Below are 288,358 nucleotides of genomic sequence, written 5' to 3'. Positions count from 1 at the left end.
AGCATTTAAGACCATTTATTTTTAAAACTGTGTTGAATGATCAACAGAGCTTTATTTTACTGCAAAGGAGGATTATTTTTACCTACAAATTCTGCTGTGGAGCTGCAAGAGGACAGTAAAAGAGCCACATGTTGTCAACCCCTGGTTTAGACCAACATCTGATTGAAATGCATTGGTTACTCACAGTCAAAGACATATCTAGAACTTTTTCTAGAACTTTTTGAACGTTTCAGAGTGTAGTAATTACTCCTCAGTCCTAACAGCACCAATATAGAAACTAGGCTGCAAAAACAGCCTGTTTTGAATTTAATGCATTTGTGATGTCACAAAAACCATCGCATTTCCATATATCTGTTGTTTCAGTGTACAGTACTTTAGCCCCACGTACACTGAAGCTATAAGGAGTGTGTCAGCCTGTAGTGCTTTCTGAAAGCACAATACAGGACAGCCTGTATTGTATTAAAAGCACATACAGGACAGCCAATCAGAACAGAGCTCATTTACATATACCAGTCTTAAAGACACAGTAACAAAACAGCCTGTTTAATTAAGGATGAAGAGAGGCTGGAAAATGGTCATGTAGAAATTGATTATGTCTGTTTTTGGTGCATAACATGAAAATGTCTTAAGTGGACATTAAAAAAAATAAAACCCCCAAATTTCAAGCATGTAAACGACTGTGTAGGAATATCACCAGTCAGTAAGGCTGTATATCTTCACCATAAAGCTGTTGAACTTATTCTCTTTCCTTAACGTCACCCTCATCCATCCACTCAGAAGTGAAAGAGCAGCACTGTAAAAAAAAAAAAAGAAGTGTCAACTTAAAATGTGGCCTCAATTTGTCACGTCAAGAACTTTCAATAAAGATTAATCACTTCAAACCTTCCTCAAGGTAATGAGCTTTATCAAACACATTTTAAAGTTGATAAACTCTCAGTTGTTCAGACTTTTCTTCTTGTCCTCAGTGGATGTTTTCCCATTCTGGACAGACAGTAAAGTAGCTTCACTCAGACTCCTCCCAGATTTGAACTTTTCACGAACGCTGGCTGCTGGATGATAGAGTAAAATTTTTGGTTTTGCTCGACCGCCTTTGTGGCGGCTCAGGCATTCGATCAGTGTGTGTGGTTTGGATTATAATCAATAACCAATAGTTTGCAGATGTGTCCTGTTTAGCTCAATAAATCTAACATTGCTCATGGTACGTAGAGTAAGAGATAGAAATGGTTTCCCTCCAAAATCTCTTCAAACCATGTCTATACTTAATTCTCATGCTATATCAAGATGAAAGAAAATCCAGGGATCAGATGACCTGAGCCTTTCAAACGTGCTGTCCAAACATAATAATGTAAATGGAGCACTGAAGAGAAAGGAGAGACAGCCAAAAAGAGTCTGAGAGAAAGAGGCACTAAAGAGGAAAGGGCATACTGGAAGGAAAAGCAGCGCTAGAGAAGGACAATATATATATATATATATATATATATATATACATATATATATATATGCCCATTTTGGGCATATATATATATATATATCAAACTGGGCAGAATAGAATAGAATAAAATTAAACAGAATAGAATGGAACAGAATAGAATAGAACAGGAAAGAATGAAATAGAATAGAATAGAATAGAATAGAATAGAATAGTCAAATGGGCAGAATTGTTGTGTCATTACACCGAGTCAGACCGTCATTCCTAAGAACACCGTGCAGAGTCTATCTGTGTTTCCTCACATAAAACCAAGCACAGTCAAAGCTAAATCAGAACTGAACCGCCTCCATTGTCACTGCTGTGTGTTTTGTGGAAGGAAGTGGACGCAGGTAATGGAGCAGTGAGCAGATATTTCTGGGTTTGGATTAGTAACTGTACTGTGCTGTTCTGCACTACCCAATAGAAAAACATCCTGAGACCCACAATCTCACAACAACTGCCTGTTTCACCAGTCCGCTGCATCCAGCCTGCCATCCCTGAAAACTCTGCCTTACACACACACACACAGGCTCACACACGGTGCTGGTGTTTTATCTATAATTTTGTGCTGTTTCCTGCAGTCAGTGTGACATTAGGCTGTAATTGGAGTCTCAGAGCTGCTTATATATCATGTGTAGATAAGCAGGCTCTATAATAAAGGTTAAATAAATGACAAGAACAGGAATAAAAAGTGTATCAGTGCTCAGCTTGGCTGTAAAGGTCATCATGCACACACACACTCATCAGCTCCCCTAAACAGTGACAGCAGAACACACTGCGCTTCTCTGATGATTACCGTCTAATACGCTGTAAAACAGTAACCTGCGCTCTCTCTGTTCTCTCTGTTCTCAGTTTGCTGTGTGTGTCTGTATGTCTGTGTGTGGATGTGTGTGGATGTCCTGAGGCGTTGGGGACAGGCTGACAGCCCGGCAGTGTATGTGTGTGTGAGCTGACAGAATAAGGATGTTTCTTCCCACTGGGCGGGGGTGCAGGGGCCTCCTGGTGATCAGGTACAGAAGCTGCTGGGTAATCAGTGTCTTCGTGATGGCTCCAGCATATGGTCCTTATTTACCTCACACGCACTGACAGCCTGAAAAAAACGCACTGCGGATGTTCGGGGTGTTTGAAGGGGACATGAATCTGTAGCAACCTTCACAAAGATCTCTTTAGCGACTCAGAACATCATAGCTATTAATATTATTAACATTTGACTTGCAGAATTTCAAAGAAGACTGAAAAACATCACTCAAAACATTCAAATAACTACAATTAATGTGATTAATCTCAGTTAAATATTTTAACCGTTTCACAGCCCTAATACTAATAATAATAATACAAGTAATAATTATAATAATTAAAAATTGGAATTGATCAAAGAGTGGTATTTTTGTAATTGATGGCTCATTTCCTGCTGTGTTCGTGTTGTGAAAATGTAAACAACACTGATACGAAATGTTATCAAAAACATGGAGTGGTGCTTTGTAGATGATTAATAAACTCTTAACAGATTATTAGTAACATACACACCAACATATCAGTGAAGTATCAGTAGTGCAGCATCTGAATACATTGAAATATATCTTTTGTAGATATTCTGTTGATACATTACTTACATTAAGTAGATGTATTGTTAATATGTTACTTCCATTATGCAAAACCTAACCTTACCAACCTTACCCAAAACCTAACCCTCACCCTCACACTGGCCCTAATCCTAACCCTAACCTCAACCCAAAACCTAACCCTAACCTTCACTTTGCCCTAATCCTAACCTTAACATCAACCCAAAACGTAACCCTCACCCTGGCTGTAATCCTAACCCTAACCTTAACCTCAACCCTAATCCTAATCCTAACCTCAACCCAAAACCTATTCTTAAACCTCACACTGGCCCTAATCCTAACCCCAACCTTAACCTCAACCCAAAATCTAATCATAACTTCAACCCAAAACCTAATCCTAACCCTTACCCTAGCCCTAATCCTAACCCCAACTTTAACCTAAACCCTAGTCCTAATCCTAACCTCAACCCAAATCCTAATCCTAACCCTCACCCTGGCCCTAATCCTAACCCAAACCTTAACCTCAACCCAAAACCTAATCTTAACCCTCACATGTTTTTGATATGTAAGTTTATGATAAGAAAGACCTGATTTAGGCCGCATTTGTGTGCAACAAGCCCACTTTGCAAAAAATTACAAAACTGATGAACTGACATATTAGAACACTTTATATACAAACATTAATCAGTCAGAGCTGTTATAATGACAGTGATTACAGTGTGCCTACAACAGAGAAAACAGACTGTTCAGCTTTAGGTCTTGACTAGACATGAAAACAGTCCATAAAAGTGTCCCTTTATTCCCTTTTAAAGGAGAAGATAATCCCATGGCTTTATTACTGTCTGTCTAGTCTGGTGCTGAAATTGACCTTTTGTTGATGCGTGCAGTTTTTTGCATAATTATCCAAACAGAAAGGATGTTGATTGCTCAGTGGATTGCGTTGTTATTGTAGTGATTTACTGCAATATAGTAACCACCCACAAAACATAAAACATCGATCTGCGTAATTACAAAAGACAGAAAAGCAAGTCTTGTTAAATGGTGCTCATAAATTGGGCCTGTTTATTGAAGGCTTTCATGGCTAAAGGGGAAATTGTCATTTTAAGTGATGTATTCGGGCCAATCACAGTAAAACATTTCCAAAGAAATTCTCCTTTTTTCCTTTTAACGAAATCACGGCTGTACCAGCTTGAGTGCAGACATGGCTTTCTTGTCATTCGGTAATTACAGCTTTGAACGCTCCAATATATTACACAGATCGTCATGGTGAACATGAGTTTTTCAGTGACACACCACCATGTTGTTATTCTTCTACCTAATTTTACCCAGACCAAAAACTGTAATTTCAGGAAAAATAGTGTATGAACAGTATTGTGCAAAAGACTACTGTTTATTTTTGTCTGGAAAAAGTTAATAGTGTCACTTTTTACCTTTATTCCAGCTTCCATTCTTTTCAGGAGACTCACTTTCAGTTTCTCAAAGAAATCTGCAGACACACCTACAAAGTTCAGTCTTAGAAGTTGGTTGTTAATTTTCTGAAGTGATCAAACACATTTATTGATGATGAGGACTCTGGGGTGGTCAGTCCATTGTTCAGCTTCTTTGTTTGATGTGTCTGTCTTAACAGCTATACATGCTTTCAGACCCATAGCGCTGAGTCGTCTTCTCACAGTGGAAAGATGGGCAGAAACACCTGTGGATGTTTTCAGATCTGAAGCAGCTTGATTTTCTCCTCTCTCTCAAAGATGAAAGCTTTAAGTGCTGTTTATCTGATGGGGCAGTTTTGGTGTCTACCAGGTCTTCTAGGTGGTGGTTAGGAGGCCCATTTTCTCTAGCTTTTGATCAGTTTTTGGAAACTCATATTTTTTACTTGTTTTCCTTTGACTTTCCCATTCCTGAATGGCCAGTCTGATTAGAAAATCCAATGATAATGAAAAAAATCAGATAATTCCAAAAGCAGGTAAGATTAGCATCTTTTTAAATAGCTTTTTTAATATTTTCAGCATATTTTAGCTCAATGATAATACCAAAAACCATGATCGTTCATCACTGATATAATGGTAATTAATTTTCCTTCTCATCCTTGTTTATATCCAGCATTTGACACCTAGTTGGATTCTCTTTAGCTGAGATGTGTTTTATTAGCAAGGTAATAGGCCACATGCACACACACACATGCTGTGTGTTAGCACATGACAGGTGTGTAAATCTGACGCAGCAGGCAGTCTGCAGTCTGCCCAGCATTAACCCACACACCAAATACTAACTCCAGTGAAAGAAATGCGGAGTGCCATCACCAGCTGAAGAACCTCTGCAGTTCACTAGAGGACACATACTGCTCTAGCTGAAGTGAGAGTGGAGCCAAAGTCATTATAGGAAAGTCTGTCCACTCCATGGCCATCTTGGCAGCACCGCCGGTCAGTTATTTCTACTCATACAAGACCAGACTTCTCTATCTTTGGCTGGTGAGAGACGTATAAAATCAAAACTGATAGCCATATTAATGTTTCAAATGCATATTTTAAATCACTGATAAAATCTGAAAAAATAGCATAAATCATTTGTTACATTTGGCTCAAATAACACACAAAAAATTGGATTTTTCAGCATGTTCTGGCTACTGCGTTGTGCAGTTCTCCACAATGAAGAGGGCTCTTTCCCACTTCCAACTTAAACAGCAAAATCTTTTTACTAAAGAGTGTAAATTTCCCCATAAACAGACGACATGTTGAGTATTACAAGCTTTCCTGTGATTATTTTCAACCAGTGACTGTGTCATGCATCCGTCAAGCTCCAAGACGAACCCAGACTACATCTTCCAGAATCCTCTGGGAGATCACATGACTCCTGATCTCTCCTTACGCTCCAATCAGCGCTCTAGATCTCCTGACTACTGATTCTCTTCACCTGTGCCTCATGCCATATGACCTTCTTAGTTTAGTTTATAAGCCCGGGCTTTAGCCATAGCTAATTGCGAGGTATTGTATCTTTTGTGATCTACTGAACGTTCTCCTATTTGCCTGTATACTGTTTATGACCATTGCTTTCCGTTTCTTGCTATGCCAGCTTATAAAGAATTAGCTTTTAAGGTAAATTATTTCTACTTATGAAATAGAAAAGAAATCCTAGAGATATTTAAGTATGAATATATTTAATATCTTAAATTTGGGTTACAACAAACAACCATGTTACACATCACATTTTCAGCTATGACTGGATTAACCATATAGATGCCATATAGCTATGGCTGCTTTAGCCATTTAGCAGGGACAAGCTATGGCTAGGTTAATTATATAGCATTAACTATGGCTGCATTAATCATATAACAGTGACAGAGTTACTACTACATTGCCATTGTAGCCATAGCTAAGTCGCAGCTTTATGAGTAATGCCATAGTTAAGTGACTGTTACATTAACCATATAGCAGTAACTTAGCTATGCTGCATTAATCATATAGCAGTGACTTAGCTATGGCTACAATGGCAATATAGCAGTAGCTTAGCTAAGTCACTGATACATTGCTATTGTAGCCATAGCAAAATCACTGCTATATGATTAATGCAGGCATAGTTAAGCTGCTGCTACATTAACCATATGGCAAAAATTTAGCTATGGCTGCATTAGCAGTGACTTGCTATGGCTACATTAGCAATACAACACTAGCTTAGCTATGGCTGCATTATCACAGAGTAGTGATGGCTATATTAGCCACATAGCAGTAACTTAACATGGCTACATTAATCATATGACTTAGCTATGGCTGCATTAGCAATAAATCAGTAGCTTAACTATGACTGCATATAGCAGCGACTTATGGCTACATTAGCCATGTAGCAGTAATTAATGTCTGCATATAGAAGCAACTTAACTATAGCCACATTATAGCAATGTGGCAGTAGCTTAACTATGGCTGTATTAATCATACAGCAGCGTTAGCTATGGCCACATAAACAATATAGCAGTAGCTTAACTATGGTTATGGCTATGGCTACATAAGCAATATGGCAGTAATTCAACTATGGCTGTATTAATCATACAGCAGTGTTAGCAGTGGATACAATAGTAATATAACAGTAATTTAACTATAGCCATATTAATTATACAGCAGTGTTGGCTACATCCACATAAGCAATATAGCAATAATTTAACTATAACTATATTAATTATACAGCAGTGTTGGCTATGGCCACATAAGCAATATAGCAATAATTTGACTATAACTATATTAATTATACAGCAGTGTTAGCTACGGCCACTTAAGCAATATAGCAGTAATTTAACTATGGCTGTATTAACCATACAGCAGTGTTAGCTATGGCTATATAAGCAATATAGCAGTACTTTAACTATGGCTATATTAATCATACAGCAGTGTTAGCTATGGCTACATATGCAATATAGCAGTCATTAAATTATGGCTGTATTAATCATACAGCAGTGTTAGCTATGAGTACATAAGCAATATAGTAGTAATTTTACCATGGCTGTACTAATCATACAGCAGTGTTAGCTATGAGTACATAAGCAATATAGTAGTAATTTTACCATGGCTGTACTAATCATACAGCAGTGTTAGCTATGAGTACATAAGCAATATAGTAGTAATTTTACCATGGCTGTACTAATCATACAGCAGTGTGTTGACTTCTGCTGGCAAGCGTTGTTTTTTTGAAGCAAACAGGAGTGGAGACTTGAGGAAAATGAAGTTTAATGAATGCACATCTTCTCAAACAAACAAGTCTCATGAAGCTTACACACTGATGAACTTATAGTCACAAAATGTAAACCACACCCTCAGATGTCTATTTATCTCAACGAACCCCCGGAACCCCCCACGGAATGGACAACTGCCTCTGCCTTTGTAATTAAAATAGAGGCGTTGAGGCCCACCCTAGGAACCAGGATGGGCCCGAGATATCACCATCAGCAAATGGCATTGCTAGATTGGGGAGCTATAGATAACCAGATGTGAGATAGGCTAACCATTGGAGGTCGTTAAATGACGAAGGACTGCTCTCCACAGCCCCTACACATCACCCAAGAGAGACATACAAAATGCAAACAAGATTAATACAAAAAGGCAAGGGAAAAACAGGGAAAAGGTTTAAGAGAAGTTATAAAGTTAATAAGGAACAAATAAAGTAAAATGAAATAAAATAATATTTAACAAGTGTTAGCTATGGCTGTGAAGAGCAGGTTTTGTCTAATAATGATTTGACAGTTTTCTTTTCCAAACTGTTGTTAAAAGCTCATATTGAAAACTCTTTTGGACTAAAGGTGATGGACGTAGCTCATAAGGGTCTCAGTAATGGTGACCATTTCTTTAATAACTTCTCATGAAACAGGTCCCATAAATGGCAGGATGTGCAGCCAAGAGCAGCAAAACTGACATTTTTCCTGGAATTAAATGCAGTTTCTGAAAAAATGAATTGAATACAATAGGCACTGTGGGATTTTTTACATTTTATTTTACTATTGTGTTGAGTTTATTATTGAATGTTCCTCAAACTGAAAGCCTGTGTTTTCATTTTACTTTTATTTTTCAGTTTATTTTGTTCTTTCATTGACAAGCTGCCTCTTGGCTCGGCCCTGGCTCTGCTTTTCTCTCTCTCTCTCTCTTTCTCTCTCTCTTCCCCCATTTCTTGAAATAGTAATAACAGTGGATTACGGTGGGTTGCACTGAGTAAATATTGATGTGTAGCTGCTGCTGTGCTGTACATAACCTTTGGCGCCAAGCAGCAGGATTCGTGGCCGCGGTGGTCCGGCAGAGAAAACGGAAGGTTTTCCACGGCATGAAAATATAACTCCTGCATTTCCAGTAAACTTACAGTAAAATCCCTGGAGATGAGCTCACTCACAGAGCTTTCAGTGATGTTCAAGTGGAATTAAATAAGCTCTACTGATGCTAACCCCTTAAACTGTAGTACTCCAAATATTATTAATATGATTATTGTTGTTATTACATATAATAATACGTCTTAAGACTAATAACTGAATAATTAGCCTGGCTTATTGAAAAAAGGGTTAATTAAATACTGATTTTGGCTGCAGTGAATGAAGGATTCACTCACTGTAGCCATAAAAATATAACATTACCTTCCCAAGGACAAGGCCAAACTATTTATATATATTCTACAATCTGTGGGGATTACAAGACCTTATGAGAAATTTACTGACAGATTACTGGGGGTAGCAATTCAGCTGCATTGAATGTGTAATGTTAGAATTGAACTATATGCGATACTGTCATTGTTAAAAGCTACTCATGTTTCAGGAGAATTTTGCTAGGAGATAAGATGCACACTTGCACAAAGAATGAGAAAGTCCAAGGAAAATAAAAGAAAAAAACACAGAAGTTTCCAAACCTGGAGTTCAAAAACGGATTATAAGCTACAGAGGAATTGAGTCTCCTAACAACCACCTGGAAGACCTGGTAGACACCAAAATTGCCCCATCAAAGAAACAACACTTAAAGCTTTCATCTTTGAGAGAGAGGAGAAAATCAAGCTGCTTCAGATCTGAAAACATCCACAGGTGTTTCTGTCCATCCTTCCACTGTGAGAAGACAACTCAAACAAAGAAGCTGAACAATGGACTGACCACCCCAAAGTCCAGACCTCAGTATCACTGAATGTGTTTGGATTGCTTCAGAAAATGATCAACTAACTTCTAAGACTGAACTTTGGAGATGTGCCTGCAGATTTCTTTGAGGAACTGAAAGTGAGTCTCCTAAAAAGAATGGAAGCTGTAATAAAGGTAAAGAGTGACACACTGAAAACTCAAACAGCTGATATTAGATTTAGCCATTGAGGCTTGAACTTGTACTTAATGGCCTTTTTGAATTAACCCACCAAAATCTCAGGCTTATTACAGACTAAGTCTTATTATTCAATAACTACAGGGACTTCAGTGCAAACTGGCTGAGCTGTTCTTAGATTGTAGAAGTGTGTAATAAAACTTTGGGCCCAACATTTAGGGGGTTAAATAAATGAAAGGTACTTTCAGAGTTTTGCACAATATTGTAAGCATTTATTTTCAGTCAAAATAAATTTTTCAAACTAAAAATCCCAAAAAAAGCTTGCATGTATTGTTTTTTGTTTATTCATTTTAGCAAATAATATTCCTAAAATATGAATTTGAGGTTAAACATTATGGGCAAAACTCTTTAGTACAGTACTATCTTTTTAATCTGTATTACTTAGATTACAATATGCCCAAAAGTTTGTAGACACCTGCTCCCCTAATATTTATCTTAAAATGAAGGTGTTAATAGTGAGTTTGTGCTGCAGTAACTGCCTCTACTCTTCCGGGAGGCTTTACACTATGTTAGAACATTGCTCTGAGGATTTGATTGAGCATTAATGAGGTCAAGTACTGATGTTGGATGGTCAGTTCTGGATTAATCCAACTCATCCCAAAGGTATTGGATCCATCACTCCAGAGAACATAGTTCCACTGCTCCACAGCCCAATGCTGGGGGGCTTTATACCCCTCTAGCTCACACTTGGCATTGGGCATGTTGACCTTAGGCTTATGTGACCTCAGGCTGCTCCAGAGCGTCCCATTCTATTGGTCAGTGCTTTTCAGTGGAAATTATACAAGCTGTGAGTGCATCTGTGTCAGCATGTCTTGGCTGACTGACTACACTTGGGGAAGTGTGTGTGTGTGTGTGTGTATGGGGATGTAAGGTGAATTAGATTTTTTGTGTGAACTATCGCTTTAAGGCAGTGAATGCCCTCTCCACCCTGCATGCTTCACTCATCACAGTCCTTCAGTCTTTTCTGCTGCGAAGCTCTGAGTGTTTTTGAAGCACACCTGGCGTGAGCTCACCTGTCAAAGCTCGGCTCCTGCGGTGGCTTCCATTGTCTCTGCACCTGCCTCAGATCGGAGGGTCTGTGTGCGCCGCGACCGTGATAAAATCACCCAAAAACCAGAGACCCACCACAACCTGCACCGAGAGAGAATGTGGGCTTTAACACCTGGACGAGGGAAGAGTGGTAGGGTGTGTAATTCTCATGTGAAATATATGAGTTTATTACCAATATTCTGATCCAGTATACTGAATTATACAGAATGTACAGTATTGTGTTAAGGTTTTATATGCACAATTTAATTTATTGTAATGCACATTATAAAATGAATAGTTCTAGTCCTAAAAAGAAAATGCTTCTCTTGTAAAGTTACCATTTAGGAGATATGAGTTATGCGGTATACATATAACAAGAGATAGATATATACATATATCTCTCTATATATCGCTGCGGTCAGAACAAAACCTCGTATCTCCAAAATGGTAACTTTACAGGAGAAGGAGAAAACATACTTTACTTTTAATGTAAGCCAATGGAACCAATTGTAGGCCATTACTGTGGCAATACACACACAAACACATTTTCTAAATTGCTTATCCTTCTGAGTCACGGGTGGAGGGGGGTGCTGGAGCCTATCCAGCAGTTATTGGGCGGAAGGCGTAAAGGGCAATAGTTACTTTCAAATTATGTGAAAAACTGAAAAATGATGAAGATACGAGGTTTTGTTCCCACAGCAGTGAATATATATATATATATATTAGCTAATATTCTAAGGTGTTTAAATGTGGGGTTTTTGCGTCTTCACCCAGATTTCTCTGATTTGATTCCGAAAGAGATGATTCTTCGACTCCAAGATGTCTGGGAGTCAGGGCTGACTCTTAGCCAGAGACTCTGAGAGTCAAAATGCTCAGAGTCGACTCTACGACTCTGTCAATTTCGTGATTTTTCGTTGTAGTTGACTCAAGGTACATTCTGACTGAAGCATGTGTTGAGCTTGAGCAGCACGAGTTTGTTTAGGATGAAAACATATGAGGGTCAGGATTAGGTTTTGGGTTGAGGTTAAGGTTAGGGTTAGGATCAGGGCAAGGGTGAGGATTAGCATTAGGTTTTGGGTTGAGGTTAAGATTATGGTTAAGATTAGGGCCAGGGTGAGGGTCAGGTGTTGGGTAAGGTTGGGTAAGGTTAGGTTTTGCGTAATGGAAGTAACATATTAGCAATACATCTACTTAATGTAAGTAATGTTTCAACAGAACATCTACAAGGTATTTACTTCAGTGTATTCAGATGCTTCACTACTGCTACTCCATTGATATGCTGTTGATGTTTCATTGATAATCTATTAAGAGTTTATTAATCATCTACATAGGACCCCTCAAAATAAAGTGTTACTTTTGATACTGTACAAGGAACGAAAATAGGCAATAGTACACAGTCAAATTCAGCCTTGTGGAAAGTGGAACAAGATCACATTCAGCTGCTCTGGAATGACAACTTTAAATCTGTTTAACTGGCTAATAGTGGTTTATTTTCATATAATTATAACTAGAGTAATGATTTTCTGTGTACATCAGTCTGAGTTTCCTGTCGAAGCTTAAGCTCCCTTCAGCAGCCTCATTATGTAAAATATGTGAAATGATGTGAATTCTAATAGTAAGATGTATTGAAACATCATTCAACTATAATCAAGCTACCTAATATTACTGGGTATAATTTGCAAATTATCACATCACTGTAATCTGTAGCTACTCAAAAAACAGGGTAAACTGTGTTTAGCATGGTTTAATATCTGCTGCAACCCTTTTATCACCAGCTCTGAGTTGTTTTGGTTGTAAATGGAGTCGAGGAGTCATGCATCACTGTTTCAAACTGCCGCTAACGCAACATCACAGAAGCTCAACATGCTTGGAGGAGAACACTAATAGACACCTGCATTGATTAGCAGCGCAAGAGATCATAGGGCTAATGCTTAAACGGTTGCACTGCTCACTACTTTAGTTTTATCCCGCTGATTTAAAACTGTTAATAGTCCCCCCCCCACAGGAAACTAAACATGAGTGAATATGGAGGCAACTTTCATGCAGTTCAGTGAAAGTCATACTGAAAGCACAGCGGGACACAGCTGTGAGTGTGCACAATTTTCACTATAATTGTCATCTCAGAAATGCACTCGCGTCCTTGACGAAACGCCAGCCAGCTTCTTCTATTCATCTTTCCATCACCATCTCTCCATCCCACACAGAGAGCGAGAGAGAGAGGAGAAGACTCAGACTGTGGAGGATGGGGATTATTGTGTAGTGTGTTTTTCTCCTGCTGAGCGTGTGGATGAAGAGATTGGAGTCAGCTTTATCTCCTTCAGTGCTCAGCAGTAGGGAAATGGAGAGAGGAGCTGAGCTTTAGAGAGTGTTTGGGAGAGTTTGTTTTTGTACATTTTCAGGAATAAAAGTCCAGGAATGTATGTAATGCAGGTGTTCACAGCCATATAAAAAAGCATTTCATTATTACATATACATAATACTTACATATACATAATATATATGGGACATATATTATATATATATATATATATATATGTGTGTGTGTGTGTGTGTGTGTGTGTGTGTGTGTCTACATACACATATCTCCAAAATGGTAACATGAAAAAACATACTTTACTTTTAATGTAAGTCAATGGAACCAGACTTGTTGTCCAAGTAATTTTGAGCTGTTTCTTGTATTTTCAAATTATGTCAAAAACAAAAAAATCACAAAAATGGAGATACAAGGTTTGTTTCAACAGCACCGGTGCCCAAGCTTTTGCATACAACTATATAATACATACAGGACGTATTACTATTAGAAATAGGTGCTTATACATATATAATACATACGGAACATATTATTATTATGTTTAGTCGCCGATGTGTACATAGAAAATACATCCTGACACTGTATAAAAACATGTGTGCGTATTAGTGTGTTTATTTCATATCCACACAGCTGCATCTTAATATAGCCTGGCTGAATTTGTCCTTTGCACAACATGGCACCGCTGTGCAGAATGATTTGAAACTAATCTCCACTTTCATGGATATTATTTGGGAGCTTGGTATGTTTGTGTGTGTGTGTATATGTGTGTGTGTTTGTGTGTGTGTGTGTGTGTGTGTGTGTGTGTGTGTGTGTGTGTATTTCCTTCTCCTCCTCTGAATCTGACCTGAAAAGCTTGCTGAGAGATTTCTTTGCAAACTCTTCGTTTTGTTTAAACAGTGAAAGATTTCATCAGAATGCAAATTATGCATGAATAAACTTGCGATGTGCTATTTTTACATCATCCAACTTCCACTTGACCTCGTGGTGAGAGACTTCATACAGTGAAAATCAACCTCCTTAACTCAAACGTAGTCCATCAGCCAAAAATTGTTTGGTGTCTGATATTTACTTCTTTGGTTTTGCACTGGAAATACAACGCTAACAAGTAATGGAACGTTATTTGCATGCTAATTAGCATCGCTCAAGTTGTTCAGTATTTCTAACAGGCTTGATTATGTGGTTTCTGACACTGTATGACTTACTGTTATCTGTAAACATGGTATAAATTTATGCAAAATAATCTGATAGCTGCAGAAAATCAGATTGTGTCAGTAACTGGTTCAGTGTATTTACACTTAATCTGATAACTGCAGAAAATCAGATTGTGTCAGTAACTGGTTCAGTGTGTTTACACTTAATAATCTGACAACTGCAGAAAATCAAATTGTGCCAGTAACTGGTTCAGTGTGTTTATACTTAATAATCTGATAACTGCAGAAAATCAGACTGTCAGTAACTGGTTCAGTGTGTTTACACTTAATAATCTGATAACTGCAGAAAAGTAGACTGTGTCAGTAACTGGTTCAGTATTTTTACACTTAATAATCTGATAACTGCAGAAAATCAGACTGTCAGTAACTGGTTCAGTGTTTACACTTAATAATCTGACAACTGCAAAAAATCAGACCATGTCAGTAACTGCTTCAGTGTGTTTACACTTAATAATCTGATAACTGCAGAAAATTAGATTGTGTCCGTAAATGGTTCTGTGTGTTTACCCTTAACAATCTGATAACTGCAAAAAATCAGACTGTCAGCAACTGGTTCAGTGTGTTTTCATGCTCTTGAGTTATGAGATAATGGCGAAACTCCAGGTCTACATGAGTCAGGCAGTAATCAGATTTCTTCGTTACAACCAGCCAGTACACTCACAGAATAAGGCGTGATGTAAATGTAACGTAAAACTCAAACTTCAACTTTTTTAAGACATCGAGTCACTTTAGTGGAAAATATAAACATACATCATCTAGAAGATGAAGAATATTTAAATCCCTCATTTTGTCGAGCATGTAGTCGGTTTCAGCATCACTCCAAAAGTGCTGCACTGCGTCTCGCGGGTGCTGTGCTAAATGCTGCTTGCTGTTTCTGGGACAGCACTCTGTTTGCACACAAGTGCAGACTGAGAGAAACGAAAGAAATCAGAGTAAGAGTTTACATGCCCTGAACCCCATTACTGAGCTCAAATCCAGCCTCTTTATCAGATTTCTTAATCAGATTTGTAGACCTTAATCTGATCTAAGAAATTAGAATGTGCTGTTTACACAATCACTTAATAATCGGATAAATGCAGAAATCTGATAATGATCGGATTATTAAGTGCATGCAAACACACTCAGTGTGTAATACAGTGTCAGAAATCACATAATCGAGTCTATTTGGATTATTATTTGAGGCAAGTGTGTGATGAATTAGGCATACAGTTTGGATGATGCTAATTGATGGGTAAAGCTTCCATTGTTCACCACATTAGCCTTGTAGCTCCAGTAGAAAACTGTATGTGGGGAAGGGGAAATGTGTGTAAATTAGATTTTTTGCTTTAACATCTAAGAATAACCCACTGAAGAAGAGTGCATGCTATTCATGCATGTGGCTTCTCTCCTTTAGCTGAGGGGCAGCTGGTCTTTTGCAGATATGCAGGGGATTGTTAGAGTTTGACTGTAGCTGTGTTAGCTGAAGGTGAGCTTGCAGGAGGAAGCGGTGAATGCGGAGGTGAATCAGTCGAGTGTGACAAAAACTCAGCTCTTCACTGTCACTGCAGCTCAGAGGAGACTTCAATACAGGGAGGTTTTTATGGGAGCGTGTAGGTGAAGGCTGGAGGAGAAATGAAAGATGTTTTGGCACTGACGGCACTTACAGCCTTAACAAAAATATGGTGTGGTGGCTTTGGGGGTGTCTCGTCTTCTTTTCAAAAGTCAGAGTAAAGTTTGATTTTCACTGTTACTTTATAATTAAAGCTGCAGTGTGTAAGATTTTTGATGTCAAAACAGAAAAAGTGTCATCACTGGGTCAAGCTAAAATATGGTGAGCGTGTGCTACTGCAAGTCACCCTGTAAATAATCATTTAAAAGTCAGAGGCCTCAAGTTTTTCACACCACATTTGTACATCTTTACATATTAACGTCACACACAGACTCAAAAAGAAGATCTGGCTCAATGTTTAGGCCTCAAATGATAACATAATACTGATAAAGATATGATGAGAGTAGTATATAATTCACTCACATCGTCAGAAGACGCGAGCTTAACCAAGTTTAGATTAAGTTCTCTTTGAGTTCTCTTTAAAACATCAGATTTATGATGATGACATGAGCAGACACTGACAAATCTAAATAGAAAGGGAAAGTTTGTGAATGAACTTTAAGTTGGCTTGAAAAAGCCAGCTATTTGTGTTAAAACGTTAAAATGGTGGACGACTGTTGATGGTTGTTAAAATGTTGCTAAAGTGTTGCTAAGATGATGCTGCAGTTTCCAAGGTGGATGGTAATGCGTTGCTAGGTGCTACCATAAATGAAATTCCACCTTAAATTCTGTGCCACCTTAATTTTAGTGCTACCTTAAATGAAGTTCCACCTTAAATTCTTTGCCACTTTATATTTGGTGCTATGTTAACCGCAGTTCCACCTTAAATTTAGTTCCACCTTAAATCCAGTGCCACTTTAATTTTAGTGCTACCTTAAATGAAGTTCCACCTTAAATTCTTTTAAATTAAGTGCTTTGTTAATTGCAGCTCCACCTAAAAGTCAGTGCCACCTTAAATGTGGTTCCACCTTAAATTCTGTGCCACCTTAAATAGAGTTCATCCTTAAATTCTGTGGCACCTTAAATGCAGTTCCACCTTTAAATTTGAGCCACCTTAAATTTAGTGTTACCTTAAATGGAGTTCCACCTTAAAGTCTGTGCCAACTTAAATTTAGTGCTATATTAATTGCAGTTCCACCTTAAATTTAGTTCCACCTTAAATTCCATGCCACCTTAAATGTAGTTCCACCTTAATTCAGTGCCACCTTAGTATTAGTGCTACCTTAAATGGAGTTCCACCTTAAATTCTGTGCCACCTTAAATGTATTGCTATGTCAATTACAGTTCAACCTTAAATTCAGCGCCACCTGAGTGCAATTCTACCTTAAAAGTAGTTCCACCTTAAATTCATTCTTTTTGCTGATACTGCTGTGCATTAGGCTGTATGCGTGTGAGTCTGTGTGTACTGTGTATGAGTGTCTGTGTGAGAGATGTCCATTGTGACATCATTTATGGCAGTTAGATTTGAATGTCTTGAACATTCAACCAATTTATTTCCTATGGGAAAAAATATCGTCTTTGAACGATAATTTTACAAAAACTGTATGTCAGACTGCTTAGAAAAGCACACTCCATGGCTATAGGACCTACGATCCTGCAAAGTTTCATGGTTCTAGCTCGAAAACTGTGAGACGAGCAACATTTTATATTTTGAGCGTAGAATAATAATATGAAGAAGATTACAAAGAACAGTAATTTGGCTTTTTCAAGCCAACTTAATTAGACAGCTAACATTAGCTAGCAGAGGAGTAAACTCGAGTCATATTTGTAGACAAATATGATCAAGTTTCATCGAATATAATAAAATTTGTAGACTTTAGACTCAACTCAAGAAAATTGAGAAAGACTTGGGACTCGACTTTGACTTCAGCACCACCAGCGACTCAGACTTGAGTGTCATGACTGCACTGTCGATTATTGTTCATGTGAAATTGAATAAACAGCAGCGTTATCAGACATCTTTCACTTTGTTTATGTTTGGCTTATTTTATTTTGGAAGACAAGCGAAGCATTTGAGTTTAAGTTCACCTCCATAAGCTGGAAACAAGTGAAGCGTCAACAGCATCAATGCGCCGTCACTCAGCACTTAAACTCTTACTGGAGAAACTCACCATTTTCCTAAACTAAAGAGACTGATTTTAACAGCTTCTGCAAGTAAAACAAGCGCAACATTCACCATGAGGCTGAAGTTGACGTGTTATTTGCCAGATTTGTATTTGACTTTTCTGTTTCACCTTAAATGGTGCAGGAGTGAGGCGCTGGAACATAACTGCTGCACCATTTAAGGTGGAACGGAAAACTCAAATAAGAAGCTGCTTCAGCTTTGTCCATCCACCGTTATTTTACTATTATTTTACTTTTCTGTAAACTTTGTTCAGCTCAGTCGTTTTGGTTTCTGTTGTCATCTAAATTCACTTCAAACTAGCGGTTGTTTTCAGTGCTGAGCTAGTTTTTATTTTAATGCTGTGTGCCCATTTTTCCAAAGATAATCAAAAATTATCTTCAAATATTATTTTTTTTTAAAGTTCCGTAGTACTTTTAAAATTCTTTTCATATGTAGTGCACTATGCTTTGTGCATACCAGTATGTCTGTCATGGTTATCTGTGAACCATGGATTCTGTATTTTAGTTGGAAGAGCAAAAAAGAAAAAAATGATATACAGCCATACACTGGTAACATGCTGTCATTAGAAGGCTATAGTACTGTTACCATTATTCAGTCTTATGGTCTTAAATTAATTGAAGAATGCAGACTGACTTGTTTAGGAGTCGAAGATTAGGACTTATTATTGATTTGCGCCTCGACTTGAGACTCACCTGTACTGACTCGGGACTTGAATCGAGACTCGACTATCTTGACTCAGTGTGAACACTTGAGACTTACTTGTTACTTGCAACTTAGTGACTTGTTCCCACCTCTGTTAGATAGCACAGAAGCTTGCTAACTAGCTAACCCTCAGAGCACAGAAGAAATTAATTTTTCATTACATAACATGATTATCTCTTAAAGGTCTACAGTTATTATTGTCATTTTTGCATACACATTTACATTATATAAATGTTTATATGTAATTATCTAATTACACAATCAATTATGTTTATGTTTATCTTTAAACAAGACTATTCACATACCAATAACATTTCATCAAATTTAAATCACAACAAAACATCTCCCTTGCTGAATAAAACATGAATTCCATGCTTGTCTAAGCTGGTTTATGCTGGTCTGGTTCTGGTTTAGTTGCTCACCCAGTACGGTCATGCTGGTTGACCGGCATACCAGCATCCAAAAAACAGCATATGCTGGCTTTGCTGGTGACCAGCCATGCTGCTCTGTATGCTGGTTTTTCTAGCAGGTTCTCTTCTAGTTTCAAACACTAATATGGTCTGGATTGAGAGGTTAGAATCTGCACTTTACACACAGTTTCCCCACTCATTTCAGTGAACTACAAGTCTGAAATAATTCAACAACATATAAGAAGAGTAGGAGTAGTAGCAGTTTTGTTCAGTTAAAGGCTGTTCAGATGAAGACAGGCTGAATGATGTACATTTGAACTTTATCCTAAGACAAAAAAATAAACAGAATAAAAAACTGGTGGTCTTTTTCTTGTACCAGTTCTGCATTTTGCCTAGCAGGAAGACAGTCTGCTTCTATAATGGAGCTGTAATTGTCCGTATGCAGGTGTCTATATGCGCTGTAATTGGCATGTCCTGCGCAGGCTGGACTCAATTACCCAGGATTGGTTCCGTTTCAGAGGTGTGAAATGATTGGCTGTAACACAAGCAGCTGTGGGACTGTGAGAGTGCAGCGTTAAACTTTGCGTGAAACTGCGTGAGCTGCACAGACATTAATATTAACCGCTCAAACTGCAGGCTTATTATTCAGCTCTGTAGTGAGGGTGAGCAATCAAAGCATGGATCCACATTACACATCCTTAGAGTGTCTGTTTTGTCTTCTCATAGAAGAATGTACACTGGCCACTTTATTTGAAACCCTTTGCAGATACACCTTGCTGGTGTACAGAGGCTGTAGTGCTCCAGTTTCTGACCACAGAGCCACTTTTGGCTGGATATTTTTGGTTGGCAAACAGGTTGTATGGGTGTTACTAAAGGCTAAATCGTCAGAGCTACACCACTGTAGGCTAAATGGGTGGAGCTATACTGCTTCAGGCTGAATGGGCGGGGCTCTATAGCTTCAGGCTAAATGGGCAGAGATATACTGCTTCAGGCTGAATGGGCGGAGATATACTGCTCCAGGATAAATATGTTGAGCTATACTGTTGAAGACTGAATGGGTGGAGCTATAGTGCTTCAGGCCAAATGGGCAGAGCTATACTGCTATAGGCTTAATGGACGGAGTTATACTGCTTCAGGCTAAATGTGTGGAGCTATACCATTGTAGGCTAAATGGGTAGAGCTATTTTGCTGTAGACTGAATGAGCAGAGCTACACTGCTTTAGGCTGAATAGGTGGAGCTATACTGCTGCAGTTTAAATGAGGAGCTATACTGCAGAAGTTTAAATGGGTGGAGCTGTGCTGTTTTAGGTGAAATGGGCAGAGCTGTACTGCTTCAGGCTAAATAGGTGGAGCTACACTGCTTCAGGCTGAATGGGCAGAGCTATACTGGTCTAGACTAAATCTGTGGGGCTAAACTGCTTTAGACTAAATAGGTAGAGCCACACTGCTTCAGGCTAAATGGGTGGAGCTACACTGCTTTAGGCTAAATGGGTGGAGCTAAACTGCTTTAGACTACATAGGCAGAGCTACACTGCTTCAGGCTAAATGGGTGGAGCTACATTGCTTCAGTGTAAATGGGTGGGGCTAAATTGCTTTAGACTAAATAGGCAGAGCTATACTGCTATAGGCTAAATGGTCAGAGCTATACTGCTGTAGGCTAAATGGGTGAAGCTATTATGCTGTGGGTTAAATGGGTGGAGCTATTATGGTGTGGGTTAAATGGGTGGAGCTATACTGCTGTAGGCTAAATGGGTGAAGCTATTATGCTGTAGGTTAAATGGGTGGAGCTATACTTCTTCGGGCTGAATGGGCAGCTAAAGGGGGGGAGCCACACAGCTGTAGGCCAAATGGCTGGTGCTATGCTGCAGGGTAAATGGGCTGCACTGCTGAAGGCTGAATGGGTGGAGCTATACTGCTGTAGGCTGAGTAGGCGGGGCTATACTGCTTTAGGATGCAATTCTGAGTCTAGGTTAAATCTACAGGGCTAAACTGCTGCAAGGTAAATAGGTGGAGTTATACCACTGTAAGTTAAATGGGCGGAGCTACACTGCTGTGGGCTAAATAGGTTGAGCAATACTGCTGTAGGCTAAAGGGGCAGAGCTATACTGCTGTAGCTCAAATGTTACTGCTGCAGGATGCAATACTGAGTCTAGGTTAAATCTATAGGGCTAAACTGCTTTAGGCTAAATGGGTGGGGATATACTGCTGCATGGTAAATGGGTGGTCATATAGAAATGTATCCGTGGTTATGGCGTCACAACCATGATGAATTCAATAAATGGCTGTATTTGCAGCCTTGCTCTCGGAGTGTACAACTGGAAAGTGAATGGTATATTTTGAAACTTTACCCATGTTTACATTCTACATCAAATTCTTGTATTTATTTATATGATATGGAGGGTTTTGAAAAGAAACATGACCAGCTGCACACTATGTCTCTGGTCACCTGTGTGTAGCATTTAGAGTTATTGTTAGATCCATCTGCATGTTTTTGTGTGCAAATCTAAAGAGTGCTTTTGGTGTGTAAAGTTTTTGTGCTTGACTAATCCTCTATGATTGATTGGACCTGTTGCCAGGTGTTCCACCTCCATACAGATGTGTTTTTGGAGACAGAACACTAACACACACGCATAAACATACTTTATTTACATACTTATTACATACGTAGATTTTCCCTGCACAGACGCTTCAATAGCTACACTAATCTGAGCGTAACCTCTCTTAAATCTGAGTGCAATGACTGGAAATGATCTGAATAAAGCAGAAGCCGTCCGTCCAGCGGCTGATTAAACACTCACAGCTGAGCAGACTCAGGAAATGTTTTCACAAGATGGAGTGTTACAGTCACACATGCTTAAACAAGCAAACACACCTGCCTCTGCGCGCCAGGCCTTTACCTGCACTGCTGCATGAGCTTTTAACAGCATGTAAAACTTTCAGATGCACACTGGTCATTAATTAAAACAGTCATTCTGCTTGTGTCATATTATCAGCACATATACAGTTTGTGATGTTTTTCAGCAGTGACACCACTTACAGTCAAAACAAAAATACATGATGTAAGATGCAATGCTTATTATTTTCATTGAAAGTTTACACAGGCGTCAAATGTCTTGCTTTCTTTTGGAATTTTATTAGTAATGACTGACTGACTTTTAACCTGTTAAATTCATGCCATAATCAACAATTTTGGTAGATGGTCACTATTTTGAAACTCAACAGCCAAATAAAAACAGCCCCTGCCTTCAGTTGTTCCTCCAAAACCCCGTCCCCACATAAAAACAGGCCCTCCCTTCAGTGTTGCCTCCAAAACCCCGTCCCCAAATAAAAACAGCCCCTCCCTTCAGTGTTGCCTCCAAAACCCCGTCCCCAAATAAAAACAGCCCCTCCTTTCAGTGTTCCCTCCAAAGCCTACCCCCAAAACACAGGCACACCTGAATGCTAATGGCTAGTTACTCGAAGTACAAGATAGCTGTTCCTAACAAAATGGCCAGTGAGTGGAAGTACAAGGTGGGTGTTTCTAGTGAACTGGCCAGTTAGTGGAAGCAGAAGCTAGATGTTTCTAATAAAGTGGCCAGTTAGTGGAAGCAGAAGCTAGGTGTTTCTAATAAAGTGGCCAGTGAGTGGAAGCAGAAGCTAGGTGTTTCTAATAAAATGGCCAGTGAGTGGAAGCACAAGGCGGTTGTTTCTAATAAAGTGGCCAGTAAGCGGAAGCAGAAGGTAGGTGTTTCTAATAAAGTGGCCAGTGAGTGGAAGCAGAAGGTAGCTGTTTCTAATATAGTGGCCAGTGTGTGAAGGCATTTGAAGTTTCTAGCTAATCTTTTTTGTAAGGTGCACCCTCTGTGAAAAGGTTCAGGCTTTAGAAGAAAATAAAAGGAATGAGAGGTAGAGTTACGTTGTGGTTTCTGGCCTGTGGCTTTCCCCAGAGAAACACACTTTGGATAGTGTTTCAACAAAATCTAAAAAAAATACACACACACACGCACACACACACACACACACACACACACACGCATATTCTACTAATGCAGTGCATTATTTAAGTGCCAAATTGGAGTCTAAATAATACACTTGGTTAATCTGCCGGCCGGTCATGGTGGGCCTCCATCTCATCAATAATCGATGGCTGTGTCTGTACGCCTAGAGGTAATATGGGGCCAAAGAGGGGCATTCAGCTTCCTATTGGCTGAGCCTGACGGGGGCAGAGGGGCAGAAGTGATGTTAGAACAAAGAAAACCATTCTGAGAGACGTGTGTGTTAGCAGTGTATGATGTTCACAATATTCTTCAGCCCTGTTTACTGTCCCACTTTGGTTGTCATTCAAGAAAAAGCAGTTAAAGCGATAGTTTACCTGTTTTTCCCTGTTTTTAATCCATTGTTTGTCAGTGTTATCTCAAAAACCAACCACCCATTCAGCAAACAGCAGTTCAGCTCCACCCACTAATGTTGATGTTATAAGGAGTGTTTCAGCCCTGGCTGCTTTTTAAATGTGGCATAGCCAATCAGAACAGAGCTCATTTACATATATCAGTCTTAAAGACACAGACTAATAACTAAATAAACTAAATGGTCCTGTAGGAATGAATTGTGAATGTTTTTTAACCAAACATGAACAAAAATGTCTTGATTTTATAGTTTCTGACACTGTATAGCATATTGCCATCTATAAACATGGACACCCTTAAAAAGGGTTCTTGACAATGGTTATATATAGAACCATGGCAACTTAAAGAACCTTTGAATACTTAAATGGTTCTTTGCCTGGTTAAATGTTTTTTCTCAGTAATGAAGACCCTCTTGTACATGGTTCTATAGAAAAATTGTGCTATACAGCACTGAAAAGGGTTCCACTACTACTTGTTCCATACCAAAGAACCCTTTTCCAGTCCTACATAAGAACCTTTTTGCTAAGAGTGTAACATAGCTAAAACAGTAGCAGCCTTCATATGTAATCACTGTAGTTTAAATTGACCTTCATCTGCTGCTAAAACACAGAAATATCATATGAAACTAGAAAATGAAGACTGATTGGAGAGAGGTTGCGCAGCTTAAGCAATTCCCAGGTGGTTGCCAGGGTGTTGCCAGATGGCTACTCTGTTAGTTTAGGTCGGGGGTCGCAACCCAAATGTTAAGAAGAGCCACTTTGTCAAACCACCTTGGGAGCCACAACACTTTATGTCCATTTTAACATCTTGGCTGTAAATATGTCTCAGTATGTGCTAATGTACTAGTATAGGCTGAAAAATATAATATAAACAAAAACACAGACTTTGCTCTGCTTTAAGCTTCAGCTCAGCTATAGCTGCTTTTCTCGCATCTCTGGCAGGAAACTTTTCTGCAAAAGTAGAATAGTTTCTTGTAAAATGTCTCTCAACGTTTGATTTTTTACAAGGCTGGAGTCAGCTTCTCAATCGCCAGCTTCAGTTCCACCTTAAATGGTGCCTGAGGCATCAGAATGTCATCAACTGCTGCACCATTTAAGGTGGAACAGGAAGTTTTGAACAAGCATGAGAAACTCAGACTAAATCAGATTAAATGTATCAGGAAACCAGCTGGAGTGATTATAAATGTAAATAAGTCTATTCGTCTCCAAGTTATCGATGTTCGTCTTTCCGTTAGCTACTAGCTTTGAAAGATTGTTGTCTGCGTTGCTATGGTGACCAGCAGTCTGTGCGCCAATCTTTAAAGATTAAGGGTGAATTAGCAGTTCTACATAAATTTTTTTAAGACCATTTATTGTTAAAACTGTGTTGAACGATCAGCAGTGCTGTATTTTACTGCAAAGGGGGATTATTATAATTTTACCTACAAATCTAATTCTGCTGTAGAGCCGCAACAGGGCAGCAGAAGAGCTGCATGCAGGTCTGGAGCTTCATGTTGCCGACCAATAATTTAGGTGATTTAGGATTTAGGTTGTTACTCTTGGAGGTTTCTGTGGTTTTCCAAGTGGTTGGTTGGGAATTGCTAGATGTTTGCTATGGTTTTAATGTGGTTGCTAGTATGTTGTTTGGTGGTTGTTATGATGTCCCAGGTGGTTGCTAGGGTGTTTCTAACTGGTTGTTAGGGTATCTCAGGTGGTTGCTAGGATGGTGCTATTATTGTTAGTGTATAAAAGGGGCGCACAAACATTTGGCCACATAGTTATTCTTTCCTATGAGGGAAAAAAACACTTAACTGTAATTTTATAAAAAAACACACATCTGTTGAAAAAGCTGACCACAAGCCCACCATTCCTGATCAGAACAAACATTCTTATCTTGAAAACTATGGTATGAGTTAGGGGGCAACAATCTGGCAGAAAAAAAAATAAATAAATAAATAATATATATAAATAAGAAAATAAATGAGTATCAATAGGGTTTTTATTGCTTTGCATTGCTCATTTACTATCACACACACAAATTCCTGAAATAGCAATTGCTGCCTCATCAATGAACCACTTAGAAGTCCAAAAAGAGTCATTCATTCATTTTCCAATCAAGGCCAATTTCTCCTCATCCTCACCTCATCCTCAGGAGATTTTGAAACTAAGCTAGGTTTTGGCTGATGTTAACAGTACTTTATGTTTTCCAGTGGTCATGTATGTGGTTTATGATGAATGAGTGACAGTTTTGCTGAGGTATCTGTATTTCTGAAGCTTTTCCAAACCCAGCACTCATGATTAGTGATAAATGGTCTTAGTTTCAGTTGTAATACATGGTGCTGAGTTTGATGTTTTGACTTCTGGCAAATTACGGCAGTAGTCGACAGATTCTGGCATTTGAGACAATGCTGGAGAAGACAGACAGATTGTAAAGAAGAAATCAGACCAGATTGGCACAGCATACGTCCAAAATCAACACAAGGCTGCCCCATAAAAGAATAGGGAGCCATGCAGGAAAGCTAATGCCAGCAGCCGAAGGCAGAAATGTGAAAGGCTGATTGAAAACTTTATTGATGGCCTCAGAGTCTTATAAAAGCACAAAGTTATCAGAGCAGACAGTGATTGAGAGCCTCCATGTGTGACTTGCAAAAGGATGCCAGGGACAAGAACAAGGCCAGATTAGGATCTTCTAGTGCCTCTGGGTACAGGAGTCATGGTGCCCATCCCCAGAAACTCTACAAACATAACACTCTCTCTCACACAGACTGCTCATCTATTGATTATCCAGTGGTGGATGAAGTACACAAATCATGTACTTGAGTTGAAGTAGAGATACCCAAGGTAAAATATTACTCCAGTAAAAGTAGAACTCCTCCCTTTAGACCTCCACTTGAGTAAAAGTACAAAAGTATTTACCTTCTAATGTACTTAAGTATCGAAATAAAAGTACTAAAAGATTAATTATGACTCTAATGTCCTATTACCAACAAGACTTCTGCTTCATTAACTCATTTTAGGTGAAAATACTCTAGTGTCACTCTTGGTAAACCAATCTTTTAATAGAATGTCATTAATTATTCTGTCACAAAACACTAAGCACAAATCACTGAAGGCAAACAATTTCCATTAGGTAGAACCAAGAGGCTATGAAAGAACCTTTTGCAAACAAGCAAAGTTTCAGTTTAAGATTTATTTGCGACTTAGTTACAAGTTTAAATTTAATAAGAACTTGCTTTAAACACAGATTCACAAATGAGTTTTCCTTTACTATATTGCATCTGTACGTCTCTGTTCATAAACATAAACTAGCCAAAACAAATTTACTATAAAATGAAATGAAATAGTGTTTGTATAAATTCAGAAAAAATACACGCCAGTCACAACTGCATGTCAGTCACAACTTTTATGCTGCTGCACTGACGTTGAACCGTATGCCTGCACTGGGTAGCTACATCCAACAGGTCAAAACAAGCTCAAAACAAAGTGCGCGCTGTACCCGGATTGGTGTTCTTGCTTCACACTTCTTTCATTTTGACATGTTATGTTTTTATACACACATAAGCCAAAGAAACCATGGATTTCGTATAATGTAGTGTAGTAAAAAGTAAGATATTTGACTTTGAAATGTAGTTGAGTGAAAGTAAAAAGTCACCCAAAATGGAAATACTTCAGTAAAGTACAGATACATGAAAAAACTACTTAAGTACAGTAATGAATTACATTTACTTTGTTACTGTCCACCACCGTTATTATCTATACTGAATAGTCTAATATAAGATGAGGTATGATGCCAATGATGAATTATAACATTCAGTGTTTAAGGCTTAATGACTTCTGAGAGCTAAAAAGTTAGATTTTTGTTGGAAATGAAAACGTTAAAATCTTAAAATGGCCAACAGAACATTGTCCAATCAGAATTGTTTTCTCTGTGGTACCTAGATAAGCTGAGCTGCTCTCTCATTGGTTAGGACTTCAGGAGCTGGACTGAAGGCCTTACACATTAGATTAACTACCAACATAATTAGGAAGTGACAGAGGACTCAAACAATCACGCTTTGATTTACAATGAGTGGAACCAGAATCGTCACTCTACTCCTTGTGGAAGTTCTAGATGTTGACTGTGAATACAAGTTGTACTCTAAGCAGGTTCCGGTTACTTGTTAGGAATGTAAAACAGCGGCAGCAGCTCTATGTCAGAACTCTTTACTAAAAGAGTCACAGTAAAAATACAAGCTCATATATGATAATGCTTATTACAAGCTTCAGATAAAAATATGAAATGGCTTTTACAAGCTTCAAATGTCCGTGTTTAATCTAGAATGGTTAAAAAATCTTCATGTGAATCACCATTAGTTTAGCGCTAATATACTACTAGAAACATATAGGGATGCTAGCAGAAATTCACATTATTCACACAGGGAGATTCACTCGAAAGAGGCCCCGAATATTCTGTTATAACTCCAGTTAGGATGAAGCAACCTGAAAAAAATATGTTACATACCTTCATGTATGTGTAATCGATTGCATTACATGCAGTGCTGGAAGTGATGTCCGTTTTCTGCCAGACACACGAAGGGGTACAGGAGTATGCACCCGGAAGTTGCAGGGGCATCCCAGCTTGTTCGAAGCTCCATATATTGAGGAGCACATTGCACATTGTTTCGTTCAGATTGCTTCATCCTAACGAGAGTTATTACAGAATATTCGGGGCCTCTTTCAGGTGAATCTCCCTATACTAGCATTTGACACAGTGACAGATCTACTGTAAATTTTTGGACCCGTTTTTTTTTTCCTTAGCAGTTTCTCTGGCATGTGAACATGCTGTTATCATATGTTCCATTCTTTTTTGTTGTTTTCGTTTTTGTCTTTGATGGCTTTTTCTGTGTTGGTAGCACGATTAAAGCTCTTGTGAATGTTGTTGATTTTTTAATATTTGTTTTCTTTACTGAGACTAGCCTCCACCTGCATACATGCACAAGAGACATGATGTACAGTGGTATGTTTAAAATTCCAGAAAATTTAATGAGAAGCGTTAAACCTTAAATATTTGGATAGTCTACTTTAGACGCTTTGTATATACTTAATTTACTTTCAAGTTACATTTAACGAAATGTCTACTAAATTTGCCATAATTGTCTGTAACTCTAAACCTGGCTCTTATCCTAACCTTAATCTGAACCCAAAATGTAAACCCAAATTTACCCTGGTCCTAGCCCTAATACTGGTCCAAATCCTTTCAGTTTCAACAGATAGTTTGTTAACAATTAGAACATCTATAGGGGACTATAGTGGACTATCCAAATAAAGTGAGACCACATGGTTTTATGATAATAGTAATTTTATTATTGATAATAGTAAAATAGTGGATTTCAGCAGTTAGGCTGCCACCTCCCCTACTAACAGACACTCAGAACAGAATGCAACATATCAGTGGGTTTTTTGACAAGACAGAGACAATTCAAGAACCACCACTGAAAGAGCTCTTTCTGTGCTTTGATGAATTATAAACTACAGGCACAATTTCAAAGCAAAGCCCCAAACTGCCACTCGAGTGAAAAAAACAGTAAAAATAAATAACATCAAGTAGGTGGAACATGACCAGAGACACTTTCAATGGACAAAAATAGTTCTTGTGAGATTTAAACCCTTAGAAGTAAGGTTAATATCGTTGTATTGCTAAACATCATTATTTACTCATAATTATAGAATTGCAGAATTAATTACATGGTAATTACATGTTTTTGCTGTTTATTTCAACATCAAAAGAATTCATCAAATTCAGAGCATAATAAAATATCTCCTCTTCTGCATATTAAAAATTGGTTCTTCAAGGGTTCTTTAGTAAGGGTAATGATTCTATTTAGAACCATGAGTTCTCTGTGGCATGTATGGTTCTATATGAAACCTTTTTGAAAATGGATCTATATAGCACCAAAAAGGGTTCTTCTATTGTATACAAGCTTGACATCGTAACAATAATAGAACCCTTTTTGGTGCCATATAGAACAGTATACAACACATTCTCCATCAATCTGAAGAATGGTTTCACTATTCAAGGAACCGTTTTAACTGTATAGAACACATGGTTCTATTTAAAAGAAAACTATTTTGTGCTATGTAGAACCATTTTCAAAAAGGTTTCATATAAAACCACATACCACACATTCTCCATCAATCTGAAGAACGGTGTCACCATTCAAGGAACCATTTAAGCTATATAGAACACATGGTTCTATTTAAAAGAACCTATTTTGGTGCTGTGTAAAACCATTTTAAAAAAGGTTTCATATAGAGCCACATACCACACATTCTCCATCTATCTGAAGAACCGTTTCATCATTCAAAGAACCATTTAAGCTATAGAAAACTCACTTTTTGGTGCTACGTAGATCTATTTCTCAAAAAGATTTCATATAGAACCACATGCAACACTTTCTCTATCAATCTGAAGAACCATTTGACCATGCAAAGAACCACTTACGCATGCAAATGTTTCTAGATAAAACTCAAAGAATCTTCTTTTTTAAGCGTTTATTTACAGACACTAATGTGTTCTGGATTGAAGGCTTAGAATCTGCCTTCTCACAGGTTCAGTGAACTACTTGTCAGAAATAAAACAAAACTACACAATGGTTTTGTTCTTGCTCAGAAAGATGGTGATGGTGTTAAAACGGTGTTATTGAGTTGGGGTAGAACAGAGACAGCACCGTTCTCCCAGCATGAACTCTTCATTACGTCCATGAGAACATCAGCAGACTGTGAACTCCTCCAGATATCAGCTCCAGTGCAGCAGAGAGGCGCAGATTGCAGCGGCCTGCAGCAGAGCGCTGTTCAGTGAGTGGGCGGACGAGAGGAGACCGAAGGATCCGAACGATCTGAACGATTAGCTTTGACCCGCTCTGAGGGAATCGCCGGTTTGATGTCTTGATCCTGAGGTCGAGTAGAAAAGCTAAATAAAGCTGTACACATCTGCTGTGCAGCAGCACTGAACTTAAAGGGCTCATACTGCATATGTCCCTTTTATTTCAACTTATCAAACTTTGTCAAGACATCAGAGAATGCATTTTCCTAATGCATAAAAACACAAATACAGGGAATATTAGAATCGGACATGTTGAAATTTCCTTCCTTCATACCTAACAGAAAGTTAATAACAGATATATGGGTCACGTAAACGTCACTGTTCTGCTGCTGTTTTGTGTCAAACTGGCTCTACAACAGAAGCTGAATGTGTGGTTTCTTCTCAAGCCATAATCAGTGCAAAACTTCCTTATATTTGCCACGGAACACCCTCTCAGGACACCCATGTCCCCAGTGTGCATAGAAATCTCAGCATATATCGCCCCGTCCTTCATCCTAGTTTTAATTAAATCATTAAATGGGTCAAGTATACTCATCTTCAATCTACCAGCAGAATAATTTCCTCCCTTTCAAAATGTATGGCAGTTTAGCGAAAACAGTGTTAAGAACTTTTGTTTCACCCAAACTAAATTAGCCACAAGCAGGAATGAAAAAAAAAATATTTTACTTTATATTGTTCGTATTCATTTTTTTTTACATTTTGTTGTTTTTAGTTTAGTCACGTTGTAGAAAACAGCTTGCTTTCCTTAATTCAATAATATTTGTATAATTCAAAATAGAGAAATGGGTCATTCTCCGTTTTTCTACTGCAGGAGTAGAAACGGAAAACCAAATAACAAAAGGTACACAGACTCTTGGACATGGCATTTGACCTTTACATTCTTTATCAATTTCAGGATGAATAGACCAAAAGAAATGATCCGAAATTACTATGTCTGACTAACATTAACAGTAAAGTAGATTTTTGCCTTCTCCTGTAAAGTTACCATTTTGGAGATACAAGGTTTTGTTTTGACAGTGATGATATGCAAATGAGCTCTGTTCTGATTGACTATGCCTCATTCAAAAAGCAGTCCAGGCTGAAATGTGAAATAAACTGTTGAGTTGGGATATGGGGCTCCTTTGGAAGCTGCAATGATCATTTTGCTTCCTGACAGCCAGGAACAGCACAACATTTATTCATTTTCCACATCTTCCACTTCAGTAACTCTGCTACAGACTGTCTGCAGGAACGACACTCCTTTTCAATTAAGTGGGCAGGGCTAAACTATCATAGGCTGCATGGGTGAGGTAAACAACTTCAGGCTGAATGGTCAGGACCAAACTCTGTTGGTGGATTTTTAGCTGCCCTGTCCTCTTAATGGTGGATTTTTGGCTGTGTCGATCTCCTGTTAGTGGAATTTTAGCAGGGCTGTTCTCCCATTGGTTGATTTTTTATCAGTGCTGTCATTCTAACCACTATCAACCCACTGTCATTCATGGTGTACTTTCATTTCAAATGTAATCCAGAATGTTATTAATATTCATTATGGCACTAGTTAATTAGCTAATGGTAGCTAACATTAGCTTAAATTATTATAACGGGATCCATGTCGAGCTACGCAAGCATGTGCAAAACTTCACATACAAATGTGACTCTTAGCTGCATTGAAAGGACCTGTGCATCAAATTTGATGTTTCTATATCTGTTTCTGTATCTTTGTGATAATCCAGCACAGAAATCCAGTTCAAACATTTCCTGAATCTGTAGAGTCGCTCTTTCTATTCCATCTTATCACAAGATCGTACATGGCTCATATCCGGAGTTATGAGCCTATGAAGAGGGGCTGAGATACACATCATCTGCCTCTCACCGTGTGGAACTGGTAGATTCATGTGTCCGTTTATATTCTGTGTGAAACTGACCAATGGCACTGACCATCATGCCAGAAACCCTTCATTCTTCATTCGGTCCACATCGGAGACACATGTGAAATGGCGTGCAGAGAGTTGACAGCTGCTGAAGTTGCTGCAATGGTTTTGGAAATAGTGATGAAGATAACGGAGCATTTTGATATTAAACCTATGAGTATCATGTTATATGAAGAGCCTTTAAATGAGAATTTAAGAAGATTTACAGAAATGAAACCCTGTGTAGCATCACACCTCTTCACAGCTCCGTCCCACAAAGCTTCAAGTTGCTTAAACTGGACAAAGCAAGGATTCAGTGTGAGGAAAGCATCAATGACTGAATCATCACTGACTGCTGTGGGTTAAACAGCTATTTTTAGTAGATGATTTAAAACTTACCGGAGCAGTCAGTGTCATTAAATGGCCTTTTCTTTAGTTTCTTCTGTTTTCTCAAGTAATTTTTAATCTCTTGTTCAATGTTTGGTGTTTTAGATGTGCTTTATAAACAAATGTGACACTGAGAAGATATGTTTGGCTCAGAAAAGGCTAATGAATGTTTATTCTGAATGAGCTCCAGTTCCATTTCTGTGGATCCCTTTTAAAAGCACAATATCACTCTAAGAGCCTCAGAGAGATGAGAACGCTCTCTGTGGCGGCTAAAATGACTCTATGTCTGTGGCTGCCTTGGGGAATCTATATCTGATTAAGTTAAATAACTTTCAGAAACATTAATATTTTTAGGGTAAACAAGAATTTCAATATGAATCAGTTGCACTGCAAGAAGTATCCCTTGACAGATTAAATCATCTAAGTAACATTACAGATATTTCTCATTATGAGATTATTTTGAGAGTGTTATCAAATGATATTTGATTGATTATTGACATTTTACTTGTTAAAGTGATTTTGTCTAGTGAAATTGTTTAAAATTTGCTTATTTCAAGAAATAATGATTAAAACAAGCTAAATTGTCTTCTTTACAATGGTGGTGACAGTAACCAGGGGTCGCCATGACTACAACACAAATATAGCCATTTTATTTACTATCCAAAACCACCAGTGAACCTACACATGTCTTCTGAGTTTATATGGAATGTTGATGATGAGAAAACTGTCTCAGTTATCAGGCAGTGAATTCATAACCATTTCATGTGATAACTTTCTGTAAGGGACGTCTGGTTCCTATCACTACCACTGTGAACAGTTTTGAGCATTTCACACAAAGCCACTCTGAACGACTCTGTTGACATCTTAACCACTTAATTAAACCAGAAAAATCAGAGAAATTCTCTTTTAAAAGATATCAAACAATCCCATAATGAGAAATATCAGATACTTTGACTCCATCTACGATGGATCCACTTGCCAAGATATTATTTTTTCAGTCCGCTAATTCTGCTAGAAGTTTGACTTTCATATGAACGCGTGTTTAAGAAGGTTCCTCTCCTTCGCGAGGCTTCACTCTGAGGTTTTGGAGATGAAACGGTTTGGCTGCTGATTCTCGCTGCCTGCAGGGCATCAGCGTGTTTTCAGCTTCTGAAGAAACTGGCTATACAGAACCTAATCCACTCCCCACTGGGCATGAGCAGACCGCAGAGAGAAGGAGAGAGAGCGCACAACCGAGGAAGAGAGAGAGAGAGAGAGAGAGAGAGAGAGAGAGAGAGAGAGGCGGTGGCTGCACACTGAGGCCTTCGTTCTGATATTCCTGTCCTTAAAGCGATAGTTCAGCCAAAAAACTAATGTACCCAGTTCCCCCAAAATGTAGTTGATCAGCCAAGATGTGTTTGGTGTCTGAAGTTTGCTTCTTTAGTTTTAGCACTGGAGCTATGAGGCTAACGTAGCTAACAAGTAATCAGATCTTGTCAGCATGATTATAAGCATTGTGCTAAGTGCTTGTCTAGATTATTAGCTCACCTCAAACCGTGTGGAGCTGTTAAGAAATCTCTGGCAAGGAAAAAAAATGCCTAATAGGAATTCTTAATCAAAATTGGTGTTGGTGTCCCCACACTGAGTTCTGCCAATAATGTCAAATAAAGATGGCAGCACCGTTAACAATAATAAACGATCACTTCTCTACTTTAAATGACATTAGATAATTTCTGAGAAATTAGTTTAGTTTAGTTTGCACAATTTAAAGTACACACAAAAAACAAAGATGCCATAATACACAGTACAGGGAGAGGCAAAAAATGTAATATGCTTATATAAAGCCTCCATCGAGTTTTGTTTCCAAACAAAACTTAACAATGAAACAACATTATTACTTTGGTACTATCAGAGTTTGAATATGAGCAGTATTCTATTACTATTACTAGGATTCTATTCTATTACTAAAAATTACAGACATGAATGTTTTATATTAGGACATTTTTAGTATTAAAAATGGAAACAAAACTCTTAAAAATTGTCCAATCAGGACTGTTCTCTCTGTGGTATCTAGGTAGATATAACAATGCCCTTTTTTCATTGGTTAGGTCTTCAGGAGCTGCACTGAAGGCCTTACAAATTAGATTAACTACCAACATAATTAGGAAGTGGGATCAACCAGTCACACTTTGATTTACAATGAGTGGAACCAAAAATATCACTCTAGGCCTTCTGGAAGTTCTAAATACATCACTGACTGTGAATACAAGAGGTAGCCTAAACTGTGGGTTGTTAGGAATGAAAAACAGAGGCGGCAGCTCCACACCAGAGCTCTCCACTGAAAGAGTTACTGTGAAACTGATATAAAATAATACGGTAAAATATACACTAATATGTGTGTCAGAAGCTTCAAGTAAAACATGGGTCTTTTTGAAGCTTTAAATGTCTGTTTAATCTAGAACGGCCAAAAGATAGGTGCTACATAGAACCCATTTCGAAGAAGTTCTATATAGAACCATCAATGGAACATTCTCCATCAATCTGAAGCAACTTTTAATGATGCAAAGAACCCTTTAATCATGGAAAGAGTTCTGTGATAGTTCTTCAAGGGTTCTTTAGTAAAGAAAATAGTTCTACATAGAACCATCAACACTTAAAGATCCATTTGAATGATTAAAGGGTCCTTTGCATGGTGAAATGGCTTTTCAGATTGATGGAGAATGTGCTGTAGATGGTTCTATATAGAACCTTTTTGAAAAGGGTTCTATATAGCACCAAAAGGGCTATTGTAACAAGCCTAGAATCCCACAGAGATGCTGGCAGAAATGAGCAATATCACTGAGGTGGGTTTTCTCCATGTGTTTTGACCGAAGTTCTACTAGTCTCAGTTCACCACTGTAATCAATGAACAGTCACAGTGGTTAAATATACAATATTGACAATAAAAATATTGTTTGCTGTTTTGAGAAGATAAACACATCATTAATGTTAACAATTTTGCTCATATCACTAATGCTAGCTCACTAATATGTTGCAAACAATACTTGGTTTCATGGAGGTCTTTTCTCCCACTTTGTAACTCCACTATGAGGAGGAAAACTGTGTAATTCTGAGCTCTGACTTGACACTTCTGGACCAAAATGAACACAGCATTAATTCATTGTTATTCAGTGCTTTGAGTCACAATACCAGAATTTCAATTTCAATGTCAATACTAAGGCCCAATCTCATTTCTTATTTTTACCCCTACAGCTTGTTTTCGACTGTCACCTTGACCCTTGGAACTGAGTTACAGGGTAGTGGTTGAAATCTTCCCCTACAAAAGGGGACAACCCTCAAATAAAAAGAGCATTACTTCATTAACAAGCTAATAGCGCTGCTCTGTAGGCGACCCTGCCAATCTGCAGTGATAGCAGAGGACGGTAAAGGTCGCTGCTGGGCTTCAGTTACATTTAGAGCATCATATGCCTTCAAAGAGGGCAATTGTTTATAATTACCTTTGGTCATATGAAGCTGAAGTCATCTATTCACCAGCTTCTCATTCAAATTTTCCCGTTCCACCATAAATGGTGAAGCAGTTACATTCTGGAACTTCAGGCGTCAGTACTACTGCACTATTTAAGGCCGAACAGTAAATTTAGCTAGCTAGCTACCGAGACATCAGTAAACTATTATCGATTTTTTAATGCCTATTCTGAAGAAACGGACCATAATATGTTGAAACAACATTAAACTGAGATAATAGTTATGTGCAACAAACTTCCGTATTCTGTAAAACAGGTTGCATCATTTCCGGTTCTTGAGCTACCTTCAATATGGCGCTACCAAAGATGATCATAACCGATGTCCATCGCATATGCAGGTTGACGTCTAAAACTTCTGCCACCAAAATGGATAAGGGGTTTGAGCTATACGCTTCCTCATACACATGCGACTACAAGGGTGTTTATCTGCGTTAGCTAGCTAGCTAACGCTAGTAGTTCCAAATAGGGATCATGTAGTATGTCACTAGCTAGCTAACATTAACTAGCTCATTTTAGTTGATAGAAAACTTGTCACTGTAAATTTTGGATTTTTTATTGCCGGCCATAGACCCACATAATTATGTTGTCATTTATTTGTCTCCAGTATCAAACAAAGACAGGCTGACTGGTGCTGTCAGCATCAGGGCAGGGTGTTACAGGTTTAAGAGAAATAGAGAGAAGCCTCACAGCCTGAGAGTAACGTTAGGGATGGGCTGGGTTTTCTGTTCGTATTCTCTCCCTGATACTTGGTCTAGTTGCCGGCAGAGAGTAGTTGTTCCAGGCAAACAACAGAGGCACAGCCTCCTCTTTCAAGCGTCGTGAGCGCAGAGAGGAAATGTCTACTACAGACTGTCGTGGTCCTCTTAATTAATTCTTAATTCTCACATCTCACATTACGTATCCATATTTTTCTTGAGGTTTCATCCTTTGGGAAATGTAGAAACTTACAGTGGAGTTGAATTTCCCTGACATTGGGCACTGAGGTACACAGCAGAAATCACTGTTCGGATTATCCCGCCTCTGGTACTTTATAGGTCTTGACGAAGACATTTTCTTCTCCTCACAAATATTCAGATATTAAAATCTAATAAAACTCCAAAAATAAAAAGGGACTATCTAGGTCAGCTGGTTAGCTAGGATAACTGAAGTCCCTACCGCCGTCAGCTCATACTGTTTTTACCGCCTTCTCCGACAAGCGGATGTGATGAGACCAGTTTTCCGGTTTGGTCATGTGACCTTCAGCATAAAGCCTATACAATGTTCATCGTAATTTGTAACAGAAAAAAATTTCACACTTGTGGGTTTCTTTGGTTGCTCACACAGCCATCTTGCTGGTTTTTCTTTTTTTCTCATAATACTCCATTTGGAGTGTGTCTCTGGAAAACCTGGAGGGCCATGTAGCCCTAACACTTCGCCCTGCCCCTCTGTCTCAACACGAATTGGGACACCCTACCCCTAGACGAGAACACACAAAACAGAGGGGTAGGGGCTAAGTGGTAGGGGTGAGGGGTGAAATGGGATTGGGACCAAATGTAGTATCATAGTACTCATCATACAATATTATGGCAAAAGTTTACGAACTCTAATCACTGTCTGAACACCAATAGTTTATTAGATTGGACACATGCAGGCGAAATACAATAGCCTGAGGATAACTAGAATATTTAAAGATTGTTTACCAAACTGTGATACTACACCTGGGGTCATTTGTGCACATTGTCACCAAAACACCACTTTAGTTCCCCATTTGAGCCATGTTCTAGAGGAAAAGTTTGGCAAGTGTATCTCTATTTTAAAAAAATGAGCGTGAGAGAAAATGTTTGAACAGCCTCCCGGTCTGATCCCTCACCTGCTACTCCAACATGTCCAACATGAAAAGTTATGACAAATTTCAGTGTTTAACAGCACACAGTCTGAGTGACTGCAGGCAAATCTGGATGCATAAATTGAGCGTCCTGAAGGTGTTGAGTTTCCGCTCCCAAACCTGCCGTTCTTCCGCATTAAAATGCAGTATATCCCGCACATGGAATGGGAATGAGTTTCAGGCTTGGCAGGCCTTTAGAGACGCGTGTAATTGCTTTAGGTTAAAACTGTCTAACAGGAAAAAGCTGTCACTCTGCTACTGTTCTACTGTTCTGCTGCTGTGCTGTTCTGCAGGCTATGGCACATTTCTCAGCCCGAATAATTTAACATGTACACAAAACTGAATGTTAAAGTTCCTCCGAATATCCAACTGTGCCAGCTCTTTTGCTTTTTTCTCGCACAGCTTGATTTGTCCTCCTTTTTGTTTGTGTGGGAGTTTTTTTTTAGATAGCGGCTCAAATCGTTAGACTTGTTTTGTTCATTTTTTTCTCTGGAATAAGAATGTGCTCTCTGCATTCTTTTCATGTTCTCTGAACCAGAGAGAGCCTTCTCTCTGTGTGTGTGTGTGTGTGTGTGTGTATAAAGCACCTTCCTTTATCACTGTGGTTTTAATCTTTCTTTCTTTCTCCATTTGCAAAAAAATCTGAGCTGGAGGACGACAGAAACTCAAAAAAACATCTTTGCATCTCTCTGCTGTAGATTTCGTTTATCCATAAAAGTCTGGAGTTATTACTGATGTTTTGTTGTACTATTCAAATGTAATTAACTACATTTAACTTTATGCTCTTTGGAAGGTTCTCCTTTTAAATCTTGGTGCCTTGCAGTGGTTCTTTGTTCATGCTCTTTTCTGCAGCTCTCAGGGCATTTTTTCTTGAGTCTTGGTTCCTTTAGAGTCTTGTAGCACCAGCATTTATTGCCTAAGCAGTGCATTTGTTCAGGGGGAGGGTTTTTGGAGAAAAAGCTGAACAGATGGGTTGTATCTCAGTGGTTCTTTCTCCTTTTGAGTCTTGGTTCCTCTCAGAGATTGTCCCCCAAGCTCTTAGGAAGATTCTCCTTTTGAGAGTTCCATCTTGAGTCTTGAGTCATCTTAGTGGTTCTTTCTCCTTTTGAGTCTTGGTTCTTCTCAGTGGTTTTTCCTCAAGCTCTAAGGGAGTTTTTCCTTATGAGTATTGGTTCCTTTTAAGTCTTGGTTCCTCTCAGTGGTTCTTTCTCATTTTGAGTATTGGTTCTTCTCATTGGTTCTTCTTCAAACTTGTAGGGAGTTTTTCATTTGAGTCTTGTTTTTTTTGAGTCTTGGTTCTTCTCAGTGTTTTTTCCTCAAGCTCCAAGGGAGTTTTTCCCTTATGAGTCTTTGTTCCTTTTGTGGCTTGGTACCTCTCAGTGGTTCTTCCACTTGCTCTTATGAAGATTCTTCTTTTGAGTCTTGGTTCCTCTCTGAGGTTCCTCACGGGGGTTCCTTTTGAGTCTTGGTTCTTCTCGGTGGTTCTTCCTGAAGCTCTAAGGGAGTTTTTCCTTATGAGTCTTGGTTCCTTTTTGATTCCTAAGACCTCTCAGTGGTTCTTCCTCATGCTCTCATGAAGATTTTCCTTTAGAGTCTTGGTCCTCTCAGTTGTTATTTCTCCTTTTGAGTCTTTGTTCTTCTCAGTCGTTCTTTCTCCTATTGAGTCTTGGTTCTTCTCAGTTCTTCCTCAAACTCTTATGGAGTTTTTCCTCATGAATTTTGGCCCGTTTTGAGTCATGGTTCCTCTCAGTGGTTCTTTCTCATTTTGAGTCTTAAGACCTCTCAGTGGTTCTTCCTCATGCTCTTAGGAGGATTCTCCTTTTGAGTCTTGGTTCCTCTCAGTAGTTCTTTCTTCATGATCCTGATTTCTGCTAAGCTGCTTTTTCACTAAAAACATCCACTGTAAAAAGTGTTATACAAATAAATTTGAATTTAATTAAATTGAGTAGGCAGTTACTTAATGAATAACAATTACGTTCCACTTCCATTCTGCATGGACAGGCTGAAATGTGCACGTCTGACTTTTTGCTGGATGGTTTTTATCTTAAAAAGTGGCAAAACATCACAAAATGTAAAGGATACTTTTATTTTCTGCAAAACAAAACTGTGCAAACAACAATAACTTTATATCAAATTCTATTCATAGTAAAATATCTCCTCTTCTACTTGCAAACACTAATGTGGTCTAGATTAAAAGTTCAGAATCTGCACTTTCCACATAGTTTCTCCTCTTGTTTTATCATAAATCATTCATGTAAAATTGCAGCATCTATTTGTTATCTCTGATTATAAGTGTGGCTTTTAAGGGTTAAAAGATCCAAAAATAAAAGCCCAGCAGAAACCGTAAGCCCCGTGCTTCTGTGGCCACCAGGCCGGAGCCACTGAGGCCAATTTAGGGACACTCATTTTCTACAGAGTGTCAGGCAGGAGAAAGGGGGTGAAAGAAAAGACAAAAGAAGGAAAAATAAAGCCAAACGAGGCTCAGGGGTATAGAGGAGACCGCAGGCCGCTGGAGCTGGAGCAAGGACACCAGAGCAGCTTGTGTTTCTCCAGCCAAGAACGTCTACACTCGAAATAATATGATATAGTTTCAGCATTATAAACTCACCACATAAGCAGATCCAACTTAATGGCTCTGATTATTAGCCCAAGTCTCCTTTCCACAACACTGAATCTGGTCTGCCTGAATGTTTGACACAAATGTGGCCGTACATGAGGCCACTCTGCTCCGAATGCCGCCTACTAATCCACTGAGTTAGATCGGAAATGGAATAAAGAGGTTCAGATGTTTGCAAATTAAAGTTCTGCGCAGTTTGGCCTGGCAGGATGTGGACTGGCAAAAGTTCCTTTCACTTCTTGCTTTCTTTCTTACTTTCCCCTTTACAGCAAACTTAGTTGATGGATAGTCAATAGTCAGTTTTATTCAGTGCCATGAGTTCTACATGAAACCATTTCATTAAAGGTTTTTTGGCATGGTAAAATGGTTCTTCAGACTGATGGACAATGTGTTGTATATGGGACTATATAGCATCAAAAAGGGGTCAAGCTTGCCTACAATAACAGAACCCTTTTCTGCCAAGTTTTCAACATTTGAGATGTAAACAGAGTGATTCAGAGTGGTTTGGTGTGAAATGGTTCAGATGTCTTTACAGTGGTGGTGATAGGAACCAGGGGTCGCCATGACTACAACACAAAAATAAACATTTTATTTATTATCCAAAACCACCAGTGAACCTACATGTGTCTTCTGAGTTTTATATGGAATGTTGATGATGGGAAAATCTGAAATAATAAGTTTTCTTTGGGGACTATTTTGCCTCACAGCACCCTGCATGTATCCCTCCTCCTTGAATCAATTCAATTAAAGGGATTAAAATAGATTTTAAGCCGAAACCTTTTCACAAAACTATGGTAAAACAACGTGACTGTTTACATCTTAACAGTTTAATTATGCAGGGTTTTTTTTTTTTATTTCCGCTTAAGTAAGCCTTTCAGAAAAGTTTGAAAGTAATTTTAAAACTTTGTGTCACATAGATATATATCTAGCTAAATTTGCATAGCCAGACACAGCTTTCACAATTGGGGCAGCTAAAATCAAACATTTATTCATACATTTGGCCTGTATGTACTACATTTGATGGCCTTGCTATGATGTTTAGCCTACTGTTTTGCCAATTGGTTGTTGCTAAACATGTTTACATTTCCACCTAGCTACCTAATAGTGTCTGTAGATTAATATTGCTAATCAGTATTAAATTGGTTAGTGATGTTAGATAGGACAGCTGGGCCTTTCAGCATGTTTCCAACATGTGGTATTGAAACATTTGTTGCACAATTAAACAAAACTTAGTTAAACAAAGCTTAGAGTTAAAAAGGACAGGCGTGTCCAGGCAGTTCTTGGTGTCATATAGGTGGCATCTTTGTTTAATACAGTTTGCTAAAAGTTTTAGAGTGTCATTCAAGTTTCTAATTAAGCCTTAAAGACAAAAACAGATGCTGAATACTTCACGTAATACCTCGTAATGAGAATTCTTGTCAATTTTGCCAAAGGTTAGGAGATTTTAGCTGTTCTAAAACTGAAATGTCAAAGAAATACAGCCCATCTGTTCAGCATTTCCTCCAAAAACCCTCCTCCAAAACACATGCACTGCTTAGACTGTGAATGCTGCTAAATTCATTGCAATCAGTTGTTACAAATAAAACAGATAAAATAAAAAATTTGGACATTGACACGGCTAATCAGCTAATCAGCTACCAAACGTATAGGCAAAATACCTCACTTTGTTAGCTTCAGGTAGGCTACTGCTTCTAGCTAGCACTACAGCACAGCTAACATATGGGTGACTACATTAGCAAGCTAAACAGCTCATATTTATGTACTGGCACAATTTTGAATTAAACGAAATGTGCTATGCAAAGTAATTACCTGTTTAGCAAATTTAGAGCAAGGTTGGTGTTGCTATTTATGCTCATCACATAGATTTTAAATTTCTTTTCTTGGTTTGTTTGACCGTGTGAGGTGTAGGTAGAGGTGGAACTAGCAGTTTTGGTGTTATTTACTCTTCTCTTCTCTTTTATCTACTTTTTTCATGTTGTGTTCGACGCTTGAACTATAAAGTGGGAAAAACATCTACGCCCCCAAGACAGCATGTTAGCCACAAGCTAGGCAGCTAATATGAGTGACATGACTGATTGCTTTAATCTTCAAATGAATGATGTATTTACCTTTCTGAAACAGTGAACTTCAGGATTAGTGTTGTAGATTTAACTACTGTGTCTGTATGTGGAATAATCTAATGCAAATCTCATTTCCTTGTTGAAAGGACCAGCACAGATTAGCATAAATTCAATGCTGGTCTAAGCTGGTCTCAGCTGGTCTAGTGCTGGTCTGGTGGTGGTTTAGCTGGTCACCCAGTATGGTCATGCTGGTTGACCATCATACCAGTATCCAAAACACAACATATTGTAATGTTTACTGCTAGTAAAAGAGACCCAGCTTTTGCACTCGTTGTTGTGCTTTATTAACTAGCTGTTATTGTTCACAGCTACGACGTACATAAGCTCAGTTTTCTCTAACAGTTCACTCTAGCCTCAGCTACGTCTTTCTCTCTCAGCCATCAGCTGAGAGCCATCTCAGTTCTTCCTGCTCTACACACATAGGCCTGTCCACCCAGGAAAACTAGCACCACCTTCACAATAAGAGTCCTAACAAAACTAACCTTTCAAAAACATTTCTTGAACTCGCTACAATGTGCTGGTTTTGCTGGTGATCAGCCTATCAACTTCCATTGCTGCTGCCCAGCATCCAAAACACAGCATATGCTGGTATTGTTGGTATTTCTCACAGAAAAGTGGTTTGTTATTAACGTTCATGATGTGAGTAGCCATGTTGATTTAACATTATACACATGCTGCCTTTCTGAGTAGTAATTTCAAGCTGGTGTGGTGATATCCTTGATTTTTCAGTCAGAGGTGCAAAATTTCAAGTTTTGAGCTTCAGCAGAACGCAGCTTTAGATCTGTATATAACGCTAAGACTACGCTACAGCTCCCTGCTAAGTGTGCTTTAGAGAGTGCTAAGTAGATACCCCACATTATCCTGATTGGTTGGATGTCGGTGGTCATTTATTTGTTCCCCATCTACAGAGATGAGATTGAATCCTTTTTCTCTGAGTACATATTTTATTGACAAAGAATGATGCAAAAATATTACAAAGTGTTCTGACATCAAACTGTTGCTAATTGTTACACTTTAAGCTTGCAGTACTTGTGAGCCACATTAGCTAGATTATTTGCCAAACTATGCCTTTAATTTCTCTATCCTCATGTCACTGTTTACCCCCTTACAGCTCCAACAGAGTAGCCTCATGCCTCTTTTATGCTCCCCAGAGACATTGTTAGTCACTACACTTGCCGTATCAATAACGTGATATTTAACTCACGCGGTCAGGAGGTGAAAGATTGATTAGGTGGAGGCGTTCGCTTCCTTTTGATCCCGGCAAATCGTTCATCAGTCCAGGGATCTGAGTTGTTGTGTTGTTTTGCTGTAGTTGTGTGATGATTACTGCTAAATGAATTCTCTGTAGAACAGTGTGGAGTTTAAAAGCACTCACGCAGTTTCATCAGAGTAGTGTGTAAAATCCCCCCCTCGGGTCCCAAGTTGTCTAGCTGCTAACTCACTCACCATAGCGGTGCTGATACTTCCATGGCAGTAAATGTTTAGTTTATCACTTGTTCTTCTGGAGATGCTCTGTTCTCTGTGGTAATGTGCTCTTCCTCACTTTAACTGAGATCTTCCTCATTTCCTCTTCTACCTTCAGTGTGAGAAATGAGGAACAGTCACTCTTTACACCAAACTCTTGGGAAACTGGGTGAGTTTTCAGATTTACAGATATGCTGTAGCACATTGTAAAGATTTTCAGAGGAATCCGGGCAGAGTTACAGTTTCTAGACTATGAAGGACCAACTGGGTGAACCAGTCTGCTACAGCACCACCCTGAGGCAGAGCAGTTCTGCAGCTCTAGATAGTTAAGAACACCAAAGACAGAAGCTGATTATGGGTGAAGCAGACAAACAGTGAGCTTCACTGAATCTGTAATTGAGTGTCTATTTTATCCTAACGGACAGCATAACAACATAATAATATATTTTTTTTCAGGGAGAATTTTGATGATGAGACATTCTGTCTAAACTGAAACATCCATATGTGATACACAAATATAGTATAATGTTGCGTTCATGACAACTGCGAAGGCAATTCAAACTCGGGGTGTCCTACGGCCCACCTCAAAGCGCTCACTCAACTGCAGCTGTTTGAGGTCAAAATAGATGGGCACTCACAGCAATCTAGCACTTGTTTGGCTGCAGTGGGTGTATTAATGGCCTGACATCCTACACCAGAATCAAAGGACCCATATCTTTTTTACAGACTTAATTTCTACATGACCATTTTCCAACCTCTCTTTATCCCTTTAGAATTAGGCCCAATCCCATTTCTTATTTTACCCCTACCCCTTGTTTTCGAGTGTCACCTTGCCCCTTGGAGCTGAGTTACAGGGGATAGTGGTTGAAATTTTCCCTATGAAATGGAACAACCCTCAGATAAAAAAGAACATTACTTCATTAACAGGCTACTAGCGGTGCTCTGTAGGTGATCCTGCCAGTCTGCAGTGATAGCAGAGGAGGGTAAAGTTCATCATATGCCTTCAAAGAGGGGGGACAATTATTTATTATCACCCACCCCTAATTCTTCAGTGATAAGAAGCTGAAGTCAGCTATTCGCCAGCTTCTTGTTAGCTTAAATGGAGCAGCAGTTCTGACACCTGAGGTGTCAGAATGTAACTGCTGCGCCAAGAGCTAGCTACTGAGACATCAGCATACTATTAGCGATTTTTTATGCTTGTTATAAAGAAAAGGACCATAATACATTGAATCATCATAATTTTTAACAGAGAAAATTCTCACATTTGGGGGTTTCTTGCATAGCCATCTTGCCAGTTTTTCTTTTTTTCTCATAAACTCTGTTTAGAGTGTTTCTCTGTAAAACCTCCATTTGGAGGGCCATGTAGCTTTAACACTTCGCCCTGCCCCTCTATCTCAACAAGAATCGGGACATTCTACCTGTAGATGTGAACACGCAAAACAGAGGGATAGGGCTAAGTGGTATGGGTGAGGGGTGGAATGCGATTGGGCCATAGAATCTGTTACTGTGCCCTTAAGACAGATATATGTAAATTAACTTGGCTGTGCAGCATTCAAAAAGCATAAAAAGGAGTCTCCTGGTCTGATATATTTGAATAACCGTATTTGTTTGCGTATGCGTGTATGTACATGTATAAATATGTACATGTATAAATATGTATGTGTATAAATATGTATGTGCACATTTCTCCTTCTTTCTCAAAACTGGCCAGTTCTCTGCCTCTTATGTGTATCTTTTCATATCATAAAATCATGCTGTGTGAGCCATGTTTATTTATGAAATGTGAAAAACAATAAAAACTTAATTTACAACAACCAAAAAAAAGCACTAAGAGGTAAAATGAACTGTTTTTGCACCTTAGTTTCCATATATGGGCTGTAAGGACTGAACAATGAATGGTACATTTTGATTTAAAAATATATTTACATATTACTTTGTATCAAAAAATGCCAAAGAAATTCAGTTTAGCATGATATGGGCCCTTTAAAGAGTCATTTGGTGCTTGATTTATTTTAAATCTATACTATACTATACTCACCTTTAAAGCTGGAACTGGATGTACTTGATTTTGCTCTGAACTTTTGCTTTAAACGCGCTGGTTAGTTCTCTGACCCTTGATTGAAGTAGTGATAAAGTGATAAATGAACTGGAACAGGCAGTGTATAATCTGAATGTTTGGTGGTTTTAGGCCTCTCTCAGTGCTGAAACAGTCTGAAATCAGAGCTGTATTGGTGAATGTGTAAATGCTGGGGCTTCTTAGCGCTGCTGGTGCTGTGGCTGTGATAATGACACGCTGCTGAAAGGGACGGCGCCGCTCTACTCAATAATGACCGGCCAAAACTATTCAGAAACAAGACTGTTTTGTATTAAGAGAGTGAACATTTGAATAAACCATGATGTGGGAAAAATTCTGAGGCCGTCTGGGTGTTGCTCATTTGCATGCCTTTGATGTAATCCATCTATAGCTGGAAATAAGGCCAAATACTTTACATAAGAGGAAATTCACATTAAAAAGACTCAAAATGAAGTCGTAAGCCAAAAAATTTTCTGCTGATTATCATTTTCCAACCTCTCTTTATCCCTTACAATTAAACAGGCTGATTTTGTTACTGTGCCTTTAAGACCTTTACACTATGTGGACAAAAGTATTAGGACACCTAGACATTACACCTACAGGAGCTTTTATGACATCCTATTCTAAATCCATAGGCATTAATATGGAGTTGGTCCCCCTTTGCAGCTGTAACAGCTTGCACTCTTCTGGAATGCTCTTTCTATAATTTTTTTTTGGAGAGTGTCTGTGGGAATTTTGCCCATTCATCCAGAAGAGCATTTGTGATGTCAGACACTGATGTTGGACGAGAAGGCCAGGCTCACAATCTCTGTTCTAGTTCATCCCAAAGGTGTTTGATAGGGTTGAGGTCAGGGCTCTTTGAGGGCCAGTCAAGTTCTTCCACACCAAACTCATACTTCCATAGAAGGTTCCATTTCACAATAATAGCACTTACAGTTGACAGGGGCAGATCTAGCAGGACAGAAATTTCATAGACTAGAAATTTCATAGACTAGTGGCGGAGGTGGCATCCTATGACAGTGTCATGTTTAAAGTCACTGAACTCATCAGTATGACCCTCTACTGCCAGTGTGTGTCTGTGGAGACTGCAAGGCCATGAGCTTAATTTTGTACACCTGTTAGCAAAGGGTGTGGCTGAAACACCTGAATTCAATAATTAGGAGGGGTGTCCCAATACTTTTGTCTATATAGTGTATACGTAAATGAGTGACTCTACAGATTCAGGAAATGTTTGTTTCTGTGCTGTATAATCACAAAGATAGAGAAACAGATGTAGAAACATAGAGTTTTGGGCAAGTTTATGGGCCCCAAAGGGCTAATCTGGCTTTTCAGCCCTTTTTTTGTTTGTTTGTTTGATTGTTTTTTATATGTATTATTTGTTGCATGCAGGGGCCACCAAAAAAGCACCAAGTAATGTGTCTGAGAAAAATATGCACGATTAATTCTTGCCAGCATCTCATTATTGTTTAACAATATTACCATTCCACAATAAAAAGGCTATATTCACCATTTAATTGTCAAATCAACACAATGACAAAACATTTGTATTGTCTATTACTATTGCCAGATGTGAGTTTTTGGTCAGGTTTGTGCAAATTCTTAGCAAAGTTAAACATATTCAGTGCAAAATATGCTAAACAAATATATTAATTGATATTGTTTATTGTTTAATTTTTACTTTATTTAAATGTATGCCACATTTAGATGCCTGGTAGAAACAAAAGTCATTTTTACAGTAAATGTACAGTAAATGTCTGTCTACTGAGTCACATTACTTTTAAAGTTATGCAAAATTATATACATACAAGAGATTTACTGTAAATTTACTGTAAAAATAAATTTTATTTCTACTGGCTACTGAGTCACATTACTTTTAAAGTTGTGTAAAAATATATAAATACAAGAGATTGTTGTATTTTAATTACAGTTCATTACGAAGTCACAGTATAAAGTTGCTATTTTACTGTTAATACAGTTAATTTCTGCGAAGTAAGGCAACTAGTATCCAGTATTTAACTGTAATTATGCAGTTAAATTTTTATAGTGTATTTTAATGTTTCTAAGAGAAGAGAAATGGGGGAATTTGAGTGGTTGGTGTGGATGATTATTAGACTGTATATTTAAACACTTACTTTTATATTACTTTTATTTACCTCAAGTTTATTTGTATTAAGAGCTGTGCTTATCTTAATTGGAATGACTGAACTAAAACAAACCAGTAAAACAGTCTTTTCATCTTTAATCACACCTGCTTGAGAACTCATAAAGACTTTTGGTTTTACATGTCCAGTGAAAAAGTGCAATGATTGGAGAAACAACGTGAAAAATTAGCTTGTCGTTATTTAAGCTCTTGCAGATAGCAGCCCAATTGATCACAGTTTTATCTGCTCAGAAACATGGCCGTGTCCAATCATACGCCAATTATATGTCTCTGTTGAAGGCCCGACACCCTCCCTCACAGTGTGCGGTAAATAGGTTGTGAAAATCATAATAAAATTGTTCATTATGTTTGATTTTTCACCGATTGCGGCTCCCCCTCGGTATTGCCAATTATGTGCCGACTCTAACAAATGTGTTCGCTCAAGCAAGTTTCAACACAGCCATTATCTGCCCGCCTGTTCTCTGTCCTGCCTGCTTTGGAGGAGAAAATGAGGCATGAAATGAATTTGGTCGACGCCCCAAAAGCCAGCTGTGTTTGGTGTTATTACCTCACAATAACGGGAGCACAGCCAGGGCACCTATTTATTTAGAGAAGTGCCATCAAGTTGCCATTCAGATCTCTTAACTAAGGCTGTCAGTGTAAATACTGAAGTGTCAGGGACGCGACCCAAAGCCAAGAATGCCTCTCTGATGGCTGATGTATTTATCACTTGGCTCTTTGATTATATTGTGTCTGTTTATCATGTCTCATAAGAAGATTATTAACGCTTAGGCTCCGAATGTGGGACCGCAGTCCCTCTCATAACAAATACCAGTCACACTGTAGATAATAAAGAATCAAACAATTCTGAATGAATCTGTACTGAATACAATACAATGCTGAATAATTCACATTAGATACTAAATAATTCATAAAAGACACTGAATAATTTGTAGTGGAGAGTGAATAATTCTGTAGTTTCTGTAGTTTCTGCATAATTCTTACATACTGAATAAGTAATAGCAGATACTGAATAATTCAAAGTAGATACTGAATAATTCAAAGTAGATACTAAACAATTCACAGTAGATGCTGAGTAATTCATAGTTGATACTAAATTCGTAGCAGATAGTGAATAATTCATTGTAGTTACTGAATAATTTATATTGGATGCTAAAACATTCACAATAGATACTGAATAATTCATAGTAGTTACTAAATAATAAATAGTAGATACTGAATAAATCATATTGGATGCTAAAAAATTCATAGTAGATACTGAATAATAGGGGTGGGAATCTCTAGGCACCTCACAATTCGATTCGATTACGATTCAGAGGGCTGCGATGCGATTATAAAACAATTATTGATGCATCTTTTTTTCTGTACAGGATTTCTATTTTCTCAGTGTGTGAGGACTTGTTACTTTTAAAGCAAAGTATTTGTAATGATCCATAATGAATTTACTTGCAGTATCTTTTATTAATAAATCAAATGGAAGTGATGTGGCAAGTGAACTAGAAGGCTCTCATTCACTGCTCTCGTTTGGAGCACATGAGACACTGAAGCCACTCATCTGCGATAAAATGCGCTGTTAGGGTGAAATAAGATCCAGTGGCAAAAGATGTCCACGCAGCACGTTACAGCCAACCTACCCGTTTAATTCAGTGATTTTATAACTTCGGTTTTGGTCTTGTTTGTTGTAGAGATGGGAGGGGGTGGGTTCCGCTGTGTCAGTAAAATATTTTCGAAACAGGACGTGTGCAGCATAGCACGAAAGCCCTGTTTCACAACGACTGAGAACTGGCGTTATAAGACTGCACGTCACAACGATTGCATTCATAAGCACTGCAGTTGATTCTTGGTAAGTTAAATCTGCAACAAGAGACTGTCAAACACAAAAGTTGCGAAGACGCTTCTCTTTCAAATTTTCCCGTTCCACCTTAAATGGTGCCTTATTTACATCCGGCGCCTCAGTCAGAATTTAAGGTGGAACAGGAAAATTCGAAAAAAAAGCTGGAGAATGAGAAGCGACTTCAGCCTCGTAAACAGTTGAACGGTGAAAGACATTTTACGAGAAACTGATCTACTTTAGAGGAAAAGTTTTCTGGTGGAGACGGGAGGAAAGCGGCTATAGCTAAAGCTTAAAGCAGAGTAAGTCCGCGCTTTTGTTTATATTTTTTAACCTAACTTATACTAGGACATTCGCACATACTGAGACATACTGGACATAAATGCTGTGGCTGCCAAGGTAATCTGATTTTTGTTGAAAGGACAAAATGTCTCTTCTTATCATTTGTGTTGTGACTCCTGATCTAACCTGGCTTTTAAAACAGCGGGAGCTGGTCAGATTTCTCCCTCATCCAGTAGTGTTTTTGTTATGTGCCGCCACAGACTGTCTGGGCGCTGCACTTCCGCACCTCCAAGTTCTGCCTTTTGCGTTCCGTTAACATTGCGTTATAAATTAAATATTTAGAAAATTGATTTTTGACGTTTGTGAATCGATTCAGAATCGTTCACGTCCGCGTCGTGATGCATCTAAGAATCGATTTTTTCCTGCATGCCTACTGAATAGTTTATAGTAGATGGTGAATAATTAGTAGTAGATATTGAATAATTCATAGTGTATACTAAATAATTCATAGTGGATACTGAATAATTCACAGAAGTTACTGAATAATTCATAGTGGACACTGAATAATTCACAGTAGATACTGAATAATTCACAGTAGATGCTGAATAATTCATTGTAGGTACTAAAAAAATTAATAGCAGATACTGAATAATTTACAGTAGATACTGAATAATCTATAATAGATACTGAATAATTCATAGTAGATACAGAATAATTCTTGGTAGGTACTGAATAATTCATAGTAGATACTAAATTATTCATAGTAGATAGTGAATAATTCATAGTGGACACTGAATGGTTGATAGTTGACAGCTTAAGAGACAAAGTTTGGTGTTTGACGAGTCAGTTTGGTGTGTCAGGGCCCAAATGAGAAAAAAGGCAACACTCTCATTTCATTGTTAAGTTTTGGTTGGAAACAAGAGGATTAAACCAATCACGTTCCTGAGCTCTGAAAGACTCACTGTAAAACTGCTACAGTATTTGTTAATGTCTGTTACAAGCTTTAAGTAAAACAAATAACGTTGTTTACAAGCTTCAAATGTTCACATTTGATCTAGAACAGCCAAAAAATATTAGCTTAGCACTAACATGCTTCTAGTATCTAATAGGGGCGTTTGCAGGAATTAGCATTATCTGAAAGGTGTTTCTTGGACTGAGTTTTGATATTTATGGCCCAAGCTGAAGGCCTAACTCTGATACATGCTCCTCACCACCGCCTCTCAGAGAGCAATGAGGCCTCAGAACCAAAGCACCCCAGAGACAAACGACACCAAAGCACCCCAGAGACAAACGACACCCCAGAGCGACCTAGAACCTTCAGAGAAGAAGAGAAGATACTCCACTTGTGCTGAATGAAGAAAAGAAAGAGGAGGTCACGTTCTAGTGGTGAGTCCACCCTTCAAATTCAGCCGTCATTGATTTGACAATCAATACCTGTAAGAGGTGTCTGAGCGCTCCTTCGCTGATTGATGTGGTTCGGAGCGCCCTGGGGGGCATTTCTTTCTCTTTCCTTTCTTTCTTTTGGCTGCGTTTAACATCACCAGTCCCTTAAACGAGGGCTGAGTGGCAGCCTTTAAAGAAAGCCAAATGACAAGGCTCGGCACTAACAAAAGCCAATTATGGGGAATTTTCTGCCGTATACATTTTTCCGTCAGGAACACAAAGCAAACTGCCTCTAAAGCTTCACAGCCGTAAATAGAGAGGCACTTTCGCTGGGCGTACACACACGTGGCCGAGCATGCTTAAAAACTGCATGCGTCTTTCCAAGAAATTGCTCTTTGACAGAGAGCTGAAGCTCACGATCTGCACACAAGGGTACACACTGCAAAACAGACACACTGGTGGTTTGCATGACCTTTCACTCGCAGGAGTCTGAAGGCTGGTCTGATATAAGTGGTGCTGCTTTTAACCCTTCAAAGATGATTGATGTGTAACACATACACACACGCACACACACCCTCCGCCTTCTAACTACCAGCCGTTTGTGGAGGGTGGAGTTTGCAGCTGTGTCAATAAGCTAACATACAATCATAATGCAGTTTTCGAAGCTTTTGAAGATTCTTTTTTCCCCTTTCACTTCTGCCCCAGGCATCTTCACCACCACGCTCAGACTTATCTTATTATATAATAATGCTATTATTACATACAGATACATACAGATATATAATACATCTGGAGCTTATTATCATTACAAATAGGTACTAACATGTAAAACATATGTATGAGCCACATTATTATTTACATATATATATATATATATATATATATATATATATATATATATATATATATATATATATGTATATGTAATACATGTATCTAATACATAATACATGATTTAATATTCACTGTCCAAAAAACAAAAACACACAAAAAAATATATATGTAAAAAAACAAAAACAAGTACCTACAAAATGGCAGTTTCTTTGCAGGAGGGGAAAAAAATCTTCACTTTTAATATAAGTTAATTTAATGAGATTTTATTCTTTTGGACAATGACAATATATAAAAGACAAACAGATATGTACATATGTAATACATATAGCAATTTTTATTATCATATACATATGCTTACATATATAATACATTTGAGACATATTATACATATATATATATATATATATGTGTGTGTGTGTGTGTGTGTGTGTGTGTGTGTGTGTGTGTGTGTGTTTATGTGAGTGTGTAGCTAGATAGATAGATGGCACATATTATTACACACACATATTAATCCATACATACACACACATACATACACACATATGGGAGATATTATCACATATAGAAACTTACTTATATTTTCTACATATGGTACAAATTATTATTACACATAGGTACTTAGATATGTATATAATACATATGGAACACACACTCAGGCATCACATCCTGACAAGGTATAGAAGCAGTCTATGCTACACATACATGCACACAACATGTTGCTCATTTGTCGAAACTGTTGTTTCTAACACAGCAAATGATCACTTAAGGTCTGGTTGAGTTTTCCACCATTTGAAGCTTCACTCCAGTAAAAGTGCTGCTGAAAGGCCGCTGATTGCTATTATGCAACATTTAATCACTTTCTGACCCACTGAGTGGAAAAGATGAATAATTTTCAACATCAAAGGAACAGAATGAAACAGAGAGAGCAAACAACAAAAGCAGCCGCAATGTTTCGAGACGTGTCTGTCTTTCTCAGTGTATTTCCACACTGAAAAAAGTGCCGTGTTGAATTGACTTGATTAAAAAATGTACATCATTTCCACGTGAATACCACATATTAACATCAACATGACTTACAGTTCACTTTAACAGTGATTGTGATGGTGGAAATTTCATTCATGTGGAAATGATGTACACTTTTGAATGAATTCAGTTCAGTGCAGCACCTTCTCAATGGGCTGTGCTGTCCATAAGTAATTGGACAGTGACATAGTTTTGCTTTGTACTCCAGCACTCAGTCTTACAACAATGAATAGAAACCCAGCTGAAATTTGAGGGTATTTACATCTATATTGAGGAAACTATATAGGATTTAAATTACTTAATATAATGCCAACATTTCAAGACCAAAAGTAATTGGCCATTTGACTACTTTAAAAGCTGCGTAATTGTAAAAATATATAGCTTTAAAAATGGCCATGTTGAGATAAAGCAGGCGGAAATTGTATTTTATGGCTTCTGTGGACATAATTAGACTTTAAGGACCACTGCTGTTCCTCCAGTACATTTACATCATCTGAAGCAGATGTTCATTCACGGGAGCCGGTGTTTGTGGAAAACGTCTACAGCGGCGCTATGGACCCTGATGACCCGGCATGCCCCCTGCTGGTGTGGGTTTAGCTTTTCTCCAACTAGTTTGTTGTTAGTGAGCTGTTACAACATCCTCAGCTAACATGGCTAATCTAACATTTTGGTTATAGTTATTTTCACCATCCATTGATTTATCTCTCTGTAGATGTTAGCTGACTTTACTGTACTCTGATAGTTGTGAAGGAATTTCTCCACAAAGCATTTATATCCTTTATTTAGTTTGAACTCCCACAATGTTGTGTTTGGTTCTCCAATAGTTCTGGACACATCCTTCAATTTCAATTTTGGAAACTATGACAAAGATAAAGTGACACACCTTTTTGTGGTGAGCTGAAGTGATAGGTACTCCTGTATTTCTGAGGTTAGTATCTGTCCATAAGGCAATAGCGGAACTTGTTTTACTCAGCATTTACGCACTTCTGCATCTTGTGAAAAGGGCCTATCGAAAGTTAAGTGAAGACACTAGAGAACCATAGATTCAGAGATGGGACCTGAGGAGAAGACCAGAGAAGTATTAATACCGGTTTTACCTCGTCCACTTTGCCTCATCATTTCCCCTCAAAGGAATCCCCAGCGCCATCTTAAGGGCCATTTCATTACTATATTAGCTGAAGCAAAGTGTTAGTTGAGCCCTAAGAGGGACAAGGGATCGAACAAACACCAGTGTCAACTTCAGTAGAACTTACCCAGAAATCATTGGGACCTGTCACATTTCCTTTTTCAAACCCCTAAATAGAGATGTATTTAAGCTACAGCAATAAAATACTTTAAATACTAAACATTTTAAAAACCAAAACTTTCGATTTGCTGGGCTTTGAGTTACAAATTGTTCCATCTGTTCTACACGACTGCTGATTTGTTGTATGGCTGTAATGCTGGCTCATTAGCATGCTAAAGGCTACATAGCTAACAAGAACAAAAAGAACTCAACGCAAGTAAAGCAATTCCTCACACGTTACGTACATTACACTAAAACTCCTTAAAAACATTTTGCATTGCAATATTTGCGTAGCCTGCGATGGACTGGTGACCTGTTCAGGGTGTTTCCTGTCTTCCGCCCAATGACCGCTGGGAAAGGCTCCAGCTCCGCGAAAATGTGTGTGTGTGCATTTGCATAGCTAGCCTATTAGCTCAGTGAGGCCGATCAAACCTGCCGAGGGCGAGTGCGTTCTGTTCGAATAATCCGCCCCTCACGGCCCCCTCCTCCCCTTCTGCCTGAGTGGACATCTGTGTAACGCAGCAGTGACGCACATCCAAGTGGGTGAGGTCAGGTTAAAAAAAGAAATAGAAGAACGGAGGCTCTAAAATCCGTCTACTGTGTCCTTCTCTTGAGCTGGTGTGAATGAAGCTATGGTCATTAATGTTACTACTGGACTTTTGTTTAGGAATGACATCATACTCCTTTGTGCAAAACAAGGTCAATGGCGATTAAGTTCATACCTTGATGAATGACACATCTCAAAAGAAAGAGCTTGGCCTAATTTCAGGAATTTTAACCCTTAAAACGACTAGAGTTTTTACTGCTGTTTTGCTGTACATTATTGGAATGTAATTGGGATGTTATGTAATTTATTACATAGTTATGTTTTACATGCAGGTTATACATATGGGGAAACATTCATTACATTTGCATTCCGCATGGACAGTCTGACTTAAAGAAATGTAAGTAAGAATGATGAGCTGGGCCAGCTGTGTTTTTATTTCATTTTTACTTAACTTTTTGCCATGACCCAAACGGGCCATTGTTTATTGAAAAATTGAAATACAAAAACTGAAAGAGCAAAAAAGGCACTGAATACTTGAACTATTCAAAGATCATTTTAAATGAAAACAAATCGTTTTATATAAAACAATCAGCTGCATTATCTACAGATAACTGTTGTACTTCTGTAATGTCCCCAGGAGGTATTTTTTTAAAACAGCCTATTTGCTTGAACTAGACACCAGGCATCTTTTCTTTTTGGTTAACCGCACGTAGAAGGCACTTTACGTTGCAGTGTGTGCTGGAAACTGTAGTGCAGCTCATGGTGAAATTGGCAAATATTAATAGAAAATTAAAATAGTTTTGTGGGCCAAATAGGATTGTACCACTGTCAGGTCCCTCGCTGATCCTGTTAGGTAGAGGGGCAGAGCCTACCCCCGGACAACCAGAAAGTGACCAAACTGGTGATGAGGGGGAAGGAGGGGAACATCGAAACGTAGGCACCTGAAAGCAGCAGGATAGGTATTCAGGTAGGTCATTTTAAAGACAGGTGTGGGCCCGTGATTGGTCAGGAGTAATGAATGAATGAATGACATAGCATTAGAGTATTCCTGGCAGAACTTTTGCTAAATCTTACATGAACTGACGAACGCAGATCTCAGATCAGTGTTCTTACTTTGAAATGCTTGATAAATATGGGCCAATGACTTTTCATCAAATTCAGATCATGATAAAATATCTCCTCTTCTGTTTACAGACACTAATATGGTCTGGATTGAGAGTTTAGAATCTGCACTTTGCAAAGGTTTTTTTCTATGAACACTCAAATAACCACTTGCATGGTGAAATAATTCTTCAGATTGAAGGAGAATGTACTGTAGATGGTCCTATTTAGAAACTTCTTAAAAAGGGTTATATATATATATATATATATATATACATATGTATATATAAATATATATATATATATATATTACCAAAAGGGTTCTGCTATTGTTCTGATATCAAGCTTATGTACAATAGTAGAACCCTTCTTGGTGCTATACCGTTTTCAAAAAGTTTCTAAACAGAACCATTTACAGCACATTCTCCATCAGTCTGAAGAACATTTCACAATGCAAAGAACTATTTAATCATTCTAATGGTTCTTTGAGTGTTCATGGTTTTACACCATGAACCATCTTCTTTACTAAAGAACCCTTGTAGAACCATCTTTTTTTAAAGTGTACAACACAAATACAGTCATTTAATTATTTTATATGAGTCTTCTGAGTTTTATATTTAGAATGTTGATGATAGGAAAATAGTGGAAAGTCTGAAATAATACGTTTTCCTTGGTGACTATTTTGCCTCACAGCGCCCTGCATGTATCCCTCCACCATGAATGGATTAAAATAATATGAAAATTTTGTCACAAAACTATCAGAAAACAGTAGTGTATTCATAACCATTTCATGTAATAACTTTCTGTGAGGGAGCTTTTAGAGGTGGACGTCTGGTTCCTGTCACCACCACTGTGAACAATTCTGACTCAGTAAGTTTTCTCTATAACAGAGCATTTCACACCAAACCACTCTGAACGACTCTGTTTACATCTTAACCATTTAATTATGCAGGAATTTTGAGAGATCGGTAGAATTCCCCTTTAAGAAAGAACTGAAGAAAATTCTTGAGATGTTTTTAAAAAAATGATAACGTATCTTAACTTATTTAGGTATGTAGTTAAGAAAAAAGGCACATCAAAGAGGATTTTCTTTCTTAGGACACGTTTGTGAATCCAGGCTCAGCTCACATATCAACCCTGTATATGGTTCTGGACCTAAAGCGTTATGAACATGATACAGTGTGGTGATACAGTGGTGATCAGAGCTGATCTCTTTAAACCCAATCCGGCTGTAGAGCAGCTCTCACTGCTGCATATCAAAGTGAGTGAAGTGCGTAATGTGTGATATCAGTTACAGTGGCTGTCAGTCTCCACCCTGAACCCAAACTACAGCGCGGAACACACAGAACACACAGAACACGCAGAACACACAGACTGAGGGGGTTAAACGTCTCCTACACGCCCGCAGCTACAGATCCAGTGACTCATCCTGGATAGAATGGCTCTCTCATCAGCCTCTATTCACACTGCACACTTCAAACATACCTCAGCAGCCAGGTGTACCTCTCTCTCCCTCTCTCTCTCCCCCTCTCTCTCTCTACTCTCTCTTTCTCTCTCTCCCCTCTCTCTGTACTCTCTCCCTCTCTCTCTCTCTCTCTCTCTCTCTCTCCCTCACCCCCCCCCTCTCCCCAGTCCCTCTCTCTCTATTCTCTCTGCTCTCTCTCCCCTCTCTCCCTCACTCTCTCTCTGTCCTCCTCTCTCTCTCTCTCTCCCCTCCCTCTACGCTCTATCTTTCTATCTATCTTTTTTTTTCTCTGTCTCTCTCTACCACTCTCCATCTCTCTCTCTTTTTCTCTATCTACTCTCTCTGCTCTTTCTCTGCTCTCTCTCCATCTCTCTTTCTCTTTTTTATCTCTCTCCTCTTTCTCTCTACCCACTCTCTATATCTTTCTCCTGTCTTTCTCTCTCTACCTCTCTATACGCTCTCTCTATCTCTTTTTTCTGTCTTTCTTTCTTTTTTCTTACTTTCTTTCTTAAGTGTTCTTTTCTCTCTCTCCATATTTCTTCATTCTTTCCTTTCCTTCCTTTTTTTCTCTTGTCTTTGTCTCTCTTTTCTTTCTATATCTCTCATTCTCTTTGTCTCTCTCTGCTTTTCACCACTCTTTGTCTCTTTCTTCTCTCTTTTATCATTCACCCTCTCTCATTCTCTAACTCTTTCTTTCTCTCTCTCCAAATTTCTTTATTTCTTTATCTTTCTTTCCCTCACTTTTTCCTCTCTCCTTTCTCTCCCATCTTCTCTCTCTCTCTCTCTCTCTCTCTCTCTCTCTCTCTCTCTCTCTCTCTCTCTCTCTCTCTCATTTCTACAGATTACAAATGGGTCTTTTTTAATTACTAGTACTTTAAATTGGACAGATGTAATGAAGTGATTAAAGGGAATGAAATGGTGGCGTATTGGCCGCTCCGCAGGCTGCAGCTATTCTCGCCTGGTGACCAGCGCGTACCCTCAGTGACACAACTCTTTCCAAGAATGATTCATCCAGCTCAGCCTGTATTTCTGAAGCTCCATGGCTTTAAATTAGGTTTGGACGGAGCGTCTGTTCGGGACGACTGCGCGCCGAGGGCTGCAGGGAGGCTGTGATTTGAGGCCTGAGAGAACAATGGGGTTTTGTGCTGGCCGTGGTTTGGTCTCCGTTTAAAGACTCTTATTTGCTCTGTAATGGAGGAGAAGTGGAGGTCTACAGGCTGGAGTCAGCGGGTGACGCTGACACCACTGGAATATGACTTTAGCTTCATTTAAACGAGGCCAAAAACGCCTCTTTAACCCTGAGAAGACTCAGTTAGCACTGCTGCTAACACAGCCACCCTGTAGATTTATAAGAATTATTTCTGACTCTTGGAGAAACTATGTGGAAAGTGCAGATTCCAAACTTTTAGTCCAGACCAGATTAGTGTGTGTGAGTCAAAGAGGAGAAATTGTATTATGATCTGAATATGATGAAAGTTATTGTTGTGTTTGAGGAAAAGAAAAATTATCAGTTACATTTTTGGCATTTTTTTGGGCCATTTTTGAACATATCAAAAAAATAGTCAGAATTTGAACATGACAGCAGAGAATGGAGATAAAATATTATTGTTATTAATTGCATAATCAATTATGTAATTAATGGCATAATTAATTATGTAATTAATTACATAATTTCTGAATTACATTCCAATAGCCATAGCAAGACAACAGCAATAATGACAAGAGTTAAAACTTTCAAGAGTTAAAACAATAGAAAAAATCCTCAAATCCTCCTTTTTGAAGAATATACAGAATGCAAATCAAATGTAATTAACTGCATAACTACCATACTTATTATGTAATTGTCTAATTTCATTTAAAATAGTTGAATGTACAGCAAAACAACAATAATAACTCTAGACTTCGATGTTTGAACACTATGTGTCCAAAAGTCTGTAGACTCCAGAGCTTCTTCTGAAACGAAGGGTGTTAATAGTGAGTTTGTGCGGCAGTAACAGGCTCTACTCTTCTGGAAAGGCTTTACACTAGATGTTGAACATTGCTGTGAGGATTTTCTTGAGCATTATTGAGGTCAAATACTGATGTTGGATGGTCAGTTCTGGATCACTCCAACTCATCCCAAAGGTATTGGATGGAGCGCCATCTCTCCACAGAACACAGTTCCACTGCTCCACAGCCAAATGCTGGGGGGGCTTTATGCCCCTCTAGCCCATGCTTGGCATTGGGCCTGGTGACCTTAGGGTCATGTGACCTCATGCTGCTCCAGAGCGTATCATTCTATTGGTTCATGCTTTTCTATAGAGATTAAACAAGCTGTGTCAAACTGGCCTATCATGACCCAAAGTGCTGAATAAAGCTTGACAGGATAGTTCTGGTTACCATGCAGTGACAATAACATCATTAGATCAAAGATGAATAAAATATAGAACAATATGAAATTATATTATATTAATAAAAATAGAAAATAATAAAATAAAATAATAAAATATTAAATATTTTTAAAAATATATATTAATAAAAATCATATGTTGTAATACAATAATCAGATGTTTAAATACCTCTTTAATTAATGTATTCGTCAGATAAGGCTTTTGAACAGCATCTCAAACATTTACAGTCAAAGACGCTTCTTCAAGGGTTCTTTAGTGAAGTCAGTGGTTCTATTTAGAACCATGAGTTCTATATAGAACAATTTGCATGCTTAAATGGTTCTTAGCATGGTGAAATGGTTCTTTACATTGATGGAGAATGTGTTGTATAGAGTTCTATATAGCACCAAAAAGGGTTCTTCTGTTGTTACAAGCTTGACATTGTAACAATAGAAGAACTCTTTTTGGTGCTATATAGAACCTTTTTCAAAAAGGTTCTATATAGAACCATCTACAGCACATTCACCATCAATCTGAAGAACCCTTTCACGATGCAAAGAACCCTTTAATCATTCAAAGGGTGTTCATAGTTCTATATAGAACCATTTTCTTTACTAAAGAACCCTTGAAGAACCATCTCTTTTAAGAGTGTGGATAAACCTGCGCTGCTGATTACATATTGATAGAACATCCTGAACATGTGATGATTTAAGGTGGTGAAAGTAGCCTTGAGAACCTCAATGTGAGATCTAAACCTGAACAAACCTCTGGTCAGCAGTGAGTGACCTTAAATTAGCTGCATTCTCTCATTAGACGGACTGTCTGGATACTTTTGGACATGTTCTCTGTGTAATGGTGCTTTGACATTTAACAATGTGAGTAGTGAAGTGGGGGAGGAGATGGAGATGGTAAAAGAGGGGGGCTGGGTTTGAGGGATTGGGGGGGTCTGTGGGGGGGAAGGTGGATCTTCATGCATCTAAAATCACTTTGTTATTGACAGTATTGAATTTTTAACTCAATTACAGCAGAACCTCTAGGAGGACGACGCCAGCTGAATGCGTGATGGGCGTATCCAAATTTCTGCATTTGGCTTCTTCATCTCAGCAGAGCTGCAGTGTTACTGTGAGTCAAAGAGATTCTTGACATCTATTTTAATACCGCCAAGTCTTCAGTACAGCATCTTGCAGGTCAGATCTGGAGTCAAAGCATCCAGAGAACGCGCGCAGAAACATAAATGAATTTAGGTAATAAGTGTTCTAAAGACTCAGAGGCCTACAATGCAGTACAGCAGTGAATATTTCAGCCGCAGAACAGTTTTAACCTCATATCTCTCCTCATTCTGCTTAATGCCTTTATTTTATAGCTGTTATTGTACATGTTACTTCTATATATCAGTCATACATGCTTAAAAAAGATGGTTCTTCAAGGGTTCTTTAGAAAAGAAAATGGTTCTATATAGTCTATATAATCTATAGATTGATGGAGAATGTGCTGTAGTTTTTTTCTAGCACCAAAAAGGGTTCTACTATTTTTACGATATCAAGTTTGTATTCAATAGAAGAACTATTTTCAATAAGTTTCTTAATTCCTTTGCATGATTAAAGGGTTCTTTGCATCATGAAAGCGTTCTTCAGATTGATGGAGAATGTGTTTTATGTGCTATATAGATCCTTTTTGAAAAGGGTTCCCAAATTGCACCAAAAAGGCTTCTGCTATTATTACAGGCTTGACATTGTAACAATATCAAGACCTTTTTGGTGCTATATAGAACCCTTTTTAAAAAGGTTCTATACAGAACCATCTTCTTTACTAAAAACTCTTGAAGAGCCATTATTTTTAAGTGTGTAGCACAAGAAACAGTCCACACTGAGTAGCCAGGTTATTATGTCCACTTACCTTCCTCTTACTGGACACATTATCAGAAACACCTGACATACACAGTTGAATGCAAAAGTCTGTACAAATAACATTTTTTGATGATTTTCTAAGTGAAAAATTCATTTTTCTGCATATTTTCTGTCACATTTCTATTTGTTTCTAATTATTCGTTGGGTTTAAAGGGTTAATATCATGGAAAACTCCTCACTTTTTTGATGTAGTGTGTAAACATTGCCATACTGTTCACACTCCAGTGCATACGGTCCATATATGGAAAATAAGCTGCAAAAACAGCCCATTTTGAATTTCTATTTTCTGTTTTTCCCAATATGTTAAATTCAGCAAATAAACAATGATTATACATTAAAATGTGCAGAAGTGTGTTCTCTGTAGACAGTGTGTTCACTTATTTTTTCTCAGCATTTACATTGCAGCGAAGAAGAACGCTTACTTTCCAGACTGTCGGCCTGTTAGTATGTTGCTAAAATGTAAGCAAGTTTAGCTGCCCATGGGCATGCTCTGTGCTCCAATGAAATTATATACTCATTAAAAATTGTGAGCTAATGTAAAAATCTCCATCCGCTGTGATTTCAGCGTGTAGTTTAAATGTAGATGTGTGATGTAATGCAAGGCAGCACATTTAATTGGCTGCCTGATTGGCGGAATTTGCATCTCATTTGCATAAAGTTGAGAAAGGCCAAACTTTTTATCACTCTCTCCACACACTTCATGCCACTGACACTCACACAGTCCTGTACGCTGAGCTGCTGCCTGTCTCTTTATAACTATATGAGAGGCGAAAATAAACTCGCCTTGCTGTGATATAAATGCAGCACAACTTTACACCTGCTAGAGAGGGGTTTCTAATAAAGTGGCCAGTAAGTGTACACAGTGTGCAGAAACCCCAGCAGCAGCACAAACATCTCAGCGTTACTGCTGTGCTAAGAATAATATCTCAAACAATACCTGATCAGCGGTTAGTTTCCATTAATGTGGAGTGGGAGGAGCAATAAACTGCACAGCAACGGATGAGCTACAGTCTGTAACTGTAAACCTATAAAGGTAGGTGTTTCTGACAAAATAACGAGTGAGTATAGCTAGAAGTTAGGTGTTTCTGATAAATTGGCCACTGAGTGTAGCTATAAGGTAGGTGCTTCTGATAAAATGGCCAGTAAGTGTAGCTACAATGCAGGTGTTTCTGATAAAATGGCCAATGAGTGTAGATACAAGGTAAGTGTTTCTCATAAAATGGGCCGTGAGCGTAGCTACAAGGTAAGTGGACCAAATAAACTGGCACCTCGGTGTAAATTAAACTTCAGTAATTCTCAATTTACTGCAAAGCAAGGAGGGCGTTTTGAATGCCGATACCAACATTCATGCCCATCCAGCATGTGCCTTGAAGATACCCTGGTGCCAATCCAACTGGCAAAACCTCCCACATCCGCTCATAATCCACCAGCACTGTCAGACACTGATGCTTACAGAAAGCTTCCCTTCCAACTCCTCACTTCCTGCTCACCCTCCACCGAAAATTCACAGCTATTAAATTACATGGAGGGATGTTGGTGATTTATTTTAAGCTGTAATTAAATGTGAGCCAAGAAATACAGCGTATGAATGCAGCACAGCTTTGCAGAGGCGATGTGGGCTTATTGTACACACTGAAAGCTTTGATTTTCATAATAGATAACAACCGGAAAGGGGCTTTATACACACTACAGGCTAAATTGTGAAAGCAAACAGTGATTTTTTTTTAAATATTAGGTAAATTACGTTAGTTTGCCAACACACAACACTGATTTATCGAGATGTAATTTACCCAGAGAAGTTTTTCCTGAATCCGCTGGTTTGCGATGCTGTACTCTTCTAATTTGCTTCCAAACCTCTGGTCTTCAGTGTAAATCTTTTTTTCTAAGAATGTGTATTTCATTGATTTACCTGAAAAACTGATTTCTGAACTCTGTTCTGAGTAAACCAAGTGCATCAAAGCTGTGCTGAGACTGAAGTGCAGGATGTGTTTCTGTAACTCTGTAGTTCTTTACACCTCTATCCTCAGCTGAGTGTTTCATTAGTCACAGGATAAACACTTCACATAAAGCCCAAACACACACAGTTACACAACCCATAACTGCCTTTTAATCAGTGCACCCTGTCATTAGGAGGGAAAAACCACCAACTGGAACTTTGGCAACTACCAACAAAGGAGAGAACAACCATGTTCCTATACAACCCTGCGACACTGGGCTGTTTCTCAATATGCTTTACTGTATGATGTTGTTTTATGATTTTGTGGTTTTGCGTTCTTGCACTTGATTTTCTGCTGCCAAGCTGCATTCCAGTTTTCAAGAGCAACAGCACTAAGAACAGTTAAAGTACCCAGAAGCACAGACACTGGCTTACACTGGGTACATCAGGGATATGTCACTTTTAAAACTTCAAAAAAGAGTTTTTGTTCCTAAACATTCAAAGACACTGTAGAGGAAATCTCTAAATAGTGCTGCATCCATTTCCATGGTTACGCTACATTCATTTCCATTGTTTTGCTACATCCATTTCCATGGTAACAATACACCCATTTCCATGGATACCCTACGTCCATTTCCAAGGTAATAATACACCCATTTCAATGGTTAACCTATATCCATTTCCATGGCTACGCTACATCCATTTCCCGGTAACAATACACCCGTATCCATGGTTACACTAAACCCATTTCCTTGGTTACACTACACCCATTTCTGTGTATATATTACACCATTTTTCATGGTAACAGTAAACTCATTTTCATGGTAACAATACACTTATTTCCATGGTTACACTACACCCATTTCTTTGTAAATACTACACCCATTTCCACAGAAACGGTACATCCTTTCCATACTTACGCTACACCCTTTGCCGGTAATGCTACATCCATTTTCATGGTTACACTACACCCATTTCTCTGTATATACTAGACCCTGTTACATTGTAATGGTATAGTCTTTTCCATGGTAACACTACATCCATTTCCATGGTTACACTACACCCTTTGCCATGGTTACCCTACACCAGTTCCATGGTAACACTATATTCATTTCCATGGTTATGTTACACCCTTTGCCATGGCAATGCTACACGCATTCCACCGTAACACTACACATATTTCTGCGGTTACGCTACACCCATTCCATTGTAGTACTACACTCATTTCCATGGTTATGCTGCACCCTTTTCCATTCTTAAGCTGCCTTCACATCTCACTGTCTCCTCACTATAGTCTTTGCTGTAAGGTAGCAAATATCAGGCAACTCTGGGCAGCCCTGGTGTAATAGGATTTTGGATGGATGAGAATAAATAATAATAATAATAATAATAATAATAATAAATAAAAAATCATTGAACAGCTTATGGGTGCTTATTGTTTTTTTAACATGGTAACTCATAACTATGGTTACACCACACTTATTTTCATGGTTACATTAGGAGTAATGAGTTGTAAGAGTCACCCACTGTATCTGAGTCAAGACGTTTCTTGTAAGATAACTTGTCAAGAAAATTGTTCCCAAGAATTCAGTTCTTTACGTTCTTACGTCCATTAAACTGGTGAATCTCACCCACAGTGTTATTTATGTCCATCTCAGATGAAACCCCTGCAGAAAGCTTTTACTGACATTGTTATTGACAAAGCCAAACTATTTGTAAATAAGTGCACTCTTTCCTGTTTGCTCTGCAGGCTTGTGGCCTTAGTCAGAAAAACACCCCCATAATCATCGCAGTGACTTGTTAAACAGGCTGCTAGGACTTTTAAAGTTAAACTGCAATCTAAAAGCCCCTTTTAGCATCTTGTAAATATCATTAAATATAGTTTAAACATAAAAAGCTTACATGCAGCTCTTTAAACGCCTGTTTAGAGGGCTGTTTCATTTAATTTTAATGTGGAGTTGTAGCTGGCATTTATGAGGCCTAATTTCATGCTCTAATACAGACGCCAGCACACTGTCCTCCTGATCTCCCTCAGCTCTGTACTGAATAATCTGAAGTCACTCACATTGCTCAGATAATGCCAGTTTTTACACAGGGCTTAAAGTTAGTTTGGTAAAGTTACACTGTTTCCTCATCTTCCTCCAAATGTAGACGATCAGCCTTGTTCAGTGTTTGGAGCTACGAAGTTAATATAACTAACAAGTAATGGGCGCTTATACATTGTGTGAACCGCATGTCTAAATCTAAATCTGCTATTAAAATAGACAAAAGTGTGGACAAGATTCAGTCTTCAGGATGATTCTCCTACTGTTTTTGGTTCTTTGAGGTTCTTTAGTAAAGCCAATGGAAATATATAGAACTGTAACAACTCAAAACTCATTTGAATGCATTAATAGTCCTAATAGATACTGAATAATTCATAGTCGATACTGAATAATTCATATGAGATACTGAACAATTCTTAGCACATGCTGAATAATTCATAGTAGGTAATGACTAATTTGTAGTAGATACTAAATAATTAATGGTTGATACTGAATAATTCATAGTAGATACTGAATAATTCATAGTAGATGCTAAATAATTCATAGTAGATACTTAATAATTCATAGTCGATAACAACTAATTCATAGTAGATACTGATTAATTTACAGTAGATACTGAATAATTCATAGTAGTTACTAAATATTTCATAGTAGTTACTGAATAATTTGTAGTAGTTACTGAATAATTCATAGTAGATACTGGATAATTCATGGTAGATGGTGAATAATTCATAGTGGATACTAAATAATTAATAAGGGATACTGAATAGTTAATAAGGGATACTGAATGATACGTAGTAGATACTGAATATTTTATAGTAGACACTGAATAATATGTAGTAGATACTGAGTAATTCATAGACAATATTGAATAATTCTCAGTAGATACTGAATAATTCATAGCAGATACTAAATAATTCATAGTGGATACTGAATAATTTGCAGTAGTTATGGAATAATTCATAGTAGAACTGAATAATCAATAATAGTTGCTAAATAATTCATAGTATTTACAGAATTCTAAGTATTAAGATTATTAACCAATTAATAAGGCTGTAGTTGAAGAGGTTAAAGTCCTTTTCCAGTGTTAGGCTGCTGAGAAGATAACTGCACTTATTAAGGTAAAGATTTTCTGGCCAATGCAGTCCTGTCCATTCTGTTAGCTCAGAGCTGTGCTCACTCTGTAGGTGGCATTATTTCCCCAGATCGATAAATACAATAACAGTTCAGGGCAAAGGCTTCGCAGTCAAATAAACTGTTATTTCTTTCTGAAGTAGCGGAAACATCTTATTTACCCCAAACACTCTCTCAGCTGCGTGATCCATCTCAGCCAGCTGCACACCTACTCAGCAATCCTGCTAGCATTAACTCATTATTAGCATTTCTGAGCGATTACGACCTTATTTGAGTCCCTGTATATACACTGATGCACTGAACTGACTTGATGCAAATGTGTTCATCATTTCCACAATAATAAAGCATATCACATTAAAACAACTTTGTCTTTCAGTCTGTCACTGATTGTGCTAGTGCAATAGATTTTATTCATGTGGACATGTGTACACAAATAGAGTCATTCAGAGTAATTTGGTGTGAAACGGTTCCGATTTCTTTACAGTGGTGGTGATAGGAAGCTGGGGTCGCCATGACTACAACACAAATATAGACATTTTATTTATTATACAAAACCACCAGTGAACCTACACATGTCATCTGAGTTTTACATGGAATTTTGATGATGGTAAAATAGCAGAAAATCTGAAATAAAAAGTTTTTTTTTGGGGACTATTTTGCCCTCATAATACCCTGCATATTATGTATGTCTCAACCATGAATGGATTTTAAGGCTAAAATAATCTCGAAACTTTTGTACAACAACGTCTCAGTCATCAGGCAGTGTATTCATAACCATTTAATGTAATAACTTTCTGTAAGGGAGCTTTTAGAGCTGGGCGTTTAGTTCCTATCACTACCACTGTGACACAGTAAGTTTCTCTAGAACAGAGCGTTTCACACCAAACCACTCTGAATGACTCTGTTTACATCTTAACTACTTAATTATGCTGAAATGTAGAACAATGTGAACTCCTCTTTGAGAACTCCTCCTGATTTTGCATCAATTTCCATTTTAGACTCACATTCCACAAAGAATAAGAGTGAAAGTGTTTCAAAACCAGCTCATAAAGTCAGAGTTGAGGTGGAAATAAACTGCTGCTGCCCTCAATTCACCTGATTTGTGTGTCAACCTGAGAACTACAAGCATGCTCTTATCTTTTTAGTGTAATAATTAATAATGCAAAGTAATGAAGTGTCTCCTGAGCTGCGTCTCATGCATATTTAAACTGAAAGCCGTCACAGTTTTGACTGAAGGTCATTCATCAAAGCAGAATTTGTGCTCAGGGCAAAGAAAGCAAAGGTTTTTTGCTGAACACTGAATAAATTGCTGCATTTATAATTTATTACATCAACACAATTATTCCCAATGGTAAGTAAAAAGTCAACATTGTGTTTATGTAAAGTCTTATTGGTGTGGAAATCATGCACACATTTGAATCAAGTAAATTAAATGCATTATTGTTTATGATGTGCTGTTAGGGTAGCCATAAATATGATGTTTACTACCTTTTTATAGCAGTGGCTAAAGAGCTACTGGTAGACGCCTCATATTGACACATCTATACCATAAACTACAGTGTCCAGTGCTGGACGGCACTAAAGGCATCAATGTACATCACAGCATTTACAGTAAAATAAGATTAGAGCTTATCTTTTTCAGATAAGAGCTGCGTAGTCCGGCAAAGTGTTTTTTCTTATGAAATTACTCTCAACCATAATGTTAATTTCTACTAGCGCCTCTGTGTGATTTCCTGTGCTATGTGCAAAGCTAACAGTTTATATATTTAGTTCTATTTGTAATTTTTGTTAAAACTACATAAATTTGAAAAAATATAATAATAAATACAAATAAATGCATTTGAAAAATATGTTTAACAAATACACTTTTGGCCATTTTCATACAAATATTTGAGAAATATATTTGAAATATATTTTTCACGATATATGCACAAACATTTGATATTTGTATTTATCATGTAAATCAATCAAATAACTCATTCTTTACTTTTTATGTTGCAGTAGTCGTACATCAAATACTTAAGTATAAAGCCTAGCTAATATGGCTAATAGCCAATATTGCTTTCCCCTTTTCTCTCTGACCCACATCATGGAAACACTCATATAAATTTTCTTCTTGTTAACCTTTCAAAACATACCAATCCATACATGGTAACTAAACAGTAAAAAGTGCTGAATTCATTGTTTTTGTGATGTCACAATAATCAACAGTTTTACAGATATCCACCTATCCAGCCTACTGCAGTTTAGTCCCGCCCACTCACACTGAGGTTATAAAGAAGTGTTTTAGCCTGTACTGCTTTTTGAATGAGGCAGCCAGTCAGTATAGAGCTCATTTACATATATCAGTCCTAAAGGCACAGTAACAAGAACAGCCTGTTAATCTAACCGATAACCCCATGACTTAAACCCATAGAAATGTTATAAGTGGAAAATGCAGGATATTGGCCCTTTAATATGCATAAGCAAATACAACCAATTATGATTCTCCTTACTTTAATCGCTAGTATATTTGGCTCTGTAGGGGGTGAATATTTTATCAAAAGCCTCTGTCTGTTATAACTGTATTCCTAACATTTTGCTCCAGGATTGGCAGTTTCTGGTCAAATATAGCAGCTGTGATGTCTGATGCCATTGGGCATCTGTCTCGCCATTTCCCCCTCCCCTTTTATCTAAAACTATAGAGCACAGCGCAGCTTTCTGACCGCCAGCCTCCTGCAAACACCCAAAACTCACAAACACTGCAGTTTCAGCCTCACTACAGTTCTACGATATGACGATTAATACATGGAGTGATAGTAATGATTAATAACTATGCATATTTCCACTTTACTCATTACTTATGATCAGGAAAGACTTAGTGGCACATTTTTGGGAGCAAAATCATGGGGAAACATCAGTACATAAATAACTGCGATGTCTACAACAGAAGTTCTTTTAAAGGGCTTATATAGTACATATAGTATATAGTACATATTTCTTGTTTTTTTCTAGTCTTAAACTGTTTTCGATACTTTACCTTTAAGACTGATATATGTAAATGAACTCTGTTCTGATTGGCTGCCCTGTATTGTGCCTCATTCAAAAAGCAGTCCTTTTTTGAGGCTGAAACTCTCCTTATAGCTTCAGCGTAAGTGGGTGGGGCTAAACTGCTGAAGGCTGAATAGGCAGATACACTATATTGCCAAAAGTATTCACTCACCCATCCAAATAATTGAATTCAGGTGTTCCAATCGCTTCCATGGCCACACGTGTATAAAACCAAGCACCTAGGCATGCAGACAGATTCTACAAACATTTGTGAAAGAATGGGTCGCTTTTAGGAGCTCAGTGAATTCCAGCGTGGTGCCGTGATAAGATGCCACCTGTGCAACAAGTCCAGTCGTGAAATTTCCTCGCTACTAAATATTTAGTCAACTGTCAGTGGTATTCTAACAAAGTGGAAGCGATTGGGAACGACAGCAACTCAGCCACGGAGTGGTAGGCCACGTAAAATGACAGAGCTGGGTCAGCGGATGCTGAGGCGCATAGTGCGCAGAGGTCGCCAACTTTCTGCAGAGTCAATCGCTACAGACCTGCAAACTTCATGTGGCCTTCAGATTAGCTCAAGAACAGCGTAGAGAGCTTCATGGAATGGGTTTTAATGGCCAAGCAGCTGCATCCAAGCCTTACATCACCAAGCGCAATGCAAAGCATCGAATGCAGTGGTGTAAAGCGCCGCCACTGGACTCTAGAGTAGTGGAGACGTGTTCTCTGGAGTGACGAATCACGCTTCTCCGTCTGGCAATCCGATGGATGAGTCTGGGTTTGGCGGTTGCCAAGAGAACGGTGCTTGTCTGACTGCATTGTGCCAAGTGTAAAGTTTGGTGGAGGGGGATTATGGCGTGGGGTTGTTTTTCAGGAGTTGGGCTCGGCCCCTTAGTTCCAGTGAAAAGAACCCTTAATGCCTCAGCAGACCAAGAGATTTTGGACAATTTCATGCTCCTAACTTTGTGGGAACAGTTTGGGGATGGCCCCTTCCTGTTCCAACATGACTGTGCACCAGTGCACAAAGCAAGGTCCATAAAAACATGGATAAGCGAGTTTGGTGTGGAAGAACTTGACTGGCCTGCACAGAGCCCTGACCTCAACCCGATAGAACACCTTTGGGATGAATTAGACTGGAGACTGTGAGCCAGGCAGAACCCTTTTTGGTGCTGCATAGAACCTTTTTCAGAAAGGTTCTATATAGAACCATCTACAACACATTCTTCATCAATCTGAAGAACCATTTCTACATGCAAAGAAACATTAAATCATGCAAAGGGTTCTTTGAGTAGGACCATTTTTTACTAAAGAACCCTTTAAGAACCATCTTTTTTAAAGTGTGTACTGCTTTTAAAAGCAAAATGCACGTGAATGTAAAAGCACATTTTTAAACCTCTTGGAAAATGAACCAAACTGACGTCAGAGAGAGAGAAAAGATGAACTGCAATGAAAATGTAGCATATGGGCCCTTTAATGCGCTTGATTTCAGAAGAAACGCTGTATTCCACAAACTTTTGGACATGAGAGCAACTTCTCGGTTCATAAAGTCCAACAGTCTGCATCTAAAACGCGGTCTGAAATCCTTCTGCAGTACATTGGCGATGTTTTTCTCACGTTTCTGCATTTTTTGTATGTATAATCAGGAGCAAACAAGCCAAAATTTCCTCTATACATCGAGGAGAGCATAAGGAGCCCAAGAGACGCCAAACAGCAGCGTGCCAGAGTTATAAAATGTCTCATACGTTGTTCTATTTCGTGTCAAAACGTTCGTAAAACTCGATTTCTACCTTATACGCGTTAAAAACGCACCTAAACCAAAGTTCAGTTCGAACTTGTCCGTTCCACCTTAACTGGCGCAGAATGGAACTGCTGCGACATTTAAGGTGGAACGGACAAGTTCGAATAAGAAGCTGGCCAATGAGAAGCCAACTTTTCCCCCCTTCCTTCATCCCAGTTGGTATGTTCCATCAGGCTCGTCAGGCTCGTGCTAAGTGACTGAGTGTGTGTTGGACAGAGAGAGAGAGAAAGAGAGGGAGAGAGAGAGAGAGAGAGAGTGAGAGAGAGAGAGAGAGAGAGAGAGAGAGAGGAGGAGTGCGTGTATGAGTGTGTGTGCGAGCGAGCGCGCGAGAGAGAGAGTGTGTGAAGGCTCTGGCCGTGGAGCCGTAGCTCACTTTTCCTCTCAACTTCTTCGCACGAGACTTCTTTCACGCGAAAAAAGAAAGGATAAATGAAATAAAACAACACGAGCCATGATGTGAAGCTGTGAAGCGCGCGCACACGGGCTTTTATCTTCGATCGTTTGCAAAGAAACAAAATATCCAAGCCTGAACGACGGAGAGAGAGAAGAGAGAGAGAGAAAGAGAAACAATGAAGCCTGTAGCTGTTCTTCCAGCTACTCTGTTAACTTTGCTGCTCTGCTCTCAAGGTAAGTTTTCATTTTTATTTAATATGAACGTATATATTTCGAGCGTATGCTTCTAATACAGTCCCAACGCAGAGTCATTGTCGGTTTTGGGAAATGCGCAGAACTTCGTGTAGTATATGCACTGTTGCATTGAGCTACTACTCTCCTATTATGAAGCATAAACATATAAATATGCACCAATGCATTGTACAGTGTGCTCGTGCAGTGCTTTTTAAAGGGGAAAATCACAGCCAGCTGCTGTCTCGTGAGTTAAATGAGTTGAAGTTGTTGGGCTCCACTCTGAAACACCAGCCTGGACCTCTCTGACCTCTTTTCGGGAGGTTCGAAGGTGCTGAGATGGTAAAATGTTGCAGCAGATGGAAGTTTTATATGTGCAAATGTGAGACAGTTCGGTGTTCAGACTTGTTTGGGTTCTCCATGCTTGTCAGACATGCAGGCAGAACCAGTGCTCAGCGCTCGTGCCATCACTCACGCTCGTGAAGGGTCTGTAGGCATCAGCATGGCTTTTATTTTGCAGCAGTACTTTATTACTGCATTTCACTGTAGGTAAAGCAGAATAGCATGTAAGTTTGTATTAGTGAAGTGCAAGGGGAATTCCACCCGTTTTTTTAAATTTTCTGTTTTATTATTATTATTATTATTATTATTATTGTAGTGTTTGAGATGTAAACAGAGTCATTCAGAGTGGTTTGGTGTGAAATGGTTCAGAATTCTTTACAATGGTGGTGATAGGAACCAGGGGTCACCATGACTACAACACAAATATAGCCACTTTGTTTACTATTCAAGTGAGTTTTTATATGTAATGTTGATGAAAAAGATGCTTCTGACAAGTTTTATTTTTCACAAAACTACCTTAAAATAATGTATTAGAAATCAGGCAGTGTATTAATAACCATTTCATGTAATAACTTTCTGTGAGGGAGCTTTTAGAGGTGGACGTCTGGTTCCTGTCACCACCACTGTGAACAATTCTGACTCAGTAAGTTTCTCTAGAACAGAGCATTTCACACCAAACCACTCTGAACAGCTTTGTTTACATCTTTACCATTTAATTATGCGTTATAAGTTTTAAAAATTTGTGGAATTGCCTTTAACAGTAATGCTAAAGCTGATGTACTGGTATAGACAATATATATTACAGAACTACAGTAATAATAGACATGTAGTGATTGCAAACAAGCAAGATTATTTCCAATTTATTGACTGTATAATATGAGCAGAAGGAATATGTGGGGCTCTCCCTGTTAGATTAGCTGTATTTCATGAATATTTGTGACTGTAGACACTTTACCACCAGTATTTACCACGTTTACCTTAGCGCAGATACTTTACCACTGATACTTTACCACCAGAGGGGGTTAGACTAGTCTAAAGCCATTCATTCTCCATGAGAAATGCTGCTACTTCAGTAAAATAGTGACTCGAGTAGAAGTAAATGTAGTCTAACTCCTAAAACTGGAGTGTTGAGTTGCTCTTCAGAGCTGCAGTGGAACTTCTTAGTATCTACAGCATCTCTCAGCAGAGGATCTGAAGATTTTTAGGCTCTTTTTGGATCATAAAATAAGGTGCAAAAGCTCCAAAGTGAGAGGAGTAAGCAACAGCAAAGCAGTTCAGCACAACAGAATGAAATTAAGCCCCAAAAGAAAATTAAGAACTCACTTTATTCACTAAAATGAATGAGCAGGAATAAAAAAGTATTAGCTTTTAAGGATACTCAAAGTACAAATCTATCAAAATTGGAGCTGTAACTGAGTAAATGGAGCAAGTTACTAGACAGATAGAGTTGCAGGAAAGCACAAAAACAGTAAAGTGTACAAATAAGTGCGTATAGGTGAGGAAATGGATATACATTTCGCTGCTGTCGGAAGCAAACCTCGTATCTCCATTTTTGTAGTTTATCAGTTTTTGGCATAATTTGAAAATGCCTGTTGTCCTTTACATTGTATGTAAATTTCATGAAGAGTGGACCAAAAGAAATGACCCAAAATGACTTGGAAAAACTTCTGGTTCCATTGACTTACATTGAAAGTAAAGTAAGTTCTCCTGTAAAATTCCCATTTTTTCTTCCGACAACAGCGATTTATATTGTTTTACATTCTCCAGACATGTTCTGTTGTGTATATCGTCCTGTGATTTGCACAGTATTGTGTAACAAATAGCTCGTGTAATAAGCACACATCCACTTCAAAAGCCTAATTACTTTTTTTTTTTTTACGATGTCCTTTGTTTTGGTGCATGCACAGTTTACTTTAATTGAATTATGTTGCTGTTGTGGTCATAGCATTCCTCGCAATCCGATCTTCACCACAGCCTTGCACGCGTTATTAAGCTCATCTCTGGTCTCAAACTGAAATAGACTGGACGTAGTCTCTTTAGCAGTGGTTTGAATTCGTTTTGTATTGAGCTGGAACACTGTAACGTCAGCTGGATAGCGTTTAAAGAGCTCAGCGTGGTGGTAGGATAGGCACGGGCTTTGTAATGCACCCAAAATGCAGCCTGTTCTTTGGTCTAAAGAAGCATGCTATTAACTATGGCTTTTTCATACTGGTGGTTTTTCTGACATTCATGTCATTCGCCCACAAAAGAGATGAGCTTTGTGTTGCTGATGAATGTGCTGTTTAAAAGATTGCAAGATATAGAGGACACGAGTCACCATTAGACTTCTGACAAGTGACAGTTTGGGGCACTTTGTTTTCAATTTGCGTCATTCAGTATTGCAGGGTATTACTTTATTGAGCTTCCAGGGTCTAATTGGCTCTATATGGAACGTCTTGATGACCCGTGTCTGTGTTTTCGGGGTTGGGAGGCTGCAGCCGAACTCTCCCCTGATACCGATTACATCAGAATTCTTGGAATTAAAGGAGAAATCAAAATTTCTGCTTAATTAAGTGATAAAGATGTAAACATTCAGAGTCGTTTGGTGTTAAATGCTCTGTTCTAGAGAAACTTATAGAGTCAGAATTCCTCACAGTGGTAGTGATAGGAACCAGACGTCCACCTCTGAAACCTTACATGAAATGGTTATAAATACACTGCCTGATGACTGAGACACTGTTTTATGATAGTTTTGAGAACTTAAACTCCATTCATGGTACAGGGATACATGCTGGGCCAAAATAGTCCCCAAAGAAAACTTATTATTTCAAAACTCAGAAGACACGTGTAGGTTCACTGGTGGTTTTGGATAGTAAATAAAAATATCTCATTAATTCTTGCATATGCAGATAGTCGGAAAGCACATTCGTGATCGCGAGGATGAAATATGTGGCTCATGTAGACAAGAAGGTCAGGAAGATGCCGCAGTACGTATCAGAAATAACCCAACGCCAAACACCGAGGGTTTGATGCAGTCGTTCCGTTGGGAAATCCTGCGATGAACCACATTATTGCAGTTAATTTCCCCCCACTTCCCAGGTGGATATGGCTCTACTCTCTGCTATGAATAGGAATGTCAAAACAGCATCAAAGCAACACTGGTGTAACATCACTGAAACAGCCTGAGTGATGAACTCCAAACATGGAGTGCCCTCATCTACACACACTACCTGCTCCACTGCTGCACTCTACTCACAGCCGTACTTCTGTGAATGCTGTTATCTGTGTATGCCATACAGTCAGCTATAAAAATGGACAGAAGTGCGTCACACGGCATTGGGTTATTTTTGATACGTGTTTGGTGTGCAGTTATTTTAGGTATGCGTTTGGTATGGGGTTATTTTTGTTATGCATTTGGTATGGGGTTATTTTTGTTATGCATTTGGTATGGGGTTATTTTTGCTAGGAATTTGGTATGGGGATCCAGGGGTGTTCGTCAACTAAATATTTTTGAAACATGTTTAATGTGACATTTTTGATATTAGTTTGGTGTGAGGTTAATTTCTAGTAGGCGTTTATTGTGGAGTTATTTTTGTTATGGATTTGGTTTGGGGTTATTTTTTAGCGATTTTGGTGTTGGGTCTTTTCTAACATGTGTTTGGAGTGAGAGTCATTTCTGGTAGGCATTTAGAGTGGGGTTATTGTTGATACGTGTTTGGGGTGCTATTTTTTGATACCTGCTTGGTGTCAGGTTATTTTTGATATGTGTTTGGTATGGATTTATTTTTGTTATGCATTTGGTGTGGGGTTATTTTTGATATACCTTTGGTATGGGGTTATTTTTAATATGTGTTTGCTATGCAGTTATTTTTGTTATGTGTTTGGTGAGGGGTTATTTTTGATATGCCTTTGGTACGGGATTATTTTTTGATACGTGTTTGGTATGGGGATATTTTTGGTATGTGTTTGGTGTGAGGTTCTGTTTGATGTGCATTTGCTGTGGGGTTATTTTTTGATACGTGTTTAGTTATTTTTGATATGAGTTTGGTTTGAGGTTAATTTCTGGTAGTCATTTGTTGTGGGCTTATTTTTGATATGCCTTTGGTGGGAGGTTATTTTTGATATGAATTTGAAGTGAGGTTCATTACTGGTAGGTGTGGGGTTATTTTTGATTTGTGTTTGGTGTGGGGTTTTTGTGGGGTCATTTTTGAAAAGCTTGTGAAATACAGGAAATGCATTTCCATTTCTCCTCTGCTAAAAGTGTTAGGCTGATCATCATGATCGATGGGTTTTGTTGTTTAGGTGATAAATGTTGACCATAAAAAAGCTACATTTTTGTGACACTTGACCCCATTGTGTGTGTGTGTGTGTGTGTGTGTGTGGTAGTAAAGCAGGTTTGGCAGGTATCAGTGGAGCTCAGTGGCTGTAGGGAAAAAGCAGCAGTGGCCATTTGATCCTTCGTTCAGTGTTACAGCTCTAGAGCTTTAGCTGACCATTCTTTCACACTTAGCACTACTAACACTGCAGTGCTAACTAAGGATGCACCGATATAAGAATTCAGGGCTGATGGCTGCTTTACATACATTCAATACAGTTCTTCAAAATTCAGAGTTGAATTTGTGTCCAAGCATTGTCTAAAGAGAGTCTATAATTTAAATTTACTACTGAGAATTTTTGCAATAACAGTCATTAAATAAGGTAATGTGATGTATAGATCACATTTTCAGAGCACGTTATCCCTGAAATGTCATAAGACGTTTCTCAATTTATGTTTTTTATGTCCCAGTTTTTAATAATAGTAACAGTGTTTATTTTATTCAGAAACTCTTCCAAACTCCTCCTCCACCACTCGTGTTAGGTTGACGTGCCCCCCTCCCCCCACCAATCCAGCTCTGGGGTGTTTTTAGAGAAAGCAGCGAACTGTAGTGGATCCAGTAAAGCTTTTGGTTTGTGAGTGTTCTGTAGGCAGGAACATTAGAGCTCCTGAAACATGGCTCAGCCTCTTTTATTAAATTATATTCCATTTCTGTGGTTGTATGTTGTGAGAGCATTTGATTAGTGTCAGCTTTCATTGGCTGCTGTTTAATGTTAGTGGCTCTCTTTGGACCAGATGGTCATCTTGACATGAGCGTTAGCATCAGTCAGAGTGTTACTGCCTTAGCAGCATTAGCCTGTTGCTGAGATTGTGAACATTAATGATGGAAAAAAGTTGATGCATTGTTTAAAGCCCTCTTTAATACTCTGTAATGTTCATATGATCCACACAGTCATTCTGACAGATTGTAACACACTACAGGAAGTGTAGGGGGTGATATGGCTTCTATTGTTTTTTTTCAAAAGCGCTCTATAATGTTCATATGATCCACACAGTCATTCTGACAGGCTGTAATACACTACAGGAAGTGTAGGGGGCGATATGGCTTCTATTGTTTCGTTTGCAAATCGCTGTATAATGTTCATATGATCCACACAGTCATTCTGACAGTCTGTAATACACTACAGGAAGTGTAGGGGGCCATATGGCTTCTATTGTTTCGTTTACAAATCGCTCTGTAATGTTCATATGATCCACACAGTCATTCTGACAGGCTGTAATACCCTACAGGAAGCCCTCCATTATTTGTAAACTGTGCTTTGGAATCTCCCTTTTTACAAGTTTGGGCACCCCTCAATAGGTTATGTGGTTGAAAAGCGCATACAAAATGTGTGTTTTATGTGAAAACATCCTGCAGTCTGTTAGATTAAGATGTCATTCGGAGTGGTTTGGTGTGAAACGCTTTGTTCTAGAGAAACTTGTGAAACTAGTGAGGTACCTGTAGGGTGTTAAAAACATAATAGTTGTTAAAGAAAACTCATTATTTCAGATTTTCCACTATTTTCCCATCATCAACATTCCACATAAAACTCAGAAGACACGTGTAGGTTCACTGGTGGTTTTGGGTAGTAAATAAAATGGCTATATTTGTGTTGTAGTCATGGTGACCCCTGGTTCCTATCACCACCACTGTAAAGAAATCGGAACCATTTCACACCAAACCACTCTGAATGACTCTTTACATCTCACACACTCAATTATGCAAAAACAGCCGCTTTAAAAATTCTTCATTATACATTGTTTTATGTGGGGGGAAAAATTTTAAAAATCACAGGGCTGATATGAGCATCTGTGGCGCTAAAACTCTCGCTGCAAGTGTGTGTTTGTGTGTGTGTGTGTGTGTGAGAGAGAGAGAGTCAGGTGATGGCAGTAAACAAGTCTGTGTGTCTGTCTGAATGGGCGTCCACAGTGAAAGGCCAAAAGGCTGGAGACGAGGAGTCTACAGGGCGTCACACATACACAGAAACACAAAAACATCACCGCTTAAAAAGAAAAGCAGGACATGCTTTTAAATCCTTTTTAATGCGTGTTTAGACACACACATAGCCGTAAACACCAGAAATGTTCGGATCAGTGCTCTTGAAACCTAACAAAATCTTTATGAATCAGGATTAGTCATCAAAAGAATAGTTGATCAAACACGGCTACTGATGACTGGAAAGTAGTAACCTAAAGTCACTGTGACTCTTTTCACAAGCCTGACTCATGGCTGTTCACTTTAATTCGTGGTTAGCAACATGCTGGTTCCTTTAAGAAAAAATATGAACTGACCATAGTGGCTTTTGGAGCGTACTAATTATGAACGTAATGTTCTCTCATAACGTTTACTGATATGTCGCATAATGTTATGAAGCATGCTGTTGAAGCGTTATGACATTACTGGCATGTACTGTTATGAAGCGTGCTGTTATGAAGTGTACTGCTGTGGTGTGTACTGTGTACTGCTAGGTCCAAAGTGCTATGTTACAAAGTTTAGTGTTACATAGCGTGCTGTTATGAAGTACACTGATATAATGTATAATGTTCTGTTATGACATGCACTGATATGAAGTATATTGGTATGAAGTGTATCCAAGCATGCTAGTTATGAAGCAGACTGTTATGAAGCATAATGTTACAAAGCTTGCTCATTTTGAAGCAGACTGTTATGAAGCTTGCAAATTATGAAGCATACTTTTGTGAAGCGTATTGTTAGCAAGCTTCATGAAAGAATGCTTTATAATTTTGACGCGGACTGTTGTAAAGCATTCTTTTATGAAGCTTGCTAATTTTGACGCAGACTGTCATAAAGCTCGCTAATTATGAAGCGTATTGTTATGAAGCATGCTGCTAAGATGCTAATTACGAAGTGGACTGCTGTGAAGCTTGCTAATTATGAAGTGGACTGTTATGAAGTATAATGTTACAGTGCGCACTAGTTATAAAGCGTACTGTTATAACGTATGGTATGGTAAGGTATGAAGTATAAAAGTATAAAGCGTAATGTTATGAAGCAGTTTTGAAGAAGACTGTTTAAGAAGCACACTGTTATGAAGCATGCTAATTATGAAGTATACTGCTGAGGTATAACGATATGAAGCATACTGGCTATAAAGCATGTTTTTATGAACTATCCTGGTATAAGGTGTACTGTAATGAAGCATATTTTGAAGTATAATGTTCTGAATCATACTGTAATGAAATCTAAAGTGACTAATACAGGAATGAATACCCGTTTGTGTGTCCTTTGTGTCGTGCTGTAGTGAAGCTGGTCCTCCTCTCTATCTGATTTCTCTAACAGACTCTTTCCCATGTCTGAGATTAACATGGCTAGCATGTGCTCTGCGCAGAATGACGCATTTTTCTCCTGCTTGTTCTTCTCTCCTCCTGTGAGGGATGGGGATTGTCTGGGATGAATGGTGCTGAAATTAAATTATGACCCCCCCCTTGTAATGGTGGATGAAGACATCAGTGTGAGTTGGGATGGGACAGTGCAGCGTTAGTCATGAAGCTCAGTGGCATTTCTACTGTGTGCGTTTTATTATCACAGCAGAAAGAAAACAGCAGGCGAGCTCTGTCTCATTCGCTGTCTCATTCATTCGTTCCTTCTCTTTTTCTGCCTGTCTTTCTGTCTCTTTTAGAGCATAAAGGAAAGGAGTTGGGCCGAACGATTCATTGTTTTTAACATCGAAATCAAGTTTTAAATAGTAATTTTAATTGCGGAAATGTGTGGAAATTTAAAATAATAATGCTGGCAGTGCTAACAACTTCATATATGTACTGAGCATTAACAGGATTAAATTGTGTTCATTTTAATCTGTGTTCAGGCACTGTTTACAGCCTTTCAATATGCTGTAGCTTATAAATGATGATAAACACTACAGTCATAAGTGTGGGTACACATAGTTTTGTCCTCATATGTTCCGTCCCCACTAGGGATGAAAAATGAATCATTTTTGTATGGCAATCACAATTTAAGACACTGGAATTTTCAAATTGCAATAGATGCAATTTTTTACAAGAAACTATTTCACTTTTGGGGAAAGGTTTCCTGCCGGAGATGTGAGAAAAGTGGCTATAGCTGAGCTAAAGCTTAAAGCTGAGCTGTGTTTTCATTTATATTATGTATTTTATTTAGCCTATGCTAGGATATTATCACATACTGAGACATATTTACAGCCAAGATGGTAAAATGGACTCCCAAAGAGGTCAGATTTTTGTTGAAAGGACAAAATGGCTCTTCTTAACATTTGGGTTGCCTGTTACAGTTATCACATAATCGCATGATCACAGTTATTTGAGCTGAACACAATTATTTGAGCTGATGGCAATTATGTTGGTTATATGTTTGCTTTGCAACAAATAGAATGTGAATTAGTTGCATTTTCATCTGTTGGATTGAGGCAAAAATCTATTTGTCATGCATCTTACAAAAACAACTAAAAATCTAACTTTGCATGTGGTGCTATAACACCAACCAAGCTAGAGGGCAGCAGTGAGTGATGTTTGTTTATTTGAGCTGGAGCAGTTTCTTTTCCACAGCTAGAAAACTGAACAGCTAACCAGACAGTTTGGCCATTTTAGGATTTTACTTTTAATAGGTGTGTAAAAAGAACAAAAAGACAGTTAAATCGGTAATCGTGGTTAATTATGTGGCTCTTAATCGTTTCATGCTTGTGACAGGCCTACAGATGCTGACCTCATTAAACAGTCAGATATACCCAATTATTATAAGTTGTAACTTTATAAATGCTATAAACCTTTTAAAAAGTTGTGCAATACTTCTGCTGTACAAGCTTTATGTTATATGTACATTTAGCCTGGACTGTATATGTATATCTGAAGGCTACTACAAAGCACGAGTGCCCTAAAAACCACTGATATAAGTTCGGTACTCAATATGGGCCCATATCCACCATTCTGATATTGGAATTGGTATCAGGAGAGAAAAGCTTGACCCTTAAAAATAACAATAGCATACTGTCGTGATGCCCACCCTAACCCCTCCCTGCTCTGTACGCTCTTTAAGTTTGTCCTTCCATTATAAGAGGTTCTCAGAGGTTTCAGAGCTAGCAGCCGTGTTCACTAGCAACAGGCTGAGTTCTGCTGCTCGTGTAGGACCTCTAGATGTTAAGCTGTTTTCCAACGAGAGTGTAAGGCATTTTTATTTACTGCCTGCATTGTTTTTTAATGGACTCTCAGTTCTCTCTCCTGGCTGGCTTGCTTTTTTGGTCTCTTGCTCACCCACTCTCTGTCTCTCACTCTCTCTCGCCCATTCTTTCCATCAAAGGCTTGCTTTGGCCTTGGCCTGGAAATCCCTCTCTCGCTCATCCATGTCACGTCCCTCCACTGCCACAACAACACACACACACACCGGCGCACACTCGGTTCCCCTCACCAGCATGCATACACTAAGCCCGACCGTGGGGCCCCAGCAACAAGCTCCATTAAGAAAACAATACGAGGCTCCAATAGGCCCTTGAAGGCTGGGCCTTGAGTAGCGGCGCGTCCGTTTAAAAAGGCTCCAGGCTCTAATGAAGTCAGAAAAACTCAAGTGCCCCATTCGCGGTGGCTCTTTTCAGGGGTGCCAGTAGGTACAAAGTGTCAAAACAAGCCCTCAGCTTAGGATCTGTGTGCAAATAACGGCTTTTGACCCACTGTAGTGCTTGCTCTCTTCTCTAATAGAGCACAGGCAGAACTTGCTTGATGAAAACAATGGCCCTGGGTTGCCACTTCCTCTCCCAGCTTCTAAAGAAGGGTAGGAACGCTGCTAATTAGAATGACTCATTTACGAAGGAGCCGAGGCGGGTCCTCGCTGGAAGTTAAAATGGGATTGAAATGTTTGTCCTGGTTTTTATGGTGTTTTTATTTGCGGAAGTGAACATATTGGTGAAAAAAATAAATGAAAAAGTGCCCTGTGGGAAAGTTATGGCACATTTGATATTGAATCAATAGAAATGGCTTACGTTTAATATACCTAATTTTATATATATATATATATATATATATATATATATATATATATATATATATATATATATATATATGTATATATATATATATGTATATGTATATATATATAAAATATGATATTTTGCATGTAGCTGTATGTTAACATTTTATAAAATGAAGAAATTGGTACTGAATCTGCCTGGATTAGGATTATGGGGAAATCTAATGTATTACAACTACATTTAAATAAATAAATTAGTCATTTTTGCATAGTAACTCAGCCTAAACTTTCTTCCAGCGCATACAAAATACATTATTATGAAATATTGGTTTGAAAGCCTGTTAGTTATCGGTATCTCTTGGAGGGTGATGTTTTATTTGAAGGAATTCTCTGCCGATACTGATATGATTGCAATGTTATCGTGCATCCCAGCTGCTCAGGGTTAACGATTTAGGAGCTGTATGTATGTTGATGTAGTTCTGCTCCATTAAAACTCGTCTAAAAGGCCCCGATGTTGTTCAGTTCGGCTCCAGCTTTTTCACACACGCTCCCTCTCTCCTGCTAACAACTCTCGAAGCCTCCTTGACTCCACACTTTTGTTCAGAATGGAGTGCGGTGGACGTGAATGCCCAAAGCAGCCGTATATCACTTGACCTGTCCACAATCAATCTGGAAGACACAAGGAGAACATTGTAAATCTTCTGCTCTTCTACTTCCACAAGCTGCTTTCCACTAACACAGCCACTGTTCTTTATCCGGAGAGAAAAGCATGTTTATCGTTGTTTCGGAACGGAGTTAAGTGCGTCGTAGATGGAGGACAGACTGTTTAAAAGGATGTTTATTAGGAAAAATGGTCAGGCCAAGGCAGCGGGCTAATGCTTGTTGTTGTGAAGGCTCTTCTGCATTAGCCAGCGGAGCTAACCTGTTACAACTCGAGAACCTGGAGCGATAGCTCAGCGCTAAACAAATTTGCACACTTTTCTGCTTATTCTAATTACTTGAAATGTGGTCAAGACATGTTTTGGTGTCTGAAATTTGCCTCTTAAGTTTGAACACAGTAGCTATGAGGCTAATGGAGCTAGCAATGGAAGTTTATACCCCAACAATTAGCTTGGTGCTAACTGCATGCCTAAATTATGAAGCAAAAATCTATAAAAATGGATAGTAGTTTGGACCAAATAGTGATTAGCTGTGGTATAAGTGTTTTTCCTACTGTAAAATACTCGCATACTGCCCACATTCGACATTCAGATGTGATTAGTGGCTAATGCTTGGTTTTTACATGGTTTGTGGTCACTTTTCCCAAAGGAGCAGCGACTATTGTCTGGCCTCCAGTCACGGTAGGCTTTATTTCAGAATTTCTAGGTCCTTAAAGGGAAACTGTTATGCTCATTTTCAGTGTTCATAGTTTAATGTTGGTCTACTAGAATACATTTACAGCTTCACTGTTCCAAAAAGAACATTTCTCTTATACTGTTCATCTCCTGTGTATTTAAGCCCCGCCTCCCGATGAGCCCAGAGTGCTCTGATTGGTCAGCTCACCCACTCAGTTCGGACTGGTCAAACACCAGAGTGGCATCTGCTACAAGTTATTATTATTCAGTAGGGGTGGGAATCTCTAGGCACCTCACGATTCGATTATGATTCAGAGGGCTGCGATGTGATTATAAAACGATTTTTTCTGTATAGCGTTTATATTTTCCTGCGATGGACTGGCGACCTGTCCAGGGTGTATCCTGCCTTCCGCCCAGTGACAGCTGGGATAGGCTCCAGCACCCCACCGCGACCCAGAAGGATAAGCGGTTTAGATGATGGATGGATGGATGGATTTATATTTTCTCACTGTGTGAGCTCAAGTTTCGAGTTCAAGTTTCAAGTTTATTTGTCATTTGCACAACGTCAGGACGTTTATGCAATGAAATGCTTGTGGTGAGGCTCAGCTAATCACTCTACAGAAAGTAAATAAGTAAAAATAAAAATACAAGAAAAACCAACTGAAATATATTAAATATACACAAAATATACACAGAATATAGAGACAATATACATTTTAAAGTGACTAAGTGACTCAGTGTTGTTATTTAAAGTGACTTGGTACTTTTAAAGCAAAGTATTTGTAATGATCCATAATGAATTTACTTCCAATATCTTTTTTATTTAAACAAATGGAAGTGATGTGGCAAGTGAACTAGAAGGCTCTCATTCAGTGCTCTTGTTTGGAGCACGAGAAGCTGCTGCTACTCATCTGCGATAAAATGTGCTGTTACGGTGAAAAAAGATCCAGTGGCAATGGATGTCCACGCAGCACGTTACAGCTATTCTACCCGTTTTCATTAGTGATTTTATAACTTTGGTTTTGGTCTCATTGTAGAGGGTTGGGGGATCGCTGTGTCAGTAAAATATCTTCGGGGTGTGTGCAACATGGCACGAAAGCCCTGTTTCGCAACGACTGAGAACCGGCTTGCAGACTACAGGTCACATAGCAGCGATATGTTATTCGCATTTATAAGCAGCGCAGTTGGTTTCCTGGTACGTTAAATCTGTCACACACTAAAAAGTGGTGAAGCTGAAGTCAGCTTCTCTTTCAAATTCTCCCGTTCCATCTTAAATGGTGCCGCATTTACATTCGGCGCCACAGTTAGAATTTAAGGTGGAACGGGAAAATTCGAAAAAGAAGCTGGAGAATAAGAAGCCATTTTGAAAAGACATTTTACGAGAAACTGATCTACTTCTGAAGAAAAGTTTTCTGGCGGAGATGGGAGGAAAGCGGCTGTAGGCGAAGCTTAAAGCAGAGCGAAGTAAATCTGCGCTTTCGTTTATATTGTTTAGCCTATACTAGTACATTAACACATGCTGAGACATACTGGACATTAAATGTTGCGGCTCCCAAGGTGGTTTGATTTTTGTTGAAAGGACAAAATGTTAACATTTGTGTTGTGACTCCTGATCTAACCTGGCTTTAATGCAGAGGGAGCTGCTCGGATTTCTCGCTCTTCCACTTGTGTTTTTGTTATGTGCTGCGCTGCACTTCCGCACTTCCAAGTTCCGCCTTTTGCGTTCCACCAACATTACATTATAAATTAAATATTTCGAAAATTGATTTTTGACATTTGTGAATCGATTCAGAATCGTTCACGTCCGCATCGCGATAGGATCAATTTTTTCCCGCACCCCTATTATTCAGTATTTAAAAAGCTCTACAAAAATACAACATTTCATGCAGCAACTTTGACAAACAGAGCAGCAACAATCTGTTCAAATCGTTTTAACAGAATAAGAACTTACATAAAACTAACCTCGGGGCAAACAAACAAAAAGAGAGAGGCAAGGCATCAATATTCAAAATACTAATGTAATAATGAGCACAGTGTAAGGTATTTTTACTATACATGAATAAATTAAAGATTTGTAAAAAATAAAAAAGCCAAATCATTTTTGGAATGCTAATCAATTGGGAGTGTTTTTAAAAATTCCGCATTTATGTATGTAGTATTTGGCCAAAATTATATTATTGTTCACTAAAAATTCTGTCTTAAAATCAAAACTAAAAATACCATATTTTATGAATTTAGATTCCAAGTCAGGTAATTCGGATTTTGTTTTTAGCCAAGCATAAAGATCATTTCAAAACCTTTTAAGACTGTGTTACGAGATTGCGTCCTCCTGTAACAAAGGAAAAGGGCATTTCAGGCAGTTGAGAAAAGTGGTTTCTGTGAGTTTTGTGACTTTGCAGGTTGTTTACATGCACAGAAAGCTACAACCCACTAAAGAAAAGTAAAAGAGAAAAAACAGACGTAATAAGTTCCCTTTAAAGGGGAAAAAAGAGGTTGGTTTTATTGAAATATGACGTCTTACCCCCGAATAGAAGATGTGAAACTCAAAGCGTAGTGTCGGGATGTTTGCTTCAGCTTCTTCAAGCCCTAATAATCAAGGGCACAATTAGTTGGGCTTTTAGACTGTCAAGTCAGCATTTAGTGCTGGTTTAAGGAACGATTTACATTGGGCCTCATTCACCAACTGTTCTTAGGAAGACATTTCTTCTTAAAACCCACTTACACAGTTTTGACAAAGATTCTGACATTCACCAATGTTTTCTTATTTGAGATCTGTTCTTCGGTGAGAACAGAATCTACACATTCAAGAACACAAAGGTGAGAACAGTTCTGCGCTTTAAGAGCATGTCATGAATCTGACAGACTTTTTCTTAGGATCTTTCTGAAGAATACACCTAAGAGAAAACTTGAAGGTATTGGACAATGAGGCCCAATATCCTTATACATTCCTTTAGAAATAAATATGCATTATTCCTTTGGCCCAGTATGAAATTTAAAGCAATCAGTCGCATGAATTGTTTTAATATATATAATTGACTATAAATGACTTCCTAATTAATCATGATTGCTCTTCTTGAGAATCTAAAACTTGGTGCCTTCACATGTGAGGTTTATTCGCTGTATTTTTAAAGGTAATTCTGATGATATACTGATGTACACACAACAACACTGGCAGCCTTGAATGGTCTACCACCCTGCCTGAAAAAAAAAATCCACTGCACTGTTGTTTTTAAGTGCTTTGCATGCCCCCGTTTTCCACAGCCTGCTTCTTTTTTCTTACAATGTTTGACCAGAAGTGGGAAGACTGTTTCCAGTGGCTCATAAATCTCTCTGGTGAAACCTGCTCAGTGATTCTGTTATTTCTGTAAGTAGCAACATTTCATATTTTCAACGTTTTAAGAAAAGCCATTGAAGAACATTAATAGTCTTTGTAGAAACACGTCGCCCAGAATGGGTCCTGTCGTCCTGCTAGCCGTTTTTGGTTTGTGTAGTAATGTCCCAAGCATGGTGATGGATTTGGGGCACGTTTTGACGGTGACGTCACGCTGGTGCTGCATGGCTGCCATGTGTTCTCATGTGGAGAATCGTTTTCCTGGAAGTGAGGGGGAAACTGGCCCCTCGTGGTCAAAATCTCTGCCAGGACTGAGTCTACTGTGATGAAAGGTGGGATATGTGATACGGCGGGCTTTTGTTCTGATGGAATGCTTCACCCGCGTATGAAGACAGGGTGAATAATAAATGAAAGTCAATGGGAATCAGCTTGTATAATGCTAATTAACCCCCTACCAGTTACTACAATGCTAATTGACCTTCCACCAGTTACTACAATGCAAACTGTAATAATTAAGCAGTTAGTACAATGATGATTGACCACCCCTCCCAGCAGTCAGTACAATGCTGATTGACCACCCCCCTAGCAGTCAGTACAATGCTGATTGTTTTTTAATTATCAGTATTAAAGATCTTGTTTTTGTTATTGCTAGCAAACTTCTGAGCCTGCGTTGTTGTCAGTTTCTCATTAAATTAAACGTTCATGGCATTTTAATGTAAATGTGTCTGCAGTTGTTTGCTTCTAGAAAACTTCCTGAATTCTTTTTTTAATGCTGTAAAAGCAAATTTTTTAACAGTGTTGAGTGAAGATGGTAGTAGATTTTTAACTCCTCTGCAGGACTGAACACCTGCTCTATGTGCTGTTGATTATTATTATTAGTGTTTTGCAGTGGATCATGAATAGTTCTGTTGTCAGAAGAAAACCTCGTATCTCCAAAAATGGTAACTTTACAGGAGAAGGAAAAAACCTTTTTTACTTATAATGTAAGTCAAAGGAACCAGACTTTTTTCCAGGTCATTTTGGGTTATTTCTTTAAGTCTATTCATCATGAAGTTTATATATAATGTAAAGGGAACAGGTGATTCCAAATTGTCAAAAATGAAAAATGACAAAAGTGGAGATACAAGGTTTTCTTCCGACAACAGCTATATAAAGTATGATAATATGTGATAATGTAATGTAATGCATGTTGTGGGTATCATCAGTACTTAAACAGCACTAATCACCTATGTTTCATTGCAGAGTGAGCGTGATTAGTCCTGTTTAACTGGGTTTAGTGCAGCACATTGAACAAAAAAATTGTATTTGAATTTTTTTTCGGTACGCTCTTAAAAAAGATGGTTCTTCAAGGGTTCTGTAGTAAAGAAAATTGTTCTGTTTAGAACTGTAAACACTTAAAGAAGCCTTTGCATGCTTAAATGGCTCCTTGCATGGGGAGATGGTTCTTCAGCTTGTTGAAGAATGTGTTGTATGTGGTTCTTTTTGATATGGCATCTTCTACTGTTACAAGCTTAACATCATAGCAGAACCCTTTTTGGTGCTAGATAGAACCCTTTTCAAAAAGGTTCTATATAGAAGCCTGTACAGCACATTCTCCATCAATCTGATCAACTGTTCATGCAAAGAACCACTTAAGCATGCAAAGGCTTCTTTGAGTGTTCATGGTTCTAGATAGAACTACTTTCTTTAGTAAAGAAACACTTTTTTTGAGAAAAGAAACTCATCAAACCTCAGAAAAAAGAATTATCACTGTGAAAATCGAGTACTGTGATGTATGTCTTGCCGTATTGCCCACCCCTAATTTGTGTATCCCTGCTGTCGGAACCAAACCTCGCATCTCCAAAATAATAACTTTACAGGAGAAGGAAAAAACTTTCTTTTTAATGTAAGTCAATGGAACCATATGTTTTTTTCAAGTCATTTTGGGTCATTTCTTTTGGTCCATTCATCATGACATTTATACAATGTAAAGGACAACAGGCATTTTCAAATTATGTCCAAAACTGAAAAATGACAAAAATTGAGATACAAGGCTTTGTTCCGACAGCAGCGATATGGTCTTCAAAGCTGGAGTTCTTGTATGTCCATCTGCAGTGTGAGGTGTCCCCTGTGTGTGAGATCCTGTCCAGGTGTTGGCCTGAGGTGCTGCAGGAGCAGAATGTTTCTATTAATCAGAGCCAGTCGTGCCCGCAGAGCCGGAAACTTGTAGCCGGAGCATAACGCTGGGCTGATGTCACCAGCCTCTCCTGACCTTGGCAGTCTCCGCCCCACTGCTTTGGTCCACATGGGGCTTAGATTAACTCTGGGCCAGTGAGGCTTAATGCACTTCTCCACTGAAAACACCACAATCTAAACACTGGAGAACATAGAAACAGGACTGCACTCTCAAAAAGATGGTTCTTCAAGGGTTCTTTAGTAAAGACACTGGTTCTGTATAGAGTCATGAACTCTCAAAGAACCATTTGCATGCTTAAAGGGTTCTTTGCATTGTGAATCTTCAGATTTATGGAGAATATGTTGCACCCATAAGGGTTCTTCTGTTGTAACATGCTTGACATTGCAACAATAGCAGAACTCATTTTGCTGCCATTCAGAAGACATTCTCTGAAGAACCCTTTCACCATACAATAAACCATTTAATCATGCAAGTGGTCCATTAAGTGTCCATGGTTCTATAAAGAAACAATGTTTTTAATAAAGAACCCTTGAGGAACTGTACAACTAATAATTATTACTGTAATTGATTTAATCTGTCAACTATTCTTTAATTAATCGACTCATCTAACTGTTTTGCCTTCTTCAGTTCCTCTCATATGTTGGAAAAATGGAGCATTTATAAAACGATGAGAACACTTTAGGGGGCTGTTTATGGGAAGATGTCCATGATCAAACTTTTAGAGTGTCCAATCTGGCTCCAGTTGGGTGCTTTTGGATGAGGCTGTGATGGTGGGAATATTGAGATGTGAATGCTGGCTGGTGGTGGAGGGTAGAGTCTGTGTGTGGGAGTGAGAGGAGGAGGTGGTTAGCGGAGCTGTTTTATCGCTCCTCTTTGGTTTGAGTGATGATGCTGTTTTAATGCAGGTTGAGTACAGAGTGATTTTGGGAAAAATGTGAATTGTGTGCTCGTTCCTTGTTAGCTCCTGGGATTCGGGGATGATGCACCTCAAAAAAATAACTAAGACTTTCACAGGTATGTGAAATATAGTAAAAGCTACAGGTGTCAATATTAATCCATTAATAATGTTATTGAGCTATTTATTGAAAGTCAAAGGCAACTACACACATTGTTTAAAACTGTTTATCTTGAGGAAAAGTTTGCTTTGTTTGTAATAAGGCCATATAACTTTACAATAGATCCTTGAGCTAGTTTGAAGTTCCAGATTTCTCCTAGATGCTTCCAGCCATCAAGATCCATCAGGATGGATTTATTAAACTCCATCAGCAGCACCTGATTCAGTTTACTGAAGTATTGATTAGATAAAGATAATAATAAAGTATTGATTAGATATAGATAATATTAGGCTCCCTCGAGGAAAGGGCAGGAAATGGTTAAACAAACACAATGATATACATAAAATCCTTCATTTTTTGCAGGAATATTATTTATATTTATTCTAATATTAGTGTTTTTTTTTTAAGCAAATAAACACTTGATGACCAGATTAGTAGCTTTTTATTAAATCTAATTTTCTCAGGTGCCTAAAACTTGCACACTGTAATGTACATACTGTTTAAACTTATTTTGAGCTTTTTTATGTAAGTTTTTATATACATGTATAGAGTGTATTTGAGCAAATAAAACAATTAACTTCACAAAATGATTAAATTACAGTGAATTATTTTTATCAAAACACATTAGTGAACTAGTAATGTGATGTAGCTAAATATTTGCCTGAATTATGTTTTTTTTTAAACAAAATAACTTCCATTTTTTGGATTACATGAATATGTTGATTCATTTGGAGCTGTGATTGGTCAGAATGCTCAGGGCACCCTGTGATTGGCTCTGTGGTTGGCTCATTTGCATACTGCAGCCTTCTGCGATATCAGTGTTATGATACTACAAGGCCAAAATCACAGTACTGATTAACAAACAGTAAATTGTGCAGCCTCAGTGTGAGCCTGTCTGAATCAAAACACGCATCAACTTATAAAGACTCTCTGACCCTTCAGCCTGATAATCGTTTCACTGTCATACCGTATAAGGAGGCGTTTGGGTTCTGCTCTTGATAAGAATGAATGAAAATCAGATCCGCTTTTTCACCTCTCTGATTTGATTTGGCCAAAAGCCTCGACTTAATGCTGTTAGGATTCATGTGGGAATCATGTTTCACAGGTGGATTTTCACCTTTTTGAGAGCCTCGCATTTTGATTAGGATCCATAATAACAGCGTGCGTTAATTTATCCGTCTGAATTGTGGAAAAGTATAACAGCTTATGTAGTGAAAGAGTTCAGTAATAGAGTGGGAAAATACCAGCTTTGACCTGCACATGTTCTTATAAAAGGGATATTTTGGCAAAAATAAGGTCCAAATGTAGTTAATCAGCTGAGAAAAGTTTGTTGTCTGAAGTTCACTTCTGGTTAGTTTTGAGTAGGGCTGAAAGAATAATTTTTGTATCAAAATTGCAATTTCACAGAGTGCAATTTTTAAAATCGCAATAGCTGCATTTTTTAAATTATAGCCTACATTATCAAAAGCATCTTAAGTTTTAAGAGGGAAAATTTAACACACGGTTTGAGAACTGCCTGTAGACCAATCAAATCCAACCAAACCTCCATGTGTTGTGACATCACAACCACAACTTACTGGCAGTCTGGCACACTACATTCAGGGATCAAGCCACAAGCCAGAAAAGGTGGATATTTTGGCCTTCTTGGCCAAAAGAACAGGCCTGAACCTTAATTTATAGAAAATAATCTATAAAAAAAAATCGCAACGCTCGTCAGAAAAATTGCAATTAGATCTTTTCTCCAAATTGTTCAGACCTATTTTTGAGCTGGAGCTATGAGGCTCATGTAGTTAGCAAGTAATGGAAGCTTATGTACACCTGTTAGCATTGCGCTAAATGCATAAATAACCACACTTACTGAGTGATGTTCATTAATCTCTAACAGACTTGATTATGTGGTTTCTGTCTATCTATAAACATGGACTAAAGAGTTCAGGCTTCTACCAATGTTTTTAGTAGTCAATCATATCAGTATCGACAGATAATTGCTTAAAAAATGTGTAAATTTAGAACAATATTTGGTGATGTATATATTGTACTTACTGCACTGAAATATGTGTCTTATTCTTTTTACTTCATTCATAACACCACAGATATAAACACTATATTTCTCTGTAATCCACATCCAGGTGGATTAGCCCCAGTTTCTATGTTTCGTAAAGACTTATGCATCAGCATCAGCAGATACGGTCATATGCAGAAGTTTGAACACAGCAGTCAAACAACGTCTGATTTTGTTGAAATAAGTTAACACATCGTCCGCAGGGGACACACGTAAGTATGAAGCTGGGCGATACGGCAAAGATGTAATATCATGATACTTCAAGAAGTTTTAACAATACATAATATGTCAAATTATTATTTTTTCTGACATCTGGTTCCAGTGTTGACATTTCACACACTGTGCTGCACTTCATCCAATTAAACAGGACTAATTGTGCCCTCTGTAATCAAACATGCACTTGGGAAGTGTTTTTAAGCACTCAGAGAGGCATATTGTGACTTATTGAAACATAATTTATCACATTCAGCCCTGCTTAAATATTGGATTTTTCTGCAAATTTCAGTGCACAGTTTCTATTTATTTGCTGATATTGTAAACAAAAACATCAAATGTGCCATATCTTTTGCACAGGCCACATTTTATGTTTTAATTTAGCAAACAAGCAGTAATTGTGCATTAAGATATGCAGAAGTGTGTTCTTTGTAGAGGATGTGTTAATTAACTTGTTTTCACTTTGAAAATTAGCATACACGTGGAATTTGACCAGGGGCGTGCAAACTTTTGCACACAGCTGTGTGTACATGAAAAAATATCAGATATCAGCCCACAGTGAAGCGAACTTCATGCACCATGTCTTGGCTGATGGGCTCCATTCCACTGGAGGTAAGAGGGGAGACTCATGTTTGTAAATCTGATTTTTAATCAAACTCTTGCTGTGAGTTTGTAGTTTTTCCTTGTTTGGTGGTAACAGAGCGTTTATTCCCGTTTCGTGTTGATGTTATAGGGACAGCAGGTTTGCTGGGCTCGTGTGATCTGGTAGTTGGAGTCTGAGTGTGCATGTGTGGTGGTGTTTGGGGCTCTGGGGGTCTGGCTGTTGGTTTGAAAGTGAATCAGGGGGATTTGGGCTGGAACGCCGTGAATGCGTCAAGCGCTCAGAGATACGTCACGCGGGCGCTGAGCGCGGTCCTGACAGGTGCCGGGGCTTTGGGACATGTGTGCTTTCATCCCCCTCGCTGCAGCTCTGCTGTTGAATGTGCAGATCTCGTGTGTGACAGGTGCTGGGCAGTTGCGGCAGCGGGCAGAAGAAAAGGATCTCATCTGGCGCCTGGCGGCCCGTAGCCCGTGGTCAGATATTTCCCCTTGGCATCGTGCCAGCTCACCCTCCCTTTTTATAAAGCATGACTGGCATCGAGTCTTACCTTTTATAACCCCCTCTACACCACCACACACACACACACGTTTGTATTTCTTCCTTGTTGGTCATGAGGTCATACACATGTCCCATAAATATTATACATACCGTGTGTAAATAGTCGGGGTGTAACAATTTCTACACAGCGTGACTAAATAGAATAAATGACTGTGCGGAAATCTAAAAGCTGAACACCTCTCATCTCACATTTACAGTCTTTCATGGAAAGCATAAAATATGACTGGACTGTACTGTAGTTATAGCTGAGGCATAGTTTCAGAATTGGCATATATCTTTGCATATATTATAATTGTACATTGGTGATACGTTGATAAGCTTGTTGTTACATCCCGAGCAAGTACATGTATGCAATATGTTACACATGTATTTTATACAAGCACCTATATGTAATAATAATAATAATAATATGTCCCATATGTATAATGAATGTGTCAGTAGCTATTACTAATAATATGTACCATATGTGTTACACATATCAAGGCTGTTGGAAGAAAACTCTGTATCTCGTTTTTGGTAATTTTTAAAATTTTGTAATGTGCTGCTGTTTACGCTGGGTCAAGATTTTCTGATGAGTCGCCCAATAAAAATATAATTATACAAATTTTCTATAACTGAAATGTAAGAAGCTGTAACGTCGCTGATTTGGAGATGTGAGGGTTTCTTTTGTAATAATAATATGCCGTGTGTGTGACTATATAAAAAATTAAGACTTCTGACCCGGAAGCAATTGATTTATTAGTCTGCTGTGTGTGTCCACCCAGTCACACTCCTCTGTCTGCCTGCCTGTCTGTCTGTGCTTTACTGCTGTGAGAGGACATATTTTATTTATGACAGTGATGATATGATAATATGTAAGCACCTTATGTAATAACAATATGCTATATATAGTGTGTGTGTGTGTGTGTGTGTGTGTATTAGGGGTGGGAATCTTTAGGCACCTCAATGATTACGATTCAGAGGGCTGCGATGCGATAATAAAACAATTTTCTATACAGGATCTCTATTTTCTCACTGTGTGAGGACTCGGTAGTTTTAAAGCAAAGTATTTGTGATGATCCATAATGAATTTACTTCCAGTATCTTTTTTTAATAAATCAAATGGAAGTGATCTAGAAGGCTCTCATTCACTGCTCTTGTTTGAGACGCTGCTGACACTAATCTGTGATAAAATGCGCTGTTAGGGTGAAGTAAGATCCAGTGGTAATGGATGTCCACGCAGCACGTGTTACAGCCGCCCTGCCCGTTTAATTCAGTGATTTTATAACTTCTGTTTTGGTCTCGTTGTAGAGAGTCAGGGGTCACTGTGTCTGTAAAATTTCTTCGAGACTGGACGCTGAATCTCGGCTCCAAAGTGTACAACATAGTGCTAAAGCCCTGGTTCTCAACGACTGAGAAATGACGTGCAGACTGCAGGTCACATAGCAGGGAAGTCTCGCCTCGCTACCAGCTACGAAAAGACAAAGAGAGAGATTTAGCTAAGACGAACATTTGGAGATGAATGAACGTATTCCAGTTTATAAGTGGCGCAGTTTCCTAGAACGTTAAATTTGCAACAAGAGACTGTCAAACACTGAAAAGTTGCGAAGACCAAGTCGCCTCTCTTTCGATTTTTCTCGTTCCACCTTAAATGGTGCAGCAGCTACATTCGGCGCCTCAGTCAGAATTTAAGGTGGAATGGGAAAATTCGAACAAGAGGCTGGAGAATGAGAAGCGACTTCAGCCTCGTAAAACAGTCGAACGTTAAGAGACATTTTCAATAAGTTGATCTACATTCGAGGAAAAGTTTTCTGGCGGAGATGGGAGGAAAGCGGCTATAGCTAGCTAAAGCTTAAAGCAGAGTGAAGTAAATCTGCGCTCTCGTTTGTATTTTTAGCCTGTACTAGGACATTAACACATACTGAGACACACTGGACATTAAATGTGGTGGCTCCCAAGCTGGTTTGATTTTTGTTGAAAGGACAAAATAGCTCTTTTTATCATTTGTGTTGTGACTCCTGATCTAATCTGGCTTTTAATGCAGAGGGTGCTGGTCGGATTTCTCGTTCATCCAGTAGTGTTTTTCTTATGTGCCGCCCGGGAAGAGCGTCCGGGTGCTGCACTTTCCCAGTTCCAAGTTCCGCTTTTTACGTTCCGTCAACATTACGGTGTAAATTAAATATTTAGAAAATCGATTTTTGACATTTATGAATCGATTCAGAATCGTTCACATCCGCATCGCGATGCATCTAAGAATCAAGTTTTTCCTGCACCCCTAATATATATATATATATATATATATATATATATATATATATATATATATGTATAGTGAAAGAGCTTGAGCTTAGTGTTTAACACACTCTCACTGCTGTGATGTGATGTGAGCCACCTGGGATAACATAGCAACTACCTAACAATAACTTTGCTACCACCATGGATATAGGAACTGCCCAGCAACACCTTTGCAACTGCCCAGGATACGATAGCAATGGCCTGGCATCACCTTAGCAACCACCTGGGATATCATAGTCATAGACTAACAACACCTTAACAACCACCTGGGATAGAATAGTAATGGCTTAATCAAACCAACATAAAGTTAGTTCATGAACCTTCACCTTCTAGTTGTTATTGTTGTTGTTTGTTGTTGTAGGTTATGATATGTATTGTCTGGATAGTGGTCACTATTATGATATAAATTTGAGTCCATATTCCCCCCATGTTTTGTAATTCCGTGTGGATTGTGGGTATGTTTACTTTCCAGGTTTGAAATGTATGGCAGCTGGCGTGGGACAGGGAACGCACGCCTGTATGCACATGTGACTGTGTGTGCATATCACAGTGCATGCATGGCATTCTTCACAGTCGGAGCTTTGGGCTTTGACATTGCCACAGAATGTCTCAGATAGCAGGTATTAAAGCTTTATGTTGTTTTGAATTCTGTCTCAAACCCCCAACTGCAGCAACTGTCGCAACCTATCTGTTTCTTAAAGTGCGCTATCTATTCATAGCCACAACTCCGCTTCCCTTTGGAAAGCGATACTCCGAAACACTGCAGGATGTCTATTCGGGGACATGACATTTCCATATCACACACAATTAACAGAAATAGTTTATATTTGCACCCTGATCCCTTAAGCTTTGCAGTCCCTAAGCATATTAAGTAAATAATAAGGGATTGTTATTGAAGAGATGCTTTTTCATCTCAGGCTCGGAGAAAAATTAATGCTTCTTGTTGGAAATAGATATTTTGAGACAATATTTCTATTCTGGGATGTGACATTTTCATTACACTGACAATTACCAGAAACAGAGTTCATAACCTTCACAGTCTCTAAGCAGACTGAATAAATAAAGGATTTAAACAGGACAAAATACACCACACGCCTTGTTTATCAAGAGTTTCTTCTGAAATGAAGGGTGTTAATAGTGAGTTTGTGCTGCAGTAACAGCCTCTGCTCTTCTGGGAAGGCTCTAGATGTTGAACATGGCTGTGAGGATTTGATTGAGCATTAGTGAGGTCAGGTACTAATGTTGGGTGGTCAGTTCTGGACACTCCAAGTCATCCCAAAGGTATTAGATGGAGCTCCATCACTCCAGAGAACACAGTTCCACTGCTCCACAGCCCGATGCTGGGGGGGCTTTATACCTCTCTAGCCCACACTTGGCATTGAACATGGTGACTTTAGGCTCATGTGTTGCTGTCCAGAGCATCCCATTCTAATGGTCAGTGTTTTTCTATGGACAAAATCTAGCTGGTAGAGCGCTTTTGTATTATAAGGTGAGCATTGGCTGAGGTTGTGCTCTGGATTGATCTGTTATCTCTTTGAAACTCTCAGGGCTAAAGTAGTCTTACTAAGCAAATCCTGCACTGTAGATTATTTGTAAATCTCATCTTATAACCATAAATCAACACTTCTTTTTCTTCTGTTATGCTTAAGCTGATTGCAAAGCTGAATTGAATTTATAAAGAGTCCATTATTTGACGTGTTCCACCTGTATTGATGATTAGATGATGACCATCACTCTGTTTATAAGTGTAAACGTTTTAAACCCCTGAAACTACAAGAGCCACTACATAGGCCCACACTTCACTAACTACATACCTTTTATAGTTTTATTGAGTTTAAATAGTTTAACTTACAACATAATAACTAGTTTCACAATAGTTAATAGTAAATACTGGAGATCAAGCAGGATAGGAATTGGTTAATTTTTTGCTCCAAACATGCAGTCAGCTAGTTTATTGTTTATATTTTGTTTGATCTGTACTGCAGTTTAATGAGGTGAATAAGGTGAGGCAGGTAAGATCACGCGCGCCCTATTTAAATGCTGCTGCTACGTCTGAGCCACAGTGGTGTAGCGTAATTATACAGCCGTAACCAAACGTTTGGGCTCCCTGGTTAAATTACACATTGTGTTGAACTTTTAAGTGTAAATCTTCAAAAGAGAACACAGATCTGCACATTTTAATGCACAATTACTGTTATTATTTACTGCATTTAACATACTGAGGAAAGAAACATAAAATACAAAATATGCCATAACTTTTGCATAGGCCAAATTTTATGTTTCAGTTTTTCCAATATGTTATATCCCTGCTGTCAAAACAAAATCATGTCATTTTTCAGTTTTCGACATAATATGAAAATGCTTGTTGCCCTTTACATTGTACGTAAATTTTATGAGGAATGTACCAAAAGAAAAGGCATAAAAATTATTTGGAAAAGGTCTGGTTCCATTGACTTACTTTAAAAGTAACGTAGTTTTTCCTTCTCCTGTAAAGTTACCATTTGGAGGTACAGCAGCGATATATATTCAAGAATGTACAACTCAAATAGAAATTGTGCACTAAAATGGCAGAATAATGGCACATTTAAGTGTGTTCTCAGTAGAGGATATGTTAGCTTACTTTCAATAAGAAAATAATCAAAACATATAATTTGACTGGGGTGTTCAAACTTTTGCATACAACTCATTGTGCTAAATAGACAGTCTCCTCTTACTTCCAGTGGAGCGCTTCATCTGATTCATGTTATTTAAAGAGGCAACTGATTATATTTTTAAGAATTTAAAGACCTTAAAAGTTTGGCCCATTAACAAGTAAATAATGCTTTTTATATTGTGAAATTGGCAGATAGACCGTATTGGAAATGTGCTGGCATATTTCATACGTGAATTTAGCCCACAGAGTGTGAGCTTTGGTTTCAAAAATGAATAATAAAAATTTCTGCAAAGAAATTAGCATCAGAATCGGCCATTAAAGTACATGATTGGTGCATCCCTAGTGATTTGTAGTATTAATCAGTAACTCTTACATTAATTCTTAAACGGTATTTGTTCCAAATCCTTCACTAAGCATATGCTGTGCTGCCTATCTGTGGTGGATTTTATATCAGTTCATTTAGTTTCAGATCATCTGTGCAGCCAGGTTGAGGGTTAGTGATGTTCATTTGGGGAGGAAATGGTTCAGACTCTGGAAAGTATAAATGCAGTTACGGCATTAGCGTTAGCCAGTGGACAGTATGCAGGCGAAGGCCTCGTGTCTGCTGTCACATGGTTTTGGAGAGAAGAGCTAAAGATCAAACAAACCCTTTGGCTTCTGCACAGTGAATTCATTCAGAGTCCTGTGGACTCGCCGTCTCTCGCATGCAAGATTGAAAAAATATCTCAGTAATGATAACAGGGTGGGTTGTGTGTGTGTGTGTGGGGTGGAGGGTTGTGTCTCTGGCTAGCCTCGAGTCAGGATTCTAAATCTCATGACCGGTTTGATGCAGCACTCACTCAAACTGCTCTTGGCGCTCTTTAGCGTGGGTGTCGGACCCACAGATATTAGCACTGCTCTGTAATTAGCAGTGTCTCCAGCTCTAGAAGGAAATGCTGCTTATTTGATTCTACTGTAATCTTTCTCTTTCATAATCTGGTTTGCTCGCTTTTTTCTTTTGTTTCTTGTCATGTTTGTGTGTTATCTAAGATCAAGCATTATCTTTTTATCATTTGTGCCAAGGTCAGGTCAGTTTTCATGCCATATAATGACTCAAAGACTTTGTCCCTCTGAGTGCTAATTAGCCTATTCTAATCAAACCGCTAATGGCCTCTCATCAGTTAGGTTGGATGGCAGTCCTTGCGGTTACCCTCTGTGAAAACTTGGAACTTTTACTCATTTAGCATATGTGATCATACTGTAGCATTCAGAAGTTTGGAGTCACTTGCTATGTTGTTTTATAGGCACATTTATAACTTTATACAATGTGACTTTCACTAATACAGTGTCTATAAGATGTTCCATCCAATATTATCAATGATTCTGTGACCGAGAAGTTATAAGATGGTAGATTGTACACTGTACTTATCTACTTATGTTCATATTTGTTAAGTTATCTACCTTGAGATTTGAAATATGATTGTATTTTATCATTCCATACAGCTTTCACAGTCATTTAAGAATCATCTTACAGCTCTCTTTATCATTCTGGATGTTTTACCATTTCTGTGTGCAGCTTCTTAGCATCCTACCAAATATTAGAAACCTGCAAGCTGTTTTTTATTATTGAACATTTTTAAACAGTATGGGCTTAACACTCAAGGTATTTAAGGAATTCAAGGTCAGGCCAAGGTTAGGCATTAAGTTTGACATTCAAAGGCATACATTAGCATTTATTTCGACTCAAGAACCAAAACTCATGTTATATTTAGCTTGGAAATATGCTTCCGATGGGCAAAGTCTTCCATTTGTGGTGTACCTTGGTGTTTGATTAGGAAGGAGGTAATGCTTTGGAGGAGAAGAAATGTCTTTTTCCTCTTTCTGGAGGTTAATAATTCACTTTCTAAAAGTGTGTAAGCTTTCTCTCCCACTGCACAGAGCCGTCCTCCCCACAGAGCCGCAATCTTTGGCCTGTTTGTGCATCACACTGTTGCCTTGTTTAAGGTTTATCAGTGTGGTGCCCAGACGCGAGGGGATGGGGAGGAGGACAAGGCTGATATGGGGCATGAATGTTATCTGGCGGAGTGGACTTCAAAAGTGGCTCTCTGTCGGGGAGGAGGGGAGGTAATTTGGAGTCTGGGCTTGGATGTCAGCCAGAGGCTGTCCCTGTCCGTACCTCACTACAAACTTAGCCACCGTGACCTTCACTTGATTGGGGCTGGGACGCAGGACAGGCCACAGGCTCCAGACCGACGGACCATGGCCTGGGCTGGTCTCAGAAGGCCTGGCGAAGGATACGCTTTGCGAGTTTCTCTGATCTCATGAATGCAATACTTTGAGACGTTCATTGAAGAGCAAGCTATTCCGAAAGAGCAGCCAGGCCCCTAACCCTCGCTAATTAAAAGGACTTTGTGTCCAAAAGTCATTATTCACAAGAACAGGCACGGTTCAGCAAGTTATCCCAATTTATCTTTGGCTTGCTTTTCCTACCCGCTGCTGTCACCAGTTTTAAAAAGTTATATTGTTCTCTCTCATCTGTTTTGGACGTCATTAGGGAGTTGAGAGAGTGACCTCTAAGAAATCCCCCTCTGATCTTGCTACACAGTTGTGGTCATTGTGCTCAGCTAATGATCAAATCCTTCTCTTTCTCTTCTCGTCTCCCTCAGTTCCCGTAAAAGGCTTTATAGAGTAAGGAAAAGGCTGCTCCAAACAGGAAATAACTTCCAGGTCATTGAATTTGAGGTGAAGGGTCACTCTTGGGTCAATCTGGCCATAAATTGTTTGACTCTTTGCTTCTTTGTACTTCTAATGGAGTTCTAAAGTCTTCTGAGTGGTTCTCGAACCATCCTTGTCCGTCTGCAGAAGTACAGTCAGGAGCGATCCAACTCTAATGTTGGATCTCTTTGGGAATAATCCAGGAATCTCTCTTAGAAACTGTCTCATCTTTGAAGGTAAGCTGCGAATGCATCTACCCGTGATTGCAGTTTGGTTGCACAGAGGGACGGGGGGCGGGGGGTGGTTCTCTTTTATCAGAAAGGCGTGTAGGTGCCTGATTTAACACCCTCCTCTTCTCCCCCAGGCAGGGGTCCACACTTCATCTGCATGGTTGGACAGCTGGCTGGACCGACAGGCTCAGTGCGAGGTGCTTTGACCACATTGTCTGTGTTTCAACTCTCTTGGGGAACACGACCAAAAAACACACCCACCCCCATTTTTTACTCTGTGCTGACCTGTCAGCCGCTCTCTGGCAGTCAATGGGGGGACGGCCCTTCTGGGACCCCCTCTTGCACCGGACTTCTGTTTGAACACCGCCTGCCTGAAGGACCTCGGGGCTGCCCCCTTTTGTCTCCCTGCAAATAAGATCACAGTTTTATTCCCCTCTGCTCTTGTGTCCAGAGACAGACCCGACTCTCCTCAGGGGAGTAATGGGGTTTGGCAAGCCTATCGATCATGGCCCCCAACCTGCCCCCCAGAGCTGTTGCTCTAACACTTTCCCCCCAAAGGTGGCAGATTGGGGGCGGTCTTTGCGGTGACCCAAATGGGCCCCTAAAATACATGGAGGGATCAGTGGCCCTGGTCTTGACACTCTGCAAGACAAACCCTTCCTCGAGAGACTGCCGGTTTCAGCAGCTGTTCCAGCACTCTCAAAATATTTTCACTTTATTGTGAGGAGCGCAGATTGTCTTTTTGTTACCAGCTTAGCAAAATCTTTTAAACGGTGAAGGACTTTTTGAAACAGTTGGTACAGTATGTGAGTTCTAGATATACAATATCTCCTTTATATTGTTGCTGTTGTGATAAAACCTTGTGGGAACCTTGTATGAAAAGAGACATTTTTTATGTCTTCACATTCCTCACGTAATTTTGAACCATTTCTGTGGAAACGTAAAATGTAAAGAACAATATACGTTCTTAAATGAAACCATGAAGAACGTTTCGAAACAGATGGTACAATTTTAAAAATGATGGTTCTTCAAGAGTTCTGTAGCAAAGAAAATAATTGTATATAGAACCACGGACACTCAAAGAACCCTTTGCATGATTAAAGAGCTCTTTATATCATTAAATCTTTCCTCAGATTGATGGAAAATGTGTTTTATATGGTTCTACACAGAACCCTTTTGAAAAGGGTTCTACATAGCACCAAAATGCGAAGGCTGTAACAATAGAAGAACCCTTTTTTTGGTGCTACATAGAACCCTTTTCAAAAGGTTGTATATAGAACCATCTACACCACATTCTCCATCAATCTGAAGAACCATTTCATGATGCAAAAACCCTTTAATCATGCAAAGGGTTCTTTGAGTGCTCTTCAGATTGATGGAGATGGTTCTATATAAAACCTTTTGAAAAGCGTTTTATATAGCACCAAAAAGGGTTCAAGGCTGACGTTATAACAGTAACAGAAACATTTTTGGTGCTATATAGAACCATCTACAGCATGTTCTCCATCAATCTAAAGAACTCTTTCACCATGCAAAGAACTATTTAATCATGCAAAGCGTTCTTTTGAGTGTTCATCGTTCTATATAGAACCATTTTCTTTACTAGAGAACTCTTGAAGAACCATGTTTTTTTAACGGTGTACATACAAAAGAAAGAATAGCTTCTTCTTATTTCGTTGGTGGTGACGTCCTGAGCTTCTTTGCAAAGACTTATTATATTGCTTAAAAAATTTGCCCCAAAAAGGGTTCTGTTATTGTTTCGACATCAGGCTTCTAACAATAGAAGAACCCCTTTTGGTGCTATATAGAACCCTTTTTTAAAAGCTTCTATTTAGAACCATCTACAACACATTCTACATCAATCTGAAGAACGCTTTTATGATCCAAAGAACCCTTTAATCATGCAAAGGTTCTTTGAGAGTTCATGGTTCTGTATAGAACTATTTTCTTTACTAATGAACCCTTGAAAAACCATAATTTTTTATGTGTGTACATTAAAATTAGGCTTTTAGAAGTGATGTCATTAGCTTCTTTGGCTTCATCTTATTGCTTAAAAATTCATTTATCCAGAGTCTTTCTCTTAATACACGCAGTAACTCTGGCCATCCAGTTTTTGTGAGAGAGTTTTTCAGGATTGCATGGATTTCTGCATGAATGGCGAAGAGCAGGTAACCAGGTAACTGTATGGTTATGAATATGGCAGTGTAAAATGTTTTTTTTTTTGTGGTGTTATGACTTTGATAAAGATCAGATCATATTTACAGATTCATTTGTGCAGAAATCCAGGGAATCCCAGAGAGCTCACAAAGCTTTTTGAAGAAATGTAAAGTGAGGCTACCAGCCTGGAGGCATCTACACAGGCTTCTAATCCAGAAACTAACAGTCAGTTCTGTCCTGAAATGGCCAGGGGGCATTTTCCAAAGCAGCATTTCTCCACCAGGTAACTTAAGCCCAAAGTTAAGGGTTGTTAAACAGGAATGTCCCTCAGCCCTTTTTCTATTGGACGAGGCTTGACTTTGGGCTTAAGTTATCTGGCTAAACAGAAATGCTGCTTTGAGGAACAACACAAATGTAGACATTTTATTCACTATCCAAAACCACCAGTGAGTGGAATGCTGGTGATGGGGAAAATAGTGGAAAATCTGAAATAATATGTTTTCTTTGGAGACTATTTTGCCTCATAGCGCCCTGCCTGTACCCCCCTGAAATATATTTTAAGCCAAGTCTTTATCACAAAACTATCATAAAACAATGTCTTAGTCATCAGGAAGTGTATTCATAACCCCTTCATGTAATAACTTTCTGTGAGGGAGCTTTTAGAAGTGGACGTCTGGTTCCTATCACCACCACTGTAAACAATTCTGTAAGTAAGTTTTTCTAGAATGTAGCATTTCACACCAAACCACTCTGGACGACTCTGTTTACATCTTTACCATTTAATTATGTTGAATTTTTTTGTCAAATAAACCAATAAAATCTATACAAATATATGATTGATATACCTGTAAATATTAAAATTTGACCTAATTACATATGTTTCATCTTCATTTGTGTGTATAGTTCAATATATTGATATCGAAATGGCACAATTAAATATATTTAGCACATATATAATTAAATGAACAGACATACTTGTGCAGATGTACTATATGGAGTCTTCCTCTTCCAGCCTGGAGGCACCAACACAGGCTTTTTGTACAGAATGTGTACAGATAGTCATGTTGCCCTGAATTGACCAGAACAACAGAAAGCTGAGAGAGACTGAGGCTCAGAATCTTTGAGGCGTTCAGAGTAATGCTTATGTTTTAGCCCGGGCTGCTCTGCAGAGTCCCAGGCATTGTTGGAAAAGGCTTTGGGGATTTATAGCGCTTCTTGGGTCGAGATCCAAGTTCTGCTTTAACAATCTCACAGGCGGCGGCTTCAGACCAAATGCTGTTAACGCTACCTGCAAGCATGAAAGGCTTTGGAGCGAGTTACGAGCGATCTGTGCATTAGCCGGCTTTGAGGGCTAAATTATCCTCGCTGTAAAACTGTGTTGCCTTGATTGGAGGGGGCACCGCGGAGGTTATCTTATGGGGATTATTAGGAGGGGATTTGAGAAGGAAAGCCGAGCTTTAGCTCTAGACCTTATTATCTGGCCTTTTTTGCGGCTTATTCTCAGTAGTGCTAAGTGTCAACAGTGATCTCAATATTGGACTCTAGTCTAAGCAGTCAGCTGTGACTGTATTAAGAATAGAAAGCAGGCGTTTGCTTTTGTACGAATCCTATTAAAGCTGTTGTTCATCCAGAAATATTGTGTCAATATGTGAGATTTGCCAGCCAGAGAGTAAACATCTGCTCGGCTTGATTACTTTGAGAAACGTGGTGTTGCTGATTGAAACTGTTATTGGTAACACATGAAAAAGATCGTCTTTAATAGTCTCATTCATTCTCATTTGATTATAATTTCTCGCATATTACAGTATTTATATATTGCAGAGGCATAATGTAATAATTACTTTGATATACAGCGAAAACTGTGTACTATGGCAGACCAGCTAATCAGCAACTCATTTTACTGCATTGTTTACATTGATTATACATTCAGTTCTCAAACAATACCCAAAAACTGCAGACAGAAGCAAAAATCAACATAAAAACATGCAAGGGTCATGTTATCCCCCAAAATAGATTGGATAGATTTCAGCATTAACCCACAGATAGTGTACAAGATTGATTGATTACATCAAAAAGCATATTTTGAGCTATTATTTTAAGCCATTACAATGCCTAAACACATCATTTGAGACCTGCCTGCTTTATTTGTATACTGTTCTGTCGTTTTGGCCCAAACTTTGCAATTTGGCCACCAGGACATAAAGTTTAAGCGCCTTGTTCTCCTGTTTTAACCATCACAGTCTCATCTGATTCTCCTGAATTTTCTTATCACTCTGAGCCACATGGTGTCTGTGCTGTTGTTCTTGCTCTATTGTCAGAGCACAGTTTATCCTTGTGTATCACAGTGTTTCCCTTCAGTACTGTCCTACACTGTTAAAAACGATGGTTCTTGAAGGGTTCTTTTGAAAAGAAAGTAGTACTATATAGAACCATGAACACTCAAAGAACACTTTGCATGATTAAAGGGTTCTTTGCATCATGAAAGCATTCTTCAGACTGATAGAGAATGTGCTGCATATGGTTCTGTATGAAATCATTTGGAAAAGGGTTCTGTATAGCACCAAAAAGGGTTCATCTATTGATAGAATTGACATCATAACATTAACAGAGCCCTTTTGGGTGCTATATAGAACCCTTTTCAAAAAGGTTGTATGTAGAACCATCTACAGCACATTCACCATCAATCAAGAATCATGCAAAGGGTTCTTTGAGTGTTCATGGTTCTATATAGAACCATTCTCTTTTCTAAAGAATCTTTAAGAGTGTACGCCAGTGGTCACCATCTAAATTTGGGCTCTCATACTTCTCACAACACAGAATGGTTATCCAGCACCGGCAGCCCCACTGATTCTTCTTCTTTCTACGTCTTCCAGCCGGACCTGGAAGCTGCAGCATCAGCGTCAAAACGTGAAAGGTGCCTCTAGAGCCAGTGTTTGGTTTGTCTGCTCTGGGCTACTGTAGAAACATGACGGCGCAACATGGCAGCCTCTGTTGGAAGAGGAGCCGCCTGCTATGTAGATATGAAGGGCTCATTCTGAGATCATGAAAACACAACGATTCGTAGTTACAGGTGATTATACTCTATGAAACAGGGTTTTGTAAACTATAGTCCATTTCTGCTAATAGATCCCCTGAAATCTTTCACGTTGCACCTTGAAACAAGTTTGTTTTATTAATAATTTGTGAATTGCTGGATTTGCAGCATTTCAAAATGCAAAATTTTTTTTACAGTCAATTCAGGAGAAATTTGAAATGTTGCATTGAGAAAACTACTAAATCGTGTACACCACTGCACATTATAATGGTAGTTTGGCTGCCATGGGAAAAACTCTTAACTCTTTGCTTTCTTCTGAAGCACAATTACTCTGTTTCTCTTGATGATGGTGGCTGCAATATGCTGTAAATTAAATTTTGCAAAAACGTTAATTTATGTTGAGGTTACTCTTTTGTTCCCTTGGAGCTCTTGGCCTCCAGAATGTCTGTGCACTAGCCTGGGCTGCTCTGTCCTGCAGTATGTTAAAATAAACCAGTTTGTCATTGGTGTAATGACAAAGTTGAACTGAACTGAATCAGCACAGAAAATGTGTGCCTTTGGGATTATTTTTTAGTGGAGTCATAAAACCCACAGTCATGAAACCGTAGCCGTGACCCTACTACTGTGACAGCGGTCAGTCCTGTGCAAGGTGTCTGGTGTCGGAGCTGATGTAGTCATGATCACATGCGGCCCTGCCACCACTCCACCTGTTCACATTCCTGCGCTTTAAAACAGAGGGGTTTTCCCAAAACTAACCCCAGCCTGGGCTTTGATTCAGGACGAGGCCTGCAGTGGCATGAAGAATGGCAGCTTTGACCCTTTAGACTGTATAAGCTCAAACTTTAGTCTCTCAGCCTGAAAACTACACAGCATATTCATAGTTCATAGTAATTTCATATAATTGCTAGGACTGCACAATACTAGTATTGCACTTACTGTGGGGCCCCAAATGTATTTGGACACCAACTTTTTAACCATTAGTAAACTTTAACCCTCTGAGGTCTGAGGTAATTTTCTCGATTTGTTCATATCTTCTTAACTTCTCCTTTAAAGGCTCTTCATATAACATGATACTCATACGTATGTCACGTGTCTCCGATATGGACTGAATGAAGGGTTTCCGGCGTGATGGGTCCTTACTGATTTCCTGACTGTCCATTGGTCAGTTTCACACAGAATGTAGACAGACACACGAATCCGGTGAGAGGCAGATGACGTGTATCTCAGCCCCTCTTCATGGCCTCATAACTCCGGATAAGAGTCACGTATGATCTCGTGATAACATGGAATGGAAAGAGCGACTCTACAGATTCAGGAAGTGTTTGAACTGGATTTCTGTACTGGATTATCACAAAGATACAGAAACAGATATTGAGACATGGAATTTGATGCACAGGCCTGCTCCTGGACCCCAGAGGGGTAATGAAGTTGTATATGTTGAGTGTGGCATAGAGTATACTTACTTTTGCCTGTTTAAAGAGGCTATGTCCCACATTTTTATTATTTTGTTATTTTTCTCTGAGGTCCACTTAACATTTGTGTGGATTTACATTAACATGTTTGCATTAACAGTTTTGGACCTCTCTTTATCCCCTTGATTTATACCAGAGGTTTTTTGTTACTGTGTATTTGAGGCCGATATACAGTCACAGGTTTGAACTGGTCAAATGACATATACCGTTATTTTTGCACAGGCCACATTATTTGTTACTTTTAAACCAAAATGTTACGTTCAACAAATTAACAATGATTGTCTTCTGGATAGGACCTTAATTTCACTTAGAAAACCAATACCATAATTTTTCCAGGGGCGTCCAAACTTTCAGAAAGCAGTCAGGGCTGAAACACTGCTTATAACTTTAGCGCGAACGGGCAGGGCTGAACTGCTGCAGGCTGAATAGGTGGATATATGCAAATACTTTGGTTTTAATGACATCACAAAAACAGTGACTTCAAAACAGGCCGTTGTGGCAGCTTAGTTTTCATGTATGTACTGGAGTTTTGAAACTTTAACAGTGTTTACACACAAACACTTCTGGGGAAACAAAATGAGGAAAGTTAAGTTTTCCATGATACGGGCCCTTTAATTCCATACTGAAACAGCGACTCACTGACTAAAGTGGGTTTTTGATTTGTCGGCTGTTTTTCTGAAGGTTTCTTTTCTGAGTTTCTGTTTGGAGTCGCCATGTTTGAATGCGCCCATCTCTGACTGTGTCAATGTTTTGGCGTGAGCTCCTGGCATCTCCTACCTCCGTCCAATCAATCAATCATTCGTCCACAATCCTTTTCTGTGGCTCAGGTTTTCTCCAAGGTGAAGGGGGGCATTTAAAGGAGGGATAAAAAAAAAGGAGAAAGTTTTTTAGCACGTTTAACTGCGGCTCTTTCTGCTCATGACTCTTTTGTTGGGCCCCCAGCACCCCTGCTGGGCATTGTGGGAGAAGTCCTCCTCAGTGGGGGATTGTGGGAAAGGCCGTGGGCTCACTCATCAAGGCTGACAAAATCAATGGAGGGCTTCACAAATAGGGACCCCAGGAATCTGCCTGGCAGGAGCGCAGAGGAAAGTGTGTTTTGGGCCAGGAGGGGAAACATCCAAAAATTTACACTTATGTGATCAGAGAGTGAAGCTGAAATGTAGTCAGAGGAGGTGTACTGCTTTCTTTATAGTGGCTCCTAAACAGTTCCTGGCTTGAACGTCAAGGGAACCTTTACATTCTGTGTAGGAACTTTAAACCTTTTAGCAAATTCAAATCATACTAGAGAAAAAAGTTTATGAAAAAATTTAAGTTGGGTTTTACAAAGATATTACCATGATGTCCCAGGTGGTTGCTAAGGTGTTGCTAGGGCATTGCTGTGGTATTCCAGGTGGGTGTTAGTGTTGCTAGGCTGCCGCTATCTATTCCCAGGTGGCAGCCAGGATGTAGCTATGCCATTGACATGGTATCCCAGGTGGCCGCTGTGGTGTTGCTATGTTATCCCAAATGGTTGCTCAGTTGTTGCTAGGCAGTTGATGCTGTATCCCAGGTGGTTGCCAAGATGTTGCTAGGCTGTTGCCATGTTATCCCAGGACGTTGTTAAGGTGTTGCTGAGCCATTGCTGTGGTATCCCAGGTGGTTGCTAAAGTGTTGCTGTGTTATTCCATGTGATTGCTAAGATGTTGCTACGCCATTGCTGTGTTATTCCAGGTGGTTGCCAAGATGATGAAAGGCCATTGCTGTGTTCTCCCATATGGTTGCTGGGGTGTAGCTAGGCCATTGTTATGTTATCCCAGGTGGTTGCTATGATGTTGCTATGTTATCCCAAACAGTTGCTCAGATTTTGCTAGGCAATTGGTATAGTATCCCAGGTGGTTGCCAAAGTGTTTCTGACCATTGCTGTCTTATCCCACGTGGTTGCCAAGGTGCAGCTAGGCTGTTGGTTTGTTATCTCAGGTGGTTGCTATGGTGTTGCCAGTCTGTTGCTGTGTTATCTATACCAGCTAAGGTTTTCTTCACATTATGCAGAGGTTCAACAAGCTTGAACTTCATTAAGTGTCATAATGGCACATCTTATGCTTTTAAAGAAAAAACATTGTATTTGTATGTTAGCACGTCCAAAACCTGCTGTACCTCTGCTGTAACTCTTGCCATCTGTTAAGGAGAAAATGGGATAGTAAGGTTTGCTGAAGTGGAAACCGTTCCCTCTATGCGCTCCTGTGTTAATAAGTGTAGACTTTTTATACTGGTTGCACATAAGCAGTGGTAGCAGGCATGCGCGCAGGATGTGCAGTTTTAAGCTTCGAGTCTTTTAAAGCTATGCCTTTCAGCTTCTGGTGTATGGTCAACCTAATTTGTGCTACTTTCGTATGTGTAGTGGTACAGAACATGCAGTAGACCATCCACAGTTAAACTGAAGGTTTTCAGTAAATGTAAACCTCCCCCTTCATGAATCATGTTTCTATGGTACTGCATATCGCGGTTGTAAGGAACCTAAATGCAGTGGTGTTAGAAATGTGCCACTGCAACAGCCCAGCATTGAGCAGTCTTTTATTAGCTGTTCTTTCTTTATTTTTTTCTTTCTTTCTTTACTAACCTCATGCTTTTTTGTGTTTTATTGCTGTGCTTTCACTGGCTGATTGGTTTCATGTTGATTGGTGGCTCTGGCTGTAGCCCCTGAGGGAGACATTTGTTTTTTGCCAGCGCCTTGCTTTCTCTTGTAAGCTTCAATGAGATCAATGATTTTTTGGCTGGATGCATCAATCAGGTTCCAGTATTTTACTTTATATCCCATGAGATGGTGTAGATTTGTTCTGTTGTAATATTGTGAATGTTGTCACATATACTGCAGTTGAAATACAACTGATATGTTAGGATCATATTTTGTGTCTCATGTCTCATGTGACTGGCACACTTACTGAGCATATTTGGGGGGGGGGGATAAAACATAAAATATTGCTTGTGCAAATGTTTTTATGTTACACTTTATCCAGTATGTTAAAGCAGAGAGATTTTAAAGGAGGAGACAGTTCACTGATTGGAAAAGCTCATAACACTAAACATGGCGTCTGCTTATGTTGAAATCCCGCCCTTCAATAAAATAAGCCAACCGGCTCGCTGCTTAAGCCACAGTGGGAAAAGTTCCCACTTATTGCAGGCGCAGCAACCAAAACAAGCTTAAAAACACAGATACTTTTGCACGTCTTTGTACAAACTGTTTATGCTATTTTTGATTTCATCAGTGAAACTGGTCCGATAAAATATTACAGTGATGGTGGTGAATAATGAGGAGACAGAGCTGAATGTGTGTCTGTTTATTAGGAGGAATAATGTTAGCGCGCTCGGCTAAAGCGTTTGGGAAATGGAGACTGAAACTGAGGAGCAGCAACACTCTGATAAACAGCAGGGGGCGCTCACAGTATTCACAGCTTACAGTTTATCACACTTTAGTTTTGTTTTAACTTTTTTTTTAAAAACTTTTTAACATTTACGTTACAGCTGTGTGTGTATGATCAGTTGCTAGGAAACCGACGCGACAGTTGATTGTCGACTTCAAGTGAGTAGGATAAGGTTTTCTAACTGGAGATAAGATGCTGTAAGATAAGATAAAATTCCTAAATTCAGATTAGTTTTGCTTCTGTAATACACATTAGTGAAAAATCTTGTCCTGTCTCAGGACAAAAAGAGACAAAGTTTCTGTAATATTGTGTTGGGTCTTACATGAGTGGAAATCACTGCATAGAAATACATAGAAATGGTGCACTAACTTTAACAGGAAAAATGTCATATTTAACCTTTTTTTTCCCTCTGTAGAGGATGTGTTAACCCCTTAAAAGGCCAACGTTTTATTCCACACTTCTGTAACCTAGGAATAGCTCAACCGGTTTGAATTGAAGTCCCTGTAATAATAATGAGCCTTAGCATGTAAACAGCCAGGGATTTTAGGGGGTTAATATATTTTCACTTAGAAAGTCATCAAAACATATAATTTGACCAGGGGTGTGTAAACTTCCATATGACTGCAGCACTTTTGTAGCAAACCTTTGCAAAGGACTAACAGTCAGAAGATTACCTCTTTTAACAGATGTTGGTGTGAGTTCTGATGGTGTAAAATCCTCTCTGGAGGCAGGAATGTGGAGGGTCCGTATGTGTTGGGGGGGTTTCATTACAGCTGGGCTTTCAACTCCATCTGAAGTTCATTGTCAGTAGACTTTCCAGCAGAGCAATGATAATTAACCCTTATCGAAATCTTGTTGTAACTTTAATGTGAATTATTTCTCATAGTTCACTGAAATGAGTGGAGAAACTGAGGAAAGTGCAGATTCTAAACTTTCAATCCAGACCACATGAGTGTCTGAAAGTCAAAGAGAAGAAATTTTATTATGATTCGAATTTGATGAAAAGTTATTGTTCAGTCTGGTTTTGCAGAAAGAAAAAATGTCCATACATTTTTATGAAAACAAAGTCTCAGAACCTAAAATTAAAGGAGATTAATGATATAATTAAATAATTGCATCTAAATAGTAAGCTAAACAACAACAATAACAAGATGTGTAAGGGTTAAAGGCTCTTCAGTGAGGGGCCCTCTCTCTCTCTCTCTTTCTCTCTCTCTGTTAGATGGATTTCAGCTTTAAACTCCACCCTGTAATCCCTTCTGGAACAAGCAAATTGGCCCTTTGAGGCAGTAAGAGGAGAAGGCCATTGAGGAGAAAAGAGGGGGCAGGCTATTCGAGCTGGAGTGGAGTAATAACTACCTAATTAATCACATCCAAACTCGCATGTAAATGCTGCATATACACATGCAGGACAATAGAGCTATTAGCATGCAGCAGGACCCCCCGGCGCATGTTTTCGTGAATCTGTTTGTACGTAACTCTCAGTTTGATGCCTGTTTTTCATGAATATTGGAACCAGAATCTTTTGAAGTTGGCTTGTAACGCAGTTAAATGAGTCCAGTCTTACAGAGCTCAATGAAAATGTTGCTTAGTAGGGGTGGGTGATATGCAAAAATACTTTTTAAGCGACACAATATGCATCATGATATTTCATTTTTCTAAGATTTAACCCCTTAAATGCCCAAAGCCCATCAGCAGTTATTACATGCACTGATAACCTAAGAATAGCTCAGCCAGTTCGCATTGAAGTCCTGGTAGTTACTGAATATTAAGCCTTAGTGTGTAATCATTTTAAGGGGTTAATAAGGCAAAACAGTCAAAATAGAACCTGGAGTGTGAAAAATGCTATAATAATAATAATAATAATAACAATAACAACAACAACAACAACAATAATAATAATAATAATAATAATAATAATAATAAACATACAACTGCATAGATTTTTATTCAGTGTTTTACAAGCTGCTCTGCACCAAATCCAATTTAACATGCCTAATTATGTTCATTCAGTCAGTTCTTTCAGTACTGACAATATTAGATATTGTCTGATATGCTCAGAAAAGCATATTGTGATTATATGAATATGAATATTTTCATATTGCCTAGCCCTATGAAATATTACAAAAGATGTAATATCTCTAATAAACTTGATTATGATATTTCTGACTCTGTATGACTCGCTGTATGACAAACATGGACTGAAGTACATTAGCATAGCTAAAAACATTAGCAGCCGTCTTGAGGCTGACTTTAGTTCATTCTGTTGCCCACTGCTGAACCTAAAGAAACAACCAAACGTGTCTCTGCTGACCACATTTGGGATAAGGGGTTGGGGTGGGGGGGGGGTAAATTGTGCAAACAATTGTGGTAACTATTGCTTAAAGCAGTTTGCATGTCAAGAAAGTGTCAGTAAACTGGAGATGCAAGCAGTTCTGAATAAGCGATGGTCATTCTGCATTATGTTTCAAAAGAACAGCTTAATTTTGGTGTCATGTCTTCCAGAACTTTCAGTACCTCTTTAAAGGACCACTGGGGGAAAAGTTTGTGTCTGTAGTGAAAAGACTCCACCGAGACTCTTCTGGATTTAACATTTATAGTCTGCCCACAGAGAGGGAGAGGGAGAGAGAGATAGAGGTGCTCAAGGATCATTAATTCATTAGTTCTTTTTCCATCTCAGCACCTGCTGTAGATTTAGCTTAGCGGATGTTTGAACCTCCTTTGCCTTTTTATCATTCTTTTGATTCGTATTATTACAGTTATGTGGGGGGGAAAAAAGGCAAAAAGCGTTTTATTTTACCTAATTAACTTTGCATGGTCCAAACATGGCACTCCAAATGTGCCAAACGTGGTTTGTGCATATGTGTGCATGTGTTTGTTTTTGTACATTTTTAGGAACAGGATGTCCTGACTCTAGTAAAGCTGAAGGAAAAACAGCACTAACCTACAGGACCAAGAGAAACACTCCTTAAAACTAAAAGAGCAAGCACATTTCTTTTCGGTTCCTAAAGTTAAGGTTAGGTTTTTAATTACACTAGAAGTTCTTTCACCTTTGACTTTTCAGTTTGATCCAAACCAAAGTAGCATGTGTGAAAGGTGTCTTGGACCAAAGGACCAAAGTTGGTGGTCTCGGTCTGGATCAAATGGAAGCGTGATTTGGTTGCTTTTTTGGATGGTTTGAACTTTCGGTCCAATAACAGGAAGTTGAGGCAGTATTTCAGTATATTCTTATCAATTAAACAATAAGAGGAGATTATGAATGAGAGGGAAGTAAAAATGAGCTGCAGTAGCTCATGGAGAGAGAGGAAGAGACGAGATGTTTAAAATCAAAAAGTTTCATGCTGAAACTTATCCTTTATTTTCTGAGAGGATCAGAGAGAGAGAGAGAAATTTATTGTTCTCCATTCGAATGGAAACGGCTGCCCACCTCACATTTGTGCACATTTTTGCTGATTTCATGATGAATGGACCAAAAGAAACAACCAAAAACAACGTGGGAAAATTTCTGGTTCCATTGACTTACATTAAAAGTAAAAAGTTTTTTCCTGTAAAGTTACCATTTTGGAGAAACAAGGTTTAGTTCTGACAACTGTGATATACTTTAATATCGTTGCTGTCTACAAAAAGGTAACTTTACAGGAGAAGAAAAACCGTTATGGAATTCAGTGTAATGGATGTAATGGAATTCAATGTATTATTATGCAAAAGAGTAAAAAACAAGGTTTTTATATGTATAATTAATGTGGGATTAATTATTATTATTGTTGTTGTTGTCGTTGTTGTTATGTGCATTATTATTTTCCATGCTGTTTGTGTGAGACTGTGGGGAGGGTGCTTATTTAGTGAGCGTCATGCTTGTGCATCGGTGTGATGTGTAAGAGCAGCTGCTCCTCAGCTGTTCCTCCGTCCACAACTACACAGATATTATTGTGCGTATATATATATTAAATATTATGTTACAGTAGGGCTGCAGTGCTTAAACCCCTCATTACAAAGACGAATGTCCATTTGAGAGGTCAGTGGTGTAAGAACCGTTGGTGCTAGTCTACACAGTTGTGTAAAACACAGTTGTGTAAAACAGTGATCCAGTGACTCCATCCATTAGAAGAACCATTTTACCATGCAAAGAACAATTTAAGCAGTAAAAGAGCCACATGTTGCCGACCCCTGGCCTACATGTTTGTTTTGATGGAATTTTCATGTCAGACATTTCCACAGAGCTAACAGTGAGAGCTCGTAATTTAGGATATTTACAGCACATGACCTGACATGCCACCCTCACCCCCCCCAATTTGTGTGTGTGTGTGTGTGTGTGTGTGCGTGCCCTGAGGAAGCTCGATCACCTCGTCATCAGCAGATCAGGAGCTGTTCGCTCAGGGCTCTGTGGAGAACTTCAACAAACTTACTGTTTCTTTGAAATGTTCTTATTACTTAGTTATGCTAAGGGCAACACAGACCACTGAAGTTAGGCCGCGTTCTGTACTCTTAAAAAAGGTGGTTCTTTAAGGGTTCTTTAGTAAAGAAAAAGGTTCTATACAGAACCATGAACACCTTTGCATGATTAAAGCATTCAAACTTGTAAGTGTGAAAAATGTAAATGAAATAAAACAAAAATCAAATTGTTCTTCATCTGAGGCATAACTGCTCACCACTTCAGACCAATCAGAACAGAGTTTGTGGCATCTTTTCCTCATCACACTAAATTTAGTTGAAAATGATTTTGCATGAACATTTTTTTAGACCACAGCAAATTATGGAAGCATCACGTAAACGGTTGATTTCTGAGTGGTTTGCTCTGCTGGCTGTTTGCTTTAGCTGTTCTGAATCAGCGGCTTTGATTCAGTTTCTCAGCTGACGAGAGAGAAACTTAGTGTCCTCCATCTGCTAGAGCTTCAGAAAACCTCAAAAAAACAAATTTGCAAGAGTGATATCTCCATCCTCATCTTATCTCTTTCATGACTGGTTTCTGAAGGAGGGAGACGTACAGGTGGTACAGCTGAAATGTCACCACAAAACACTGCGGTACACCATGATATACGCGATACACTGCGATACACCATGATACACCATGGTACACCACAGTACACACATACACCACGATACACCATGATACACCCAATACACCACAGTACACCATGATAGACCACAGTACACCACAGTACACCACGATACACCCAGTAAACCCTGGTATACCACGATACACCATGATAAACCATGGTTCACCACGATACAACCGATATACCACAATACACCCAATACACTACTATACACCACAGTACACCATGATACACCCAATAAAGCTCGATACACTACAGTATACCACAGTACACCACAATATACCTGATACACCACAGCACACCACAGTACACCACAATACACCATAGTAAACCATGATACACTGATACACCACGATACACCTGATACACCACTGTGCACCACGATACACCACAGTGCACCATAATACACCACAGTACACCATAATACACCCGATACACTACTGTACACCACGATACACCCGATACACCACAGTACACCACAGTACATCATAATACACCATGATACACCCAATACACCACGATGCACCTCGATAAGAATAAGTAATTTAAAGAATGAAATGGTTCAGATGTCTTTACAGTGGTGGTGATAGGAACCAGGGATCATCATGTCTATAACACAAATATAGACAATTTATTAACTATCCAAAACCACCAGTGAAGCTACACAAGTCTTCTGAGTTTTATATGGAAAGTTGATGATGGTAAAATAGTGGAAAATCTGATAAATAATAAGTTTTGTTGTTTCAGGATTCAGGCTTGTTCACATCAATGACAGATCTGAGTCGCTTACCTGCACAAATGTGAACTGTTGAGACAGAAAAAGCATAAAATCATAATCGAGCAATGAGACTTCAACTGCAAACGTAGCTGTCAACTCAATGTAACTTTGTGAAAACATGTTAGCACTGCACATTATGTCATTAACTGTTGTCTGCAAATAAGTCTCTATCCAGTCACAGTGGTGATTACAGTGTGCTGTGAGCATGCTGCCCAATCACAGCTCCACCCTGATAGAAAAGGCGCATGTGAAATGTGCAAAAACCACGTTTACATGTATTCACACCTTTTTTTTACTCATGGATCTAAATAGAACCATTCTGTTTACTAAAGAACCCTTGAAAACCATCTTTTTTAAGTGTGTAGAGATGAGATGGTTGGGATAGAGAGAGAATGAGTTGAATTTTTTGGGTGGTAAACATTTTGAAACTCTTATCTAATTTCACTTTATTTTATTTGTAACTGCTTTACAATCTCATCTCTCTCTCCTCTCTTTCTCTGTCTCGCTCTCTTTCTCTCTCATGCTCTGTCTCTGTCTCTCCTCTACTTTTTCTTTCTTCACTTTCTCTACTTTATCACTACTTTCTTTCTCTCCTTTGCCTCTGTCTGTCTCTCTCCCTCTATCTCTCCCCTTTCTCTTTCTGCACTTTCTGTCTCTCTCCACTCTCTCTATACTTTCTCACTACTTTCTTTCTCTCTCTGTCTCTCCTCTCATTTTCTGTCCCTTTATCTCTCTCCTGCCTCTGTCTCTCTCTCTGTCTCTCTTTCCTCTCTCTTTCTCTCTCTCTCTCTCTCTCTCTCTCTCTCTCTCTCTCTCTCTCTCTCTCTCTCTCTCTCGCTCTCTCTCTGTACTATGACACTCATTGTGTGATGTGAAGATGATGTTCTTCTGTTGTGTTTCTCGTTGTAAACTCGTCTTCTCTGCAGTAATTCATCAGGAGAGTTCAAGCTGTCATGCGGCGACACTGAGCGGCTCTTATCGCGCCGCACCAAATGAAATTTCCCACATGGTCAGAAACAGAAGGAATGCGTGTCGAGGTCTGAAAACAAGAGGAACTTCTGCTCAGACACTGTTTTCGTTGTTTTTCCATGAAACGGCAATTAGAGCTCAGTTGGTCAGTTAGCTCATTATTACGGTGCTGCTGCTGAAACTCGCCCCCCTCTCTCTGCTCCCAAAATACAGCGCGGCCTGTTAGCGCGTCAGACAGAGTTTATTTGTAGCTTCAGCTTCCCCTTCAGATTTGTTGTGCAGTCTTAAAGGGCCCATATCCTACTTGTTTTTTGTGGTTTATTTTTAACCCCTAAGGGTTAATTGTCATTAATTTCTGCATGACCATTGCCCATCCTCTACTGATATATGTAAATGAGCTGTTTTGATTGGCTGTGCCACATTGAAAAAGGAGTGGGCGGAGCTAAACTGATGTATATGGACGCATATATGTAAATGTGTCAATTTTTGTGACATCACAAAAACAGTTGCATTGATTAAAATCGGACAAAAGACTAAATTCCTAGCTAGAACAAAAATTCAAGGCCATATTGATTATGCAGCTAATTACTTTATGTGGTAACAAGTAAATAAACTAGTTTTATTCAACCTAAATAAATACTTTGAATGGAGGGTTCTTCCAATCAGAGTAATTTTTGAGTTGAATAAAACTAGTTCAGTTGCTTGTTTCTACATGAAGCAATTTTTAAAAATTTCTTACAGTGTACAGACAAAATTCAGACTTCAGGAAGGCTGCTGCTGTTTTACTGCATGTTGTCTTACAGTGTCAGAAACCACATAATCAGGTCTATCACTGTTTCAGTTTTTCAGAATTCCTGCATAATTAAATGGTAAAGATGTAAACAGAGTCATTTAGAGTGGTTTGGTGTGAAACGCTCTGTTCTAGAGAAACTTACCGAGTCAGAGTTGTTCACAGTGGTGGTGATAGGAACCAGACGTCCACCTTTAAAAGCTCCCTCACAGAAAGTTATTATATGAAATGGTTATGAATACACTGTCTGAGACATTAGTTGCGTTCCAAAGCCTAGGGTGCAGCCGAGGTAGTGCGGGTCCTCGGTAGGACTTTTCTATGAAGACTCCTCCCTAGTAGCCTGTTGGTCACACAAATGGAACAGTACTAACGATGCTGCAGGGATGTCACCAGAAGGGTCCTGCCTCTTAAAATTGCAGCGCAAAACTTGAGGGAACTGGTGAGAGAAAATGGAGCTTGTTGCCTTGTGTTTGTTGCTATGGTAGCTAATACACCAACAAGCTTATGTAGTAAGATGAACTGCATGTATACAAATACTTCTGATTAAAATACAATATATGGGCAAATCCTTTCATTAATCAATAATTTTACACTTTATAAGGTAATGAAGACGTATTCAAGGACATGAACAACTTGGATTTTAAAACAAGCTCTGCTCCGACGGCTCCGCTTTCCGCCGTTTTCGTGATGCTGGCCTGGAAGGATACATCTGTTGAGTCCTTGAAATCACTCGGAACATAGGCTGCATTTCTAGGCTGTGTACGAAGGGTCCTTCACTTTGGAACGGCCTTCTATGATGTATCGGCTGAGAAATGCAGCCTAGACTTTGGAACGCAGTTATTGTTTTACTGTAGTATTGAGCAGATTTTGGCTTTAAAACATACTTTTAAACAGGCGAAGGGATACAGAGTGTTGTGAGGCAAAATTGTCCCCAGAGAAAACTTATTTCAGATTTTGTGCTATTTTCCATCATCAACATTCCCTGTAAAACTCAGAAGACACGTGTAGGTTCACTGGTGGTTTTAGATGGTAAATAAAATTTGCGTTAACCCCTGGTTCCTATTACCACCACTGTAAAGAAATCTACACAGTGAACCAGTTCAGCTCTGAATTTTGAAGAAATTTGTTGAAAAGTTGTTGGATTTGCCCTTCAACTCAGTACATTTTGACCAAGCTAATTCGTGTACATAATCTTCCCTTCCTTCTTAGCTATATTAGCTTCGCAGCTCTAGTGCTAAAGCTAAAAAAGCAAACTTCAGACACCAAACATGTCTTGGCTGTTTGACTATATTTGAGATTAAAGGGGGGGGAACTGGGTAGATTAGATTTTATTTTCCTCAGAACTGTCGCTGTAAGTGGTTGTAACCCATTTTACTGCTTGTTGCTAAGACACATCAGTCGGCGTGTTGTTCCTCTTCCTGTTGCGCGGAGACACGAGAGACACTTTCCTTTCATCTCCGAAGGTTTTTCCTTTTTCTTTTTCTCTCTTTCCTTTTTTTTTTCTCCAAACTACTCCTCCACCGCCGCCACCCACACACTCACCCTCGCTGTGTTTTTCTGATTCTGATTTAATCAAAGCTGCGAGTGCTCCATCAGTGCGCTCTCCCTGTTTGTGGATGTCTCAGTGTGGCGGCTGAGTAATAATCTCCTCTGGATTTTCAGGCTGAAGTGAAGCGTTCTCCCCCACCATTCACTCCTCATGCTTTTAAGTAATAGGCCTTCAGATCGGAGCCAAGAACGTGAAAAATTACACTCGAGGGGTCCTGAGATCGCGTAGCAAGTCAGTGAAACCAGACTTATTGCCAAGAAATGTTGGGCCATTTCTTTTGGTCTGTTAATCATGAAATTTACATACAATATAAAGAGCAACAGGCATTTTCAAATTATGTCTAAAACTGCAAAATGACTTGGATTGACTTGTGAAATGGATTTCACTCCATCACAATAGCATTAAACGGACCGAAAAACTATTTGAAAACACAATGAAGCATTGAGATATTGTTAGACATTATGTTCTGATCTATTTAGACTCAAGGCAGTAATAGAGATAGTAATAAGCTAAATATATACACTATCATCATTTATAGGGTACTTTGTATTGCGAGGTACCTGTCCCAAACCCTAACACCTAAATTTACACTTGTGAAAATAATGCTTACATTTTTTTTTTCACTTTTTAAAGATATTATTATTATTTATTTCCAAGTGAGGTTAAAAGGTTTAGTGTTTCATTTTTAAATTAATAAAACTGTATTCAAAAAAGGCTCATGTCACTACCGAAACACAGTGTTAGTCTGTAGGCAGAGTCTTATTTCAGCTACGCCCCTGCATTTTAGAGCAGGAAGTGAGGCTGCATCCCTGTCCCTCTTGGCCACATGGTGAGCAGTTAGATCCCATTGTTTTGAAGTCTGAAAATTAGTGTGGAACATTTAAGAATTGTCATATTTTCTATAATTAAGTACTATTTAGTGTTTAAATAAAAATATGATGATTTTGTGTGTGTACAGCTGTTCAAAGCTGTGTTTGTTAGTCATGTACTGGCTACACAAACTTCAACATTGTTTTAATTCTACCCTTAAACTTTATTCTTATTTTAAAAAGGCAGAAATGTATTTAATTTTCCATGATATGAGCTCTTTAAAGTCTCAGGGAACAAATATTGAAAATGTTAGTATTATGCGAAACTTGAATGTTAAACATCTTGCAAAGTTTGAACGAGAAAAGAAAACAAGAAAGAAATAGAATAAATATAATAAAACGTAGCTTAAACATGATCAGACCTGACAGAATCCCAGCAGTACAGTGAGTCTTTCCGTCCACCAGGCCTTCTGCTGGTTTTAATCAGTGCAAAGTCTTTGTGATGGTTAACATGTTAGTAAATTTATGCATTTGCAGTGCTTTGTGGCTCTCATGTGGTTTTGTTGTGGGTAAACCACTCTTGACTGATTATGAGCAGTGCACTGTTACACTGTCCAGCTTTTCACATTCTGTTAAATTAAAAACTAAATTTCACACTGATTAAATCGGTTTGTTTAGTTTCCTCTCTAAAGCCTTTAAGCTTTGGAGCAGATTTACTAAAAGAGGCACTAATTATGGACACTTTAGCCAGTTTAATGGGTCATCTTTTAAAAACTTCTAAGTGCACTGCTAGAAATAAAGGTTCTGTGCAGGTACATTTCTCTGTCCAACACTCCAAGTCTGCTCTGACCCTCATACAGGACCAAAATCATTATCCAGCTTTTATATGACGGTGTAGGGGTAAAAATAAGAAATGGGATTGGGCCTTAGTACATGTTTACTGTTTAACCTGACTAACTGTTTAAACTGATTAACCTGATTAGAAAGGAAACATGGATTTAGGTTTCCTAGGTCTTTAAGACCATTTAGAGCTTTAAAAGAATTTTAATATCTGTTCTAAAGGACGCAGACAGCCAGTGAATTCAGTAAATCACACAGTCACCTACGTTAGTGTCCCGCTCACCTGTGGCGCTCGTGTAGTGAGATATTAGATGTTCTGTCTGAGAGCGGCTGTACGAGGAGGATGTCCTTCATCTGGATTGATTTGTCAGCTGGGAGTTGCTGTACAGGCCTGAAGAATGAGGAGCTGTATTGAGTTTGATGTAGGAAGTGTTGGAGACGCGTCTGGCCTGTCGTGATGTTTTTGGAGGGTGTGTTTGTTCACTCTGGCTGCTCATTCTCTGACGTTTACTCGGCTTGATGGATGGGCTCATATTGACGATTGCCTAAAGCAGGAATTATCAATATTGATTGCAGCTTTTCTGTTTTCCCTCTGAGTGCCGTAAACGGGATGAATGACTGTACGTTTCTCCTGCGGTGATCTGCCTTCCTCTTCGCTTCTCTCTCAGTAATTACAGTCATTTTTTTCTGCCATAACATTTTTAGATGGAACGGGTATACAGTCAAGGGGAGGGGGGATATATCTAAATATCAACTTCTGGGTGAATAACCAGCATGTTATGGTGGGTTTAGCACACGTTTTTTGTACAACATTAAAGACTGCCCACTGTTTAGCACAGTTTGCTAAAGTTGCTAACGTTAGTTGTTAGTTTTCATCTGTAGTTGAGATTTAATAGCTCTGTTTCCTTAAACGGATGTGAGATCTCTATTCCTTACACCAAAGAGAGAGAGAAACACTTTAAAATGAAGATGACTTCAGTTCACAGCTGGTGATCTTCCTCACTGAGGATGCTGGGAAAGATACAGAGTCTGTTTATGAAGCACATTTCTATGGAGTTAAATTCATACTGTTAGAAATCTGAATTTGAATGTTATTATTTTGAATATGTATCACTTTAAAGGTGCAGTGTGTAAGATTTAGTGGCATCTAGTGGTGAGGTTGCAGATTGCAACCCGCTGAACCTCCCTCCCTCACCCCTCCCTTTCCAAGTGTGTGGAAGAATCTATGGTGGCCATCAGGTTTTCTGGCGTCGTCTGTCCTGATTTCGTTTTGCTTCTTCAAGTTTTCTCTTATTTGACGGGGAGGTTTCACCCTCTCTCGCTTTTTCTTGTGCTAAATAATTAGTCTAAATTTGGGTTCTCACAACACAAAGTGGTCAGCAGCACTGGCAGCAACCATTGATCTATCTTTCTACATCATCCAACCGAAGCTATAGTGCCACCAATTTCAAGCTGCCGCTTCAGTGTTAAAGCGTGAAACGTGCCTTTAGAGCCAGTGTTTGGTTTGTCTGTTCTAGGCTACTGTAGAAACATGGCGGTACAACATGGCGGCCTCTGTTGGAAGATGAACAGCTTGCTATGTAGATATGAAGGGCTCATTCTACGCTAACGAAAACACAACGATTCGTAGCTAAAGGTGATTATACACTAATGAAAACATGGCTTTATTTACCATATTCTATTTCTAATAATAGATCCCCTGAAATCTTACACACTCCACCTTTAAGATTAAAAAGTAAACAACCAGGTTAACTTGAATTGTTGAGCTTATTGAACTTGTAATATTAAGTTAACGAAAGAATAATTTGAAGCTCAGTGGACTAAACATTTCAAATGAACCCGGTTACTTACTGTTTTAAGATTAAAAGCTGCATAATGTTTTATGATGTTGGGGTTAGTAAGCTTGAAGTTGTTTCTGATAAAATGGCCAGTGAGTGTAAGTACAAGATAGGAGGGCAGGAAGCAAGAATGGATTTCAGTTTGATTGCTTTTGACTGCAAGACACCCAGATGTTATTTTGAAAGTCAGTCTGAAAATGTGCAGTTGTACATAATCAACCATAAAATTCAGTTACAGGTCTGTATTGTGGCATAATTTATTTTTGTTCACTTTTTTTGCACATTTTAGTGCACAATTTTAGATGGATTTTGATAGTATTTTAAAATATGGGCTTACTTTATCAGTTGTAACTTATCAGATGTGAGAAAAATATTTATTTGCTGAGTTTAACATATTGGATAATACATTTTTTTTTAAAAATGTCATAACTTGTACACATTTTTGTGTTGTATATTGTTCTCCAGTGTGTTAAATTCTGTAAATAAACAGTAATTGTGCATTAAAAGTTGCAGAAGTGTTGTGGATATAGTCAGTACTGAAAAACTGCTTTCCAGCTACATGTTTGATTATTAAAAAGAGCACAGTTAGTCCTCTTTAACTGAATTTAGTGCAGCTCAGTGTGAAATGTTGAACACAAATCATTGGATTCGTAGATTTTGATAGTATTTTTTAAAAATATCAAAAACTTACAGAAAAAATATCCTGACATGTATATCATAACTTCAGTTATCTTATTTTGACATTTTGCCATATCGCCCACCTCTAGTTAGATATTGTATCTACTAATATAACTGAAGAAATGAGAGTAAAGGCTTTGTTTCTTTTAACAGCTCTAAGACTGTTAAACTGATCAGCTTTATCAGGAGATTTATTAGTCTCTGTTTATTACAGAGAGAGCTGGTTAGTAGTCAGTAGGTAGTGTGTAATTGATTGATTGCTTTCTTGTTTCAGTAAACGCTAAAGTGAGCGTTGTAGCTGTTTTCTGAAGTTGGATCCTGAATGTTAACTTTGGACAGATTAAAGCAAACGGCCTACATGCAGACTGCATTATCTTATCAAAGCCGGCCGGGTAACAAGCTCCATTATTCATTTCCCATAACACACAATTCATACTGGCTGCTGTTTTAATGGAGCAGCTCCCAGGTGAGACACTGCAGCATCCAAACACAGACAGCTCAGCGGATATGCTGAGCTTCAGGTAGAAATTAGAGATGAGTAGATACTTCTGAGCAGAGCTGCAACAATAATAGTGATGATGTTGATTTTGGAAAAAAAGTTGATGCACCGTTTACTTAAAAACAAGTGTTCTATAATGTTAATATTATCCATAGGAAGTGTAGGGGGCGATATGGCTTCTACAGTTTCATTTAAAAAGTGCTCTGTAATGTTTATATGTGATCGTTTTCTAACAAGAACTTTAGCCATCTGGCTTCCTTATGTCAGCAGGTTTTTTTTTTTTTAAAGCCCCAAAAAGCCCAGTCATATGTAAAAGTTTTGGCACTCATGGTATAATTTCATGTTATTGTTGATTTTCTAAGTGTAAATAAGTAAATACATCCTAGGGGGTGATACGGCTTCTGTATTGCTCTGTTAATTATAATTATTTATATATTTCATTTTTGTTTTCTTAAAACCCTAGGGAATCTTACACAGTGTAAACGTTAACCAGGCAGAAAGCACATTTACAGATTTACTAGTTATTCTGTTTTCTAAATAGATAACAGTCTGAAGCACAGATTCATTGCAGTTCAAACTGAGCTAACCTTATGGCTAAAAAGTGAGTTAGCATTAATTTGTCCTAAAAAATCTTTTTCACCTTTTGAGTACTGGTTTTTAACAGAATGATAGAAATCCAAAAGTGTAAATAGGACTGAGTATAGTTTGAATTTCTTGCCACCGATACCAAGATCTATACCTATAACTTATTTTTTTGATAATTACCGATTTTTTTTAATAATTTCTGATAATTTCAGAAATTTCTGATGATTTCTGAAAACAAATCAAGAAGCAATGACATTAATGACAAGGCATATGGAATGTAAAGGGTTCTTAAATAAAGGCAACAGTTATTGAGAAACATCACAACTTGGAGAACCATTTGGATGTATAAGTGGTTCTTTGCATGGTTAAATGGTTCTTTTCCATGATGGAGAACATGCTGTGTATTAGTTTAAAAAGCAAAAAGGGTTCTGCCATTGTTTAAGTCATAGAATCTTTTTTGGTAGTAAACAGAACCCTTTTTAAGGGGTTCACCTAAGAGTGTACAGCTTATCTGAAGACTGACTACTTTGGTTATTGAATGATGGAGTTTTTTGATTCTTGGTAGTACTAATGTACTTTGGCCAGTACCAGTATTAAAACTACTAAATTTTGATGCCTGGGCCTAAATTACATAACTAAATACCATCACTTCCAATCAGAACACATTTTGTGGCATTTTTCCTTTATACTAAGTGTAATTAATGAAAATGAATGGGTTAATCTGATCATATCCTAAAGATTAATCAATAGTCACTGCCCTACTTTTGAGGTAAACTTCTTTTTCTGGATATTGACTGCCCACTTTTAGCTAGTTTGGTCTTTGTGTGTTATTTTTGATGTTCACTTTTGCCGGCAGCAAATTCCTCTCCCCAGACCAAAGGAATCTTCTTCATTTGTTGTGAGAAAAGCTCTCGGAACCCCTGCTAACTCCCAAAACCTCTCTTCACGGGGACACTTAAGAGTATTTGGCCGCATGGGCCGCTCTGTTTTTGGCCTGAAAGAAGCGGAGGAGGGAGGAGGTGGAGGGAGAAAAAGATATAGTGTGTCTTTCTGAAAGAGGATGACAATGACTGTTGGGCCTGGCCTAGCAGGAGGCTAAGTCTAAAGCCACAGTTTGAGTTTTGAAGGTTTTTTTTTTGTTTTGTTTTGTGTTTTTTTTTCCTTCATGTTTTGCGGTTGCCTGACAGGTGAAATACTGTGGGAACTCAGGCAAGTGTTTTATTTTTTTCAAAGCTTCTCCTTTGAGCATAGAGATGCATATTGAGAGCTCAATAGCTCGGTAGGAAGCAGCTGTCAGAGTTAGCCTTAGTTTCCGAAAACCAGGGCAAAGCGGGGCGCGCTAAACTTTAATCTGTGAATTCCATTTTTACGACTTACTCTTAAGGGGTTTGTATCCTGTGTATCCTGTTCTTTGGCATTTGACTGCTTTTATGGGTCAAAATGGCCAAAATAAATTTTTACATGAGCATTTTCTGGCCTTGTTATTTAAAAAGGCAGTGCCTTTAAAGCTGATACATGTAAATGAGCTCTGTTCTGATTGGTTGCCATGTAGAAAGGCTGAAAACACTATATATATATATATATATATATATATATATATATATATATATAAATAAATATATATATAAATATATTGTGTGTGTGTGTGAGAGAGAGAGATCTGTTTTTGTGACATCACAAAATTGAATGAATTCATTGAATGTGCAGCTTAGGCTTTAGTTACCATATATGGACTGTATTTACATTTACATACATGAGAACACATAAAAAGGATGTCTGCATGATTAAATCATTAAGATATAAACAATGTCATTCACAGTGGTTTGACTGTAGAGAAACGTACCAAGTCAGAGTTGTGATATCTGAAATTTTATGTGTAATATTGATGGTAAAATAGTGAAAAATCAAGTTTTGCATGTATTTGTACACTATAAACAGATTTTAGGCCAAACCTTTATTTAACAACTCATAAAGCAGTGTCTCAGACATCAGACAGTGTATTCATAACCATTTCATGCAATAACTTTCTGTGAGGGAGCTTTTAGAGGTGGACATCTGGTTCCTATCACCACCACTGTGAACAATTCTGACTCGGTAAGTTTCTCTAGAACAGAGCATTTCACACCAAACCACTCTGAATGACTCTGTTTACAGATTAACCTTTTAATTATGCAGAAATTTAGAAAAATCAATGGAAATTCTCTTTGAAATGGGGAAAAAAGAGAGATATTTTTATGATTTTTCGGAGTATGAGCCCTTTAAATCTATATTTCTTGATATTTTCTCTACATCAAAAGACAGACTGGGTATTTTCTGGGTAGCTAAATCGTTCCCGAATTGCTTTATTCATTGCTTTCTGAGCCTGCTAAGCAAAGCCAGCGTGGTTCTTCTGTTCGTATTTATTACCCTTAAAACAGTTCCCCAGTCTCCCCAATGGAACGAAAAATGCTGGACTAAATTGTTCACTGTAAACGACGCCTCGGCAATTGGCCGATAGCTGTTGGAGGCTTTGCTCCGTAATTGTCTGGTGCTTGCCAGAACCTCAGGCAATGATGTCCCAGCATGCTGCTGGGGGAGGAGTGTGGGTATTGTTGGGTACGGAGGGCACAAAAAAGATTCAAGGCGCTGCATCCACACTTTCTGAAGAAGTGTGCAATGGGACGGGTCATCCAGGGTCCTGAGAACCCACCGAAATGCAGGCCGCCTCGTTTCCCCCCGTATTCCTCCTTTTAGCTTAGCTCGTTTTAGCTTCTTTAGCTGGAGAGAGGCAGCGGTGGTGCCGATCGTGGGAGGTGGACGGACTGGGGGTCAGAAGCAGGCTTTAAAACGGAAAAGAGGGTGAGAGGAGAAGAGAGAGATGGATTGTCGGGTAGCCGCATGGCAGGCGCTATTGTTCATCTCTCTCTTTGGAGGTGAGGAGGACAGGAGCGTTCACACGGCACTCACCGAAGTCCTGCTGGGATCCTCCAGAAAAGAGCTTTTGCAGCTGGTAAATAAGTCACAACTTCAGCTGTACAGCCAATGGAGACAGCAATGGAGCTCTGTTCTCTCTTCAGAAAGCGAGTGGGAAAATATGTCTGAAAGAACAGGCCGAAAACTCAATTTGATTCTCGTTGGGGGGTTTTATAAAGCTTTTAAAGAAGCGACAAGTCAAGAAACCTGGGGCTAGTTTTGTATTGTCACTTTTATTACTGATTATAGCTTTGTCTTCTGCTGCACTCTCTTGTTTTAGGCATACGTGCTGTTACTTTAGGCACATTTTCAGGACTGATTTTATTTTTTTTTTTAATTCGAAGGTCAATATTCACTTTCATCCTCTGTTTTTTTTCACACACTGAATTATAGAGGAATTTTGAAAAAATCAGTGGACTTCCCCTGTAACGGTAAAAAAATTTTGTAAACAAGTTTAAGGGACCAGAGAATGTAAAGCTTGTTCCTAGAACCGTACATCTAAGGCAAGACGCATTTAGGAGCTTTTATTTTTAGGAGTTAAGGTGTTGGGAAGGATCTGCTTTCTTGTGGTCAGTCTGAGCTGAGATATGAGAAGTCCAGTCGTAACAAAGGGAGTCTTTGTGTGTCCGGCCGTGGAAACGAGTGACCCCTTCACTCCTCAACAAAGCATGGTCTTTCTGTTTGGGCAAGAGCGGATGTGTATGAGAGAGAAAGAGAGAGAGAGAGAGTGAATTCAGGCTCAGTGCGTTTCTGCTGGAGCACAGCTGGGATGGCACTGGAGTGACAGAGGGCTGATGGTCAGGTACAGGTGAATAAGTACTAACACCCCCTGTCAAACGGCATGTGTTGATTCCCAAAGTGAAAATAAGTTAACACAACATGGGACGTGACCAGGGGCGCACAGACTTTTGCATATGACTGTGGATCCTCATCATCAGGGGGTAGCTAGAACTTTTAGAAGGCGGGGTGCAGGTGAGACCCAGAGAGTTTACTGGGCTGGGACAAGAAGAAAGGAAAAAAGGCACAGGTGTACATAACTACATCTGTCCATTTCCTCATGAATACAGTTTTACATCAGTGCAGTAATTGCTTTGTTGATGTGACGTATTTTAGTCATTCATAAAATCCAGGAAATGATGTATTTAAATTAAGTAATTTAAATCCATCACATTCTTTAGTGTACAGTGTTTACTTTAAGAACATTTCATACACAGACCATAAAACTCATTAAAATAGGATGCGTTCACTACAGATTGTACAGTCTAATGATTAGACAGCACTGTATAAGCTGACCTACACAAACATATTCAAAAGAAACTAGTTAGAATTTAATGAACAGTTATAGCAAACAAATTTTTTGGCGGTTAACGCATCTTACCATTGAATACATACATACATCATCTAAACCGCTTATCCTTCTGGGTCACAGTGGGGTGCTGGAGCCTATCCCAGCTGTCATTGGGCAGAAGGCAGGATACACCCTGGACAGGTCGCCAGTCCATCGCAGGGCAGACCATCGAATAGCTACTTCATAATATACACACTCAAAATTTATGGTTTTTAATGGTTCTTCAGTAAAGATAATGGTTCTTTATAGAACCATGAACACTCAAAGTACCCTTTGCATGATCAAAGGGTTCTTTGCATGTGAAAATGGTTCTACAGATTGATGGAGAATGTACCATAGATGGTTCCATATAGAACACCTTTAGAAAAGGGTTTAGTTAACAGGAGTGTGTTACTCTCTTAAAAAAGATGGTTCTTCAAGGGTTGTTTAGTTAAGAAATGGTCCTATAAAGAACCATAAACTCTTTGCATTATTAAAGAGTTCTTTGCATCGTGAAAGGGTTCTTCAGATTGATGGATAATGTGTTGGATACGGTTCTATATAGAGCCTTTCTGTGAATGGTTCTATATAGCACCAAAAATGGTTCTTCTGTTGTTACAAACTTGGCATACACTGTTAGAAATGATAGTTCTTTGAGGGTTCTTTAGTAAAGAAATGGTTCTATATAGAACCGTGAACTCTCAAAGAACCCTTCGCATTGTGAAAGAGTTCCTCAGGTTGATGGAGAATGTGCTGTAGATGGTTTTACATAAAACCTTCATGAAAATGGTTCTGTATGGCACCAAAAATGGTTCTTCTTTTATTACAAGCTTGACATCATAACAATAGGAGAACACTTTGGTGCTATTTAGAACGCTTTTCTATATAAATCCATCTTTTTGAGATTGTATGGAGTTCATATGGTTGCTGAATGTATTTATAACTGTGAGTATGATCTTCTATAAGCTGACAGTGCTTTGCCCTGTTAGCCAATGGGATTCTGTTTTTCTGTGTTAATTGTTTTGTAAAATAATGTGAAAAATGACCGAAAATGTTTGTTAAAGGTCACTCCTGCTTTGCTAAGAGAGTGACAGTGAAGATTAAGTTCGCCCTGTTTTGTAAAGTGTTTTTTGGCGATTTGAGAAAAACCGTAACACTGCTGGAGAAGAGCGAAAACTGAGCGGTCATCAGGACCGTCGATCTGTTTGTCGTGCTGTCGGCACACAAACTAATTATGTTCACAAGCCAGCAGACACACTGATAATGTTAAAGGCTGAATTTAAGGTCTGGGAACATCACCAACTGGCCAGCTCGCGTGGTTGTCTTTGGGGCTGAGCAGAGGTTTAGGTCTGGGGTGATGGGACACGATTCAGTGGAAGTGAGACGAAGCAACAAAACAGAGCGAGAGAATTCCAGACTGTCATTTCTCGGATAATTTTCCAGCAGTCGGGTCTTTTAATGAGCTCTCCAACTCCAGCCTGCACTTATGTTACTAGGGCTTAGACCAATGAACTGGAGGGAGGGGAGAAAAAGGGGGTTGGGTGGTCTCCAAACCCCATCATTAACCTCCTAAAATAATGACCACTCCCCAAACTCACAGAAGCTTTTGTCTCTGGAACATGAACCTTATCAAAGTGTTGAGAGAGAGAAAAGGGGATGATCAGGGTGGAAAAAGGAGAGAGGGAAAGAACAGGAGAGGTGGAACTTCCTCCATCAATACCACAGTCTGGAGAGGAAAAACTAAAAGAAATTGATGGAATGAGGATGAAATAAATCGTGGAAGGGCTTGTTTAGTGCTCTCTCTCATTTTTACATTATTCCATACTTTCATTCACTCTTTCTGTTTGCCGTCTTTGTGAGTGAGTCATCAAGTGAGATAAAAGGTGACAGAAGTAACTGCTGGTGTTAATTAAGCTAATTAATGTTAATATGATAAGATCAGGAGGTGTTTCTTAGGTCCCTGAAGGACAAGATCCAGCCAAGACCTGATCACCTTACTTGGTCACCTGGTATTGCAGAGAAACAAAGAGCCATGCCTGGATAAAAACATGCAGATAAGTATGGCAAAATAGGGTGTCCAGACATCCCTGTTTTTCAGTGACAGTCCCCGTTTTGGTGGCCTGTCCCCAGAAATGTCCCTGTTTTTAATTGTAAATTAAAAACACACTGGAAACTACTACTGCTGCTATCTACTGACCACTTTTACCACTCACTCGCCTAGTTTTAAAGAACACTGCTGTGTAAAACTTCACAAGACACTCGTAAGTATCAAGAGAGTCCACAACATCACCACAATTTTTTATTTTTTTTTAAGACTCGAGGTGACCCAGGGGTTAAAGCAGGGTTGGAGTTACGGGACTTGAATCATACTATCAGGTGATCAGCGGGCTCTGATTTGTATGGACAGACAGTCTAATGTAGCTACAATGCGATCTACAAATAGTGCATCACTTTTTGAATGATGTAGTAACCACCAAACTGGAAATGTCCTGAGATGGCTAATAACATACAGTCTAGCCTGGCTAATAACATACTGACTAGCCTGGCTAATAACATGCAGACTAGCCTGGCTAATAACATACAGTCTAGCCTGGTCAATAACATGCAGACTAGCCTGGCTAATAACATACTGACTAGCCTGGCTAATAGCATACTGACTAGCCTGGCTAATAACATATATACTCGCTTGGCTAAAGATAAACAGCCTGGCATAGCTAAAAATAAGCCTAGCTAAAGACAAATAGACTAGCCTTGTTAAAGACAAGTGGACTTGGGTGGCTGAAAAAACAGAAGATAAAGTGACTGGCCTAACTAAAGACAAACTAGCCTAGCTCGAAACAAACTGTCTAGCCTTGCTTATTTCTGTTTCCTTACTTGTGCTGACGGCTGTCTTATTTAATGCCTCGACCAGCTCTAACATTAACCTTTGCAACCAAACCATCAGATTTGGCCTTGTTTACTTTGTTCTAATAAAGGCTGCAGTTTTTAAATAGTCTTTTTCCCATGTAGAGCAGACTGACGTCCCCACAACCACACAATGTTCATGTTTTCATCCAAGTGGGGGATTTGGTCCCCACAAAGAGATAAATACACAGGCGACCCCCTGCCATGTTCAGGAAGTTCTAGGTGACCCCTGTCTCTCTTTACTCTGTGATTATAGAGGAACTCATTGTGCTGGACTTTGTTTGGACAGTGGCTGACCACCACAGCTGCAGAGTGTGAAAGAGCCACACGTGTGGGCTTCTTTACACACCGCTAACACACTGCTGCTGAGTGTGTGTGGAGGGGACAATGGAAGGTTCGTTCTTTATTTAACAACAGAATGAGGACCAGAAATAGAGGAACAGTGAGTGGTCTCTGTGTAAAAGTCAGAGCCCCCTTTTATTTATTTAATTCAGTCAAAATGGCCATAAGGTAAAAGTTATTAATTTTTTAGCATCGGGGGAAAAAACCCTAGAAACATGTGAAGAGTTCATTTGCAAAAACTGATCTCTATTTTAATCAAGTTTCATAAATCATGTTTTTTATTTTGCATTGCGGGTAATGTATGTCCAGTATGAATTGTGCTCCCGTGGCTGAATCAGAGTAGTTCTTTGTTAGACTCCCTGAGCTCTGTTTTGATGCAGTAGCCATTATTTTAAGACCTGCGTGCCGCTCTTTGTATGGAGAAGGGAGCTGTTTGAGATTCTGCCTGAAACAGTTGGCAGCATTGCTGCATCACCTGACCCGAATACTGCGCACTGATTGGCTGAACGGATTTATCATGTTCAGCTGGAGAGCTTGCCATGCCTTGACGATGAACAATAACGGCTTTAAAGGATGGAGTTTATCGTTTTTTTGCAAATTAACTCTTCACGTATTTAACAGAAAAATACCCAGAAGCCTCAATGACTAAATCTAATCTCAGCTGTTTGAGTGTTCAGTGTTTCACTCTTTACCTTTATTCCAGCTTCCATTCTTTTCAGGAGACTCACTTTCAGTTTCTCAAAGAAATCTGCAGACACACCTCCAAAGTTCAGTCTTAGAAGTTGGTTGATCATTTTCTGAAGTAATCAAACACATTCAGTGATGTTGAGGTCTGGACTCTGGGGTGGTCAGTCCATTGTTCAGCTTATTTGATTGATGTGTCTGTCTCCTTTTCTGAGTGAGGCTTCTTGACAGCTACACATCCTTTCAGACCCATAGCGCTGAGTCGTCTTCTCACAGTGGAAGGATGGACAGAAATGTTGGGATGTTTTCAGATCTGAAGCAGCTTGATTTTCTCCTCTCTCTCAAAGATGAAAGCTTTAAGTGCTGTTTATCTGATGGGGACAGTTTTGGTGTCTACCAGGTCTTCCAGGTCTTTGTTAGGACCCACATTTTCTCTGTAACTTTTAATCATTTTTTTAACCCCAGTTTTTTCACTTTTTTTTTTCTTTGACTTTCAGCTGGTTTATCTTATACCTACTCTCCTCATAAATATCCTCTGAATAATAATGAGTAACCTATATTTATTTCACATAAACTCATCCTGAGCTGTGTTGTGTGCAGGGTGAAGTCCGTGTGTTGTGTTTATGGAGTGTGAAAAAGAGCACCAGAGCTCAGAGGGGGTGAACTGTGTGTGTGTCAAGTGGTCTCCACAGCATGTTGACATCTAGAAAGCAATTAAACTACACACTTTACACATACACCTTTGCCAGAACAATAAAAAAGACTCTTAAATGTGTAAAATGCAGTTTTCTATGTGTTCTTTCAGATGCTACTGAACACCACAGAATGACACTGTTAAAAAATCTCTGTAAAATTACAGTAAATTATGGGCCACCTCTTACTTTCAGTGTTTTACTGTATCCTAACAACAGTAAAAACTGTGATGTAATTGTTGTTTTGCTGTACATTTACAATAATAAGCTGTAGTTGTTCATAACATTACAGTAAAGGTAATGCCACTCAGTAGCCAGTAAATTTACATATGAAAAGACAAGACTTTTAATTTAACTTTTAACTTTTTAGTTTAAATAAAGTAAAAAATGACCTAAAAAGTTAAACATTTATATGTGCCAAAATAAATTTTTGACCATTTCTCAACCTCATTTTATCCCTTAGAACCAAACAGGCTGTGTTTACTTCTGTGCCTTTATGCAAATGAGCTCTGTTCTGTTAGGCTGACTCATTCAAAAAAGCAGTCCCAGCTGAAACACTCCTTATAACTTCAGTGTGAGTGGGTGGGGCTACACTGCTGAAGCCTGAATAGCCAAGTACATAAATCAGTTTTTTTTGTTTGTTTGTTTTTTTGTGGCTAGAGAACTTTTATTTCAAAAGTGAGGAACAAGTGTTCTTTTTAATGGAAGTCTCATGGAAGCAATCTCACTGTAAATTTTCAACAAAGTAAGAAAAAATCCCTACAGACGTTTGTAAAGCAGGTACAGTGGGGTGTAGAAGTTTGATGACATGTAAATGAGTGAACACGTCCTCCACAGAGAACACTTTAATGCACAGTTACTGTTTAGTTACTGAATTTAACATACATACATACATACATACATACATACATACATGTATGTATGTATGTATGAATTTAACATATTGGGGAAAAAATAAAACATGAAATATTGCCTGTTCAAAAGTTATGGCACATTTTGTATTTTAATCAATTCTATTTTAATCAACAAAACATTTGACTTTAGTACTCAGGTTCATGCATATTTAAGTACTTTCCCTGATATGAAGAGCCGTTATGTACATTCTGATTCTTTGTTATATTCGAGTATCCTTAAGAGTGAATGAGCAAATATTAGGTGAACCTTGCTAAGAAGAAAAATATTTTTAACAGATAATACAGAAAATGTCTTGTTGTTCAAAAAAAAGCTGAGTGCAATCTCATGGTCATTTCACTTAAGTAACTTAAGAAGCCTTGAATGAGCTAATGAGCTATCTAGAACCAGCGAGGTAGATGGTGGCTCGTTGTTTTATGCGTTTTTGTTTGTTGCGGTTACCTTGAACAGAGAAATTTTTTATTGTTTGTGGTTCTAGCTAAAAGCAGCTGAAGTAGTGGGCTTGCTGGTCACCTCTGCCAGCTTTACTGACCCAAACCTGCTTCTCCTTTCCTTCGAGCTCACCCCATCCTGCTGGGAAAGCAGAGGGCATTGTGGGTAATGTGCTGAGTGGGCAGCCCAAACACAATCCCCCATAATCCCCCAGATCAGCGAGGGGCCTCACTGTCAGGACGGTCCACTGTAGACACACGTATGCAACACGAGGGCTGTAAATATTAGACCCTCATAAGGATTCGGTTTGATTACGATTCATTAGGGAATGATTCAGTGAATCAGCACAGTTGAATTCGATTTTTGATTCTATTAAAATTACACTGAATACAGGAACATTACTGGTTTTAACTTTTTTTTAATTATTTTTGCCACAAAATGAGCTCCAACTTTTTTGATTAATATTAAAAATAACTTAAAATGCACTTGAATCAGTGCAGTTCTAGACACACACACACACACACACACACACACACACACACACACACAAGAATGCCAAATCTGAACAAATGTCACAATATATGCAACAAAATTTGTTCACACAATAAGGTTCTTTAGTAAAGATAATGGTTTTATATACAACCATGAACACTCAAAGAACCATTTGAATGATTAAAGGTTCTTTGTATTATGAAATGGTTCTTCAGATTGATGGAGAATGGGCTGTTGAAAAAGATTTCAAAAAGGGTTCTATTCCTATTACAATGTTAAACTTGTAACAATAGAAGAACCCTTCTGGGTGTTATATAGAACACTTTTCAAAAAGGTTCTGTATAGAACCATCTGTAGCACATTCTCCATCAATCAGAAGAACCCTTTCATGATGCACAGAACCATTGAAGCATGCAGAGAACCAGCTAATCATGCTAATCTTGAGAAGAGTGGGGAATATGATGATATTTATCATTATTATGAAAAATTGCGTCATGTGTCAGTAAGCTTTTCTGAGCATAACGTAGATTGTCAGTACTTAAAAGACACTGAGCAACAGCAAGAGAGCATAATTAGTCCAGTTTAAATGGATTTAGTTCAGTGCACCATTTGAAACGTTTAATTAAAAACATTGTGTTTGTAGTTGTGATTATATTATTTTAATATGGCATCTCTGACTATGTTTTGTCTGATCCAAATGATCAGACTTCAGTAAAAACTAAATATCATGATGCATTTTGTTCATCAAGAAAAAGTTTTGTTATATTTTGTTCTCCAATTTCAGTCTCTACCATGGTTGATAATAGATGTTTTTTTTATGATGTGAATTTCACATGTTCACGTTTTTGCTGTTTTTGTCCCTTTTTTTGATGACAAAACAAAAAAAAAGTCTTCATACCAAATGAAAATGTAATGTTTTGCACATAAGATGTCATATAACTATGCTGTTATATTTAAATAGTGCAGAAAAACGTCAGTTCAGGTAAATTCCATAGTTATTTAGTTGAATGTCAGTTAAAGTCAAGGTGAGCATTTACAGCACTAATGTCCCAAAACCCCCTCGCTGCTCCTTTTTAGGCTGTTGTGTATCCATGCTGTGATTTGTGTTTCTGACGACGTCAAACATTTCACTAAAAGCAAAAACAAAGTCGGAGATAAATTTCCAACGTGCAGACATCGACGCAGCAGCAGAACTTCGTCCCCGACCCAGGCGCAATTTTCTCTTCGGATAAATCACCGCTGTATTTCTGTCAGATGGAAAACGTCTCCAAACGGAACCATCACACACCGCAGGAAGGTATCAGTGCGTGAGCTGGAGGTCAGTCAACATCAAAATGACACGTTTTTGGAAGAGAGACTGAAAAGAAGAGCACAATAAGGACAGACAGGGTGGGATAGTAACTGGAAAAGGGAGGTTAGATGATGAAATAATGATTTTCTGATGAAAAACTGGGTTTCCGCACATCATCGTTCACGACAGAGACGTTTGAAAAGATCAGAAAGCAGATATTTTCTGCAAGTTAAATTTTTCAGCCATTACAGCCTCATCAGAGGGAAAGAATGAGTTTACAGCAGTGATTTCCATCCACACAATGGACTGCACAGCATTTTTACCCGTGTTGTTATATCTGTTTATCTGAAAACAGCATTTTTTCACCATGAATGTATCATTGCGCTGAAAAGCTTATTGCGACGTAGCTACACAAATTAGCTAAAACAAATTCTAAAGTGTGAACAACTTGTTTGTTCAACAAATAAAGTTATTATTACTAGAAACGTGCATTTACTGACGGAAACACTAAATGGTTGCGCAGCTTAAATGGTTCCCACTTCCTGCTCGGTTGTTGCTAGGTGGTTACTATGGTATCCCAGGTGGTTGCTAAGGTGTTGCTAGGCAGTTGCTGTGATATCCCATGCGGTTGCTAAATTGCTGCTAGGCAGTTGCCATGGTGTATGGGGTGTTTGTTTAGTTGTTCATAGGGAGTTGCTCAGTGTTAGCAACGTGTTGTTGAAAATGTATAGGAGTATATAGGAGGAAAAAATGACACCTACAGGAGTGAGGGTCAGTTTGGCTGTGGATTAGAGCTTAATAATAATAATACATTTTATTTATGTAGCACACTTTATGACAACATCAAGTCAATGTGCTTTACAGAAAGAATAAACAAAACAAAATTCATAAAAATTTGTCTAAAATAGAGGAGTCTTAAGATTGTACTTAAAAAGAAAACAAATCGTATCTTAAAACAAAACAAAAATCCATAAAACATGTCTAAAAGAAAAATTCTTAAGATTATTTGGAATAATTTACCTATTAATATGTCAAGCATCTACTGTTTCAAGTTTTAAAAAAGCAGTTAAAATGGTTTATCCTTTAGTTTAGCGTTTTTAGCACATGTTTTTTTTTAATCCTACATTCTGTGCATCGTATTTGTTCAGTTGTCATTCTTATTTTCATTTCTTATCTTTCCTTTCTCTTTTAAGTATTCTTTACTACATTCTATGCTACATGTTTTCTTATATCATTTATTATCCTTATATGCTGTTTCCTTCTTACTCACTCTTTTATTTACACTTGCATTTTGTTGAAGGAATTTGAGCTACTTTTCATATATATGGAAGACTGTAAATTAGCTGTGTAGTACAGACTCTAAATGTAGGAACTGTGATATAAACTGTGTTCTACAGTTTCTCATTAGGTTGAATGAATAACTGACTCTAAATGTTGGTGTTGTGATATAAACTGAGTCTGTTTATATCAAGTTGAATTAATAACTGACTCTAAATGTGGGCGGAGCTTGGATCAATTGCAAAAGATTGGGCTCAAACTTTTGATTGCTGGTGTTCGTGTTGTATACTTTCTGATTGTGTGTGGAATGTCAGTGAAACCCGAGTGTTTGGCTGCAGTCCAGCCGATTTGACCACAGCGGTCAGCGGAGAGGCTATTTGAGCCGTTTTGTCTGGGCCTCATTGGTGTTAAACCTAAAGCCACCCAACCTGTAAAATAAACCCCCCCCAGAGGCCTCTGCAGGGTGTATCAATCATTACACACGCACTGCAGGTAGAACCAGGTTCTCAAATCCATTCTGAGAGAAAGTAATACCCACTACAAATCAAATAACAAACAGCTCAGGAGGAGCCAGACAGAGGGACTGAAAAATCCAATGCAGCTCCATTAAACTGATTTATCACTTTAAACCTAATGGAGTAAACTACTGCAGAAGGACAGAAGGATAGAAGAAAGCCTCTGTTCTGAGTGGCCTCGAGGCACCAAATCTTTTCTAAGTGCTTTGAAGCTCTAAATGTTCCAGTCTCTGTCCTAAAATACCAAATGTTTCACACAAACAACGACGACCTTCATTACTGCATCTCTGTACAGCTAAATGACTTCATTAGCCTACTACGAGTGCTTCAAGGGAATGCATGAACTCAATACAAATAAAAACAGTAAAAAATATCAGTTTGAGCATATTTGTGTTGTATTTCAGTCACTTTGCACACAAGAGACCTCAAACCAATGATTCAACCAGAAACATATTGACTCAATTGTAGTTGGTGAGGACAGACATATTTGGTGTCTGAAGTTTACTTCTTTAGTTTTAGCACTGGAGCTACGAGGCTAATGTAGCTAACAAACAATGGAAGCTTATGTACAACAGTTAGCATGGTGTGGTTTTTGACACTCTAATGCAAACGGTTATCCATAAATGTACTTTAGTCCAAGTTTAGCCAAGCTAAAAACAGCAGCAGCCTCAATTTTGTCCATGTTTTAGATAACAGTGTATCATACAGTGTCCGAAACTCTATAATAACGTCTATTAGAGATACTGAACATCTCAATGCAGTTTGATGTGGTTAGCATCATGCTAATTAGTGGTGTATAAGCTTCTTTTACGTGTTAGCTGCATTAGCCTCATAGCTTCAGGCCTACAACTATGGCTGGCTTTACACGCTGAACCTTTTGCACAATTGGTTGCATGTTGTGAGATACATGCAACGTAACTGTCAAGTTGCATGAAATTTACATGATGCAATTCAATAAGTTGTTGCAACACATTGTTATTCTGCTAGTTATATTTTTGATACACCAAAGCTTTTAAAGTTATCCCTGAAGGGATATTGATATTTGCATATTAAAAACTGATTATTGTTCAATATTTGGCATAATATTGTGTTTAGCATAGCTAAAAACAGTAGCAGCCCTTAAGTTTGCCCATGTTTATAGATAACAGTGAGTCATACAGTGTCAGAAACCACATAGCCCTAGCCTTGTAGCTTCAATGCTAAAACTAACGCAAACATTTATTTATAAACATGGACTACAGTAGCACAGCTGAAAACAGTAGCAGCCTCAATTTTGTCCATGTTTATAGATTAAAGTGTATCATATGGTGTCAGAAACCACATAATCAAGTCTGTTAGAGATGCTGAACAACTCAGTGCAGTTTGATGCGATTAGCATCATGCTAATTAGTGGTGTATAAGCTTCTATTATATGTTAGCTGCATTTGCCTTGTAGCTTCAGTACTAAAACTATGGCTGTCTTCACATAGTGAACCTTTCACACACTTAGTTGCATGCAACATAAATTCTGTGCAACTTGACAGTTACATAAGGCAAGGTGTTTGCAACACATTGTTAGTCTACTATTTTTGATACATCAAAGCTATAAAGTCACTCATGAAGGGATATTTACATTTGCATTTTAAAAACTATTAAAACTCATTTTTATTCAGTATTTGGTGCTAAATGCAGTTAAATGGACTAATTTTCTCTCTTCATAATAAAACATGTAGTTGGTCAGTATCTACAAGTACCGGCGATGTACATATGTTCAGAAAAGCAAATTGTGATATATATATATCACATTGCCCAGCCCTAATCTACATATCTGTTATTCATCTGAATCTGTGGTTCTTTATAGATGTTTGAGCTTTTATCTGTTGAGTGTATGTTAAGTCCTTTCAAAATGAACATTAAGCTTACTTGATGATTCACTCATTCTGTCCGAAAAGTATGAAAGTTCATCGGGGAGCATCTCGGTCTCATCACAATAACAGCAGAATAAAGATGAATAAACCACACAAGCAGCTGGTTACAGGAACATTAGCTTCGAGAAACTCATGTTTGTCGTGGCTCAGAAAACTGAGAAAATGAAAAACTGATGACCTTGTGTAAGGTCAGTCGAAGGGTTCCCTTTTCACCCGCCACATCTTGTCTTTTATTTTCTGCTCCACTGATCTGGTGAAATCAACCATCAGAAATGTTGTTCAGTGATCACAGCATGCATCACTCGCATTTTGATTGGCTGTTTCATGAAACTGACGTTGAGACGCTTGCAACTTGTTGCGGCTGAGTTTCACGTGAGTTGCAGGACACTTTACATTATGCAACAGAAGTGCAATGTAGTTTCATGTTGGTTTCAAGCAACTAAAAGCTAAAAACTTTTATATGTATTAAAGTTTCACTGTGTAAAGCCAGACCAAAGAAGCAAACTTCAGATGTGTCCTGGCTGTTCATTTAGGGTTAAAACTGAGTGAATTAATTTGAATTGGAGTGAACTATTGCTTTAATGCAGTGTAGATCAGGCTCCTCAGAGCAGGTCCAGAAGCTTGGCCTGTGTCCAGAGTGTGTACGGAGGTGCGGACAGAAACTTCAGCAGCCTTACGGTGTGTGTGTTGACAGCAGTTCCTCAGAGAGTTTCTGTACTTCTGCGTGTTCACAACGTGCTTTGAAGAAGACAGCTGTTCTAGACGCAAACGGGTGGGTGCGCACACATGGCAATGTGTCATCTTCATAATGATGAATTGTCTTAACGATGTATATGATGGATGTGTATGGTCAGTACTTCTAGAACACTGACCATCTGCATAAAAACACACGTTTAGACCAATTAGAGAGAGAGTGTCTGTAAATTAAAGCTGGGCAATATGACGATGCTTTATCGTTATCGTGATAAATAATGTCATGATAATCTTTTCTGAGCATATTGTGGTTATCATCAGTCCTTAAAGAACACTGACTAACTACATTTCAGTAAACAGTGAACATAATTAGGCCTGATTAATAGGATTTAATGCAAGACACTGAATAAAAATCATAGTCATTGTATTTTATGTATATTATTATTATTAATACTGTACTTTTTATATGTGGCACTACAGATTTTATTTTGTCTGCTCCAACTTATTAAATCCCAGAAAAATGAAATGTCCTGATGCACATTGTATTGTAACGTGAAAATGTCTTGAAGTATTGTGATATACTATTTTTGCCATATCGCCCACCCCTACTATAAATTACAACCTGTGTACAGTAACTGAATAAATTGTATAGTAACAAGAAAATAATTTTGCTTTTATAGCATTTTTTAATATAGTGGTTTGGCTGGAGCGTTTAGTCAGCTCTTCAAACCATGTGGAGTTGTTAAGTAATCTCTAAGAGACTTTCCTATATGGTTTCTGATCCTGTAAAATAATAATAATGATAATGCTAATATTCATGAAAATAACTTTATTTATAGTGGACTTGTCAGACCACTGGCAGCTTGAGGTGCTTTACAGACAAGTCATAAAGTCTGAAGCCAAGTCAAAATGTAAATTAAGTACAAGATATTCATTTTTCAGCATCAGAAAAGAAGCAGAAAACGGAATTTACCCGACTAAATCTGATATCAGATCTTTGAGTGATGAGTGTGTCACTCTTTCCTTTTACTCCAGTTTCCATTCTTTTCAGGAGACTCACTTTCAGTTTGTCAAAAAAATCTGCAGACACACCTCCAAAGTTCAGTCTTAGAAGTTGGTTGATCATTTTCTGAAGTAATCCAAACACATTCAGTGATGTTGAGGTCTGGACTCTGGGGTGGTCAGTCCATTGTTCAGCTTATTTGTTTGATGTGTCTGTCTCCTTATCTGAGTGATGCTTCTTGACAGCTACACATCCTTTCAGACCCATAGCACTGAGTCATCTTCTCACAGTGGAAGGATGGACAGAAACACCTGTGGATGTTGTCAGACCTGAAGCAGCTTGATTTTCTCCTCTCTTTCAAAGATGAAAGCATTAAGAGCTGTTTATCTGATGGGGCAGTTTTGTTGTCTACCAGGTCTTCCAGGTGGTTATGTCTTTTAATCATTTTTTGATATCCAGATTTGGAAACTCACATTTTCCTTTGACTGTCTCCTTCCTTATGTAATTGTATTATGTCTAATCTCAGAAATATCTCCTGGAAGATCAATAACTGGGATTTAATGTCTGTTTTGAGTGGAAATGAAGTAAATAAAGCTTGCTCTCTGACTTAAATGATGAAGTTTCACAACAGCTTCTGTTTTGTTGGTGTTCTGAGCTGCAGCTGTCATCTCCCACTGAGCTGCCGAAGCGTTAAACTCTCCTGCAGATGAAAGTAGAGAAAGAAAATGATGGTGGTCTTTATTTATTTGTATTTTTTCCGTTTTTGTTGCTCCAGTCCCGCAGCATTTCTCCTGCTAACTTCTGTGGACTCCCTTCTGTTGACGTTTTACTTGAATGTAAAAAGTGCTTGGACATGTGACTGAACTAAAACACACACAGGCCCTCCACAGAGACACTTGGGAGGTCCACCCTAATTAATGGTCAGACATTTGGTGTCCTAACCAGGATGTGACCACTACACACAGGGAGGGTGTTTGTGTAGTGTGTGTGTGTGTGTGAAGGTGGTAAAGTGAAAGGAAGAACACACACAGTCACCGCTGAGCCTTTCATGCAGTGTAAAACCTGCATTTGTTCACCACAGCTGAGTGTGAAAACATCCCCATAACGTCCGTATAAAACCCAACTGTAAACCAGAGACTCATCAAGGTGGGCCCGGACCCCCAAACATTAGGGTTTCCCCAATATGTCCCCTATATGTTTTTATATACTTATATGTGTATATATATATATATATATGTCTAGGCCGTTTCGGTGGTTTGGTCCGTGGTTTTTGTCTGCTGTAGGTAGAAAACGCGTGTGGTGTGAGGTGTTCCACTCTGGGACTGAATGAGTGTTTTCGGGTTTTGGCCGTCAGCTCCTGGCTTTCAGCTCTGTGGGTGCATTTTTGTGATTTTTCTTCGCGGCTGGAAGCTGCAGGGTGGCCGAGCCTTTCTGGGTCCAAGTCCGAGCAGAGTGAACCACCCTTTAGCGGAGCTCAAACTACAACTTTAACCCTTAGACGCACTGAGGGGCTGCTGTCGTTTCTGCTCTTTGTTCAGTTTTATATTAGACAACTGTTAGTACAAATGCCTAAGTAAATGCATACTTATCCCATACACAGTTCCTTGTACTCTCTTATGGTTCTTTAAAGGTTCTTTAGTAAAGATAATGTTTCTATGTAGAACCACTAAATGGTGCAGCTGTTACATTAGTATCAAGCTGAAAGTGTCTTCTAAATCAAATTTTCCATTCCACCTTAAATGGTGCAGCTGTTACATTACTATGAGGCTGAAAGTGGCTTCTGCATCAAATTTTCCGTTCCACCTTAAATGGTAAAGGGGCTTCAAAATCAAAAGTTCTGTTCCACCTTAAATGATGCAGCTGTTGCATTACTGTGATGCTGAAAGTGGCTTCTAAATAGAATTTTCCATTCCACCTTAAATGCTGCAGCCATTACATTACTCTGAGGCTCAAAGTAGCTTCTACATCAAATCTTCCATTCCACCCTAAATGGTGCAACTGTTACAATACTATCAAGCTGAAAGTGGCTACTACATCAAATTTTCTGTTCCAGCTGTGACGTAACTATGATGCCTTCCACCTTAAATGGTAAAGTGGCTTCAAAATCCAAATTTCTGTTCCAACTTAATTAATGCAGTTGTTAAATTACTATGAGTTTGTTAGTCGCTTCTACATTGAATTTTCCGTTCCACCTTAAATGGTGCAGCTGTTACATTGCTATGAGACTGTAACTGACCACTACATCGAATTTTCCATTCCACTTTAAATGGTGCGGTTGTTAAAATACTATGATGCTGTAACTGGCTACTACATTGAATTTTTTTTAGTTCCACCTTAAATGGGGCAGCTGTTACATTCTGGCGCCTCAGTAACAGCTGCACTATTTAAGGTGGAACGGTAAATTCCGTTCAGAAGCCAGTCTCAGCTTAATAGTTCCTCTGCTGATAGATACTGGAAAGGGGACACGTAAAAACTGTGAATGCAAAACAGGCAGCTGTATGAAGTGGGAGGTGAATTTGAAGCTTGAAAAGTGTTTACATACTGAATCAAATTCTTTATTGTTATTATTATTTTAGGAAATTGAGAAAAAATGGTTGTCTATACTATAAATACTATTTTGGCTCTTTAACAAGAGGCAGATTTTCAGGCGTTTTAATTTTTAAAAATGTGCAGAATTGAGAAGCCACTGCACGTCAGACTGAACTGTGAATTCTGTGACTCGTTACTCCTCTACTGACTCATGCACAGACCCAGGTGAGAGCAGGTGGAGCTCTGTCTCGTCTATCTGCTGTGTTTTTTGAACTCTGCTGGTCATGGTGGATTCCACTGAAAGCCACCCGCTGATAGCAGTGCATTGTGGGGAACTCCTGTGTAGGTAAATGTGTCAGTGTGGCCCTGCTGGACTATTTTAATTTGATTAGTAATGCAGTTATTTGACCCTACAGTAGTTTATGTGTAATATACAGTGTCATTGCTCTCATTACTGCTGTTAAAATGACTCACTGTAGAGTAAAATTCACAAACTGTTCCTTTTTAGTGGAACACAGTTTAGACTTTAATGATTATTGCACATCTTTCACTGCTGTTATTCTTACTCTTTTTCTTTTGCTGCATTCCTTCTCTCTCTCTCTCCATTCTCTCTCTAATCTCTATCGCTTTCTCTCTTTCTATATCTCTGTCTCTCTCCCTCTCTTCCCCATTGTCTTTCTCTCTCCTCATGTTCTCTCTTGCTTTCTCTCTTTCTCTTTCTCCATTCTCTTTATCTGCTTTTCCTTTTGTTTCACCCTTTCTCTACTCTCTCTTTCTCTCTCTCCCTCTCTCCCCCCGTACTCTGTTTCTCTTTGTCCCTCTCTCCCCATTTTCATTGTTTCTCTCCATTTTTTCTCTCTCTATCCATTCTCTCTATCTACTATAACCTTTCTTTCTTCCTCTCCCCACTTTCTTTCTTTCTTTCTTTCTTTCTTTCTTTCTTTCTTTCTTTCTCTCTCTATTTCTCTCCACTTTTTCTCTTTCCATTTTTTTCTGTTGCTTTCTCTCCATTCTCTTTCTCCATTCTCTCTAACTACTTTTTCCCTGTCTTTATCTCCCTCTCTCCCTTTTTCTTCCTTTCTCTCTCCCACCATTTCTCTCTCTGCCCCATTCTTGTTCTCTGTCCTCTCATTTTCTTTCTCAGTATCTCTCTCCCTCCCAGTTTTCTTTGTTTCTCTGTCTCTGTCTCTGTCTCTGTCTCTCTCTCCGTCTCTCTCTCTCTCTCTCTCTCTCTCTCTCTCTCTCTCTCTCTCTCTCTCTCTCTCTCTCTCTCCCCGTAATGTATTGTATGATGAATGCTTGTCCCTCTTTCATGTGGTCAGTTTTGACACAGTGCTGTATGGACGGTGGTCATTTGAGCTGGTTAAAGCTGTCTTAAAATCTGCAGCAGCTGCTTTTGTTCTATATAAAGTATGAAGGTGGGAGCAGACAGAGCTGGGCTAAACCGGCACTAAACCGGAATTAAACCGGCATTGAACTGATCTGAGCAGCACTGAGGACTGTCCTTTAAAAACACACAGTCCTATATTTAGCAGCACTGTGTGTGTGTACAGTGGAACAGATAGACACAGTGATGGAAACTAGTAATTAGCAGGTTAGCATGGTGCTAACTGCATTACTGAATCACTGTCACTCTCCTCAAAGTGTGTGGAGTTCAGTCTATCTCTAATAGACTTGATTTATATGGTTTCTGACACTATGATGCACAGTTATCTATAAACATTGAATGAAGTACAGGCTGTTTTCAGCTGTGTGATGCAGGAGAAGAGAGAAAAAGTCAGCAGTGGAGAAAAGATAAGAGAGGAGAAAAAAAGACAGAAATGGGTATAAAAAAAGAAAGAAAGTGATAGAAAAAGATGAAGAAAGAAAAGGGGAGAGGAGAGGCAGAAAGAAAAGAAGAGAAAAAGAGAGGGGAGGGGCATGTTATGGTGACTTCATTACGTTTGTTGGATCCAGTTTGATTTATCTGATTGGTTAAAGGCCTCATTTGCATATTGCAGCCTGCTGTGATATCAGACTGTAAAGGTCAGTATTGTAAATGATTAAGAATAATGTTATATTATGCAGCTCTGTGGTTTTCAGGCTGTGTTTGTATAAGAGCTGCAGTCGAGCTGTAACTGTGTATTGTTTGTTAGTCGTTTTCATGATTTAGGCCTTTTGGAGGAAGGCTGCAATATGCAAATGAGCCTAACACTAATCAGTGTTTTTTAATGTGAGCAATGTGTATCACAGTCACCACATGTAGCAAGTAGTTAGTAACTAGTTAGTAAACTGTGTTTACACTTAATAATCTGATAGCTGCAGAAAATCAGATTATGTCAGAATCTGGTTCAGTGTGTTTTTATGCTCTTGAGTAATCAGATAATGGAGAAACTCCAGGTCTACATGAGTCAGGCAGTAATCGGATTTCTACTTTGCAACCAGCCAATAAACTCACAGAAGAAGACGTGATGTAAACGTAACTTAAAACATGTTGCGGCTGAAAACATCACACCGCTTTACCTGAAAATATGAACATACATCATCTAGAAGAAGAATATTTCAATCCTTCATTTAGTCAAGCATGTGTTTGGTGAGAACTGAGAATTCACTGAGAAATCTGATTACAGAGCTAAAATCCAGCTCTCTTTATTGGATTTCTTAATTGGATTTCTAGACCCTACTCTGATCTAAGAAATCAGAGTGCTTTTTACATGACCATTTGAATAATCAGCTAACTGCAGAAATCCAATTATGATTGGATTATTAAGTGCATGTAAGCGCACTCATTGTTGGTAGGTTAGTGCGACACGACGAGTAGCGGGTAATCGCAGTACTACTATTTTGTCCATGTTGCGCAGCCTGAGACTATAATTTTTTTGCGTGTTTGTGTGTTTGCAGGTGTGCTGGGCAGTGCAGAGTGTTCGTGCGGGCGGAATCACTTCACCTGTGCGGTCAGTGCGTTTGGAGAGTGCACCTGTATACCAGCACAGTGGCAGTGTGACGGAGATAACGACTGTGGAGACCACAGCGACGAGGATGGCTGCAGTGAGTAAAATACACACTTGCTGTTTGAATAAAGTATTAGATTCAGCTTTAAAGAAGGAACAGTAAAAGGCTAGTTAATAGCAAAGGACAAAATACATATTACAGTGTCCACTCACTATCCGCTTTTATCAGCTCCACTTAGCATATAGGAGCACTTTGTAGTTCTGACCACTAATGGATGGGGTCGATGTGGAGCAAATAAACAAGGTAGGTGTTTCTGATAAAGCTGGCCAGTGAGTGTAAATACGATGTAGGTGTTTCCAATAAAAAGGCCAGTGAGTGTATACACAATTTAGGTGTTTTTGATAAAATGGCCAGTGAGTGTAGCTACAAGATAGGTAGTCGGGGCAGTCGTGGGCTGGAGGTTAGGGAACCAGCCTTGTGACCGGAAGGTCGCCGGTTCGATCCCCTCAGCTGACAGTACGTGACTGAAGTGCCCTTGAGCAAGGCACCTAACCCCCAACTGCTCCCCGGGCGCCGTGGATAGGGCTGCTCACCGCTCCAGGCAAGTGTGCTCACTGCCCCCTTGTGTGTGTTCACTAGTGTGTATGTGGTGTTTCACTGCACGGATGGGTTAAATGTGGAGGTCTAATTCTGATGTGTTCAGACACAGTTGGCTAAAGGTTCATTTCATAATTTCATTCATTCATTCTGATAAAATGGCCCAATGACCAGAGTATTGTTTGCATGTATGGTTATGTGTATATATGTATAGGATGTATATTGATAGTTCCTGTTGTCACTGAAATCTCTGTATAAGAGGGAAATGGTAGTGTGATCTGATTTGGTGTGCGTAGGCCATCAGCCGCTGTGATCACACACTGACCTTTCAGTCTGCAGCTGTAATGACCTCACCAATGGTCAGATGGGATCTACACAGTGATTATAACACACACTCGCGCCGACCTCACAGCAGTAAATTAGTGACCGACACAACAGAATTCAATTTGGACAGTAGAGCTAATGGAGAGAGAGAGAGAGAGAGAGAGTCTGTGTGTGTGTGTGTGTGTGTGTGTGTGTGTGTGTGTGTGTGTGTCACATTGCTTGGAACAAAATCACTTTACTTTTACATCTTCCTTTTTTCTCTCTCTCCTCTCTCTCCCCTCTCTCTTTCTCTCCATTTGCTTGCTTTCTCTCTGTTCTCTCTCTTTTTCTCCTCCTCTTTCTCTCTTTTCCTTCTCTTTCTCAATCTCTCTCCTCCACTTTTCTCTCTATGGCTCTCCTCCTTTTCCCCTTTCCCCCACCCTCCCCTCTCTCTCTCTATCTCTATCCTCTCCTTTTTCTCTCTCTCCTTACTCCCCCCCTCTGCTTTTTCTCTTTCTCTCTCCATTCGCTCTCTTTTTATTTCTCCTCTCTCTCAATATGTCTCTGTTCTTTCCTCTCCTCTTTCTCTCTCTTTTCATTCTCTTTCTACATCTATCTCTCCTCCACTTTCTCTCCATCTCTCTCCTCTTTTTCACTCTCCTTTCTTTCTCTCTCTATCCTTTCTCTCTTTCTTTCTCCCCCTCTCTGCTTTTTCTTTCTTTTTCCTCTCTTTCTCAATGTTCTCTCTCTCCTCTTTCTTCCCCTTTTTTCTGCCTTTTCTATCTCTTTCTCCATCTCTCTCTCCTCCACTTTTTGTCCCTCTCCATCTCTCTCCTCTTTTTACTCTTTCTCTCTTTTTTCTCTCAATTTTCTCTCTCTCTCCTCTTTTTTCCCGTTTTCTCCTGTCTCCATCTCTCTCTCCTCCACTTTTTGTCTCTCTCCATCTCTCTTCTCTTTTTCTCTCTCACTCTATTCTCTCTCTCGCTCTTCTTTCTCTTTCTCCATCTCTCTCCTCTTCTCCCTCTCTCCTTTCTCTTCTCTCTTCTTTCTCTCCTCTCTCTCTCTCTCTCTCTCTCTCTTTACTCACACTAATCATTATTGATTATGTCAGTCAGATTAGTGGTCTTAGCTCGTCTGTATTGATCACTAAAAGGGGCTCTCAGACACCCACCCGGTCGTGCTCTGTTACTTAGTTAGCCCCGTTTCGTGGCCACGCGTTGTTATTTATGGTCTAGAGATTTTTCTTTTTTTATGGATAGAATTGGAGATAGCATGTCTGTATGTGATTGGTTAAAGGATGGAGTCATGTGACCTGCAGCTCCATTAGCCATAATTAAATTAAATTAGATCAGCGCTCGTAAAACAGCCCGTCACACTTTTATGGCTTTTAATAACACGCCTAGAACACAGCTGAAGAGTATAATGGCTCGTGTAATTTTTCTGACTGAATCCACATTTATTAGATCAGATTGTTGGCTTGATGTGTTTTTTCAGTGGAACATAAACACATTTAATTTCCAGTCAAGAACAAGTTACTCATTTTCAGACGATTACATTTAAGATAATCCACTTGCATAAAAAAGGAGGAAGTCAAATGAAAATAAGAGAGTTTCCAACGCTGGAGTTCAAAAACTGATTAAAAGCTACAAAAATAAAATAGGCCTCCTGGCAACCACCTGGAAGACCTGGTAGACACCAAAACTGCTCCCATCAGATAAACAGCATTTAAAGCTTTCATCTTTAAGAGAGAGGAGAAAATCAAGCAGCTTCAGATCCGCAACAATCTGCTCTATCACTCAGCTGCGGGGTCTTGTGGCCCATCGCTTCATTTAAGCCAGAAAAACACTGAAAGTCGCTGATACTGACAGCCTGAATGACAGTGATATTTACTGAACTGATGCTCAGAGATGCAGTGCGAGTGAACATGACACACGTGTGAGACAAACGACTCAAGAAGTTTGGACATGAAACAACATTCAGCTCCGTTTTTGAGCCAGAGAAGCTGCTGTGTGCTGATGTGTAAACACCACAGGTTTATCTGTATACTGTTCATCTCCGTTTTTAACTGTTTTGCACAATAAAGATATTTTACATTTACCTAAGTTTTAAAATAGTTCTTATTACTTATTATATAATAGTATATACTAAATATATACAGTAAATAAATGAATCATCTAATAAATTGTATGAATATCAGGTTGGAGTTAGTATCAGTATCAGTACTCAGTTTTGTGCAGTGAGGGTTCAACATGCAGTGAGGGTTCAGAAGTCTGACAGCACATTTTTCATTTAAATCTGAAAAAAATTTTGAATTTTAAAAAATTTACAACAAAAAAAAGTTATGGTGATTAACATGAAGGAGAAATATTGAAGATTCTGCTGGGTCACTATTCAAATTTTAGCAAATTTGTGACACCACGTGCAGGTCTTTATACAAAAATGAAAGTGAAGCTCGTGTTCAGACAACTCTCAGGGCGATTAGATCTGCTGATCAGACTTTTGAGCGCAGGCTGTCAGTAAAGCACTAAAATCCTGAAATTCATGTTAAAATTTCAAAGATTGTGAAGATTTTTATGCAGATTGTACAGTTTGCAATGGAAAGATTAGAGTAGAATTTTCCATTCCACCTTAAATGGTGCAGCAGTGCAGGCGCCAGAATATAACTGATGCTTCATTTGAAAAGTAACTACACCCTAAGACTTTTTTTCATTAATAGCTGAAATGCATTGTTTTGTAATAATAATAAACACCAGCCTTGCCTGAAATGTGAACATGTCTTATCAAACTGTAAAAATATCATTTTTATTGTGGTCAGTTCTGCCTCTGCAGTGCCCCCTCTGGTTCAACTCTGTTATAGGCACGGATGACCTGTCTTCACACCAAAGCACAATCACACGTCACATTATGCAAATCAGTCAACCAATGTTACCACCCTGTGATGACGCCCTACTCATACCCAGAGCCATGTAGAGAGATGGCTCTGCTCGTGCCGCACTCATAAATATGAAACCATACAAGCATTTTGAATGTTTTTCCTTACATATCGTCTCATCACATTTAACGCGTTATTTAGTGTTCTAGTTATTACTGGTAATTCTTAGTTATTATATTTGTAGATATTGTGGTTTTTAGACTTTTAGACTTAACTGGCCTTATATTGCTAACAGTCAATGTATGATTAGGTAACCTGACAGACCGATTAAGTGAGGATCCTTGCAAGTCTCCATGTAGCAGCTGATATGTGCCACGAACAGCTTGCAGACCGTAATGATTTAGGGCCACTGCAGGAAACACTAGATGACCGGTGAGGCAGTGTACGACCCCAACCTGTCACATCTGTGAACAACCTGTTTGGTACGATACAGTCTCCTTGTTAAACTGTTATACTTCTGTGCTTGGAATCATGCTGGTGAGGCTCAAGATGCACTGCCTGATCAGAAACTCCTTCCCCCGTTGAAGTTGGGGATGGTAGTGGAGAAAAATCTTTAACCTCGTAAGATCTTGAAGTTGCAAAAGGGCTGTTTGATTCTGTCGCTCTCCATATTTTCTGGTAGCTAATGTTAGCTATAACAACACAGCAGCCCAGCCCGTCTGGTCTCCCTCCTAGCCTCACCTCCAAAGCTGAACATCACTACAGGGCCCCTCCCGGCATGCCCCTCCCATTTTTGAGCATTTTTCAAAGTTGAGCCAGGGGTGGAGTTAGCTGAAAATAGTGGGGTGTAATTACTCTTTAACAGGTGGAATGGAAAATTAGAGTACTACATTTTCACTAGCGCTCTCAGACGTCTGGACATCACTATGTTTTCTGCTTTTTTCCTGACACTGAAAGATGAAATTCACACTTAATGGCTGTTTTGACTGGAAATTAAATGAATGAAGGATAAACTCTGACTAAAACTGTGTATATGTAATCATTATTTACTGTATACAGTCATTATCTCGTGTGTATATACACATGCGACTGCACTGTTTTAGTTGTTTTTAAAAACCCAGCTTCACTTAACTATTTTTATTCACTCACATGCTCTTAAAGGGTGGTTCTTCAAGGGTTCTTTAGTAAAGAATATCATGCACAATGGTTTGCATGCTTGCATGCTTAAAGGTTCTCTGCATTGTGAAATGGTTCTTCAGATTGATGGAGAATGTGTGTGAAGAACCATTCCACCATGCAGAGAACCATTTAAGCATGTAAACTCATGGTTCTTGAAGGACCCACTCCCTTTCCTAAAGAACCCTCTTTTTTAAGAGTGCAGGAAGTTTAGGATGGTTTTATTAATGCAGCATGTTTCCCAGAAGGCCCTGCTCTGTGGTCAGAGGCAGGGCTGTGTGTAATGCTCAGATCTGATTCGAGTGGTGAATCTGGAACTCAGAGTCGTCTATTAACAGCGTGTGTGGTTGGACAACAGTTTTTTCCCCCTGAATGGAGCTCCAGAGTTCCCGGAAGAGTTCCTCCACAGTCTGTTCCACCGCTGTGAGAACCGTGATTATATATGCAGCTGAGGTTGAGTAAGTTTGAAGAGAACGCGATCTGTAACTTAGCCAGACTTCAGCTAGATCAGCTGCCACCTTCAGTTAAACCGGCTACTGCGCTCGCTAGTGTTCTTACAAACTATGTGCTAGCCAACCATCTCAGAATGTTTTACCTCTTTCCTTTAAAGTTCCCATATCAAAGTCAGTGTCTAATCTATTTATATAGTGCTTTTTACAACAGGCACTGTCACAAAACAACTTTACAGAAAAAAATCCAGTCCACACCAGATAGCAAACAATAACAAAAGAGCATGGATCATGGAAACTGAATTTTACTGAATCCATTATCATGGAAACTGAATTTTCATCACTGAGTGTGTTTACATGCTCTTAATAATCCAATAATTGCAGAAAATCAGATTTTGTCAGTAATCTGATCAACACGTTTACATGCACTTGAGTAATCAGATACTGGGGAAACTCCGGGTCTACATGAGTCAGGCAGTGATCAGATTTCTGCTTTACAACCGACCAATAAACTTCCAGAAGAACATGTGACGTAACTCAAATGTCAAATGTAACTCAAATGAGTCTTTTTTTTTATAAACTTCATGCCACTTTACCTGAAAATATGAACGTACATTATCTAGAAGATGAAAAATATTTAAATCCTTCTTTCCGTCAAGCATGTAGGTTTCAGTGTCACTCCAAAAGAGTTTTTCTGCCATCTGGCGGCAACGCTGCTCGCTTATTTCCGGGCCCGCTGTCTGTTTTCACACATGCGCAGACTGAGAAATCCGAAAGAAATCAGAGTAAGAGTTTACATGCACTGAGAAATCTGATTACTGAGCTAAAATCCAGCTTCTTTATCAGATTTCTTAATTGGATTTCTAGACCTTACTCTGATCTAAGAAATCGGAGTGTGTTGTTTATATGACTATTTGAATAATCAGATAACTACAGAAATCTGATTATGATCAAATTATTGAGTGCATGTAAACACACGCACTGTTTTGAAATGAGTTTGCTTTAGTATCAGTCCATATATGGAAACTGAACAGCAAAAACTGCCTCTTTTAAAATCACTGTTTCTGTGATGTCACAAAACCGACACATTTACATACATTCCACCATTGAGCCCACAGCAGTTTATCTCTGGCCACTCACGCCTTGCACTGAAGCTACAAGGAATGTTTCAGTTTGGAATGAGGCAGAATACAGGGCAGTCAATATCACCCCTCTCTCTCTCTCTCTCTCTCTCTCTCTCTCTTTCTCTTTCTTTCTCTCTCTCTCTCTCTCTCTCTCTCTCTCTATCTCTCTCTCTCTCTCTCTCTCTCGCTATCTCTCTCTCTCTCTCGCACAAACACACACACACTCTCTTTCTCTTTCGCACAAACACACACACTCTCTCTCTCTCTTTGCTGTTCTGAAAGGTGTGTGTTTAATTAGTGATAAGATAGTGAAGTTATAAATCAAACATGAATCACAGCATATTATAATGTTTAGAGGCTGAAAGGAGGAATAACAGGGGAGTGAACAGAGTGGATGGAGGTGTTCACACTGAGAGAACTACAAATAAAGATACTTCAGCATCAGGAAAACAGCAGAACACATATTTAATAAAAAAAATCACAAAATCCTCACCAATTAAATCTGATATCAGCTGTCTGAGTGTCAGTGTGTCACTTTATTCCAGCTTCCATTCTTTTCAGGAGACTCGCTTTCAGTTTCTCAAAGAAATCTGCAGACACACCTCCCAAGTTCAGTCTTAGAAGCTGGTTGATCATTTTCTGAAGCAATCAAACACATTCAGTGATGTTGAGGTCTGGACTCTTGTGGTGTTGTGGTCAGTCCATTGTTCAGCTTCTTTGTTTGATGTGTCTGTCTCCTTTTCTCAGTGAGGCTTCTTCTTGACAGCTACACATCATTTCAGACCCATAGCGCTGAGTCGTCTTCTCACAGTGGAAGGATGGACAGAAACACCTGTGGATGTTTTCAGATCTGAAGCAGCTTGATTTTCTCCTCTCTCTCAAAGATGAAAGCTTTAAGTGCTGTTTATCTGATGGGACAGTTTTGGTGTCTACCAGGTCTTCCAGGTGGTTGTTAGGAGCCCCATTTTCTCTGTAGCTTTTAATCAGTTTTTGAACTCCAGTTTTGGAAACTCACTTCTTTTCCTTTGACTTTCTCTTTTTGTATGCAAGTAGATTTTCTTAAATACACTATAAAAACGATGGTTCTTCAAGAGTTGCCTAGTAAAGAGTGATTCTGTATAGAAAAGAACAATTTGCATGCTTAAATGGTTCTTCAGATTGATGTGTTTTGTATGGTTCTGTATAGCACCAAAAAGAGTTCTTCTTTTGTTACAAGCTTGACATCGTAACTGTAGAAGAAAGCTTTTTGATGCTATATAGAATCTTTTTCAAAAAGGTTCTGTATAGAACCATCTACAGCACATTCTCCATCAATCTGAAGAACCCTTTTGTGATGCAAAGAAGTGTACATGGTCCTATATAGAACCAATTTTACTAAAGAACCCTTGAATAACCATCTTTAAGTGTGAAGCTTGACATTGTAACAATAGAAGAAGCCTTTATGGTGCTACATAGGACCCTTTCAAAAAGGTTTTAAACAGAACCATGTACAACACATTCTACATCAATGTGAAGAAACTTTTCAGCATGCAAATGCTTCTTCGAGTGTTCGTGGTTCCATATAGAACCATTGTCTTTACTAAAGAACCCCTGAAGAACCAGCTTTCTTAAGAGTGAATAATCTCCTCAGAAATATCTCCTGTAAGATGTATAGTTTGCGCCTAGCAGCAGTTTTTGGTAACTCCGGTTTCTGAGGTCAGTGTTTCGGTGGTCAGCTCACGGTGGCGTCCTGCTGAGTTAAAAGACTCTGAGTGTTTGTATATGTATTACAGAGAGTGAGTATCTCAACAGTGTCTGCAGGTGGAACCATCCTGCTGCTTCTGTTCGGTCCAAAATCACCCGCTGTTTGCCCATAATCCCCTGCTACCTTAGGGGCTGACCATTAGGAGCTCGGCCTGCGACCAGCAGGAAGCCGGAGAGGCGCTTAAAGATGGAGATAAAGAGAGAGAGATTATCACTCCCTCTCCACCTACTGCGTTCTGCCTCTATTGCTTTCTCTCTCTCTCTCTCTCTCTCTCTCTCTGCATTCTCACTGCTCTTAGAAAAGCAGGAATTCGTCTTTTCATCTCTCCTTCCCTTCGTCCGCTGCTTTCGTTCCTCGCCGTTTCCCGCAGGCCTCATTTGCATAATCCCCAGCAGCCAGAAAACACTTGTCTGGCAGCAGCCCGGCGTGACCTTGCCCCTCCCACTGCCGAAATATTTACCCCTTGTGTGGAGAGTGGAGGTGATGCGGGGTTCTGAATAACAGAAAAACATGTTTAACCCTTTAATTCTTGCATTACAGGGCTGAATTTCAACACAACCTCTAATTGCTGTCATCTGTAATCACACTGTAGGACGGTCTGTTTTGGAAATGTTTTTAGAGACCTTCAGAGGGGCCTCACGGTCTCTATTAATGAATAAAAACATTTTTTTTATTTAAAAAACAATTATTTTTTATTTACTAGAATTATCATGTTTCTTTTATTTAAACTCTGTAAGTATTGTAGTAATGATCTAATTTCATTGTTACATTTTGGTTGGAAAAAGTCAGGATTTTTCTCTCTATGGTATGTAGGTAGATACAGCTGAGCTGCTCTCTCATTGGTTAGTACTTCAGGAGCTGGACTGAAGGCCTTACATGTTAGGTCAGGGGTCAGCAACATGCAGCTCTTTTACTGCCCTGTTGTGGCTCCACAGCAGAATTAGATGTTTAGGTAAAAATAAAATAATCCTCCTTTGAAGTAAAATAAAGCTCTGTTGAATATTCAACACACCTTTAACAATAAATGGTCTTAAACTCTGGAGTTAATGTAGAACTGCTAATTCATCCTAATTCATTGACCCTGAAGTTGAGCGCAGACTTCTGGTCACCATAGCAAGGCAGACAACAATCTTGCCTAGCTTGTAACTAATGAAAAGGCAAAGAGAAAGATTTGAGATGAACATCGATAATTTAGAGATGAACTGACTTATTCGCATTTATAATCACTCCAGCTGATTTTCTGCTACATTTAATCTGTAATGAGAAACTGTCGAACACTAAAAAGTCGCGAAGCTTGATTTTTCCCATTCCACCTTAAATTGTGAAGCAGTTACATTCTGGCACCTCAGGCACCATTTAAGGTGGAACGGGACAATTCGATCAAGAAGCCGGTGAATGAGAAGCTGACTTCAGCCTCGTAAAAACTCAAACATTGAGAGACATTTTACAAGAAACTGTTCTACTTTTGAGGAAAAGTTTCCTGCCAGCGATGCAAGAGAAGCAGCTATGGCTGAGCTAAAGCTTCAAGCAGAGCAAAATAAGTCTCTGTTTTAGTTTATATTTTATTTTTAGCCTATACTAGTACATCAGCACATACTGAGATATATTTACAGCTAAGATGGTAAAATGTACATAAAATGTTGTGGCTCCCAAGGTGGTTTAATATTTGTTGAAAGGACAAAATGGCTCTTCTTAACATTTGGTTTGCCGACCCCTGCGCTAGGTTAACTATGAGCATAATTAGGAAATGGCGGGAATCAACGAATCACGCATTGATTTACATTGGGTGGAACACTTTAGTCCTTCTGGAGGTTCTGATACGCCGCTGACTGTAAATACAAGCTGTACACTACTAAAATAAGATGGTTCTTCAAGGGTTCTTTATTTTTCATTTTCCAGCCTGTCAGTCGTATATCATTTAATACTTTCACAAGAGCAGTCTCAGTGCTGTATTATCATATGTTCATTCTTATACGACAAAACGTTTTTAAAAATTCATGAAATAGCCACAGTATACAGCAATGGGCGACCAAACATTCTCCTCATTCAGCCATCCATGGTTGACTGGCAAAGATATCAAACTGTAAAGCAACTACATTTCTTGCCGGAATACCTGTTAATGTCGATTATTATTAATAATAAAAAAATATTTTCAAATTGTGTATTTTATCATATTTTAGGCTGCCATTTTATAAAAGCAAAGGTTTGTTCCAATGATTTTATCACAGGGAAGGGGGTTTTACTCCGCTTTGCGTCGTGCCTAATAACACCCTTCCCTGTGATAAAATCGCAGTATCGCACAGCCTCTCATGGCTTACTGTTTCAGTATAAGTTTTAATGGTACTGCTTGCTGCTTTACTTTTACTTTCAAAAACGTTTATATTGCGTGAGTGTTTTGTTTGTTGAATTCAGGTGGGCTCTCTGTGATCTGTGGACATGTTTGATGCCTGAAAAAGTTGTCCAGCTTTATCTGAAGTCTTGACAAGCTTAGATGATCCCATAACAAATACGTCTGAGCGTTTAGTGGCTTTAGTCCGATGTGAACTTTTAGCATTGCACGTTTCGTTTTGGAAGAATGAGGTCATGTTTTCCTGTGATAGAGCCAGTGTTGTGAATATTTAAATGTTGCATCAGAGGGTGTGTGTGTGTGTGTGTGTGTGTGTGTGCGTGTGTGTGTGTGTATGTGTGTATCTTAGACTGTCTAAATCTGTGTCGCCGTTGTTCCCCCATGTGACACACACTTAGGAGCGTCTCCATTGTTGCGGAGCTCTTATCTCTGCTGCTAGATTTCTGACTACTTTGGAAACTTTTTTAGTCAGAAGTTTCTCTGAGGGTTCTGCAGCTGCTGTGCTTTTGTGAGATGCAGATAAGAAAGTCTTGTCATGTCTGCGAGTCTAGAATGCCTGATGCGGGCTTTGAAGACAAGCCGGCTTTGTGTTTGATTACCTCATAGAGCCGAGTAGATGAGGGGAGTCCGACCAGCAGAGTTTAACTGAAGCCTTTATCCTCACCTGCCTGATCTGCCTTACAGCTGAAGCGAAAGTCAGTTGCCCATGAAATTAAAAGCGCTATTAACGAACATCAAATAAACAAATGTTACTCACCGCTGCCCTCTAAGGGCGTCATTAACAAACATCAAATAAACAAACATTACTCAACGTTGCCCTCTAAAGGCGTCATTAACAAACATCAAATAAACAAACATCACTCGCCGCTGCCCTCTGAAGGCGTTGTTAACAAACATCAAATAAACAAACGTCACTCGCCGCCGCCCTCTAAAGGCGGCAATAACTCACATCAAATAAACGTCTCTCGCTGTCATTATCACACATTAAATAAACAAACATCACTCATCACCTCCCTCTAAAGGCGTCACTAACTCACATCAAATAAACATCTCTGAAGGCGTCATTATCAAACATTAAATAAACAAACATCACTCGCTGCCGCCCTCTAAAGGCGTCAATACCTCACATCAAATAAACGTCTCTCGCCGCCGCCCTCTAAAGGCGTCAATACCTCACATCAAATAAACATCTCTCACCGCTGCCCTCTAAAGGCGTCATTATCAAACATTAAATAAACAAACGTCACTCACCGCCGCCCTCTAAAGGCGTCAATAACACACATCAAATAAACGTCTCTCGCTGCTGACCTCTAAAGGCGTCATTATCAAACATTAAATAAACAAACGTCACTCACCGCCGCCCTCTAAAGGCGTCAGTAACTCACATCAAATAAACGTCTCTCGCCGCCGCCCTCTAAAGGTGTCAATAACACACATCAAATAAACGTCTCTCACTGCTGACCTCTAAAGGCGTCATTATCAAACATTAAATAAACAAACGTCATTCACTGCCGCCCTCTAAAGGCGTCAATAACACACATCCAATAAACGTCTCTCGTCGCCGCCCTCTAAAGGCGTCAATAACACACATCCAATAAACGTCTCTCGTCGCCGCCCTCTAAAAGGCGTCAATAACACGCATCCAATAAACGTCTCTCGTCGCCGCCCTCTAAAGGCGTCAATAACACACATCAAATAAACGTCGCTCACCGCCGCCCTCTAAAGGCGTCAATACCTCACATCAAATAAACGTCTCTCGTCGCCGCCCTCTAAAGACGTCAATAACTCACATCAAATAAACGTTGCTCACCGCCGCCCTCTAAAGGTGTCAATAACAAACATCAAATAAATAAACGTCGCTCACCGCCGCCCTCTAAAGGCGTCAATACCTCACATCAAATAAACATCTCTCACCGCTGCCCTCTAAAGGCGTCATTATCAAACATTAAATAAACAAACGTCACTCACCGCCGCCCTCTAATGGTGTTATTGCATCTGTTATAAGTTTCACATTTAATGTTTTCTGCTTTCTTTTCTTGTTTTTATATGAACCTTGCACTGAGGAGTGCAAAATCTTTTCAGAATCTTTTCAGCATCATCTTCATTCTAGCCTCCACAGATTGCGGTTCATGAGCAAAGAAGCATGAACTGATCTGTCTTTGAGTGACAGCCATTCAAGTGTCTCTTTTAAACTCTCGGCACTCCGGGTTAGTTGTCATGGCAACGCACAAATGTTTTTGTGTTCTTCTTTTCATCTACGACGTGAAGATGCATGTTTCTATTTGGAGGAACGTGGATGGAGAACCTTCAGTGAATGTTGAAGCTGTTTTTAAACCTCAGCTTTTTAAATGGCATTAATTAACATCATCCTCCAGTGATTTCATGCAATTCATGCACTGCTGAGTGTGTGGAAGATGCAGAGTGTGTTTCCTGCCAAAAAAAAGGGGAAGAAAAGGAAATTTAGGCTTAAGCTGACATGTTATTGACTTCACCATGACCTCTTTTCAATTTTGTTGGAAATCCCTTTTTATGCTGTCTGTGGTCAGATTGTGAAATGTGTTTGATATCGATCGAACTAAATCTCTGCAAAGCTGTTCTCTCTTCAACCTTTCGATAGGAGAATGAGGGAGAGATTGAAAAAGAGAATGAGAGTGAGAGGGATAGAGAGAGAGTGAGAGGGATTGAGAGAGAGAGAGAACCGAAAGCGTTTTTCTTTAGCAGCCCAGGTGGACTAGAAGGGCAGATTTGACAGCTGTGTAAGCCGCCTCTCTCTCTCTTTCTCTCTCTCTCTCTCTCTCTCTCTCGATGGCTTGAAAGTATGCATCTAATGGCAGCCTGCCAGGCTGAACAGAGAGAAATGTTTGATGTGAAGATGGGCGTGCAGGTAGAGAGAGAGGGAGAAAAGAGTGAGAGAGCGAGCCCTGTTGAAGCTGAAGTTGAATGAGGGCTAATTACAGTATCAGAGAGAGTGAGAGAGATAGGGAGTGAGCAGAGAGAGACAGAGACCTTCCGGGACTGATAAAAACCTGCAATTCGGTAAAGAGACCAACAAAACATCAGAGTGAATTTTGTTGGGTTCAGGCTGGGATTTGTGGAGTTTCTGCCGGTTTGAGTGGAATTTTCTCCGGCTGCAGTCAGTTTACATGGATTTTATCAGACTGATAAAGTCTTGTCAGAGCACTCTCTGTCCGGTTACAGTTGGGTTTGGAGTTTACAGTTGGGTTTGGAGTTTTCTTGGGCTACAGTCGGATTCGGGTGGAATTTTATGAGTGTTACAGCTGGTTCAGAGTTTGTCGGACTACTGTGTTGTTTTGGGTGGGATTTTTGTTGGATTAGTGTTGGGTGGAATTTTGTTGGGTTAGAGTTGTTTGGGTGGAATGTTGTTGGGTTGAGTTGGTTTGGGTGGAATTTTGTTGGGCTAGAGTTGGTTTGGGTGGAATTTTGTTGGGTTGAGTTGGGTTTGTGTGGAATTTTGTTGGGTTAGAGTTGGTTTGGGTGGAATGTTGTTGGGTTGAGCTGTTTTGGGTGGAATGTTGGGTTGAGTTGGTTTGGGTGGAATTTTGTTGGGTTAGAGTTGGTTTTGGAGGAATTTTGTTGGGTTAGAGTTGGTTTGGGTGGAATTTTGTTGGGTTGGAGTTGGGTTTGGGTGGAATTTTGTTGGGTTGGAGTTGGGTTTGGGTGGAATTTTGTTGGATTAGTTGTTTTAAAGGAATGATGTTGGGTTGAGTTGGTTTGAATGGGATTTTGTTGGGTTAGAGTTGGTTTGGGTGGAATTTTGTTGGATTAGAGTTGGGTTTAGGTGGGATTTTGTTGGTTTAGAGTTGGGTTTGGGTGGAATTTTGTTGGGTTAGAGCTGGGTTTGGGTGGAATTTTGTTGGGTTAGAGTTAGGTTTATGTGGAATTTTGTTGGGTTGAGCTGTTTTGGATGGAATTTCGTTGGATTAGTTGTTTTGATGGAATGATGTTGGGTTGAGTTGTTTTGGATGGGATTTTGTTGGGTTAGAGTTGGTTTGGGTGGAATTTTTTTGGGTTAGAGTTGGGTTTAGGTGGGATTTTGTTGGGTTAGAGTTGGTTTGGGTGGAATTTAGTTGGATTGGAGTTTGGGTCGAATTTTGTTGGGTTGGAGTTGGTTTGGGTGGAATTTTGTTGGGTTGGAGTTGGTTTGGGTGGAATTTTGTTGGGTTGGAGGTAGGTTTGGGTGGAATTTTGTGGGGCTAGAGTTGGTTTGGGTGGAATTTTGTTGGGCTATGGTCTGGTTTGGCAAGATTTTTGTCAGGATCCGGTTGGGTTAAACCGTTTATTGTTGGACTACAGTTGGATTCTAACAGAATTTTGTTGGGTTACAGTCAGTTTTGATGAAATTTTGTTGACTACACTTGGGTTAAGATATAATTATATGGGGGTGCAATTGGTTTGGAGCGAATTTTATCCGACTACAGCAGCAAAAGAGCATTTCCAAATTGTGCTCATTGTGAAATCTGTAAATTGCACATTACATCACTTCCTATGGCTATTCACCAGTGATGAACTGGAGGAAAATGTGGTAACAACTGCAGGAAGCACCATTTCTGCCACAGACGCCTGTGTGTGTGTGTGTGTGTGGCACAGTGGTGTTGAATGTGGGTCAGTGTGTTTCCTCTTGTCTCAGTCTGCTGTGTGTGTGTGTGTGTGTCTCATCATTAATTCAGTCGGGTCCACGCACTCGGACTCTGTTCTGCATTTTTCATTCCCTCAGAGTGGACGGTCAATATTTCATACAGAGCCTGAGCTGACCAAATCAAACCAAGGAGAAGAAAAACCTTTACTCATCTGTTCCTCTGCTCAGATCGTCTTGTGTTAGTAATTACAGCTTCACCTTGAGCACACCTGTGTGTGTGTGTGTGTGTGTGTGTTGGGCAGTAAGACAGTATATCATTATTGTGTGAATTTTTCTGTACTGAGCCTTAAACGCTGGATGTAATGTGCCAGCCTGCCAGTTAGTTGTGGTCGTGATGTCACAGCATGTGGGTGTTTGGTTGCTTTACGCCCTAACAGTGACTAAGGCCAGCACTTTTTCACCGCTGAACATCTGCATGGATAATAAAAAACTGACCATTTATGTAGACCAACAATAACCAGTGAACAGTAAGTGAATAGGAACCAGTAGCTGATTGGATGGCAGCCCACCGCAGCGTCATCTTTATTTTATTCTTTTATTTGTATCACTTGTTTTTTATTTTTTCCTTTTGGTCACTCATAAATAGTTTATTTTCTCTTATGTAGAATTAAAAAAACTATTTACTATTATAATATGTTCCATTTTGCTGCTAATTTCCAACTGGTTTACAAACCTCAGAAAAAATAAATGTTATGATAAATGTATATCATAAAAATGACTTCAGTCATGTTAATGTTTTTGCCACAGCATCTAATAGAACAAAACAAGTGCTGCTTATACAGAACATTTCACATAAAACACCTAAACATGCATTAAAAATAGACAAACAGTCCGTAGTTCAGTTTAGCAATGGTGTTATTTGTGTAACAGGGCAAAAATAATATTACTGTCCAATGTCACATATATTTTAATAATAATGACAATAATATTAATCTTTATTTATATAGCCATTTTCATTTTACTTAAAGCGATTTACAAGATTTTCTATAAGATCATCTTAATCCCACAGTACTCATGTCACTCTGATGTCCATACTTGCTCCGAACCTGATCCGTTTATTATGAAGCGCTTTGTGAGTTGAGTATTGCTAAGAATTTTGTTCTGATGTCCGTTTCTCTTCCTGTGTGTGCAGTGCTGCCCACCTGCTCTCCTCTGGACTTCCACTGTGATAATGGGAAGTGTATCCGGCGCTCGTGGGTGTGTGACGGGGACAACGACTGTGAGGACGATTCGGACGAGCAGGACTGCCGTGAGTTTTAACCTGATTCTTAAGCCTTGCTTTTTAAAACATACGTGCACACCAGACGTCTGCCCACATTCGTTTAAAGCATTGGTTGTGCACATTCTTCAAATTTATTGGGACGCATCCACAAGATTCAGTGCTTGCATAAACAGTAGGGGCAGAGTACCGAAATATGCACTGTGATGTCAGTAGCACTCTGAGCAAACCATGAACTATGGCTGTCATAGTGGAAACTTTTGTAGTGGCTGATAGAGCTTATCTGGAACCACCTGTATTTCTATGGTATATTTATACGATGTTGCTCCACAGTGATAAATATACTTGCCAGAACAGTTGATGTGACATTGCTGTCGCCTTACAAGTAGACATGAAAACTTAAATAGGAATTTAAAGTTGCAGTGGCGTATCGAGATTTATTACCCCTAACTGCTCACTAGGGGGCGTCGGACTCTTAATCCTACAGTTAGACAACAGCTATGTGAGTGAGTAGGTGAACAGTGCTGCTTGTACACACTTTAAAAAAAAAAAGAAAAAAAGATGGTTCCTCAAGTGTTCATTTGAAAAGAAAATGGTTCTATAGGATCATGAACACTCAAAGAACTATTTGCATGATCCAAAGGTTCTTTGCGTCATGAAAGCGTTCTTCAGATTGATAAAAATGTGTGGGAATGTGCTATAGATGGTCCTATATAGAACCACTTTAAAAAGGGTTCTCTATAGCACTCAAAATGGTTCTTCTATTGGCATTGTAACAATAGAAGAACCCATTTGGGTGCTATATAGAGCCATTTTCAAAAAGGTTCCATATAGAACCATCCACAGCACATTCTCTATCAATCTGAGGAATGCTTTCACCATACAAAGAATCATTTAAGCATGAAAGGTTCTATATACAACTCATGGAGCTATATAGGAATATAACCATTGCTTTACTAAAGAACCCTTGAAGAACCATAAATTCTTCATAGAACCATTTATGGCAAATTTTCCATCAATCTAAAGAACTGTTTCACCATGCAAAGAACCATTTAAGCATGCAAATGGTTCTATGTAGAGCACATACAGCACATTCTCCATCAATCTGAAGAACCTTTCACCATGAAAAGAAAAATTTAAGCATGCAAATGGTTCTATGTAGAACTAAGTAAAATCATTGCCTTTACTAAAAACCTTTGATTTGATTTGAAATGATTTTTATATAGAGCCATAGACAACACATTGTCTATCAATCTGAAGAAACGTTTTACCATGCAAAGGACTATTTAAGCACGAAAGGTTCTATATAAAAGTAATGGTTCTTAATAGAACCAATGTCTTTACTTTAAGACCCCTTGAAAAACCATGAGTTCTATATAGAACCATACAAGACACATTTTCCATCAGTCTGAAGAACCATTTGACCACTCACAGAACCATTGAAGTATCAATGGTTCTGTATAAAAGGCGTGGTTCTTAGTAGAACCATTGCTTTTACTTTAGGACCAAACCATGTTTTATACAGAACCATATACAGCACATTCTCCATCAATCTGAAGAACCGTTTTATCATGCAAAAACCCATTTAAGCATGGTTCTGTATAAAAATCATGGTTCTAAATAGAACCATTGCCTTTACTAAAGACCCCTTAAAGAACCATGAGTTCTATATAGAACCAGATGCGGCACATTCTCCATCAATTTGAAGAACGCTTTCACTGTGCATAGAACCATTTAAGCATGAATGGTTCTGTATAAAAGGCATGGTTCCTAGTAGAACCATTGCTTTTACTTTAAGGGCCCTTGAAAAAACATGTTTTATATAGAACACTTTCACCATGCAAAGAACAACTTAAGCATGCAAGTGGTTCCGTGTGCCTTTACTAAATAACCCTTAAAGAACCATCTTCTGTAAGTGTAAACTTTTGGGATAAGGAGGCAGGAACTGTGTGAATTAGGTTTTTGGCTAAGCTCTCGCTTTAACCGGTCACTATAAGCAGCTGGACGGCAACATCTGGCCGCTCAGTGGAGGTGTTTGTGTTTGAGTCGGAGTGATGGGTTTAGCAGCCCTGGGCGAACATGTGACCGCGTCCGGAGGGGAGGCGTCGAGGGGTCAAGGTTGCCGTGGAAATGACACCTGACTTAGAGGAAATTTAGGGAGCGACCTTTGACCCCGCGGTTTACACGCTTCCTCTGGGCGCCTGCGGCAGCACGTGGCGAGAGTGTGTGGGATTGAAGCGAGCTTCAGTGAGACCTCAGGAGGCCGAACCCCAGACCGGGGCAGTCATGTGCAGAAGTTTGTGCGCCCCTGGTCATATTTTATGTTGTTATTGATTTCAGTGCAAATAAGTGAACGCATCCTCTGCAAAGACACACTTCTACACCTTTTAATGCACAACTACTATTTATTTAATGAATTTAACATAAACATAAAATGTGGCTTGTGTGAAAGTTATGGCGCATTTTTATATTTTATTTTTTCCAGCATGTTAAACTCAGCAAACCAATAGAAATTGCACACTAAAAATTAGCAGACACGTCATATTCAAGTGTGTTCTCTGTAGAGGATGTGTTATTATATAGTTATTAACACTTAGAAAATCAGCAAACGTGTCATTTGACCAGGAGCGCACAAACTTTTGCATAAATCCGTACCTGTGTGTAGCTTTGCTGAAAGTGTTTGTCTGTGTTTGTTGTCTCATCAGCTCAAGTTTTCTTCTGTGCTTTTACTTCATACACACTTCAAAATGATGGTTCTTCAAAGGTTCTTTAGTAAAGAAAATGGTTCTATATAGAACCATGAACACTCACAGAACCCTTTACATGATTAAATGATTCTCTGCATGGTGAAATAGTTCTTCAGATTGATGGAGAATGTGTTGTATATGGTTCTATATAAAACCTTTTTGAAAAGGGTCCCATATGGCACCAAAAAGGGTTCTTCTATAGTTACAATGTCAAGCTTCACACTTAAAAAAGATGGTTCGTCAGGGGCTCTTTAGTAAAAAAAAAAAAGTGTTAATCTTTATCAGTCTGAAGAACCGTTTCACCAGGCAAAGAGCCCTTTAACCATGCAAACGATTCTTTTCTAAATAGTCTTTACTAAAGAACCTCTGAGAAACCATCTTTTTTAAAAAGTGTATTTAAGATAGCTCTCATAAGATTTATATTCTTATAAGATAATGGTTCTTTACACGGTGAAATGGTTCTTCAGATTGATAGAGAATGTGCTGTAGATGGTTCTTAAAAAGAGTTCTATATAATACTGAAAATGTTCTTCTATAGTTACAATGTCAAGCTTCATACTTAGGAAAGATCACAGGTTCTTTAGTAAAAAAAAAAATAAGGTTCTATGTAGAACATTGAACTTTTTTTTTTTTTATTGTGAAAGCGTTCTTCAGACTGATGGAGAATGTGCTGTAGATGCATCTATGTAGAACCTTTTTGAAAAAGGTTCTATATGGCACCAAAAAGGGGTCTTCTATTGTCACAAGTTTGACAACGTAACAATAAAAGAACCCTTTTTGGTGCTATAGAGAACCACATACAACACATTCTTCATCAGTCTGAAGAACTGTTTCACCAGTCAAAGAATGCTTCAACCATGCAAATGGTTCTTTTCTGTATAGAACCATTGTCTTTACTAAAGAACCTCTGAAGAACCATCTTTTTGTATATAATAGATAATATACACATATTCGTATAAGGGTTCTTTGCATGGTGAATGTGTTTTTCAGATTGATGGAGAACGTACTGTAGATGGTGAACCTTTTTGCAAAGTTTTCTATATAGCACCAAAAAGGGTTCTTCTTTTATTATAAGCTTGACATTGTAACAATAGAAGAACACTTTTGCAGTCCATGTTGAAAGTTCAAGAAATGCCAGCAGACGGAACCTCCACATCTGTAACCGCATCTGCAGAATTCCTGTTCAGATCAATACTGTTTAAACGTCCATCTTTCGTCTTTGTTTATTTCATTTCCAGTCAAAACTGCCATTAAGCACAAGCAGAAAACAAATATTTAGAAGGTAATTCTACCAGTTTTTCTGATTTCTACAAAAATCAGTGATGGAGATGTAAATAAAAGTCATTGAGAGTGTTTTTGACTTCCACCCAGGTGTTTACAACACAAATATAGACATTTTATTTACCATCCAGTGAAGTTTTATATGGAATGTTGATTATGGGAAAATAGTGGAAAATCTGAATAAGTTTTCTCTGGGGACTATTTTGCCTCAGAACACCTTGCATGCATCCCTCCACCATGAATGGATTAAAATAAGTGAATTAAAATACATTTTAAACCAAAACATTATCACAAAACTATCATAAAGCAGTGTCTCAGACATCAAACAGTGTATTCATAACCATTTTCATGTAATAACTTTTTGAGAGAGCTTTTAGGGTTTGTTCAGACTGCCAGCCCAAGTCCAACTTATGGCATATCTAAATTGTATACAGATTAGAAAAAAACACATGAAATCTAAATTTGCAAATTGGATCCAAACCGCATTTGGAGATGGTTTGAAATGGATGGATGGTGGATTTTTACAGATGCGTCTTAGTCAGGACACTTAAATTGGATTTCAAAGTGTCTTTTGTGTCAGTCACAAAACGACAAACAACAATGATGTCAAATCCAGAGTGACGGAAGTGCTGGGATTTAAGAAGAGCTCCAGAGATTCATGTTTATGAAGAGCATTCTGAAGAGTTTGAAGGGTGAGATGATGCTCCTCCATCTCTCCTGTATCCGCGTTTGAAATCCGTGTCACCAGCATAGCTGCATAGTTACTGATGTCTATGTCGTTACTACGGCAATCCATGCAGATAGGCTGGTGATGTCTGGACACACAAATCCAATCTGACAGTTCGCATATAACAGTGCAGACCGTCGCCTCAAAAGATGTCGTTTGAGAATTAAACCCAATTTGCCTGCAGTCTGAACACAGGCTTAGAGGTGGATGTCTGGTTCCTATCACCAGCACTGTGAACAATTCAGACTCGCTAAGCTTCTCTAGAACAGAACGTTTCACACCAAAACACTCTGAACGACTCTGTTTACATCTTAACCGTTTAATTCTCAAGTAGAATTTTTGAAAAATCGTGGTGATTTCTCTTTAAATCACACAGAAGCCTCAGCAACCAAGTCTAATCTCAGTGTGTTCACTCTTTACCTTTATTACAGCTTCCATTCTTTTCAGGAAACTCACTTTCAGTTTCTCAAAGAAATCTGCAGACATACCTCCAAAGTTCAGTCTTAGAAGCTGGTTGATCATTTTCTGAAGCAATCAAACACATTCAGTGATGTTGAGGTCTGGACTCTGGGGTGGTCAGTCCATTGTTCAGCTTCTTTGTTTGATGTGTCTGTGTCCTTTTCTCAGTGAGGTTCTTCTTGACAGCTACACATCCTTTCAGACCCATAGCGCTGAGTCGTCTTCTCACAGTGGAAGGATGGACAGAAACACCTGTGGATGTTTTCAGATCTGAAGCAGCTTGATTTTCTCCTCTCTCTCAAAGATGAAAGCTTTAAGTGCTGTTTATCTGATGGGGACAGTTTTGTTGTCTACCAGGTCTTCCAGGTGGTTGTTAGGAGCCCCATTTTCTCTGTAGCTTTTAATCAGTTTTTGAACTCCAGTTTTGGAGAAATGTCTTCTTGCATGACAAATTAAAACCATTTATTAATATTCTAATAAATGACAGTAATTGAGGCTGTGGTTTTCGGCCGTACAAGAGGAGAGGCTGTGCACTGTATGACTCTATATTCTACACTGAGTCTGTGATGGCCTTAATTATTACCTGAATAAGACATGTAAGAACAGGAAAGATGTGAAGCAGTGCATGAGGTTGATTATGGTGTATTAATGTACCTCCTTTTTTTGTCTGCTCTATCAGAATCAGCCATTTGAACTCATCATCACTCCACAAATAAGCAGTGTAATGAGTGAGCAGCCTGACAGATCAGAAACGTTTGTGTCTGCAGAAGACTGTCTGAACGATACTCACTCTGTTAATCACAGTAATTAAGAATCGCAATAATTAAAAGCCCATAATTACTGTTATTACTTGCTGTGATTATGGCGCCCACACAGCCGCCGGCTCTCCTGTGTTATTACTTACTTTTTTAACCCATTAAACTGCAGGCCTGTTATTCAGTTATTAATCTAAAGAGATTATTCAGTATCTATTATAAAACTCTTTGTGTTCTACATGAGACTGAGGACCCACATAGACTCTGAGAGTTTAAAGTGTTAAAAGAAGAACAACTTAGCAAGTTGTATCTTTGGATAGAATGATATGAACTGCTGGGTTATTATGTACACTGTAGTTGCACTCATTGGCCATTTTATTAGAAACACCTACCTTTTATCTGCATTCATTGGCCATTTTATCAGAAACACCCACTTGTAGCTATACTGAGTGGCCATTTTATCAGAAACACCTACCTTGTAGCTACGCTCACTAGCCATTTTATCAGAAGCACGTACCTTGTATCTACACTCACGGGCCATTTTATCAGAAACACCTGGGCAATAAGTGTATATTTTATATTTATAGTACAGTGGCAATTTTCCTCACAAAGAGAAAGAGAGAGAGAGAGAGAGAGGAATAAACAGAGAATTAATGTGAGAGTGGGAGATAAAGAGCTGAACACTTGGTGTCTGACCTATATTTCCAGGTTTTGGCGTCTAGATGTTGCGGGGGGTCTGCCTGCGGTGGGCTTTTCATCAATTTTTCATTCAAGCACATTGTGAACTCCCTCACCTTTATTATTTAATGCTCTCTCTTTCTCTCTATTAATTTTTATGGTATTATTTAGAGGGAGGTGTGGGTTGTTTATGCTCTGCTGAAGCTGTCTGAGTGTCAGACTTGAAAAAATTAACAGAGACCAACGAGAGACAGAGCGAAGGAGAGAAAGAAGCAGGACGAAATAAAGGAAACACTTCAGCTTGTTCCACTCCAGAGGAGCCACTTCAGACACTTTAACTCGTTTCCTCTCTTCGCTCTTCTCTCGGAGGGCCGGTGCTTCATCTGCCTCACTTCAGCTGATTAACTCCTCAGGGTCATCGTGACCTCTGACCTCTCCATGTGTTCTGACCTGTTTGGGGGGGAAGCAGGAGAGGAGCAACTGATATCAGAGTTTCTGGAGGCAGGGGGGGAGAGAAAACTGGACATAGACAGCACACATGCTTTCTTACTTGTGCTATTTTCCATCCATCCATTCTTTTCATTTATCCATCCATCTATCCATTCGTCCATCCATCCATCCATCCATCCATTCATCCATCAGTTCTTCCCTCCTTCTATCCATCCATCCATCCTTCCTTCTTTGCTTCTATCAGTCCATCCATCCATCCATCCATCTGTTCTTCTCTCCTTCTGTCCATCCATGCATCCTTCCTTCCTTGCTTCTATCAATCCATCCATCCATCTATTCATTCATCCATCCTTCCATCCATCTATCCATCCTTCTTTCCATCCTTCCATCCGTCCATCCATCCATCCATCCTTTCCTTCTTCCATCCATCCATCCATCCTTCTTTCATTCATTCATCCATCCATCCTTTCTTCCTTCCATCCATCCATCCATCCATTCATCCATCCATTCATCCATCCATCCATCCATCCATCCATCCATCCATCCGTTCTTCCCTCCTTTCCATCCATCCATTCATCCATCTGTCCTTCCTAAGTCAGTATATTTGTGTGTATTAGGAGGGTCCATTAATTATTAATCCCACATTGCATTGACTATTAATTCCCCCCTACACACACACAGACACACACACACGCACACAGACACACCCTGCCCAGCTACACACCTCAATAAAACATAATCTACAGTCTGGGGACGGTAGTATTATTATTTTTATTATTATTATTATCAGTAGTAGTAGTAGAGGTGGTAGTAGTAGTAGTAGTAAACTCAGCCAGGCTCCATTGGGTGTCTGTAGAGCTCAGAGGTGGAGACCCCTCAGTTTGGGTCTGTTTCTCTGACAGTGCTGTCTGAGCTTGTGCTCACTGGTGGATCATGAAGATATAGAGATATATTAGATAGAAACCTGCAGAGAGAGAACGTTCTAAACTCACCCGCCGCCTTTAGAGAGAACAGTGAAGTACAGTGACAGTGCTGGAACCATCTGTTTAAAATCAGTGACTCTTGGTAGGACAGTTTGTTTGCTAAACAATGAACTTAATTTATTTTTAAATCTTTCAGGGCTAAAAGTCATTGTATTCATTGGTTTTGACTGTTTTTTTAATGTGAGACGTTTGATTCTTTTGATCTGTCCATCTATCTACTACTAATTCCAGCTTTTCTTGCATGTAGAATGTGTAGTTTAGAGATCACGAACTCTGGGGTGAAAAACATTGTTACTAGACTAAATGATGCCGAATTGTCCTCGTGATTTATCCACGTTCAGTTAAAGGCTTTTTTTAAGAGTCTTTTTTTAACCGCATATCATACAAAACTATTGCTTAATTATAGAAGGAATGAAGCCACACATTACTGAGGGAAGAGCTGCTGGTAAACCTTTTAAATGAAGAAAGCCTCAATCCAAATCATGTAATAATTAAAGAGTTTTATAATCATAAAAGCTGAGTGGGAGGTTTTGAACATGAAGCCAAATTAAATCTTTTCACTTTTGCTCTGTTTTGGTCTTCGAGGCCAAATCTAATTAAGACTTCAGCAGCTAGTCTGGATGAAAGTTTGAGAAGCTGAAAAACAGAAGATGTTTAAATCTGTGATCATGTGTTTGTTAATAAAAGTGACTATGTGTGTGTGTGTGTGTGTGTGTGTGTGTGTTTGTAGCTCCACGCGAGTGTGAGGAGGACGAGTTCCACTGTCAGAATGGTTACTGCATCCGCAGCCTGTGGCACTGCGATGGAGACAACGACTGCGGGGACAACAGTGATGAGCAGTGCGGTGAGTTTTGTGCTTTTTGTGCTTTTAGGTGCTGCTGCTTTTCCTCAATCACAGCACGAATGATTTTAATAGTTCTTAAAGGCTAAATAATAACTAAAATTAGGTCACCAATAGTTTGCATCGTTGATGTTGGCTTAAAGCAGTATTCCAGCAAAAGTACAAACAGTGCCAAAACTTTTACATATGGCTGGGCTTTTTGGGACTTTTTAAAAAAAAAAACCTGCAGACATAAGGGAGCCAGATGGCTAAAGTTTTTGCTAGAAAACGATCACATATAAACATTATAGAGCATTATAGAGTGCTTTTTAAATGAAACAACAGAAACTATATCGCCCCCTACACTTCCTGTAGTGCATTACCGTCTGTCAGAATGACTGTGTGGATCATATGAACATTACAGAGCATTTTTAAATGAAACAGTAGAAGCCATATCGCCCCCTACACTTCCTGTAGTGTATTACAGTCTGTCAGAATGACTGTGTGGATCATATGAACATTATAGAGTGCTTTTTAAATGAAACAATAGAAACCATATCGCCCCCTACACTTCCTGTAGTGTATTACCGTCTGTCAGAATGACTGTGTGGATCATATGAACATTATAGAGCACTTTTTAAATGAAACAGTAGAAGCCGTATTGCCCCCTACACTTCCTGTAGTGTATTACAGTCTGTCAGAATGACTGTGTGGATCATATGAACATTATAGAGCACTTTTTAAATGAAACAATAGAAGCTGTACAAAAGAAACACCTACCGTTGTGTGCAAATGTTTGTGAAACCCTGGTCAGATTACATATTTTGTTGATTGTCTAAGTGAAAATAGGTTAACAGAAAAATGCCATGTGTGTTCTCTGTAGAGGATGTGTTAACTTATATTTAACTAGAAAATCAACAAAAACATGTATTTTGACTGGGGGTTTTTAAACTTAACTGCATATAACACCTACACAATATAATCACATTTTCTCTATAATCAGTTCCATGTATGTTTTTTCTCTGTGCATGTACAGATATGAGGAAGTGTTCTGATAAGGAGTTCCGCTGTTCTGACGGTAGCTGTATAGCAGAACACTGGTACTGTGACGGAGACACGGACTGCAAGGACGGAACGGATGAAGAAAACTGCCGTAAGTCTGCATGAGTGTGTGTGTTTGTGTGTGTCTCCATGAGAAATAACTGACGTCTGGTTCCTATCACCACTACTGTGAACAATTCTGACTTTGTAAGTTTCTCTAGAACAGAGCGTTTCACACCAAACCACTCTGAATGACTGTCATGTGAAGATTTTTGCCAATCCGATTGAATACATTCCGATTATAGAAGAAGACTGAGGTGTTTATGCTTACTGTACTCAACAATCTGATGGAAAATCTCCGTTTACATGCTCATTACAAGTAATCAGATCAAAAATTATGTGCATGCGTAGAGAACCACTTATTGTAGATGTTACCATGACAGCGAGCCTCACGTGAGTCCAGTCAGAGTGAGACGAACAGCAGTGGGCAGTGCTTGTTTTTTAGTAACTTTAAAATGATGTCAGACTCAGGAAAACGTAATTCACATGCACTTACTAAAGAAGGTGAGAGGAAGACACCATGTTCTGAGACACATATGCTGGACCCCTGTCACACCACCGTCTACTAAAGATCAAAGCATAAACTTTGTCTCTTCTGCAGACCAGATTCTGCTCCCGCCATGTTGAACGTTGTAAACTATGACGTGACACACATGCACAGAACGTGCTTAAATTTTCCGATTGGGAATGTAATCAGATACAGGCATTTACACGGATATTATTCTTCTATTTAATGGATTATTTACAGGATTACCCACCTTGTTTAATCTGATGGAAATTGTATTCCGAATGGCCTCAATCGGACTAGACTATTCTGATTGAGGTGTTTACATGGATGTATTCTATTTTGATTGAGTTATTAGTCGGATTATTAATGGATTATCAGACTGCATGTAAATGTGGCTGTAGCACGGCATGTGCTACCCCGGGCTCAAGGAGGACACGGGGGGCAGTATTCAGTGTTGCAGCAACCATGTTTTAATTCACACACTAAATAAACAAAGCAAAAAGAACCAATGAAAACAAAACCAACGCTATGCTGGCCACTTTTCAGTGGCTTTAGCCAGCTAGAATTTTCAGTCCTTTATCACTTCAGCTTTTCAGCTCTTCTCTCTCTCTGTTGCTGCTGTTCGTCCCTCTCTCTCGCTCTGTTCCCTCTCAGCTCTTTTTAAAACAGCCAGCAGCGTGAGCACGTGAGCCGAGAGGGAACAAGAGCTTGCTGCTCCGCCTCTTCGTCACCGCCCCTAGCTCGCAGCTCGGATGCCCGGGTCAAAAGTGAGGTGTAGTGAAGCGGCCTTGCTGTGGAACAGGGGGCGGGGCCCAGGCGGCGGAGCTCGGGACTCGCTCTTTGCCCTCGTGCCTCTCGTGGCCGGCATCGACCTCTTCCTCCTCCCGCCGTCACTCACGTCCCTCTGCGAAGCTCGGGCTTTGCGCTCCGTCCCCCACTCACTTGCAGTTCTCCCCCCGCCATGTTTGCGGGGCTTCGTCCTCGCTCGGAGGACGCATGCCACAGTGGCTAATAACTTTGTCTACAGGTTAATTGTTCAATAATGATGAATCTTTTAAATTTTGGTGTAGTTCCCCTTCACTATAAATGTATGTAATTGTGTATATATAGTATACACTGACCAGCCATAACATTAAAACCTCCTTGTTTCTACACTGTCCATTTCTTCAGGTTCACTGACCATATAGTGTCACTTTGTAGTTGTACAGGTACAGACTGTAGTCCATCTGTTTCTCTGCAAACTTTGTTACATTGTTCTTCAATGATCAGGACCCCCACAGGACCCCCACAGGGCAGGTATATGGGTGGTGGATCATTCTCAGCACTGCAGTGACACTGATGTGGTCGTGGTGGTGTGTTAGTGTGTGTTGCGCTGGTGCAAGTGGATCAGACACAGCAGTGCTGCTGGAGTTTTTTTTTTACCTTGTCAGTCCACCTTGTAGATGTAAAGTCAGAGACGATAACTCATCTGCTGCACAGTTTGTGTTGGTCATCCTCTAGTCCTTCATCAGTGGTCACAGGACGCTGTTAGCTGGATGTTTTTGGTTCTCAGTCCAGCGGCGACACTGAGGTGTTTAAAAACTCCAGCAGCACTGCTGTGTCTGATCCACTCGCACCAGCGCAACACACACTAATGCACCACCACCATGTCAGTGTCACTGCAGTGCTCAGAATGGCCTACCACCCATATAATACCTGCCCTGTGGAGGTCCTGTGGGGATTCGCACCATTGAAGAACAATGTTACAAAGTATGCAGAGAAACAGATGGACCACAGTCTGTAACTGTAGAACTAAAAAGTGAAACTATATGGTCAGTGGAGCTGATACAGTGGACAGTGAGTGTAGAAGGAGATGGATTTAATGAAGTGGCTGGTTCAGTTTTTAGACATGTTGTAGCGGTTTGAGGTTTGTGTGTGTGTGTGTGTGTGTGTGTGTGATGTGTAATGTGAGCTGCTGTGTGTCTCTCAGTGCTGTTAATAGAAACAGCAGCTGTGATTGGTCCTGTATGTGTTTGTTTTTGGGAACGACAGGTATTTGTGCTTTAACAGGACAGCAGTAGCAGCTGTCATGAGTGTGTGTTGAGTTCTTATGTATGGACCTCTGTACACAGTTCCTGTCAAAAGTTTAGACCCTCCTGACTGAATGTCTGCTCTTTATAGTCATTTTAAAGGGCCCATATCCTGGAAATGTCAAATAAAAGAATTGAATGTAAACCTCTTAAGTCCATACAGTCCATGTTTGGTAACTAAGCTGTGAAAACAACTTGTTTTGAATTCATTGTTTTTATAATGTCACAAGAACTAACTCATTAACATCACACCCGCCTATTTAGCCTGCAGAGGTTTAGCCCCGCCCACTCACACTAACGTTATTAGGAGTGTTTCAGCTCTTAGTGCTCTTTGAATAAGGCACAGCCAGTCAAAACTGAGCTCATTTACATATATCTGTTTTAAAGGTGCAGGGACAAAAACAGCCTGTTTAGTTCTGGTAAAAAGCATTTGTGAAAATAAATTATTACCATTTTTGGTACATAAAAACTTACAGATGTTATAAGTGGAGTTCAGGGAACAAAATAAGATTTAATTTAATGTTTATGCTTTAATGTTTAAAGTTTATTTCTAGGACACACAAAAGATAGAGTTGGTGCCTGTGTATGAAAGAAAAACATTTTATATGTAAATCAGATATATATTTGAATTATCCATGGAAATCTCTGTGTGTGTGTGTGTGTGTGTGTTCAGCCTCAGACCTGCTGACGTCCACCTGTAGTGTAGAGGAGTTCCAGTGTGCGTATGGACGCTGCATCCTGGACATTTATCACTGCGACGGAGACGACGACTGTGGAGACTGGTCCGACGAATCAGACTGCTGTAAGAGGCTCTCTGTATCTCTGTATCACTTTCTCTCTGTCTCAGTCTGTCTCTGTCTCTCTCTCTCTCGCTCTCTTTCTGAATCAGACTGCTGTAAGAGGCTCTCTATATCTCTCTATCACTCTCTATCTGTCTCAGTCTCTCTCTGTCTCGCTCTCACTCTCGCACTCTCTCTCTCTCTGAATTAGACTGCTGTAAGAGTTTCTCTGTGTCTCTCTCTCTCTGACTGCTGTAAGTCTCTCTCTGAAACGGACTGCGCTGTAAGGCTGTCTCTCTCTCTCTCTCTCTCTCTCTCACTCTCTCTCACTCTCTGAATCAGACTGCTGTAAGTCTCTCTCTCTGTCTCTCTCTCTCTCTCCCCCCTCCATTCAGCTCAGTTGTATATCAGATTAATGAACTCATGCTATTCTGACAGAATTATAATATTAATGTATTACCATCTCATATACAAAGAGCTCCGCCCCCTCCGGATGTTTTTTCAGTCTTTTTCATCCCTCCTTCTCTTTGCATGTGTCACTCTATTCTCCTCCACCTGTTCTGTTTTTCTTTGATCGCAGCAAGAGATCGCCGTTTCGTTCAGCTCCGCTGTTTACCTTCGTCTTTAATTCACTCACTTCTTCTCTTCTAGAAGCTTCTTCAGAAACTCTTTCTCTTCCTTCCTCCACTTTCTCTCTTCTTTCTTCTATGATCTTGTTAATATATCTTGTTTTGTGAATGAATGGCAGTCATGTCCATTAATGAGTCATATGTGGTTATTTTTGTGAACTTTAACATTTTTAAGAGGACCTTTACAGGAATACTCCAACTGCATTCTTAAAAACATGGTTCTTCAAGGGTTCTATAGTAAAGACAGTGGTTCAGTGTAGAACCATGAGCACTCAAAGAACCATTTGCGGGGGCTCCCGAGTGGCGCAACCGTCTAAGCGTTGGCCCTATCATCAGGAGATCGCGAGTTCGATCCCTGGTGATGCTACAGCCATCCGTAGCCAGGAGTCCAAGACAGCACAATTGGCCTCGCTCTCTCTGGGTGGGTAGGATGGCCCCTCCTTCTGTTAGCTGACGTAACAGATCTGGCGGTTGGCGCTTTCCTCCGAGCGCGTTCAGCTGTCCAATGACATTGTGTGAGCGGCAGTATGAAAAGAAGCGGTGGCTGGCTTCACAGGTCTCGGAGGAAGCCTGTGTTCGCCCTCCTAGCGTTGATAGTGTTGTGTGATTGGGGGAGTCCTAACTAGTGGGTAGAATTGGCGACGACTAAAATGGGGAGATAATTCGGTTAAAATCAAAAGAAACGTTTGCATGTTTTAATGGTTCTTTGTGTGGTGAAATTGTTCTTCAGATTGATGGAGATTGTGTTGTGTATGATTCTACATAGCACCAAAAAAGGGTTCTGTCACTGTTACGATGTCAAGCTTGTATGTGATAAACGAACCTTTTTTGGTTCTACATAGAACCATTTTCAAAAAGGTTCTATTTAGAACCACATACAGCATGTTCTCCTTCTGAAAAACGATTTCATTATGCAGCAAATCATTTAGGTGTTCATGGTTCTATATAGAACTATTGTGCTTACTAAAGAACCCTTGAAGAACCATCTTTTTTAAAACATGCTTCCACAGTCATGTGCAAAAAGTTGTGCGCCTCTGGTCCATTTCCATGTTTTTATTAAAAAAAGTATAGTATAAAATGTGGCCTGTGCAAAAGTTATGGTTTATGTTTTGCAGTGTGTTAATTTCAGTGAATAGATAGAAATGGTGCACTGAAATTTGCAGAACAATGTTATATTTAAGTGTGTTCTCTGTAGAGGATGTGTTAACTTTGTTTTTTTTACATAAATATATGTATTTATTTTTTTATTTCTTTAGATTTCCTTTTTGGAATTTTCTTTTACATTCCAAGTTTCTCCTGCTCGTTCTGTTTTATATTTCTCTTTTGTGTGTGATCCTTTAGCTGTAACTTCTTGGCTGTATGTTTTATGGTTTGTAATAATGGAGTGTTCAGAGAGAATGAATTTATTTCTCTCCTCCTCTAAAGCAGTCATGCTTGTCCTCTTTTCTCACGCTGAGTTTTTTTAAAAAACTGCCCCAGTTTTTGAGATATTTAGCATTTTTTGGAACCTTGAACCAGCATCAAAGGGAGCAGGAGGCTCACAGTAATGTGTACGCGCTCTTCATCATTTCAGCTGGAATACTTTGGCATGAAGCTGTGCTTTGTTAGCATAAAATAGAAAAAAAATACATTTGGCTAGAGTCCTGCTGTCCAAGAGATGAAACAACCCCGCCTGTGTGGACAGACTGATTTTGAGTGTGTGTGGGAGATGGACACAATTGGGACTGATATGTAAGATCCAGCCAAAGATTGGAGTGGATATTAAAGTAATAGTTTTGCCAACAGTCTAATTTACAGAACCACCACCCCCCGATTTCATGAATCAGCCAAGACATGTTTAGTGTCTAAAGTTTGCTCCTTTAGTTTTAGCACTGGAGCTGCAAAGCTAATGTTGCTAAGAAGTAATGGAAGTGTATACCCCACCAATTAGCATAGTGCTAACTGCAGGACAAGTCGTCACCCACTTGTCTTGAAGCGTGTGGAGGTGTTCAGTATCTCTAATAGACTTGATTATGTCGTGGCTGACACTGTATGACCCATTTATCTATAACATGGACTAAAATACTTTGACCAAGTTGCCTTTTGAAACAGTTTTCATACAGAATGTTCAGATAGTTCACGTTACTGCCACAAATGATGTCACAGTGGACGTCTCTCACACTGACCCTTAAACACGTTACATACATTTACATTCTTACTAGCAACCACTTGGAATACCGTAGCAACCCCCTAGCAGCCACCACAGATACCATAGCAACCACCTATTAGCCACCACAGATACCACAGCAACCACCTAGCAGCCACCACAGATACTATAGCAACCAGTGGTGGACGAAGTACACAAATCATGTACTTGAGTTAAAGTAGAGATACCCAAAGTAAAATATTACTCCCTTTAGACCTCCACTTGAGCAAAAGTACAGAAGTATTTGCCTTGAAATGTACTTAAGTATTGAAAGTAAAAGTACTAAAAGATTAATTATGACTCAAATGTCCTATTATCATTTTTGTAACAAGACTCTTGCTTCATTAACTAATTTTAGGTGAAAATACTATAGTGTCACTTTTGGTAATCCAATCTTTTAATAGATTAATTAGTCTGACACTGATGTCTATTAAAATTATCATAAGCACAAAAGACTGAAGACAAACAATTTCCATTAGGTAGAACCAAGAGGCTATGAAATAACTTTTTGCAAACAAGCAAAGTTTCAGTTTAAGATTATTTGCAACTTAGTTACAAGTTTAAGTTTAATAAAAACTTGCTTTATCACAGGTTCACAAATGAGTTTTCCTTTACTATATTGCATCTGTAGGTCTCTGTTCATAAACATAAACTAGCAAAAACAAATTTACTATAAAATGAAATGAAATAGTGTTTGTATAAATTCAGAAAAAAAGACACATGCCAGTCACAACTGCATATGTGTGCATATTTCTATATTGTGGTCTATTTACACAAAGTTATGATAGTTCCATCATTTATGTAGGAAAAGGCACTCCTGAAATTTTACGCTGCTGCACTGACCTTGAACCGTATGCTTGCTTTGGGTCGGTATGTCCAACAGGTCAAAATAAACTCAAAACAAGGTGTGCGCTGTACTCTGATTGGTGTTCTTGCTTCACGCTTCGTTCATTTTGATGTTACGTTTTTATACACATAATCTCTAAAAGGAACGACAGATTTCGTATGATGTAGTGTAGTAAAAAGTAAGATATTTGACTTTGAAATGTAGTGGAGTGAAAGTAAAAGGTCACCCAAAATGGAAATACTTCAGTAAAGTACAGATACATGAAAAAACTACTGAAGTACAGTAACAAATTACATTTACTTTGTTACTGTCCACCACTGATAGCAACCGGCTAGCAGCCACCACAGATACCATGGCAACCACCTAGCAGACACCACAGATACCATAGTAACCCCCTAGCAGCCTCCACAGATACAATTGCAACCACCTAACAACACCTTAGCAGTCTCCTCCAATACCCTAGCAGCCACATAGCAACACCCTAGCATCCACCTAGAATGACACATGAACTACATAGGAACACCTTAGCTACAACCTAGCAGCATCTTAGCAGCAACCTGGGATAGCATAGCAAACACACACCCACATCCCAGCAACAACCTGACACACTATAGCAACCACATTGGTTACCCTGGCAACCAGCTATCAATACTGTAACAGTGACTTAGCAACTACCTAACAAAGGCCAAGCAATGTCTTAACAACAGTCTGGAATCACATAGCAGCACCATAGCAGCACCATAGCAGCTACCTGAATGCCTTAGCAGCCACCTAGTATACCTGATTTATAAAATAAATGATCATAAACAGTGGCCATCTGCAACTGCTTCAACCTTTTTGAGACATTTTTAGCTGACTTTGCCAAGCCGACCCAAAGTTCGTTTACAAGCTTTTCTCTTCAAGTTAACAATCATCCTTTGTAGATGGTTGAAAGGAAAATAATGAAACAAAATTTACTGACACTGTGTGTGTGTGTGTGTGTGTAGCGTCTCACCAGCCGTGTCGCTCTGCTGAGTTCATGTGCAGCAGTGGGATGTGTATTAACGCTGGCTGGAGGTGTGACGGAGAATATGACTGCGATGACCAATCAGATGAGACCAACTGCAGTAAGTCTGTGTGTGTGTGCAAGTTAGGGATGCACAAATTGGACGAAATACAAATATTGCCATTATATTTAAACAAAAAAAGGAATCTATGTATCTAGTAAATGAACACCATGATTTGTTAGAGGCTCATTTTCATATTGCAGTCTTCTGCTATATCAATATAATAATAATAATAATAATAATAATAATGATAATATCTGTTCGTGTGTCCGTAGCTATCTCTATGTGTTTGGCGGATCAGTTCCGCTGTGCGTCTGGTCGGTGTGTACGGTTGTCATGGCGGTGTGATGGTGAGGATGACTGCTCTGATGGCAGCGATGAAGAAGGCTGTGAAAAGACTGGTAAAGACACACAAATACACCCACACCTTTGTCTTACATTACTAGTGAGGACTTCCATTGATTTTCATCTTGTTTTTTTGTATTACTTTAACCAAGTATTCCTAAACCTAACCCTGACCTTAACCTCGTTATCCAAAGGGCAACTTTTCTGATCTTTTAGTTTTTCCAAAAAAAGGTCATTTGTGGTGAAAACATGTGCTCACGTGAGGACCAGCAAAATGTCCTCATGTCAGCAAAAATGTCATGTGGTTCTATCACTGTGGGGACAGGGAGTCCTCACAAGCATAGCAAGACGAGCGTACACACACAGTCTTTTTGTTTTTGTTTTATTATATTATATTATAGTATATTATATTATAGTATTATAAATGATCTTTAAAAACGTAAACTGTTTTTATGATGTTTTAATAATGGTAGTAATAATAATAATAATAATAATTGTTTTTTATTATTACTATTATCATTATTATTATTATTTTACAGATTTTGTTTGTCCTCTCTCTGTTGTTCAGGAGCTCCTCCGTGTGCCTCTGATCAGTTTCTGTGTGGAAACGGACGCTGTATTGGTCAGCGCAAAGTGTGTAATGATGTTAACGACTGTGGAGACGGAACAGACGAACATCCACACCAGGACTGTCGTGAGTACACATACACACACACACATGCACACACATGCACACACTCACAGACACACAGTTTTGTCTTATATTCCTTGTGAGGGCTCCCTTAGGTTTTTGTGTTACTGTAACCAAATACTCACTTGAGTAAAAATGTCATGTTGTCCTGTCACTCTGGGACATGTAGTCCTCACAAGGATAGCAAGACATGTGTACACACACACGCACACACACACACACACACACACACACACACACACACACACACAGTTCACTGTAATCCTGTATTAAAATGAGGCTGGTGGTCTGTATGGATCAGTTGGTGCTACAGTGTGATCGTCTTTGTGGAGGGTCTCTGTCAGAGCTCACTCTCTGATGAAATATCCCTCCAATGTCAGACTTCATCTGTGCTGTCTGTGACTCTTTCTCAGGCCCCAGGCCCACTGAGGGGAACTGTAACGTGGGTAACGGCGGCTGCTCTCAGAAGTGCCTGATGAGCCGAGGGTTAGTCCAGTGCTCCTGTCACACCGGATACAAGCTCGCAGAGGACGGAAAGACCTGCCATGGTGAGGGGGCTGGGGGGGACTGGAAAGTTTGAAAAACTAGTTACAATGCTAATGTAGCTAACAAGCAATCAAAGTTTACGCCCCACCAATTAGCATGGTGCTAACTATGTGCATGCATCATTATATGCTGGCTTCAAACTGTGTCAAGTTGGTGAAGGGAAATTTTACCAGTTTTTCAAAATATCTGCAAAGTTATTACATGAAATGGTTATGAATACGCTGCCTGATGGCTGAGACATTGTTTTATGATAATTTTGAGAAGATTCATCCATTACAATCCATTAATGGTGGAGGGATACTTGCAGAATATTATGAGGCAAAATAGTCCCCAAAGAAAACTTATTGTTTCAGATTTTCCACTATTTCCCCGTCATCAACATTCCATATGAACTCAGAAGACTTGTGTAGGTTCACTGGTGGTTTTGGATAGTAAATAAAATGTCTACATTTGTGTTGTTGTCATGGCGACCCCTGGTTCCTATCACCACCACTGTAAAGAAATCTGAACCATTTCACACCAAACCAAATCTGTTTACACCTCACATACTTAATTATGCAGACATTTTGAAAAAATTGTGGAATTTCCCTATAAGTACTACTTTAATATCACAAAAAAGGACTGAATGGACTGAAAACTCTCATCACTTCAGCTCACACATACACCAAGGCCCAGCCAACTGCGTGTGTTTCCGGGATAGGCGCTCAGGTTGCAGACTGACTGAAGCTGTGCCAGCAACAGCAGCAATCCTTTCTTCTTTTCTTTCTTTTCTTTCTTTTCTTCTGTCTTTCATCTCTTCATCCTCTGCTCGGTCTGGCGGGAATGCTCCTGCTCTCACCACAGTGGAATCCTGGCACACTGTACAGCTCCTGTATGCATGTGTGTCTGGGAATATTTCTGCTCCATTGTCTTTTTTTGTAGTTTGCAAAAGCCTCAGGCTGCCAAGAAGTGTTTATAACTTTTAACCCACTGTGGTCAGAGGTCATTCTGTCAATTTAAAGTTTTCCTCTAAAGGCTCTTCATATAACATGATACTCATATGTTTCATATCAAAATGCTCCGTTATCTTCATCACTACTGTCCAAAACCGCTGCAGCAACTTCAGCAGCTGTCAACTCTCTGCACGCCATTTCACATCTGTCTCCAATGTGGACTGAATGAAGAATGAAGGGTTTCCAGGGTGATGGTCAGTCCTTAGTGATTTCATGAGTGTCCATTGGTCAGTTTCACACAGAATTTAGATGGACACACAAATCCACCAGTTCCACACGGTGGGAGGCAGATGACGTGTATCTCAGCCCCTCTTCATAGCCTCATAACTCCAGACATGAGTCACATACAATCTTGTGATAAGAGAGCACAATAAATTAAAATCTTTTTATTTTAGCTTTTCTCTAGTTTTATATTATTTGTTCTATTGTGGTTTATAGTTTTTTTTTATATATATATTTTTAAATGTACTTATGTTTGATTAATTTCATTTTTAAAATTTGTTTTTAAAAACAAGTAAAAACATGAAAACAAAACATTAAATTTTGTTTTTAATAAAAAAAAAAAAATTTAATTTAAATTTTTTAAATTTGTTTTTTTAAAGAACTTTGAAGTTCATTTCAGTGTTTGAAAAATGCTATGTTAATAGTTTATAATTATAATAAGTTTATAGTTTATTATTAAGATTAATAATTTAATAATAAGCCGAGAGGTTTAGACACTCAGGAGGTTCATATTTCTCTTTGGAATGCTTTCTGATCACTTTGCTGACCCTTTGTTGTCTCTTGTTGACCCCTTCACCTCCTTCTGCTCGTGTGGATGTGTCCAGATGTGGATGAGTGTGCAAATGAAGGCTACTGCAGTCAGGGCTGCACCAACACTGAGGGGGGCTTCCAGTGCTGGTGTGTTCAGGGCTACGAGCTCCGGCCCGACAAACGCAGCTGCAAAGCTTTGGGTGAGTGAATGCGGCGATCATCTCTCAGCGCAGTGACTCGGTCCTGATTCATACTGATATTTTGACTGACTTTGAACCTCGTTGATTCATTTTGATTCACTTTGATTCACTCTGATTAATTTTGATTTGGTCTGATTCATTTTCATTTACTTTGATTTGCTTTGATTCACTTTGAATCATGATGATTCAGCCTGATTCCCTTTGGTCAAAGATGGTCAAATTCTATGTTTTGTTGATTAACAAAAGTGTAAGTTAAGTGTAAATGAATTACAACATGCTCTACAGAGACACACTCCTGCACAATTTAATATGTAATTATTGTGTGTGTGTGTATGTATGTGTGTATATATATATATATATATATTTATATATATATATATATATATATTTATATATATTTATATATATATATTTATATATATATACATATATATATATATATATATATATAAATACATACACAGACCAGCAACAACATTAAAACCACCTTTCACTGTCCATTTTATCAGCTCCACTGACCATATAGTTTCACTTTGTAGTTCTACAGTTACAGACTGTAGTCCATCTGTTTCTCTGCATACTTTGTTACCCTGTTCGTCAATGGTCAGGACTCTCACAGGACCCCCACAGAGCAGGTATTATTTGGGTGGTGGGGTGTCTCAGCACTGTGGTGACACTGATGTGTTGGTGATGCGTTAGTGTGTATTGCAATGGTGTGAGTGGATCAGGCACCAAAAGGTATTTTATATATTTTATTCAATATTTTCAACCATGTATAAGTTGATAAATATGAATGATAAATTATTTACTGTAATGATCACCTGCAGTATTTTTTTGTCAACTTATCTGTTTTTAACCACTGTGTCCACTCACTGTCCACTCTATTAGACACTCCTGCTTTGTTGGTCCACCTTGTAGAGATGTAAAGTCAGAGATGATAGCTCATCTGCTGCTGTTGTTGGTCACCTTCTAGTCCTTCATCAGTGGTCACAGGACGCTGCCCACAGGACACTGTTAGCTGGATGTTTTTGGTTTTCATTCCAGCAGTGACACTGATGTGTTTAAAAACTGCAGCAGCACTGCTGTGTCTGATCCACTTGCACCAGCGCAACACACACTAACACACCACCACCACATCAGTGTCACTGCAGTGCTGAGAATGACCCACCACCCTAATGATACCTGCTCTGAGGGAGTCCTGCGGGGGTCCTGACCTTTGAAGAAGAGGGTGAAAGGGGACTATATATATATATATATATATATATATATATATATATATATATATATATTTCCCTCTGTTCTCTGGTATGTTGCCTCATGTCTATTCAAACCCACATTGTGCAGGTCACATTGTACGGGTCAGTATGGGGTATGTAGCATGGCATGGGGGCATTTACAGTGGGAGTCAGCAGCAATTTTATCTTTTTGGTGTTCTCAAAATATTCTCTCTGCTGTTTATTTTTACTTTGGTGTTTTAGTTTTACCTCATTGCCTTTGGCTGTGTGGCCCCTCAGAAGTGTTCACTGTAACATGTTTCTCATGTGTGTTTGTAATGGAAGGACAAAAATTTTATAAACTTTGTATGAGCTTAACCAAGTTGAAGGTTTTTTGTAATTAAATTTTCTTCAATATTGTGAAAGTCCTAAAACCTACATACTGTGAAAGCTGGAGAAGCACGTCACCTTGAGGGAATGGCTGGGTAAATTGTTATGGACACGTTGCTGTACTGCTTAGTTAGCATAGCCTAAAGCTAAGCACCATGATTACTGACTGTGGGGTAAAAACTGCAGAAGATGAAGGAGTGCAGTAAACAAACAGTACAGATCGGAGGGAGGCAGCCTGTCAGGAGCAGGAGAGTTACTGCTGTAGACCTGTAGCCTCAGGCTTTATGTATAGACAGAGAATAGAGGGGTGGAGAAAGAAGTGTGGACCGAAAAACTTTCACTAAACTCATCAGATTTCTGTTAAAAAGCGGAGCAAGTTTAAGCAGCACAAAAACAGCTTTACTGTATGGTGTTGCCTTGTCGCAACAATAACTTTCTTTTAATGTTTTGCTCAGAACAGTATAATACAGTAAATCAAACAGCGTCTTTATGTGTAAAGTGGTATACTTTCTTCTGATTTCCTTTTTGATTAATTATAAGTTTGATGCTAAGAGTAAGGGTGGGCAATGTGGCAAAAACATTTTACCACGGTACTTCAAGACATTTTCATTATAGACGATATGCATCACAATATTTAGTTTTTCTGAGATTTAAGTTGGAACAGACATAACCTGCCAAACATGCCAAAAATATAAAATAATACTAACAATATCAATAACAATAATAAATAACCTAAAACTACAATGATTTTTATTCAGTGTTCACACACTGAACTGCTCTGAACTAAACTAAACAGGCCTAATTAAGCTCACATTGTAAAATTATGTAGTTAGTCAGTGTTCTTGAAATACTGATGACATCCACGATTTGTTGCAGTGTAACTTATCACGATAATAATACAATATTGTCATATTGTCCACCCCCAGCTAATGGTTTTATATAAAATGATAAAAAATATACTTGTTGCCATATGGCAACAGTATGCCACAGTAGAACTGCAATCTGCAGTGTGTATAATGGGAGTAAATGAATACACTGTCACTGGACTCTATTATTTTTTTTTTCTCTCTCAGGTCCGGAGCCTGTGTTGTTATTTGCGAACCGGATTGATATCCGTCAGGTCTTGCCGCATCGCTCCGAGTACACTCTGCTGCTGAATAACCTAGAAAACGCCATTGCGCTGGACTTCCACCACAGTAAAGAGCTGGTCTTCTGGTCAGATGTCACGCTGGACCGCATCATGAAGGCCAACCTGAACGGCAGTAACGTGGAGGAGGTGGTGTCCACAGGACTGGAGAGTCCAGGTACAAATACGGCTTGTTTTTCTAGATTTTCACTGATTTTAAGGTTTGCTTTTTAAAAATTTTTGTTGGTCCATTCAGCATAACATCATCGCATGATGTAAAGGTTACATATTTTAGTACAAATGATGATGTTTTTTATGTCAAGTTGGAGTAACTTGCACTCTTAAAAATGATGGTTCTTGAAGGGTTCTTTAGTGAAGAAATTGGTTCTATATAGAACCATGAACACTCAAAGAACCCTTTGCATGATTTAAGGGTTCTTTGCATCATGAAATTGTTCTGAAGATTGATGGAGAATGTGCTGTTGATGGTTCTCTCTTCTTGAAAAGGGTTCTATATCGTACCAAAAAGGGTTCCACTATTGTTACAAGCCAAAGAACCCTTCTTTGATACTGTATAGAACCCTTTTTGCTAAGAGTACATATTACAGCTTAACCTGTTCATCTTTTTAATTTTGCTTTAATTTTAAATTCTAGCACCAACCATTGTTATTACATTTTACTTTCTTTAATTTATCATGGTTTTGCTTTTATTTTTTAACCATTTAACCGAATTAAGTGTATGTTTATACATATCATAACTAAAGACATATTAATCTGCCCAGCTAAAACAAAGATAGGTCATAAAGAAATGCCTGCCCTGCTCATGTCCAACTATTTTGTACTTACACTTATTGGCCATTTTATTGCCAATTACCTTATACATCTACATTGTGTTTACAGTTACAATTAAATTGCAGTTAATTAAAGTTACTCTGTGTAGGTGTAAGTTATAAACTGTCCATTTCCTCTGGACAGAGAAACATCAGATTTATTGCCTACATTTGGATATTTTCACTTTTTTACACCTCTCGTCATCTCTCATGCGTTTGTTCCAGAGTAGTAAAACACGGCCCACTTTAGGACTGAATCTGCTGCAGGTTCTGTGTTTTATGGTCCGTGTCCTGAACCTCTTCTCGCTGCCCGGTGCATCTGGACGGACGCTGTAAAACTGAAAACACTGAGAGTCGTGTCTCTGGAAAGCTTTTCAGGTTTAATAGCCCTTTTCGCTGTTTCAGAAATGAGGCACAGATGGGATCTCACACATTATAATACCTGACACTTGTGTGGTCGTCCGTTTTCTACTGACCTCATGCCGGCTGGAGCGTCCAGACTCTCTAAGATTAGATTCAGCAGCGGTTTTCTCTCAGTTGCTCTTAGAGACGCTGTTAATCCTGAACTAGTGCTTCAGATCGATCACTTATAATGAAAACTAGCAGAGCTACTGAAATGAGGACTGAAATATCATCTGTGTTAATTTTCAGTTTAGGGAAACTTAGTTACTGTATTCAGTAGAAATGGACAGAAGATAAGTCAAGAATGATGAGCAGAGCTCTAGAAGATTCTAAATGACAGAGGAAGCTGTAGAACATCCAGAACAATAATATATAATAAAATGTATATTAAAACGAAGCTTCAATGAAATTAACATCAAAAATTAAGTTAAGTAAGCTAATAAAGTTAATATCCAGAGTGACGTTCCGATAAAATTAACGTCCAGAGCAAAGTTCTAATAAAATGAACGTCCAGAATGAAGTTCTAATAAAATTAACGTCCAGAATGAAGTTCTAATAAAATAAACGTCCAGAATGAAGTTCTAATAAAATTAACGTCCAGAATGAAGTTCCGATAAAATGAAAGTCTGGAATGAAGTTCTAATAAATTTAACATCCAGAATGAAGTTCTAATAAAATTAACGTCCAGAATGAAGTTCCGATAAAATGAAAGTCTGGAATGAAGTTCTAATAAATTTAACATCCAGAATGAAGTTCTAATAAAATTAACATTCAGAATGAAGTCCTAATAAAACTAGTATTAAAAATGAGGTTCTAATAAAACTAATATTAAAAAATGTGGTTCTTATAAGATGTTCTAATAAAATTAATTGCAAAAAAAAGCTCTAATAAAATTCAAATTAAGACTTAATTTGTAAATGGTTAATATTAAGTATCATATCAAAGATACAAATAAGTTGACAATGTATTGCAGGTGATCATTACAGTAAATTATTTATCATTTTTTAACTTCTACATGGTTGAAAATATTGAATAATATATACACAATACCTTTTGGTGTCTTTCTTATAATCTTTCAGTCCACATGTGTTTATTATTCAGTTGACTTTTCACTGAATAAAAATCACATGCAGTAGCGCTGATTGTTGTGAAGATATCTGAAGCATGGTCTCTCCTCACCCCCCCTCCTCTTTCTGGCTCTCTCTGTAGGTGGTCTGGCCATAGACTGGATCCACGATAAGCTTTACTGGACGGACTCAGGGACGTCTCGCATCGAGGTGGCTAATCTGGACGGCACTCACCGGAAGGTCCTGATATGGCAGAGTATGGAGAAACCGCGCGCCATCGCGCTGCACCCTATTGAAGGGTAAGAGTCTGCAGACATCTGATTACATCTGCTGATTACTTTTCCTTCTGCAGAGCATGAGAGTTTAACTCTGTGAAGGAGTTTAGGTCCTTTAGTAGCAGCTGAACACACATAGTGGGTATATGCAGTATGTTAGCAGCTTTAGCCTAGACACCAAATAATACATGTGGTAAATGAAATCACAGCCTTTTAAAATGCACTTTAAAATGAACTCTATTAAAAAGCCTGTATCCTGGAGAACCAACTTTTTCATGCTTTGTTTTTTCAATTAGAGTTTGAAATAGTACATAAACACTGTTGAAGTTTCCAAATTCCCAATCACTCCCCAGTCCACGTAAAGTTTGTGGTTGTGATGTCACAACTATGAATTTGTCCCATTCTGCCTATAGATGTTTAGCCCCGCCCATTCGGCATACAGCAGTTTAGCCCCACCCATTCGGCCTACAGCGGTTTAGCCTCACCCATTCAACCTACAGGAGTTTAACCCTGCCCACTCAGCCTATAGCCGTTTAGCCCTACCCACTCAGCCTACAGCAGTTTCATCGTTCAGTCTATTTAATTTTAAGGGATAAAGGAATTGTAAAGATGAATGATGACTGATTTGTGTGCATAAAACAACACAAATGGGTATAAGTAGACCTCAGAGGAAAAAGTAGCCCTAAATGATAAATACATTCTCTTAAAAACTCTCAATCATGTGCAGTGAAAAAGTTAGATCAACACTTCACATAGTCACTGTTGAGAAAACTCATAATTTGGCTTCAATGTTGTTTTTGCTGTCTGTGTTTTAGGAAGATCTACTGGACAGACTGGGGAAACACGCCTCGTATTGAATACGCCAACATGGACGGCTCCGGTCGCAGAATCATCGCAGACACAAACCTCTTCTGGCCCAACGGACTGACCATTGACTACGCTGGACACCGCATGTACTGGGTGGATGCTAAGCACCACGTCATCGAGAGGGCCGACCTGGACGGAAAGAACCGAAAAGCCATCATCAGCCAAGGTACTGCGCCCCTCTCTCTTATTCAGCCACGCTGGGTCAAGTGTTCAGGGTTGGGACGTAATTCAATACAAGTATTGGAAATTTTCAGGATACAGAAATGAAGTATCTGTATTCAGTCCAAGTTACATTTTATAAACGCAGAATTCAGAACACAGTTACTTTTTACGTTTGTGGGAGAATAATTTAAGAATACTCACCAACTAAATAAGAAACATCCTTGAATAATGACCAGAAATCTAGAAGGTTCTAAATGACTGAGAAAGCTGTGGAACATCCAGAACAACGTTCTGATCAAATTTATATAAAAAATGCAGCTTTGAAAGTGTGATCATTTATAAATCTGTGCTATTACAATGTAATTACTTTGCTTATTATATATTTGTTACATAGGAAATTACATTTGCATTCAGTTGGCACTCTGTACTGACAGGATTGACTCTTACTAAGAGTCATAATAAAATGTCTCCTTCTCTGCTTACAGACACTATTGCAGTCTGGATTAAAAGTTTAGAATCTGCACTTTCCAAACAATTTCTCTGCTTGTCTCAGTGAACTACGAGTCAAAAATGTATAAATTTATAAATTAAAATAATAAATAAAATTACAGTATGATTTTGATATCGCTGGCCATACCGGTCACCTAAAAGGGTTAAAGACAAACAGTGGTAAAAAACTGAGAACAACTAAATCTTCTGAAATGAATGGAAATCATATGTGCTGGACAATATGATGAAATTCATGATAAATTATGTTACAATATGCTTTTCCAAACTTATCATGGATATTGCCAGCAATTAAAGAACGCTAACACACTTTTCATACAAAGTGAGCATAATTACGCCTGTTTAATTAGCTTTAATACAGTTAAACATTGAATCATTGTGGTTGTAGGTGTATTATTAATATTATTAATATTTTTATTATAATTATTCTCAGAAATCTCAGAACAACTAAATATTGTAATGCATATCATGTCTCGTGAAAATGTCTACACCCCTACACTGACTCTGTATTTTCACGTTTGCCCTCCGTCTCACTCCGTATGACCTGGAGTCATAATCAGCTTAAACAAACAGATCAACTTTCAGCCCCCCACGTCTCTCTCTGTGTCGCTCAAATTCAGTTTCAAATTTAAAGAGGTTTTATTGCCATGACTGTCTTAAGCACAATGTTGCCAAAGCAGATACAAAGCTAAACGTACTTTGCACAGCTAAAAGCAAATAAAGAATTAGTGATAGTAATAATGATAGTTACAGTGAAATAACAACAGTAATAAAAATAAACAAATAAACTAAATGAATAAAATAAGGCACCATGTATTAAATAATACAAAATGATAATAGATAATATATATTCAATTTATATACAGAGGTTTTGAAGTGGGTCAGTCCCTCTCCTTCTCTCTCTTTCTCTCACTCACTCTCTCGCTCTCGCTCTCTCTCTCTCTCTCTCTCTCTCTCTCTCTCTCTCTCCTTCTCTCTCCATTTCTCTACCCTTCTCTCTCAATTTCTCTTCCTCTCTCTCCCTCCCTCTCCCCTCCTTCTCCATTTCTCTCTCCCTCTTTCTTTCTCCCCTCTCCCTCCCCTTTTCTATCTCTCTCTCTGTGTCCTTCTCTCTCGATTTCTCTCTCCCTCTCTCTCCCTCTCTTTCCCCTCTCTCTCCCCTCTCTTTCTCTCTCTTCTACTCTCACTGACTCTCTCTCTTGTGTTCTGTGTAAGTGCTCTAAATGTTGGGGAGGAAATTGAGTTAGTTTCAGTCTGAGATTTTTTCCAGACTGTGGTTCGTGTTTTTGGGTACTCTGTGTTTGATGGATGGAAGAGTCTAGACACATTTTAACCCCTTATACTCTGGTGGCTGCTAGCATAGAACATCTAAAAGAGAAATTCCACCAGTTTTTCAAAATTTCTGCATAATTGAGTGTTTGAGATGTAAACAGAGTGATTCAGAGTGGTTTGCTGTGAAATGGTTCAGATTTCTTTACAGTGGTGGTGATAGGAACCTGAGGTCGCAATGACAATATGGTTGTATATTAATAATGTTTAAATGGGTTTATGCAACGTTTTTAAATTCATTTTTACACAACTGTTTTCCAGCTTCTCTTTACACCTCAGAATTGAACAGGGTATTTTGTTATGGTCTCTTTTATGTTAATTAGCTCTGTTCTGATTGGCTGTCCTGTATAGTGCATTGTTCCCAAAGCAGTCCAGGCTGAAACACTTCCGATTGAATGGGCGGGGCCAAATTATTATAGGCCGATAAGGCAGATATGTTAATGTGTCATTTTTTGTGACATCACAAAAATGAATGAGTTGAAAATGGGCCTTAAGTATTCTTTAGTAAAGACAGTGGTTCTATATAGAACTATAACTGCTCAAAGAATGCACAGAACCATTAGGTTGAGTGAAATGGTGCTTCAAAATGATGGAGAATGTGTTCAATATAGCACCAAAAAAGGCTCTGCTATTGTTACAAGCTTGGCATCATAACAGTTTGAATTTGAAGAACAATTTCACCATGCAAACAGTGATTTAAGCATGCAAATGGTTCTATATTGAACCATTGTCTTTACCAAAAAACCCTTGAAGAACCATCTTTTTTAAGAGTGCACCTCAAACAAAAGTGATAGTTTGTTTTTGCCTGATATCGTCCCTTTAAAGTGTTTTATTCAGTAATGAATATGAGACTAATGTGTAAGCTAAAGCTGTTGAGTGTGTTCCTGTTCAGGGTTCTCCACAGGCTGAAGAGCTTCTCTTGGTTCCAGTACATGCACCCCATTATATTTCCTCCAAATATAATATGAGGAGACGCTCCAGACCAACTTTGTAGAAAGCCAGAGATTTACGAGGAGTTGGAGTGAAGGCCAGCGCTGCAGTGGGCAGAGCCGGACGCTAGCCGTTTAGCGGTTTATCATCCGCCTCATAGCGCATCAGGGACACGCCGGAGCCGAACACGATTGGCCGATTGTAGCTGGGGGGATTGTGGGGGTGAAATGTGATCCAGTATGAAAGCCGGGTTTACAGAGAGCATTCCGGCTCAGCATTCTGGCTCGGCATTCGCAGCCAGTGTGTGGAATTCCAGCCCTGCGGATGGTGGATGAAAACAGCCCAGAAACCACACAGGCGTCTGGAGCCTTCCAGAAGGAAAAGCCTGAATGAGCGTGGCCGCAAGAATGGGCCACTGAGGCGGCCACACACTGAGAAAAACAGGCAGGGTTTCTGTTTTTAAAGCGATAGTTTGGAGAAAAAATTGTAATTTAAACACTTTCTCCTCCTAAATCAAATGTAGTCGATCACCAAGACGCGCTTGGTGTCTGAAGTTTGCTTATTGAGTTTTTGCGGGTGTAATGATACACGGATTTTCAGGTTTGATATGATTTTTGATTCAAGATTGTATTGTTTTAGTATTTTGTGCAGTTTTTTTATTCTGCTGAACTCTGATTCTGTTTGGCTCATGTAGATAAAAGTTCTCCAATAGAACATTTTCAGTGGAAAAAACGAAGTAAACCGCAAAAATCACAACCTTAGGATTTACAAGGTCATCAGAACCAAATTCCAGTCATTTGAGTGTGAGTGTGTCCATTGGATAAGCCCCGCCCCATGTCCTACTACTTTATGCTGTTAGGCTGCACCCAGATTGATCGATCATTGATGATCCCACACAGGAATTGGATTTCAGTCTGACTAAACAGATGCATTTGACTAAGAAGTGTAAATGCATGAGGCTAAAATGTTATCAGGATACAATCCAGATACTATATGAAGTGACCAGGTATAAAAGAGTCTTTCTCTAATAGTCTTGATTATGTGGTTTCTGGCATTTTAAGACTCACTGTAATCTATAAACATGAGCTAAAGGCCAGACTGAATTCAGATTTAGCGTAGATAAGTGTGCTGTTTTTAGCCTGTGACATACTTTTGTCCATTTATTGCTGTTCTAAGCAGACACATTTGACAGCTATTAGAAGAATGCTGAGGCATATCTCTGTGTGTGTGTGTGTGTGTGTGTGTGTGTGGTTGTCTGGTGGGTGGGCAGGTACAACACCTGTGGGCAGGTACAACATGCATACTTCCCGCAGCTGTGCTTACAGCTGTTGATAGAAAAAAGGCATTTTTTTCAATGCTTGCATACACGGAAGAATTCCAGCTAAAGCAAAAACATAAGAGAGATAGCGGCGATAAGAGTTAAAGGTGCACCAGCAGAACTAAAAGAAAGGAAAAGAAAAAAGGAGATAAGAAAAAGAGAGAGAGAGAGAGAGAGAGACGGCTGTTAGAGCTCAAGTCCAGCCATGCGTCACGTTCCTTCCTGATAAGATCAGAAAACAGCAACTTTACACACACCTGGAGGGGGCAGGGGTGGAGAGAAGGAGTGAGGAAAAGGAGAAAGAAGTGTAGGTTAGCCCCGCCCATGCATGTTGAACTATAGCACTAAGGAATGTTTCAGCTCCCAGTGCTTTTTTGAATGAGACCCAACAGGACAGCCAATCAGAGCAGTGCTCATTTACATATATGTAAATAAGGCACAGTGATGACAAACTGCCTGTTTAGTTCTAATGGCTAAAGAGAGGTTAGAAAATGATCATGTAATGATGAATTATGACTGTTTGGTACATTAGAGCACATAAATGTTGTAAGTGCGCCTCAAGGGAAGAAAAAACAAAAAATGAAGGATATGGGCCCTTTAATAGATCGCATCAAGCTGTGGTGAAGCATATTAAAATAACTGTAATGTATTCCCAAGACTGTCTACTATATGTTCACTTTTCTCTTTTCTTTCTCCCTCTCTTTTCCCTCTGTACCCTCTTTCCCACACTCCTTCCCTCCCCCACAGGACTTCCTCACCCGTTTGCGATCACCGTGTTTGAGGACAGTCTGTACTGGACTGACTGGCACACCAAGAGCATCAACAGCGCCAACAAGTTTACGGGCAAAAACCAGGAGATCATCCGCAACAAACTTCACTTTCCAATGGACATTCACACACTGCACCCTCAGAGACAGCCTGCAGGTCAGCACACAGTATACACACACACACACACACAAACACATTTGTCTTGCTATACGTATGAGGACGCCCATAGGTTTCTATTGATTTTTATGTTACTGTAGCTAAATAATACTACACCTACACCTAAACCTAACTTTAACCTCAGTATCCAAAAGGCAAATTTTCTACTCTTTTAGTTTTCAAATAAAATAAGTACAAATAATTGTGGTGAAAACAACACATGCTCAAGGGAGGACCAACAAAATGTCCTCACTTGAAAAATTTAATGGAGTCCTATCATAGTGAGGACATGGGGTCCTCTCAGGTATAGCCATACAAGAACACACATGCACACAGACACTGCATCCTGAGATGCAGCCTGCAGGTCAGCACACAGTACACACACACACACAGTACACACAGTGGTGTGGACTCGAGTCATATGACTTGGACTCAAGTCAGACTACACACAGTACATACACAGCACACACAAACAAAACACACAAAATACACACATAGTACACACAGCACACACACAGAATGCACATGCACAACACACATACAGTACACACACAGTGCATAACTATAATACATACAAACACACAATACACAATACACACAGAATACACATGCACAACACACACAGTACACACATACAATACACACACAGTGCTAAATGACTGTCAGCTGCTGTCATTTTCCTTCTTTCTGTAGCTGATATTGTCTCTCTGCTGTACATTCAATCGATATTTAAAATGATTTAAATGTAAATAAACTGTTACAGTGTATTACTGTTACATGTTTATGTAATAAATTACATTATCAGCGTTTGCTCATTCCTAACTGGCTATAAAATCTCCTCTTTCTCGTGTTTCCTTTGCCGTTCACGTCTCCAGGTGGCCATAATCGCTGTGGGACGAATAACGGTGGCTGTAGTCACCTCTGCCTCCCCAGCAACAAAGCCTTTACCTGTGCCTGCCCTACAGGCTTCAGAAAGGTGGACCAGTACAACTGCGCTCTGAGTGAGTCCAGCTTTCACACTTTTATCACTCTTATAGCTTTTTTTTTACTTTTTTTTTATCGTCAGAGTAGGTCTGGGCGACTAAACGATAACAGTAATAATCAAAATTAAGTATTTACAAATATCAATGTACATTTGACATATTTTCAATAATCATTACACTGTTCTATTCCTTAGTGCAGTATTCTGTAAACTAGGTGGCGCTGTGCAGAAAACTAGCAGCACAGTTAGTCTTCATATATGTTTTTTGTATATTATATACAATTATTTTTCAAGAATGTTCTTCAAATTGACACTGTCATATCAAAGTGTATAACATAGCAAGAAATAAAATCTTGTTATGTTATAGTACATTAAAGTTAATATTTCCCGCTTTTTTAAGATTTAGGCCTTTTTTGCACACAGCAATACATTTGCATACGTAGCTAGCTATTTTTTAATATTACATCAGGATAAATAAGCATTTTATTCAGAGTTTGATATAGTCTATCTCCATTTTTGTTAATTTTTACAATTTTTTCTACATCATTCGAACATCAAAAACATCCAACATCCAAAATCAGTTAAGAATATTTTTGCCTTCTATAAAGTTATTGTTTTGGAGATAGAAGTTTTTCTTTGGACAGCAACGATGTAATAGTCAAAATTTAAAGTTAAGCAGTAAGGAAGGCATGTATTAAATATCACTAATTAGTATCACAAAAAATAATTATCATGAATTATTGAATGATGAGCGAACGTATCGTTTACAAATTTCTGACCATATCGCCCAGCCCTGCTTCAGAGACGTGATTTATTAATGTGTTCACTCTACTTCACTGTATTGGTGGCATTAACAGTTTATTGGTGGTTTTAAGTAATAAGTAATAACTTATTATGAATTATGAATGATCTTTTTGTTAGTTGTAATTAGTGCATGCGTGAGTGTTTGTCTGTGTTGTAATGAACCCCCACTGTTTAAATCTGGAGCACTGACAGGAGACCTTTGGTCTTTGATCAGGTCTTGACAAGTTCCTGCTTTTTGCCCGAAGGACGGACATCCGTCGGATCAGCTTCGACACCGAGGACATGTCGGATGACGTCATTCCGTTGGCGGACGTCCGTAACGCCGTGGCACTGGACTGGGACTCCAGAGACGGTCATATTTACTGGACCGACGTCACCACTGACTCCATCAGCCGTGCGCTGTGGAATGGATCCAAACAGGAGGTCAGTTATTTGGAACCCAGTGAGAGAGACTGGAGTTATTACTCCATTTAGCTGCAATGTTTCCGTTTAAATAACACAGAATGAATTACAGTTATACTTTTATATACATTATGCTTTTATACATTTATAAAAAATGCAAAGGATAAAACAGCACAATAACTTCATCATATTCAGATCGAAATAAAATATCACCTGCTTGCAAACTCTAAAGTGGTCTGAACTTTGCACACAGTGTCTCCACCTATTTCAGTAAATTACATTTAATTTCTATGTTTTATTTAGTTTATGTGTGATATTTTTTTATTTATTTGCTTTTTTGTATTTGCCAAGATGTATAAAGAATTTTTCTTCATACACAACCTTAAAAAAGAGGCTTCAGGAGTTCTTTATTAAAGGGAATGATTCTATTTAGAGTTCTGTGTAGAATCGTTTGCATGCTTAAACGGTTCTCTGCATGGTGAAATGGTTCTTCGGATTGATGGACAATGTGTATATGGATCTATATATGTATATATGCTATATAGAACCATGTACAACACACTCTCCATCGATCTCAAGTAATACTTTTGCTCTTGTTTTGCTGTAATAGATGACTTTCCCTCTGGGATTAATAAAGTGATCTATCTATTTAGTTCTGAACCGCTTAGCTTAGAGAAAGTTGTAAAACACTGCTCCCTGCTGTACAGACTGTAGAAGTGCTGCCTGGCTCCTAGATTTCTTTACTTTCAGGGGTCTGTATTTATATTTAACTGTGTCTGCAGGTGGTGGTGGACACCAGTTTGGAAAGCCCCGCTGGACTGGCCATTGACTGGGTCACACACAAAGTTTACTGGACTGATGCAGGTGATCATGATGTTTAATTATATATTATTATCTAGTTTATAATTAAAATTGTATATTCATTTGTTTATTTATTTTTAAGCAGTTCCCAGGTGATTGCTAGGATTCTGCCAAATAGTTGCTGTATTATTTTATGTTATATTCTATGGTGTTGTCAATGTTAGGTGGCTAGTAGGATGTTGCTAACCAGTATCCCAGGTGATTGCTTTGGTGTTGCTAGGTGATTGTTGTGGTATCCCAGGTGGTTGCTAGGGTTAAGTTGATATATCAGTATGCATTATGATATCACAGTTGGATTACAATGTTCAGTGCTCATATTTCTGCTGATTGGCAAATATGTAGCAAACAACAAGCAACATGTAGAAGTAGCTTTACAAGATTTGGTGGTTTTTCAAAGCTACTGCCATCTATAATTGATAAAAACATACTTTACCCACAATATCTGAACTACTGTTAAAACGATGAGTATAAATACAGAAATAAATAAAAAAACGATGCAAGAGTCTAAAGTGTTGATGCAGAATTGTGGAAAATAAAATCACAGTTCAATGATCAATCATGATATTAGCAGAGCCGTGGCTACGTCTGACCTTGATTTTCAAAAATTCATGATCATTTTCACTCTTCTCTGATCTCCATCAGGTACTGACCGCATCGAAGTGTCCAATGCTGACGGCAGCATGCGCACAGTCCTTATCTGGGAGAACCTAGATCGTCCCCGGGACATCGTGGTGGATCCCATCGGAGGGTAGGGTGGGGCGATATGTCCCAACATCGCAATTCTATTTACCATCATTCGATATATTTAGGTATTGATAATTATTTTTATATGCTCTTGTTTTAAGTCTGAATACTATTTTGAATCCTGGAGAGAACTAAAGTCTTATTCTGACATAATAAATCTTATTTATTTTCAAGAATAATTATAATGATTTATGATTTAGTGTCAGAGAACATAAAATTAATGTAACCAAAAAGTATTATAAAGTATTATAAAGTATTAAATAATGTCATTTTTCAGGATATCAAACATGTTTAGTCCAATTTAGTTCACTAAACAGTTCTGTTCCTGTTGTAGGTATATGTACTGGACAGACTGGGGAGCGAACCCCAAGATTGAGCGTGCAGGGATGGACGCATCCAGCCGCATAGTCATCATCTCCACCAACCTGACCTGGCCTAATGGACTGGCCATTGACTATCAGACCGAGAGACTGTACTGGGCCGACGCCGGCATGAAGACCATTGAATTCGGCAGCTTTGATGGCTCCAACAGACAGGTCAGTCGTTCGAACATGCTAAAACATGTATATGTGGTGCTGGATCATGTCTAAAAAGAACTATAACAGTATTTTCCACCAAAAAAAAAAAAATTACACATATGAATGAACCCAAAAGACAGGTGCAGTTTAGGCTTGCTGTCTTTTCTCAGTGTAGGCCACATGCAAAAAATCATAAAAATTATATAGTAACATTGAGCAATGCAGCTTCTTTAGGTAATAAACAACTTTGCTTTGTGTTTTGAAATTTTTGACTGCAGAAAATCAGTTGTTGTCAGTAATCTGATCAACGTGTTTACATGCGCTTAATAATCCGATAACTGCAGAAAATCGGATTGTGTCAGTAACTGGTTCAGTGCGTTTACACTAAATGATCTGATAACTGTAGAAAATCAGATTGTGTCAGTTACTGGTTCAGTGTGTTTTCATGCTCTTGGGTAAATAGAAAATGGGGAGGCTCCGGGTCTACATGAGTCAGGCAGTAACCAGATTTCTGCTTTACAACCGGCCAATAAACTCCCAGAATAAGACGTGATGTAAACGTAATGTAAGATGTAGGATGAAGAATATTTAAATCCTTCATTTTGTTGAGCATGTATTTGGTTCCAGCAATGCTCCAAAAGTGTTTTGCTGCATCCCGCGTCAGCGCTGCTTGCTTATTTCTGATACTGCAGTTTGTTTTTGCACATGCGCAGACTGAGAAATCTGAAGGAAATCAGAGTAAGAGTTTACATGCACTGAGAAATCTGATTACAGAGCTAAAATCCAGCATCAGTGTTAATACATGTAAATATATATATATACACAGAGATTTTTCATCCATGATTAGTGTTCATTTCATCACTCATTGAAGCGCTGGGTCTGTGTTTATCATTTTTGTCTTAATTAGTTCAAATTACTTTCTCGTTCACTATGAACTAAACCTTAATTGCTTCCTGCAGGTTTTGATTGGTAGCCAGTTGCCTCATCCGTTTGGCCTGACGCTGCACGAAGACAAGATCTACTGGACGGACTGGCAGTCCAAGAGCATCCAGAGCGCAGATAAACTGACCGGTTTGGGCCGCTCTACACTGGTGGAGAACCTGGAGAACCTGATGGACATCCACATGTTCCACCGCCACAGAACGACAGGTCAGCACAGAGTAACTCTGAATAAAATGTGTGCCAAAATGGCCACGGCATGAAATACCATAGAGCAACAGGATCGTCTCTGTCCTTTATGTGATGCCATGGTTGAATTGGTCTACTTGTTTTCAGCAGTCCAGAGATTAGTGTTCTCCTCCAAGCACAGTGAAGCGTGTTAGCAATGCCACTGGTGTTTCCAACCTAAACTTTGCACATGAAAACACTGTTAAGGCTGGTTTTAGAAGGTAAAAATCTCAAGCATACTAGTTCCTTGTTGTCAGTTATTTCATATAGATAATGTGTTAACGTGATTAAATTATTAACACTATAGTTTTTTAACACTGTTAACGCATTTTGCTAGTTTGACCCTTCAAATCTTCCATAGTTATAACCTCTCCACGGATGTTGGTGATGAAGATTGGAAAATGCATTCATCTTATTTTCATGTTTGCCCGACTTTCACATCAGTTTCAGTTTCAACTCTGCATTCAAACAATGAAAATAGTATTGCTGAATTATTGAATTATCTGATGAAGCTTGTTTTGTCCACTCATATAGCTGTAACACCATGCACTTTTTAATGGAAACAAATCTCTTTATGGCCAAATTCGAGCAAGTAAGACACATGCAATCAAATGAGACTAACTATACAAAAGAATGTCATTTATCAAGACTAGCTGCACAAAAGAATGTGATTAATTGCAGTTAACTATTTTAACGGCTCTAAGTAGATGTTAATGTATTAACATCATATGAACTCTCTTTAAGGCCAAATTTGAGCAAGTAAGACACATGCAATTAATCGCAATTAATTACACAAAAGAATGTGATTAATCGCAATTAACTACACAAATGAATGGATTTAATCACTATTAACTACACAAAAATATAATTAATCACAATTAACTACACAAAAGAATGTGTGTAATCATAAATAACTCTGCAAATAAATGTGATTAATCATGATTAACTACACAAATGAATGTGATTAATCGCAGTTAATTATTTTAACTCTCATGACATTATAATATATATATTATAATATATAAAATATAATATTTACATAATATTTTATGTAAATATATTAACATTATATGAACTCTCTTTAAGGCCAAATACGAGCAAGTAATAGACGTGCAATTAATCATGATTAACTACACAAATGAATGTTATTAATCGCGGTCAATTATTTAACAGCTCTAGTTATAATATTATGTGTTATGTGTGTTATGTGTTATCTGTATATAAACATTATGTGTTCTAGTGTTAGTCAAGTGGTAAGGTTACCAAGACTGAGAACTTGGAAGAAATAAAAATATAAAAGAAGAAAAACAGTTGGTTTAGTGCATCAGTAACAGTGACGATGAATGATGTATGCAGAGATATTTCTGACCTCGCAGGATGGGCAATGTTTTTTCCCACTGATACTGCCACTGGCCACTGTTGGTATCATGTACCTGTGTTTAGCCTTCTGCTCAGACGTGTAGCAGTGACTTCATTGCCTTGTGGCGGTCGTGACAGGAGGAATGCGGCTCTCTGTGGTGTCAGGTGTCCTTTCAGACGGACTGGGGATTAAGGTTGATTGTAACTGATCTGCAGTCAGTGGCAGAAAGCTCCTGAGGCTTGTAGCAGTCTCGCTTAGGGATCATATTATTGCCCAATCCCTGCAGAGCTGAAGAGTGTCTGTGACTTTTGTCCAAGTGTTAATGTTACACCTGCCTCAGTCTCAGTGGGTCAGAAAGGAGCCTAATACAGTTAGACAGATATTAGCCATGAAATCGAAGTTGAATTGAATGTGAACTGAACTGAAGCAGAGGCCTAAATGTAACTAACAGTTGTTTCTACAATTTATTTATCGACCATTATTCGATTAATGGATTTTATTTAGTCTTTTTGAACACTGTAGAGCATTTTTAAATGAAACAGTAGACGTCATATCGCCCCCTATACTTCCTGTAGTGTATTACAGTCTGTCAGAATGACTGTGTGGATCATATAAACATTATAGAGTATATGTTTAAGCAAATGACACATTAACAATAAAATGACATCTTGTCTAATTGTTATAGCCATAAATAAATGTGGATTTTAGTAATATTAAAAATGTTCATTTTCAAAATCTCTCTCTCTTTTTCTTTCTCCATACAGTCCAGACCCCCTGCTTGGTGAATAACGGAGGATGTAGTCATCTCTGTCTTTTGGCTCCAGCACCCAAAGGCTCTAGCTGTGCCTGTCCCACCGGCATTAACCTACAGGTGGACGGAAAAACCTGCACCCCAGGTAAGATTAGTAATAAAAATAGATCTTCTATGCTGGACAACAATAACTGCAGGGGTCTATGTGGGCTATGATTTCTCAGTTACGCTCAAATCACTGCTTGTTTTGTCGTACAGAGCTGTTTTTTGCACAAGTTTGATGAACAAGGGCTGCTGTCGTTTTCCTCCACCTCTTTTCCCCCCAACCCCGCTCTCAGTTGGACCCTCATAAAGCTGCAGATCGGCCGCTGATCCTTCAGCACTGAGCTGAAACCCAACACTGCATGCCGAGCTGCAGCAGTTCAGTATGTTACCCTGAGCAGTCTCACCCACATTTCTGTCCTCGGTTCTTTTTCTGAAGCAGCCGGATTGTCTTTGAAATCTGAATCTCAGCCCCCAGAGGCTGGGGGGGTCACCTTTAAGGGTGGCTGTGAAGTTTTAGGGATGATCTGGGGCTGATGATGGGCACTGACCCTTAAATCCCTCTTCTGTCCCCCTGGTAGCAGTCCGAGTGTCTTTGTTTGAGCTTAATGTTTTGAAGCTATGAGGGTGATGTAGCTAACAAGTAATGGAAATGTATAGTCCATCTATTTTTAAAACTAATACTCAAGAAGCAAACTTCAGACACCAAACATGTCTTGACTGAGTACATTTTGGCTAGGCTGTAAATATGTCTCAGTATGTGCTAATGTACTATATATGTCCGATATATCCTATATATGCTATAAAATATAAACAAAAACACACTTTAAGCTTTAGTTCAGCTGTAGCTGCTTTTCTCGCATCTCAGACAGGAAACTTTTCCACAAAAGTAGAACAGTTTCTTGTAAAATCTTTCTCAACATTCGATTTTTGGTTCGATTAATTTGTGCGTTGTGAAAACAAAACGGCCCCAGTCCACTTTAGCTTTGCTTTATGGTGAAGACCTCGATGCTCGCTGTATACACAGCGACAGTCTTAAGCACTTCAGCAGGTAAACAGACCAAGGATCATTTATACGGTTCTACTCAGGATAAAGTCTGTCCGTGATCTGCGACAGACAGCAGCGCTGACTTATTAAAGCGATCAGATGCGAGAGCTCGCGTGATTATACCGTGTTAAAGGCTCGAGCTGGGCACGCAACGCAATTCTCAGTGGCCCACTTGGCGAGCGCTGTGCACGCCATGAGTGCTGTGAAAGGGGTCCGAGTTCTAATGGAGCTGTGGTCTGAACAAGAAGTGTTCTGAGATCTCAGTGGACCAGAAAGAAGAGGAGGATTATTTTATTTTTACCTAAAAATCTAATTCTGTGGAGCTGCAACAGGGCAGCAAAAGAGCCACATAAGGCTCCAGAACCGCGTATTGCCGACCCCTGGTGAAGGGGTTTTGACATTGGGGTTCCGGGAGGGGGCAGGTTGGGTGTGTAAAGGCTGTGTAAATTTGACTGTTGCTTTATACATGCTAGGTGTGTGTTTTTCTTTTGTAGAAGAATAATTATTCTTCCCCTTACAGGAATGAACAGCTTCCTAATCTTCGCCCGGCGGACAGACATCAGGATGGTCTCTCTGGATATTCCCTATTTCGCTGATGTTGTTCTGGCCGTCAACGGGTCCATGAAGAACACCATCGCCATCGGAGTGGATCCCAAAGAGGGTAGGGGGGCTTTTTTAAACACTAATTTACTCTCAGCCTCATTTATGTGCTCAAGTTATCTTGCTGATAATGTAGTCTTCACAATTATTAGTGATGCTACTGCTGTGTTCACATGTTGGCATTGAGCTTAGTGCTTATCAAATATTTAGGAGTAAGCGTTGAGGAAACTGACGGAAACTGAAACAAAAAAGACCAAACACATGACTTTTTTTGGCTAAGCAAGCTTAAAATAGTAAATGTTACCCTCACTGTGAGCTTTATCAGGAACATCTGCTTGTATCTGCACTCACGTTCCACTGACCATATAGGAGCTCTTTGTAGTTCTACAGTTACACACTGTAGTCCATCTGTTTCTCTGCATACTTTGTTACCCTGTTCTTCAATGGTCAGGACCCCCACAGGACCCCCACAGAGCAGCTATTATTTGGGTGGTGGGTCATTCTCAGCACTGCAGTAACACTGACATGGTGGTGGTGTGTTAATGTGTGCTGCGCTAGTGTGAGTGGATCAAACACAGCAGTGCTGCTGGAGTTTTAAACACCTCATTGTCGCTGCTGGACTGTAGAATTACAAAGTGAAACTATATGGTCAGTGGAGCTGATAAAATGGACAATGAGTGTAGAAACAAGGAGGTGTATGTTTCAGCAAAGATGCATGTAAATATATTTGTGTAGAGATGCAGGGAGGGGGTTTATGAGCCCCCAGTGCATCAGTGTACAACACCCCCAAAATCTACCAAACTGCTGTCCGTCATGCAAACCTGGATTGGTTGAGCAGTGAGGAGGGACAAGAACTAAACAAATTATTTATCACATCTGTTATTTTATGTCTTCTATCTGTTCTCTTTCTTCTTCCATGCAGTGTGAAACTTTTCCCCACACTGAAAACCTTTTTTTGGGTTTCTTGCACATTTTGTGTATATTCTGGTTTGGTAAATGCAACATTGCCCCCTAGTGCCCACACTTGCATTACATGCATTGACAGACCCCCATCCTGCTCTCTTTTCTTAGGTAAAGTGTACTGGTCAGACAGCACACTGAAGAAGATCAGCAGGGCTAATATAAACGGCTCCGGCCAAGAGGACATCATCTCTTCAGGTATGGAGAGTAGCAAGCATCTCAGAAGCTGTACTAATAATAAATAGAACAAAATATATACAAAATCATGATTTATAGGGTGCTTTCTATTGGGAGGTGTCAATCTCAAACCCTAATTCCTAAATTTACATTTGGGAAAATAAAACTAAAAGTGTAGAATGATCATGAATTAAAAAAAAAAAACTTCATTCAAAAAATGCTCATGTCACTACAGAAACACAGTTTCAGTCTGTGAGTGGGTTTTGTTTTAGCCACGCCCCTGCATTTTAGAGCAGGAAGTGAGGCTGCATCCCTGTCCCTTATGGCCACATAGTGAGCAATTAGATCCCATTGTTTTGAAGTAAATGTGTCCCAAATTCTGAAAATCAGTGTGGAACATTAAGACTGCAGTTAAGTGCTTTTTTATGTTGAATGAAGAATATGATCATTGTCTGTGTGTACAGCTGTTCAAAGCTGAGTTTGCTCGTCATGTACTGGCTGCGTTTATGAGTTCAACATGAGCTAAAATTGTTACTCCCGAAACAGTCACTACTGAAACATTTGGTAAAGTTTGGGTAGTGCTATGATTGTTTTGGTAGAGACGAAATGTAACGTTCAATCGTTTGTTATAATAAAATAATCATAATTAACATATAAAGTCACTCAGAGCAAAATGATTTTAGTCTAAAGTCCCAAAATGTGTTTTGAACTCTGACCTTGAACCAGTTCACCAGTGTGATGATCCATATTAGCCCTTGTCAATAGTAAATGCAGTTACTGCAAGTAGAGGAAGTGCAGTCTGCATTGTGGCAGTTTTGTGCATATTATGTAGTCAGTATAAAACTCTTATGTTCACACCTCCTGTTTAGGCCTGATGACCACTGATGGCCTCGCTGTAGACTCTGTGGGCAGGAAAATCTACTGGACGGACACCGGAACCAACCGCATCGAGGTGGCCAACCTGAACGGTTCCATGCGGAAAGTTCTAGTTTGGCGGAACCTGGACAGCCCGCGTGCCATCGCCCTATACCACGAAATGGGGTAAAGCACCATTTTTTGGCTTTAAAGCGATAGTTTGAGGGAACAAATTAATTTCCACAGTTTCTCACTTAGAGCCAAGATGTTTGGTGTCTGAAGTTTGCTTTTTTAGTTTTAGCACTGGAGCTACAAGGCTAATGTAGCTAACAAGTAATGAACAAAATCAGGACTATTAGAGATACTGAACAACTTCACCCAGTTTTAGGTGAGTTTAAGATGATTAGCATGTGCTAAGCTTCTATGACTTGTTAGCTCCATTAGCCTCGTAGCTCTACAGAAGCAAATTTAAGACACCCGTGTAATAATGTGCCTTGATTGATCGCTGAACTATCACTTTAAGTCACATCCCTGTATTCTCCAAGCTCTGCTGTGTACATGCATGCTAAATCCCATTTCTGTTGTGTTTTAGGTACATGTACTGGACAGATTGGGGTGAGCATGCAAAGCTAGAGAGAGCTGGAATGGACGGATCAGACCGTGTAGTTCTGATCAGTAATAATCTGGGCTGGCCAAACGGCCTGGCCGTAGACAAGGCTGGCTCGCAGCTGCTCTGGGCAGACGCTCACACCGAGGTCAGTTTACTGGGGGTTAAAACGACTCGCTAGTCATGCATATTAATAGTACTGTGTATTTCTATGTGCTGTTAATTTATTGTGTGTGAGTTAAAAATAAATGAGGATTACTCAAAATCTAATTGCATATTAAATTCTTAAAAAAGATGGTTCTTCAAGGGTTCTTTAGTAAAGGCAATGGTTCTATTTATGTTCAGTATAGTTCCAGAAAGGGTTCTGCCATTGTCAAGCTTTAAAAGATCTTTTTGATTTGATTTTGTTTAATTTGTTTTTTTGAAAGATTTAGATTTAAGATGAATTTAATTTTTAAATAAAAAAAACTTATAATCTTAGAACTATTCAAAAAATGTGCATATCACTACCAAAACACAAAGTTTTAGTCTGTAGATGGAGCCTCATTTTAGCCACGTCTCTGCATGAGCTCTGCTAAAGCCTGAGCAGACTAATAAATCAATGTGATCAGTTATTAATCTCAGTGTTACTGAGCTCTGCTAAAGCCTGAGTAGACTGATAAATCACTGTGATGATCAGTTATTAATCTCAGTGTTACTGAGCTCTGCTAAAGCCTGAGTAGACTGATAAATCAGTGTGATCAGTTGATTGGAGACAATCAAACTGATAATCTCCTCAGTAGTGGACATGTGAGTGATGAGCTGTACTGGACTCCTGGGGATTGTGGAAGCAACATTGTACCGAATATGTGGTTTTCTATGTTTATGCTTTATGTTTTGTTTGTTCCCTTGCTTAGCGGATCGAGGCGTCTGACTTGAACGGTTTGAACCGGAGGACGCTGGTGTCTCCAGTGCAGCACCCATACGGCCTCACGCTGCTCGGCCCGCACATCTACTGGACGGACTGGCAGAGCCGCAGCATCCAGAGAGCAGACAAAACCACCGGCACCAACATCATCACCATCCGCTCCAACTTGCCTGGACTCATGGACATCGAGGCTGTGGACCGGGAGAGGCCGCTTGGTAAGATGTGGTAAATCTGCACAATGAGTGTGTTTACATGCATGTAATAACCTGATAACTGAGTAATTCTGATAACAATCGAACTATTAAGTGCATGTAAACACACTCACTGAGTTTCCGTGTTTCTATGAAGTTGACTGACGTTGGCACTGAGTTTTATGTCATTTCTGCCCTCTGGTGTTCTGTTAGCATACATGCTCTTCGGACACTCACTCTCAGCATTTTACCTGGGGTGTAAATCTGTCACCTCACAGTGATTCACTCTGATTATGATTCTTTAAGAAATGATTCAGTGTTTCACCATGATTAGTTTCAATTTGATTCAGAAACTTCAGAAAGTACACTGATTTATGCAAATGCAACTGGAATAGATATTTATGTATTAATGGAATATAGACTGTAAAAACACAAGCTTGCTTATTTCTTTATTGATTTATTTATTTGGACAATAATATTTTGAACTTGGAGGGTCAGAATTGTTCATCAGTTATGATTAAATATTATAATTATAATTAGAATAATGTATTTCTAACACTACAGCAAGTACAGACTCTGATATTTATGTAACTGAACAGAAATCTAATTAACCTCTCATTTAAGCAAAAAGCCAACAAAAATGACAAAAGCATCATTCCCTATTGTGCAAAATAAAAATTTTGAAATGCTAATAGCTCCTTCCATGCACAAAAACTGCCTTGTTAGATAAATAATCAGTATTCCCTGAAAAGCTTTGTCTGTACAGCCATACAAAACACACAAATACTATATATATTTAACTATTTAAGGTCCTTATGGTGATGCATGTTTGTTGTGACAGTAGGAGTGAAACACTGTAAGAATAGCCTTCATGTTTGAAGTATTTTTTTAGACTTAGTTGAAAAAAATATCAGATTAATCTTGTAGCCCTAATCATGGTCTAATAAAATGTTGTTTAGGGTTGCACAATATTGAGCATAACTTACAGTATATTCAAACAATACTGAATGCTTGATGTCACATAGTCTGCAATATTTACCTTTTTTTAGATTTTGTGGTTACCTTTATTCATCAAAACACTCACTAGAGCTGTAATTGGTCAGGATGCTCACAGCACTCTGTGATTGCTTAGAGGGCTCATTTGCACATTGCAGACTTCTACTGTATCACTTTTGCAGAAACCGATATCCTGGTAACTGTAAACAAACGCTAATTGCACAGACTCCGTGCTCTTCCTGTTCTTTACTCATCCTCCTCTTCACCTGTGCTCCGCCTCTGCAGGCTTTAACAGATGTGGGCGGAGAAACGGCGGCTGTTCTCACCTGTGCCTGCCGCGGCCGAACGGGACGTCGTGCGCCTGCCCTACGGGAATCCTGCTGAAGAGTGACGGCCGCTCGTGTGAGGAAATGCCTGAGACATACCTGCTCTTCTCGAACCGCGTCAGTGTCCGGCGCATTTCCCTGGACACCCCCGACCACACGGACGTACACGTCCCCGTCCCCGAGCTGCACAATGTCATCTCTCTAGACTACGACAGCGTGGAGGGGAAGCTCTACTACACCGATGTCTCTCTGGATGTCATCAGGTACGTAAACAACTAGGCTGCTGTTAGAGATGGTGCTGCAGTGAAAACATTTCACAACTTAGGCCTGATTCAAACGTGCTGCCTTTTGTATGGCGTGAGTGATGTGGCAGCATGAGGGCTACAGCTTGAACGCGCTGGCCTTTCATACATACAGTGGTTTTGGTGCTACCTGCATGCTTAAATCTTCGCCTCAAGCTGTGTGGAGCTGTTCAGTAATCTCTTAATAGACTTGCTGTGCTAATGTCGTTTTTGACACTGTACACTCTTATAAAAGAACTTTGGTAAAGGGAATCGTTCTGTTTAGTCCATTTCATGCTTAAAGCATTCTTTTCATGGTGAAATGGTTCTTCGGATTGATGGAAAATGTGTTGTATATGGTTCTATATTTATCTAATAATACAGTTGATGTGCATGTAAGTAGCTATTAGTATTTCAGTATTTTTATTTACCACAATAATGAAGGCTGCTTTTGGTTCTTCAGATTGTTGTGGATGGTTCTATGTAGAACATTTTTAGAAAATGGTTCTATGTAACACCAAAAAGGATGGTGCTGTTACGATGATATTTTTCAAGAGTGTATGACATGCTGTTATCTGTGAAAAAAGCGATGCCAGTTCTAGCTTCAGCTACTGTTTTTAGCTATGTTAATGTACTTTAGTTGATGTTTATAGATAACAGTGAGTCATACAGTGTCAGAAACCACATAATCAAGTCTATTAGAGATACTGAACATCTCACTCTTTGAGTTGACTGTTAAGGCATGCAGTTAGCACCATGCTAATTGCTAATCATGCCAATAAGCATACTTGTTAGCTACCTCATAGTTCCCGTGCTAAAACTACAGCAAACTTTGGGCAGACATTGTCTTGGCTGATTGACCATCTTTGGTAAGGGGTGAAATTTGATTTATTTGGCTTGAACTGAGTGGTAAATTATCTTCATGATTAAACTGCAAGAAACCTTGAAAATACCTTAAAGATCTAAGTTACATAAAGCAAGCTAGTTTAAAAGTGTGTGGCATTAAACAGCATGTGTTGCTGCAGCCGTGCTGCTTTAATGTGGCTTTTATGCCGTTTAAGTTGCCAGATTTTGTCAGAAAGTGAGAAATTGGACAGTTTTGTCTCTTTATAAACAGTCCAGGCGCTCAGACCAACCAGTAAAGTTAATGCATTTGTTCCCCAAGACATTTGTGCTTGTTTGATCGCCAGCCGTGACAGAATCTGGAAGCAAAAGCTCAAGATTTGTTTAGTTTTGCATGCAGCTCATTGAACACAAGCTAAACAAGCAAATGCTTCTGTTCTGCACACATTCTGCCAGCTCTTTTAGACAGAATGTGTTGTGCTGTTTCTGTCCTCATATATTCATTGGAGAACGTATGCTGCCCATCAAATGTTTGGGGACTAACTCTTCAAATGTTTTTTTGGTGCAAATCATTCAGTTTTCCTTGACCATATTAAAGCGCAATCAGATAAACAGTAACGCACGTTTAAATATTTATGCCAACATTAGTCACAGTGCTGCATTGGCCACGCCCATTTTCTCTCCCCTGTTGTGATGTCAGCACTCAAACCTTTCAGGTGTTTAAACCAGCCTGAGAGAAAAAGAGCGTAATGTGTGTTTTTAATTGTAGGAGAGTAAATCTGGACGGCAGCAGGATGGAGACGGTGGTCAGTCAGGGTCTGAAGACCACAGACGGTTTAGCAGTGGACTGGGTGGCACGGAACATGTACTGGACCGATACGGGCCGGAACACTATAGAGGTTTCACGACTGGACGGGTCAGCACGGAAGGTTCTGGTCAACAACAGCCTGGACGAGCCGCGGGCCATCGCTGTGTTCCCCAGCAAAGGGTCAGGGAGTGTGTGTGTGTGTGTGTGTGTGTGTGTGTGTGTGTGTGTGTGTGTGCATGTTCTTGTCATGCTATACTTGTGTGTCCTCATAGTGATGGGACAACATGACATTTTTGCTCAAGTGAGGACATTTTGCTGGTCCTCACTTAAGCATGTGCTGTTTACACCACAAATTACATTTTTGGAAAAAAACTAAAAGAACAGAAATTGTTTTTTGAATACTGAGGTTAAGGTCAGGGTTAGGTTTAGGCGTAGTATTACTTGGTACAGTAATACAACATTCAGCAGAATAGAAGTCCTCACAAGTATAGCAAGACAGATGTATGTATGTGTGTTTAGGTAACAGACCTCAAATTAATTTTTAATTGTGTTTTTTTTTTTTTAACTTTATTTATTGTTTATTTATTATTATTTCAATCAATCAATCAATCAGTCAACCTTTATTTAATCTCGGAGAACACTGAGGGTGCCCCTCATTTACAATGTTGCCGTGTTAATACAGAGCAAGGGATTGATAATGTGTAAGAACATATCAAATAATAAAAGTAAATTTAATAAATGAAGACTCAGATCAGGTAAGTATAAAAAGTGAAACATTAATAATAAAAATATAATAAAAAATAATAAAACAGTAATTAAAACATACATAAAATGTAAAGGTTAATAAAATCAAATCAAATCAAAATAAAACAAGAGGAAGATAAGATTAAAAAATTACTAATAAACAAATTTATTAAAATGACAGATAATAATAAAATAATTAAAATAAGAATAAGAATATTAATAATAATGGATAAAATAACAAATAAATAATAAAATAATGAAAATAAGATAAAACTGGTAAAAAATCAGGTAAAACAGTAGAAGTTTAAAATGACCAAGTGATGCCAGCGAGCTGAGCTTTAGTGTTTCCTGTAGTAAGTTCCAGCTCGCTGGTGCTCTGTAACTAAAAGCAGATTTTCCCAGTTCAGTAAAAACCCTTGGTACCTGGCATGTGATCCAGCCACTGGAACGAGTCTGATAAATACCATTATTTACAGATATCATTGAAGTAATATATTCTGGCAAATGGCCGGAGAGTGTTTTATAAATAAAAATAAACCAGTGTGTTTCCCGCCGTGTAGCTAGTGAGGGCCAACCAACTTTTCAAACTGTCTGCAGTGATGAGTGTTATAAGGGTCTCCAGTGATGAACCTCAGTGCAGAGTGATAGACTGAGTCCAGTGGTTGGGGGGAGCTGGCAGATGCATGTTTGTAAATTACACGGGAAAACAGGATTTATTTCTATATAGAAAACCGAGCTTCTGCCTACATTTGCTAACCAATTTATTAATGTGGGGTTTAAAAGTGAGTTTATCATCCAGCCATATGCCAAGGTATTTATACTCTGTGACTCTCTCGATTAAAATCAGTATTAGTAGATCTGGAAAATAGCATGAACTTAGTTTTCTTAGCATTTAAAACTAGTTTGTGTTTATGCAAAGCAACCTGTAGAGCATTAAATGAGCATTGCAGTTTTCTTATTGCAGCATCAACAGAGTCAGCTGAACAGTATAAAACCGTGTCATCTGCATACAGGTGTACTACTTTGCAGTCTGAGGCAGAGGCAGCAAGTTCATTAACATATATATTGAATAGAACTGGGCCCAAAATTGAACCTCGTGGTACTCCTTTGGATATACTCAAGAAATCTGATTTGTAATTACTCAGTGCTACACATTGTTGTCTGTCTGAAAGGTAATTTTGGGTCCATTTTCATGCATTTGTATCAAAGCCAATCTTTTGTAAGTTCCTTGAAAGAAGAGTGTGATCAACTGTATCAAATGCTTTTGATAAATCAATAAAAATGGCAGCACAGTGCTTTTTCCTGTCTATGGCCATATAGAGATCATTTAAAACCAGTGTGGTAGCGGAGATCGTGCTGTGTCTTTCTCTAAAGCCAGACTGATAGTTAAACAAGACAGAATTTTCGTGTAGAAATGATTTAAGCTGACTATTTATTAGAAGTTCTAAAATTTTAGCGAAACAGGACAATTTTGAGATTGGTCTGTAGTTATTTACATCTGCTACCTCACCTCCTTTATGCAGTGGAGTTACATGAGCTATTTTCCAGATCCTGGAAATTCTGCATGATAAAAGAGAGAGATTAAAAATATATGTTATGTATTCTAAAATAACTGGGGCTGCTAGACGCAGGAAGTAAGGGTCCAGCCCATCTTCACCTATAGTTTTCCGTGGATTTAGCTTTGATTTCTGCTTATTTTTTAGACCTTGATGATAATAAAAGTAAAAGGTTTACAATGTGCTTTGCTTAAAGATTGAAAAGCCTATATCATATATTTTTTTCTGTATTTAAATTGCAATTATGATATTTGTGTCAGTCATAATTCATTTGTACATGACTGTTTTCCAACCTCTCTAACATTACAAAGTCAGTGAATTCAGATCGAACGTTTTTGACACAAAGTTTCCATAAATAGACTGTACAGACTGGTACATTTGGACTCTTTTAACAATACTTACATACTACATACAACACTTGTTTAAAAAAAAAGTCAAGAAAATTTGGTTTTCTGTGATATAGGCCTTTAAAACAGGTAGGCTGAGAAACAAACTCCAAAGGAAAATAATAAAAACTTTGTGCCTGAGGCAGAATTAAAGTTATGATAGAAATTTTTGTCATATGTGGGTCAGAAGGTGTGCCTGAGTGTAATAATTTAAATAAAGGAGCAGTATAGTGCAGTTTTACCGTTACAGAGCAGAATGACCCTCACTGCTACTCATATACACTCAGCACTGTACAGCTCTATAAGTTGTCTCTTTGGTTCTTTCTGTAGGTTCCTGTTCTGGACAGACTGGGGGCACATTGCTAAGATCGAGCGAGCCCACCTGGATGGTTCTGACCGGAAGGTTCTGATCAACACGGACCTGGGCTGGCCCAACGGTCTCACGCTTGACTATGACACACGCAGGTAAGAAATGAGCATAAAACAGCATTAAAGGTTATACAGCCTTTCATAAAAATGCAAACTCTGGGTAGCTTTCTGGTGGTCTTCGGGACAGTACTTTTCAGTTGTAGTCCCCTAGTCTAAAGTCAAAAGGTTTGTACATATTTATTTATGTCTGTATGTATGTAATTATGGCTCACGTTTTACGTCACTGATCAGTTCTCAGAATCAGCTAAGTTAGAGAAAAATCAGCCGATACCGATACGTAGCTGATAATTTTTTCGATCTCTATTAAACAGTTCTAAGATAAACCATGCAACAGTGGCGCGCAAAGCAGCTTCATCTATTTTTTTTGCCCCTTGCCTCTAAAAACAGAATACAGTCTGCTTAATTTGACACAATTCCACCTGATTTCAGGTATAAAAAAAAGCTTATATTTGGCTGATCTGTTTACATTTTATGCATAAAGATACACAATAAAAATGATATCCAAAAACGCATTTTAAACAAACAAGATTTTTTTTTCCTTGTGGGTCTTTATGCTCTGTAGTGATAAATAGGTGGATCTTGAGGTGGTAAAGGTTGAGAACCCCTGATCTAGCCTCACTTTTATAATAAGACCCAGCTGATAATCCTTTAATACTGGTGGTTCATTTAGTCACCCACAGACAGGGCCAGCTATCTTGCACTGTGTACAAGATCATAGCCTGAAGATAATAAAGTATGCTCTGGGCTCAGAGAGACTCAGTCCAACATCGGTCACCATTGTGTTAGCATTTTTAAAACTTTAATGTTAACTCTAATGTTAATGTCAACTGTACAAATATTACAGTTAACGGATTTAAGCAGTATCCAGAGATCATGAACTAAAGTTACTTTTAACTTGTTTCCCATTTTGACATATATGCACATGATAATTTAACAATTTCTGCTCTCAGTCCTGACGTCTTTCTTAATGTTTGTGCATGTGTAGGATATTCTGGGTGGACGCACATCTGGATCGTATAGAGAGTTCTGACCTGAATGGCAAACTACGCCAAATCCTCGTCAGCCATGTTTCGCATCCTTTCGCTCTCACACAGGTACTGAACTCATCCGCTGGCCTGGATCCTTCCCTCTCACTCACTCACTCACTCTCTCGATCACTGTCACTCATTCCTCTGCTCACTCTGTCACTCCCAGTGTTGGACGAGCTTCAGCTTAAAAAATGCAGCGAACTGAGCTTAGTCACTCCATTTAAAAATTAGCTTGGCTACATGAGAGCTCCCCTCAGAGAATGCAGTTAGCCACACTACAAGCTACATTAGGCAGAATTAGGCATCAATATTGATGCCTCTTCATGCTGGATGTCTGTGAGTTTTTGAAAAGAATAACAGCTGATGTATTAAGAAAAATACATTTTGGTGGTATTGCTCATAATATAGATTGATATTTCGTGCATGTGTAAAGCCCACATCCATTAATAATTTATTTATTTATTATTATATAAATAAATAAATAAATTAAAAAAATATCTTAAAATGCAGTTTGTAAAATATTAAAAGTCTACCAGTTCATAGATTTGTTCAAATGTTATAGTTAAAGGGCCCATATCATGGAAAATATTATATTTTTTCATATGATCACTTTTTTGGAACAAGAGTTTGATGTAGTATGTAAACATATCGCTGCTGTCAGAACAAAACCTTGTATCTCCAAAATGGTAACTTTACAGGAGAAGGAAAAACATTCTTTACTTTAATGTAAGTCAATGGAACCAGACGTTTTCCATGTTATTTTCGGTCATTTCTTTTGGTCCATTCATCATGAAATTTACACATAGTGTAAAGAGCAGCCGGCATTTTTTTTAATTATTTCAAAAACTGAAAAGGGATAAAAATGGAGATACAAGGTTTTGTTCCGACAGCAGCCATTTGTCTAGTCCATATATACATACATATAGTCCATCTTTGAACATTAAGCTGTAAAAAAAAAAAGACCATTTTGAGTTAATTATTATGAAAACCAAGTGCATTTGCATTAACCACAGTAACCAAGTCAGATGGGGCTCAGCAAAGGGTCAGTTTCAACCAAACAATGTAGAACAAATTACTAAAATATGTGAAGATACTTAGTCTGGTGAAATTAAACACTGTTGGTCAGCGCTGTGTGATAGATAATATAAATAACACTGCTACAAATCTACTTGATTTGGAGCTTCAGTAGAAAAACATGCTGTCCAGCACTGGTCACCTCTCCGCTCACTCTATCACTCACCAACTCATCCACTCATCCACTCATGTTCTCTTTTGTTTTCACCCTTAACATATTGCCCCCTTCTTCCACATCCTTCCATCTCTGACCCTCATTTTTCTTCCCATCTCTTTCTCCCTTCCCTTCCCTCTTTTTTCCTCCTTCGTTTTCTCTCCTCCTCTCAGCTGAAGCCGGTCTCCTCTCCTCTAACCGCTTTCTCCCGAATCTCACAGCAAGACCGCTGGATCTACTGGACCGACTGGCAGACTAAATCCATCCAGCGGGTCGACAAACACACTGGTCGCAATAAGGAGACTGTACTTGCCAATGTAGAGGGGCTGATGGACATTATAGTGGTCTCACCAAACCGCCAGACTGGTAAGAGCACCAGAGCACTGACCTGTAGTTTTTAATGCCAAATTGAAAAATAGTGACCAAAAGCAGGCATTTTTAGCTAATAACTCTTTAGGGGTTTATTTTGTTAGAGGGCGGCGTGGCAGGTGCTAAAAAAGTTCTGTTGAAGAGTTTGTGTTCATCTGAGCCAAACCAGCCTGTGTGGAATAGAATTACAGCTCTGTGAAATTAATATATTTTTAGCATGGAAATACTTTGTGATTTCACAAAAATCAACACCGTGAAAAGCGGACGTATGCAAAAGTTTGAACACCCCTGGGCATTTTACATGTTTGTTCTGAAAGCAAGTTAACACATATAGTTTCTACTTACTTGTTGAGTTTAACATATTGGCTAAAAAAATAAACATAAAATTTGCACAAACCTTGTTTTACAAAAATGTTAAATTCAGTAAATAAACAGTAAACAACAATAAATAATAAACAATGTGTCTCTGTAGAGGATGTGTTCACTTATTTACACTTAGAAAATCAACAAAACATGGATTTTTGAGAACAAATTTTGCACACAACTGTATATCTGCCTGTTCAGTCAACAGCAGTTTAGCCCCGCCCATTCCCTCTGAAGTCATAAGGAGTGTTTCAGCCTGGGCAGTCAAGAGCTTGTTTACATATATCAGTCCTAAAGAAAGAGTAACAAAAACAGTTTGTTTGATTAAATGGGATAAAGAGAGGATGGAAAAATGTTTATGTAAAAATGACCTTTGTAGGTTTATAAGTTGACACCAATGTTAAAAGTGTACTTAAAGGGGAAAATGCAAATGAAAAGTGTAGAGTGTCTTTTCCTGGCAGGTACCAACCACTGTGGAGTGAATAACGGAGGCTGCACTCATCTCTGCTTTGCAAAGACGAACAGCTTCGTGTGTGCGTGTCCAGACGAGCCGGACGGGCGGCCGTGCTCCACCAGTGAGTTCAGAACAGCACATACACTATGCTATGTTTTATACGTTCATAATGATGAGAAATTACAGAATATTACATTTTATAGTACCCTAGTTAGGAAGACGAGGCATTGTTAAGGCTCATTTATACTCACATACAAAAAATAACACGTCAGTTTTAAACAATGTAACCATCACTGCCCACATACTTCCATGCGTTCTTTACATTGGCAAGGATGTTAGGCCGTGCATACACTTAAAGGCAGTCTAGAGTCAAAAGTTTCTGACAACAAACAACATGGCGGCAGTGGAGCAGGTCATAACAGAGCTGGTTTAAGGGCTGTACCATGAGGTGCTGTTTTAAACTCCTATAACTATGAGTTCAAAAGCTCTTAAAAATATAACATTGGTGTTTAAATGTTTTATGCTGTTCTATGTTCAGGAAATGAATGTATTCTTTTACATTAAAAATGTTTAAGCATTTATAAACTATGATTTTATTCAAATGCACCATATTAACTCATTCATATTGGACGTTGCTCGGGAGCGCCCTCTAGTGTTTGAGAAACCTGGAGGACATTACAGAGTGGAAATTCTCCTCTCTACAACTTCAGTTGCATCTTGCAGGAATTAAGCAAACAAATTTATATTACACCTATTCAAATGAACAGACAATACATACATCCACACATAAGCAACAAAGTAAATAAAAAAAATTTAATTAGGTATATAAATTAAATTAAAAAATGAAGTAACTAACTAAATAAATAAATAAATGTGTTAAATACACACATACATAAGGCTGGCATATAAAACAGAGATGGATATGGACTATGTTACTTAATTGAATGCTTTTATAATTTCCTTTAAAGAAGCGATGTCTTTATAGCCTTTTTGTTTTGTTAGGTTGTAATAATGTACCATCTACAAAAGAAATAAAAGAGGCAGTCTTGTAAACGGTGGTGTCTGTGAGACCGTTAAATACTTTGTGATGTGTGGACAAATTCTTTTTATTGTCAATGAGACAAACAGGCACCATGTCTAATGTGAACTGTTGGCTACACTGCCCCCCATGGCTTCCAGTGGTACTGCTCCGTTTCGTCCATATCCGAGAAATACGGACGAAATGAATGCAGAAGGCTTTGTCTGTATCCATGTTCATGTTTAATGTTGAGCATAAATGAGCCTTTAGCTGACTGTTTTGTAGTTGTTAATGTTCTTATAAAAGCTAAGATGACATTTCACCAGCAGCATAATGTGTCCAGTGTGTAGTGTTTATCTTTAAAGGTAAGAAAAAGGTTTCCTAATTTGCATAATTCCAAGACTTGATTTCAATAGGTACAGACAAAATTAAGCTTTCCAAGTAGGTTTCTCCTGTGTTCAGCTATGCTAATGTACTTTAGCTCATGTTTACAGATAGCAGTGAGTCATACAGTGTCAGAAACCACATAAATAAGTTTATTACCCAGATAGTGAGCATATATCTCTCCGCTGGCTTGATAAGGTGGCCCTTGCTGGCTGTTTTATTTATTGTCCTGCATACAAGATCTAACTTTAATCCCCTTTAAACAGATTGTAAGTGCATGTAGACTTTTATTTTGGAAAATAAGAAAGACAAATATGACAAACAACTGACAGGAAAAAATAATTACTAGGCCTAAAATGATTTAGTTGAAAATGTTGTCGCTGACACTGTTGTTGTGCTAGATTAGTTACAGCTCTATAACTGGCTTTATTTGTGATATCACTGTTAAAATGATTTGCTAAACTCTTTTACAAAGGATAATGAATGAAAGAAATGAAGGAAGAATAAGTAACTTGGACTGTGAGTGGAAAATGAGGGCTGAAAAGAGGCATTTTGTCTAATTATCTGCTTAACCACCGGTGGGCTGCCCAGTGTGCCGCCAGCTTTGCCGTCAGAGAGATTACAGAACAACATGTGCTTCGAGAAAATGCTTTTGGCATGCAGTTGGCACCATGCTAATTAGTGGGGTGCTAACTGCTAATAATGCTAATAGCTTCCATTACTCATTAGCTACATTAGCCTAAAACTAAAGAAGGAAACATCAGACACCAAAATGTTCAGGCTGATGGTGTAAGAGAGATATGGTGTATGTTTAATTTTTCTCTTAACTATGCCTTTAATTCTGTTCTTTCTCCTTTAAAGTTTCTGGTTATGTTCCCACGGTGCCTGACAGAGGGACCACCAGCACTCAGTCTCCAAATAAAAGAGTAAAAGCTCCTACGAATAAACCCCAGCCAGGTCATCCTGTGCTCAAGTGAGTATTTCGAAAGCTTTGAATAGCGTCTACAGCTAAATTCCATATAACATGACAGCAGTTCAGAGGACGTCTTTTCACTTCATGAGTCTGAAACATATGATGCCAAACATATTCTTGCATTTAGGGGTATAACTGTTAATTTAAGACTGGGGAAGAGAAATGGGACATTGGTTGGGGTTTGAGAGTCAGTTTTTGGAGCTGTTAAATACTAATGATATAAGGCCCAGTCCTATTTCTTATTTTTATCCCTACCCCTTGATTTTAAGTGTCACCTTGCCCCTTGGAACTGAGTTGAAATCTTCCCTATGAAATGGAACAACCCTCAAATAAAAACAAACATTACTTCATTAACAGGCTACTAGCGGTGTTCTGTAGGCGACCCTGTCAGTCTGCAGTGATAGCAGAGGAGGGTAAAGTTCAGCAACCTCACTGCTGGGCTTTAGTTACATTTAGGGAGTCATATGACTTCAGAGAGGGGGACAATTATTTCTTATTGCCCACCCCTAATTCTTCAGTGATATGAAGCTGAAGTCAGACATTTGCCAGCTTCTTGTTCTGATTTACCTGTTCCACCTTAAATGGAGCAGTTACATTCTGGCACTTCAGGCGTCAGTACTACTGGACTGTTTAAGGTGGAACAGGAAAATTAACTAGCTAGCTACCAAGACGCCAGCATACTATTAGCAGTTTTTATGCCTGTTATGAAGAAAAGGACCATAACACACTGAAACAACATCAAACTAAGATAATATAATGTTTCGTGTATTTTTTAGCAGAGAAAAATCTCACTTTTGTGGGTTTCTTTGGTCACTTGTGCAGCCATCTTGCTGGGTTATTAACAAACGTTGATTAAACAGACGTTACTGTTTTTGTGAGACTCATGACCCAAAGAATATGTTCTTTACTTTAATCATTTATATTTGAGATGAAATTTCTTCCTTTCAGTTTTTCATTTTTATTCCTCCAGCTATAAATCCAGTTATTATAAGAATTAAATTGATATGTAACATTATATTATTTATGACAAGAGTAACACCGATTATTCTTTGTTCAGCTGTACAGATAAGTCTGCTGGTGTGGAGAACTGCCTTCAGAACAACGTGGTTTCTGCTCCTCATGGTATGAGAGGAACTGCAGCTTTTCTCTGATCATAACCCATTTATTAGAGGAAAATCACTGCTTCAGGATTTATCACTCATCCACTTTCTCTTTCCTTTTTTGTAAAGGGGAGGGGCTTCATGTCAGCTATGTGATTGGTGGAGCTCTGACCGTTCTGGCTATTCTCATACTTATAGCCGTGTACATAATTTACAGGTGGGTGCAGATGAGTCTTGTCAGGCTTCATAGCCTTAAGATTATTTATGATTCTGATGTTATCATAGTAATTCAGTTGACTTATGATGATTGATGGGTTATTTAGTAAAACAGATTCTCCTTTATCTTTTTACGAGCTTGGCCTAATCTTTATATTAGTGAAATACTAAACTATCATCAACTGATCTTCATTCATCACAAACTGAGCTTTACAGTTATTCCACTTATGAAACACTAATATAGAATATAAGTGATGAAAATACTGCAAAAGAAAGCAAATTTTATTGACGTTTCAGTCTAACGTTTGTAAAATGTTCTCATCTTTGTCCTCAGGCACAAAAAGTCGAAGTTTGCCGATCCAGGTGTGAGTAATCTGACCTACAGTAACCCTTCATACCGGACGTCTACACAGGAGGTCAAAATAGAGACTGCTCAGAAACCTCCCATATACAACCAGCTGCGATATAAAAAAGAGGTGCGTCTTTCTTTTTTTCTCCTTTTCTTTCTTTTTTTACTGTAATAAATAAAACGATGGATTCTGTATGAATCCATTGGTCAGTGTTTGTCTAGGGATTTTTGGCATCTACGGTACAGTGAGGCACAATCAAACACAGCATAAAAATTATCACAGATTCTTGATGTAGTTAAACAGACTCAAGCAGAAAATGCTTTTTTTTTCATATCAAAATCGCTTCAAAAGTTAACTAAAATCAAATAAAACTGCTGCAAGCTGAGTGGAGGTGGTTAGAGACTGAAAGTCTAAAATGTTCATGTGACCCCAGCAAGCGAAGCTGTAGAGTTTGTCTGATCCACTCGCACCAGTGCAACACACACTAACAAACCACCACCATGTCAGTGCAGAGTGCAGAGAATGACCCACCACCCATATAATACCTGCACTGTGGGGGTCCTGACCATTGAAGAACAGGGTAACAAAGTATGCAGAAAAACAGATGGACTACAGTCTGTATCTGTAGAACTACAAAGTGGTATATGGTCAGTGAAGCTGATAAAATGGATAATGAGTGTAGAAACATGGAGGAAGTTGTAATGTTATGTGATTGGTGTAAATATGTATATAATGAATTAATTATTCATCCAATACCAGAATGTGTTGGGTTGTGCCCCACAGTATCCTGCCTCATTTACTTCATGTGGATTTACCGGCTGAAAGAAATCACTCCTGATCCTCACTTCCCTCTCGTGCTGTTTCTTCCCTCACTGCAGCTCGCTCACCCCTACAACTCTCTCTCTCCCTTCATCTTCTGACCTGCTCTTTTCTTTTCTCCATCACGCCGGGCTGAAGCAGGTAGTAGAACAGCATGAGGACATCACAGTGCATTCCAGATTTAGTTAACCCTAAAACACAATCAGGTTTTCCCAAAAACCTGCATCCGCCTGCGCTTTTTCAGACATCCTAACTCTGGATCAGTGCTGGCTGCTCGCTTAATGATCAAACTTATTTAATTTTGGGAATTCTTTTCTGTTTTGGGTTGTATAACAATCGAGAGTTCATACATATACGTTAATGAGTCGTAATTCTGCTGCAGACTGTTTAAACATAACAGCATAATTATTTTTATTATTTTAATTCATTCAGCACTAACTGAAATTGTATGGTTTACTAGACGAACAAGCATGTTGTGTTGAGTGCAGTGCTGATCTGATTGGTTGAATGTTGTTTGAAGATTTATAAGTAGGCCTGGGTGACCATCTTTTTTTAAGTTTGTAATTTGAATAGCATTAATGCTGTGCAGTAGCTAATTTAGCTAAAGTTGTTCACTATTCTAGCTGCAGTTTTAGTAAGTTATAGATCACATTCCTTTGAAACGTACTAAAACCTCAGCTGGATTAGCTATTACGCTGGCTAGCATGCATATTTGCTGTGCTAACTACATGCTAGCCACAGGTTCAAATTGTTTTGCCTCTTTTCTAATAAACAATGCATTTGTTTGTGTGTGGCACTTTAGTTCCATCATTCAGACTGAAGGTTTTTCAATAATGAAAGGTTTGTTATTTGAAGCTATGTTAAACCTGGCAGGTTTTTAGTAGGTTTACATTTGTACAATGCAGCTAATAGCAAGACTAAGGTGGCCAGATGTCCCCATTTTACGGGGGCAGTCCCCATTTTGGTGGCATGTTCCCAGCTGAAGCTGTTACCAGAAATGTCCCCATTTTTTAATTGTAAATTAAAAACACACCGTAACGTCCTTAGAAAGACCTGCAGCAGAGCAGACGGGCAGCCCATCAGTGGGCTCTGATTTGTACAGACATACAGTCTACTTGAATGTAGCTGCCATGAGATCTACAAACAGTGCATCATTTATAAACTGTGTCACTTTTTCAGCCTCCATATATGACATATGGCATATGCTGATAGCAGTGTCTCTGTCTCTTCAGAACTGGAGCTGCCCAGGGGTGTGTTGAGGGTCTGGGTAGTGGGCTACAGACACAGGGCTATTTTCTGTGACCACAGGTCTCTGCCTCATCCCTGCCTGAGCCACTAGACTTAGTGACTTTTGAGGCCCTTTTTACTGAGAGACTTTATTTCTAAAAAGTTATAAGTGACAAATATCACAAGGGGAAAGCAAGAACCACACATTTTATTTATTATTTATTTATTTATTTTTATTTATTATTTATTTCCATGCATGCTGACCATTTTCTTTATGTATTCCATAGTTTAGCAGTTTCACTCACCATGGTAGCTACTGTGTGATTTTTTGATACAGTTTACAAAGTTACGTACCTCGTTTTATTTATTTATTTTTTTTACTTACAAAGTTAGTACCTAGTTTTATTAGTCAGCCTTCACCAGAGTTTATTACAGTACAGCAGTTATCATGGTCAAATACATGAAACTGGAGCTGACCCCCCTTTTTATTTTATAGATAGAAACATTGGCTATTTTAGTGACATCTGCTTATTTGTCTTTAGTTTATCTATTTGAGTTTAACTACTCAGGGTGCTGACGCTCAGCCAAAAATCAAACGCCAGTCTTCTATATATTTTTTAAGGCTCATCTGTTGTTTTTACCAGCTACAGTTCGAGGTGCAGGAATGAAATGAGAGTCTGTAAAGAGTCAGACGTTAAAACAGGAAGATTATGCTGACATGCTGCTAGAACCGACGTGCTGCTAGAAGAAGAGGAAAGCAAGCTGTGCTAATGAATTTCCTTATTTTAATTCCCTCGTTTCGTCATAAAATGTGTCCCACCAGCAGTGAACTGAACAGGGTTTGGGTTAAAGCGGACCGAGACCCGCAGTTTTTTGTCATGCCGGTTCAGCTGTTTGATGCAGACCCGAATACGGATGGAGCGTTCACTAATGACAAAACGGAGCAAACTAAAGAAAAACGTTTGATAGGCCCGCACCAAACAAGGTAGGGGGAAGTGCCTTGAGGAACCTTTCCATCTATGGCTAACTGTCTCCACTGCGTGTCCACAGCTGCGTCGTCTCAAACTACTGCCTCCCACTAAGTACAGCCCACTGGTTAAGAAACCATGCCTTAGTCTACACAAAACCTCAGGACTATGTGAAGCAAGTTGTGCATGATACAGAAAAATGTATCGTAATAAGATGTTTGCCTCAGCCCGGTTTATGAGAGCCCAGTTTATCAGTATAACACTGAAAATAAAGTGTTGGTGCTAACTCACTGCTAATGCAGTTCTTACTAATGAATACTGTGTGTGTGTGTGTGTGTTCAGGGTGTTGGTGAAGGCAGCTACACCAAAGAGAAGATCCGGATCGTGGAGGGCGTATGCTTGCTGTCAGGGGAGGAGCTGTACTGGGAGGATTTAAAGCAGCTGAAGGTGTGCAGGGGGAGTGGCCTCCACGCGTGCATGCGCACAGACACCGTCTCTCTGCAGGCTAGCTCCGCCTCCCTTGATGACACAGAGACCGAACAGCTGCTGCAGGGCGACCAATCAGAATGCTCCAGCCTAAACACAGCCATGGTCACGCCCCAGCGGCACAGCGCGCACCCCGACACGGGCTGGGTCCCCAACCGCAAACCCTCCACTGAGAGCGAAGTCTGATCACACAAACACATGAACACATATACACACAAATAAACACATAACATATGCGTAAGACTGAATACACATGATGCAATCACCTGCTGGGCCCAGGCTCCACCCACAAATGTGTTTGTACCTACTGTTTTTAGGTTGTATCTTTACAGAATGCTGGTAAAAGTGCCATTCAGCCTAAATTCAGTTTATATCACAATACCTACATTTAGAGCCAGTTATTCATTCAACCTAATGAGAAACTGTAGAACAGCCTTAGTTTATATCACAATACCTACATTTAGAGTCGGTTATTCATTCAACCTAATGAGAAACTGTAGAACAGAGTTTATATCGCACTTTACTTTTAGAGTGACTTATTAACTGAGTTGCTTGGGTTAAATGGGATTTTTACCAGTGTTTTACAACTGAGCAACAGTAGCTGTGAAAGAACACATTTGTGGGCAGAGCCTGGAGTGGGTAAATTTACATAGCCTTCACTCTTAGGCATACACTACTGTTCAAAAGTTTGGAATCACTGTTTTCAATCATATTAAACTAATTTTGTTGCAGATAAATGTATAAAACAAATAAGATGTTAATACTCTTGAATTTCACAGGTTTCAAATAATCAATAGGTTAGATGTGTGAATAATGTAGAAGATTCTAAAATGACTTAGAAAGATGTAGAACATCAATAATTAATATATAACATAATTAATATCCAGAATGCCTCATATTTGAAATGTAGGGATCAAAACTCAGACAGATAATTAAGATAATCAATGACTATAAATACAGTATATCATTTACTTTCTCGCTGGAAAAGTGCAAATATTACTGATAATGATACAGTACTTTCTGGATCTAGCCTGTTATTTCAGTCCACACTGTATAAGTTATAATTAAATAAAATAACAATCATTACTGTGACTCCAAAATTTTGAACAGCCGTGTATATACATACACACACTTGAAATCTGTAAATCTGAGCAACTCTATTACTATTGTGAAGCCACAGAACAAAGTCAGATATTTAACAACCGATTTGAAGTACAAAGATGGTAATAAAACTAGAATGTCTATTTTATTTGATGTACAGTTGGCAAAACATGCACGCACATACATACATACATACATACATACATACATATAAGCATATATAGATACATACATTCATACAGAGGGTTCCAAAAGTCTGAGACTACAATGGAAATCTTGGATTGTTTTTATGTAAACCTGGAATTAAACAACAAAGTTTTAGAATTGTGAAAAATTTAAAACAAGTGTTAGAAGTTAAATGAAGAAGAAATATTCAAAATTATGCTCTGTTTCTGACACTATTCAAATATAAGCGAATTTGTGACAGTGTGGGGTCCATGCAGCTCATGTGCATGCTGTCATTAAAGCAAAAGAGGGACACACCACCAAATACTGAGGAATTCTGAAATTCACATTCAAAGAATCTACTTTTCACTCAGATTGTTATGCTAATAATGTCATTTATAATGAATAACCTTATGTTAAATTCAAAAGGAGTGCAAAATAGAAGCATTTTCACCAGTGCTCTTACATTTTTGGACCTCACTGTAAACACATACATACACTTACACTAACACACCACAGCAACATCCTGGTTTCCGGCCCTCCGTCCACCATCCCTGACCTTTCGACCCTGACCCTGACCTCGACCTCCTTTCATACACATGACTGAAACGAGAAAAGAGCTGATGGAGCGAGAGAACAAAAGAAAGACATTTTCCCAAGTTGGGAGCGAGACTAAAACCTGAAATATCCTGGAGTTTGTTTTTTGGTATACGAGGACAGCGTGCTGTGTATAAAATTCAGCTTTTTGTGGACTTCTGATGCAAAAAAAAAAAAAACAAAGATTTTTCTGATCGTGGACAGTCACCACCCCTCATCGCTCGTCATATCTTTTATGGACTTTATGAACTTATTTATGAACGTTTTGTACTTCTGAGTGGGCTGTTCGTTGTGTTTTATTTTGTTTTAAATCCTGTTTTAAAGTGCTAAGACTGTTAAAAGGCCTCATGCATTCATAAGACTGAATAATGATGGTGCCAAAGGACAGAAGGCTTTCACTCACGGGGAAGTCTCTGTGCTTTTCGAACCTCCGCTGGGACGCAGATTTTCAGATGAATCAAGGTCCAGTTTGGAAGAGCTAATGCTAATGCTAGCGCTAGCGCTAACGCTAACGCTAATTTGACTGAACGAGACGGAACAAAAACGTGGTTTTGTTGTGAACATTGCCTTTTTCCTCATCGTCTGTCTCATGGAAATGAAACTTTTACTACTTTTGCTTTTGTAAACACCAGATTTAGTAACGTATTGAGGCTAAAAGGATTAGCAGACTAAAAAAAATAATAATAATGACTTGTCCTCGGGGAAGCTAGTCTGAATGAAGTGTAAGTGCCAAACCTTGCTGTTGTTGTTGATGTTGTTTTTCTTCTTCACTATATTTATATTTCTGGAGGAGTTGTATTTGGCATTTCTCTTTTTACATTTTACATTTTTACATTTTTACAATGTTGATCAACCATCTCAGAACCTGCAAAGCACCATGCACTTACAGTCATGCAGCTCTATGAAGCTTCATGGGGCTATCACGAGTGTGTAATTACCACTGACCATTTAGTTTGAACACTCATTCTAAGGAAAACTGTAGTTATGTAGTCGCTGTTGTATCAAAACCTCGCAATTTTTTCGGTGTTTTTGTCTTTTTTTACACCATCTGAAAGCTGTGTGAACATTTCAAGGTGAAAGGGTCAATAGACATAGTCCAAAATGACTACATTAACATGCATTAAAATAAACGCTTGATCATAGAGGTTTTGTTACCGTGGCAACTGTATTTAAATTAAAGGAATACTCCAACCTAATTTCAACCTACTCTCCTTCCGCTGCTCTACGCTCGAATATCACGGATGATAATTTCAGCATGTTTCCCTGAACTTAGCAAAACAACAGAAAACCCCTTCAGTGCCCACTGGGTTCTATTATAAGTGTGATTCTGTTATAACAAAACTAATATTAGCAATATTACAACCATTTGCATGCGTAAGTTGGTTCTTCAGATTGATGGAGAATGTGTTGTGGTTCTATATAGTACCAAAAAGGGTTCTGCTGTTGACATCACAATAGCAGAACCCGTTTTGGTGCTATATAGAACACTTTCCCCATCAATCTGAAGATCCATTTCACCATGCAAAGAACCATTTAAGCATGCAAATGAGTTCTATATAGACCTCAGTTTCTAATAGAACCATTTCCTTTACTAAATTTCCCTTGAAGAACCATCTTTTTTGAGAGTGTTTTGTGAATGTATTATGTCACATATATTATTGGCCTCAAGCAGTGTTCTCATACTTATCTTCATAGTAATATTCATTTTTTACAATCATATAAGCAATTGAATACAGCTATAGAAATAATAATAATCAAAAAATTGTGATGCTCGAAATACTCATTTAAACCGGAATTGAAAAAGAAATTTCTTTTTTCACAAAGAGCCCTTGTGGACCATCTTTTTTAGGAGTGTATTGTGAATGTACTATGTCACATGTATCATTGGCTTCAAGCAGTGTAATCATACTTATCATCATATTAATATTCTTTTCTTTATAATCATACACTGAATTGAAAACAGCTACAAAAATAATAATATTTAAATAGTGGTACTAGATATACTCATATAAATTGAAATTTGAAATATTCCTTCACCAGGCCCTGTGTTTTCTGTTTTCTTGTATTTATTTTTATGTTTTTTATTTCATATAAAGCAGAACATGAGTGACACAAAACATATTTGACAAGGATACATATTTACAAAAAGAAAAAACAGATGCAAAGGATCTTTAATACGACAATTGACTATTAACTTTCATTTTAAAAAATCAGTGTTGCAATTTATTTCTGCATTGAAATTATATCATATTGTAGAATAAAAAAACATTAGTTCAGTACTTTAGACCCCAGTTGGCTTCTGTTATAAGCCTTTTATAGCAAAACCTCATAAACATTTTTGTTTTCTAAGTGCAGGGAAATTACAGTAAACCACAGTAAGCATCTGTATGGTACTGAAGTCAGAGAAACGCTGGAGTATTCCTTTAAACAATGCTTTGAACTGTTTTTTGTACTTTTGTGTTGTTGGAGACGCTTTGAGGATCATTTTAAACCCGCACGAGTTTGTGTTCTCAAAAGTAAACCTCCAATTTCAGCGCCCACGCTGAACCTGCTGCTACAACCTGCACCCAGCACTGAGGCCAATGAGGAGCGATGGTCTTGGCAGCTAATTATCCTCAGCTCGAAACTGTTCACTCACACAAACACTTCAATCTCATGAACTAACAGCTATATGGAACCTGCTTTCCTTTTTAATGCGTATTTCAGATTGCTGACAGAAAATGTTGTACAGAGTTCAGAATGGAGAGAAAAACAAGTTTGTATGTGTGTAAAGATGTTGTGTTGATTTATTGTATAGTCTTTTGTACAAAGGGATTCTGTTTTTTTATGTGTAATTAAGGGGAAAGTTAACATTTTGCCAATTGATCAAGTTTTTCTACCTGCTGGCACAAAGTCAGATGAATTTATGAGCATCGTTTCATTTGTATTTGTATAAATTCAAAATGCAGTTCAAATTAGTAACAAGTTATTTTTTTAGTTGTTTAAGCATTTTTGGTACTACTTATTACTAAAACACTCATTTTGGTACGTTTTAATTGAATCTACTCATTTTATCCAGGACTTTTTTTTGCTTTTTCAGCTTTGGAGCAATTTGTGCTTCTAAGGACATCAAAAGTAAACATTTGTGAATTATTTAATCCGGCGTACAGTTTTATGACACTACGGGTGGCTATACTGCATGTCCCAATACATAGGCGTAATATATTTGCAGTATATTACATATATTTGGCAATATATTTCATTATTTCCATGAGTTAAACAGCTTCACACAGAGCGAAACTGCTACTAATGTCTTTATCTGACTTTGTGAAAGCAGAAAAAATACATATATATATTTCATTGCCAAAATGTTGAACAGTCTCTGTCTTTACTCACTGGAGAGGAACTATTTAACCACTTTAATTGTCTCCAAGCCTGGTGAATGATAGGGTTGATGCCAGTTATTTAACAGAGTGCTCTTTTATGTTTCAGAAATACTGGTCACATGTAACAGTTGTAAAGTTAACTAAAGAGATATTTATAATTTCTTTGTTTGGTTGTCACTTAGATGTAAATATAAAAAGACTGTATATGTATTTTCCCCATTGCAATACTAACAAGCTGTGTTGTGTGACAGTGAATTACTCCTTTGCTATCTTTTAATATAAAACTGCATTTGCATTTGAATAGAAATGTAGCGTACTGTTGTTTTTCCAATGGGGATTTGGGTTTTTGGGCTACACTGAAATGTGGAAGTGATCTGTAAGTGGTTGTAAAGTAAAATAAGCAGATGTCCAGTTCAGCTTGATCTGTACATATTTTTTTTTGCTGATTAGCACTAGGAAGAGTCCAAACAGTCACATATAGGCGGTATCTGGCAGTAAAACTAGGATATTATAGGTCCCAGTGCATAAAAATGAATGCAGTCCCCACCCATATGAAAAACTTTCACTGAATTTTAAAAGATGGCTATGTAATTTGCTTGTTTATTCTCTATTTTTGTCTCAAAGAAGCTGATGTTCTCAAGGCCACTCCAGTCCTACAGCATCTACTGTTAACATCAAATTAAATGTTTACATTAGACTACAGTCTCAAAAAAGGTGGTTCTTTAGTGAAGATAATGGGTCTTTATAGAACTATGAAGGCTTAAAGAACCATTTACGTGCTTAAATAGTTCTTTGCATGGTGAAATGGTTTTTCAGATTGTTGGAGAATGTGTCTATGTAGAACCTTTTTGAAAATAGTTCTATATCAGGGGTGTCCAAAGTCCGGCTCCAGGGCCAAATGCGGCCCGCAGTCAGATTTTAATTGGCTTCTGTTTCAGAGTTATAAGTGGCCCACCAGCTAGTACGCTGCAGTTCTTCCTTTCACCTGTTGGGGGCAGTGCTGTAAGATTACAGTGAGTGCGTTTACATTCACTCAATAATCCAATCATAATCGGATTTCTGCAGTTATCTGATCATGAAGTGGTGAAGCACACTCTGATTTCTTAGATGGAAGAACCTCTGATTTCTTTCAAATTTCACAGTCAAACAGACTGCTGTACCGGAAATAAGCGAGCAGTGTTGCCGTGAGACGCAGCAAAACACTTTTAGAGCGACCCTGAAACCAAATACATGCTTGACGAAATGAAGGATTTAAATATGCTTCATCTTCTAGATGATGTATGTTCATATTTTCAGGTTAAGTGGCGTGATGTTTTTTAAAAAAAGGCCGCTTATGAAGTTTGAGTTTTACGTTACGTTTATGTCGTGTCTTATTCTGTGAGTTTATTGGCTGGTTGTAAAGCAGAAATCTGATTACTGTCTGACTCATGTAGATCCGGAGTTTCTCAGTATCTGATTACTCAAGAGCATTTACACTAGTTTATCAGATTACTGACAAAATCTGATTTTCTGCAGTTATCAGATTATTAAGTACATGTAAATGCACTCAGTGTAACGTAACAAAGTTAGCTAAGTTTAAGAGCCTTTCTTCTCTGACTAGACCTGCAGCTTCATTTACTGACCACATTTAGTCCAGACTGCAGCCGTAAAGCTCAAACTAACACTGAGAACCAGAGATTTTGGCAAGATGGAAAGTTGAGTACCACACAGCAAATCCATTGTTACAAGTTTGGCATTGTAAACAATAGCAGAACCTCATGGTGCTATATAGAACCATATGCAATACGTTCTCCATCAATCTGATGGTTAAGTGTTCATGGCTGTGTATAGAATCACTGTCTCTACCAAAGAACCCTTGAAGAACCATCTTTTCTTACCTCACAAATGCTTTTTGACTAGATGGACACATTCACACTCCAAAATCTTGTGGAAAGCTTCCCAGTAGAGTGGAAGCTGTTATAGCTGCAAAGGGGGACCAACTCCATATTAATGCCTATGTTTTTAGAAAGGGATGCTCATATAGGTGCAATGTATATGTGTCCGCAAGTGTTTGGCCATATAGTGTATGTTGTTCAGAAAGTGGATCTTTCTGTGTCTTTACAGTGGTGGTGATAGGAACCAGGGGTCTCCATGACTACAACACAAATATAGACATTTTATTTACTATCCAAAACCACCAGTGAACCTACGCATGTCTTCTGAGTTTTATATGGAACACTGATGATGGAAAATAGTGAGCAATCTTTTTCTTGGGGTCTATTTTGCCTCACAACGACCTGCATGTATCCCTCCACCATGAATGAATTTTAAGGCCAAAATCTTCTCAAAACTATCATAAAACAATGTCTCAGACATCAGGCAGTGGGCTTTTATAGTCATTACATATCAGTGTTGGTGGAAGAAAACCTCGTACCTCCAAAATGATAACTTTACAGGAGAAGGAAAAACCCTACTTTACTTTTAATGTAAGTCAATGGAACCAGACTTTTTTCCAAGTGATTCTGGGCCACTTCTTTTGGACCATTTTTCATGAAATTTACACACAATGTAAAGGGCAACAGGTATTTTCAAATTATGTCAAAAACTGAAAAACAACAAAAAATGGAGATACGAGGTGGTTGATGGTATTCAGGTCTTACTAGCTCTCATTGTGTTCCTCCACCTGAAAAGCTGGAAAGTGACAGACAGAAGCACATCACAGCATTCAAACAAATGTGGAGTGGTAAAACAGTACCAGGAAGGTTATAAAATTAAATGTCTTCTGTTCTTTTTTTTCCTTTTTTTCCCAAGTTGCCTTTAATTGACTATTTTTTGTTGATCAATAAAGACTCTTATTTAGCTACCATTTATTTATTTATTTATTTTCCCACTCTGTTTGCAATGTATGCATTGTGTGTCTATACATTTCTTTTACATTAAAAAATTGTGTATATATATATATATATATATATATATATATATATATATATATATATATATATAATAAAATCTTAGTACGTGGCAAAACACTGGGTCTCTGTTTTTTGTAAAAGCTGTTTGCTTTTTAGATCTCATGCAAAGAGACCATTTAAGCATGTCGTTTATCAGAATTTATAAAAAATAAAAAAAACATATTTCATATATATTTGGCTATCATTTATTTTTTTCTGTGTGGGAAATGAACACGATTGGTCCACTACGAGTGAGTGGGAGGAGCGAGTCAGTTTACTTTTAGAGCGTTCTTTTAAACTGGCCTATCAGCTGACGCGCCCCTAACTCAGCCAATTAGAAGCGCGCTTTCCGTTGCCTGCCAATTCTTAGCCAATCAGCGGCGACCTTTTAGCAGCGGTGAGATTTCAAACGCGGGCCGTTCAGCTGCACTGTGTTGTCGAGCAGAGCGGAGAGTGTTTATCGCGGATTTAGCTTTATAAACTAAAATTTTTATGTTTTAGCGGCATATTGTTCGACTTTTCAGGTAAGTGTATACACTGTCTTTGCAAGACATTGTCTCGTTTAGTGTATATCGGCAAAAAATCTGTTGCTTATGCTAATTTGACACCAAGTTCGTTACAAGGTCTAACTGCTCTGCTGTTTAAACCTCCTCTCACTTATCGTTAGCATGTAGCATCTTAATCGAATTAAATGAATTTGGGTAGATGAAATACCGTTTACTACCACCGATGTGTTCTTATATAGCTGATAAACAGTATAATGTTATGCTATGTTGAAAGTTATTAGTGCTGCAGAACTCACTTGAACTCAGTTTGTATGTAGCTATTTAACCCTAAAATCAAGTCCTATACAAAGAGACAAAAGACATACTGGACAGTCATCGCGAAAGTCTTTCTTTGTATAGTACTCTTTCTTTTTGCAATCTTGGCTAGACCACTCACCATCTAACGGACACTTGGGTGGTCAAAGATTGTAGGAATTATGTTTAACCAGCTCATTATAGTTAAGTGATCAGTCTACTTAAAGGGACCATTGACATCCATTTTTCCAGGCTTATAAAGTATCTATATATAAGAGCAGATTTGCTTATAGGTCTGTTATTTATTTATTATTTATTATTTTTTTAATAAGGTGTGCCCACAAATTAATATATTGAGGCCACAAGTCAAGTTTCTCATAACTCGTGGCCTAAATATTTATTCCAGGTTTATTAACTTCCTATATATATGTGAGTGGATTTGCTTATAGGCCTGTTGGCTAAACTGCAGCAGAACAAAATCATTATTTACAGAACCCCTAAAGTGGTGTGGTATGGTATGGTTATTTTTAATAAGGCGTGGCCACAGATTAATATATTGAGGTCATGAGTTAAGTTTCTCATAACTCATGCCCTCAATATATTCATGTGGCCTCAATGTAGTAAATTGTGGTCATACTTTATCAAAAAATAATTGCCATGTCATCACCTTAGGGGCTCTGATTATTTGACTTTCACTGTAATGTATAGAATAATGCTTGAGTACTGCCTCCTTTTAGGTAATCGTTTGAGCTGAACATAGGCTGACCATCATGGGGGATGACAGTGAATGGATGAAACTTCCCACTGACCAGAAATGTGAACATAAGGTCAGTAAACTTACCCTACGGCTCCTTTTTTATTGTCTGATCTCTTATGTTTCTAAATGAAGCATGCTGTAATATATATAAATAATATTGCTTTATGTCTTCTCACACCCAGCACACACATTTGCATATTTGTCACTTCTTGGCTATTTTGTATATACTTTTTCTATACTGTTTAATTGAATTTTTTTGCTTCTTTCTCTTGAATATCTATTTAGGTTGTTACACGTCTTACATGTTACAGTTAATTGTGTGTGTAAAAGTTGGTGGAATATAACTGATTCTGATTGGTGGCTGAGCAAAACTTTTCTTTTCCCAGGTTTGGAAAGCGAGATTAAGCGGCTACACAGAGGCCCTGCAGCAGTTTCAGAGGATCACGGATGAGAAGAGTCCAGAGTGGGGGAAATATCAAGGACTGATCAAGAAATTTGTCACAGACTCAAATGCAGTAGCACAGCTCAAGGGGCTGGAGGCGGCTCTGGCCTACATCGAAAATGCACATGTGGCGCCTAGGTACACTTATGCACCATTGTAACCTGGGATTAAAGTGACGATTTGCCCAGAAATGTACTTTCCCATCTTGCCCCAGTTGTGGTTCATCAGCCAAGCAGTTTTTTCTAGTTTTTCACTGGTGCAAGCTTTTACCTCAGCAGTGACTCCTGATACTCAAGACGCATGAAGTGACCAGGTGTAAACAGGACCTAATAGACTTGATTGTGTTTTTTGACACTGTATGGCACACCAGTTATCTATAAACATGACCAAACATTGGACCAAGATTAGGGCTGCTACAGTTTAGGACTTCAGTCCATGTTTACAGATAACAGTATATCATAGTGTTACAAACTACATAAGCAAGTTTGTGTAGGTTTGAATTTTGGCTGAAGTGTTGCTTAAATGTTGATTTGAATACTTGTTCCAGTACTCAGCTGGGTGATGCATGTTTTCTTTTACGAAACCAGTGTTGAAAGCTGAAGTATCAACACTATCATCATTAAACTCTATTTTTTTTTCTTTCTTCAAGCAAGACATATTTTAAGGGCCCATATCATGGAAAACCAACAAATTCTAAGTGATAGAGGTTGAAAAGTGGTCCTTTGAAAAATGCAAGAAAAATGTGGAATGTCCCCTTTATTCTGAACATTTCACTTAAGCATCTAATAGCAGGCTGTCATGCTCAAATTACTGTTAATACAAGATTGGATCACATTCATTATGGTGTTCTGTCTGATATCTGATGTTTTCTGCTGATATCGGCCCCAAAATGAGATCTGGTTTCACAGTGGCATCTGTAACACTGTGAGGACAGCGTAGTGTGATTGCCTGTCAGAATGCAGTCTGGTCTTTACCTGTGTGTTCTCTTCCTCAGGACGGTTGGCGAGGTAGTGTCCGGAGTGGTGTGTAAAGTGTTTAACCAGCCGAAGGCTCGGGCTAAAGAGCTGGGCTCTGATATCTGCCTCATGTACGTCGAGATCGAGAAAGCTGAGGCTGTTCAGGAGGAGCTTCTCAAAGGTCTGGACAACAAGAACCCCAAAATCGCCCTCGTCTGTGTGGAAGTCTTGCGCAGAGCATTGAGGTGAGTGGCACCCAGAGCTCCTGTGTGCTCTGCATTAAAGGCACATGATAGTAAAAATATATTGACATGTATTGTGGTTGTGATGACTTGAAATGTTAATTTTTCTGCGTAGTATTGTTTGCGTATATTGGATTGTGTGAGAGCTTTGATTCATCCAGACATCTGGTTTGTGCGTTACTGCCCCGTCAGTATTGTGAATTCTCAAATTTCTGCATACTGACATCATTAAGAAGTAAACAAAGTCAGAGTGGTTTGATGTGAAATGCATCGTTCTACATGTGCTTGTGGAATTTTTTGGTGATGGGATTTTACCGAAGTCCAGAGAGGGAGGCTATGAGGTAGTTTTCTGGATTGTTACCTTGAGATAACGAGTTCACTATCTTTTGATCTCAAGATGAAGATATTATCTTGGGTTAACGAGTTAAATGTCTTCTGATCTCAGCATAAAAGTTATGTAGTTGTTGTTTTGATCACAAGATAGTCAACTTATCTCAAGATAACAATCCAGAAAATTTTAGCAACAGCTCATGGCCTGCGGACTTCTGTAGGATCCAGACAACTGAATCAAATCTCACTTACAAAGTCGTTATATAATAGTGATAAATACTTGAAATTTGACATTATTTTACGAAAACGTTTATCAGTTCACTGTAGAGGAGTACATGCAGGGCAAAACAGTCCTTTTTACAACTATTGCTAATATTATAAACAATAGAAACATATTTTCTCAGACATTTTTCTCAGACGTAGGTGCTCTGGTCGTTTAAAATGGACATCCTGACTCCTGGTTCCTATCACCACCACTGTAAAGAGATCATTAATATTCTCTACAGTGAACCATTTCACATTAAGCTACTCTGAATGACTTTTTTTCGTCTTAAGCACTGAATTATAAAACACTTGAAAAATGGTGGAATTCCACTTTAGCAAATTGTCATGTGGACTTTTCCTGTGTGTTTTCTAATAGGCCAAACATCTATATTACACTAGAGTAATTCCTCTTGTTTTGTTTACATGTGTTGTCTTCTATTTTCAGTGAGTTTGGATCGAAGATTATCTCACTGAAGCCTGTCGTCAAAGTGTTGTTGAAGCTGTTCGAGTCACGTGAAAAGGCCATCAGAGACGAGGCCAAGCTGCTGGCTGTGGAAATTTACAGGTGGATCAGAGACGCTCTGCGCCCGCCGCTTCAGAACATCAACTCTGTTTTGGTAGAACACATTTGTTTCCTTTATTTATGTATTTTTCTGGTTGTTTGCAGTGTTTGTGATCTCCAAGCCATGACTTAAGTTTTGAGGTTTATTTACAAATAGTAATACAAGTTGAATCGTGAAACTTGAGACAGCTTGTTTGTAGCAGGTCTGTTGGCTGGGGAGAGAATAAATCCTGGCCAGATCCCTGATGAATTATGTTTAGCATCTCATTAGCATCTCCCAGTAGTATCTCCTTTAGTGTCTAACCTCTTTCTCTAGTTAACTTCTTTAAAAAGCAGAAATAAACCTGTCAGGTCTTTTAAATACAGTACTTTACTTCACAACAACAAGAGTATGTAGTGGGTTTTGGTCAAGTACAGTCATGCAGTATAACATTAGAAAGCTTAATCTCAGGAATCGATGGCTGCAAACCACAGCTGTCATGGTCGTCTTATTTGCAGCATAGGCACCGAATGAACAAACAATAGCAAATCTGAAAGATACAGGTTGTGCTGTGTTTGTCAAGTTGGAAGAAGGCTAGTTAACCTAATCCCAGGTAAAAGTGGCCCAAATCTGATCTTTTTCTTCATACGTGATACAGATGTATCTGTGTGTCAGACGCATTCATATGTGGTACTGAAATCCAATACATATCCAATATGCGGCAATGCGACTCAGTCTGAACAGCCAGATCAGCATTAATGCGACTTTTATGTAAATCCACCTCGACATTCATTTTGTGGTGCTGAGATCTCAAACATTTAGGCTGATGTTTCTATACCAAAAAATTAGAAGGCAGTTATCGCAACTGCTTCGTGTTCAAAGAGATTTTGAACTCCTCCTATTTAGCCTTTGTTACTGTCAGTAGTTCATACAATAATTGGCAGTTGCAGGGCTCCAGACAAAAAGACAGGCTAAGAGTTTCGCTTTGCGATAATGAAATCTTGCGTTTTTATGCCTTCAGTAATTTTTTATGACTTATTCCTCTGAAGAAATCCACTTTTCCAGCTATATCTTTACTTGCTTTCGACCAGAACGTGCAGTTTAGGCTGTTTTTAATGTTATCATACCTGAGCCATGCAAATTCCTGAAGCGCAGAAGTTCTGAAACATTTGTGTTTGTACTTCTACATGAAGTGCTTGAAGTGGGCAGCTGTTCAAGTACATCCTCATGTACGTTTTTTTTACTAGTTCGCTGCTCCTGAGTCACAGACTGGGGTTGAGCAGGTGATCTTATAAGGCTGGACAGGGAGAAGGGGGAAAAAGAAGCGTGGTTGCAAATGCTTAATGCTAATAAGTTCAGAATTTTTTTTGTCTTTCTTTATTCATTTATTTATTTATAAATAAATATTTATATTTTTTTTCAGAAGATCTTCCGTCCTTATGTTGAACTCAAACACTGTTTTGTCTTCCAGTTGAAAGAGCTGGAGGAGGAGTGGGCAAAACTGCCGTCCTCGGCACCAAGACAGACCCGCTTCCTTCGCTCACAGCAGGACCTCCGGGCGAAGTTTGAGCAACAGCAGCTGAACGGAGGAGAGGGCAGTGACGAAGGAGATGGTGCGCATCTCTTCTGTTTGTTTGCTCATTAGTAGAGATGGCTATTAATGACTTACTGTTAAGATTATATTGTGTAAACTATACGCTAATGTGTACTTTGCAGGGAGGTCGTCAAACTGTTTACTTTCACTGGGCCTTTTAACAAATGTTTATCCTGCACAATTCAAGTTTTATTACAAATTGAAATGGTATAGTTGGGTTTTATTCTGTGGAATAACATTTAAAACTTCTTTCAGGTGAGGATTCTGAGGAAGCAGCTCCTGCTGTTGATGCGTATGAGCTCCTGGAGGCAGTGGAGATTCTTTCAAAATTGCCAAAGGACTTCTACGAAAAGATTGTAAGTGGAAGCTGTTTAATTTTCGTCTGTCTTAAATTTTGAACGGTCAGACTAGTACTGTTTCTTGTGCCGTTAGGACTTGCAACTAACAATTATTTCTGTAATTGATTACTGGTATTATTTGATCGACCCATTATGCCTTTTTATGGTGCAATGAAATGGTGAGTCATATCGCTACACTTCCTGTAGTGTATTACAGTCTGTCAGAATGACTGTGTGGATCATATGAACATTTGATCTTATGAACGTTTGAGTAGCGAAGCATTTTTTCATTGCAATGCAAAATTTGTAAAATTTCTTTTTGGAAACTGTTTTAGGAGGCAAAGAAGTGGCAGGAGAGGAAGGAGGCTCTAGAAGCTCTGGAGGCTCTGACCAAAAACCCGAAGCTGGAGAGCGGAGAATATGGAGATGTGGTCAAAGCTCTCAACAAGGTAAAACTAACATGCCTTTAAATTTTGTGTTTTTGAGACCAGTTGAAAACAGATCTATGATCATTAATGAAATCAATCTTCTGTGATCTTCCAGGTCATCGGTAAAGACACTAACGTCATGTTGGTGACCATCGCTGCCAAATGTGTGGCTGGACTTGCCACTGGCCTCAGGAAGAAGTTTGGCATTTATGCTGGTCATGTACGTTTTGTTACACAGCTGCTCAACACAGTTTAAAGTTGACACATTTTAATGTCTTTCCTTATTTTTCTTTGCAGTTGGTGCCGACTATTTTGGAAAAGTTTAAGGAGAAGAAAGCTCAAGTGGTGCAGGCACTGCAAGAAGCGATAGACGCTGTGTTTCTCTCTGTGAGTGTTTGAAGGATTGTCCAGTAAATTGGGCCTCTTTTCCACTGCAGGGCTGCAAAGTTTTCCAGTGGCTTTTCCACACTGACACGGTTCAACACAGAATGCTTAAAACCGGTTAGCTAACCATGTTCAGGGCCACAGAACCGTTTGTTGGGATGACGTAATGGCGTAGCTATTTGCTGATTGGTCCTATGTATATGTCAGTATTCTGCCACAGCGTCCTGCTGCATTATTTCAAACCCGAAAACAAAATAAGTTCAGTTCAGTTTGTTAGCTTAGCTAGCATGGTGCCAGCTCTGCTCACCACAGAACAGGTTCAATTCTGACTAACAAAAGCTGACTCAAATCTGAGGAAGTGAAGTCGAGTGGCTAATGTTAACGGGACAGAAAGCCAAAATTAGCCTCCTAGCTAAGCTAATGCTAGCCATCTTATCTCTCCTAGCTTACTTAGCTTAGCTAAAGAGATCTAAACACCCCACTACGGGTCAATACGATTAACTGCTCTACTATCACAAGTACAGACAATAAAAGCTTAAAACAGCGAGAGCAAAGTTGACTGACTGGTGTTGGTGTGACAAAGCCGAAATCAGACCTGTTCTGTAGTGATTTAAGCTGTAGCCTGCTAGACTAAGCTAATGCTAGTGTACGTGCCTCCCACAGCAGTACGGGCTCAGTTCTAGGGAACCAATGTTTAAAAACACTAGAGGATAAAGACTCAAATCTAAAAGAGCACAAATTCGAATGTCTGGTGTTGAAGTGACAAAGATTAAAAATTAGACTTGTTCTGAGCTGCTTTGTGCTGTACCCTGCTGGGTGACGCTACTGCTAGAGTAGTTAGCCAGCTACAGATAAAACCCATTACAGGCTATTTCAGTGAATGAGGCTCAAATACCGCTGATTTAGAGAATAAAGATGAGAGCATGGAGAGAGAGACTGTTATAGGAGTGACCTGAATGCATGTACTTACGTGTGTGTGTATATATACACTGGTGTGTGAGTAGCTATTGGCCTTTTGGCAGTTAGCCACTCGTTTGTGTAGTTTTCTACAGTATTTCCTGGTTCTGATTTAATGGCACAGCAGATGGAAAAGAAACCGCAACGGGTCTCAAGAGTCTGGAACTTTGTGGAACGACCTAGTATGGCCCTGAGAACCATTTCGCTCGACAGTGGAAAAGAGGCCTTGATTTTGATCTTGCATGAAGTGCTTTGAATTCAACTGCATATATTTTGAAATGGTAGAATAGCATTTAATAATATTTGATAAAGCTTTTTTTTCTCAAAATAATATTCTAGAGCTGTATTTACTAGCTAATGTAGAGGCAAATTTTCGTAATGCCTTTGTCTTTGACGTCTGTGTAAATGGTTCTTCCAGTTGAATGGAGTTTTCTTAAAGTATTTTTAATCTTAAACTACAAATTGAGTTTTAGTGACTTGATTTGCACTTTTGTCATAAGGATTGTGATACACTTTCATTGCTATGTAGAAATGCTTAAAATCTTACATGCTGACATTCATTTGAATTTCAGACTACCTTACAAAATGTAAGTGAAGACGTTTTAGCTGTGATGGACAACAAGAACCCGTCGATCAAGCAGCAGGCCTCACTGTTCCTGTCCAGAAGCTTCTGCCATTGCACCCCCACCACTCTGCCTAAGAGTCTCCTCAAGCCATTCTGTGTTGCACTGCTGAAGGTACAAATAAATAAATATAAGCTTACTGTTTTTGGAGCTTTATGGGGTCTCAAAAGTAATGCTGGGTATCGAAATTTAATTTACTAATTTTATGCTATTGACAGTCATTTCAGTAGCATAGTGTTTTCAACACTTTATGCATACAGCAGCACTGTTTATGAACATACTGACAGGGACTGAATTTTGACCTTTTTTTTAATATTTATGAAAAGATAAAATAAGAATACATACAAAATGAGTCTTTTGTGTTCTGTGTACTTTTACCTTTTTAAAGAGGTTATTTTAAATTGTACAATTAATGTTTTTATCATCTTTGAATACAACAGAAGTTGAGGAAGCTAAGGAAGTCAAACTGAAATTAAAACTGGCATTTGACCCTGTTGGTTCACGTGGTTTTGGACCTGTAGTCAAAAAGTAGAATTGTAGAATTTCTTTGCACATGTAATCACACACTGGCTGTAGAAAATGAACAGTTTTATTTATGTATTATCCCCCCCCCCACATACAGCAAGTGAATGACTCTGCTCCGGAGGTCCGAGATGCAGCCTTTGAAGCTTTGGGCACGGCTATGAAAGTGGTGGGCGAGAGAGCGGTTAACCCTTTCCTGGCTGATGTAGATAAACTGAAAGTTGACAAGGTATAAGCCCCTGAAAAGTGTTTTAATGCTTTGGCTTCATACAGTGTAGGTAAAAAAATTAACTGTTACACTGAAAGAACAGCATTATACCACTCAAAGACTGTTTTGAGACCTCCAACAGCCAAATCTGCATTTTTTTTAAACTCATTTTCATTTTATTGCTATTAATATACATAAAATGGATGTAAACTTAACCACTTGCTGTATATTAAGATTATTCCATTGAAGTTCTTTAAGATTAATGCTGACCTGTTTTGATAGATTAAGGAGTGCTCAGAGAAAGTGGAACTGGCTGGAGGAAAGAAACCTGCAGGGACAGGTGAAGGAGAAAGCTCCATCTAAACCTGAGCCACCAGCGGAGGCACCAGCTAAACCCTCTGGACCTGCCAAAAAGACGCCCGCAGCTGCTGCCGCCAAGGTAAGTGATCCTCAGCCAGGTTTTTTATAGATGTTGAACACATCATGAACCTGACTTGTAACTCACATTTAGCAGCCTGTTGAGTCTCCACAAGGAGCTGATATTAGCACCGTAGTTGCTTTTGGTGCTTCATAAGTGATGCTTCACGCAGTGTCTTTGTTTCTACATACCTGTTGAATTCTTGCATGAATCTTGCATGTTTATTTATGCAATGCTAATCCACTAATCAGACCAAACTGTAATGTTCTACTCTTTCTGTGACTTCAGCCTTCAGCCCCCACTAAGAAGGGAAAACCTGCTGCATCCAAAGGAGCTGCTCCTGCCAAAGCCAAGAAAACGGAGAGCAAAGAGTTGAACGAGGCGGAGCTCTCGGTGAGTGAGGCATAACAACAAGGTTCAGTGCCTAATGTTTTGTTAAATAGGCTGTTTGTATTGTAGAAAAATGTCTTTTTAGCTGGGTGAAGATTGGTTAACTGCACTATGAAACAGACTGCTTTGTTTGTCTTTTTATTTATTTTTTCTGTCTTTTGTCTGCTCACCCCCAGCCTGAGGTGTGTGAGGAGAAAGCGGCTGCGGTCCTCCCAGCTTCTTGTATGCAGATGTTGGACAGCGCTAACTGGAAGGAAAGGCTGGCTGCGATGGAGGAGTTCCATAAGGTAACACTTCATACTTGTACTTTATGCAAGTGGGATGAGGTTTGGAAACCAGGAGGCATAATTTTGCATATTCATCAATGTTTTTTTGGTCCCTAATGAGTTGATGTTTAAGCATGCAGCTGTGGATAGCAATAACGTATCAAACATATTTGATGGTTTATCCCAGTATTGATTGATTTAACAGTTTTAATGATGCCTTTTTAAACACAGTTTTTATAATTTATTTCCAATATGGAACAGTCTATTTTTATCTTGGTCATGGTTGTGAGGCCAGTTGCATGGCTGATAGGATATAACAGATATAGGACAGATTTGCTTTTTCTGAGACTTAAACCATCCTACTTGATTGGTAATTGCACTAGATGGAATCTCTTGACAATTCACTATACAGTTTGTTCAAGCCTGTCTTAAAGGCACAGCAACACACGTAGCCTGTTTAATTCTAAGGCATAAAGATACATTGAGAAATAATCATGTAAAAAATGTTATGGTTTTTATTGCATAAAATCACACTTGTTAAGAGTTAAGTATTATATTAAGTATGTATGATGAATAGTGAGGATCAAATTTGATTGATCACTTCGTATCACTGAGGTCTTTAATGAAAAGTTGCATGCTGTTGCGCTGCTAATTGCTGACCTGTGTGTCCAGGCCGTAGAGCAGATGGACAGCAAAGAGATGCCCTGCCAGGCTCTCGTCCGCATGCTGGCCAAAAAACCTGGATGGAAGGAAACTAACTTCCAGGTAAACCCTTATTTTTCATCTCTCATCAGCAGTTTTGGAGGGACAGGCATGAGATTTGAGTTCTAGCACTGAAGGACGCTATGGAAATGACTGAATTAACATCATTGTCTTGGACTAACATGTTTTTAGGTAATCAGATCATCTGGAGCAATTCCCTTCTGCCTAAAGGAACCATTAGGGTTCTGATGCCTGGTCTGTGGCTGGTCTTTGAGCTCTAGTGATTTCTTTGTTCAACTGCTTTAAGGTGATGCAGCTGAAACTTCAGGTGGTCTCTGCAGTGGCCCAAAGGGGCTTGTTCTCCAGGACTTCTGCGCTCGCCGTGCTGGAGGCCGTGGTGGAGAAGATTGGAGATGTGAAGTGTGGAGTAAGGGCTAAGGAGGCTCTGACCGGTATTGCAGAGGCCTGCAGCCTCCCATGGACTGCGGAACAGGTTAATATATTCACACTTATTGATATTTATTACTTTGGACTTTGAAATCTACTTTTCAATGAAATGTTACTTATTTTATAAATCAAAAGTGCTTATGACTGAATTGGTAGTTCAAGTCAATATGGATGGAAATTGGTCACAATGAATCAGTAGCTTTATTTAAATCTGCGGAAGCTACCATACTTCAGTCTTATTCTTTGGAAATGCTCATTTAAAAATAAAAAATGTTTCAGGTTGTATCTTTAGCTTTTGGCCAGAAGAACCCAAAGAGCCAGGCAGAAGCACTCAACTGGCTTTCTAATGCTATAAAGGAGTTTGGCTTTGCGGGGTAAGTCTGATTTTCTGTGAGAGTCTAATAATATTTCATGGACTTCTGAATAACAGCCTAATATTAAAATGCGACATTGTTTTTCACAGAATAAATGTGAAGGCTTTTATTAATAATGTGAAGACGGCCCTGGCGGCCACCAATCCTGTGAGTGCTTAGTTACATTTTCCTTATTCTGTTTTAACATAAAGTTTAGATCTGAAGTCACTTTCTTTTGATTACGGTTGTCTTGGAAATGATTCAGTACATTTTAATGTTAAAATTTGACTAATTTTGGTATGCAATTATTTTTAGATTGCTTGAATATATTCAATTTTGGAATACAAGAGTAGATTTAATACCAGTTAAATTGCCATTCAAATACCTTTGTAGATTTCAGCTGTTATTAGGATGCAGGTTAGAGATGCTGCACTTAGTGTTTTGGGCCTGGATGGATTTATGTTCTCCACACAGGCTGTGAGAACTGCTGCCATTTCCCTGCTGGCTGTAATGTACCTGTACATGGGCGCTCCCCTCCGCATGTTCTTTGAAGATGAGAAAGCTGCCCTGCTTTCCCAAATAGATGCAGAGTTTGAAAAGGTTTGAATTTTACCTTAATATTAGTTATTGGGTTTGAGGTGTAGCTTGTCTAAAAGGCCTAAAACTGCAATTTCTGTAAATGATTTTATTAATCTTTTGAATAGGTTCCTCTCTTTGTTGCCACAATCATTTAAAGTTCCATCTGTGCATCAAGATTCCTTTTATGGTGCAGCAAAACAATAGTCATATCACCCCCTGCACTTCCTCTAGTGTCTTACAATCTGTCAGAACAACTGTGTGGATTGTATGAACATCATAGAGCACTTCTTAAATGAAACAAGTCATATTGTCCCTCTGCACCTTCTATTATTATACTATACTACTATTACAGTCTGTCAGAGTGACTGTGTGGATAAACGTGTTACCCCAGTAATCAGTGTCGCAGTTGTTCCAGCCTGAATTGTGTCGCAGCTCAATCATGATTTTCATGTGTTTTGATTTTGTTTTCTGTAATTGATTTATTCTTCTTTGCTGAATGCAGATGAAGGGACAGACTCCACCTGCTCCAATCAGAGGCTGCTCTAAAACGAGTGGAGGAGAGGAGGCAGATGAGCAGGAGGAAGAAGCTGAGGCTGGAGATGATGTGGTGGATCTTCTGCCTAGGACTGACATAAGGTAAAACTTAAATGTTAACAGTGAGCAATGTGGCAAAATATTGTTTTATGCACTGCGCGTCGTTACATCCAGTGAGCCAGTTGTGCATTTGTTTTTTGTTTGTTTTTATTTAATTTTCAAGGGTAAATGTTCAAAAACATGCAGTAACACACAATTCCATGTGTTAATTTCCAATTATATATCCTTTCAAACATCTTAACCCATTTCTCTCTCCCTTTTTATTCTTTAAAAGAAAAAAACCCTCCCAAAAAATAAAACTTGTCAGGGGGAAAAAGGTATTTGAACGTTTTAAAGAAACAAAAACAACTGAGCATGTTTTCCCACTTTTAAATGTAATGTGTCAAATGTTTGCAGTGACAAAATCACATCTGAGATGGTGTCGAAAATCGGCGATAAGAACTGGAAGTTGAGAAAGGAAGGGCTGGATGAAGTAGCTGCTGTTCTTTCAGAGGCAAAGTTCATCAAACCCAGCATAGGAGAGCTGCCTGTGGCTCTAAAGGCTCGACTTACCGACTCCAATAAAATACTGGTAAGATCTGAGGACAGATTAAATGTATTAAATCTGAAAATGTGTATTTAATGTATACCATCCTTGCTTTTCTGATATAGGTATTGGTACAGACACCCTTTGATACCAATGTGTTATCACTAATGTCTCTAGCACACATACAGTGGGGGTGCGAAAGTTTGGGCAGCCTTGTTAATTTTCCTGATTTACCTTTATAAATCATTGATTGTTTGGATAAAAAAATTCCGTTAAGTATATCATATAGGGGACAAACACAGTGATACTTGAGAAGTGAAATGAAGTTTATATGAATTACAGAAAGTGTGCAATAATTGTCTAAACAAAATTAGGCAGGTGCATAAATTTGGGCACCAAAAAAAAAAACCTTAACTCAATATTTAGTAGATCCTCCTTTCGCAGAAATAACAGCTTCTAAACGCTTCCTATAGCTTCTAATGAGAGTCTGGATTGTGGCTGAAGGTATTTTAGACCATTCTTCTTTACAACACATCTCTAGTTCATTCAGGTTTGATGGTTTCCGAGCATGGACAGCTCTCTTTAAGTGACACCACAGATTTTCAATAATATTCAGGTCTGGGGACTGAGATGGCCATTCCAGAACGTTGTACTTGTTCCTCTGCATGAATACCTTAGTAGATTTTGAGCAGTGTTTAGGGTCGTTGTCTTGTTGGAAGATCCAGCCCCGGCGCAGCTTCAGCTTTGTCACTGATTCCTGGACATTGATCTCCAGAATCTGCTGATATTGATTGGGATCCATGCGTCCCTCAACTTTAACAAGATTCCCTGTACTGGCCACACAGCCCCACAGCATGATGGAACCACCACCAAATTTTACTGTAGGTAGCAGGTGTTTTTCTTGGAGTGCTGTGTTCTTTTTCCTCCATGCATAACAACCCTTATTATGCCCAAATAACTCTATTTTAGTTTCATCAGTCCACAGCACCTTATTCCAAAATGAAGCTGGCTTGTCCAAATGTGCTTTAGCATACCTCAAGCGGCTCTGTTTGTGATGTGGGCGGAGAAAAGGCTTCCTCTGCATCACTCTCCCATACAGCATCTCCTTGTGTAAAGTGCACCGAATAGTTGAACGATGCACAGTGACTCCATCAGCAGCAAGATCATGTTGTAGGTCTTTGGTGCTGGTCTGTGGGTTGACTCTGACTGTTCTCAACATCCTTCGCTTCTGTTTATTCGAGATTTTTCTTTGTATGCCACTTCGAGCCTTGACCTAAACTGTGCCTGTGGTCTTCCATTTTCTCACAATGTTTCTCATAGTGGAGACTGAAAGCTGAAATCTCTGAGATAGCTTTCTGTATCCTTCCCCTAAACCATGACAGTGAACAAGCTTTGTTTTCAGGTCATTTGAAAGTTGTTTTGAGACTCCCATGCTGCGACTCTTCAGAGAAGATGCAAAGAGGAGAAAAACTTACAATTGCCCCCCTTAAATACCCTTTCTCATAATTGGAGTCACCTGTGTATGGAGGTCAAGGGTCACTGAACTTACCAAACCAAATTTGAGTTCCAATAATTAGTTCTAAAGGTTTTGAAATCAATAAAATGAAAAATAAAAGGTTTTTTTTTTGGTGCCCAAATTTATGCACCTGCCTACTTTTGTTTAACCAATTATTGCACACTTTCTGTAAATCATATAAACTTCATTTCACTTCTCAAGTATCACTGTGTTTGTCCCCTATATGATATATTTAACGGAATTTTTTTATCCAAACAATCAATGATTTATAAAGGTAAATCAGGAAAATTAACAAGGCTGCCCAAACTTTCGCACCCCACTGTATATGCAGTAAGTGCAAGCTGAGTGTCCTCTCGCCCTCTCAGGTCCAGCAGACTCTGTCCATCCTGCAGCAGATGGCTACAGCAATGGGACCAGCTATAAAACAGCACGTCAAAAGCCTGGGCTTTCCCATTCTCACTGTACTGGCAGACAGCAAGGTGAGACAAACGACACTATTTTCAAACAGTGAGGTTAAAATGCTAATTTCCCACAATAAACAATGGAAATAAGATAATAAAATAGAAGGGTGAATAGGAAGAAAGATGCATGTCCTATTTAATTAAATTTTATACTTTTTAAAAGATACTACCATCTTCTTTTCCCCAATTTATTGTTTTATCTTTTTTCATTTATTTCTCATTTTAACCCCTTGCCTGTTTTGTTTCCCCCCCCCACCTCCCTCCAGAACACGGTGCGTGCGGCGGGTTTGGTGACGCTGAATGCGTGGGTGGAGCAGACTGGAATGAAGGAGTGGTTGGAGGGGGAGGAGTTATCAGAGGAGCTGAAGAAGGAGAACCCATTCCTCAGACAAGAGGTGATTCTTGAATGCAGTGATTGTGAGGGCTGTACCTGGGCCTGGCGTAAATATCAAATGTATTCTCCATATCAATAAAGCATGGTCGTGGTATGTTAATGATTGCAGTTCTGTTTATTTCTAGATGAAGAATTCTAGCCATGCATTATGAATGAAGGAAGACAGCTAGCTAACACAAATGATGGTTCTTCAGTAAAGAGAACTGTTATGGAGAACAATGAACGCTCAAAGGACCCTTTTCATGATTAAAGGGTTCTTTGAATCATGAAATGGTTCTTCAGATTAATGAAGAATGTGCTGTAGATGGTTCTATAGAGACTTTTTGAAAAGGGTTCTGTGTAGTACCAAAAAGTGTTTGTCTATTGTTTGTAGGCTTGATATCATAATAGTATAACCTTTTTTGGTGCTATATAGAATCCCTTTCAAGAGGTCTCTATAGAGCAGTCTATAGCACATTCTCCATCAATCTGAAGAACCATTTCACCATGCAGAGAATTAGGACTGAACGATTTGGGTAAAATGTTTGTCTATCTAAATATATAATGTCTAAACCATTTTCTTAAGAACACTTGAAGAACCATTTTAAGAGGGTAGAGTTGTATTGCAGAGGGAGTTGTTTTTTGTTGAGGGTACAACATCTACGCACAAGACAGTGACCAAAAAAAAAAACGCTTGCGTGACTAAAACAACCTTAAGTTTTCTGCAGGGTGCCAAACACTATACAGACATGTAATTAGGCATTAGGAAATGCATTTAATTATGTGGCCAGAAAAATCCCCCCGTCTCAAAGTCCTTGCTCTTTATACCTTTGTTCAAATTGGAAAGCGTCAGAAATACTATCTACTGATCCTAACAGTTTAGTTTTTTGTTTCCCTCTTTATTTATCCCTGTTTCTGTGCAGCTTTTGGGTTGGCTGGCAGTAAAGTTGCCGACTCTGCGCTCCGTTCCCTCCGACCTCCTGCTGTGCCTTCCACACCTGTACTCCTGCCTGGAGGACCGTAACGCTGACGTGCGGAAAAAGGCCCAGGATGCTCTGCCCATGTTCATGATGCACCTGGGCTACGATAAGATGAACAAAGCTGCTGCCAAATTGAAGGTGCGTCTCAAGACTCTACTTGCATCTTCTCTCCATTCCAAATGTAGTATCTTGTTCTTGTTGTTTTGCATTGCAACTGTGCACCATGTGAAACTGTTTCCTGTTCCTCTAGAGCTGAACGATTTGTAGAAAATGTCTAACTGCGAGTTTTCTGACCAATATTGCATTACTTGCATTTAAAATTATTCATTATTTTCTTTGCATTAAGCACTGAGCCTTACCAGGAAGAGAAGCACATCCATTTTTCAGGCTTGAGGCTTGAATAGAGCTGAGTGATATGGCAAAATGTCACTGTGAAGCATGTATGATACATTCACAATATGAATTTTTTTTAACATCTGATATTGACCGTTTACAAATACTATCAAAATCTATTAATTCCATTATTTGTATTTAATATCTGTGACCCAGAAGTATAAGCGGTTTTGGAAGTGTGTGTATAACATTTCACACACTGTTTTGCACTGAAGCCAATTAAACAAGACTTATGCTTTTTTTTTTTTTCCATCAAACATGCAGTTGGTGTTTGCTTTTGTTTGTTTATTTTTTTTTCTTTAAGAATGACAAACGCTAATATGCTCAGAAAAACATAACTTATCACGATAATGATGAATCTTATCATTGCTCAGCTTAGGCGTATATTCAGTGGGCCAGAATGTCAGTTCACAAACTCTACAATAGGTTAAATTTCTCGACTTAAAGGTTAAGACAACTGTGAATCATGTACGATATAATTAAAACTGCATCTCATACGATTTTAAAACACAAAGTTTTAAAAAACTTTTTTTGTAATTTCAATTTAAAGAAGGGTTAATTGTTCACATACTATCCTCTGTATGTTTCTGCAGCCAGCGTCTAAAGATCAGGTGGTTGGTTTGTTGGAGAAAGCTCGAGCCTCCGTACCTGCAAAGCCTGCGGCTCCAGCTAAAGCAGCAGCTGCAACCAACAACAGCGTCAAACCTGCAACAGCTGCTACAGCTCCTCCAGGTCAGCTCCATCAACATTGTTCAAAATCCAAAATTAATTCGGAGAAAAAAGTCTTGTTACATTAAGCTGTGTTTTAGGTTAAAGGTGCAGCATGTGAGATTTAGGGGGATCTGTTAGCAGAAATGGAACATGGTAACAAAACTCTTCTTTAGTGTATAATCAGCTGTAACTATGAATCATTACATTTTCTTTAGCTTAGACTGAGCACTTTATATCTACATAGGGAGCTGCTCCTCTTCCAACAGAGGCTGCAATGTTGCCGCACCGTGTTTCTACAGTAGCCCAGAACGGGCAAACCAGACACTGGCTCTAGAATGCGACTTTGTTTTTACGCTGAAGCATTAACTTGAATTTGGTGGCGCTGTTGCTCTAGTTGGAAGAAGAATCGGTGGTTGCTTCCGGTGCTTGCTGACCATTTTGTGTTGTGAGAAGTTTGAGAACCCAAATTTTGACAAATGTCATATGTATTATTTAACACAAGTGAAAGTGAGGGAGGGTGAATCCTCACCGTCAAAGAAGAGAAAACATGAAGCAAAACCAAATTGGGACAGTCGATAGCAAAAAACCTGACGGTCACCGTAGGTTCTACTACATGCTTGGAAAGGGACAAGAGAGGGAGGGGGATTCAGCTGGTTCCAATCTTCAACCTCACCACTAGATGCTACTAAATCTTATATACTACACCTTTTAAGAAAAGTTAACATTTTGAGACATGAGGTTTTGTTGTAGTGGCAGCAATAAACAACCACAGGTGATACACAGCCTTGATGACTATTAGCACCCCTGGTAAAAATGAGGAAAAGATGCTTAAGTCATCACAGTATAGTAATTTTTTTATGGCTGCTGCCCACCTGTCTTATTCATGAGACCTTATCGTGCATGTTTGACTTGAATTACATTATGTCTATATGATGTCTGAACATTTTAATGTGTTTGTACATTTAGTTCCTGCTAAAGCTGCACCGGTGACTGAACAGGTACCAGCAGAAGCCAAGAAGACCAAACCAGCATCTGCACCCAAAGCCAAGGTGAGCTTCCTTAATCTCTCACTAGCACTAACTAAGCTCCTGTCTAATGCTTTTCATTCACTTTTTTTTTTCCTTTTTCTTTATATATTGAAGCATTTTGTCACACATTTATCCTGAAATAGCACAGAATTTCTGACCTGCTGCCTGGTGTGTTTTAGCACTTTCGCTATTATACTTTGCTTAAATTGTTGGCATGAAATGCTAACTGAAGGTTTCCTCTTTTGCTGTGTAAACATGTTTAAGAGTGGAGTTTTTACATAGCTATCTTCTCAGGAGCTGGACACCAGCGCAAACACGAGTCTGAATAGCAGTCTGGAGAAAGAAAACACTAGTTTCAGCGGTAAATCGAAAAGCCGCTCCAAGACAAAGACTGGCAAGGTACTGAGGGTTGAGCCGGCTGTCATCTGGGTAGAAAGGACACGGTGTCGCACTAAGTTTTACTGCAGTCACTGTAGTGGGCGTTTGCTTAATCCTGTCTGTATACACAACTGTTTTTGTTGCAGTGGGTCTATTTGCACATTTTCTTTCTTGTGGCTTTTGGGTTTAAGTTTCTGGATTTCTTGCTCTTTGCATTGTTGCAAAATATCCATTTCAGTATAGATCAGATTCACTAAAAATGCACACTTGAATGAAGAAAATGTGTTTTTGTCCATACAGTGCTTATTTTAAAAGCTTTATTTATGCAATGTTTCGACCTGTGCAGTCTTCATCAGATAATTTAGATAGCTGTGGAGATGAGAGGTGCTGTGATCATGACATCTCGTCTTAGTGCTTTGTGTAGTTCTGTAACTCTGAGAGGATTGTAATGATGCTTGTGTATATGGAGTGCCCCACTGGGGAATTAGGAGAAATAAGGTTGACTGGTGTTTACTGCAGTTGTGTAGCCTACTTTTCTATTGATTTTGGTGTGAGTGTGAATTTTTTTTAAATACAGTTAGAGAATAATTGAAGAAAATTAAAGAAATTGTTTTTTGGTTTATCACCTTGCCCCATCTCTAAAACATCTTCTGAACATACCACCCCCCATGCAAAATAATCACCAGATATATTATCTTTCACCTCCTCTTCCCACCACCCCACAATCATTGAGAGAAACCTCTCAATTAGAAAATTGTCACCATACAGAAGGAAAATGCGTTGTGGTTTACCATTCATGTTGCATTTCTGGACCATGCTGACCAGTAGGCACTTCTGTTCCTGCTTTGACTCTTCACCTTTTGCTTCAGGTTGCAGTGAAGAAGCCCTCCGGAAAAGCTGAGGAGGATCGATCTGGCCCCATCTTCATGCTGGTGCCCAACAGCAAAGAGCAGCGTGTCAAAGAGGAGAAGAGTCTAAAGGCATGCTTATTTATTCTCGCTTATTTACCAAGACCACTTGCACTCCAGATTTAGAGTGAAGGGGAATTCCACCAGTCATTGCGTAATTCACTCAGATTTCTTTACAGTGGTGGTGATATGAACCAGCGGTCACCATGACGACAACAACAGACATTTTATTTACTATCCAAAACCACCAGTGAACCTACATGAGTCTTCTCAATCGTGTCAATCTGAAAAAAAGTTTTCTTGGTAGAGCTTTAAAAGCATTAAATTCTTCAGCTGTCTGGTTCCTATCACCACCACTGTGAACATTTCTGACTCGGTAAGTTTGTCTAGAATGAGGCGTTTCACACCAAACCACTCAATGTCTGTTTACATCATAGCCACTTAATGATGCAGAAAAATTGTGAAATTGGTGGAGTTGCCCTTTAGATACAGTACAATGTTGTATTCGTCTCATAAATTTGCGTGGTTGGTAGGTGCTGAAGTGGAACTTTATTACCCCTCGGGAGGAGTTTGTTGATCAGCTGAAGACTCAGATGGCTCCTTGTGTGGCTAAATGGCTGATGGAGGATCTTTTCCACTCTGACTTCCAGAGACACATCAAAGCCATCGGCACCCTGATGGAGGTGAGTGTTTGGAGGTGAATGCATTTGGTGTCTGAGGATTGCTTCTCAAGTTTTAGCACTGGAGCTACAAGGCTAATGTAGCTAGCATCAAGATCACTGCACACCGAAACAATCACTCTCCTCAAACTGTGTGGTGTTCAGTTTCTCTAATAGTCTAATGTGATTTGACACCTGTATGACTCACGGTTATCTATAAACATGGACTAAAGTATGTCAGTTAAATAGTAACCTGGATTTTGTCCTTTTGTCTATTCTGGGTGTAGATTTAATATAAATTTAAGTTCACCGAAATGTTCCTTTACCGTTATCCAATCAAAGCATCAGCAATACATTAAATGCACCGCTGTGTAAGACTAACAGCATTAGTCAGCTTTGAGTGTTCAGGTGCCCAATTAGGGGTTGGCAATATGGCAAAAATATCAGAATGCTTCAGGTCATTATCACAGTAGTTAATTTTTCTGAGATGTCGAAAGTTATAACAGACAAAATAGAACCTCTGGTGCTATTTTTATTATTATTATTAAATATTAATAATAAAACCTTCAACTATGATTGTTTTTTAGACTGCTGAGCTAAATCCTCTTAAACAGCCCAATTCTGCTCATGCTGTAAAGAAACATTTGTACTGACTGTATCCACCATATATTGTGACATAATTTATCATGATAAAGATCATTGCCCACTCCTGTACACACTTTTTTTTATTTATTTATTTATTTTTTTCCCCCTCCATCTTTCTGATTAATTGCTGGGGTGATGAGGCAATCCTGTTTGGTGGGGGATTCTGCAGTGTTGGGACCTTCACTCAGACTTCTGATGACATGTACAGGGGCCATCTGACCAGCACTGACCACAGAAATCTGCCTTTTAAATGTTTCTTTTTATTTATGCATTTTTCTTAGTTTATTTATTAGCCTGTTTTGAATAAATTGATTTGTTTGGGGAAATGTGCTTACCCTAAATGTAGTTGATCAGATAAGCTGTGTTTTGGCATCTGAAGTTTGCTTCTTTAGTTTTGGCACTGGAGCTACAAGGCTAATGGAAAATATCCCTCAAGTAATGTCATGCTGACAGCATCCCTAAATCTCTGTACATTCTCCTTAAACTATGTGGAGCTCTTACGTAATGTCTAATACACTGATATTAGTAGTAAGTAATATGCTGGTTCATACAGAATTCTTTTTAAGGTGTTGATTTTGTCATCAGATTGTAATGAATTAGCAGGGAAAAGAGAGAGGAAGGAAAAGCCAGTCTCTTGTGGTTACCCATTAGCGTTAGCCAGCATAAAGACTAGCTGGTTCTCCATGTGCTCCTTACTCATCCAGCTGCTTCCGGCAACGCCGGGGTCTCAGCTCCGCAGCTTCTCAGCTAAAACTGACGGAGTGAACGGCTGTAATATTTACTAAACTCCAGCAGCGTCAGACGCTCAGAGATTAAAGTTCGAGTGTGAGAGACGCACATACGAGACAAATGACTTTCAGACGTGGAACAACATTCAGCGGTGTTTAGAGAAGCCGCTGTGGGCTTTACATACTCAAGCAATACTGAGATGTCATTCCTGTTTTTACTATTTCGCCCAATAAAAAAAGTTTTAGATTTACTTCAGCTGATAAGTATGGTTCTTATTAAGAGTCAAGGGACGTCCAGAATAATATGCCATTGTTTAACTACAAGAAAGGTTTACTTAAGCATCCAAAGTGGTTTTGTTTAAAAATATACATAAATTCACCATACTGTGATGTATACTGTTTTATTAAATGTTAAGAACACAATCATAAATTAATATTTATTTTATGTAATTATTCTTTTAATAACATTTTTATACACTTTTACTAACTCGCGGTTCCTTACACTGTATGAAAAATGTACTTCTTGGCGATGGATATTTACGATGGATATTGGCTGTAACACATTCTATGTACTCCAGAATGTTTTGCCTTTGTGCAAGTTTTATTCAGTTTATTCTGTTTTATTCAGAAGATTTGCAAGTCATTTTTTTTAAAAATACCTTTTGGGGCTCTTTCATTTTTATGGGTCTGCTCTGCAGCTAAGTGTAGTGTAAAAATTGTCCTGTACCAAATTTTCCCAACTTCTTTGAATGTATTTATTTCCCCCTCCCTTGTTTAGCACTTGGAGGCTGAAGCTGAGGCCACAGTGAGCTGTCTGGACCTGATCCTGAAGTGGTTTACTCTGCGCTTCTTTGACACCAACACCAGTGTTCTGATGAAGGCTCTGGAGTACCTGAAGCTCCTCTTCGTCGCCCTCAGTAACCAGGATTATCACCTCACTGAGCACGAGGCCACTTCCTTCATCCCCTACCTGATCCTGAAGGTGAGTGGATGGAGAAATGCTGTTTACACAGCCTCAGGCCAGGCTGAAGACAGATTTCCATGTTTGTTTCATAGACTGCTCAAACCAAGGGCTCTAGTGATGTAGATGCTACATGTAGCCACTCTGCGAACTGTTTCAGGTTCCAGTATTTGTATACTGTAATCACTATTCAGGGATTTGATAGTAGTTTAGGTCAGATTTGAAAGCATCTTAAATCAGAATTGAAAATGTCAGATTCGGTGTGTTTTTTGCTGTTCACACTGACACATGACACATCTGTGTTACATATGAAGGAAAAAAATCTGATTTGGGCCACTTTTACCCGCTGTGTAAAAGTAGCCTAAGTGACTGATACAGTGACCGAGAAGACTGAGGTTATGTGGAGAGTCTCTAACTAGCCTAACTACTCTAGCTGATGTTAGAGGTTTTTTTTTTTCTGGACCTGGCTGTTTCTCTGATGAAATAACTTGTTGGCGCATCTCCTCTGTGAATGAAGAGGCCTTGTGTTGAGTCCTCGTCAGCATCCGACGCTCTGCCTGTTGGCTCATTAGCTCATATGAAGTATCAGCTTCTCATCCAGCATTTCGTGTGTGTGTGTGTGTGTGTGTGTGTGTGTGTGTTACAAAATTACATTTTTTTTTCTTAAGTAAGCTTACATTCCTACATTTAATTTAATTAGTTTTTTTTTCCCCCCCCTCCCACTCCTCTTCCACATGAATTTCTGATCTGTATTTCTGTTCTTAAATATAAAGTTCAGTCAGAATGCACAAGAGTGGTGTCAGAACAGAACTGGTGTTCATTTTCAAGATTTATTTATTTAATTTTAAGCAAAACATTTGAACTTGTACTATGAACTTGTGAATTATATGTGAAATTCCTGTTTTAGTGTCTTTCTGAATATTTTCCTACACTTAATAATGCAAGTCCTGGTAATTATCACTGATTCTAATGCAGTTAGCCAAAAAACTACATTTCCCATAAACCCCTGCTCACCATTCAAGTTAGTGTTTACAGTACTGACTAGCAAGGTAGCTTGGCTGTAGCAGCCATTAGCACCGTTTAGCCTGTACACTCTGCTGTTAAAGATGAAAGTGAAGTGCTTTTGGATGGACAAAAATCATTACCCTTGAACACGTGAGTGATTTTGGTTGATCTGTGGGTTGGATCACCGATGGGGTGAGTGTGAGATCTACAGGAGATCAGTGAGAAGCATGGTTAGCTTTTGTACAGTGAGGAAGCCCACATATCTGATTAATTCAGTAGATTCCCATGTTACTCTACTCTAATGGATTTGTAGTTTAGATTCCCACGTTACTCTGCTCTAATGGAGTAGTTTGCCAAAAGTAGACTGTTAAATCAGTGTTTTACATTTTTGAAAAATATTCTGACTGTACTATGTCCAAATGTAACATCAAATCCGGTCACTGATGCTGAATCTGCAGGTTACCCTGCTGCTGCTGAATCGAGTTTGCTTTATTGGCATAACAAATTTACGTTTGTCTTGTCAAAGCAGTGCAAAAATTATATTTTAAAAGTTAAAGAAAAGTACAAAACCATGACTGATAACAATACAATAATGAAGAAGAGAAAGTGTTAAGTAATAATACAAGTGTAAATAAAATAATAAAACAACCTATTTGATATTTCTGCAGTATATGAGAGAAAAAAGTTAATTATCATACATTTATGTGATTAAGGGGAGGGAAGGTGTGTGTGTGTGTGTGTGTGTGTGTGTGTGTGTGTGTGTGTGTGTGTGTGTGTGTGTGTGTGTATATATAATATATCATATACACACAATATATATATACACACACACACACACACACACACACACATACATACATACATACATACATACATACATACATACAGTGAATAAAAGAAAAGGTTGTTATATGTGGCGGTCACTTACTTTCCTGGAGAGTGTGTGACGATCGTACATATATCTGGCTGTAGTGGACCCCCTCCTAATATAATCAATCATTTATCATTGTCTCCTGATGTCCTGAAGCTATTTATCTGTTTTTCAAATTAATTAAAATATTTACCTGATTTCCTGATTTAAAATGGTTACCTGACTCTTTTCTGGTTCCAGGTGGGTGAGCCGAAGGATGTTGTGCGTAAAGATGTGCGCAGCATCATCAGCCTGTTGCGGAGGGTTTATCCCGCCAGCAGAGTTTTCCCGTTCCTCATGGACGGCACTAAGTCCAAAAACTCTAAACAGAGAGCCGGTGAGCTAACTTGGACTAACTTCTCCTAAAATGCCCTCTTTAGAATGGCTGTTAGCACATCAGTCCAATAAACCATTTGTTTCAGCATTTTTCTCAGACCCTCAAATGTTGCTGGTTTGTGCTCTTAAGTGAACAGCTAGACGACATCTCGCTGCTTATCTAAAGAGCAAAAAACACACAGTTGAACCCTTTTTTTTTATTTTATATATATCTTGAAGAAACTTTTTGAACTATCCTTAACTGCCTTTTTTAAAAAACCCAGCCAACTATGTGGGTTGAAACCTTCTGCTGATTTACCAATTTCACTATTTTATTTGTCCTTTGAATAATTTTCTTGTTCTCTTTGGATTCTGCAGAGTGTCTGGAGGAGCTTGGCTGTCTCGTGGGTTTGTGTGGAATGTCTGTTTTCCAGCAGACGGCAACAAAGGCTTTGAGAGAGATCGCTGTTCATATCGGCGACCGCGACACAGCTGTACGCAACGCCGCTCTAAACACGGTGGTGGCGGCTTATAACGTCTGTGGAGAGCAGGTTTACAAGCTCATTGGCCAGGTATGTTGCTTCTATCACAGCTGCTCTTCCTCTCCACTTCTCATTGGGGCCAGAAATTGTCATACTTATTTTAATGTAATAAAGATTCTGGGGCCAGATTCATGAACGTGTCTTAAGAAGGAAAGGTTGTTTCTCAACTTCATTCTACTATTCATAGTTCTTAAATTAATATCTTCTTTTCTTAACTATTTTATGAAGAATAATTCTAAGGACCTGTGGTATTCCGGAATAGAGTATGTTCTTAAATTTTTTCTTATTCTTACGACAGGCTCACACTCATTTCAGACTAGGGGTTTACGAGGTGAGCATCTAAATTAATCAAACTCAGACACTGCCTGTGCTGCTCCTCGTCCTCATCGTTTGCTTTCTGCAGTCACCCCACAACTATCGTATTTTCCAAGGAGGATTTTTTTTCCCTGTAGACTGTCTCTTCCACTGTCACCTGTAGTTCTTGTTTGCAAATTTTTTTTTTTAAACATTTTAATGCCCCCCCCCCATTTTGCTCCTCTGAGCAGATTAACCTAATAACATGAACACTTAATACAAATTCAAAATGTTTCTTACATCATTTATGGTAAGCTGTAAAATGCAATGTAGCCTACATAAGATTTTCTTAGGAAATTCTCTTAAGTTCTCATTCTCTTAAGGTCTTAATTATTATTTTTTGAGAATAGCATTTAAGAACATTATGAACTTCTTAGTGTTTGTCTTAAGAACCTTAGCAAGTTTTTTCTGAAAAAAGCTTTTGTGAATCTGGCCCCTGATGACTAATTTAATTTAAAATAGGTCTGTATTAAACACTTGTAGTGTTATGTGAAATTGTAAGAAAGCTTTAATGTTTACCAGCTCACTTCATGCAGTTCTGCTTGGCTTGTGTAGAAACAAGCATTGCTTTAACATTCTTCTCTGCTCCCTGAAGCTGTCTGATAAAGATATGAGCATGCTGGAGGAGAGGATTAAGCGCTCTGCGAAGAAACCCTCTACTACGGCTGCACCTACCAGCAAACCTCCAGAGGAGAAGGTAGCTGCGTCTGCCAACGCCAGCGTTCTGAGGAAACCTAGTTCAGACCAAGCTCCGCTCAAACTGAGGTACATCCTCCGTTCTGGTCGCTCTGACCTGCTTTTAAAGCCACAGTTTGGTGAAATCCACATTTTCCACTTTACCTTTGAATTTTATCAGCTAAGACATGTTTGGTGGCTCAAGTTTGCTTCTTTAGTTTGAGGGCTGGAGCTACAAGGCTAATATAGCTATCAAATAATAGTAAATAGCCTAAATGTTTAATTACTATCTATTTCACGGTAGAAATTTTTGATAATTAATTAAAAATCACTCAGTGCCTTAACTTTTGTAAAACAGCACAAGTTACAAAGTATATCAGAATATTTTTGCTAAGTTGTAACTGCAAAGACTAAGTGACTAGACTCAAGGAAGGTGTTCACAGTAGATTGCTGCTCTATAAGCGAGGCGACCCTCAACTTGGTACCCGCTCATGCCTCTGTGAAGGCCCACTTCACCCAAATTTACAATTTAACAGAAGCCACAAGTGTGCTGCTGCACTGAACGGGCTTTTTGTCTTAAAGCTGCAGCAGGTAAAATAATTTTGTCATTTATTAAAACTGTCACTGTGTTCTGACTATAGCTGCAACAATGATTTAACAACTCATTGATTTTGATCACCAATTATTTTGGTATTTGTTTATTTTGTGTTTATTTTATTAAAAGTAATTCTGATTCTGGCTTCATAAATTTTAATACTCCTCTGTGATACCAAACTGATTTATCTTTTGTAGTATTTTTCAGGAAGTTTGAGTTGTCCAGTCTGGCTAGCGCACTTTTTTTTTTTGTTTTTGTTTTTTTAGGGGTCCAAGCACCTTTAGGTGCATGGAACCCTATTGCTTTTGCTAGGATTCTTCTTCTTCTTCTTCTTCTTCTTCTTCTTCTTCTGCTTCTTCTTCTGCTGCCCTTTGTGGAGAAGACACCGTAAGTCATCCAAAGACCAAACTTAGAGGGTAGGTGTAGATTCCCCCCCACTACTCAGGCAACTGAAATGACCCCAGTTGGCCTGATGGTGGCGCTATAGAGCAACATTTTATGCTTTTGCCCATATCTCCTGGGGGCTACACTCAAAATTCTTGCTTCTACATAATCCCTGGTTTATTCTACATCAACGCTCCACTGCATGTTTTTAGCTCCACCCCCATATTTTCCATCATAATTGGCAAAATATGTGGCATCTACATTTTTCTACTAGTCTGAGGTTTTTCAAGATATCAACACAATATTGGTCTCAAAATGTTCAGGGGAGTCTGGAGGTCAAGAATTATCAAATTTGAATATTTGTAAACATTATGGCTGCCACATGCCAATTAAGCTCCTTTGGGTTTGGCTTAATTCACATAAATGGCTACAGATCGAGATTGCTTTGGCCAATTCTCATCAAACTTATCAGGCCTGTACCCCACATGATTCTGTGGAAGCCCACCGAGTTTGACACCGATTACTCAATAGGGGGCGCTATAACAACCAAAAATATGTTTCTCAGCAACCGCTCGGCCAATTGAGCTGAAACTTTGCATGCTGTATCCATGGCCTAATTTTTACATGGTCTGTTAAGGACAACTGAATCATTGGATTAATATGGCCACCACTGGCCAATGAGCTTTCAACAGACATTTGGAGGGCTTAGCATTGGCCAATCACAAAAATTAAATCATATGTCCACATAGGCAAGCTCTAGTAGCCTATAAAGTTTGATCTCAATTGGCCATGAGGTGGTGCTATAGAGCATAAACAAGAATAAGTCCTATAAATTTTATCATATGTCAAAATAAATCAATACGTATCATTGCTTACACTGAGAATGACATTTTATCCAATACAAGTCTTTTAAAATTCTGTGAAGTTTTTCTTTGATTGATCAATGTTTGAAAATGGAGCTTTTTGAACTAGTCTGTGGATTTTAAGACAATTGTTTCAATTTTGGTTTTAAAACAATCTGTGGAGTCCGCAGGTAAATAATTATCAAAAAAAAACCTTGACTTTACTACAAAGAACAGCCATGAGACACCAATGAATCTGTTCGGCCTGGCCTTTTCTGACTTAGGGGGCTATAGATTCTTTAGTTTTTAGGTGATTGTGATAAATCTTGGTAAACTTGTACAATACTACTTTCTGAGGAAACATGCAAAGTTTCATTTAAATTGATTGTCATAAGCCCTTACAATACTTAATTTAGTGTGTAATTATTAAAATGTCATTATATTCTTCTATGAATGAAATAAAGAAAAGATAACGGTTTCAAATTACACATCTTATTAACGTCTAAAACATTGCAATTATGTGTTCCAAAATTGCACAGGAAATGTGGAAATTTGAGTTAAAGCCAGGATGGCCACATAATTAATAAGGGTAATATCTTTTCTGCCCAGCAGAGGGAGCATCAGCATTAAATGCAAATTATGACTTCAAACATACATATGGTCATAGTCTTTGCAACATCTATCTTGCGGCAAAGGAACTTTATGAATTTTATGTATTCCACTGAGCCAAGCAGTTTGAAACAGCAGTTTGAAACTGATGTTTTCATACTGCTTGCTGAAATGTTTTTGCAACGTCTCAAACTTGGTCTCTAAACAACCGTCAAAGTCTCAAGATCAATAATTATTTAAAAAAAACTTGGCTTTTAAGCACAATTTTATTGCAAGTTATGGATCAATCAGTTCGGTCCAGCCTATTCGGAAACAAGGGACCACAAATCTATCACTTATGCTCTGACTGTGGCCAAAAATGAGAGATACATTGCAAATAATCAGGTGAGGAAACCCATGAGATTTGGCTTGAATTGGCTTAAGTTGGCTCTTACAATGCTCAATGTACTGCCAACAATCTAAAATGTAATTATTCGTGTCTAAGAGTAAAATAAAGACATGACTATTGTTTCAAATTATGCCTCTTAATAAGAATTAACACTTTGCAAATATGTGTAGGTTGCTTAACTGTACAGGAAATCATAATTTGATTTCAGCAAATTTTAATTAGAGCAAGAGGTGTTTTATATTTCTCTGGCCACCAGAGGGAGCCCAGTCAGTAACTGCAAATGTCAATGTTGAACTAATTAATAAAATATACAATTAGTGGAAAGCTTTACTGTATGTCTGTAGGTCAAGACCATTTCTGTATTTTATGCTTTCCACCGTGCCTGACAATTTTGCAAATACAAGTCTTTTAAAAAAAACTTTGTTTTTTTTTCTATTTTTCTTGGATTGTCTCAAACTTGGTTTCTAAACAACCGTTGAAGTCTCAAGATCAATAGTTGTTTAAAAAATCTTGCCTATTAAGCACAATGTTATTGCAAGTTATGGAATAATCAGTTCAGTCCTGCCTATTCGGAAACAAGGGACCACAAATCTGTCACTTATGCTCTGATTGTGACAAATCGATTTGTATATTTATAATAATCAGTTGAGGAAACGTATGACATTTGGCTTGATTCTGCCTATGTTAGCTCTTACAGTGTTCGATTTACTGCCAAAAATCTAAAATGTAATCATTCCCGTCTAAGAATAAAAACAATAAAAACATGACATTTGTTTCAAATTATTCATCTTAATTGTCACTTTGCAAATATGTGTAGGTTGTACTGTACAGGAAATCCTATTATTTAATTTCAGCAAATTTTGTTCAGAGCAACAGTGTTTCTCTGGCCACCGGATGGAGACAAATCAGTAACTGCAAATGTCATTGTTGACATACATGGAAAGCTTTACTGTATGTCTTTAAGCAAAGAACATTTCTGAATGTTATGCTAACATCCACTAAGCCTAACAATTTTGCAAATACAAGTCTTAAAAAAACTAAGTAATACCACAGTTGAAAAAAGATGGAGAATAGACGTTTCTTACTAATTCTTGAGTTTAAATAAAATTTAAAACAATCATACTGACGGTATCATAACTTAAGCGCATTGGCTTAAATTGGTGTGAATTTGCTTATTCTGCTAAAAATACACCAATAATTGTCTGAATATAACCAAATTTGACAAATATACAAAATGTCAAATTAAGAGTGTATTATGATAATTTCATTTGGAATTGTACTTCTCAGTAGTTACAGTAATTGCAAGGTGTGAACCAATTCCCAAAATGGTGCTTGGTTTCTTATTGTTCTATACCAATAAATTCTCTCCAAAAAACCAGGTCTGCTGTGGGTGTCTTGTAGCTCACCATGAAAACATCTGCCTTTGAAAATTAAGGTCGTGGGTTTGATTCCCTGTCACAGATTTTGGATGGTGCTGTAGCAGTTGTTGTGAACACATGCTTAATTATCTTAATGTTAATGAAGGGTCTTTCTTAAAAATCTGACGATTTTCTGCCTTCTATGTCCAGAGACATAATTTATTTATGCTGCTACTTTGTCCTAAAATGGTGCGTGGTTCCTTGTTGCTTCCTTTTAATAAATTGTTTCAAAAACTGCAATTTTGCCGCAGAGGTCTTGTGGCTCACCATTAGAGCCTCCGCCTTTGAACTCTAAGGTTGTGGGTTCGAATCCCTGTCATGGATGTTAAAATGAGTTGCGTAGATTGTAGCAGATGTATCACCTAGTGGGCTTAATCATAGGAAAAGGAGATCTTTCTTAAAAATGTAAAGATCTGCTGCCTTCTACGACCAGGGGCCACTACTTTACTCCTCGATGTCTTCCTGGTGCTTGAACCCCGCAGATTGCCGCTTGCAGCTATATTTTTATTTATTTATTTATTTTTCCTTACCTTCTTTCTTTCTTGTGTGGAGGTGAAGAAATTAAGAATAAATGTTTTCCGAGATTAAATTTCCTTTTGGAGTTAATAATAGTGATAAACACAGGTTACCTTTACTTTCTCTGCAAGACTGCAGATTGACACTTCATCTAGTCAAGCTCTGTGTGTGTGCGCGTTTGTTCAATTAAATAATATAGCATTAACATTAAACATGCCATGAAGTCCACAAAACATTATGATGGAAGGTCCATATGGCTTAGGTGTGAAATATTAAAACATCTGAGTTGAAAATATGCCTTAATTACAGTAATCTCACCTTAAACCTCACTGAATCCATGTCGTTAGCAGGTTTAAGATAAGCCTCAGTTAAACCTGATATGCAGTGCCATCTAGTGGCAGATTTTGTTGTTAAATGACAGCAGTTTGGTTTAGTTCAAACTGCAGCTTTCAAGGACAGCATTGGAGTTTAATAACCCACGTGACTCATTCAGTTTTAAACTTGTGTTAAACCCTAAGCTGCAGCTAAGCTAATAACAGTGCAATTACCCCTCTAACACTTACCCAGGTGCAAGTACCCTGTACTTGTTTTTCTTTTCTCTAATTAATTGTTGGGTTGATGATGTGGTCCTGGGACCTTCAGTGTTTCCTCTAAGATTCATTTCAGCAGGAGTTGGGGGCAGTTTTACACAAATCCCCCCCCCCAAACCCCCCTCCAAACACACATCAGCGTCAGCTTCTTTTCCACGCTGTCCAGCTCACTGCAGATCAGGCTCAGGCCATCACTTACCTGTTCCAAACAGCTCCTTTTGACCCACTTTATTCACCTTTCTGACCACCACTGTCTGCAAAAGTCCACAAAATGTAAAACTAAATTATTTTATTAACATTGCACACTGTCGGGAGGTTAGGTTGACCTTATTTTGCAAAGGTAGCCAGTTCACTGACCACAGCTTGCTAAAACCGTGTAAACAGTCCTCTCCACTGATGACCGCTTCTTTCGGCACTTCAGCTCAAGTTTCCTCTGACAGTTCGTGCAATGTCTGTCTACTTCCTGTAACCATCGTTTCAAATTTAAAAGCCCCGTGCAGAGTTTTTCTTAATGACATATTTTATAATCCTGAAGCAGTGGTTTATTTCATACAGTGTATATGTAGATATATCACACCGTTTTGAATTGACAGTTTTTCCACAGGTTTTGCTCCAAAAAGTTCTGCACTGATCCATACTTGACAAATTTTTCTTGTCTATTTATTTCTCTCTCGCTCTCGCTCTCTCTCTTGCAGTGAGATCCGTAGTCAGAATGCAGTGGAGCAACAGCAGCAGCAGCAGAGCTCAGCCGTGCCCCGCGAGTTCCAGCTGGACCCGAATTTCATAGTGGATCTGCCTGAGACAATCATGCCTGACCTGCTGGTTGTGGAGGCGGCTGACCCCTCGCCTCTCGACGTGCCGGAGTTCAAGTTCAGGTGCTTTAAGTCTTCGTTTTAAACCATAAATCTGAGTACACATTGGGCAGATACTGGGACGGTCAGTTCAGCTTTTATTTATTTATTTATTTATTTATTTAAATGACTATTTTATTTTGCAGGTTACCTTCAATCTCCAGCAGCAGCAGCCACGACGAATCAGTTTCCAACATCAATCTGATCATCTCTCAAGTTGCCAGCTCAGATGCCAAAACCAGTATTCAGGGCTTAACAAAGGTAGGAGCTGTGCATCTTCTCCTTTTAATGCTTTGATGTTTCTGATTATCTGCTATAGATCTTGTTTTGTTTTCACAGCAATTTGATTGTGACTCAGGAGCCGTTTTTAAAATTGCACTGAACCAAGGGTGTGCGATGTCAAAAATAACATGATGCTTGAACATGTTCATGATGCACATGATGTTTGTAACTAAATGCAAAACTGCTAATAAGCAGAGTTAAAGCTCTGTAGAATCAAGATATTGACACAGTATCTCATATCATGGTATTGCATTTGAGAATGTGTGTATTGAACAGATTCAGTAACAAAAGTTTACCTTTTTCTCTCCCCCTCACGCTGCCTTTTCCTCTCTTCTGTTCTCAGATAGTGGAGATTTTGCATCAGGAGAGCCAGTGGAAGCTGATGTCAGGTCATGTGGATGAGTTTATCGTTGCTACACTCATGCAGCTCCGCCTGCTGGCCAGCAGGCGCATGGTAGACGAGAGACTGGACAGACAGCAGCAAGTGGAGAAACTCTACAGCTCGGTCATTGAATCCCTCAACTCGGTGAGAGCGGCACTGCGGTCTTCATCTAAGTGGATAAGTTTAGCTTTTTTCTGGGAGAACACGCTCTGTGTAGCTGGAGTGATGAGGCGATCCTGTTTGGTGGGGGATCCTGCAGTGTTAGGACCTTCACTCAGACTCCTGACGACATACACAGGGGCCATCTGACCAGCACTGACCACAGAGAAGCAAATCAAAGCAGTGTGTTAAAGAAATGGTTTTAAGGCAAACTCCTAGAAGGCTGACTTGCTGTAATCTAAATGGGCAAAAATACATAACAGCATCTTGAAGCCTGAATTTTGTCTGTGCTTTAGTCCATGTTTTGATAATATTGGCTGTGTTTACATGCAAAACTTTTCACCAGTCTTATTGAGTTCACTCAGATTTTAGATTCACACTGAGGTTTATATGCTCACTCTACTCTACAATCTTTGGTTTATTTTCTTCATATGCTTGTGATGAAGAAAAGGACCTTAATACATTGAAACAACATTAAACTAAGATTATACAATGGTTACTTAAACGGTGAAAATTCTCACATTTGTGGGTTTACCCACCTCATTCAATTGGATAGTACTCCGAATGGTCTCAATCGGACCAGTCTATTCCAATTGATGTTTTACATGGATGTACTATATGCCGATTGAGCGATTAGTCAGGTTATTAATTATCAGTTTGCATGTAAATGTGGCTAGTGTGCCACACTTTGTCACAATGTGTCAAACTGCCTAATCAAGTGTGTTGGAGATTAAAAAACAGCTTTACATGTGTCTGTGTGTGTGTAGCTGGTCTTAGCAGGTAAGCTGGCTCAGGAGACCTCTCCAGGTGTGCTGAAGGATCTGGTGCATGCACTCCTGACCCTGATTTTGGACCCTCAGCACCAGCAGAGCTCAGGGCAGTCTCAGCTCATCCGCTCTGTTCACATTGTGCTTTCGGCTCTGTTCAAGACTGCAGACCCCACTAACACACTCAGGTAATACACAAACATTTTGGACACCTACACTCTTAAAAATGATGGTTCTTCAAGGGTTCTTTAGAAAAGAATGGTTCTACACAGAACCATGAACACTCAGAATTGATTATGATTAAAGGGTTCTGTGCATCGTGAGTGTTCTTCAGATTGATGGAAAATGTGCAAGAATGTGCTGTAGATGATTCTATATAGAACCTTTTTGAAAAGGGTTCTATATATTACTCAGATGGGTTTTCTGTTACAAGCTTGACATTGTAACAATAGAAGAACCCTTCTGGGTGTTATAGAGAACCATTTGAGAAGGTTCTATATAGAACCATATACAACACATTCTCCATCAGTCTGAACAATTTCATGGTGCAAAAAACCCTGTAATTGTGCAAAGGGTTCTTTGGGTGTTCATGGTTCTGTATAGATGTTCTTACAGTGACTGACTCTCCCCCTGTCTCTGTAAACTCCAGTGCCTTGCTGATGCTCCTACAAGAGGCCTATAGCTCAACTGCCTGCTCACCGGAGTTCTCTGAAATGGTCATGAAGGTAATACCATCTACTCTGTGTTCCTACTTGTTGCATGCACGTTTTCAGTGCTTGCCTATTTATTTGTTTATTTTTTTTATTTTTATTTTTTTTGTCAATATCCCTTCAGTGCCACTGGCGTATGATCAAGCTTCTTCCAGAGAAGGTCGAGGCACTCTATCTGGACCGAATTCTTCTAGACATCCACAACTTCATGAAGCTCTTCCCTAAAGAGATGCTCAAACAGAAGCCGAATGATATGGCCCACCGCACAGTTAGAACTCTGCTGCATACCCTCTACAGGCTTGTAGGGTCGAAGGTACAGAAAATATTGCTGCATTACTCCACACAGTAACAAGTAAACAAATGGAGACTTAAGCCCTGTTGGATCTGGATTAATTTTACTTGGGAGGTCATTTTTCGTGATTATCTATGAGATCTGTGATTTTTAATTTGGTAATAATCTGCTGTCAGTGTAATTTAAACAGTAATTATGGCAAAGTGGTTTCAATCCTGTATGAATCTGGGGTGAGTGTGTTTTTTACAGTCTGACTAATGATGGGAGTGATTTTAATCCAGTATGAATCTGCAGCGTGTGTAGTTTTTACAGTCTGACGGTAATAATTGTGGAGCGATTTTTAATCCGGTATGAATCTGCTGTGGGATATATATATTTTTTTTCCTCTCTGTGCAGTGTAATATTTGATATTTGGGGCTCAGTGTTATTGCTATTGTTTGTCAGTAATGTGACGTTCATTTTTGTGCACAGATTATGGATCATTTGAGCCTGATTGAAAACCGCAGTGAGTCTGAGGTTGAGGCTCATCTGAAGCGCGCTATGAAGCACTCCATCCCACCACCTTCCCAAATGGTATGTAGTCACCAGTGAAAGTGTTGTTTACACTGCATTTGTCTGATTTTCCACTTGGCTTCCAAATGCCAGCAAAGTTTTGAATTATTTTAGAATTATGAAGTATTTTTAAAAAGCATCTCTTTACTGTATGATGTGGTCCTAGGTGTGCATTTTGGGTGTTTTGTGCTTATATAATCAGGCAGGTGCTATAAAAATGCTAAAAGCTCGCACCAGTGATGAACTATTATACATCTTTGTATTATATGCATGAACGTATAAAGCTACAAATTTTGGTGAATTTCTCCTTTAAGTGTAAACATGAGTTAATATGGACATAGAGATGAAACGGTTACCGGTTTGACGGTAAACTGCGGTAAAATTATTGACAGTAGTACCGTTTGAACTTTAAAGTGTTCTTAAAACCGCGGTCGATTACCTTATCGCTGTACAGAATCAAACAAACGCAGAATCACTCCCTCAGATGCAGGTGTGTGTGTGTGTGTGTGTGTGTGTGTGTGTGTGTGTGTAGAGAGGGAGAGAAGGGAGAACATGGCGGAATGTAGTGACAGAGATTCGGAGATATTTTAGCCTTCTAAGAAGACCAAGTCTGATGTTTGGTCATATTTTGGGTTTTATAAGGATGCAGAAGGAAAGTTCATTGAACATGACCACCCTGTCTGCAGAACATGCCGAAAGAAAATAGCGGCAAAAGGGGGCAACACGTCAAACCGTATGAGTCATCTTCGCGACCACCACCCGCTACTTTTTAGAGAATGCAAGGTTAACTTTAATGTAGAAGTCTGTGGGGACTTCGAAATAGAAAATGTCATGGTTTGTGTGGTTTAACTTATGCTTATGGTTCGTTAATAATATAAAATGAAGCTTTTAGCGTGGAAAAAAAAATAATAATAAATCGGTGAATCGACTGTGAATCGAAACTAAAGCTTTCAACACATTTCTGTGGAGCAGAGTCTCCAAAATGAGCTCCGAGTTAAGTCACACAAGCTCTGGAACGAGACGTTGCAAAAGTTCAATCTGCACAGCTCCCTTTTCTCGTCTCGCTTGCAGTGTTTACTTTCTGAGAAGAGAATAACACCGTCTCAAACCACTCAGTGTCCCCTACATAGTGCGCTACTTTTCAAACAAACACAATCATCATTAACAAGCAGTTGAGTTTTAAATAGGGAATTAGTAATCTATTGTTAATGTTGATTATAGATGACTTAGTCGAACATTTCATGCACTCTTTGGATTTGCTTTTTCATGATCCACGAAGTGCACTACATAGGGAAGATAGTGTGCTTTGAGACGGGACCTTGCGCGAGTAAACGCTGCATGCTGCTTTTAGGAAAAGCATAGTTTGAGAGATTAAACTTTAGGAGTGTTTCTGCCGCAGCTCAGATGCACGTTAATTTTAAGTTATGTTTGTTTTAAAACGCTTTAGAGAAGCAGCTCCACAGGTGAAGACACACTGAGTTCTGCACTGTGATTTTGGCTGTTTTTCCTGGTGCACTGTATTGATTAGGGGTACAGCGGCACAATGGCACAATAATGCTGCAGTTGCAGTTAGGACACCCCCCGAGTGCAACACTTCTTAGAAGTAGTAATTTTCCATTAAGACCCACCTCAGAGTTGGTCGAGATTTAATTCTCTATGCAGGGAAATCCCTAGTTATTGTAATTAATAATAATAATAATAATAATAATAATATTAATAATAATAATAATAATAATTATTATTACAACAGTAATAGTAATAACAGTAATAATAACAATAATAACTAATACATTTCCTATTCTTTTGTTTAGAGTATTACAAGTATTGTAAGTAATACAAAAGTAATACTACAAATGTGTTGACTATTTTTTTAATATTTATGCAAACGAAGTGCATATTGCTGCCAATTCTATTTGTGTTAATATAAAAGTTGGTGAAACGAGTTTCAGTTTGTGTATCAGTATTTTTATTTATTTATTTTACTTTTCAACACATTTGAACAATATCGTGATAATACCAATAATCGTGATAATTTTGGTCATGATAATTGTGATATGAAATTTTAATATCATTTCATCTCTATATGGACAATAAGGAGAGTTGGTAGTTTTCTCGCAGTTATATTCAAGCAAAGTCTTTGGAGAGTTATGCTGTTTGACTTAAAAATGAATGCATTGACGTGTATCTGCCTTCTTTTCTACCAAATCTCATCTTTTGTTGTTCTTGTCTTTTAGTCAAAGGACTCTGAGAACATCAGCATAGGGAAGGCCCAGCCCCCCACAGGTTAGACTTCCTTTATTGCCTTGTCTTGGTGCCAAGCCAAATGCTTACAGATGAGATGGGTTATGAAATGTTTGCAAAATTAGAATTTTGCTTTTTTTAAATTATTTTTTTTATTTTATTTTATTTATTTATTTATTTTTTAAAAACCTACAGAGTCTGTCCAGAGCTCAGTGAAGCCTGCAGCCAGTTCCAGCAGTGAGAGCGTGAATCCTGCACACTATCAGGAGAGGCTGAGGGCCCTGAGGCAGCTCTATGGCCTCGGCAACAACTCTAAGGTACAACGTCGCTTACTGCTGCTCTTTAGTTTGCAGTAGGTGTGCACCATAATATCAGAATTGTATCAGTACCAGCAGATGATTGATTTAAAATAAATAACCCACCGCAGCAAAATAAAAAGCCTGGAGACGAGACGGGGTGTGTGGAGTCAGTACAACTTATAAAATATTATTTCAATGGAGTTATGTTCCCTGACCAAAGGTGCTGAGATGTACCCTTGAGGGTTCAACCCCAGTGACAAAAGGGGCACTGCCCCATGACTGTTTAATGCCTTTTATTTCTGTACACTCTCAATTTTTTTTTTTTTTTCCAGAAATGCTGGTGTCTTATGGTTCAAACTTTAGTTTATTTTAGAGTTTGAGGCCTGCTGCTGCTATTGTCACAATTAAGCACAACAGAACACATTTAACAACTGAAAAAACATTTAAGGATTGTTTTATTGATTATATATAGGCTAGCACTTTATAAACTTGTTTTAAAAAGCAATTAATGCTTTCTGTTCGTGCGTAATATTCATAATTACATTTTTTCCCATAATATAAAGGACAGCTGCCATGTTCAGATGTTGAAACATACACTGACATTTTATTATTGTTATTATATTATGATTGAGATTTTTAAATATATTGCCCCCACACATTTTTAATAGTAATTTCTCTTAAATCACTGTAATGTGTATCCTGTTGTATCCTGTGTATCCTGTTGTATCTGAATGCTGATGAGAGCATCTCGGAAGAAAAATTAATTCTGCTTCTCTTCTTTTGCCCAGTCTGTAAACGTGGAGAAGTCCACCCTCCCTGCTGCGGACTCTAAGCCTGCCGTCTCCTCCATGGACATGCTGCAGTCTCAGCTCGCTAAACTCCGTGAGTCTCGGGAACAGCAGGACACTCAAAACGTCTGTCCTCGCAGTCCAGCCCGCATTGCCGGTCCTGCTCCTGACCTCAATGACTTCAAAGCCAGACTAGAAAAGATTAAGGCAAACCTGCGCTGATCTTCGCCGGTTTACAAACTTCCTGCTTTTTCTGCACCTTCGTTTGCCACTTCGAACACTCTGCCTACAGCGATTTCTTTTACATGTTCTGGTATTTTGTATTTACTTATTTGTATTTTGTGTGTGTGTGTGTGTGTGTGTGTATATTTGTGTTTTCCTAAGAATTGAAAGTTTTTAATCAAGATGTTTCAATAATGCCATGGTTTTCAAACTCGTCTGTTTTTACTAACTTAGTAATGCAATGTGAATAAATGAATGACTGAATGTCTTTGAAGTGTTCTTGTTCCTTCTTCCATACCACCAAACAAACTCGGAATGTTTTGACATGATTAGACTGCGCTTTTCTGGTTTTTCTCTTTCCTTCGGTGTGTTGTATCTTTTTGTGCATGTAAACGTTCTGCAGAGTCCCAAAGCTCCGAGTTCCCTCTAGAGAGAGAAACGCTCTCCCGCAGAAACCACTTCTCTCAGCTGCCTAAACGCCTCGTTGGAATTCCAGCCCTTTTCCTTTGTTACAAAATGACTCAACCTTGTAACACAGTCCCTACCGGCCAGCTCAGCACACCCTCACACAGGCAGGATCTTTGAAACCATGGGCCTTTGTGGAGCCTCCTAAAACTGTATGAGCTACTAGACATGACGGAGTTCTGTTTCTAAGTCTGACAGGTTCATGTGCAGTTGACTACAGTTCAAACTCACTATACTTGTCATGTAATTTATCACGATAACAATATTGCCCAACTGAGCTCTAAATACAATTAGACTATGAAGCCTATGAAGATTAGATGTTAGATTTGCATTTTCTAGTGCTATTGAAGGTTGATTGCTTATATCTGCAAATTGACCTGCATGTGTTTTAGCAAGATTAGATGAAGCTTTTTTTTGTGTATGTATGGTTTAGCATATTGCTTCTATGGTCTGTGATTTTTTTTTTTTTGTGTATGTGTGTGTGTATGTGTGTGTATATGTGTGTGTGTGTGTATATATATATATATATATATATGTGTATATATGTGTATATATATGTATATGTGTATGTATATGTGTATGTGTATGTGTATGTGTGTATATATATGTATGTGTGTATATATATGTATATATGTGTATATATATATATAAAAATTAGATCAAATTTTGATCAAAATTAAAACAAAAAATGCTTGACATCTCACTGTAATGTATATACAATATATGACAGTTTCTCTAACAAGACTTATGTAGTTTTATGTGCCAAAAAAGTTGTAATTAGTATGTTCGTTTTTACATTACTGTTTTTCGGTCTATTTTTTTCTCTGAAAATTAAATGGGCTGTTCTTTTTATTGTACCTTTTAAAACTGATCTATGTAAATGAGCTCGGGTCTGACTGGCCGCCCTTTATTGCGCCTTATTCCTGAAACACCCATAACTTCAGCCTGAGTGGGCGGGGCTAAACCGCTGTGTTGGGGTGAACAGGCGGATATACGTAAATATGTTGGGTTTGGTGACGTCACAGAAACGGCTGTTTTTGCTGTTTAATCTCCAAATATGGACTGGATAGAGCATGTTATGTTATTAAAACTAGTAACGTTTACACGCTACATCATTTTCCATGATACGGGCCCTTTAAGGTTGATGAAGGGGCTCCAGGTGAGGCCTGTTAAGGTGATTCAGCTGGATGGCGTGAAGGCTGAGGTTCCCGAAGAAAACCTCAATCTGCCCACATAGCTGAGAGAGTGAGCTGGTGATGATGGAGACGGAGAGCGGAGAGTTTAAGGTCAGTTAGAGTTTCTTTCTGTAGCGTCTGTTAGCTTTAGCCTGTTGCTACAGGTACATGTTCACATTGCACCGAGCTGTTGACAATAACGTTCACTTTTTACTGTGACTGTTTAGCTGTTTAAGCTATAAGAACCAGTTATTCTCCAGGGTATATTTCGGTTTTTCCATCTGAATTTACATGCCTAAATTAACTTATTCAGTAACTGCATGAAATAAATGTAGCTAAAGTGTTGGTATTTTTTTGTGAATGTTTTAACTTACAGTAAAAAAAAATGTTCAACTTCTTTTATCATAAAGTTGTAAAATTACTTTACCCATCTATTTGACTGGAAAGAAGACGGTTACAGCTCTCGTATGACACCCACGTTTTAATGTAGCTTTAAGTAATATGAAAATTATGAAGTAAAGAATATGACGAAGTGCGTTTTGGAACCACCGGTAGTTCCACTGAGTTAAAGAGGTTACAAGGCCTTTTTACATGCTGTTTGTGATAATAAGAGGTGGTTATCAGTGAGAATGTGAAACATCTAGCGTTACAGGTTTTTCCAGGTTGTTGCCGATGCTGGTTTTTGTGTGTGTGTGTGTTAGCTTTGGGGAAACCGCAGCTTAGTTTAGCGTAGCTTATTTGCTAATAGGAGCTTTGAGATTATGAGATTGTAAACATAATTTTGAAGTAGTATCTCATAATGACTCACTCAAGTCATAATTATGACTAGCATTATTATGAGGAAATCATAATTATGAGATTAACTTAAGATGGTACCTTGAAATAATGAGATTCAAAGTCGTAAGTTTGAGAGAGAATATCATTATGAGAGCTTGTCATAATTATGAGATGCTCAGATCATAATTATAACGTTCATTATTATGAGTCATATAAGTCATAATTATAAGATATTGGCTCAGTCATAATTATGAGATGTTACAACATGGTTAAAATTAAGTCAAAGGCTAATTGTGGGATTGAATCTCATTATTTCGAGGTGCTAAGTCATAATTATGAGAGAGAACCTTATTTTGAGAGCACATCATAATTTTGAGATGCAATATCATAATTATGGAAAATGTTCTCAGTGTTATGACTTCCTCAGTGGCTTTATATTTCTCCCAGTGGTAGGAACAGGCTACCTGTCCAGGGTGTTTCCTGCCTTCCACCCATTGACCGCTGGGATAGGCTCCAGCTTCCCATGAACTGCACTGTTTAATGCGGAACAGAAAGTTTTGAATATAAAGCTTCCCCAGTAAACAAAGAACGTCTGTGGACGTCCAAAATGTGTTTAAAAATAGTCGGTCAGTCGGGGACATGTTATGAACGTCAACAGACGTCCAAAATCCGTTTCAAAAAGTCAGTCCATTGCTGACCTGTTAATAACGTCCATAGACGTCCAAAATCAGTTTTAAAGATGTCAGTCCATTGGTGACCCATTAATAACGTCAATAGACGTCCAAAATCCGTTTTAAAAAGTCAGTCCATTGGTGACCCGTTAATAACGTCAATAGACGTCCAAAATCCGTTTCAAAAAGTCAGTCCATTGGTGACCTGTTAATAACGTCAATAGACGTCCGAAATCCGTTTCAAAAAGTCAGTCCATTGGTGATCTGTTAATAACGTCAATGGACGTTTCACTATAACCCAAAAATAATGATAACGATCATGATAATAACAATACCAGTACCACTGCTTCTAGCCTACTGCTACTACAACAACAACAACTACTACTACTACTAGTACTACTACTACTACTACTACTAATAATAATAATAGTAATAGTAAGAAGAAGAAGAAACAACAAAAAGAAAGCTGTATTCCAGTCCAGAGATTATGTTATGTTTCTTTTCTCAAAGATACCAAATGTTAGATGTTGATTGCTGAAGCTTGATAATATTTCACTTGTCTTTATGGTGTAAAGAACATGCCATATGACGTCACATGGAGTGTGGTTGTCATTATTTAACATGGTGCCATCAGCTTTTCTATATTTTCTGGACTTTTTTCAAATTTTAATGCAAGTGCTAAATGGTGTTTGTAATTGCATATCTCATAGCAGTGTGCATTATTTAAGACACAATTCGAATTTGAATGCAAACATATTTGCGTTTTAATTTATTGTATTGTATAATAGCTGGAAACTTTTAATATAGAAAAGCAGCGTTTTTGACCATTCATTTTCATTATCTTAATATGGTCTGACTCTGACATTAAAACAACACCCATTTTAATGTATTTCGTCATCATGGCCGTTCAGCTCTGCCAAAATGAATATTTGCAATCCTGTTTGCAACTGCATTTCCACTGTCAGCAAGGCAGTCCTGTCATTTAAGCGCTGTGGGTTTGTTGGATGTATCAAGCGGGTTAAAGAAGCCACGATATCCATCTGAACGGACACCAATCACTGCCCCTTTGGACCCCGTTTGAGAAAGTCGTCAGCGAGCCGCCGACAGCACACAGCGCCACTGTCCACGTTGGTCCAGGTGAGTAAACGTTAGCTGGCCGTTTTAGGTAGACCTTTTGCCATATACGAGTCACTAAGCTTACAAAGAATTTTTTAAATATTAGCTAGTATTATCGTTTGTTCATGAATAGAGGGTATGTGTTAGCCAGCTAGCTAGCTAGTTAGTATTTTATACAGCTACTGAAGCTGTCTGGCTAGTGCTGAACAGTCGTGCTAACTACGGGAAACATAGCGGTCGGTTGGGCACGGCATTAACGCAGATTTAAAGATTTGTCTGTATTGGCTGAATATAGCAAATTAAAACCTTATTAACGAAGGTAGCGGTCATTTTATTTCCCTTAATTCAGTGTGATTGATGATGAAGGTCCTGATAAAAGCTAAGCTCGCTAGCTAACGCTATTGATTCATCACAACACACGTTTTCTGACATAAGCTGTTTCTGTTGTTGCCCTGTATAAGTATTTGCTAATAACTTCTTAGAAACACCCCAAATTATCATTCTAGTAAAACGCTAACGTGAATAGCAGCTGTATATTGTGAATGTAGCACTCCATATAGCGTCTACGTCGGTGTTCATCTTGGATTTTTGCGCGGGCTCATTTGTAAAAGTTAGCCGTTAGCTATATTGAGCTACATTAGCTGTATTTACCTAAGCTTGTAGTCACATACATGAATAGCTCGAGGCTCATTTTAAAACTGTCAGTTTTTACTTTGAAACGAAGTACCACAATTAATGATTATTTTTACCAAATTTGAAAGTAGTTAGCTTATGCAGCTAGGTAATTTGAGTAGCTAACGCTAGCTAGCTAGCTAGTTTATTTTTTTTTATACAGCTGCAGAAGCTACAGCTGTGTTTCTAGATGTTGGTAGGGAGGGGAAATGTGGCAGTCATTCTGATGCTTCGTTCATTAGCTTTGGCTACACAAGTTGAAATCATTAGTGAGGTTTTATTAGACAATGAAATGTCCTATCAGAGATCAGTTACTGAATTAACTGTAGCTGACTGTCATCTTTTGCAAACAGATAGCTTATTTGTTTCAGAAGCTGACTGGATTTGTCTGTGTGCCACAACAACATACTGGCAGTGGTCAAATAATGTGCACAAGTTAAAAAAGTAAGTATTATCGCAAACAGAATAGAACGTAATGTGTTAACAATTTATGTACCGGTTTTCTGGTTATCAGTTGCCACACTCATTTTATGACTAAGAACCTATTTAAAGGAATGGTTCAGCAAAATATAAAATTTAAACAATTTTCTGCTTACCCCCAATGTAGTCTTTTGGCCAAGACATAATTGGTGTCCAAAGTTTGTGTCTTTAGTTTAGCAATGGAGCTGTGAAGCTAACATTTCTAACAAACACTAGAAGTCAGTATTCACGTAAATCATTTCATGTCTTCATTAAGGTGGCGCAGACTTCTCAGTGTGGTGTGCAACACAATATGACATACTGTGGGCTATAAAAGTGAACAAAACGTCATCACAGAGTAAGTGCCGTGGGTGACCTCTCTGTCTCAGGAGTAGGATTGCTGAGCTAGAATAGTTTTTTATGGAAATGAGTCATAATTATTGATCCAACATCAGTGCTGTGCAGCCTTTGTGTTGCCTAAAATGGCCGTAGTGGTGAGGTTTTGTTCATTTCTATAGTTCAAAGTAAGTCATTCTGTGTCCTACACTACACTGACAAGTCTGCTGACTCTAATGGAGACCTAGATGAGGTTTGAGAGAAGTTTTAGGGATGTATTTATGGAAAAACATCTGGGTTAATATTGTCTAGTGTTTGAGCAATGTTACACTTAACACCAATACTAAACTAAAGAAGCAGAATCATTAATTGTAGTCATTTCAGTCAAATTTGATATTGGAATTTGTAAGGCATATAAAAAAGTCAAATAATAATACTGAGCTTTTCTGTGATGCTTCCTATGTTATATAGCTGCATTCTGTACTATTTACTACCCAGTTCGTTCTTTGGGCTGTGCTTTATTCTTTTAACAAATAAACACTGACCAAAATAAGAGAAAGGCTTTTCAGTTCCCAGCAGTCTAGTACAGAGTTTAGAAATCTCATGGGTCTTAGGAGAATATATAAAATTAGAGACAGTATATAAAATTAGACAAGCTCAAGCCCTTTGCATTTAAAAGAACATATCACAACATCACTACTTTGCAGTTGTTTAGAAGCCCACTGAAATAAACATTTAAAAATAACTAAAAAATAGATTTGTAATTATCAGTTGTCTCCTTATTGGCTACATTGCAGACAGGAAAATATTATGTATATTATATGGAAACATATTTCAGATTTGAAAGGTTTAAATATATGTGAAAAGCTGTCAAAGGCATTGTGACTATTAATTGATAAGTAAGACTAAATAAGTAATAAGTATGATGTTAGAATGGCTTTCACCTTCCACTGATCTGTCTGTTTTTGTCAAGAGATTTTAATGCTTTGTGTGTGCATTAATTGTAACAGTCTTGTTTGTGTTTTATGTTAGCTGCAGTTCTGAAGTGGAACAACAAAGCCACAGCTCATGAGATGGATTCTGCTGTGGCCGATCACCTCAAGCATGCCCCCTGCAGAGCTTTTAACTTTTTTTTTCTTTTCTTGTTTGACTTCTCAGAAACTAAAATGCAAGATTTTGTCTTGTTAAATAATCACCTTGATTTCCTTTACATTAAAACATTGAAAATCATGTACAATACTGACACAGCTTATGGTTCAAAGGTTTGAAAATTCTTTCTGAATTGATGCATAGGATCTTTGTCTTAGTCCTAACGAAGTTCATGGTCCAGTTTTATGTTCCACAAATGAAATTAATAATAACTACACATTTTCAATAAAGTTTCCATTTAACAAAGTTTGTTTTATGTTTACATTGGAGTCAAAATTGTTAGTTAACTACAGGAAGTTTTTTGCATGGTAAAAAGGTTCTTCACATTGACAGATAATGCGTTGTATGTGGTTCTATATAGAAAAATTCTATATAGCACCAAAAAAGGTTCTTCTATTGTACAGTGTATTAAGCATGAAATGGTTCTATATAGGATTCATGGTAAAGTGTTATCTTTTTTGAGAGTGTACTAGTGGAAATTAATTTTGGATGACTTTTCAATGCCTTTTAATTTATAATTGATAATTTTTTCCAAGGCCTTAGAACACCTTAAAATGACGTTTTTACTGTGACTTTTTGGTCGTCTTTTCAACAGCTAAGCTTGAACGTCTTTTCAACTTTCATTTTCAACCATAAGAAAACTTAAATTAAACAGCAGTTATGTACGTGATTTCAACGTTAAATCAACGGCCTTAAAATTACGTCTTTAATGTGACTATTTTGGCCGTTTTTTCAACGGCTAAGTTTAGACGTCTTTTCAACTTTCATTTTGAACCTTAATAAAGCGTAGTTTAAACGGCAGTCAGATACGTGATTTCAACGTTGTTTCAACGGCCAAATGTTTACTGGGTCAGCTTCGTCTGTTTAAGCTAAACCCGCTCAGTGCATAAAAACAACACTAAATGATAAAAACAAATATTTGAGAAACTTCAGTAACTGTACTGAAGCAAGTAAAGTGATTTTAGAAGCTTTGGGTGATAAAATGAATCTCCTGGCTTTGATCGCTCGGATGCTGCTGAAGCAGAGAGTTTAGCTTGATGCTGTTTTCTCTCAACTTGGTGAACATGAACCTTGACTAATGGTAAAGGGGAATTCCACCAGCTTTTTTAAATGTCACAATATCTGAGTGTAAACAGAATGATTCTGAGAGGTTTGGTGTGAAGTGGTTCAGATATCTTTACAGTACAGTTTTTTTTTTCCAGGGGTCATATTATAGAAACTTCTCAAGTCTAAAATCTTATCTGCTTAGTCACCATGACGACTTCAGTACGGACTGAATTTAGGACAGAAACTATTACAAAATAACTTTCTGACTTCATAATCTTATCATTAACTCTAGATAAGAAAACAGTATTAAACAAACATCTTAACTAGACTAAACCTCCTAAATACTGTCCTAACTTTAGGATAAACCCCAACAGTGTCCTAACTTCAGTTTAAGCGTTCGTTTCTGTCGTTTTTAGGCAGCTGTGTCAGCAGCATAGTTCACTACTAACATAATGACGCTACATTTGTTTATACTGTAAAACGCTGCTTTCACTGTGAGACGTTTTTCTTTTCGAACTCTGCGTTTTAAAAATCTCCACCGTCCCTCTGATTACCTTTGTGTGTTAATGTTGATGATGAAATATTACAGTGATGATGGTGAATAATGAGGAGACAGAGCTGAACGCGTGTCTGTTTATTAGGAGGAATAGATATACACACCTAGATGCTGCGTTGGGTCCAGCCAGGCACGTCAACGGCGCCGCCGTCACTGCTGGACTGCATTCAGTACCATTACAGAGTGGCAGTTTAAGAAAGATACTGTCCAAAATTATACTATTTCAAGAATATTACACTCAGAAAGTGGGACAGGATTATATAACAGAGGGAACGCAGCGATCCACACTCATGTTTGTGTGATGCTTATGTGTAGATATGGCCGTGTGGTTGGTGAAGCACAGAGAACCTGTTGATGTGATTGTTTTTTCTCCGGTTTTATATTAAGCTTATTTCATGTAATAGTCTATTCAGGGGATCTTAACGTTATGTAATAGTTATTTATTTACAATGATGGTTAAAGCTTTGTAGCTCGGTAAGTTAACATTCCTTATTCCGTGTAGATATTCGTAATAGATTAACGTTAGCACCTTCTTACACGAAGCTCTTATTTGCCAGGTTCTTGTTCGAATTGTCTCATTCCACCTTAAATGGTGCAGCTTCAGGCGCCACAAAGTGACTGCTGCACCATTTAAGGTGGAATGGGAAAACTCGAAGAAGAAGTTGGCGAATAGGAAGAGAGAGAGCAACAGGCAACGCGGCATCCAGGAATGTATATCTCCGGGAATAACATTAGCGCGCTTGGCTAAAGTTTGGGAAATGGAGCCTGAAACCGGGTAGCGGCGACGCTCTAATAAACAGCAGTAGTTTTATTTACTGTCCAAAACCACCAGTGAACCTACGCGTTTTGTCTGAGTTTTATATGGAATGTTGATGGTAAAAAAGTTTTCTCTGGGGACATGTCAGCCAGTGCATTTCATGTAGTAAGGTGAGGGAGCTTTTAGAGGTGGACGTCTGATTCCTGTCCCCACCACTGTGAACAATTCTGACTTGGTAAGTTTTTCTAGAACAGAGCATTTCACACCAAACCACTCTGAACAACTCTGTTTACATCTTAACTGTTTAATTATGCAGAAAGTTTGAGAGCTCTGTGGAAAAGTTCAGTGTTGTTCAGACAGCGACAGTGTAGTGGACAGAGTTTAAGCTCATCTTTCAGCTTCTCCAGGTTTATAAATGAGGCTCCTGGTGTGTTGAGTTATGAGAACCGTATTCTGTACAGCAGCTCTGCAAACTCAGCCGTACAGACTGTGGATTTCTTTCAGCTTGAAGTTTCTCAGTAAGAAGTCGCCTTATCACTCAGTGAAAGTCCCTCAATCCTGGGCAGCGTCTGTCAGAAAGCCCTCAGATCTGCCCGACTCGTGACTTGATATTAGAGAGCTCTCGCATTAGTTCTGTTTTCCTCTTTGAAAATATGAGTTTCTCCTTTTTTTCTGTTGTGATTTGGAGAATTGTGAATGCGTTTGAAGAGAATACCTTCATCTCTCGCTCTCTCCGCCTTCTGCTTTCTCTGCTTTTCTTTCTGCTCTTTTTTTTTCTTCTTTCTGCTTGCTTTTCTCGTCTCTTCTCTAAGAGTGAGGTTTGATTTTTCTCTTCCTCTCTGCGGTGGCTCTCGTGGGGTCAGTGATGTTAGAGACGTATCCAGGGATGATTATTAAAGTGGTGTGTAAGTTATGGTTT

General features: G+C 38.8%; 2 protein-coding genes and 1 long non-coding RNA gene across 5 annotated transcripts; all 3 read left to right on the top strand.

Annotated features, from left to right (window-relative positions):
• The first annotated feature begins 72,748 nt into the window (after positions 1-72,748).
• Positions 72,749-232,052, top strand: lrp4 (low density lipoprotein receptor-related protein 4). 2 transcript variants are annotated; one of them, XM_036586299.1, is made up of 38 exons: positions 72,749-73,122; positions 150,212-150,358; positions 166,664-166,780; positions 175,561-175,674; positions 176,687-176,803; positions 180,002-180,130; positions 184,755-184,874; positions 185,090-185,215; positions 185,728-185,853; positions 186,264-186,398; positions 188,216-188,341; positions 191,019-191,249; positions 193,513-193,669; positions 194,461-194,678; positions 199,506-199,682; positions 200,558-200,683; positions 201,683-201,891; positions 202,653-202,734; positions 203,374-203,479; positions 203,810-204,011; positions 204,953-205,142; positions 207,285-207,416; positions 208,882-209,022; positions 210,033-210,119; positions 210,968-211,139; positions 211,546-211,708; positions 212,457-212,682; positions 213,940-214,243; positions 215,874-216,092; positions 218,929-219,063; positions 220,013-220,121; positions 221,505-221,649; positions 222,477-222,590; positions 224,733-224,844; positions 225,902-225,966; positions 226,074-226,161; positions 226,495-226,636; positions 229,867-232,052. In XM_036586299.1, the coding sequence occupies exons 1-38, from the start codon at positions 73,065-73,067 to the stop codon at positions 230,194-230,196; spliced, it is 5,697 nt and encodes a 1,898-aa protein (XP_036442192.1). In that variant the 5' UTR covers positions 72,749-73,064; the 3' UTR covers positions 230,197-232,052. The 2 variants fall into 2 exon arrangements, with proteins under 2 accessions (XP_036442192.1, XP_036442191.1); XM_036586298.1 differs by having other exon boundaries at positions 221,457-221,649.
• Positions 232,053-238,577: 6,525 nt separating this feature from the next.
• Positions 238,578-278,337, top strand: LOC118819279 (cytoskeleton-associated protein 5-A-like). The gene is given in 44 exon segments (XM_036586998.1): positions 238,578-238,692; positions 239,706-239,795; positions 240,112-240,305; positions 241,162-241,368; positions 242,405-242,576; positions 243,973-244,114; positions 244,351-244,451; positions 244,769-244,882; positions 244,977-245,081; positions 245,159-245,248; positions 246,775-246,939; positions 247,448-247,576; positions 247,838-247,896; positions 247,898-247,994; positions 248,262-248,366; positions 248,540-248,650; positions 249,302-249,394; positions 249,639-249,824; positions 250,058-250,152; positions 250,242-250,299; positions 250,606-250,731; positions 251,213-251,346; positions 251,701-251,875; positions 253,712-253,825; positions 254,074-254,202; positions 255,104-255,298; positions 256,147-256,285; positions 257,231-257,313; positions 258,540-258,650; positions 259,112-259,261; positions 261,389-261,592; positions 263,688-263,823; positions 264,180-264,373; positions 265,293-265,462; positions 271,410-271,589; positions 271,712-271,826; positions 272,191-272,373; positions 273,156-273,343; positions 273,805-273,880; positions 273,990-274,178; positions 274,629-274,730; positions 276,944-276,992; positions 277,146-277,267; positions 278,038-278,337. Coding segments are annotated over 43 exon segments (5,766 nt in total). The 5' UTR covers positions 238,578-238,692; positions 239,706-239,738; the 3' UTR covers positions 278,260-278,337.
• Positions 278,338-282,419: 4,082 nt separating this feature from the next.
• LOC118819157 lies at positions 282,420-285,325 on the top strand. 2 transcript variants are annotated; one of them, XR_005008137.1, is made up of 3 exons: positions 282,420-282,484; positions 283,507-283,579; positions 284,963-285,325. It is a non-coding gene; the product is annotated as an uncharacterized LOC118819157 (long non-coding RNA). The 2 variants fall into 2 exon arrangements; XR_005008136.1 differs by lacking the exon at positions 282,420-282,484 and having other exon boundaries at positions 283,337-283,579.
• The last annotated feature ends 3,033 nt before the right edge of the window (positions 285,326-288,358 follow it).

The sequence above is a fragment of the Colossoma macropomum genome, unplaced genomic scaffold (assembly GCF_904425465.1).
Source record: "Colossoma macropomum unplaced genomic scaffold, Colossoma_macropomum, whole genome shotgun sequence".
NCBI lineage: Eukaryota > Metazoa > Chordata > Actinopteri > Characiformes > Serrasalmidae > Colossoma > Colossoma macropomum.
The sequence above is the reverse complement of the archived record's forward strand: the minus strand, read 5'-3'. Positions and strand labels throughout refer to the sequence as shown.

Coding starts and splice junctions, on each gene's coding strand:
- lrp4 (XM_036586298.1), top strand. CDS start 73,065: ATGAAGCCTGTAGCTGTTCTTCCAGCTACTCTGTTAACTTTGCTGCTC. Junction 201,892..202,652: donor GGAATGGATCCAAACAGGAG/GTCAGTTATTTG, acceptor CTGTGTCTGCAG/GTGGTGGTGGACACCAGTTT. Junction 207,417..208,881: donor CGGAAAAACCTGCACCCCAG/GTAAGATTAGTA, acceptor TTCCCCTTACAG/GAATGAACAGCTTCCTAATC.